The sequence below is a fragment of the Triturus cristatus genome, chromosome 4_1 (assembly GCF_964204655.1).
Source record: "Triturus cristatus chromosome 4_1, aTriCri1.1, whole genome shotgun sequence".
Classification (NCBI taxonomy): domain Eukaryota; kingdom Metazoa; phylum Chordata; class Amphibia; order Caudata; family Salamandridae; genus Triturus; species Triturus cristatus.
In genome coordinates this window covers 741,779,247-742,067,604 of record NC_140585.1, presented here as the reverse complement: position 1 = coordinate 742,067,604, position 288,358 = coordinate 741,779,247, and the positions used below count along the sequence as shown (strand labels likewise).

Here is a 288,358-nt window from a genome sequence, read left to right as displayed (position 1 = left end):
AAGAAGAGACTTGACTCGACGGAACAGAAAAACATACTCTAAGGACCACTATTGTTTAGCAGAAAAGTAAATGGAGTCTGTGGTGCATAATTACAACTAAATGTTGGAGTGCAGAGCAGTGCTAAATTTGGCACTGCCGTGCTCCAACATTTCCAAAATGCAGGGATGCGCCGTATTTTCAACGATACGGTGCACCGCGTTGTTTTCCGTAGTGCTAGTGCTAAAATTAGCTACCTAGCGCCAATACAGGCACCCTTGCACTATGCTATAGTGCAAGGGTGCTTGCATTGCAGGGAATGTTTTTTATGAGCGGTGTCCCTCCCTGCACATAAACTATCCATAATGGCGATAGATAGAAGTAGCAATTTGTCATTATTTAATGGTTGTTTATGTGCAGGAAGGGACACCTTCCTGCACATAAACAATCATTCATGGCATTTTGCTTTTTCTATGTGTGCTGCAGAATGCAGCACATACAGAAACAGTAAAAATGAGGAGAAATAAATAAAAGTATTTCTCCTCGTTTTGACATTCTAACGCTTGCTCTTCCATGGCATTAGTTTTTGACGCTGCCTCAGATTTACACATCCTTGTAAATCTGGGGCAGCATCATAAAGCAATTTGTGTTCTGGTGTAACAACCACATCAACACCCATTGCGTGCCCCTTTTACACTAACTGATGCATGTAAAGGGGCCATATTTACAACACCGTTTTGTAAATATGGAGAAGGGCATAGCGCTACCAGGACATTGCTAAAAGTGACGTTCTGGTGGTGCTATCCCCTTGTAAATACACCCCTGTGTTTTTAAAAGTGAACAGGCAAAGACGGTGTTGCCCCTTCCATCAAGTACATCGCAGCAGGCAGGGAAATGGGCCAATGACATGGGGCATGTGGTCCTTGCTTTCAAACAATGCCTATTTGTCAATGAATCACAACCTAATCCATTTCTTTATTGCACCCTTATGACAATTCTGCTCTTGGAAATTAACAAAGTAAAGACAACAAATTCCCAGCACTCTTTGTACATATGACTTGAACTATTTTATAACTATTTTCTTTGAAAGTGTACATGCGTAAGAACACCTTTGGGAGTAACACAATCAAAATATAGAAAACACCAGCCAGTATGCTAGTGGTGTAATCCAATTGTCCACATTATATTCTGAAATTAACACAATATTAATTGTGTAGAGAGCAATACCAATTGCCCTCCAGACTTGATTGATTCTCTGTGTTTGTCATGTGCAGGAGACTGCGTCGTGGTCAATTGTAGAAACCCCAGGTTAGTGGAACAGATCCTGTACCTCGAGGCCAAATCTGACTATGAGGACTGTAATTTTTATTTTATCCCCTGGGTTTCATTAACCCCCCCCCCCCCCCTCCCTGCAGTGTGCTAAGCCCCTACGAGAGGTGTTATTTAGTCGGCAATTGCAGGATGGGCGCAGCTTTGATCTCCCGTTAAGTAATAGATTTGCACCGTTGGCACAGCTAGACAAGCAAGATTGACACACAGCCTGCTTGGAACTGTCCGGGGAGGGGGGTGGTGGTGGTGGGGGGTAGGTTTATCCACCACCCAGGGGGTCACTTGAAATACTGGGCTGGAATGTTTCTGGGGTTTGTCAAATTTTGTTTGATGGGGGAGAGATGACTCTGTTGCAATCCTTTTGAATCATCTGCCTAGAAGAGGCTTGGGATGTCACTGGAGACTTGATTGTGGGGGGCTATGCAGCCTTTTTCGTTAATGCTGCGCCCTCGCGTCATGGTAGACTGAAGGGGGGCCTTGTGACCTTTGTTAAACTGGGTTTAAGATCCGAAATGGAGAAGGTTCACATGGATTCACCTAACATTCTATGTGTGCTTTTAACTTTTGGCAATGACACCAAGCTGTTAGCTATAAATGTTTATACATTTTCTTCGTCAACTGACACACCTACCATTTGATTTAAGACATTTTATAGAAGCTTATTAATTGTCTTCATTTAAACCTGAACTGATTTTAATCCTGGGTGATTTTAATTTGCACCCTTGCATGTCATGTGGGCCGATTGTGGATAACGAACTTTATTCTCCTGTTTCTGTCCAGGTACATTTTAGCCACTCCTGGAAGGGAGTTTTAAAAAAAATGTAATGTATGAATTTAACCCTATTAATCTGCTATATAGGTTGGAGTTTTTTTCTGATGGTTTAGTGCCCACCTTTCAGGGTAGAAGCCTCTGTAATACGATTGATTATATTATTGTGACTTTAAAACTATGTGGAGCGCTCGCAGTGATCATAACTGTTAGAACCGGGATCCCTGGTTGGCTGAGGTAGGTACCTTAGGCCAAGTAGGGACCCTCACTTCTACGTCAGGGAAAGGAAGGACACCTTCTCAGATAGTCCCCGCTCGCCCCCTTGGTAGCTTGACATGAGCAGCCAGGCTTATCTTCAAGCAAATGTGTAAAGTATTTGCAATCACGCTCTCAGTTACCCAATGATGACACCACAAAAGGACTCCACACTAGTTTCATAGAAAAACAAGTATAAGTTTATATGAAAAGATATACTCTGAGACCACACGATAAAAATCCAACATATGCGTATTTGTAATATGCCTCCTGGCCGGTTATTAGGCCAGCCAGCCCTTGTAGGTTCTGGCCGTATTAATGAGCAATTTTTGATGGTCCAATACAGTCCTAATGCAATGCTATGAAGTTCGTAATGCAAGAATCAGGCACTTTACAATGTAAAAATAATGCAGTTCGTATGCAACAATCCAGCAGTTTGTTATACCAAAATAATACAATGCATAACGCAACAATCAGGCAGTTCGTTATGCAGAAATAATGCAATGCGTAATGCAACAATCAGGTAGTTCATTCTGCAAACTAATGCAATGCATAATGCAACAATCAGGCAGTTTGTTATGCAGAAATAATGCAATGCGCAATGCAACAATCGGGTAGTTCGTTCTGCAAACTAATGCAATGCGTAATGCAACGCGTAATGCAACAATCAGGCAGTTCGTTATGCAGGAATAATGCAATGCGTAATACGACAATCAGGTAGTCCATTCTGCAAACTAATGCAATGCGTAATACACTAATCAGGCAGTTCGTTATGCAGAATTAATGCAATGCGTAATACACTCCAGCACCAATCACGGTGCTTTGGACGGTCTCTCCGCCCCTCGTACTGACTCGAGGTCAGTTTCCGTCAACATATGCCCCAACACGGGTCTGGTGAAAACCACAGTGCCGCTCCACTTTCCAGCCCCGGTACTGCCACTCCTTGGCATGTACGGGCCGCGATATGAGCTAGAACAGTGGCTCGCGCTGCAAGAAGGGGAGAGGCCGAGAGCATCTCTCTCCGAGCCGGCACCCCGTCCCAGGCGGCGACACACGTTACCTGGGGGGTGCGACCTTGCTCTCCTCTCCGCCTCTTGCGACTTGGCCTCCGATGCAACTTGGCTGCTCCTGGGCCCATGGCGACAATGAAAATCTCAGGCTGCAACAGCACACGTACACAGCATCGCTGAGACTCCCTTGAGCTTCGTGTATGCACGGTCACAGTGCAATCCTCACAAAGGTCTCAGGCTGCAAGAAGCACACGCACACAGCGTCGTTGAGACTCACTTGAGTTCCGGGTGCACACGATCACAGGGCAATCCTCACGAAGGTCTCATGCTGCACGAAGCACATGCACACAGCGTCGCTGAGACTCACTTGGACTCCTGGTGCCCACGATCACAGGGCAATTCTTACAAGGGCCTCAGGCTGCAAAAAGCACATGCACACAGCGTCGCTGATACACACTTGAACTTCGGGTGTGCATGATCACAGGGCAATCCTCACAAAGGTCTCAGGCTGCACAAAGCACACACACACAGCATCGCTGAGACACACTTGGACTCCAGGTGCCCACGATCACAGGAAAATCCTCACGAAGGGCTCAGGCTGCAAAAAGCACACATACACAGCGTCGCTGAGACTCGCTTGGACTCCAGGTGCCCACAAACACAGGGCACTTCTTACGAAGGTCTCAGGCTGCACAAAGCACACACACACAGCGTCGCTGAGACACTTATGGAAACTTTTGTGTTCCTGAGTTTCCACAACAGGGAGCCAGCTCTCCTCGGGCCCTTGGGGTTAAGTTACTTCAGGACACAGCACAGCAAAGTCCTTTCAAATAGGGGGACACAGCACATAGCAAAGTCCCTGTAGCCTCTCCTTGATTAAAGCAGCAAACTGCAGGCCAGCCCCAGAACACACAGCAAGGGTTAGTCATTTCATTCAGTCTATTCAGCTGTTTCTTCCTTGGCAGAGGTTCCTCTTGACCGCGAAGTAGCTTCAATCCTTTTCAGTCTTGAACAGTTCCATTCCCGTTCAGTCTTGATCAATTTCATTCCAAGGTCCAGGGGTTTCAGCTCTCAAAGTTATACCCCTCAATGTCTTTGAAGTCCTTGTGTTCAGGGGGGCACTGACCCCTGCCTAAACCAGTTCTGGCTGTCTCCCTGCCAGTGACACCTTATTCCTTTGATAGTGGGGGTCTGGATCCTCAATCACTCAGCAGGGGATGGAGCCATTGTTTTATGGCAGCAGCCCAGGCCTCTTCACCTCCAGGGGCTACTCCTCCACCCTACACTCCAGATGCTGGTCAGCCTGTTGCTGTCTCACCTCCTCCCCTGGGTCAAGACATTCCCCAGATCCTATCACTTTCATATCCAGACAGTCAATCCACAACCAGGCAGAGACACACAGAAATGTTAGAGCACAAAAACCCAGCCACTTCTAAAAGAGTGGTTTCTAAACACACAATGCAAAAACCACCTGCACAAAAAGATGTGTTATTGAATTGTGAGTTCAGGCATACTAAACTTCACCTCTCCATCTTAAGCCTTTGGGAAGATACACTGGAAACATATTACACAGCCTTTCCCATTCTGTCCTTTGGGCAAGATGGCATTTCACCAGTGAAAAAACGAAATGGAGAATATTTCACTGTCAGGACATGGTACAGACCTTAGTACATGTCCTACCTTTCACATACCCGGCACCCTGAACAGGGGGGTACCTTGGGCCTACCATAGGGGTGTCTGATGTGCATAGGAAGAGTAAGGGTAAGGCCTGGCAAGTGGGTGCACTTGTCAGGACAACATGGCAGTTTAACAAACTGCACCAGGCACTGCAGTGGCAGGCCTGAGTTCTCTTTTTAGGACTACTTGTGTGGGTGGCAGAATTAGTGCTGCAGGCCCACTAGTAGCATTTGCATTACTAGCCCTGGCACACATAGTGCACTTTACTAGGGACTTTACTAGTAAGGCAAACATGCCAATCATGGACAACCAATTACCATTACACTTTACACAGGGAGCACTTGCACTTTGACACTGATCAATGGTGGCAAAGTGCCCAAAGCATCTAAGTCAGTCAAACGAAATCCATCACAGCATCAAAAATAGAGGAGGTGGAGGCAAAAAGTCAGGGGTTATCACGACAAGAAATGCCAGGTCTAACAATAACCCATTATGTGCAGAGTTTAGAGTGGATTTGTTAGCCGATCCGAAGTCTTCGTTGCACAAGGGCACACTTTTACACTACAGGAGCAGGGCCGTCGATTAAGCTGGGCCAAGGTAATTCCAATTGATTTTCTAAAGAACTTGGAAACAGCTTGTTATACAAACTTTAAAATCGATTTACAGCTAGAGAGTTTTAATTGTAACATTCTGGATTCATTTAAACTTATTGGCTCAGGTGAGGAGACAGTTGTTGCACTGATCAGGCCGTTGCTCGTGAACAGGGGAAGTTGGTGACCATCGTAAGCCAGAGTAGGGCAGCCGTGTAGTGGCTTGTGATCATTGCTACACCGAACTGGTCATCACCCAAGTGTAGGTTAAGTCAGCTACCCTGTATGCCAGGTGGGGCCACCATGAAGAGTACTACCGTGCTGAGCGGGCCATAGTCAGTGCTTAGTGATAAGTTAGCAACCCTGTATTCTAGGTGAGATCGCCGGGAAGAGTACTGCTGTCCAAGCGAGCTGTAGCCTGTGTGGGTGTGATAATTCGGTGATCCTGAATGGCAGGTGGGGCTGTCTGACGTGAGCCGCTGTGCCGATCTGGCCAGATCCCATGCACAGTGGTGGGATGATGACCATGTATGACAGAGGGGGCCACCAGGACCAAGCAAGAAGTGTAACGTGGTTGAGATAATCATCAGAGGAGAAATGGCGCCATTGTGACCCTAGTGGGCCAAAGCCGTGACTGAGCACCAGCGCTGGATCTTTAAGTCCCCCCACTACCTGTAAGAAGAACTTACCCAACTTGGAGGAGCATTGAGAACTCCCTAGCTGTTGCCGCTGCAGGAACGAATGTGAGGAACTCAAGGACAGCCGATGGCAACCGCCTGTACTTAGTGTGAAAGACTTACTGGAAAGAGCTGCTACAGCTCCAGGGCCCACGGATGGGGGCATGCTCCGACTGCGGTCGCTCCAATCCTGCTGGTGTGGGAAAGAATGATTTTGGGCTGTTTGGCCCCAGGGAAGCTTGCTTATCAGATAGTGTTTCAGCACTTGAAAATGTTTGACTTTAATAGAGTCGGAGTCGGATTCTTGTGATTTGGACCACTAATGGGGCTTAATCTGAATGTTGCCTATAGTGAATGTGGAAAAACCATAATCTCTAACTTGAGAGGAGTCAGACTCAGGGATCTTCCTATGAAACACTAGAGCCCTGACCTCAGGGGACAGTGTGTATTGTTTACGAATGTTGTATTTCATTTTGTAGCCATAGATTTATCACAAAAGCAAGTATTTGACCGAACAATCATTTATTGATGCTGATGCGCGTATTTTGAGTTGTGAGCCTGTGTTCACCTCTCTGTGTCTACCTCCCCCCGACAAGCCTTGGACTGCTCGACCAGAGCTACTACTTGAAGTTAAGTGCAGAAGGGGTACTTGACCCAGTTGCTCAGGATCATAGTAGTGTGGTAAATAAAATTCCTTTACCTGGACTGAATTTGATACAGAATCATAATAAAATAGCTCAGTAAAATGAGAGGCAGAATCCGTGATATTAGAGTTTCGGAATGGGCTTTATTCCAGTAATCGATTATAATCGGATGCTTCAAGTTCCATCACCACGGGGGTTCAGGAAGTGAAGTACATACTTTATTGACAAGAAGTAACTTTTATAGTACATACATTATAATGAAATGAATACAGTAGGCGTAACAATTGATAAGGACATTGACGTTTGGGCTGCGTAACCGAAAATGGGTGTAATAATGAGTAAAAAGGAACATGATTGGTTATGATGTCGTGTATAGGTGGATCTATAAGATAATACTTGGCATAGATGCGCGCGCAGCAGTATGACGTATAATTGACGTGTAACTAGGGGGTGACGGGGACTTGACATTTAGCTCTATATGTGGAGACGGGAAGTCTGGGGGGTCAAGTCAACCTAATCCCAAATCATATCTAACATCCTATGTTTAAAGAACTATGTTATCCACAAAAGAAGGACTCTCGGACAGAATCTATTCTATACTGACTGTGCGTGCGTGTACAAGCGTCTGAGTGTCTACACTGAATGCGAGGGGGTAGGAATATTCCATGGTGACAGGGCTATGAATTACTTGCATGAGGACAGAGAAGATGGGCCTTTTTGCTTGGTAACTGGAAGAATGTTTACTTAAACTGCTAGGCAGGAATGCATCAGCTGAGGGGGAAGCAGATAATTCGAAGGTGAAATACAGTTCTTGGCAGAGAATAGGCTGATGTCAGGCTTCGTGAGCCGCGCAGAGAATGAGACAAAGTTCATGGTCACAGATGCAGGCTCGGACTGGAGCTTTCAGAGGCAGAAGGCAAGAGGAGTTTTGATGACAGAATCAGGGCCTTCTTGCCTGGACTGTAAAATGGCATAAGTGAACCATATAAAGCCGGTGGCCTTTCATATTTAGGAATGGAATATCCGGCCTATTCATGGCGGATCTGACAGAGGATATGTTGACGGTGGGCATACATGTATTTGCGTCTTCATAACTGGAACTGGAGGGAACATACATGTACTTGTGACATGCACATAGAACCGTTGGGGTCCAAGATAGGGGACATAACTGTTCAGGAAAATCCACATTTCCACATTCCCTCCTTGTCCCCTACTTGCCCTTCAAGAGATATCAATCTTCATCAATCCATTGATCTGTTCATATAGCATCATTTGTTCTTCTTTCTTCTTCCGGGATCTTGAATGAAATCTTGGTGGTGGAATACACGATGTGGCACACAGACCACAAATCGCTGGTCCACATTGTAGACATAGACAGCAACTGAATAGTATGAGAAAGCCAATACCTAGGAAGGATAAAACTCTCCATCCCCAGGCTGATACCGCATTCCAAAACCAACTGGACCAAGTCCAAGTGCCTGGGTTCTGGTGTATCTGGCTTACAATCTTATGAAGGCGAGTGATGGCTTTATATACAGATGGCGAATTTTCTGGTATGAATACGCAGCAGCTTGATCCGATGACCCTACAAGCTCCGCCCCTATCAGCCAGGATGACGTCAAGGACAAGACGATTTTGAAGCACAACAATCCGCATAGCAGACTGCTCTTCCGTTAAATTGCCTAAGGCGGAAATAGTCTCATTCACTACTGCTTCAAGGGTTCTAGTTAATCTACGTATTAGCTTACTATTAGTAACAGTACCTATATAGGGAAAGATGCCTTTATTAAAATCTACATACTTGTCCCATGCCGTCTCAGTGTAATCGACAATGGGGAGATCTCTCCGTTCTCTGTTGTGTACTAAATGAATATTTCTGTAATAATCAGGAGGAGCTAGGAAAACAGGTGGCAAAAGGAATGCAATGTAGCAGGTACCATCCCAATCTAGAGGTAGACGCATATATGCCGTCTGACCACATATAAAGTAGGAGTGGCGAGAAGCTCTAAATGAAGATTTTCCTTGATCACTGAATTCTACTATAGTAGTGCATTTACTATGGCCCATATGTATGGAACCAACCTTTCTTACACACAATTCACCTTTCGCTGGGAATACTGACATGGTGGGTAAGACTAGTTCAACTTCGGATACGACATTTAGAATCATGAGATTAGGTGTAAAATTACCTAATCCATATACTTCATTTTCTAGATCAGTTCCTGTTCTTTTGGGGCGACCCTCCTTGTCAGGGTAGCAGACCTTGAGTAAAACTAGGTTCAGGTTTCCCCATATCCAATGATCTTGGTAAACTGCTGTGTCTGAGTCTATGGAATTGATTAAACTAAACCATGCTCCACAGGAGCCATTATGTGTAAATGGATGTGGAAAGAAAGGCAGGACTCCTTCATAATTCTGATAGGGAGGGAGTCGGCCACACACCCAACAATTGGTGGCATTACTAGTCTGATGGGAATGATGTAACATACTAATGAAAGTGTTATTGCGCAGCGCAAGTCTATAAGATAATTCATGCGGAGGTAAGTCACTAAAAGAATGTTCAGCAGCAACATTATAAACATGTCTAGAAATAGGGTAATATATGTGCAACAACATACTCGTAATAATTATTAAAAGACTTAATAAAAACAAAATTAATAATGTCACTATACAGTGGCTACGCAGTGATTTACAATACGCCTGTCGTTTCAACATTTTACGGGTATTTTCTCTACTCAGGTCCAAGGGATACATGTCAGAGACAATTCAACCGCTTCACCTTGGAGAGGACTTAAACAATCAAATTGCTCGACTGGTTGGGCCTAAGCTTTAGTTTATAACTTTCAGATTTGTTCGGTTCAACAAAAGGAAGCTTTGTATCAGTCTGTGAGGGAGTGCAGGGCACAGTGTCTATATCCGAGGATAGTCCATGAAATTTCTTAATATGGCTTGAATGAATCCAGCCCTTGCGGCCCTCGATCTTCACGGCTGTTCTTGTGGTCAACAGGACCAACTTGGGTGCTTTCCACCTGGGCTCCAGCTGAGTCTTTCGGTCGAAATTCCTCACAAAGACAAGATTACCCGGAACAACGTCATGGGGTTTCACCTCAGTGTTGTCGGGAAAGGCTGCAGCTACCTGTGAACGAGAAGATTGTAGTGCAGACATCAAGGAAGCCAAGTAATCTGTCAGCATATTACAGTCAATATCAGTTATTTTGCGTGGTATAGGCGTCCCCCACATATTTGGTGGTCTACCGAAGATCACCTCATACGGGGATAGCCCTGTTCGAGAGTGTGCTACCATTCTCATGTAAAATAGTGCAACTGGTAACGCTACTACCCAGTCGACACCTTTCTCTCTGCATATTTTGGACATTCTGATTTTCAGTATCTGGTTATGTCTTTCTACGAGACCTGCTGCCTCGGGATGTCGGACACAGTGGAATTTCCACTGATATCCTAACAGAAGTGAAACATGTTTCATTAATTCTGATGAGAACGGCTGGCCGTTATCTGAGTAAACAGCACGTGGTAAACCGTATCGTGGGAAGAATTCTCGAACCAACTGTTTGGCAGTAGTCGGGGCAGTGTAATCTGAAACCGGGTATGCCTCCGTCCAACGGGACAGAGCGCAAACAACTACGAGAACATATTTGAATCCTCGACATCGTTCCATCTGGATATAGTCCATCTGGAGTACTTCAAAAGGATGATTAGGAGTATGAAATCCACCCTGTTCTACGGGAACGCTTTTTCCTGGGTTGAACTGACAACAGATCATACAGGTACGGACCTTTTGTTTTGCTGCTGCTCGTAAATGTTTATTGAACCAAATGTGTTGAATGCTGTCTAGCATAGCTTTTTCTCCTAGATGTGCTGGACTATGTATAGTGTTAATTATAACTTGGACCATTGAATCAGGAAGGAACCATACAGACTTTTCCTTCATCATCCATCCTTGGTCCGTTTGGATCCCTCCTAATTCAGTCCATTTCTTTATTTCGTCTGGTGTAGCATGTGTCTGTATGTCAATTACGTCAAGAGTAGGATCTTTAACTGTCATACAATGTGTCGGTGTCGGGACTATTGTCTTTGTCATGTCGGGGGTTTGAGTTTGAGCAGTCAGTTTAGCTGTTCTGTCGGCTAGATCATTGCCTTGGGAAATGATATCAGTAACCTTCGTATGGGCCTTACATTTCATAATTGATATTTCAGTGGGTAGATGTATTGCATCTAATAATGCATGAATGAGGGGTCCGTGCTGAATGTGGGCACCGTGGGAAGTTAAATAACCTCTCTCTCGCCACAGCACGCCGAAGTCGTGTACAACTCCGAATGCATAACGTGAGTCAGTGTATATGTTGACTTTTTTATTCATGGCTTGAATACAGGCTTGAGTCAGAGCGATAAGTTCTGCGGCTTGAGCTGACAAAGTGTTTATACGATTAGTTTCAATGACTTCAGTATCTGTTGTGACTGCGTAAGCGGCTACTAACTCTCCTGTACTTGTTCTCATGCATGAACCGTCTACATACAATGTCAGGTCTGGATCTGACAATGGGACATCTGTCAAGTCTTGTCTGGGTTTTGTTGTTATTGTAATAACTTCAATACAGTCGTGAGCTAGTGGGTCTGTTCCGATTACAGGTAAAAGTGTGGCAGGATTCAATGTGTTACAGCGTCTGATTTCTATATGTGGCTGAAACAATGTAAGCTCGTATCCTGTAAGTCGCGCTATAGTCAAGTGTTGTGTTTGCGTTCTATTTACAAGAACCTCTACTGCGTGTGGTACTTGAACTGTCAATGGATGTCCTAACACTATGGCATCGCTTTGTCTGATTGCTAAAGCTGTCGCTGCTACTGATTTCAGGCACGCAGGCAAAGCCTGAGCTACGGGATCTAATGTACTAGAAAAATAAGCACATGGTTTGTGTGCTCCTGCTTGTTCCTGTGTGAGTACTGACAAAGCAGTACCTTCGCGTTCTGTAACAAAGAGTGTAAACTGTTTTCTGTAACATGGCGTTGCTAAAACGGGTGCTTGACATAAGGCTTTCTTTAAGCTTTCAAAAGCTTGTGTGTGTTCCTGAGTCCAAGGGAGAACAGTCGATGTGGCTGCCTCCTGTGTGGTCAACTGAATGAGTGGTTTTGCTAGAAATGCATATTGAGGGATCCACTGCCTACAATATGAAGTGAGGCCTATGAAAGCCCGTACTTCCTTTTGTGTCTTGGGTATTGGCATGTTAGCTATTAACTGAATGCGGTCGGGTGTAAGCTGCCTTCCCTCCTTGGACAGCGAGTGTCCAAGATAAACAACTCGCTGGACACAGAATTGCAGCTTAGAAGGGGACACCTTGTGCCCCTTTTCGGCTAGAAATTGTAAAACTGTCAGTGATGCTTTTTCACATTCCTGTTCGCTTCTCGCGGTGATCAGCAGATCATCGACATATTGAAGCAGAGCAGTGTTAACTGGCATGTGGATACTGTCAAGTTCTCGTTTCAGTGCTTGGCTATAGATGCTGGGGCTTTCTGTAAATCCTTGAGGTGCGCGGGAGAATTTAAAGCTACGCCCATTTAAACTAAATCCGAACAAATATTGGCTTTCCGGATCTATTGGGACGCTGAAAAAGGCATTCTTGAGGTCAATTACAGTAAAGAATGTTGCTTCGGAATCAATAGCTGTCAATAATGACGAGATATCTGGAACCACAGGAAATTGTGGCACAATGCATTTGTTTAACTCGCGCAGATCAATAACCAATCGATATACTGGCGGAGCTGTAGGATCTGTTCGTTTAAGAATCGGAATTATCGGTGAATTACATACATTGGAGTCTGTTTCTACAACTACTCCTTGGGCAATAAGCTCTTCAATGATTTGTAGTAAAGCCACTACAGCATCTGGTGGTAACTTGTATTGTCGCATTCGTGGTAGCACCACTCCTGCCTTTAGTGTGACTCGATATGGTGTAATATTCATGCAACCAACATCAGTAGGGCCTTGTGCCCATAGATGTGTAGGTAAAGTCTGCAGTCGGGGATCCATGTCTCTAGATACATAGTGACCTTTAAAATCACGTAAAAACAACCTTACTCCTTCCGGAGAACAACATATTATGGCTCCTAGGGCTTTCAGGGTTTTAATTCCTAACAGATTTTCTGGGCATGATTTAGTAAGCAATAAATCTGTAGTTCGGGTCAGAGGTCCGATCGTAAGTGGAAGAGGCTGTGATACTTCATTAACAATAGGTTTTCCTGAAAAACCCAGGGAAATATTCTGAGAGCCTGAGAGGGGTGCCCCTGGAACTTCACTACGTTTTATAGTTGTTCGACTTGCCCCTGTATCGAGTAAAAATTTTCTATCTTGACCTAATAATTCACTATGTACATAAGGTCCTTCTTGATCTACAGGAATCTCGATAAGGGGTAAGTCAACTTCCCTCTCTAGGCTAGTTCATGCGTAACGCTGATACTCGGGATATTCATACTGTGCGGTCTGATACATTTGTCGTGTTGTTGTCTGTGTGGCAGCAGCAGGCAACTGTGGTGCAGCTGGCACAAACTGTATTGGCTGTTGTGCGGCTGGCATGGCCTGGGCATGCTGCATAGCTCCTTGTTCATTCTGATCTTGTCTGAGTGGCCGTGATCTTTCTTGTGTTTTACCTATGGCGATATTATGTTTTAAAACTGGACAATCGTGTACGTAATGACCTGGCTTTTTACAATAATTGCATGCCCCTTTTACAGGTCCTGCTGAATCGGAATGTGTTATACCCTTTTTATGTCCTTCAGTTGGCACTGTCTGGGAAACTAGCATTTTCATTTTCGTGTCTTTCATGCGTCTGTGTTCATGTTCTTGTTCCTCTTTAATTCTATTGTGGTGGTACTGTAACATTTGTAACATTTGCGTTGGTGTGTTACCTTGCCAGGTACTCTCGAATTTTAATACTCTATTCTTTACTGGGGGCAGGGCATTTTCCACTAATTTTGTTACAAACAGATGCGGGTATGATTCGCTACTTGCTTTTATGCCACTATTTATACCAAAACATTTCTCGAATCGGGCATAGTAATCGCTAGTGTCTTCGTCTTGCTTCTGTTTACAGGCTGAAATTGTACCCCAATCTTCCTTTTTCGTAGTTAATAAACGTGGCAGTACCTGTACTAGTAGACCTGGTAGTGCTTTAGTTTTGTCCCCAAGCCCCGAACCTGGACCTCGGGCCCTTTCTTCTGCTTCTAATGCTGACCATTCTATCTTTTGGTCACCTACCACCCACTCTTTTTCCTTGAGTTTCTCATAAATGCCAGCAGGCATCAACACCTTTAATATTGTCATAATGTCGGGGTAGGTATACTCTCCCATGAGTAACATGTCTTTAATTTCTCGGTGAAAACCCGCTGGGTCTTTGTCATGACTGGGTACCACTTTCTTCATTTCTAACAATTCTATTTTCGATATGGGCGTATATACAAATACACGTTTAAACTGATCGTCCTCGCCTTTTATTGGGTGTACTTCTCGTAAGGGATTCTGTCTATCCATGTGATATGTAGTTCTTTCCTTGACAGGCAATGAGACATGCTCTGAGCATACAAAAAGAATATACTGCTTTCTTGATACTAGAATTTCTTTAATTAACTTAGTACCTGGACCTCTCCATTTATTCATAAGCAATTCAGTTAATATGTCAGGTAAAGGACCAGGGTCCGAATGCTGACTCTGATATAGTATAATGAGTTGTTGAATCATATAAATCCCAGCTAACCTCTGCTCATCTGGGGTGAGATTCAAAAATGTGCGTACTACTGTCTCATCACTATATTTTCCGGGACTGTCCACCCAGTGGACAGCTGCCCTTGCTAAATCTTGTTCATCCATAGAATCGAGAAAATGATAACCCCTTCGTTCTCGGAGTAGTTTGTCGGCGGTTTGGAACGAATGCTCGTTAGACCTTATGTTAATTATAGGTATTTGGAAATTCCTGTCATTATCTGGACATATTGGACGTATTGAGTCAGTATGACATCTAGTCTGATTCCTATTACAAGATCTTCCTCTACCTACATAGGCTATGGTGTCCGACTGTCCTGCGGGCAGTCCTGACCCTTCTTCCTCGCTTTGTTCGAACTCGTCTGTCTCTAATCTCTCCTCGTGTAGGCGTTCTATTTCTTTACGGATCTTTCGGCACATGGCTATTATACAATTTTGCTTATCGTGTCTCCCTTCTGATATATTCTGGCTCCATTTTGTAAGAATTTTCATTGCTTCCGGATCTACCCCCGGTCGGTCTTGATTTCTGATCACACAGTTTATGAGGAAACGTAACAGTTCCCCCTGTATCTCTACTTTCTGGTATTCCATAGCTCTGTTAATACATTCTGGATCTCGCCCTGTTTGAACAAAATGATATATTTTATCTAGATGCGCAGTCATTCCTGGTAGCTTTGCTAAATACCCTGCGGCTCGTCTGATACGTAATGATGCCAGGATCATTTCGTCCTCTTTACCGAGCACCGGGTCATATCTACAGTCTATAAGAAGTTCCTTAAGCGTACGATCACTTACGAATTTGGGTGTACGTGAATGCGCTGACTCTTGAAAAATAAGTTTATTTATTCTAGGTGGCGTAGAAAAAATATTGGTAGCACCTCCCGTGGCCCCGTCTGGGGCGTCGGGTGTGAAAGGATTCGTCGAACGTGACACAGCAACTATAGGTGTGGACTCAGCTATGGAAGCACCTGTAGGAACAGATGCAGAAATAGATGTGCTTGCCGGAACTTGTGACTCGATTTGTTGCTGTAGGGATACGGGTGCTGGATCTTGGCGTTGGACCTCCCTGGTACGCGGTCTACGTGGGGCGGAATTAGCATACTCGGGAGCTGCGTCATCTAAATATGAGGAAAGAAAAACATCTTCTGCGGTTCTAGGATGCCCCTTAGGATGTACCTTGATTGGGAATAATGGGGGTGGCAAGTCTTTCGGTATCTCTGGAGTAGCCTTAGGTAATCCTTCGGCCAGAAGGGGATACATACCATTCATAAGGGCATTTCTTTGTCTATCTACTTGTTCTGATTTCACTCGGATACCTTCCTCAATTAATAGATTTTCTTGAACTTTGCTTGAACTTTCTTTACTCTTCTCTTCCTGTCTACGTGCTTTTTCTGTACGTCTATGAGATTCTTTACGCCATAACTCAACGGCGTCTTTCTGTGACTGTCTGACTTTCCTTTTCCATAACTCTTCCTCGACTTTCATGATGCACTCTGCATCCCAGGTTCCCGCTGCGGGCCATCTCTGACTTTCTGGTAATCCCTTGGTGTAGTCTACCCATAAATCAAGAAATAATATGGCGTCTAAGCCATGTTTGTGATACATGAAGTGCCCTGGAGTATCCCTAGGAGGAATAGGGACGGCTTCTTCAAGCACCCCTTTTCTTGTAGTGATCTGCCTTAATTTCGAAAAGAGCGGCATATTGACAACTGATCTGATACTTAATCTTGAACACACTTAATACAAAAGCACAATAATGAACAACCATTCATACCACAATATGCAGGACGTTTAACACATTAAACATTAAAACATTAAACCTTTAACTGAAACAACAATGATGATCGTCTGCATAACTAAATCACCATGCTTAATTCTTGACACTTACTAGATACTTCGGAATACTTGATATACTGCTAAACAGTACAGATACACTGCTAAAACAGTGCAGACCGGATTTGTGTACCCAAACCCGTCTTGACCGGCACAACCTATGTGCACGTCAGAAAATGCCTCCCCAGTAATGGTACTCACCGGGTAGCTTCGGAAACGGAAGGCCTCGGTAACTTGAACTTGAACCGGACTGGACTCGACTCGCCTCGTCGGAAACTGGGCTTGACTTCGAACTGGTGGGTCTCTGTATACCTCGGATCTTGCTCTCTCAGCTAGGCTCTGGTCGGGATACTTCGCACTTCTCACCGCCTCGTCTGGGTGTTGATCGCAGTCTCAGTCGCCCCCGCTTGACCGGAGGGAGATACAGGAAATCCTGTTGGTACGCGTAATTGTCCGTCCAGCTGTGGCAGGAGACCGGGCCTGCTACTCACCGCCGGCGCGTGAGATGAGAAAGTGTCCCTATTCGGGCGCCATCATGTGGTAAATAAAATTCCTTTACCTGGACTGAATTTGATACAGAATCATAATAAAATAGCTCAGTAAAATGAGAGGCAGAATCCGTGATATTAGAGTTTCGGAATGGGCTTTATTCCAGTAATCGATTATAATCGGATGCTTCAAGTTCCATCACCACGGGGGTTCAGGAAGTGAAGTACATACTTTATTGACAAGAAGTAACTTTTATAGTACATACATTATAATGAAATGAATACAGTAGGCGTAACAATTGATAAGGACATTGACGTTTGGGCTGCGTAACCGAAAATGGGTGTAATAATGAGTAAAAAGGAACATGATTGGTTATGATGTCGTGTATAGGTGGATCTATAAGATAATACTTGGCATAGATGCGCGCGCAGCAGTATGACGTATAATTGACGTGTAACTAGGGGGTGACGGGGACTTGACATTTAGCTCTATATGTGGAGACGGGAAGTCTGGGGGGTCAAGTCAACCTAATCCCAAATCATATCTAACATCCTATGTTTAAAGAACTATGTTATCCACAAAAGAAGGACTCTCGGACAGAATCTATTCTATACTGACTGTGCGTGCGTGTACAAGCGTCTGAGTGTCTACACTGAATGCGAGGGGGTAGGAATATTCCATGGTGACAGGGCTATGAATTACTTGCATGAGGACAGAGAAGATGGGCCTTTTTGCTTGGTAACTGGAAGAATGTTTACTTAAACTGCTAGGCAGGAATGCATCGGCTGAGGGGGAAGCAGATAATTCGAAGGTGAAATACAGTTCTTGGCAGAGAATAGGCTGATGTCAGGCTTCGTGAGCCGCGCAGAGAATGAGACAAAGTTCATGGTCACAGATGCAGGCTCGGACTGGAGCTTTCAGAGGCAGAAGGCAAGAGGAGTTTTGATGACAGAATCAGGGCCTTCTTGCCTGGACTGTAAAATGGCATAAGTGAACCATATAAAGCCGGTGGCCTTTCATATTTAGGAATGGAATATCCGGCCTATTCATGGCGGATCTGACAGAGGATATGTTGACGGTGGGCATACATGTATTTGCGTCTTCATAACTGGAACTGGAGGGAACATACATGTACTTGTGACATGCACATAGAACCGTTGGGGTCCAAGATAGGGGACATAACTGTTCAGGAAAATCCACATTTCCACAGTAGGTCGAGCCCCAGGACATCAGGACTAAAATGCGTCAACACCTATGATTGGGCCCAGTAACCCCTGATTGCCTCGTAGCCCACTGAACAGTGTTGTGACAAAAAATGCATTCAATTATCATTGTAAAACAAAAGTTAATAAGACAAATAAAGATAATTTTTTAATACCACCTTTAATTATGATGCTGAGAAACATTATCCTTTTCTTGTTGCTTGCTGAGAGGGATATAATGACAAAAGGAAGCACAATTATTTCTAAAAACTAATGGTCATGTTTTAAATGCTCAACGTTATTAGGGTACAGTGTTGCTTTTAATTGTTAGAACATTTTGACTCATGAGCATGAGAAAGCAGGGCTCGACTGGCTACCGGGTTTTTCTAAATAAACAAAGCAAAGACAAACGGTCTTAAAGTACACTTTACAACAATTTGTTTTGCATTGTTTATTTAGAAGTGCCGGCAGATACCCAGCAACAAAACTGGCCCCCACATTGGTGAAACCACCCCCCCCCCACCCTGCCAACCCACAGAAACGCCCAGTGTTCAGACCGACCCTGTGTGAAAGTCACTGTCACTCTTGCGAACCACAAAGTTGGATGTTGTTTTCAGATAATATTTTATATATTCATAATCATGAAAAAATTATAAATTGTTTAACAGTGTGCGATTTTATTTCATGTATATATTCAAAAGAGTTCAGTTTACTCTATGGAATTTGCATATTTTATGGAACTAGATCTCAGTTTCAGCACAGAAAGCAAACAGTGCTCATCACACCACTGTTTGCTTTATGCTCTAGGGACTGCTTTTGCCACCTTTGAAGCAAGGGGTCGCAAAGGAAGCCAAGGGCCTTAAGTAGGTTGACCAACTGGCATTGGTGCAAATTCAGGACGGTGAGTGTAAAAATTCAGGACAAAGGGTCAAAATTCAGGACACAAATTCAGGACAGGAGGTCAAAATTCAGGACAAAACTTCAGGACAATAGATAAGTTTTACAGACACATCATAGGAGGTCGCGCAATAGTATATAAGTAAGCCCACATATTCAACCATTTGCAAACCTATCCATCATGTATCCTTCCATCTATCATTTCACCCATCCATCCATCCATCCTTTCACTCATCCATACATCATCCATCCACCCTATCCATCTGTACACTCATCCATCCACTCTTCTACCCATCCATCCACTCATCCATCCAGCCTTTTACCCATCCAGCCATCCTTTCACTTACTCATCCAGTCACCCAGTCACTCATCCTTCCACCCACCCATCCGCCCTTTCAGTCATCCATCCATCTTCCCTTTCTCTCTCCGTCGACCCTTTCACTTAGCCATCCTTTCTTCCTTCCTTCCATCCACCCACCCACCCATCCTTCTACTCATCCACTCATGAATCCACCCATTGACCCTATCACTCATCCATCCTTTCTCTCATCTATCTATCCTTTCACTCCTTCACTCATCTATTCATCCTTTTGTCCATCTACCCTCCCTTTCACTCACTCATCCATCCTTACATCCACCCTTTCACTCATCCGTCCATCCATTCACCCTTGCACTTATCAATTCATCAATCCAGCCATCATTTCACTCATCCATCCACTCACTCATCATCCACCTTTTCACTCATCCATCCTTTCACTCATCCATCCTTTCACTCATCGTCCACCCTTTTACCCATCCAGCTACCCTTCCACCCATACAGCCAGCTATTTACCTTTTCTCTCATCTATCCTTCCACTCACTCATCAATCCATCCATCCATCCATCCTCTCTCATTCTCCATCTATTCAATCTTTAATTCACCCATTCACCCTTTCACTAATTCATCCAGCCACCCACCCATCCCTTCACTTACTCACTCGCCCACCTTTCCATATTAATTTTGAGCTGATCCTTTTTGAGAAGAGGCCCATCAAGAACTTCACCCTTGCTGCAGGAGCCATTCCAGGACTGGGGCAGAAGCCACCCAGGGCAGAGACCGGATCCATCACAGGGGGGACAGGAGCCATCACAGACGGGGATGGGGGCAGGGGGGGGGGCAGGAGCCACCACATGGGAGGACAGGAGCCATCACTGGGGTGGGGGGGGGCAAGAGCCATCACAAGAGGGGGAACAGGATCCACCAGGGTGGGCACAGGGGTGGGCATGCAGTATTCAGGTATCATCTTGGCCCTTCCAGGGTGGGGGTAGGGCTCCCTCCTGGACAATACAACGAGAAGACAGGCTCTCTTTCTAAAATGTTAGTTTTATCCCCCACTGTGATGTACAGTACTTGAAGGAGATACTCCAAGAGAACTGATTTAACGGATTGTCCTCCATACTTTGTTAATCAGTGTGGGTGCGATTGCGCCATTTCTTTATTTTATTACATTATAGACTGCATGTTTGCAGAGCCGAGGTTTGCTTACAATTTAGTGACAGTAATTAAGCTCTGTGAAGAGAACCGCGTGCTGCCTCGGTGTAATCAGGGCCGGTTCTAGGATGTTTGGGGCCCTGGGCAGAAAGGGAATTTATTTATTTATTGCGTTTTTATATAGCGCGGACTTTACCCGAAGGTGTCAGAGCGCTTCACAATAGGAGCAGTTACAAAATCAAACGGTACGTTTACATGAGGAAATATTGACAATTGTGCAAGTATCAAGAGCAAACAGTGTGAGGCCCCTCTAAATTGCAGAGACATGACCCATTCAGGGCTGTTTGCATCTGAATAGATGCCCCTGCAGCTGCAGCCCCTCCCTCTCAGTCACCTTCAAAACCTCTTAACAGCTCATCAAGGGCTGAAGGTGTGAGGTTTGCCATCCCGCTGCGCCTCTCCAATGCTGCTGGGTATTTGAGCCTTGGTACAGCATCGGAGTCAAGAAGGGAGGTGGGTGGAAGCTGTGCCGCTTTTAGAGTGGTGCGACCGGTGCCCGGTTAAAATTACGGACAAATGGCGGCCGTTAAAGAATCCTTCACGGACAACGGACAGACGGCCGAAATTACGGACTGTCCGTGAAATTTACGGACGGTTGGTCACCCTAGCCTTAAGGGTTAAGCAACGCATCGCAGCTGCGACCCTTGACCAACCTCAAATGACGTCCATGTCCACCTCTATTTACTCACGAACCAAACTGTTTATACTGGGGTGTAGAGGCCTTTGGTAAATGGTGACTACATCTCAAAACATGATCATTTATAAGCCAACGCCCAAGGGCTACAACATTTGCTAACAAACGTTGTAAACCGGCAACGAGCGATTACCACTTCGAGCTTCTCTTAATTACCTCACAATCGGAAAAAACAAAATGGCAAGGCCCAGAAACCAAAGTGATGTAGACTACAAAGACAGAACTGGCAGATGTAGTCATGGGATGAGCTCAACTGGCAACTAGAACGGAATGATGCTCATCTGAGCATCTAAAACCACATGGTCCTAAAATGTCTATGTTAAACATGCTGAGGCTCATGACAGGCCAATAGAACATAGATTTTTTTACTTAATTTCTCAAAGTGGACAAATTCAGGGGCATATTATCAAGCACGGCGTTAAAATTATCGCCGCAGAGAATTCCAATAGAAGCCCATGTTGACACCAGAACATGGGCTTCTATGGGAATTCTCAAGGGCATATTGTCAGGCCCATTATCGCCGCTTTAGCGGCAGTTTTCTGACGCTCAAGCGGCGATAATTTTAACGCCATTTCTTGATAATATGCCCCTTAATAAATACGTTCTCACTAACGTAGAACGGAATGTAAATGTGTTACTTAATTTCCCAAAGTGGACGGATTGAATGAACACGTTCTCACTTATGTAGAACGGCATGTAAATACAAATGTGAATTGCTTCCCAAGAAGGTGCTCTGTCCAACACAGCTGGGCTGCATTACAAATAACTGCCAGGAGAGGGAAACAGAACACAAGCTATGTCTTCTCCATAATAAACTAAAGGTTAATATAACGAGTTGGTGGTTTCGAGAAATGATTGCAGAAAAAGTAAGCCTTTCTTCATCTTTAAATGCCAGTCTGTCCATTTCGGCTACTTTGGGAGTAAGTTTGGAGTCAACCTTCGGTAGAATTCCAGCGCCAGGAATGTTGTGCTAGCAGTTCTTGTCCTTTAAGCTGAGGCATGTAATGGAAACACGTTTGTAAAAAAATACACTAGTAAAAGGAAATTCAGAAAATCTATATCATGCTATTCAGATGCATTACTTTTATTGCGTTGGAGAGGGGACGTGATGGCGTGTCAATAGTAGTATACATTATTATTTAACGTTTACATAAACTATAAACAATAATTATTTTACATAAAACACATCAAAGAATCTTAGTTAAACATTTTTTTTTTTAAATCGACGCTCATTAAAATAAATAAAAGTTACGTTTTTATCTTCCAGAGCATGATGCCCTGTCTCACGAATTTCACAAGTTTACCCACCACTTTTACAGTACCACCTTTAAAGCAAAATACTACTGCCTCTGATATTCTTATACCTTCTGCATTACACATTGGCTTTAAGTATTTTTTCCACGTGTCTAGTACGGCTGGACATGGATACATTATATGTTCAATTGGCTCTTTGGCTGACTTAAAAATCCTACATGAAGTGCCTATACAGCCCTTTAATTTCCATGCGCCATCAAAATACTTTGGGCCTTATTTATGAAGCCCTGCTTCACATTTAAGCCACTGTTGTGTCACTTTTAGTGACGCTGTGGTGGCGTAGATAATGCGCCATGTTGCAACATATTTTGAAGTGACGCATCTAGGCAGGAGCGTCACTTTGTAAACCCCTGCGCTATATTATACCTGCGTCAGGTATAATGTATGCAGGTTGGGCGTTCCCTCGCAAGAAAGGGTTGTAGGAGTGCCACTTCTATGATGCCAATGTGTAAAAACCTTACACCTGCCTTATGGCAGGCGTAAGGGTGATGCAGGCCCTTTCACATGGGGCATGCCCCATGTGAAAAGACACATTGCTGGAGATGCATCTATTGGACACACCCCAGCAATGCGCCACTTTTGCGCCAACAGGTACATCAGTAATACTGACGTATCTGTCATTTCCCCTTCCTTGCGCCTACTTGAAAAGGTCGCAGTTTTCTCACACTAGACCCAATCTACTTTATTTAGTAAATTGGGTTTAGCGTCAGAAACCTTGGGTGGTTGCATGCGAACTCCCATGCTCCACCCTTGGTACGACCCCATGGTGCAAAGTAATGAGCGCTGCTTTGGGTTACTTTAACATTATTTGCAAACGCTAAACAAGTTTAGCGCTGGAAAGTAAATTGGAAGAAAAAGATTTTGCACCGATTTGCAACACTTTTGTAATGCACGCACTGCGCAAAATCTTAGTAAATCTCCCCTTGGGACTTCAAAAGTAGCACCCATTTCATCTAACCCAAAAATAGATGAATTAATTATACCATTCGCTAAAGGGCCTTTTATCCTGGTAATAAAAGCAGACTAGAAGCAGTCACAGAGAACTGATGAGTTTTAAGTAGTTCCAGATAGTGGAAACGCTTTCTAGACAGCACAAATATAATGAAAGGACTTACAGGCTTTAGCACTGAGAAAGGGCGACCAGTAGCTCATACTGATGGAAATACAACCAATGACTTCTGCCAGCGCTTCCAAAAGAGAGGCGGGAGTAGAGGGAGTTTGGTAAGCAAGTGATATTCATGTGAGGCAAGTAGCTTATAGCAGGGTTTTAAGTGGGATGAAACAAATAAGGCGTGGTCACTAGAGTAGCATGACCTATGTTATTAGGGACATGGCTTAATCACATAAACTACATTTCTGTGATTTCCACAGTATGCCAGCTGACCGTAATTATGGTTTCTCTGAGCTTTGTTATTGCATCCAGAAATATAACACAACAACTAACATACACCTAAAACCACTGAGGACTATTGGCATTGTTAATGGGTGTTAGTTGTTTCAGATAAGTGTATAACAACAATAATTTTGCTGTAAATAATATTGAAAATGTTTCACTTCTGAAATTGTGAGACTGTGAATTATTAAACAATTATACGGCCTGCGGGAGTAGTGCCCTTCAAAGTCTATCAATCACTTCCGTTATGTTCCCTCTGTGTTAGAAATGTACACCATTTTTCTCTCCATATCTCTTCCATCTGCATAACTTACACTACAGTTCTTTCGTAGTCAGCACACTCTTTTCACTCTTTCCTGAGTGTACTCCATCTCATCTCCTTCATTTCGCCACTTTCCAAACACACAAGGCATCCAGTCACCTCTAAGCAATGCATTTTCCTGTACTTTTACCATGTCAATTTTTCGGCAACTGTGTTCCTCCTTCATGCACATTTGCACAGAATCCCAATTACACCGGAACATGAGATCATTAGCATTCTTCTGCGCACTCTGCAGAGAGGCCAAGGATTGGATGACCATGAATTCTCAACACCTTTTTGCCCCACTGATAGGCCCTGTGAGAAACATGCGCAGCCTTCACCTTCAGCCTCAACTGCAGGTCTCTCAATTGTGGCCTGTGATAAACAGAGTAATATGGTGCATAGAAAAACATATCGAAACCCAACATCCTGGAAATAGCTAACACTCTCAGGACATGCAAAACATAAATAGGAACTAATTCACTAATGTGGATTGCCTTTACGTTTCTTACAATCATTGTACAGAAATCGATCAGTGTTTCTGACTACGAAAAAGTTAAGAACATGACCATAGAACCCAATAGGGACCCATTCAAATAATCGTTTTTAATTACTACAGAGTCTCAGACTCGGAGGGACCTGGCCCACTTAAACCCTGGCTGATGGTGTTGGGTAGCAGGCTGGTACTTCCTCCAACCCAGTAAAATGTTTTGAGTCAAGATGCATATTTAGGCCTTGTTAGACTTTGTCCGTTTGGCAGGTTTATTCCCAAACATTTTGCCTTTTGCCTCCTATTGTTCAGACCCTTTTTGTGTTGGCTATAGGATTCTGGGCACTTTACCACTGCTGATTAGTGGCAAAGTGCTTATGCTCTCTGAATTAATTGTGATATGATTGGGTATCCATGATTGGCCTATTTGATTTACGGGTAAGTACCTAGTAAAGTGCACACTGTGTGCCAGGGCCTGTAAATCAAATGCTACTAGTGGACTTGCAGCACTGGTTGTGCCACCCACATGAGTTGCCCTGTAAACATGTCTCAGACCTACCACTGTAGTGTCTGCAAATGCAGTTGTAAACTGCCATGTTGACCTGGCAAGTGCACGCACTAGCCACGCCCTACCCTTCCCTTTCCTAACATGTAAGGCACATCTAAGGTAGGCCCAAGGTACCCACATGGACAAGGTGCAGTGTTTGTGAAAGGTAGGGCATGTACTAGTGTGTGTGACATGTCCTTATAGTGCAATACTGTGTATTTCATTTTTTCACTATTGAAAGGCAATCTGTCCCATAGGCTAACATGGGAATTGCTTTGCAACATCTTACAAGTATAACTTTCCATAGGGACAAGATAGAGACATTAAGTTTAGACTCTCTGAACTCAGAATTTGTTAACGCACCTTTTGGTAAAGGTGGTTTTTAAATTCTATGTTCGAAAATCCCACTTTTAGAGAGTGTACTATTCTGTGTGCCTCAGCTGTTTGTGTATTCAACGTCTGGTGTTCGAGTGACAGGAGCTTGGGATGTACATTCACTCTAGGCAGCCACTGGGGGGGGGGGGGGGCTTGAGGTGTGCCCTGCTTTTCCATGGTTGACTCATCGCAAGCCTGAATAAACCTGGTCTGCATTTAGAGTGCTGGGAGGTGTTTCGCTTGCACCTGAATAGTCTGAGTCTCCTTTTCACAATGCGGTCTCTTCCCCTCTCGTCATGCTGCACCAGGGAGGACAGGGTGGGTTTGGACTGGGTTCAGAGACCCTTGCCACAAAGAGAACAATGACAAAATGGTTTGTAAGTAAGAGACCTGAAACCCAGGACTTTAGATTACTTGCAGGAACAAGAGGACTCTTCCTACAAGAAGAGCGGAAGGACTGTGTGAGGAGCACTGCCTTTTCTGTGTGAGGGGTGGGTTGGCCTGCAGTTGCTGCTTCTGTCTGTAGTGGAGGAAAAGGACTGACTTTTTTTGCCCTGTTGTGGTGTCCTGCTTGGGAAGGAAATCTCCAAGGGCGTGGGTGTGCTTGCCTCCTGTTAGAAGTCTCTGGGAGATAAAAGACTTTAAAGAAGGACTGGACTGTTCTTCAACTTGTTTTTCTCTTTTAAATAAAAAAAAGCCTGTAGAAGCACTGTGTTTCTCCAGCCTAGGGCTTGATCCTTGGGAGAGATCACTCCCTACATCTTAAATCCTTGAGCAAAAAAAGCATGTGTGGAGTGCTTTATTTTAAACATGTAAGGAGCGCTTTATGGTGACCCTGATTCAAGGCACGTGAAGCGTGCGGTGATTGCTCCTATTTTTTGCACAATTCTATTTGTTGCAGCCAAGGGCATGGCCGGTGGCCGGAGCCAATGCAGAACAAGCCCCCACAGTTGCTGGGCAACCAATGCGGCCGCCCGAGTCCCGGTTGCAAGGCAAACCCCAGGAGAAGCCGAAGGTAACGTGGCAGGCCATGCCACCAGCTGGCAGCGCCTAAAGGAAACACCGGTGCAGGGTGCTCCCTGTGTGATGGCGAGTGAGCCCCGCCGTGTCGCACCAACCACACAGGGCTGGCGTGTCAACACCCAGCAGACTCTTCGTCTTGCGTCCCTCGCTGCTACCAGTTGATAGCTGAGCACACCTCGAGCCAGAGGAGCATGTGAGGTATTTCCTCAACAGACCTCCCAGGGGCTCAGGAAGGCTGCAGTGGTTTGGTGGAGGCTGCACCGCATGGTTGCGGGCAGTTGCCAATAGTTACTACACCGGCAGCGGGAGACTGAGGGGGGTCTCTCCACTTGGGTCTTCCGTGTGAGGCCCCTTCTACAAGCACCGGTGCCCTGTGTCCTGCGGGCAGCTGCAGGAGCACATACTCTGGGGCCATTTGTTTCTTACGGGGGAAGATCTCAAAGGAGGCCCCCACTTCTTGGCTGAAGGAATTACCGTAATTCATGTTGTAGGTGTGCAGGCATGCCTGTAACGTATGACATTGCCAATTACTGTGTAACATGTAAGGGAAGCGAAAGTGCGCTATATTCATGGAATACCAACCAGATCATGAGGATTCCTGGATGATTTATGTATTTCTATTCTCTACCTACTGCATTCCATACCTTAATATTGTGTCCTGCATGGTCACAATACCAAGTACGGTTAGTTTTTGGAACTGCATATTACTACAGCGATGTTTGTATGACAGGTGCAACTTATAAGTTTTTGCTTTATTGCACTAAATGTGGTGTTCTGACAATTGCCTAGTTGGCAAAAGTGATTTATGACCTATGTAATGTTGTAACCATTGCCTAGTTGGCAAAGTGGATTATGTGATTGTGGTCTAATGTGTTTTTGGCATAATACAAAGGATATTTTTATATAAACTTGTCTGGAGTCTCTTTTTGTGGTGTGCCTAGTGTGTCACTGGTGTGTGTGTGTGTGTGAGATGAGCAAATGCTTTACACATTGCCTCTGGGGTAAGCCTGACTGCTCTGCCAAGCTACCAAGGGGATGAGCAGAGGTTATCTTGTGTGTGCAACTCCCTTACCCTGACTAAAGTGGTGGGTTCTGCCTGGCTTAGTTGCACACCCTAGGCAACCGGAAAACCCATTTCTAACAGGCCGGTACGTGCCGGGAGAAGCCCGGGACAAGGGCGGGACCGTCTGCGGTCGTCCGAGGCCAAAGGAGGTTGGGCTGGGCCACCCCCCTTGGACCATATATATTGTGTTACGGGACACAACTGCAAGTTCTTTATTGAGCCCTCACGCCATTTATACAATGGCCATGAGGGAGAACAGAAGTAAAAAGGATGACGGGAATTTAACCCATACCCTGGATAACTTCATTATCAGGGCTAATTCAGTAATAGACCAAGGGATTACGTTGATGGAGCGGCGGGTCTCTCAAGACTTAGCCCTAGCTAGAAGATCATCTTTGGGGTTTATTGCTAATGCCCGGACTCCTGATTCACATGGTCTGATTAGTGGCCTCGTAGCCCCGGTGATCCCCTAAACCTTGCATGTATCATCGGCTGCCCGGGATTTGGACTCTACTACCCCCGGGGAACATTCCTTCGTTTCAGTCTCACCATCATAATCTCCTCATCAGACACTTACAGTGGCTAGTCCGGCTATGCCACCTAATACTAGACTTTTACGGGAGAGGCGTCAAGGGGCTATTACTAAGCATAAACAAGGTCAGGCCCACACCAATAAGATGAAGAAAGGGAAACTGATTAAAAATAAATATCCTAACACTGAAGTTATAGTTAATATGTGTGAGCAGACCACTATTACCAACCCCCCGGATTTCCCAGCCATATCAGTACAGAACTTATTAGGTTCGGGTGCTGCATCCCTGGGTAGAGTAGATGATTGTGATGGGACTAGGGTGTCATTGGAGGATTTTATTTTGGTTAAAATGGGTGAATTGGTTGGTAACCTCCTTCGCCCAATTGAAGCTAGATTAACCAAGATTGAATAGCAGCTTAGATTCCTCTAAACTAGGGTTATTGTTCCTCCTAATGCTCACGGGGGAGGAATTGACGCTGCTGAACTTATACCCCCTTTAACTACTACCTTAGTTTTACCAGATTCTGTGGCCTTACTACCCAAGACAACTATGGCAGTAGTCACCACGAATCCACGGGAAAATAAACAGGCTCAGCCCAAAGTGGGAGTGGGGGTTCCAACTGTTCAGGCCCCCTTGGATAAAATTACTATTGATCTGCCTCCGGAAATGAGTCCCTATTTGGTTGTTTTAACAGGGGTCCCAGAACTGTGTAACCCTGGCCAAGAATCGTTTACAAGTCTAAAAAATAAAGCTGTTGATTGGCTAAATAAATTTAGACCACTACCCCCCACTTTTCCAGTAAAATACTTATGGTTCGTAGGGTGTCCTGGGTGGGTCATCTGCCCAAGGATATCAGGGGTGACTGTGTCCTTGTTAATTTTAGGGATCCAAGAACTGTGGATTATATTTGTAACTGGAAAAATCATTGCCCAGGAGCTACTATTCAATCCCGTCCACTGCCTTATTTTTATCCTTCTTAACCTGATGAGTGGACTTTAGTACATCAGAAAGGGAAGGGAATGATCTCTAGAGGCTGGCAAGGACACCCACCTGTTTTGAACCCGACTCCTATATTTAACAGGTTTAGTGGTCTGGAGTTTGTCGATTGACAACAGGTGTTCGGGAGCGATCTTTTGGGCACCTTCTCACCTCCGAGCGCAAGCTGTATTAGCCCGGGAGGAGTTGCCCTGTGTGTATGCCCCGAACTACCCATTGTTGTTCCCATGAACCAGGGAGCTTATATAGTGAAGGAACAGGGCCCTGTAATAGTAACCACTGAGAGGGATGTGGATCTCACTAGTATAGCAGAGGCTGAATCTGGGAGGGCGGAGTTGGGCTCACTGAATTTAAGGTCCTTTAACGGCTGTGAGCATTCACCCTGTTCTATTGTTAGCTGGAATATTGCTGGCCTAGCTACTAAAGGTGATCTCCCGGGTTGGGTTGAGTTTCTTAGCTCCCACGACATTGTTTGCTTCCAAGACACTTGGTGTAGGGAAAGTGTTAGCTATCATTTAATCTGCCAGCTTTGGCATCCCCTTTTGGTAGATCGAAGGGAGGTCTCCTGGTTTAGGTTTCTGTCAAAACCCCAATTGAAGTAAAAAGATATGTGACCGTTGGCACCCATTCACAGATCCTATGGTTATCAGATAAGTTGGGCTCCAACATTATTTTAATTAATTGTTACAATAACATCTTTGATAGCAGAAGGTACAGTGTAGTGACTGAGTTAGAGGTCGCACTAGAAAATTTTACTTCTGGGGTTAACCATGTTTTTAACTATATTTGGGTAGGTGATTTTAATATTTCTACTTGTATTTTTTCTAATACTGGGGTTTGTCGGGTTAGGAATAACCTTGAGGAAGATGATTTGCACTTCCCACATAATCCCTACGGGGAATACTTGAACAAGCTAATGGCATCTCTTGATTTGGTTATTTTAGAAAATGCCAAGAATGAACTGGGGGACTCTATTCCAACATTTACGGGTAGGAATGCAAACACTGTGATTGATCATATTTGTGTATCACCTTATCTAATCTCATTGTGTAAACCACCTAAGGTCACTGATTATATGATAAGTGACCACAATTGTATTACTACTGTTATCTTTTTGTGGAAGCATAGAGTTTTCCCTTCTGAACGTTTTGTGGCAAACATCGAAGCATATAGACCAAATGGTGTAAGAATTAGATGGAAAGGAGAAAAAGCTGATGGAGCTATGGAATCTATTGTTAGGGATTGTCGAGCAAATATTACTGCTATCCTTGAGTGTGACCGCGAGGACATTGACATTATTAAGGATTTTATATCCATTAATAGAGTAATTGAATCCAAATTTATCAAAACTACCTCAGGGAATTTAGCCCATAGGAAAGGCTGGTTTGACCATGGTTGCACCGCCAAATTGGCGGAACTAAAACTGGGCCTGGCCGTTAGGCCAAGAGATTTGTCTGCGGTTAAAAAACTTAGGTTAAACTATAAATCTGAGGTCGAGAGACGCAAGAAGGAGCTGCAGCATGAGGCTTGGGACAAATTGACCCAGGCTGCGGAGACGCATAATTGTGCTCTCTTCTGGGCTACTGCCCTTTCCTTAAAGACGATATGGTCCCTGAACTTACTTCTAATGTAAATAAGGCTACTTGGGTTGCCCATATTTCTACCATCTTTAATTCTAATTTATTGCCTGAAGATAGTAGTGGCTTATGGCCCTCTATCCCGCTGAATGTTACTACCGCGGAGGTTATTCTGAGTATCAATACCAGTAAAGGGGGTAATGCACAGGGCCCAGATGGAGTCCCTATCGATGTTTATAAAGCTGTGCCTGACATGTGGGGTCCGCTGTTAGCCAATGTATTTAATGCTGCTATTGGCGCTGGGGTCCCACCTACATGGGAAGAATCAATTATTATACCTATCTATAAAAAAGGTGACAGAGGGGATGTAAAGAACTATCGCCCTATCTCCCTATTAGATTCCTCAGTTAAAATAATGAGTAGGGTTTAATTGTTAAGGCTGGAACAATGGGCCGAAGATAAAGGGATTCTGGCCAGTACGCAGTATGGCTTCAGGAAGGGGCGTGGAACCGTGGACCAGTGTTTAAATTTAAACCTTCTTATAGGAAAGTACACGCAGGCCAAAACGGGCTCCCTCTATCTCTGTTTTGCGGATCTGAGTAGTGACTTTGATATGGTAGACCACTCGATTCTCTGGACCAAACTGCTAGAAATGGGCGCGCTAAAAGGTATAGTGGTTTTTCTCGCCCAATTATATTCTAATCTTCGCACTTGTATTCGATATGGTCCCTCAGGGGAGTGCACGACAAAGTTTAGGATTCGCCGGGGAATCAGACAAGGATGTGTTCTTGCCCCACTCCTTTTTACGCTTTTTATCAATGAAGTAGATGCTGTTTTAAAGGGAGTGACTGCAGATGTCCCTAAGATCGATGGCCTTGACGTACCGGTGTTGTTATATGCTGACGATGCCGTGTTATTGGCAAGGACTCCGCTAGGGCTCCAACGTTTGATGGATAGTTTTTCTATTTTCATTGGAAATAGAAAATTACTCATCAACAAAACCAAAACTTTTATTATGACCTGTGGGGCAGGGGCTAGGAGATCCCAATCTTATTTTTTAGAAGTAGTCAAGGTCCAACAAGTAGATAAATTCTGCTATCTGGGAATTACTTTTGCTAAGGATAGCAGATGGACCCATGAAATCACCAATGTACGGACTAAGATGGTGAAAAGTGCCCATGGTGTTTTTAAGTTTGCGGCAAAATTAGGGGAAAGGCGCATCTGGGATATGTTACAAATTTATAAAGCTCGTAGCTTGTCTACCGTCCTCTATGGCGCTGGGGTTTGGGGATATTCCCCGACCAGCATTTTACAACTAGAGGAAAATCTTTTCCTCAATAGGTTGTTATGCCTGCCCAAATCCGCCCCAAATGAATTAATCCATAGAGAGTTAGGGATTTATTATTTATCCGATCTGATTTCCTTAAAGCTATTGATGTTGTGGCGATCTGTTTGGTTGGAGGACGAGACCCCCTTTAATAGGGCAGTAATTACGGACTGTCTTTCACTTGATAAGTATTTCAACATTCCTTGGCTAAAATATGTTGTCTCTAGTTTTAGAGATATCTATGGATTGGACGTTATTAAGGATTGTCATGCTGCCTCAGTTTTGTCTAAAGCTGCGATGAAGAATATTTTCATGACTTATTGGGGGGAGAAAAGGAAGGTGAGGGCTGATCTTTTAGTTACCAGCACTTTTTATAATAAACATGTGGAGGGAGAAGGGTTTCAATTATATCTCAGTAATGTTACCAGAGCTTCCCACCGGTTTTTGTTGACAAGACTAAGACTTGGTATCGTACACAACTTGGTAGCCTTCCCCTCTCTTAATTCACACCCGGTTGGACCCTGTCCCTGTGATGGCACTTCTGCACAAAGCACTTTGCATCTACTTTTAATTTGTAAATTGTCTATTACTTGCGAATTTACCTTTTAAAACCAATTTTTGTGAAATATGGTGTATGTACTGTGCATGATTCCATGAAATCGCATTTTAATATGCGTGAAGTAGATATCTGCTTTTTTACTGCTACCTACCTTCTTAAATGTATCCAAACAAGGAAAAGCTTGATGTTTTAATTATTTATACGACTGATCTGTACCTCTGTATTCTGTATGATGTTTTGTGTTTATAAATTGTATGTGCTTTTAACGGTCATTGATGCAATGTACCGAATAAAGCTTTATGAATTGAATTGAATTGAACAGGCCTTAGTAGAATAATACTTTAAATACAGGGGGCCCGATTCACAGAACTAACTTAAGACAAAATCCTAAACTTACTACTAATTTGGTATTCACAGAAGGCACTTACTCATTTCGGTATTCACAGAAGTTAGGAGTCCTAACTTTAGGACTGCTAAATGCCTTCTGTGAATACCGAAAGTCTTAAAGTTAGGGTTTTTCTCAGTTTAGTAGTAGTATAGTTAGGACTCCTAACTTTAGGACTCCGAAATGCCTTCTGTGAATACCGAAAGTCTTAAAATTAGGATTTTTCTCAATTTAGTAGTAGTAAAGTTAGGACTCCTAACTTTAGGACTCCTAAATGCCTTCTGTGATTACCGAAAGCCTTAAAATTAGGATTTTTCTCAGTTTAGTAGTAGTAAAGTTAGGAGTCCTAACTTTAGGACTCCTAAACTGAGAAAAATCCTAATTTTAAGGCTTTCGGTATTCACAGAAGGCATTTAGGAGTCCTAAAGTTAGGACTACTAACTTCTGTGAATACCGAAATGAGTAAGTGTCTTCTGTGAATACCAAAATGAGTAAGTGCCTTCTGTGAATACGAAAATGGTAGTAAGTTTAGGATTTTGTCTTAAGTTAATTCTGTGAATCAGGCCCAGAGATTTACACTTCTTTGCATTCACTTCAGACACTTGAATATATGGGGCCATATTATAGAAGTACCCCGGGGGTGCAACGGGTGTTTGCGCCAGCTTTCTTTGCCCCCGGGGCACTTTGGTATTACAGAAGGTGCTGCAGACACAAATGTGTCCACTTCTGCTATACTAATAGGGCTGGCGCACATAAAGTACCATCGATATCATCAGAGGGCATTTCCTCATTTGCATGTGGGTGCGGTCCCATGTAAATGAGGGAATCCCTTTGCCTCTGTGCCTGTTCCGTATTACAGATGCGGGTGCAGAGCCAAAGAAGCTGTCCAGAGGCACACTGACAGTGTGCAACATAAAAGGTGGTGCACTGTCATTGCTCTCCCTGAGGGCAGTCCTCTGGAGGGAGGGAAGAATGTCCCATGGACCCACCAGACATCCCCTTGCGAGTGGGTGCAGTCACTCACTGCACCTGCCTGCAAGGGAATCTCTAATCCCCCCTTAAAAGTTCAGGTGACTTGCCACCTGCACTGTAAAACACGGAGCAGCTTTAAAGCAGCTGCTCTGGTTTTCACATGAAGGCCTTGTCCTGGGTGCAGCACGAGTTTGCGACTGCCCTGGGGGCAGCGCATTCATCCTAATGTGGCACATTTGCCTTGTTATAAATGGTGTGCCCAGCGCAAACAAGGGAAATGCTCTGTATGTATGATATGGACAACTAACTCTTTCCTTTGTTGTTGTTTCATAATTAGGAAGATAATTATTTTTTTCTATTCTTTATTTGTGGGCAGTTCTCATTGTCTAGCCTCTGGCTTTCAAACTGCCCATAAACAAGATGCGCGTACCTCTGTGCTAAGCAAAGATCCTAAAGAAACCTGAACAGGTCGTCAAGAACTCAATATCTTGTCAACAAATAAGGTATAGCAATAATACACACCTCATTATATTTATATTTACAACTTCCACATGTGTAAGATCTAAGAGACAGATGTGAGTACCAGCTCTGAACCTGGTACTCTAAACTGCCAGTGGTACCTGAAACGTATGCAGTTTGTGAGTAACCGGGTTAGCTCTACCAGTTTAACTGCAACTCAGCTGTGATGATGAGATGAACTTGATGCCAGGATTCACATACTTGCTTAAGATGGGAGCAGAGGTAGGCAGGAAATGATTATGATTCCAAGGACTGAAACAGAATTCAAGAGAGAATTGAACTTATTTTGATCAGATCAGGTTGTATTGTGTAGAATAAAGCTAAACTAAGCCAGAAATTTAGTCGTAGAAGAAGAAACTTGAAACTGATCAAGATTATAGAGCATTCCCACAGGAATTACAGGAAAACATACAGGAACTGGAAAAATATCACAGGAGGTTATACAGGGCCATATTCTCAAGGACCTATCGCCGAGGTAGCTGCACTTTATCACAGCCAAAGTTGCAATAAATGTATCTACCCATTTACAAGCTGGTGTTAACAGCCCATACCACCAGTTTTCCTGCGAAAGCATCCGCAAAAAACATTGCCACAGATGACCCCGGCAACTATCGCTAATGAGATGCAGAGTAGGTGTTCCCGAGCAAAAAGCTGCGACAACACCACTCGACAACATTCTCAACGACCAGCCACATCGGCGATATGATCACAAAACATGCGATAAGGTGCGTTAGCACCAGGAAACTAACACCTGCTCTGACCTGGTGCAATGTCTGACTACAACCTGCACCACAAAAGGGAGACCACACCTGAAGAACAACAGATGCCATGGAGCCACTGAACATGCAGCTCGGAGCCCCAAGAGGGCCACAACACCCACCACCACCACCACCCCCAGGACCACCCCTACCTCCCCCGGACCAAGACACTGCACATCCAGCACGAAAACATGAACAAAAGCAGCTGCCTGATGTCGCACAATTGCAACAATCAACATACATGTGAGTACTGAAATCCTGATTCATACATTCACCATTGAAAGACCAAACAAGATGTCACATCCTAATTTGTCACCAAACAACTATTTTGAAGAGTCATGGCTGGACATCCCTGGACAATCTGTGACTCACAGCTTGCAAGACAATATCCAAGATAAGAAGGTGTGTCGGGCACTCATCAAAGGACAGGGAGAGAGAGGGAGAGAGAGAAAGAGAGAGAGAGAGAGAAAGAGAATGAAAGAGAGAGAAAGAGAGACACTGAACAAGGAGCACAAGGCCAATCGGGCCCTTGGCTCATGCAAACATGCCAAAAGCTGCGTGTGTCTCGAAATCTGTGCACCCCAAATCACAGGCCTGGCATCAAAGTCAGCGCAAATTCCACATCACATTCAAGAAATGCAAGCAGTAGTCAGACTGATATCAGAAATGAAAGCCCCTTTGTCTCAACACACAAGGCTGAATGCCAACCCAATCCCCGACCTTGGTCCTGAATGCAGCTGGCACACCCTGCGTGAGATACCATACCAGCCTCCGATGACTCCCACACCACGAACTGCACTCATGAAATACTAACGTGCCCACACCCCACACACACTTGTCCCTGCACGAACTACACCTGCAAGGGTTGCCCTTGACGCATAAGTCAAAAACTACCCATATGTCCAAACATTGCACACACATATGACTCATTGCCCAGAGCTGTGGCATATTGTCCACCGAACTTCCGCCGGTCTGAGGAGTGCCAGTGCCAAGAGCCCAACAAACGCAATGGCAGGCATTCCCGGGCACATGCACAACCCCTGTCACGTGTAACTGTACCATGCACAAATGCTGCATCTGTTGGGATCCCTGCCAATGGCAGTGTTGTGAATCAGTTTCCGTCTGAGTTTCCGTCTTGCCTACGTCACCCGCATCCAACCCTGGTTCCACTGTCGATCATGCACATTCGAGTGGCCTATGGAGGTCTGCCTATCCAACGCAACGGTAGCTGAATTGGACTATGACCTGACAGTGCGCCCCCTGTTGGCCCAAGAACGGGAGTGTCACCAGGATAGCCATGCATGGGATGCACTGATCTTTGGCATGTGTGCTGGTCGTTGCGCATGGGAGATTGCACAACTCCTCGTGTGCAGTGACCACATCGAGGTGCTCCCCTATTGGGCAGTGTTGCGGATTGGGAAAACGGCGTGGACTGAGCTCATCTGCCCGGACCAGTTAATGCATTGGCTCACACTGGTGTTCCTTGAACCAGACAACGACGTACTATTGGAACACATTGCACATGAAGCTGCGCTGGCATTCATGGACGAGTAACAGCGTTCCTGCAGCCACATCAAATTGTTACCCACAGCACAGGTCCAAACACCTTGTTGCATCATGGAGAATTCTCACATATCCCACCACAACAGAGGACATATCTGCCTTCGTCTGGACTCTGAATGCATATACGTGAAACTACGCGTGAGTACACACACCTGTGCAAGGTGATGCAGTTCCATGGTCAGAGCAGCACAGCGTTGTTTGGCAACGTTACCAATTCAGACACACTGCTGGGGGAAGAGTACACACATGGCAATGTAGCACGGCAGGTGACCTTGTCAGACCCTTTCACCTGATCACTGTCAGCAGAGCAGACAGTCAGCGCATGCCGGTGGCAGAGCACTATGCAGACCCCATGGGCTGTAAGTCATGCCCCCTCACACGGGGCAATGGGCAGATGCCAAACAACACATGACTCGTCCAGCAAGGCAAGGTGGGCTGAGACTGTTGCCATCCATAATGATTGTTGTTCAGCTCTGCCTCCCCATTTCCTGCACCTCAAAGGGTTCCCATGCTGCGTGCAAGTGTCTTAAGCATGTTCTTGCCTATCGCGGCCCTTGCCTTGTTCATACTGACACGCACATGCCTATAAAGTCTATGCAACTTCACTGGTGTCTAACTGTTATGAGTGTTGATTAGATTGACCACTCGTGTGCCACAATGAGCATTGTCCCTAAACAGGGAGGGTCTGACTAACGCATGTACAATGGGGGTGGATCCATTTTGACAGCTCCACCTCTGTGAGCCAGACAGTGTTTTGGGATAGTTGCTGGCAGACCTGTGCACTAATGTGTCTTCAGGGATGTATGTCGTTACAACGCACACTTTTACAACGCATGCACTTACAACGCATTTTTTACAACGCAAAATCCATTACAACGCATTGCATTACAACGCATGACACTACAACGCATTTTTAAAAACTACCTTTACAACGCATTCCATTACAACGCATACTACCTTTACAACGCATACCATTACATCGCATAATATTAAATTGCATTTAAGGTAAGTATTAGATAGTATAGGGGTAAAAATTACTTTTCTAACTCCAGGGGGTGCAACAGTAGGGTAAGTGTTGGATAGTATAGGGGTAAAAATTACTATTCTAACTCCAGGGGGTGCAACAGTAGGGTAAGTGTTGGATAGTATAGGGGTAAAAATTACTATTCTAACTCCAGGGGGTGCAACAGTAGGGTAAGTGTTGGATAGTATAGGGGTACAAATTACTATTCTCACTCCAGGGGGTGCAACAGTAGGGTAAGTGTTGGATAGTATAGGGGTAAAAATTGCTATTCTAACTCCAGGGGGTGCAACAGTAGGGTAAGTGTTGGATAGTATAGGGGTAAAAATTACTATTCTAACTCCAGGGGGTGCAACAGTAGGGTAAGTGTTGGATAGTATAGGGGTAAAAATTACTATTCTAACTCCAGGGGGTGCAACAGTAGGGTAAGTGTTGGATAGTATAGGGGTAAAAATTACTATTCTAACTCCAGGGGGTGCAACAGTAGGGTAAGTGTTGGATAGTATAGGGGTAAAAATTACTATTCTAACTCCAGGGGGTGCAACAGTAGGGTAAGTGTTAGATGGTATAGGGGTAAAAATTACTATTCTAACTCCAGGGGGTGCAACAGTAGGGTAAGTGTTGGATAGTGTAGTAAGTGTTGGATAGTGTAGTGTAATATTATGCGTTGTAATGGTATGCGTTGTAAAGGTAGTATGCGTTGTAATGGAATGCGTTGTAAAGGTAGTTTTTAAAAATGCGTTGTAGTGTCATGCGTTGTAAGTGTAGTGCGTTGTAATGGATTTTGCGTTGTAAGTGTAGTGCGTTGTAAAAGTTGCGTTGTAAAGGTTGCCTCCCGTCTTCAGCAATGTGAGTATGGTGTCCAACCTCTGACCATGTGGAGCAATGTCATAAATCATTACAGAATGTGTCCACACAGATGTGTGTGAGTAGGTATGCGACTTGAAGTTCTGTTGGCACATGTGATGTAGGACACCACTCCTGGTCTGCTACAGATTTAGTCATTCCTACACACAGCCCTATTCAATACATGGACGTGTGCCTACATTGGGGGGTTGTGAGATTGCTGTTAATGTGCAATGGGGACACAGCTAGTACTCACCTTCACAGTCATCCAATTGGCCATGTGGCTCAGGGATGACCATGTGCATTGATGTCATTCACCAGGGTGTACATTCTTGTGCAATAAAGTCCCTACATCCAGCTATACTTTCATACATGAGTGAACATATTCATGACACATCTGTGTGATTTCGAATATTTTATTCACATCCTGGTGAATGACGGAGCTGGAGCTATACATGGCCATCCAAGCACACATAACATGGAAGCCCAGTGGTGGGCCAATCAGAGTCCTTTGTGGATTGAAAAGTGATTGGGAAGAGGGAGAGTGCAGTCTGAATCAGGATTGCTGTGTAATTGTCAAGCAGGGAAGATGAGGCAGTCCATGTCGGGATCCGGGTGGATGTCGCAGAGTATATCGGGGGACAGTGGGAAGGGTTGTCCTAGGGCATGATGCATAGGGCTGAACCAGGCAGAAAAAGGCCATCTGGTGGTGATGGATGCTATTACCTCCTTCCTCATACAGTAATTACCATCCACATCTTACTCCTGTGATACTTCTTCTGTGTCTGGTGTGTCCGGTGTGTGTGGCGGTGTAATGGCTGCATCACTAGGTGCCACTGACACATCAAGGGTCGGAGCTGTGTGTGTCGAAGTTCCCACTGCAGTTATCTGGGACTGGCTCAGTGGCAGCAATGGCAAGATGATGAACTGCAGGGCATGGAAGATCCCAGCTACATCTCGCTGGTTTTCAGCCGTGGCAGCCCTACTTCCAGCTTGCATCTGCTCCATGGTCTCCATTGCCCTCCGCATCTGTGCCAACTCTGTGCTGTCATCGTTGGTACCTGTCTGACTGGACAGTTCCTATATCCGAGTAATGGCCCCAGCGAGGTCAGCCAAGGGTTGTCGTGAGCATGGTTTGGACAGCGGGTGTCCGTAAGGGACTGTACGCTGTCCCTGATGGGACTCAGACACCCACGTATGGCCTCGAGTTTGGCTGCCACAAGCTCGAAACCCACCCGTAGCTGAACCGCCAACTCCACCTGGCAACCCAACACACGGCATTGAAATTCCATGTATTGTTCGTGGGGGTCCTGGGAGACAGCCGTGGTGGTGTGTGTTTCCTGTTGTGTGTTCTGTGCAGGTGGTGGGCTCACCTCGAGGCAGCTGGCCTGCCCTGCTCCTGGGGGTGGGCTGCGGAGGCTGTCCATTATCCGTTGGAGGGTATCTTGACATATGTGCAGGTTGTGCTCTACATCATCAATGATGGTTTTTGTGGTCTGCTCTGCAGTAAGTGTTGATTGTCCCTCTGCAATGTTAAGGGGAGAAGCAGGTTAACAGAGTTTCCCCTGTATGTTGACGCTTTGCAGATGTTTACATACAGACTGCATGATAATGCGCATTGTGACTGTTTTGGTGGTGCTGGCTATTTGATCGCCGACAGTGGGATTTTTGACTACATGATGGATGTGTGGTAGTACCCGTACATTATCATCACACAGTGTCAGTCAGTGCCAGATGTGAGTGGGCAATTACTACGCACAAGCGCAACATGTTGTGTCCTCTGTCCTGTAGGTGTTGCACTTTACACCACATTGCCATCATTGCTGATGTTCTGTGATTGTTATGTGTGTGTGCTGCATTGTGGGGGAGTTGCCCCTGCAGCTCTGATTTCATGTACCCTTATCCCTTTGAGTCGGTGTGCCTTTGCATTGTGTGCTTTTCACGGGCTGTTATGTTTGCGACTTGGGTCATATGTGCTCTTGGACAGATTTTTGGCCTTGTGCATTGCTCGTCTGCTGCTTGTATTGGAAGGCATGGGTTGTGGGTTCACGTGGATATGTCAAAGTGTGACCTGCTCCTTTACGGATGTGATCCGCACTGGGCCACCTCCATGCCGAAACGTGCACCATGTCATGTATTGTGGCTGCTGCCATGCTATCAGTCATGCAGTGTCACTTGCATAGTCAGTGTGGCTCACACAGCCGCCGCTTTTCTGGTTACATCACATGTGCATGGCTCGGTTGTGTTGTTAGTGATTTGGTAGGACCCATATGTGCACATAGTGGGGGTGGGCCTACTTGGTGTTCCTATGTGTGCTGCAGTGTGCCAAGGCTGTCAGGGACATGTTCCACAATTGTTGTGTGTGTGCAGTGTGCTACACATAATTGTGCATGTGTGCCATTGTCCCCATCTCCCCCCATGCCCCAGTCCCTGGTGGTTACTCACCCTGTTGCTGTTGGGTCAGGTCATTTCGAGCTGTGTCCAGACCCCCAACTCCTTGCAGTGTCTCAGCACTGATGACTGTGGCCACCATTTGCTCCGGCACATCCAGCTCCTCCTGTGGCGCAGGAGGCCCACCTCCAGTCGCCCTTGCTGTCTTCCTGTTGGCAGCGAGTTTCTCCTTGGTTTGGATGTGCACTTCATGCCAGCGCTTCTTGACCTGCTCCATTGACCTCCTCGACACTCTGACTGCATTGATTTTGGTGACGATGGACTGCCATATTTCCGTTTGGGTTGCCAGTTCCGCAGTGGAGGTGACGAACAGTTGGTGGTGGTGTTCTATCTCCTTGGTGACGATGATCCGGTCTTCCTGGGCACTGAAACCCATCTTCCTCTTCCTCTTCTCCTTGCCTTTCCCTGAAGATGGGGTTCCTAACTGGTCCTCCGAGGGGCTTGTGGAGTTCGGCTTGTCCTCTGCCATTGGTCCGGGTGCATCCATGGTGCTATGAAGTTCGAAAAGGTTTTGGTGGTTATTTGTGCTTTTATAGTGCATTTTCCCGCATGACGCGTGGGAATTGCAGGCCTGTTGCTGGTTTTTGCTGATTTTGGTATCGCGCTTTGTGTCATCGCAGCTTTTTGGGCGTTCGTGTTTCGCATTTTTGTTTGTCGCGTTGGTTTTACGCTGTCATTTGGCGCATTATCCTGCTGCTATTGCATGGTTCCGCCGAGTTGGGAATTACTTAGTCTCCCCATGTCTACAACCAAAATTAATTTGTTCTTGTGTGATGTAACCAATGCTCATGTAAATCACTCCAATACCTGACAAGTCTGCACTATATAACACTGCAAAAACACAAAATAATAAGTGTTTTGCACACTTCTGTCATTGGGCTATATTTGGGCTACATCTGGGGGATTTTGGGCTACATTTGGGCTCTTTTGTCTCCGGTGGCCATCTTGGGAGATTTATTTGTTATGAAGTTTCCTAATTTCCTCCTCATGTACTGCAGTCTCCTCAGTAGGAAATGCTTTCAGTTTTTTACTTTGATTCCATCATGAAGGTATTCAGATATGTCACACATTTGCCATAAATTCTGAATGTTAGCACTCTAGTTGCTCATTAGATCACTGTAGTAAAACTACTGTTCACCATGGAAGTCTGCTCCTGGTATTAAAAGTGCATGTTTCAGTCTGCATGTCAGAATTTTTTAATGAAATAGAGGAGGATTTGAGAAGTCACTCAAAATGTGCCCTCATTTTCTTTCTTTAGCATTAATCATAATTTCTATGGCAAAATGAACCCCCTCATTGTGTTCCTTTTTAAATTAAATGTTTTCAGTGTTACCCGTTTATTCCAATCAAGATGGCTTCAGGTGTGCCATACTTTTGTCATAATGAAGACAGTAAGCGCTCTAGTTGTTTTTAAGAACACTCTGGGACATTCTGTCATTGGGCTATACTTGGGCTACATCTGGGTGATATTTGGGCTACATTTGGGCTCTTTTGTCTCTGGTGGCCATCTTGGGAGACTTATTTGTTAGGAAGTTTCCTAATTTCCTCATTTACTGCAGTCTCCTCAGTAGGAAATACTTTCAGTTTTTTACTTTGATTCCATCAAGAAGGCATTCAGATGTGTCACACATTTGCCATAAATTCAGAATGTTAGCTCTCTTTTTGCTCATTAGATCACTGTAGTAAAGCTACTGCTCACCAGGGAAAACTGCTGCTGGTATTGAAAGTGCATGTTTCAGTCTGCATGTCAGAATCTTTTAATGAAATAGAAGAGGATTTGAGAAGTCACTCAAAATGTGCCCTAATTTTTCTTTCTGCAGCACTAATCATACTTTTTATGGAAAAATGAACCCCCTCATTTTGTTCCTTTTTAAATTAAATGTTTTAAGAGTTACCACTTTAATCCAAGGAAGATGGCTTCAGGTGTGCCATACGTTTATCATAAGTAGGACTGTTAGCGCTCTAGTTGTTCTTTGGAACACTCTGGGAAGCTGCAGTAGAACACAAAGGAATCAACTGACAGTCTCTGCCCTTGTTGGATGTACATGTTTTACTGAGAATGTCAGACTTCATTCTCACATGATTGAGAAAGATAATCTGAATTTACAGAAAATAAGCTCTCAGTTTAGCTTATAGATCACCTTCCAAACCTCTGTGGGAAAAGCATGAGAAAATATTTTTCTCTCAATCATGATATCCCAGCAGAAGGCTTTTTCACATGGTGAAATCACCTTAGAACGTACCACAATTCCTAAAATGAGTATGGTACCATCAACAAACGATTTATAATGTAACTAAAGTCTTAAAACCTTCTATTAACTGCAATGCTTTTTAATGAGGTGCTATCATGTATATTTGTCCCAAGATGGCTGCCAACACTTCTTGGATGTAGTGCTGACAGCCAATCAGATCTCAGGATGAGATGTGTGATTAGGCTCCGCCCACATATATATATGATTTTACTTTTGATTTTCTCAGGAACTACTGAACAGATTGACACCAGACCTGCAAAAGGCACTTCCCTGACCTGAGGACTACCTCTCTGCCAAATTTCAAGTAATTCTGTTCAGCCGTTCGGGCTGTACCTTGGACTAAAGGTCCCTATGGAAAATGCATGGGGAAAATGCGTTTTGGGACCCCCCTTTTTTCTCGGCCCCCGCTTGACGAATCACCCTGAGACTTTCAAGTACCCCCAGCGTAACGTGGGCACGCGGTGCGCGTAGTGCACCGCGTGCCCACCGTGCGTGCACAGCACTAACTGCGTAAAGTGGGCGCACCGTGCGCGCACGGAACGAACTGCGTGAAGTGGGCGCGCATGCCACGAACGTCATAAAGTAACTTAGCATTTAAAAAAACGTACAAATTCACTGAAAAAAACATAGGTTTCACACACGTTATAGTTAGGAATTAGCATTTAAAAAACCTTGCAAATTCACTGAAAAAACCATAGGTTTCACACACGTTAGCGGACATTTCACTCATAAAAAACCAATGAAATTCCCCCGTTATAGTTAGTGCAGGCAACTATAACTCACGCGACCGCAATCCTCTGCTGATGCTAATACTGTATTTAGACACTTATTTGCCCATGTTTTCTTCCATTAAATTTTAGCTATACATATATTACAAATATTTTTTTTTCATAAAGACACATATGTCATCAGCAGAGGATTGCGGTCGCGTGAGTTATAGTTGCCTGCACTAACTATAACGGGGGAATTTCATTGGTTTTTTATGAGTGAAATGTCCGCTAACTATAACGTGTGTGAAACCTATGGTTTTTTCAGTGAATATATATATATATACAGGCACTCTCATACCCTACACCTGCACAGCTACTCCCACACCCATTCACAGAGGCATAGATACACTATTGTAGTAATACTCACCCCACACATATACTCTCACACCCACTGACATGCTCATACAGACACTCTCACACCTACTAACCAAACCATAGAGATACTCTCATACCTACTCAGAAACCCATACAGATACTCTCCCACCCACTCAAATACCCATTTAAACACTCTCACATTCACTTACATACCCATATAGACATTCCCCCGCACACTAACTTACTAATACAGACAGTTACACCCGCACCTACACCCATACAGATACTCACACCCACTTACATATCCATACAGACACTCGCCGACACACTCACATATCCATACAGACACTGTTACACCCAGACTTAGACCCATACAGGCACTGTCACAGCCAGTCACATACCTATACAGGCACTCTCACACCCACACTTACACCTATACAGATACTCCCACACCCATTCACATACGCATACAGAAATAGGGACCGTGGGGAGGAATTGCACAAGCAAAACTACAGCAGCTTTAATACCGCTCCCGAAAATGGTAGCAAAATGTTTTCATGTCAGGTAAATGGTGACCTCAAGTTTTCCAGGGCATTTTTAATCCAACACATTTTTTGTTGTTGTTGCACTTGCAGTGACTTGATTACTCTGCCCGCTCACGGAACTCCGTGGAATTTCATAGGATTTTTTTGCAACATCACATAATTCCACGGAGTGAAACTCTGTAAGCTCTGCCCAGGCCTAATACAGACACTCTCACCCCCGTTTATATACCCATACAGACACTTACTGACACTTGCAGAACCTTGATTATTCTGCCCGCTCATGGATCTCCCTGGAATTTAACATAGTTTTCCAGCATCACCACATCATTCCTAATAGTGAAACTCTGTGAGCTCTGCCCAGGCCTAATACTGACACTCTCACACCCACTTACATACCCATACAAACACTCACACTCACATATCTATACAGACAGTTGTATGCCCACACGTACACCTATACAGACACTGTCACATCCAGTCATATACCTATACAGGCACTCTCATACCCACACTTACACCTATACAGACACTCCCACTCCCACACCAATTCATATATGCATAGAGACACTATTATACTCTTACTCATACCCCATACATATACTCTCACACCCACTGACATACTCATATAGACATTTTCACACCTATTCACAAACCTATACAGATATTCTCACACCTACTCACAAATCCATACAGACACCCCCACTCACTCACATACCCATTGAAACAGTCTCACAATGACTTACATACCCAGATAGACATTCACCCTTACACTAACTTGCAAATATAGACAATGTTACACCCACACCTACACCCATACAGATACTCTCTCACCCACTTGCATATCCATACAGACACTCACCTGCACACTCACATATCCATACTGTTACACTCAGACTTAGACCTATACAGACACTGTCACAGCCTGTCACATACCTATACAGGCACTCGAACACCCATACCCAAACTTACACCTATACAGATATTCCCACATCTATTCACATACGCATAGCGAAATAGGGCCCTTGGGGAGGAATTGCATAAGCAAAACTGCACCAGCTTTAATACCATTGCCCCAAAATGGTAGCAAAACGTTTTCATGTCAGGTAAATGGTGACCTCGGGCTTCCTGGTGCACTTTTACTCCAACACAATTTGTGTTGTTGTTGCACTTGCAGTAATTTGATTACTCCTCTCGCTCAGGTAATACTCTGGAATTTCAGAGCATTTTTTGGCAACATTGCATAATTCCACAAAACTCTACGAACTCTGCCCAGGCCTAATACAGACACTCTCACACCTGTTTACATACCCATACAGACACTCACCCACATGCTCAGATATCCATACAGATACTTTTACACCTACTTGTACACCTATACAGACAATGTCACAGCCATTTATATACCTACACAGGCACTCTCATATCCACACTTACACCTATAAAGACACTCCCACACCCATTCACATACACAGAGGAACACTATTATACCCACACTTACACCCATATAGATACTCACACCCACTGACATACTCATACAGATACTCTCACACCTACTCACAAACCCATACAGGCACTCTCACACCCACTTACATACCCATGTAGACACTGTCACAACCACTCACATATGCATACAGATACTCTCACACTCACTCACATACCCATACAAAGACTTGCCCACAGACTCACACATCCATACAGACACTGTTACACCCAGAATCCTAAATGTGCTATTTTGTATTGAATGTGAGCTTTTGGTTTGCAGATCTGTGACAGACCTGCAAAGTCATGAGTTTTTAGAAAATGGGTGGCTCTGATAAGAGCCTTTGTGTTTATTGTGTGTATGTCAGTGCTACACATAAAATAGAATGCAGTCTTTCAAGTTATTCAGGAACACCCTGTTGCCTTTATCTGTGAAATAATAATCTCTATCAGTTCCATGCATCTCGTTCATGTCAAAGCACAGGCTATTATTGTAGATAGAACCCATGTTATGGTCTCTGTGGAATGCCAAACTGCTTTTATTAACATGTTTCCTGGCTTTGTCTGTCTGTGGAAAAAATTCAGTTGACCACTTCCATTTCTGCCTCTGGCAAATGTTGGAGAACACCAAGGCAGTGTGAGGGAAAAGTTACATCCATTGACCAAAGGTATCCTTCATTACGTTTCCCAGTCCTACCCCAGTCAGTGTGCCCAGGTCATTGCTGTCACAGTGCACAATCATAAGGTCTGGATAATTGTAATCCATAATGTTTTCGACAAATGGACCAACTGATGCCACTTTAACCCTTTCTGGCGTACCCAAGTATTGCCAACATTAGACACACCCAGGTCCCTGTCAATGCCACTCTGTCCCGCACACCCTCTAGCATAAAACACAAATCTGTGACCCACAATCCACACTGTAACCATTTTGAAGGCAAGGAGCAGTAGCTCACATGAGACGACTGTAGCTGAATGAGGCAGTTTTCAAAATGAAGGCAGTTAAAAAGACCCTTGCAAGGAAAATTTAAAAGATCATATTTGATCGGATGCTGTAAATATGCTATTGATTAAAACTAGGTCGTGATTTTAAGTTAAAGTAAGTGCATGTGTGACTGGCTGTGCAGATATTACAAAGAAGTAATGATGTTTGGGATATGTTTCTAATTTTATACAGTCAACCACACTTGCTGCATTTAGTTTAAGACTTAGCAAGCTGCTCTAGAAACTGCTGGGATCTTGTAACCTACTGCTAGCAGAGAATGTTACAATATTTGTTACCCTGGTAACAGAGGTACCAGAACATGTGGGGAAAGGAAGAAGAAAGCCTGCAATATAAATGTGTAAGGAGAGTGTTATTGATGAGTGTTTAACTTTTAAGTTTAGGCATTAATACCAAGTGGTGTGTAAGTGATAGTGTTTAGGAACAGTTTCATAAAAAGATTTCTGGTTGCTGCGTGGATCCACTACGAAGTTACAGGGGGCCACGCTGAGCGCCTTAATCCATGGACCAGCCCAAAACAGCTAACAAATTGGGCTTTCTTTAGAGGAGTGTAAGAAAGGGTTATTAATTCTGACCATTCAGAAGAGTTGTATTATTTGTAAAATATGAAAGAAGTGTTTCTGTTTGTTAACAGACTCTGTAACCTTGAAAGCAAAGTTGAAAGGTTTACCATTAATGGCTCCCTTGTATGAGGGTGATGTACCATTCTTGTGCTTGGTTTTTGGGTACTTTATGAAAGAAGATATTCAAACTGAAAGGGAGAAACCCAATTACAGACCAACAATCACATTTAATAGGTAGGTGAATTAAGCTATAGCATAAACAAGATTTGATTGAGAAGGAATGACTGCATATAAGGCAGCTAAATATGACTAGGATGTTTAGAAAAAGTAAAAGGGGAAAATAAAAAGAGAGTATATGATTAAAATAAGGAAATGCACAGTGATCAGCAAAGGACACTAAAAATATGTTAAGAGGAAAAGAAAGCAGGTATACACCAATGTAGCCATTGACACAAGCAGTGAAATACTAATGTAAAACGTGAGATACCCAGGTATTCTGTCATTAATGTACTGATACACACATGTTTACACTGATGTATAGATTGAGACTACCTGCCACACAGTATTGTTTACAGTAACACAGCCAGGTACAGTCAGCTATATAATCTAACACACATAAAAATATAGCATTGGATACATTAAGAGAGCGAGGCATGCACTAATGTATTTATTATCAAAGTGAGGTAGAACCTGGTGTCAACTGTAACACATCCAGACAGACACTAATGCATACAGTGAGAAAAATAGGTACATAGTGAAGTGTAGCCAGACAGAAACGGATGCATATACTAAGATATTCAAAGTTAGTGAAACATAGATTGAAACATTAAAGTATAAAATGAATGCTTAGAGTAACACACTTATGCAGACAGTTACAAAGTAATGGGGCACTGGGACGGCTATGTATTTGGTGGTATGTGACAGAAACAAACCAGATACAGTAATGCAGGGAGAAACACACTAAGGTAGAATGTAAAATATCTATAAAGATAGGCACCTAAAGAATAGTGCTGGTATTTAGAAGCCCAGATTTAGAGTGAGACACAGAATAATCGACTGACTGAAACAGTACTGGATTGGGTGATACACACATGCACACATAATTATATATTCAGCAATGTACTCAGTATATCACTAATACCTATGATCAAGAGAGGTAGATGGATATACAGTTACATCTGCCTACTGTAGAAAGTAGAGCATAGAAGAAAAGGAAACTATCTCTTGTATAACTATTTACAAAACATAGAGTAAAGAATACAGCAGTTACTCAGTGAATTAGTAATAAAGTGCTGTAATGTAGATATTATTTTTCCGGATATACACTTTTAATCTAAATAAAGAACTAGCATGCCTGACAAGGGGCACAGAAGAAAGAGACAGAGGTAACAGTATTACCAACTTCAAACTAAGAGAGAAACAGAAAATAAGGTGGAGAATGTCCAGAGGAAAAAAAAAGAAGCTGGTAAGGGTACTAAGCAGTTTCTGAAAATAATATATTGTAAAATGCAGAATGAGTGTAAAGTCTTATCTAAAAATTGAATTTCTACATCAACTGCAAAAAATGTAAGGAGTACAAGTTTCGGATAGTAGGAAATGTTTTAAGAAAGTCAAGGAGTTTGTCAAGGAGACAGAAAGAGTTACAAGCCAAAATGTTTCAGACTAGAGTAATACAGAATTTACCACAAAGAATGAAAAAAAATAAGAAGTATTGCATTTACACAAAGGCAACATATTGAGAGCATTGTTGAGAAAGTGTTTACCCTGAAAAGGAAACTATTTGTCTTAATATTGAATAGAATGAGGACACTTGACAAATCAGTATTGAATATATAGAAAAAAACGGTAAACGACCAAAATATAGAATCCAAAATATAGACAGGACAAAATATCGACTCCAAAATATAGATAGCACAGAATATCCAATTACCAAAATATAGAAAGGACAGAATATCGAAATTGGGGTATGAAATATTGATTTCCATAATATCGAATTTGAAAATATAGATTTCCATAATATCGTTTTTTTTTTAGTGTTATGTATGGTAGTATATGTGTTAAAATGATGTATTATTTTTGCAATGTATGTTTAATTTTTTTAAAGTAATGAATTTTATGTAATTTAATTATTGCGTAATTTAATTCCGTAGCGGGTTGTAGGTTTATAGGGGAATAGGGTGGGAAGTAATTTAATTATAGTAAATTAAATATTAATTTTTGTTTATATGTATTGATAATTAATTGATTGATAACTAAGTATTAATTGGTAATTATTTTTTATTAATTGGTAATTAATTTTTGTTAATTGATTAATTGATAATTATGTTAATTGTACTTTTTATTATTAGGAGCGGGTTGTAGGTTTATAGGGGAATTGGGTGGGAAGTAATTTCATTGTAATAAAGTAAATATAAATGTTTATTTATGTGTATTGATAATTAATTGATAATTAATTATTAATTGGTAATTAATTGTTATTAATTGCAAATTCATTTTTATTAATTGGTAATTATTTTGTATTTATTGATTAATTGATAATAATGTTAATTGTATTTTTTATTATTGGGAGTGGATTGTGGGTTTATAGGGGAATTGGGTGGGAAGTAAATTAATTGTAATAAAGTAAATAATAATTTTTATTTATATGCATTGATAATTAATTGATAATTAATTATTAATTGGTAATTCATTTTTATTAATTGGTAATTCATTTTTTTTCAATGGTAATTAATTTTTATTAATTGGTTATTTTTTTAATTAATTTTTTATTGGTATTGATAATTAATTTAATCTTATTTTAATATAAAATCATTACTTTCCCTACTGTTGCACTCTCAGGAGTGGGAATAGTAATTTTTACCCTCCCGCTATCCAACGCTTTTCCTACTGTTGCACTCACTGGAGTGGGAATAGTAATTTTTACCCTTCCGCTATCCAACGCTTTCCCTACTGTTGCACTCACTGGAGTGGAAATAGTAATGTTTACACTCCCGCTATCCAACGCTTTCCCTACTGTTGCACTCTTTGGAGTGGGAATAGTAATTTTTACCTCTAAGCTATCCAACGTTTTCCCTCCTGTTGCACTCACTGGAGTGGGAATAGTAATTTTTACCCCTACGCTATCCAACGCTTTTCCTACTGATGCACTCACTGGAGTGGGAATAGTAATTTTTATCTTCCCGCTATCCAACGCTTTCCATACTGTTGCACTCACTGGAGTGGGAATAGTAATTTTTACCCCTACGCTATCCAACGGTTTCCCTGCTGTTGCACTCACTGGAGTGGGAATGGTAATTTTTACCCCTACGCTATCCAACGCTTTCCCTACTGTTGCAATCACTGGAGTGGGAATAGTAATTTTTACGCTCTCACTATCCAACAAAATCTCTACTTATTTTTACATTACATTGATTATTTTTACATTTTAAGCTTTTTTATTTTATTTTTAGTATGTTTTCTTTAACTATTTTTAATATTTAATTACTTTTATATTATTTTTATTATATTTTAAAAATTTGATATTTTAGCTAACTATATTTTAACATTCTATATTTTGGAATCGATATTTTAGTACTCACCTATTTGTAGATAGGGATTCTATAATCTGTACTTCGATATTTTGGAGTCGATATTTTGGCCTTTCTATATTATGTCCCTCGATATTTAGTCACTGAATCGAAATAAAACCATAGAAAAAGACGTATTGATTGATCTAATTTTTGCAAAAGTTTTAAAGGTGAATGAAAGCACACCACTAGTGCAGAATGTTATTTTAATGAGGAAAGCTATTTTCAAGAGAACAAAGTAGTGCATGCAGTTCATTTAACTGACTGGTGTTATGAGGTAAAAGATGGTACTTCTGTTGCAAAAGAGGAGACTGTTTCTAGGAATGAAGAGGTAGTGATAGCTGAAGAGGTGCAAAGAAGGCATAGATATGCCCCAGTATACGAGTGGAACTGTAGTAGTATTTGCAGTGTTCGCCAGTGATCAATTATTTATTAAGAACTTTCATAAGTAACTTTCCATGCAGAAGTCTGAAAGAGAAAATTGCAATTTTGCACTGATTACATTCATGCAAATTGTGGAATTGTACTCATTTACAGGGACATTCATTGGCAGTTTTTTCAAGGAACGTACAGAAGCACCTATCATCTTTTTAGGATGTTAGCTGTTCACCACTCTAAAATTCGAAATGTGGTTAGGAGACTTTCCTATGTAATCCCTCCTGCCTTATGTTTAGGAAAGTTGCAAAAGTTTTTGAAGACATTCAGTTTTGTTTCTTTAGTCCTGAAGAGGAGTCTAGCGAAAATGAAGAGTTGATTATTGGATGTGTGGAAGAACAGTATACAGGAATTAGTAGTGAAAGAGATTGCAAAGTTTAACAGTTTGTTCTGAGAAACCAAAATGTGTTTGCATTTGTTGTCAATGCACTCATTACAGAAGCCAAACTCATAATGTAGTTGTGTACTCACAAACTGAACAGGAAAACAGAGATAAGTAGGAAGAGTTTGCTGTATATCTATTTGTAGAACAGTTTGATTTGAGTATATCGGCAAATTATATGTTAGTACTGCTATGATAGGATAGAGGGTAATAAAATGCCGTCTAGAGCATTACACAACAAGCTAGAATTAATCTTGTACAATGCATACATCCTTTCCAAGCTATAATTGGTATGGACCCAACAACTGGGAGATTACTTCCAACAGAGCTTCATAAAGGTCTTGAAGGTAGAATTGTGTGTTTGCAATTAGATTTCAAAAAGAATATTGATACTATAGGGGTACAGAGAGATTTTGATGAGCCACTTATTATTCCAGTAAATGGTGTCCCTACTTGGGTGCCGATTCCGATACGGTAAAAATAAATTGCGTACGACCCGTAGCCGTATTTTTTTACGTACGAGTCATTCAAGTACCGTACAAACTGGCAAGTACGATTCGTCTGTGACAAATAACTACGAATAGCGTCGGGAAAAGTCTACGAGAGTGCGTCGGAAAGTGTCCACGTCCGAATATCGTCGGGAAAAGTGTACGAAAGTGATCCGGACAGTTTCACATACAAATCGTAAAACACAAGTCCAAGCGCGCAAGTACGATCCCGACCGTCCGTCCGAATACACAATCGCACATAAAAAGGCCCGTACGGAGCCAACGCAGTAGCACACATGTACACGGGTAAACTCATGCCCGTGTACGAGCCGTACAGCCCCCCCACCCCAAATATGTCAGCACCGTACACCACCCTGTCTGCACTGCACCCCAGCCCCGCAACTGTACACGCCGTACCCCCCATGTACGCGCAGCACCCCCTCATGTACGTGCCGTACCACCGCATGTACGCGCCGTTCCCCAGGGCCGCACGTGTACGCACCGTACCCCCACCGCATGTACGCACTGTACCCCAGCACCGCATGTACGCACTGTACCCCCAGCCCCCCAACGCATGTACGCACCGTACCCCAGCACCGCATGTACGCACCGCACCCCCCACCGCATGTACGCACTGTACCCCCAGCCCCCCCACCGCATGTACGCACCGTACCCCCACCGCAAGTACGTGCTGCACACCAACACCGTACCCCAGCACCCTCACCCAGCATCGCGTATGTACGGATCGTACCTACGCGAAACAGACTCATACAGAACCAGGACACTGTAAAACAGCACAAGGAGGGTCAAATCGACTCGCACAACAACACAAAACACGTCTACACGACAAAATACATCTCAACGACTGACCTGCCACATCCAAACAGGCCAACAGAGGCCCCAAACACAACCACCTCTTATAACACACCCACCAAAATTCAAACACAGCCACACCCAAAAATTGACCAATAAAAAGTGCCCACACACACAAACCATGAGCCTTTGCAAAAGACCTACTGCTGACAGAGCCCACACACAAACAACCCCACCTTCGCAACACCCTCATTCACACACCTTCACACAACCTCTTCCACAAACATCCACCTCTTCACATTCACACACACACACACACACATTCACACCCACACACCCACAACCATCCACACCCACACCCCACACCATGCCCACAGACAAGAATCCAAAGTTCACAACAGCGGAGCTGGACCTCCTTGTCAACAAAGTCATCAGAGTCGAGCCACAGCTGTTTGGAACATTGGTCAGACAGACCAGCATAGCTGAAAAATCTGTCATGTGGCAGAGGATTGTCGACAAGGTGAATGCTGTTGCGCCCATCCGAAGGACCAGGCATGAATGCCAAGCCAGGTGGTACGATCTGCGCCGGGCTTTCAAGTGGAAAATGAATGAAGAATATGCCCAGACCAACATCACTGGAGGTGGGCCGCCCCGCAGACCCGTACACTACCATCCCTGGGAGGAGAAGGTGATGGCCATGCTACCGCCGGTGGGAGTACACGGAGTCGAAGGAGTCGCAGAGCCTGGTGAGTACACAAACAACTCACGTAACATGGGGGGAATGGCATCCACACCCCAACTACAAGAAATGCACGCACCTACACCCAAGCACTCACCGCACACAACCACACTCAAAAACCACGCCCATGCCACTAACGTCACCATGCACCCTTCACAAATCAAGGCAAGGCCATGTTCACGGCTACAACAACCACAAACACAAGACTGGATGTCCGGGAGGCTGGGATTGTGAAAATGATACGCAGACAACAATGCCCTCAGCCCATATGGCATAGGTACATACCCATGCACAATGCACAGGGACTGGCAAACTACTGACAAGGTAGCTGACACTGGGCCCTGCTGTATGCAGCACAAGGCCCTCCTGGGACCACTGTACACTCAAACACCAACTCCACAAGCACAGGTATCTAGCACAGGAACTCACACTCACTGTCATGCCAGCATGCACCATGAGGGGACACACACATCACCTGGGAGACCCAATGACAACTCACACTACACACAACAGCACGCCCGGTCACATCCCCCCCCCAACACAAGCACACACCCCCGGGGCAGGCAACAGATTCACACACTCCCACAATGGACATGTGACACAACAAGACCAATCCAGAGCCAAGTAAGCATCAGAGCCAACTATCTACAGCTCACACACTCAGGAGAACATCCCAATCTGTCCCCCTCAACATACCCATCCCCAAGTGGACACTGAGAGGTATGCTAGGGACATCCAACTACCTGGAGGAACTGTGTCAACTGGAATATGTATGAAACATGGATGTGTCATGAAACAGCATTAACATTGTCTCTCTCTCACACACAGGGCAACGTCGACGATCTCCCCCCAACACTGGGGGGGGAAGAATCACAGTCCCAGGCACCGCGTGAAGACGATCCCACCGGCAGCGACGACTCTCACCACTCCATGGATGACCCCGACCAACCTGGCCCCTCTGGTGCCCAAGCCCCTGCAGCACCTGCGTCAGGTACATCTGTGCCAACCCCCACCCCCATTCCTGCCACATCCCAGGAGACACCCAGGGGCCCTGCTCGCACTGAACAACACAGCCAGTCTGACCATGAGGGACAAGGTTCTGCGGGCACCTAGGAGGAGGCAGACAACCCTGCAAATGCCATCCCTCAGGGGTCACGTAGACCCGATGTGCCCACAACGGCAGGCCCAGCTCGTGTGGGCAGGGGTGGTGGGAGTGGAGGCAGGCGGAGGCGCAAACCTGACCAGCCAGCTCAGGACCCCGGTATGTCACACATACGCAACATCCTGGACTCATACCGGCGTGACACCAGAGGCATCGACCAGGTCGTGTCCAGACTTTCCGGGATGCAGGGGACCCTCAATGACATTAAGAACCTGCAGGTCGAGCATCATGCCAGTCATCAACAACACCAAGGACGGATGGAGGCAAGACTGGCTGAGCTCCTGGCGGTGCACAGGGACGTGAGTCAATCACTCCGTCAGATCGCCCAAAGCTGGCAAACACTCCCTGTACCACCAGGCGTAGACCAGCACCAGACACAGGGAGGGAGGAGGAGGAGGATTCATCTGACGGAGCGTCCCCAGCATCGTCAAGGCCTGCATCTGAGGGTCCCCGGAGGAAGGTGGGTCGTCCACGGAAAAGACCGTGAGAGTCAGCAGACCATCCTCATCTCCCAGGTCACCTGGCCTGGCACCTGGCCCTCTGGCGCAACAGCAGCACCTCATCCAATGACATTCTCTGCCACATGGACTTGCTGGTCACAGTCTGACCAATGATGACCAACACTGTGGTCTGGCCTCTGATGACTCCAACTGACAAGGATGCCATCTCCCCCTGTGAACTTTGGATTCCATGCACCCGGTAGAGCACCTTAGCACATCTACCAAAAGACTCACCCCACCAAAAATAAATTCTTATTGTTCTGCACATGAGATGTTGCTGTCATTTGGCATTATTCAACGACATATGTGTGTGGAAATGTCTAACTATGCCTGAGTGTTGAACTAACTCCAGCAATCCATACCCTGGGATCAGAGTCTGGTACAGGACACACATGGGTCACAAGGTATCATTCAATGTAGGCATGGAGCACAACACTCATCTGTGATGGCCTCTGGCTGCTGAGGGGGTGCTTGCTAAACTGTGCGGACAGACCTATTTGGGAGATTATCATCAAGGCGTAGAGGTCATGGCCCATGTGGGAGGGAGTCCCAGGTATGTGTGGCCAGGTGGGAGAACAATGTCCTGTATGCTGGAGTACGGTGGATGTGAAGAACGGTGGCCAGGGCAAGGTTGGATGCACGGAGATGGACCAACGGGTTCTAGGATGACAGACGTACAAGGTTGGTGTGGGGTCGGGTTTGTGGACTGCCTCCTGAGTGTGGGTGGGGAGTGTGGAGGTCATCCTGCAGCAGACAGTGATCCATTACAACAATCTATGGTGGACGGTGAGGTGGCTGGGGTGCAGGGTGTTGAAGCTGAGGTGTGTAGATGCCCCCTGGAAGTGGACCAGTTTCCTTGGAGTTTGGATGTACTTGCTCCGTAGAGGGCATGGCAGTATATGAGACGGATGTTGTCATAAACCTGGGGGATGGTCTGTTGTAACTTGGAGTGGATCTATCTGTGAATCATGTGCATAATGCAGAGGGCGTTGCAGCATGAGGTCCAGATGCTGTGGACTAGCATGGCATACGTGAGCGTGCCTAACATGATGCACACCATCTTGTGTGTGTGGCCACTGGGTGCTTGTGCAGGGCCCGCAGCAGCAGGCGCCATCACCTTGCAAAATGCCCCATCTTGCACACAAAGACTAGGATGTCAGAAGGACAACTGCAACAGGCGCGTGTGTAAAGTAAGGAGTGTCCAGTGTCACATGGCGCACCCAGAGACAATGCATGCACAATCACCAAAGAGCCATTACACTGGATCAGGAAACTGAAGGGCGACCTGCGCACAGGAGACACACCCTCAGCAGCTGTTGATGGCCCATTGTGTGGTCGACCTTGCTAAAAAACATACACAACCATGTACTTCATGCCCAATAGGAAACCTAATCCATGAGCAACTGCATGCATGTCGCTAAACTACACATGGACTCCTATGCATTATCTACAGCAAGTATGCCAGAGATGCCGCATGCAAAGTGGCAAGAGACCTGCATTGACAGAGATGAGGTACCTTGGAGTGTGATGAACACCTTTATTACTCAGCCTCACACTAATGGAAATGCATCCATTGGAACAGACTCACAGGTCATTTGGCTGAACATGTGTGACCTACACTGGACACCCCCTTCAACACACAGATGTGGTAAATCCTACTGAGCTGGCACACAAGTGAAGGGGTTGAGCCTCACACCCCTTGCTGCACACCGAGAGGCTGCAATTCCCCATTGAGCCTGTCATGGGGATGTCCCACACCATGTCCACCATTAGCATCCCGTATGTTCCTGAGGGACGTTATACACACATTGATGCCTTCATCAGAATCCACAATCCATGACAGATGACTGTCAGGAAGGGTGACTATCAATTCATGGGAGCCATGCAACACGTCATGTGGCCCATGGTGAGTCGACATGTATGCATGGTAACACAACATGCACAGGAGCAGTCCCCACATATCACAAACACATACCGCCCACAAAACGCCTTGCTGCACTCCTTACCCAAAATGACTTTTCACCATGTCTGTGCATGTAACTATGATCCAGCACACGTTGCAATACTCATGAGGAATAGCAGGATGGCAATGATGACATGAGCAGACGACAGCCGCAAGAACCTGGGGAGGACAGACACACCGGGAAAACAAGTTAATGAGAGGGTCTGAGGGATCACACAACCAGTCTGGACAAGTCCCCCTACTGACAATGTCTCAACAAAAAAGTCCAGAGGTAAAGAAAACACAAACACAACACACAAACAAGGGGCTCGAAAAGTCTGAGTGTAACTGAACTGAAGCCAAGCTAGACTAACAAAGTCCTTAAAAAGAGGACACAATCCCATCACCCACCGTGGTGGCATGCTTCATCATATGGGATCGCCTCTCAACCAAACCTAGTTTGGCTGAGGAGCTACTACTCCCAGTATGAGACTAAGGGAGGAGCTCGCGGATGTTTTAGTCTACGCTGATGGAAGATGATCTCCTAAAGATCGATGAAGCTGTCCTAAGTGAGGTGAATATAAGCAGTGCAGTGTAAAGCAAGTGAGTTAAAATTGACTACAGGAACCCAAATGACTTTAATAATGATTATCCCTGTGTCAACGTTAAAAGCAAGGTAATAGCGCGGACTGGCACAATGACCAAACGCACTAACAAAACCAAAAGACGGTCTACATGTTTCAGCCTGTACAGATCAGAGCATTTAAGATCTAGGCTTTCATCAGGACCATTATAACACAAACTACTGCACCTACACCGGAGGGCACGAAGCTACAATTGGTGCTAGTACTTGGAAAAAGACAGGCCGATACACCAACCTTATACCGCAGGATCAGATATCCTAGTCTAAAGTATCCTGTCAGTCACAGTGGTAAGTGCCTGTGTAAATAAAACAAAGCAATCAAAACATGGCTCGGCAGTGTAAAACAAACAAACAAACCACAAGCCCAAGTGGACTCAGACTATCGGACAGTAATGTCTCAGTCTTACCCGTAATGAAATCAGGACTACGCCTGCCGCTCCTGGTAACAACTCAGGGCGTGAGACACCGCTCTGTGAAAACAATAAATAAAAACAGCGTATAGTGTAGCGAACATAAACCAACTTAACAAATAACACACCACAAGAACGGTGGTTATTGGTGTTGAATGTGGATCTAATGGATCAAATATCCATCTCCTTACAACCGTCAAATGTAAATTCATGATATTGTGAAGTGGAATTCAAGAGGCCAAAACTTCCAGCCCTTCACAACCAAAGGTCTGGAAATCGATAGGTCATAACCTGTCGGTGCTGAGAAAACTCACTCCAACATAGTGTAGGACTTCTACGTCAAACAGACCCGCATCCCGTTACCCTCATAAAGAGTAACGCGACCGTGGGTTGGCCGAAGAGTGATGTCAATGAAATGCAGGAACAGCCAACCGGCTAGCAAACTGTGTCACAGATGAAAACTTGCAACCGGAATAGATTAAGTCATCCGGGCAATGCACAGAAAATACAGGGAATGCACCATGTGTGGTCTGTTATTATTAATGAAGCAGGAGACCTCAGATCGTAATGCTCGTGTACCAAATGCACCCGAGACACATATTTAGACTGACAACCCCCGCAACACAAGTTAAGTGACTCTCAAGGCGAGGGAGTACCCAACAGACTGAGAGTACCTAAGGGGTGTCAGTTCGCTGTAACGTTACCAAAATGCACGAAGCCAGCATCGGCGAAACAGTGCAGGAGCCAACGTAAATTGAGAGTATCCTACCTTTCCGGCGTTGCCCCGGGCCTCCTTCCTGAATGCTAGCGGCGGCCCCGAACGACCGCCGCTTCTGGATTAAAAAACGGCAGCTAGGGCTCGAAGCGTCAACGCGCGCCGTCGGTGACGACCAACTGCGCATGAATGATGACGCATCTGACTCCCAAGGTAGTCTGGGTCATGTAGTTCTCTGAGGACGCTCTCTGGAGAGGCTTAGTGATCACTAATGCAAACCGCGGCATTAACTACATAACCTAGCATAGAGTGTAATCTACGAGATCCCAACAGAACAGCCAGAAACATGATCCGCCAGCAGAGTGCTTAGGATGCATTGCCAGACAATATCGTGGGGCTACAAGAACAGAATGATCCATCACTTCTGACCAGTCTTGAATACTAGTGCAGTGTACTTCTAACTAAAGGTGGTGTATAGGAGACCCCTGCTAAAAGCTACACCCAGATAGGATACAGAAAGCAACGTGGGGAATTCAGCAATATCTAAAATGCTGTACCTGGAATATAAATTCTGCCCCTAAATAAAGGGTACCAGCCCCACTTACTCATGTCCCAATGTGGCGGCATTCCCAATATTAGCAGAGTCAGACAAGTGTAAGGAGACACAACAACTCACGGCAAAAGGATCACTAGCTCCAAACCACAAATAATATGAATACGTGCAAAGGAGACCGCGGCTTACAACTACAACAGAGGGGCAGTGTGAAACAAAAATGAACCCTCTGGTCGAAACAGGACCAGCTAGTCACCATCATACTACAGGGTTGACCAAGGTATAGAGTCATTAAGGCCGTGAAGGTCAGTCTGGAGCTTAAACACCCAACGTTGCTCTATTCTGAAAAGAAATTTCGCCACATCTACAACATGCGTGGGAATGAAGGGTTGTTCTAAGACAGTCCAGACAAGCTGATCAGGGCCATGGTTGTTGTCAAGAAAATGGTTGGTCAATCTCGTAGAGCTTTCTTGCAGCGAATGGTGCTTTTGTGTTCCATAATACGCTGTTTGACTTTGCGTGTGGTCATCCCTACATATTGCTTATTACAGGGGCAGGTAATCAAATAGACCACCTTTTCACTGTTACAATTAGTGTGGCGGAGCTGTCTCCAGGGTTTCGGAAGTCCAATCTCAATCTCATGGGTGTGTTTGGTCTGGGCACACACCGCACATCCCCCACAAGGATAGTGTCCCTTAACCGGTGGGAGGCCCCAAAGGGATCCTGACAAAGTAGGTGGTGTACTACGTGGTCTGGTATGAACCACAGCGTCACGTAAGTTGGTGCCTCTTTTAAATGAAAACAGACGAAAAGGCAGTTTCTCATTGCCACTGTTCAGAATCCGCCAGTGCTTCCGCACAATTTTCTGAATGTGGTTGGAAGATGTACTAAAGGTGTTCACAAATGTCAATCTGTCCTGAGATGTTTTGGGAACAGAGACCTCCAACAGAGCGTCACGGTTATTGTTAGCCGCTCGTTTGTAGGATTGCTTGATAAACCTACTGGGATAGTTCCTAGACTTCAAATTCTGCGAGAGGACTTTGGCGTGTTTGTTAAAGGTTTCATTTGTGGAACAATTGCGTCTCAGTCGCAGAAACTGGCCAAAAGGTAGGCCAGTCCTAAGTCCCTTAGGATGGAAGCTGTCGAATTTCAGTAAAGAATTCCTTGCCATGGGCTTGGTATATAATTCACTCGCCAAGCCACCTCCTGTCGGAAAAATCCACAGATCCAAGAAAGCCAGCCCCAATTTACTGAATTCAACAGTGAAATTCAGAAAGACGTTTTGGTCATGCTTACCCGGCAATTCAGCTGTACCCCCACAGGATCAACAAAGGGTGGAGGTTTCAACCCCCGGAGAAATTACTTTAGCTACTATCTATGATCTAATCATGACTCATAGGGCAGAGACTCAGACTGGTTTACTACGTACTCAGAATGCGTGTAAAAGGTTGCAAAATGCTGTCAGGCGAGTCGCAAAGACGTATGTAGATGTGTCCACAAGGATGTCCGAGGCAGAGGCAAGAATCTCTACACTGGAGGATGAACTATGTGCCCAGAAAGAACTAACGGAGTCTCTTAAAGCGCAGCGCGAGGACACACGCTGGAAGATCTCTGACCTTGAAAATAGGTCTAGGCGTAATAATTTGAGGGTGCTTGGGATACCAGAGGGAAAGGAGGGTTCAGACACGTTAAGGTTTATGGTGGGGTTACTAACGGAGGCTTTCCCGGAGCTGGGGCATTGGGAGTGGCAAAAAGAGGTTCAAAGGGCACATAGATTTCCATTCGTCCAGAAGAAGGGCCAGGTAGAATTCCCTAGGGCTATCTTGATATCTTTGAATAATTTCAGGGCAAGGGAGGAGTTATACGATCTGGCTCGTCCGAATAAAAGAAGAAGTGCCGGGGGGTGTGAGTTTTTTGTACGGCCAGATTACTGTCAGGACACTGTGGAGCGGCGCTGGAGGCTAAGACAGCTTATTCCGGGTTTTCAAGCAAAAGGGGCCCAGGCATTTTTACAGAATCCAGCTAAACTAAAAGTTATTAAGGGTGGTCACAGTCAGTTTTTTACATCAGAAATCAAGGCAAAAGAACATCTCCAGTCAATGTGATTATATTTTTGCACAATAGAGTTTTTTGGAGATATTGGGGGGAGGGCATCTTGTTGGAGCTATAAGCAAGGTATAAGCCAGATAAATTGAGGATTACTGGTTATAATGCTTATAGCGATGTAGCTATAGTTATATGGCGAATTATGTTAAATGCTTCTTTACAGTTTGCCTTAATTTTTTTTTGGTTGTTGGAGTACGGGGGGGGGGGGTGGAAGAGGTGGTGCTAAGCACGGGCTTACCATCAATAGGGAATCTTTTCCCAATGCCCGCTGAGGGAGGATCAGGGTGGGTTGGGGTGGGTCAAGTTGGTGGTGGGGGTGGGAAAGGGGGTCTTGGGGGTGGGTTGTAATCAATTCAGTGAGGTATAAGGAAAAAGATAGTATAGTGTCCTTGAAAAATGTTGATTGTATCAAATATAAGCAGAGCAAGCTATCTGTTATTAGAGTGTTGTTCTTTTGTAAGAATTCTTCTTCTCTTTTGAATGGTGAAATTAACTTGCTGCTCATTGAATATTTGTGGTCTAAATGACTTTAAGAAAAGACGAGTATTAGCCAGGATTGTGTATGCAAGTTCATGGGACCTGCTCTTTTTACAAGAAACGCATATAGCATGGTCTAATAGGGCCTGGCTCGTCTCTCTAGGGCTCGAACTGTTGGCATGTACATCACAGGCAGTCAATCAAAAGGGGGTTGCAATTTTGGCTAAAAGGGGATTGTTGGAGGTCAAAAAACATAAAGTGGATAAATTTGGGAGGTGGGTTGTAATGGAGGTAGCAATTTCACAGCAAGTAATGACATTGTGTTCAATATATGCACAAAATGAGGATGACCCAGATTGTTTTCAGGTAATTAATACAGAGTTGTCTAATTATCCTCAGCCTATGTTCGTCTGTGGGGATCTAAACATACATATGTATTCGCAACTGAATATAAGGACAGCCAAAGTCTATAAGGGCAGGAAACCTAGAGCTTTTAGGAGCCTGCAGGCATTGGTTCAAGATCAAGGCCTGTATGACGCCTGGGAGGAGCTAAAATCAGGGCAAGATGGGTTCACGTATTTTTCTGCCCCACACAAGAAGATGGCAAGACTCGATTTATTCTTGGTCTCTGATGTTATATTATCGAGTGCCTTTATAAACGTACCCCCCAAGATAATTTCAGATCATAGCCCAGTAGTATTAGAGTTTGAATGCGGTGGGTTAAAGGCCAAAGGGAGGAAATGGACTTTTGATAGGAAGTTATTGATGAATCATGATTATTGTAGTTGGATGGAAAAATGGATCCTTGACTTTATTCAGTTGAATATTGGATCTGCTAGGACGGAGATTGTGTGGGACGCTTTTAAAGCGGGTATAGGAGGCGAGACAATAAGGTTTGCAGCAAGGAAGCGGAAAAAGGACCGTTTGAAATCTTTAAATGACTTGGCGGCCCTCTCTTTGCTGGAGCATAAACTAGTTTCTGAGATAAAATTAGTTGGGAGGGTGAGTGAGGCTCAAGCGGAAGTAGCCGCGTTTCGCTCAATTATATATCAAGGGTATGCCGATGATGCAGCCGCTAAATACCAAGCTCATAGAAGGGAGTTTTATGAATATGGGGAAAAGGTTGGGAGTGTCTTGGCTAAAAGGCTTCGACAAAAGGAGGTTTATTCTAGGATCTTAAAGATTAAGGATAGAGATGGGAATGTATTAGAGACTCCCTCCTTGATTCATGATTCTTTTAAAAAGTATTATGAAAAACTATATACAGCAGAACCGGTTAGAGGAATACAGCAATATTTAGAGGAAATGAGCCCCCTCGGGTTAGAACAGGGAGATAAAGAGGAATTGGTAGAAGGGATTTCTTGGGAGGAGATTGAGACGGCTATGCTCTCATTAGCCTCAGGGAAGGCGATGGGGTCTGATTCAATTCCGTTGGAGTTTTATACCAAGTTCAGGAAGAGCTTAGCTGGGCTATTGACTTCGGTTGTTGAGGCTGCATTTAGGGGGTATCCCCAGCCTCCTGGTCGGAAACAGTAATAATAATCTTTAAGAAGAAGGGAAAGGATCCCTGTGAGCATTCAATGCCGACAACAAAATATACTCTAAATGTTTAGCAAAGAGATTGGGGGTTGTCATCACTCCCTTAGTCTCACTACGACAACACGGATTTATAGCCGGGAGAGGCACTACGGACCACGTTAGGCGGCTTATTTCTGTTTTCGATTGGGCGCAGGCAACGGGGGCTCCCGCTGGGGTGGCCCTGTTGGATGCCGAAAAGGCATTCGACAGGGTCTCCTGGGAGTTTTTGTGGGCAGTGATGAGGTGGAAGTCTTTTCCTGAGAACTTTATAAGAGCAATACAATCTATGTATTGTATGCCGAATGCAATAGTACGATTAGGGGGAGAAGAATCTCAGAGGTTTATGGTTAGCAGGGGCACGAGGCAGGGGTGCCCCTGCTCCCCACTTCTGTTTGCTCTGTATATAGACCCTCTTATAAATAGGCTGGAGGCTGATTATGAAATTTGTCCGGTTAAAGCGCATATGTACTCAGTGAAAGTCTTGGCATATGCGGATGATCTGGCGGTGTTGTCTGCGGATATGTGTAAGGCCATGGAAAGAATTGTGGTTGCTACTAGCAACTTTGGTGTAGTATCAGGCTATAAATTGAATTTGGACAAGACACAGGTGTTACACACGGAGGTTGGTTTACCACTAGGGATGGATGTATCCAAGGAGGCAATGTATTTAGGGGTGCTTATCTCTGTTAAAATTCAAGAGATACCAAAGATTAATGTTGATCCACTGATCATATCAGTAAGTAACACCCTGGAGCGCCTAAATAGGCTCCATCTATCTATGTATGGAAGGGGGAATGTACTAAAAATGTCAATTTTTCCGAAATTTTTATATCTGTTTCGGGCGATCCCAATTATGTTCCCTAATATCTTTTTTAAGAGAGTGGAGCGAATGTGCTCACGGTTCCTCTGGGGGTATCGGCGCTCTAGAAGGGCGATGAAATGGTTATATCTGCCGGTAGAGCGGGGAGGTCTGGCTATTCCTAACTTTTACGCTTACTATTCTGTTGCGCTGCTCCAATTCATGGGGGTCTTGCTATGTGGGAATATTGAGGTACAGGAGGCTGCCTTTTTCCCTTCAATTTATGAATGGTGTCTTGGTGAATCGGCCCGAGGATTGTTGGTAAAAGTGCTGGAGCCAAGCTACTATAAAAAGACTAGATTTAAGATTATACAGGCAGCATATGCAGTATGGAGGAGGCTCAGGAAACAATTAGATATTCCCACTATCATGTGGTGCACACCTTTTGACTCGCATATCTTGCCTTCCACTGTATGTCATGATTTAGTTATGAGGAGGTGGTCACAGCAAGGTATAAGAGTAATAGGGGATCTATTAGAGACTGGTAATATTCTTTTTTTTTTAATGTTACAAGAGAAATTTTGGGTTGGTAGGGCGGATTTCTTTAAATATCTGCAACTTAGAAGTTTCCTTCAGGCCGAAATTGCGAGGGGGAATTGTCAAGTGTCCCAGATCCGGATTTTGGAGTTGATAAAACGCAAATCTAAAATTGGTCAATTATATAAAGAATTTATTGTGAAGGAGCCTGATGACATCCGTAAATTCGAGGTAATGTGGGAGGGGAAATTATCATTGACCAATATTGATCTTCAGCTGGTTTGGAGGACTGCTTATGCCATTTTGCTTTCTGGCAGTTTAAGAAGTCAAGCGTATATGGCTATGTTCAATTTATATTATACGCCAGCAAAGATTACAAAGTGGAAGGCTGGAAGGGGGACGAGATGTGCTAGATGTGGGTTATATGGGGCAGATTCAATACATATGTTTTTCTCTTGCCCCTCGCTCTCCCAACTTTTATTGGACATTGAATGTTTTATTTTAGGATCTCTGGGTATCCCGATCTCCTTGACCGCACATTTGGTTTTGTTTGGGATAGAACATGGCACGGACTCGGGGAGGAAGATGGTTTCGCACAGAGGCTTAAAGTTTATATGTATGGCAGTTTTGAGGCTATGTATAACATCTCAGTGGCTAGATCCTGAACCCCCGTCATTTGATAACTGGAGGTCTAAGCTTATCTCATTGTATAATTTGGAAATGGCCCTATATAAATTAAAAGGTATGGCAAGAAAGAAATTGGGGGTAGCAATATGGGAGCCGATCGCTAACTGGGTATAGGAATTCATTTTGATGATCAGTTTCAGTTTAACGTCTGTAAATCAAGGATTATCTTTGTTGTATATGACTGTATGTTTGTATATGCCCCTGACTCAAGGCTGTTCTCTGTATATTATGAATTTTGTTTAGTATTTTGGCCTCACTGAATTGAATAAAAAAAAAAAAAAAATTAAAAAAAAAAAAAGAAATTCAGAAAGACGTTTTGGTCATTGAGCCAATTGTGAAAAGCTGTGAAGGAGACTTCATCTCCTCTCCATATGACCAAAACGTCGTCAATATAACGTTTCCATACTTTGATGGAGTCCAGAAAAGGATTGGAAGGAGACAGGACATGGTTCTGTTCAAACAAATGGACATACAAGTTCGCCAGGCTGGGGGCAAAAACACTGCCCATCGAAGTACCAGATGTTTGTAGGTAGAACCGGTCTTCGAACTTAAAGAAGTTCTCTGTCATGGCCAGCCTGGCACATTCCATAATGAAGGGAACCGGGGAGCTCAAGGGCTCCGTGATGTTGTCCAACAGTACTCTGATTGCTTCAAGAGGATCCAATTGAGGAACACACGTGTATAATGACTCTACGTCAAAACTAACGAGGTAGTCAGTCTCAGTGTTGAAATCAATACCAGGGAGGATATTCAAAATATCCTTAGTGTCTTGTAAGAATGTGGGCATGGTTCTCACCAACGGTCTTAAAAACACATCAACGAAAGTGGACAGAGGTTCCAACAATGAACTAATGCCCGAGATAATGGGTCTGCCAGGTGGTGGGCGCTGTTCCTTGTGCACCTTGGGCAAGGTGTAAAAATAAGGAGTGACAGGGTGAGTAGTCACCAGATAGTCAACCTCACAAATAGGAATCCAACCCTCAAGTTTGGCTTCAGAAACCAACTCACCAATTTCTCTTTGGAGTCTCTCAGTCGGGTCAGAGCTTAACAGTCTGTAAAAGTTTTCATTGTTCAGCTGTCGTAAACATTCTGCCCGATAGTCAGTCGTATTGAGGATGACAATAGCCCCGCCTTTATCGGCGGGCTTGATGATAATAGACGGATTTTTTGATAAAGACTCAACCGCCTTCTTGTCGATGTTAGAGAGGTTGTGATAGTAGTTATTTGCACTCATGTCGATCTTTCGAGACTTCTGTGGAAACTGCTGCCTCAAACGCTAAGACCAACGGGGGTACAGAATTAGCTGGTGGCAAAAAAGTAGATTTATTCCGTAATCCGCCATCAGTACTCTCTTCAGATTGAGAGACGGTGTCACAGATCTTGTCTTTGAAAAAGAACCGTAGTCTAATCTTGCGAAAAAATCTGGCCAATTCGCATTGGATTAGAAACGGATCACCTGAGTTAGTAGGGACACAACCAAGCCCCTTGTTCAGAACATTAGTCTCTGGGGCAGTCAGAGCGTAAGAGCTCAAGTTGACAATCAGTTGTTGCTGGGTCCTGCTACTTGTGGTCCCTTCGTCATGCTGCGAAGACTCCGTGGAGAGGGCGGAGGGCTGAAGTGGACTCGTGTTTGACCCTGCTGTCCTTTCCTTCTGCCCCTAGTTCTGCCGCGACCCTGTCCTAAAAAAGGCTGTTGTTGGAAAAATTGGGGGGGCGGGATAAAGGGCATCATTTGTGGATGGAATGGTGCATTCGGGAATTGCCACGGAGCTGGATTCCACCATTGTTTATGTGGATTTCCCTGCCAATTGCGTCGATAGCCCTGTCTACCTCTCCCTCGATTATGTGCTGTGGGATGTTCAGTACTATCGGAGTCGCTGGACCAATCTTCCGACCCAGATATGGAATAATTGGAACCATACTTCCTGCCCTTTCTGTTATATTCAGGGGCGACATAATTTTCTTGAGTGTATGGATAAATTCTCTCAAAGGAAAATTTCGCCAAGTCCTTTTTAAACTTATCAATTTTAGAAGCCACGAGGACAGACACACAACAAGTCAGCGAAAAGCTAGTAATCCGCAGACATGTACATGTACTCTACAGGAATGATGTTGTCACCATGCTATTAATGGATTTTGTGTTCCCGCAAAAATTTGTGGAATGACATCATCACTTGAATGACACATCAGAACACACCTCCAAGTCACTTAGCACACAGTCAGCTAGACACACACATTGCAACACATGCCACACAAGGCTCTAAACGTGCACACTCAGACACAGGGACTCACCATCATGAGAAGAAGTTGCGGATAAGCTGACTCCGGATGTCCTCATCCTCATCCTCCTCCTTATCCTCACTTGCCCCGTGCCCAAGCCCTTCATCCTCCACAGGTGGATGATCTTGCTCATCCGGATCCAGGATGAGTGGCACGGCCTTCTCCACTGCCATGTTGTGCAGCATGCAGCACACAAGGAAGATTTTGCAGACCTTCACCGGGGCATATGGGAGTGCGCCGCCGGTCTTGTGGAGGCACCGGAATCTGCTCTTCAGGAGTCCAAACGTCCTCTCAATCACACGCCTCGTCTGCCCATGGGTGTCGTTGTACTGGTGTTCTGCGGCTGTTCTGGGGTTGCGGAGAGGCGTCATCAGCCATGGCATGTTGGGATAGCCAGCGTCCCCTACATGGAAACATCATGGACAGAAGTGGGTCAGGAGACGCAGTAAGATATTAAGATACCGCTAAATACAGGACTAACAGAGTATACCCACCAACAAGACATGCACGTTCGTTGCGCAGCTGCAGCATCATTTCAGGCACCCTGCTACGCCTCATGATGTAGGCATCGTGTGCTGATCCTGGAAAACGGGCACAGACATGGGATATCAGCATGTTAGCAAGACATACCACAAGGGCATTGATGGAGTGGTAATGTTTGCGGTTACGGAAGGCTACCTCCTGTGCCTGTGGTGGTACCAAAGCCACATGTGTCCCATCAATGGCCCCAATGACATGGGCAATCCCTCCCAGGACATAGAACTCACCCTTAACACCTGTCAACTGTTCACGAGTTGGGAAATGTATGAATTCATCCAGGTGTAACAACATGGCCTCTAACACATCATGCAGGACACGGCTGAACATGGTCTGGGACATGCCACCTACATCAGCTAGGGTCAATTGAAACGTACCCGTGGCAAAGAAATGTAGGGCTGCCGTCACCTTCATCTTGGGTGTCAGTGCAGTAGGATACCTGTGTAGCGGTTGGAGGTGTGGTTCCAGCCTTGTGGTCAAGTTGTCAATCAACGGTTGGGAGAAGCGGTAGCGGCGTATACAGTCACGTTCCCTCATGGCAGCCAAGTCTGGCATTGTTCGGGGGAGAGGCGGTGCCCTGCAGAAATTTGGAATGAATAACGAAGATTGAGTACAGCACTACACCACTGTCAATTAACTGAGCACATGTTCAACAGCTAATACACATATGCTACATACAGAGTCTGTACTGTGCAATGCATCCAGGACACGTATGCCAGCCAGGTGACACCCCTAACAACAGTCAGCTACACACGTGGGTGCTCAAGGTCAACATGACATGCCATGGAACTAGCTGTGGCCCAGTGTAAGTGAACAGGCAGACGCATTACAGGAGTGACAGACAGCCACATATGTGCATAAGAAGGATGTTTCATCATACAGACCGGTTGCGGAACACTAGAGGCACAGGTCACATGTCCTTGAAATAGGACAGTCCACACACCTTTCCATGAAGGGGTACATGTCAGGAATGATCACGCATACATTGAGACTACGCAGATATGTCCTTGTCTCGCAAGTCCATGTGCGATGCATACATACACCCGTTACGTCTGATTCCACATGTGGCCTGGTGTGCGTAATAGTGTGCCATGCCCATCGACACGCACACACATGTTGGATGCAGCAACTGCAGATGCATGTCACGGAAAAACTACAGCAAGCTCATGGGAACACATGACACACACATGACATAGTCACATAGTGCAACGCTGGTAGTTACATCTCAGGTGTCATTATCCGTGTCCCTGGCATCAGGGGACAGTTGCGGGTGTAGGTGACTGTGCCATGCCAGTGATGCAGTGCTCGACTGTCCCCAGAGAGTATCACCTCTGTATCAATTGATATCAAGTAATTTGCTGTTGTGTCATGCTCCCCATTGTTTCCCAGTGGCATGGTGGGTAAACCAACTGTGTGGTGCAGGGCCTACATATGTTTGTAGTATTGTAGATGTTGCTCATGTTGCTGTTCATGCTATGCGCTGTGTCCTACGTAGTTTGGACTCATGTGTCATATGTATACAGGTGTCTGATCATTTCCTGTCTCTTCACCTTGCCCACAGCATCGTCGGGGGAAACCGAGGGAGACACTGGCACGGACGTAGGGGAGGTATCCAGCACCGGGGCCACCAGTGCTGGGGAGTCTGGCGCAACAAGTAGCACGGAGGCCGAGGGGAGTCAGGCAGAGGACCTGTCCAGTCCCAACACCGACTATGACGCTGCCGGGTCCGAGGCAGAGCTCCCAGGGGGACGGAAACTGCTCCTAGAGCTGAAGGCAGCACTCCATCTCTCGCTGCACCCTCCATTCCCATCACCGCCCTCCCACTTGCTCGGGTCCCTTGTGTCCGTGCTAGGCAACAACAGGTGCGTGCGAGACGGCAAGGAGGTGTATTTAAAAGGTGAAGGGTGCACTTCCACTCCGGATCATTCTGTGGTGTGTAGGCACATTCAATTGCATGGTGCTTGTCAAATGCACGCTCATGATTTAGCTTGTATTCTGAAAGGGATTCGTGTGCCAGTTATGACCCCGTCTTGTACGCTGCTTGCTAACGGTAATTATGTGCTATTCAATGATGAAGCTTGCTGTGGGATGCTTCCGGGAATTCCTCACATCGTGACTGTATCACTACGAGCGGTTTTCTGTCATTATGTCCTTTTCAACAAGATGAGCAGAATAAGGGCTCTATTGTCTCAAAAACAAGTCGTGTTGACTTCATCCCGAGAAACATTTGTCCTTCACGTAGCTCACACGCGCACAGAGGTGCAAGCGCTTTTGAACACTGACCTCCCACTACATATGTGGGACTCGAATTCAGACTATCTTTCATGCCTCGTCAACAAGTGGCCTGGATTTATTTTCTAAATTGTGGGCTCCGGGCTCGTGACCTCCTTTCAAACTCTGTTTGGTGTGATCCCCGCATTTCATCATTTGATTTTTGCAAGCGTCTTCAGAGGTCTCCCTTTGCTTCTCGCCCTCGTAGCTGTGGTGCTATTATTGATCTGCGTACTACGCTGTGGCTTCACAACTTGCGTTACAAGACAGCATGCACCGGCTGCTCCATCTTCGGAAACAGATGCTTGAATTCTATGGCACTCTGCCGCTGGCGACCTTAAGCAGTGCCTATGGATTGTTCTTCCGGTTTCCCTTCTTTACCTGCGTGCAACCTGTCTTTCATTGCCTAGATTGTCCATTCGAATGGGCTCTGGATCTGTGCCTGTCTAACTCGGTGTCTCCTGACCCGGATTATGATCGACTGATGAGCCCCTTAGTGGCTCATGAGTTGGACTGTTCTGGCGTCAGGATTATGGCCTGTGCTGCAGCACATGGAGTCCTAGGGAATTGGGACATCGGAACGGCTGCAACTGAATTCTTATCCAGAAGTTATCTTGATGTCCCCACCTGTTGTCCACAAATGGTGCTGGATGCCCCGATTGTTGAGGAACACGTGTGTTCTTTCCCCCTGCTGAACTGGATGGCAGATAATTTTGCGGAACGTTCAAATGATTTCCTCTTGGAAGCTGTTGCAACTTATTGTGCTTATACTTTGATGGATTGACTTTAGCCCTGCTCATTTCATGTTGCATCCATCAATGTTATATTTTTTCCCCTTTTACATGGTTAATTTCCCTGCAACATCGTTGATAATTGACATTTCTTTTCTGACTTTTTCGCTTCCCTTCTATGGACTTCCAGTTCATGCCCTTGGTTCCGTTCTATCAAACTTGAACTCTGCGTTCTCGAATTAGCGCCCCTAGTGGTTGGTGGTGCGAACAAGGGGGGTGTAGTGATGATTCCTATCTCCCTATGTACAATGCTAAGTTGGCACCATCGCGTTAGTTGTTAGTAAGCCATCTTGCCAATTTTGATGCTTTTGCACGCGACACTGTAGTTGCGTGTTATTATTATTTAAATCCCTACTCGAGTTTGCTTCACATGAGGACTGTCTGTTGTTTGACACCCTTCACAGTGAGCAGCGAGCTTGTACTGTACATTGTGTACACAAACAGTCTGGGTGACTAGACGGTGCATGTTGTTGTGTGCAGGTTGATCGTCCCACTATTTAGCCATTACATGCACGCAGCTGCAGATACCTGATAGAAGAGTGCTTGCCATATTGCAGTGCAGCACGTTTTAGTTTCATTGTGATGGAGGACTTTCGCAGGAGATGAGACTAGATGATCCTGTGATGTGATTCCACTGAGCTGATCTGTACGGTGGGGGGTCCCCCGTTCAAGCCTAGAGACCTTCCTTTAGTCGAATGATACTACTATTGGTTTACTGGCGACAGGAAGGTTGCTGTTTCCACTGTCATTTTCTTATGATTGCTCCTTTCATTGTATATGATATTGCAACAATGTTGATGCTTCTGAACGTAACCATTTGTCTGCTTATGTTAGCCACAGTACTGCATCTTAGGACGCGAGGTTCATTGAATTAACTCTTTCAACTTTACCGTGTCTGTGTCTATTCTGTTGTGGACTGATCTGAGAAGAATGACGAACAGGTATGTCTGATTCCCACCATTTCTGAGAATATTGTCATGCGCTTGTTCTGGGTTGTCTATACATTGGGACCGCCGAGCTCAACCTCGGCTAACGAATGGGACACTAAGCTAGTCGGATAAGGGGTTCAGGGTTCTGAGGGGAGTTTGTGGTACAGCAAACATGTCTCCTTCGTGCCAGGCACCGCACCCCCTGCCCCTGTCTCCCCTGCTGCCGTCAATGCAGAGTCTGTGGACATTCAGTGCCAGTTGCAGGTTGGTCAGACATCGCTGCTGCGTGTCCTCCATGGCCACACCAGACTGCTGCCACGGATGGTGTCGTACATGGAGGCCATGTCATCAGCGATGTCTAACCAACGGATGTTGCTGAGGTCCATGGACTCGTCACTGACGGCAGCAGTGGGTCTCCTGCAGCGCTCCGTCCCCTCCTACCCCGGCACCATCCGCACTTCCCACTCCCATGCCTGTCCCATACACACCCAGACGTCCCCATGCACGCACCCCACCAGACACAGGCAGCACACCACCAGGGAAGGCCAAGTGCACACCTCCTGTTACGCACACACATGGGGGAGAAGGCACAGGCACTGGGTCGGGGGGCAAACAGCAGCCACGCTGTCACAGTAGGAGTCCGCAGTCCTCACGACCCACTACCTCCAAAACCACTCCCCTTGGCTCTCCTGCCCAACAGTTGGACACAGAGTCCTTCATGGCCAGTCCGTCCCTCAGCCCCAGTGTGACACCACCCCGCAAGCGTTAGAGGGATTCCCCGGGCAGGGTAGTAGATTCCCCCCCCTGTCCACACCCTCCCCCAGTTGCGCTGCAACCCATCCCTCCGACCCCCCCCCCCCTCCTTGGGGCCTGTGGTTCCTTCGGGTGCAGGGGAGACACTGGAAGAGCTTGCGGCCGTGTGCAGCGCCATACTGACCTCCTCCTTTGGTGCTGCCCCACCTCCTGTGGTGGAGTCGTCCGTCCCTGCACCCACGACACCTACCCGTGGCCCTCCTGTCCCTGCGGTGCCTGGTTCTTCCCCCCACATGATGCCCCCCTTCTGTGGATTATATGGTACAGTGCACTGTGCAGGCAAGCTAGGGGAGACGCGTCCCAACGTGTCCCCCACCAGGACTTCGCATCTGGCGTGGCCTATGGGCTTGGTGAATAGTGTACTTTAGCTAATTTTCTTCGAAATGCTGAATGTAGTTTTTCGTTTTTCCTTTGCACGCTATAGCTTTTCTGGTATTGTTGTTGGTGCTGCTGCTCCCTGAGTTGGGGTGGTGATTATGTGTTGGGTGTCTGGGAAATGTTGTAGTGTGCTGCTCATGGGGTGGACCCTGGTATCTGCATGCCGTCACAAGGTGTCTGCATACATTCGTAGGTCATGTTCGCTCTTACTGCATGGTGACATTGTCCCAAGGTGTGTTCCTTCCTCTGTGGCACCTGACCTCTTCCCTGCAGGGTGTTTCCCAATTGTTGTGCTGAGCTGTGTCAACATTTCCTCGGTGTGTGACACATCCCTTCGACTTTGGCCATGCATGCTCTGCAATGTCTCCACCTGCATCGTTTGTGGCATCCTTGCTGGACACTGTACTTGTGTATGGAGTATATTGACATGACTTCATGTGGACATTTTCCCTTTTCCGCACTATGCATGTGTGTACTTCCTGCCTCACACACATGTGTTACGTGTTCTGCAGGGTATTTGGGCACCTGACTGACAATTGTGGGCATTGTATCTGTGTGTATTCCACCCATGGGAGGCTACAACTTCCATGGGAGGCTACAACTTGTTGGCTACCCCAGCACCTGTACATTCCTATCATTCCTGGAATGTGGGTGACAGTGTGTGTTCCCTTAGGCTCTCTTACTTTAGTGGTGTTTGACATGGGGTATACAGTCTTGTTGCATGGTCTCAGTGTGTGTATTGTGCTGCCTCCACCAGGGGTGGGTATGCATGTGTGATTTGTCATCACACCCAAATGTGGTGTGTCATGCAGTGGGGGAAGGACATCCATCCTCATGGGAGTGGGACACTGCTGTCAGTGATGTGTTGTCATGGCACTCTCAACATTGTCGCACATTGTGGAAGCCTTCATGCACCCATGGAGTTTTGTTCATCGGAGGGTGATGTACACACCCCCATGTCCCTGTCCACTGCTGGGGGTCCTCTGCACCCACCCCCATATGTCTGTCCACTGCTGGGAGTCCTCTACACCCACCCCTCATTTGTCTGGGCACTGCTGGGAGTGATCGGCACCCACCCCTCATATGTCTGGGCACTGCTGGGAGTGATAGGCACCCACCCCTCATATGTCTGTCCACTGCTGGGAGTGATAGGCACCCACCCCTCATATGTCTGGGCACTGCTGGTAGTGATATGCACCCACCCCTCATATGTCTGGGCACTGCTGTGTGTGGTAGGCACCCACCCCTCATATGTCTGGGCACTGCTGGGAGTGATATGCACCCACCCCTCATATGTCTGGGCACTGCTGTGTGTGATAAAAGCACCCACCCCTCATATGTCTGGGCACTGCTGTGTGTGATAGGCACCCACCCCTCATATGTCTGGGCACTGCTGGGAGTGATCGGCACCCACCTCTCATATGTCTGGGCACTGCTGGGAGTGATAGGCACCCACCCCTCAAATGTCTGGGCACTGCTGGGAGTGTTAGGCACCCGCCCCTCATATGTCTGGCCACTGCTGTGTGTGATAGGCACCCACCCCTCATATGTCTGGGCACTGCTGTGAGTGATAGGCACCCACCCCTCATATGTCTGGGCACTGCTGGGAGTGATAGGCACACACCCCTATGTATCTGTCCACTGTCGTGCTACGATCCGTACCCACACGCTGATGGCCTGGGTATGGCCTACGGCACCCCAACTTTGGGGGTGCGGCCCGTACCCATGCCTTTGGGACGTGGCTACGGGCCGTACCGCCATTGTTGGTGTGACGTAAGGGTAGGCGTGGTATGTGTCGTACCCACGCGCTGATGGCCTGGGTACGGCCCGTACCCCTACGGCACACCAACTTTGGGGGTGCGGCCCGTATCCATGCCTTTGGGACGTGGGTACGGGCCGTACCGCCATTGTTGGTGTGACGTAGGGGTAGGCGTGGTACGGTCCGTACCCACCCCTACCCCTGTGGTGCTGACGGGTACGCGTCCATGTCCACTTCCGTTGTGGCAGGACATGGGATTGGTGGTCACGCCCCCCGAAGTGACCAGTCCATGGAGGTAATTAATGTGCAGGATGTTTTAGTAATTTGTGGGGTGTGGGTTATGTTTCCTTCCCCTTGCACACACACACACACCCCCCTTTGCCTCTGGGGGTTGTTCTGACCTTCTGCGGTGTCTGCGGCGGTTTCTGTACACGAGGTGGTAGGCTATGAGGGCCAGGATGACGCGTAGGTTCGGGTCCATCGCTGTCCGTCGCGTACCGGGGCTCCTTGTTCGCGTCGTCCTCAATTTCCCGGCAGTTTTTGGCTCCCGTAAAAACTGCTGCGTGCGGAGTGACGTCGGCACGAATCGTACTTGCTGGTCCGTAGAACGCTGCCTGACTTCGTCCGGATGTCGCGTATGCGCCGTCCAGAATCAGATTTGTATGTATTTTTTTGCCGGTCGGTGTTTTTTACGACTCGGACTTAAATGGTATTTCTGTGCGAATCGTACTTGCGAGTTTGTAAGGTGTTTTTACAGGGTACGTGTCGGACGGCAAAACCGCTCTGTACGACCATTCGTACCCGGGTTTTACCGGATCGGAATCGGCACCTATATATTGATTTAGTCATTAGGTACATTACTTGTGTGTATGACACTACAAATACCTTGATCATTTACAACTTTCCTGTTTTGCCCTTAATTCCCCCTTTGCATTTCTAGCCACTGTGGGAAAGTGCCAACCAATGCCAATACAAACTCAACATTACATGACACCCCATAACACACCACTCTCCAAAACCCTTCATGTGAAGAAGAACCTTTCCCTGCAGCCATTTCCTCCAAACCCCATCACTATGCAGCTTCTCAAGAATAAGGACCTATTTGACCTGTGTGAATAACCCCTACCATTGATTGGAATAGGTGCCTCTCACATACAGTGCTAAAGAGACACCCAGTGACAGGCAAACATGAAAGTAATATTAGTAAACCAACATTTTGGCACAAGAATTTAAAATAAAAAAGAGAAAAAAAAAGAAGAAAAACGATATAAACAACAGAATGAGAAATATAAACATTTTGCCTAAATGTCAACACATATAGAATAGACAAATTCCCAAACCCCTACTACGGAGCCAGCATTCATTACAATTAACTATAGAGTTAATATGTCACCCCGTTTTTTTCATCACCATTAATGGGTTCTACTAACGTCTGGCTGATGTACCACTCCACTGATGTTGTGCTGCCATTGTTTGAACAAGTCTTGTACCCTGGCCCAATCCTGACAGTAAAAGTTCTGGCTCTTAAATTTCATCTTTAAGTTTACAGGCTCCAAGAGTAAAACTATGGTGCCAGCTTTCTGAAGAGCAGGGATGTGCTCACGGTGTTGTCATTGGCACTCTTAGTCTCATGACAAAAGTCAGATCTGGCAAAGAATTCCACCCCACAGGATTTAACAGGAGAGCATGGATGGATATCTTGAAAGGGGAACTGCCTAAACGAAGTTTCCCATATAAAGGAGAATAGCATGGGGTACTGTGACACCCTGCCTTTGCTGGGCTTACGTAAAGGAAATCTTTGAGCTCTTTGGATAAGGCAGTCCTTAACCCACTCTCTCAGCTGAGAAAATCATTGTTTAAGCAGGTGGACGATGTATGTTCTGGAGTCGTTGCCAAGTACACATGAATTATTCCATCTCATATGGTCCTCAACGCCCTACATATTGGACGCCATGCTCTTTAGTGTGCCTTCATGAGCCCCATTTGACTTTGAGTGGCTTGAACTGACTCTTTCAGATGAATAGAGCGAGACTCTGTGTCGCTCAGACAATTCTGGATGATGTGCATATTTTTTGTTAGACATTTTTCGAAGACCCACCTGAGGTTTAAGATTTAAAGTTTTCAGAGCTAAAGGGTCTTTTTTAAAATGTTCTCTATGAAGTTGAAGTAGCTCATATATGGAGAAAAATGTTGCATATTGGACAAACCATCAGTCAAAGGGGTTTTAAACGTAGAACTTCCCTCTGTCTGAGGAATCAAAACCTGAGAGGAGGCAGAGGGGGTATCCTTCAGAGGGGGAGTACATTTCAAAGAGATCCGTGAAGTGGACTGTTCATTCTCAGAAATATGAGCATTGGTAAGAGTTAGTTCAACTCCTTCAGGATACCATGACAGTTCCTCATCCTTAGGCCAACAAGGATCAAGATTGCCTGCCGGGTACATTTCTGTGACCAACTACTCTGTTTGCTCTATCGTAAGCTTCATACATTTTTTTAGGCACTGCTAGCCTTTTTCTTTTATGCCTTTGATGCCAGGTTGGAAGGTGAATCACAATATTTAGGCCATGCAGATACACTTATCTGATCCTTGCCAACTCTTAATTCTGCTTCAGGTTCTATCGTAGGACTGCCAAACTCAGATAGATCAGAGAGTGGAAAAAAGCCCCATGGTTCCTGTATTTCTTCAGTCCCTTGAGGGAGCATCATGTTGGCTAATACAAGTAGTGTTGGGACAATACATAGGGCAGCCATTATCAGCTTATTTCATGTGTTCTGAGCCTTCTGAGTTACACCAAGGGCCAGGAACTGCTTCACATATTTCCTGTGTGGTATTGCAAGTTTACCTAATGCCCTGACAAGCACGCTCATCACGCACAGAGTTAAATAGACAGTGGTTGCTGAATTTGCTGGTAGAGGATATGGAAGAAGAAATTGCCTCTAAATCCAGAGTCTTTGAAGGAACCTAAGACCTCCCATTGAGGCCTCATTACATGAGGGGAATATTTCCTACATGATTGTTCACATGATTTTCTTTCTATTTGAGGCTACCCCCTCAATTGAGCTCCCACCTGCTTTGCAACAAAAAGTTATTTGAAGGTTTTCTGGGCAAGAGCAGCCTAAGTGATATTGTTTGAGGGAGGCAACAACATTAAACAAGTGCAGCCTGTACCTTTTCGCCAGATGCCTTTGCTTCTTCATCAGCTCTCCTGGCCACGACTCACACCCTAAATGGGATTGTCTGGGCATCTGCTACTTTTTGGCAGATTCCCCACATCCAGAAAATTCTAAACAATGCCCAGAATTCTGAAAAGTCAATTTAAAATGTACAATGGAGTTATTTATTCAAAATTTGGAGACAAATGAACTTTGAGAATCAGTTCTTAAGTGCACTGTCCTCCTCTTGTAAATGCTGGGGTATCATGTTGTAAAGGAAGATACAGAGTCCATCTGTACATGTAAGATACTTCTTTATTTGTATCTCAGTTCCAGTATAGGAGATCAGGATAGCAGGAGAAGATAGATGGTTTAAAGACAGCCCCACCAGGAGCAGGCTCCTAACAGCTCAGTCTGAGTTGACTAACTGACACTCTAACACAGAGAGGCACTCAGGCATTCTATGATGTCATGGAACATTCTGACAGAGCAGTACAGTGGAGAATAGTAGACAAGTAATTTACTACACATCGTCCTTCCTTAGGGAACAACAGCAGAAATAAAGATAAAGACAAGTAAGATACCTCAAATATATAATTAACAAGAAAGTACAACAATGAGATGCACATATCCAAAGGTGTATTACATGAGGTATCAGAAATTCCACTGGCATGAACAGAAATGCATTAAGATGCAAAAATAAGTGAATACATTAAAATTGCAAATAACATTACTACACGCCCCATCCCCCTCCCTTAGGGAAAAACAAAGCATGGCTTAGATGAAAAAAAACAATGCAACAGAGAAGGGTGGTCACCCACACAACCTCCCCATAAGCGGGTACACCACAGGGTAGACACCATGTTAAACAAAGGTGGGTGTAGACACTGACCCTTGGGAGAAAACAACATCCCCAATAAAAGGTACAACAGGGGTTAGATTCACTCTAGATAACCGGAAGAGTGCAACCTCAACAACAAAGATACACCAGAGAAAGAACGCTCTGGAAAGAAACAAAAGTTCTCCTGGTTAGGGTAGAAGGCATGCTGACACTTAAAAACCGTTAAGAGTAACGGAAGAGGTCTAAACACTAGAGAGAAGCTTCCCACTCAAAGTCCTACAAACGTGAAACCCTTGGCCACGAGTTCCATGCAGGTGGACTTCGACCGGAGCATAATGTCAACATGAAAGAAATACCCATGATAACGCTAGGAACCGACCAAACAACCTCCACCAAAATAGGGAACAACGCAGGGTACTATCCCAACCCCGGGCGTAGCACTCCGCTTCACCCATGGAGTGTACGTAGCGCTGCTTGCTTCGCAGTTTTCGAAGTAGGCATAGCAGGCAGCGCTACGCACATGCCAGGGCGAAGTAGAGCTGCCTGCCACCCGCCACCCGCCTCCCGCCCGCCCGCCCTCCTTTTAAAATAATATCAAGTATAATAAAAACATTAAATAGAATCACTTACCTGCAGCGCGGCGTCTCCGGGGCTCCCTCTTCCTCGTTCCCAACTTCTTTACACAAATGCGCATGCGCGGTCGCCCGCGCATGCGCATTTCTCGCGATTTGTGTAAAGAAGTTGGGAACGAGGAAGAGGGAGCCCCGGAGACGCCGCGCTGCAGGTAAGTGATTCAATTTAATGTTTTTATTATACTTTATATTATTTTAAAAGGAGGGCGGGTGGGAGGCGGGCGTCACGTAGTGGGGCTATGTGGAGCGCGCGAGTGTGCGTAGATTTGGGCACACTACGCACTGCTTCACGTAGCCCCACTACGCAAAGGCCTGAAAATTACACAACCTCCCCTACGTAGGGTACTCCACAGAGTAATCACCTTAGAATACTACACAACCTCCCCTAAATAGAGTACATCCCAGGGTAGTCACACTGGAAAACAAAATAACCTCCCCTGATAAGGGTACACCACGGGGTACACACCCCAGAAACAACACAACCTCCACTAAGGAGGATGCACCACAGGGTACTAACCGTGGAAAACTACACAACCTCCCCTATGTAGGGTACACCACAGGATACTAACCCTGGAAAACCAATATGGGGCATTGACTACCCTCATACAACACAACCTTTCCTAATAAGGGTACACCACAATGAAAAAATACTCTGGAAAAGAACACAACCTCCCCTAATAAGGGTACATCACAGGGAAAATTCCCTGGAAAGACTGCACAACATCCCCTAAGTGGTACACTCTAGATAAACAACCAAAACTAAGGCAAGACACTATGTTATACACTGACCCCTCCCCCACACGATGAAAGCACAGACCTATAGAGGACATGAATAATGAGTACAGACGTTAAAATCACAAAGGACTAGTTAAGCACCGTTGAGCGGTTTCTCACCTGGGGTCTCTACACACATTTCCACGCAGTCTTCAGCATCGAATGCGGTGTAGTAAAGGCTTGATAAGGCCCGAATACTTGCAGTGTGCAGACGCTGAATTTCACCATAAAAGTGAAGTGTCACGCAGTATCGTCAAGAGTTCTGGTGCTCCATTCCCTCTTGAACCGATGTATCGCATCTTTTGCTTGTCGCTCAGGCCGTTTACCACTGGAAGGAAGTGTGGGACTGACAATGCAGGCCAAACTGGGGTGGACCGGGATGCAGACAGTAACACCTTTGCTGAAGCTTCATTGCTGTGGTCACCACGGTGAAAGAAGCGCAACGGACATGGCTGGCAATCTGAGGTGCTGTTTAACAGATCGCGTGAACCCGGGCCAAACACAAAATGGTGGCACGCTTCCAGACGGCGCACCGGGTGTCTCGTGGCACATTTGTGCAGTAGAGTGTCAGTCAGCAGCTGGGAGAATGCGAAGATGTCGGAGTGTCACTTGAGATGCCACAAAGAATCCGTGACGGAGGTAAGGGCGCGCGCTAAAGCAGGCGTGGGGATATTTTGAAAAATGCGGCTCGCGCTAAGATCAAGAGTCAAACCGCTTCGCAGAAACGAGACTCTGTGTGGTCTGGGCAAAGCACAAAAAAAAACAAAGTTACCTTATTGACGCTGTCCAGTGACAGAATCCACTCAAATCCCCCAGGGCTGGCAATAAGAGAGTCAGAAAGCCACAAACTGACTAGGCTGGCAAATGGCTCTTCCGAAGAGTCTCCCAAGCTCCAGGTCCTATTACCAAGTCCGCTCAAAGTACTCCAATTGGCATAGACTACGGAGGAAAGAAAAACGCTCTTGGTTCCACTGTAACAGTCGTGATGTCTCTCGAATAAGCGCCTGTTTCCACACACAGGGCAGACACAGGCACGGTAACATGAAGCATCAGAGGCTGTAGGGGGGATCTCTTTCCACACACAAAGCTGTACACACTGGTATACACTTTGTTGAGGCACAACAATTCACACACAGGTTGAAGAATGTTGCTGGATTGCCCCAAAATTTTCCAGGTGACAGCAGAGTCTTGGGTGATGGAACCACAAACGCCCAGGTTGCAGGCTGTCCAGATGGTACAGGACACTGGTGGGGCTGACCAGAACGTGTCTTGTGAGTCTTTAGTTACTTGTCCTTCGGTTCCTTAGTTGTCCTTACTCCTTTGAAAGTCTTAAATGTCTTTAGTGTTTTATCCTTTGGTTCCTTAGTTGTCCTTACTCCTTTGAAAGTCTTCAGTGTCCTTAGTGCTTTGGCCTTTAGTTCCTTAGATGTCCTTACTGCATACTCCACGCGTCAGTTCTTAAGATCGTCTCTAACACAGAGAGGCACTCAGGCATTCTATGATGTACAGTACAGTGGAATAGTAGACAAGTAATTTACTACATATCACTTGCTCTATTCGTTTGAAACCACTTACTCCTGCTTTTTTTCAGTAGTAGTTCAAGTTTGTTTCCATGGAGAAATGACTACACAAAATATTGGGAATACCCACAAACCTATTATTGTGTGCGTTCCATACAGTTTGCCTCGTCATGGACACTCTAATTTCCCTTTTCCTGCCCCACCACAAAAATTAATACAGCAGAGTATCTGCCATGCTAGAGGATTTGCCACCATAATCATTACTTTTCAGAGATCCCGATTCTCTGAATCAGGATCTTAGATTGCATGTCTACAGATGAGGTTATTCACACCTAAAATAAACTTATATTGTGAAGCAGCCTGTAAATTGTGCCCTATGATAGTAATCTAAATTTGGAATACAGATGCTAAAATGGAAATCTTGTAATAGCCTTAAAAATACAGTTATCAAGAGGGATCAATGAAGTAAGGACTCTCTACTGACATCTGCTGGGGAATGTAGGTCGCAAATTTAATCCTGACAAGACCAACTCAGTAAATAGAGTACAATTTAATTTTGCAAGAGTAACATTTCACAGTGCTCAGTAATGGCAAAACAGTTTTCTTAAACGTGATAATCATTCAGAAACATATTTAAAAACTTGCAGGCTAAAGGGTTGGGATATTCTGCTGATGCATTGCACAGAGCATACTTGGAAATGGAAAACAAGAAAGAGTCACAAAATAGGATGGGTCTAAAAGTTGATGCTGCTGACTTTCTAGAAAGAAAAAGTTGCAGCACAAGAAGAGAAAAGGATATATTTACTAGGGCTGTGCAAAATCTCGTCATTTTTTCCACGGAAGGCAATTTCTGCCTGAGCCAGTCTCCTGCTGGTATCCTGTTAGACTTTTCAACATGAGTTGTGTGATCATGTAAAAAAAAAAAAAAGTTCACGTAATGTGAATTTTGGAGAAATTCCCCAATTTTGGTATCTCACAAAACTTGGAATTTTCACCAGTGCAATTAAATGTTCACTTGGGCCTGATGTTTACTGATACCCGAGTCAGGTATTTGAAACTTAATGATTGATTTTAGTCGTGTAAACTTTGATGGTTCTAGCATGACTTTTTTATCCTGCTATAAACAGCTTTACCTATTTGAGCACCTCAAGCCAAAAATTGTTCTAAAAAGTGCAATAAAATGTATGGAGTGAGAGAGCTCTTTGGGTCAGCCCTCTTCAGACATTGGTTTTCATGTGGTGTTAATGGCTTTCCATCAAGGCCATGGCATTTCATGGATGATTACATTGTCCAATTTGCATTTCAATTAGCTTTTGATGATGGGCTCAAGTAGTCCTTCCTTTTGTTAGACTGGGGCCAGTGTGTGCTCTCAGATGTATTTACTTTGCTGACTCAACCACATTTTAATTTCTAGTTTATGGGTTTTTCGTTTAGAAAGTACTGTCTGGATGCGTTCACCTTTTATCAAGGCGCATTGCTATTCACTATTAGCCTTTGCACGTTCATTCGCTGTACTTTGTTGTTATGATAGCATATTGGTGGATTTATAACTTTATATGTTTATCAACTACAGACATGCATATACAAAGGTGTTCTTCAAGATTCAATATAAATACTGGCCCTTTGACAAAAAGTATCTGCTATGCAATATTTGGACTTTTTGCCATTTATGGTCACAACTTTCAATGCAAACGTCATCTTTTTACTCATTTTCATAATACTCTTCTGTAAGGGTACAGCTTATTTCTGTTATTTATATCTGTTTAAGCAAGTTGTCCTACTCACATATTCTTTATTTTGCACCCCAAGTTCTTGCACCATCACTAGATTTTTCTGGCCTCCTTTTAAATGTATGTTTCTGTTGCTCACACCCTCTCTATTAAAAATAAGCGACTCCATTTGATTTTATAATTAGTGTAAAGATGTTCTACTGTCAATAACGTTCAGTTTTTACCTATTTTTACCTAGTTCAAAGTTGCTATATTTTCTTATGATAGTTCCAAAACTTCTGAAAGACAAAATAACAGCCCATAAAATAACACAGAATAACAATACATGCAAAAGTTTAGCTAGTATGCCATAATACGATAGCAAAAGAATAACATATAACCTATCATGACAATGCTAACATAATTTATATCATATACCAACACGTGAAACATAACACAATAGCATAACACACATCATGATGCATACTGAAATATAATTTAAGAGCAAAACACAAAACATAAAACCTAACATACTTGCATAATATATAATAAATTACATAATAACGTAAAAGATAAATCCAGTGTGATATTTAACCTCTATCTTAAAAATGCTTGCACTTAGTAAATTTTAAAGATAAAATGCTAAAAATTGAATAATTGCAGATAGATGTATGATACCATCAGGTAGGTATCCTGAATATAAAGTTGGCTCATGAAAACCCCAAAACATGGGATGAATGTTAACACATACATCTTAAGAAGAAGCCACATATGATGTGCAGATGGCCAATGGACATCGCGAACGGTGGAAGGGATCTGTAAATGGTTGTTTGTAAAGGGCATTAAAGGTAAAAGCCACTTGAAACGAATCAGCACTAGGGCTTTATATTTTTCGACGCCTTTACATTTGAAAGATTTCTTATTGGTAAAATGTGTGCATTTTTGTGAACTTCTTTGGTTAGTAAGAGCACACACACTCTCTCTCTGTTTCAAAACTGTATCTTTATGTTAATGTGTGCGTTTCCCCATTTATTAAGAAATAATAGACAAAGTTAGGTCAGGTGACTGCTTAGTTATACAAGTGAATATTTTATATATTTATAACTATACAGCTTCTGTTTCATTTGGGAATTCCAGGATATTAATCAACAAAAGTTTTATAAAGCTAGTTAGAGTCTTTGGTATGAAGTGAGTTAGAATTATGCATCACACCTGGGGAAATAATGTCCCTCCCTTAGGTATGCAAGTATAAACTCCTCCAAATGTGCCTTGCAGCTTAATACATCATTATCTTTTATTTACCGCTAGTTTATATTTAAATACTGTGTCGAGAGAAAAAGTGCCTCATTTTTCACTGGGTGTTATTACATTACTACTCATTACAATAAATGGTTTAGACTTCGAAACCTGAATGGTCAGCAACTCTTAAACACACTCCAAGAAAACCGTGAAGAGCCAGCATTCATATTTTAGTTGGTTCGGCTACAGTTGTCCTAATTGTGATCTCGCAACACGTAATGGATTAGCAGGGTATAGGGTTGAGTGATCTAGTCACAAATGATAGGGACCTGTTCGAAGAACTAAATGCCAGCTTTGCTTTTCCCAGTGAGACTCTAGGAGATTTAAAGTGAATTACTTTATCTCCCTTTGAATGACTATATTTACCTCTATATGAATAAAATGCCACAACGAGCCAACAGTACCTACCAGCACAGTAGAAACCCTCAGCATAGACAACATCACTATTACTAGCACTATGCTATACAGCATAAATAGCCTCAAAGCTATCAGCAGTAAACCTGTTCACAGAATCAATGATCTTAGTATTACCTGCGGTGAACCCCTATATACCAGTAGGGCAGCCACTGGGTTGTGGGCCCTACTGCAGGAAGGGAATGGGCCCCACTGGCTGCTGTCTTTTATATAAAATACAGCAATAATGAGTGAACACTTGGCCCCTCGGGTCTTGTGTCCTCGGTGCCACTACACCTGCTGCACCAATGAAAGCTATGTCCCTGCCATATCATCAACCAACTCACTACTAGCAGCTGCAAACCCCATATGCAAAACCAGCCACCTTAGTACTACCAGCAGCAAACCCCTGCACAGAATTTGTCGCTTGAGTACTACCAGCACTAAGTGCCAGATATATGATCACTGAGATTACCGAATCAATCACAAATGATGATGTTGAACAAAACACAATTTGAGAATCAGTAATCCTAATGTATTGAAGTGACACTTCTTCAGCTCGTGACTCGGTATGATTCACAATTGAGTTTTAGCGATTTCCTAACACCGAATCGGTAAATTTCAAATCAATATTTAAGAATCACAAATTGTTAAAGTCACGTTTGGGAACAGCTGGATGACATCACATTGAGGAAGTTCTTTAATGCATGCTAATTTCAGGGCTCTGTAACACAGAGGAGGTGAGGGATTGATAACAGAACGAACTTTGAGGATATTTTTGGAGTGCTGTCCAGAGAAGAATCAGAAAAGGATGTTGGCGACAGGAAAAGAAATGTAAAACGTAGACAAAAGGAGCAAGAGGTGCTGGCGGACAAAAGTGTGGCTCACAATGATGAGCTTTTCAGAAAAAGCTCTTTCAATGTTACTGCAATGAGGCATATCTTCCCATTGATTCCTATGGGCCAATGGGAAGGTATGCCTCATTACCGAATCGGTAAATACCGATTCATAATTACCGAATTTTTCCGATTCGGTAAACTTTACCGAATCATTACCTACATCACATTTACCAATTCATAAATACCGAATCGGTAAAATTCAGTATTTATGAATCGGTAAATGTGAGGCTACCTACATATGGCCCTTAATGTCTAAAATCGAATAAAGAACTATTGATTGATTGTATAAGAAAGTGTGGTAGAAAGGTGACATAGGAGGTGGGTTCATACATGGGGAATCTCCCACAAAAAATGCAGCAATAACAGCAGGAAGCAGGCAGGAGGAGAGCCGCACCGGTCAGGCATAATTTACTGGCCTGCGCTTCCCCAAAGTGCGGGGACACGCACTTGCTTCAGGGGCAGGACTACAAGCCCCAGGCACCCTAACAGCAAGAAACAGGCTGGGGGAGGAGAGCAGTGCCAGTTGGGAGCTATTTTCTGCCCTCAGCTTCCCAATGGCAGAAGACATGCACTTGCTCAAATAATAAATGATTGGTCTAAAACAATGTGTAATTGCACATGTGATGACACGTCTTTGCACTCGACAATGCATGTAACTTTATTTTGCAAATTTATAAAATACAAAGAAGGAGATGGATTTCACCAAATTTAAGGGTACTGGGTCTGAGACAATACTATCCTGCATTTTTACTATTGCAATTTTTTAAGAATGACGGTTTTATAAGATCAATTGCTTCCTTTTTAAAAAGTGTAATTAAATGCAGAAAATCTATCATGGTATGAAACTATAGGAAGCTTTGGAATGAACTAGCTGCAAGTGTTGGTTTTTAAAATATTTTTGTTTTTATTGTAAAGCTATTTTTATTCATTTAAGGTTATGATCATGACATCATATGTGTTCTGCTTTTGTATGCTTTTATGATTTTTATGCAAAAAATCGAATAAAGCTTTCTATTGATTGATTGACTGACCCCACGGTGTCTACTGAATCAAGCAATATGCCAAACAATGCCATTTCAACATCGCATTCAAAACCTTTCTGTGAACAATCCCCAGTGTTGGCTGGGGGAGGAGTCTTACCTTCAGGTCCCTCAACAACTCAGGCGACCCAGGTATGGTGGCTGCCTCCCTGGTAGGGGAATCTGTTGTTAAAGACATTAATATGTGCCCAAATCAGACCATTTTAAATCTCCCTCCTGCCGTTTGCACATACGTCATGGTCTTCACTGGTATCCCTCCTTAAAGGAAGAATCACAAGGAGTACTATGTGGATCTGTAAAATAAAGTATTGGCCTGGTTAGCTCGAAACTGGGACCTCTCTTCTGTTCTCTCTGAGGAGATTTTCTCAACATGTAGGATTTGTTGGATTGGCCTAGGCCCCATCACTGTTCAAGGACACTGTGGCATTATTAATTTGAACTCACCCCCGGTTGCTCACGCTATATTGCATTGGAACAAGAGTGTGCATGGCCCTGGGAGTTCTATAGTCCCTGTCCCACTAGGTTATTTCTACACACCTAATTTTAAGTCTGTGCCTCTTTGCAGGTTGCATGCTGGTGCAGCAGGGCTGTCAATACTCTGGGGGCGATGCCAGTTATAGCTCAGCCTGGCCGGACTGTTTCTCCATTTGTTTCTGGTAACATTTGGTTGAATGTGCCTGTGGGGATTCGGTTTTGAAGTCTTATCCGAAGTTGACTGACTGCCACAGTCCCCCACTGGAGGCTGGCTCTTAGGTGTGTCCGAGGGAGCAGTAAGCCCGGAGAGAGGGACTGAGGCAGACCCTGCCAGGCCCAACAATTGTTTCTCTCTTGAGTTGGAACATAGAAGGTCTTAAAGATAAGATTCCAATTCCTGACTTTTTGGATATTATTGTTAAGTTTGACATTGTTGTTATACAGGAAACGTGGGCCACCTCATCAATCTTATTTCGAGGTTCCTCGTGTCACCCCTGCACTCTCAATATGAGTAAAATTGATTCTGAGGGTAGTAGTGACTACTATTGATTCAGATAGCCCTGTATACGAGGTAGTGCTCATGAAAGATAGTGTGGGCTCAAGATAGCGCGGGCTCTTTTCTTTTTTACCTAGTAAATTGTTATAATGATTTTACAAATTTGTTTTACTATCTTTTCGAAGGACTCTTTCAGTTCATAGCAGGACTTCAACCAATTGGACTTAATATTACTCCTTAACTGAGATGTATCTTATGTGGAGATTTTAACACCAAACTGGGGATTCTGCAGGAGGAACTAAGCTTTTTTGGGATCTGACATTACAGAAGGATATGTTGATAACAGAGGGAGAGAGTTGAGGATTTTGTTTGCCTCAAATGATCTCGTGGATTAAGTCAATCTCTCTCAGGATGCTAGTTAGAGCGCACCTACTTTTAGTGGGAGGGGACAGTCTTCCATTATCAATTAAATATTTGCACCGAGGAGTCTTCTTCAGTGGTTCTCCAAATGTACAATATTGGAGACCCAGTGGAGGGATCATAATCCACTGTGTTTACAAGGTTTTATTCTGTGGGAAAGGATAAACCGTCTGTAGCTTGTATTGAAATTAACCAACACTCAAGAAACGGGCTTAGATTGGTCACTTAAGGACCCAAAAGCTACACTGACAACACTGAATCTTCTCCTCAAAAAACATGTCAGTATTTATGGAATCTCTTACTGAAGGTACTAGGGAAGCTTTATTTGTAGCATTTCAGCTCTTGTGCTCATGTATTAAGAATCATTTGTTGAAACCCCTCAGATCGCCTGCGATGGTTTGATGGAATTTGCTCTGTTGCTAAGCGCTGTTTAAGGAAAGCTCTCTCTGAAAATCCATCAGATGTTGTTGAGGTATGAGAGGCCAGTAGGGAATACCATGGAACCATTAAGGACAGAATTTCTTTTCAGAATAATAGGGACTGGAAACAGCTGGCATTGGCAACTTCATGAAAAGACAGTAAAGTATTTTGGGATACTGTTTATAGGTTCCGCCAGAGGAACACTTTGCGTAGCCAACTTTTAGTCAGTAATATATCTTTTGCGGAGTGGGTCCAGCACTCCTCCTCACTTATTTATCAGTTACCAAGGATAAAACTCGCAACAACTTATTATGGGCTTATTATGGGCTCATTTGGTAAACCCCCTCCACTTCAGATCTTCCTTGTGGAAGTAGAATTAGCTATCAGGTAGCGCTCAGGAGGTAAAGCTCCCGGGCCAGATGGGATACCCACGGATCTTCTTAAGTGTTATATTGAGCTCTGGGGCCCTTTGCTCACCAATTTGTTTAACAACTTTTTAAGTACTATGATGGTGAACTCATGGCCACACTCAATCATTTTCCCAATCTTTAAAGTAGTTTGTGCAGAATTTTATTTACCTTGGTGTTACTTTCGATTCTACGGGCTCTTGGAAACCCCAGGTGAAAGCTGTGCATTTGAAATTAAGTAGTGTGGCAGGACCTCTATTCATCCTGACTCAAAAGACAGGCTGGGGCCATATTTATCCCTACATTAAGATTTATAATTTTCAGTGTGTCCCTACAGCCACATATGGGGTGAGGATGTGAGGGTTTCACAATGCTTCCTCCTTTCAGGTGGAAGAAAAAATGCATATGCAGTTGACGGCTGAATCTACTGCCAACTAGCACCATTTTTATCTTGCTTTTGAATTTTAATTTGCAATATGTCTCAAACTTAGGTCCTGATTTAGATCTCGGCAGACGGGTTACTCCATCACAACAGCGACCGATATCCTAACCACCTAAATATAAGTCCCATAGGACATAATGGGATTTTTATTTTCGGGGATGGGATATCCGTCACCGTTGTGATAGAGTGACCCATCCGCTGAAATCTAAATCAGGCCCTTAGTTAAGTTGGCACCACTCCTGCTGTGGTTTAAGGAACGGTCCAGCCCTAATAACAATTTCAATAGGGAGGTTGTTTTCGATTGTCTCAGTCTAGATAAGGGCCTATCAATTCCTTGGCTGAAGCATGTTAAGAAGGCTTTCTAGTGACATCAATCTTCCCAAAATGTTCATTGCCCCGGTTAATCTAAACAAATCTGACAAGGCGCTAGTGAAGTCCCCTCATGCAAAATTTTGTATTTCACAAAGAATGGAGTTTTTGTCAAGAAGTGTTATTTACATGATTATTGTATCTTTTTAGCTGCAGGAGAGATGGCAATTTATTTGCAATTGGCACTTCCACGGTGGGAGAGGTCTTTTCTTTTTAGATTTAGGGCTGGTACAGTATGGCGTCTTTTGTGTTTCTCTGATGACTTCATTTTTAGGTCGAGCATTAGAGACCTCTTGTATATACTTTAGTATATACTTTAGTATATACTTATATGTGTATGTACTTTGTGGGCTCTGGAGATCAGCCATAGGGCTTGTCTGCTTCCGCTTAGGGACTTTCTTTCTGTTCAACTGCCTCTATTTAACTGTCTTGATAGAAAACGACCAGCAGAGGTCAGTAAAATACCAGATTTGCTTTCTGCTGAGAGACTTTCTTTTTTTAATTTTTCTGGCAACTGCCTCTATTTAACTTTCTTGATAGAAATCGACCAGCAGAGGTCAGTAAAATACCAGAATCACTTTAGCATTCTCTAGATTCCAGTCCATTGAAATTGTCTTCCACGAGCACCCGTAGACAATGTTATTTTTTTCAAATCTTGCATTTTCAGTGATATGACCACCGAAAGCCCTGCTTTTATATTAAAAGTAGAAATTTGGACAATACCATTTCCCGCTGAAAGGCAACATTTCTCTCCATGTGTTCCCATAGCTTGTTTGTCACGCAGTTTGGTGCTTACTTTCCCTCCATGTTAAAGAACAGATGATGTTTCAGCAACCAGGCTAATGTGCTGCATAGCTAAATACATGTAATGTCCCAAAGGCGAGCCCGATTGCATTGCAAATGCTTGTTAGATTTAAGGCTGGTTTAGTATGGCCTCTTTTGTTTTTCTCTGTTGACTTAAAGCTTTGGGGACGGCAATTACTTGCCTGCCCATGTGATGAGGTGGCTGAACGTCATTGCTGTATTTTTAATTTTTTTGTAAATTTTATAAACCTTTCTTTTTATGTTGTCTCAATGGGGTCTATGAACTTGCATTTTATGAATTACTGGGGACCTCCACCCTTCCTTTGGAGGCACTTTACAGCAGCCGGAAAAAGTGAACATGTCTCTCCTAAAAAAAGAAAATGTTTTCTCCAACGTTTTAACTTCTAAGCAGTGGCTATGGCACATGAGGGGGGAGCCCTTTTAGCCCAATGGGCACTGCACACTGGTGAGCAGTGTGTGTCCAGTGATTCATTTTGGAGCACATTGCCTTAAATAAATAATTAAAGAATAGAGCACAATTTCCATTGAAATGCCCATTACATTTCCTATGTAGAGCACAAACAATAAGATGTTGAAATTGAGTGTAAGTGCATATGTGACATTTGTGAATTACACAAGAAAAGTGTCTTGGTTTGTTTTGATTTTATTAAAATCTAGTTTCCATCACACCTCAAAATTGAAAAAAACCTTTGCGCCACATTTGAAAAGTTTCTTGCTGCTGTTGGAGGGCAAATATATTAATAAAGTAAGACAGACCTATTTTATACAATAATGTGGTTTTATTTAATCAATCAATTGTGAAAATCAGCCAGTCTCAAAAATAGACTAAAGTGCATATTTTGGAAAAACATGTTATCTCTGGCACTGTGTACAGTGGCGTAGCTGGTGGGTGGGGGGTGATCCTTAATGCATTTGCCACAGGGCTGCAAATTGAGAAATCTCTCACCAGTAATATATCTAAAGAGTCAAGTTACATGACTTTGACCACATTCTGCACCTGTGTAGCTCAATTCCATGTCTTAATCTATTGTAGAAAACCCATCTACAAAAATATGCAACATTACCTAGAATGGGGTGTGCAAAAAAGGTAGCAAGGTTGAATGTATGGCACATACTATTTTAAGGGATGGTGATGATAATATTATTTTATAGTCTGATACTCGTTGTGTTGTTAGTGTTGTTTTGGCTTTCTGAATGATCACAAATATTGCATGTGCAGCATACAATGTCAGCGGTGCACCTACAACAATGGGGGCACTTTTTGTCACTGCAAAGACTGTCATTGCTAGTGCTTGTTCGCAAGGGAAATGGCCTTTCATGACAGAATCAAGTAAGCCACTAAAATACACAATTGGCCAGTGGCCCAAAGAATACTTTTTGAGTGAGGACAGCCATCATTATCTGACCAGTACTGTGGCAAAAAAAGGAAAAATCTCTTTATTGTAGTTTGATGTTCCTAACAGTGGTGCATTTGTTATCTCTGTTTTTTTACTTATTAAGGGGCATATTATCAAGGATGGCGTTAAAAATTATCGCCGCTTTAGCGGCAGAAAAACTGCCGCTAAAGTGGCGATAATGGGCTTGATAATATGCCGCAGAGCAGTCCATTTTCTGGTGTGAACATGGGCTTCTATGGGAATTCTCAAGGGCATATTATCAAGGCCATTATCTCCGCTTTAGCGGCAGTTTTCTGCCGCTAAAGCAGCGATAATTTTAACGTCGTTCTTGATAATATGCCCCTAAAAGTTTGATTAATCTTTTTTAGTCCATGTTATCTTGTCTTTCTTTGTTTTAGCCTGTTTGATAAATGCAAACAATGGGAATATTAAAGTACTGTTATAAAAAAGAAACATTGTCTAACTTAATTACATAAGTCCAGGATCTTCTGCATTCCTTTCACAGTCTCTGGGTCTGTCGTCTGTCTGATGAATGCTGCCTTGTTAATAAAATGATCCGGCTTCCTGCAATAGTAGCATGTTTGTCCGCTCTGAAATATATTTGATCTATTTCCCACAAAATGTCCTCGCCCTTGTCTTATATTCGTGTTGTTTTTTCTTGGGTATATGGTGGGCTTTGTGGAATGCCTGCAGGGGGCACACCCCGAGATACTGCAGCTAACTTCGTAGCGACAGTGGCAATTCATTCCTCAGTTTTCTTGGTCAACTTTTGCTAGACCAATTTGGCCGCTGCTTTTTCTGTTTTGTCTTTCTCACTGTTTTCCTTTTCCTGCATCTTCTTAAAAACGTGTACTATGAGTGCCAGTATCGCTGTCCATGGTTTGGTATCTAAAGCTACTAGGTTATTTAATTTGTCCTGTACTTCAGCTGGTAGTATTTTCTTCACTATGTTATCACTAGGACCCTCTGGCTTTGACCATTTTAGGGCCATTCTCTTGACTTCTTCTAGACTTGTGTACCTGCTACTTGTTTCTGTGAATGACTTTTCTTTGTGCTGCCCTTCGGTCTGTCTCTGGGTCTCTTCTGAGTGGGAGGACTGTCAGGCTCCTGGGGCCAAGGATGTGTGTGTGTGTGTTTAGTGGCTTTGTACCATTCTGTACCCTGTTTTCCTATCCGGTCTTTGTCTCAACAGAAGGATTCAACCAGGTGTTCTACAAGGGACCCCATATCTCTTCAGCAAATTCTTTAATTTGAATAAGGTGGTTATATGGACAATGCATCAATATTTACTCCATTAGCTTAACTTAACTCTTTCCCTAGCATCCACAAACTCCCTACTTGGTAGGCCTATTGCCTTAATACCCTTATTTTAACTTTTCGTGTTACTCAATTCTTTTTATATGATGATATACTTCCATTCATTCCTTATTTTCCTTATACAACCTATTTTTCTTCCCTTTCAACTCACAGTTTCTCATACATTTTTCTAAATAATCCCGTTTCTTTTAGCTGGTGAACCTATAAGCAGACACTAGTCTAACGTCCTATATTTTCTACACGTGTAGCTATATAAGACAAATATTTTATTTTACTTTTATATGTATGTTAACTTTAAATATGATTGCTGTCACAAAGAAACAACATTTTTATACTGCAGTTTTAATCTACTAAATCCCACAATAGGAGAATGTTGTCAAATACTGACTGTCTATTATGGACAGAATGCAGAACAATGTCATACATTCACCCCAGTACAGACATCTAGGCCTAAATCCATCGTTTTTTTGCTCACCATGCCATTCCAGTTTGAACCCAGCCATATGCAAATCAGTCTTGACCCTGTGCCTCATGGGAACAGTCCAGCCTGAACTGCCAAGCCAGGTCTTCCCTGGACTGGAAATACTGGCCAGGGCACTTGCTAATAGGCTAAAACGAGCATTGGTAACATTGGTGCCCGAGGACCGAGAACCAGGGTGGTTTTATCCAAGGAGGCAGCACTTGTATGAACCCGAGACGACTTAACCATGTGCTGCATGAGACAGCACGTATGAACATGGAAGGCACACTAGTCACTTTCAACATTGAAAAGGCATTTGACACCTTAGGCTGGGCATTTATGAGAAGATGGAAATTGGACCACAGTTTCGGGGATGGGTTCACCTGTTATACACCGACCCCACAGCTAGAGTGCAATCTAGAGGTATAGTTTCCCACATCTGGATGGTGGAAAGGGGCACGAGGCAGTGATGTCCATTATCCCCATTATTGCTTGCCATTGTGGTTGAGCAGTGAGATGTGCTGGTGCCTTGGGGGATCAACTTTGAAGCAACAAATGATGTAGTATCTATGTACACAGATGACACCCTGGTATATTCGACTCACCCCAGAAATTCTGTCTCCCACTTACTGGTGGGCAGTGCCTACATAACTCAGTCTAATTTCGGAATGCCTTACCACTCTTGGTAATTAGAAGGGTGACAACTATGGTTTTCCGCCCAAGGTGTCTGTACACACTGCAGATTTCTGTATGCATGATCCCAAGGACTACTGTCAGGGAACTCGACAATCTATTAATTTCACTGGTGTGGGCGGGCAAAGAATTAGAGTCCAGGTGGCAGTACTGAAACGAGATAGAGAGGAGGGAGCATTGGAAGTGATGGATATGGAACTTTATTGCCTAGCCGCATAGCTCCAAAATGCAGCGATGTGGTGCAGAAACATAGAGAACTAGGAGAAAGATTTATTGGACGGACTGATAGAAATGGAATCATTGCCGGTTTGTTTAATGAAGGGGCGACTCAACCCAAGGAGATTCCATATATAGTGCGGAGAGTAGCAGGGGCTTGGGAAACATTCGGTCAAAGGAGGTCCTATGCGGGCCCATTCTCTAGAGACCTCCTCCTGAAATGATTACAGCTCTTCCCAGTGATTCATCAGAATACGTCATTGAAGCGATGAGAGGAGGGTGGATGAACCAAGTGGGACGACCTGTTCCCTGCATATAAGTTCAAAACCTTCGCAGAGGCAATGGAGACCTCTAACCTAGGCAAAGGCCAATTTCTGCAGTTGGATAAATTGTCCAAAACAACCAGAGATATGGGCATGTTTCCCAGACATACCCAGGCCCCAATTTCCTGTAAACTATTGAGCGCCACCCAGATATGCAACTTGACTGCACATTTAGATAAGACATTCAAAAAAGAGGGACAAAAACCCCCACTAACTGTTCGACTGTGCTGGGAAGAGGATGTGCTTGCGCCATTAACTGAGAGGGAATGGGAGAAAACATGTGCTAGTAAAGCACATAACAAGCAATGCACAACTTAAATTGATCAATTTTATGGCACATACCTTACACAGGACCGGTTACTCATAATTTACACAAGCAGATCGTCAGCCTATGTCCGGTGCGATATACTCAGAGCCACGTTCCTGCTTATGACCTTGACTTGCAGTCCTGTACAAACATTCTGGCAGGAGGTGGTGAAGAATCTAAAAAGAACAATTAACATCTGTATAGAACACACAATAAGCAGCTGCCTGTTAAGGCTAATTCCGAACCCAGGGAGGGGTGGAAATCAGGCATCTTTGGGATTGATGATGGGCAAACGCCCCTTAGCAAAACTCAGGATATCCCTTAGAGCTCCCACTTATGTATCCTGGCAAAAAGGTATGAAGGACTGGGCCCTGGCGGAGGAAAGACGAATGAGGGAAGTGTGCACAAATGGTAAAGTGAAGGCAGATCTGAAAGTGTGGGGATATTCTCCATAGGCTTCTGAAATCAGAGGAAGAGTTTGATACTGAGCATGAGGAAACACCAGAGCAGCTGGGTTGAGCAGAGGGATCTAGACAGAGCAACAGGTTCTACTGTAGAAGAGAAAGTGTGTGCACAGAAGAGAAAAAACTTAGAGCAAAAAAACTACGAAGAGATGTCTGTAGTAAAATACGGAAATAAATAAATTAAAGATTTGTAAAGCACTGCAAATCTTCCGTGTGGGTCTCAAGGCGCTGATTTGTAGGCACGGGGACATTAAGTGATTTACTCAGAATAACAGGATGTTGACGCCGCCACTGAGACCGAGACTGGAACCTGGTTCCCACCGGCTCTGAAGTCGGCAGCTTGGGTTGTTACGCCACATCCTTGAAGATGGTATATATGGTGAAGTGTTATCTTACTAGGGTAGAGGGGGGAGGGAAACAACCAGAACACCTCTAAAGTACTATGTTAACTTGGGAAAAAGGCTGAGGCTGAAAAACAATGCTTTCTTATGTCAGATATGTGCTACTGTGTCGGAGTTTGTGGGGGGGAGTAGACGGGGAATATTGAATTTGAGGTTTGCAGTTTTTGAAGATGCATTTGTATACTGTAGCCTGGATCCCAGGCATATAAATCAATGAAGACAAATTTAACAAAAAACGAAAAAAAAAGGATTAAGTGACTCTAATGATGTGGAAGAGAGCCTTCTGAACATTCGGAGCCTTTACATTTCATCAAGCATAACGTTCTTTCTCAACTGCCTGAATCAGAGTTTCACAAGAGTGCACATGTTGCTGAATCTCTGCCAGGCCACTTGGTCCTAAGAAAGCTTCCCTTTCAAGTTGCATGTTTTGCACCTTGACAGCAGTGATTTGGCAGAAAAAAACTGCAAGACTGTAGGAAGGTAGGATCCTTCTGCATGGTTACCCCCACTTTTTGCCTGGTGCTGTGATGGTTTCTGACTAGTCTGACTGGGATCCTGCTAATCAGGACCCCCGTCTCTGTGCTTTCTCCCCTGAATTGGTTTGGTAAGTACTTAGGTACATCCCAGATTGGACACTGGTGCAACCTCATCAGTCCCTAGTATAGGGTACTAAGGTACCCAGGGCATAGGTACACCAGGGGTCCCCCATGGGCTGAAGCATGCATTATGCCACCCATGGGAGACCACTCAATTTGCCATTGCAGCCTGTGTAAGCTGGTGCTAGCACCACTTACGAAAGATATAGGTTTTCCTATATCTAAGGTCACTGCACTTAAAAACTATAAGTCACCCCTACAGCAGGCCTTTGCAATCCTGAAGGCAGTGTGCTTGGTTGTAAATGTGAGGGTGCCCTTGCATGAGCAGGACATCCCTACAGCCTACAGAGTCCATTCTCCTGGGTTGTAAGTGAGACAGCCATATGACATCTAGAGGGGCACCGCGTCATTACGCGGTGACCATCTCGAAACTGGCTAGAACGGATCCCATCATGTTTGGTATCAAACATGATGGAACCATACACCCCACACCGTAAACAGTGTGAGAGGTAGGATTTCAATCACTGGAAAGGCCCTCCGTTAGGCCCTCTGTACTCCCGGTACCAGTCTTCCAGACCCAGACAGCAAGCCATGACTGCTGCCGGCCAGAGACACATTTCTACCCTCCTGCTGCTGAGCCAAGCTTGGGCAGGGGAAGGCAGAACAATAGATATCCTTTCACAGGGAGGTGTGACCACATCCTAGACAGGATTTAGTGTATTGGGGCGGTGCGGGAGCGCTTGTAAGCACCATATAGTCTGCGTGCAGGACACACTTGGTGTCCTCCATGCATAGTCCAGTTCAAACCAGTTCAGGGAGCCTTAGGCTCCCGCTCTGGTGTGAAACTGGGCAAAGGACAGGGGAGTATCCTTCCCTTTGTCCAGCCCCTCCTTTGGGATATTTAGGGGCTTACCTGTGGGTGGGTCCCTAGATTCGTTGTGGGACAAGATTCATTTCAGACACCACTTCTTCAACCATCTGAGTACCCTGGACTTCGCTCAGGGCATCAAGGCTGCAACCGGGAAGACTCTTGCTGCTCCTTATCTCCTCGCCCTGCTCGTCTGCTGCAACGTCTGTGCCTGTGCACCATACAGGAACCAACCAAGGCCTTTAAGCATCCAAGAAACCTGAAGGAATCACCCTTGAAGTGAAGGAGTCATTACCTGCATCTGCAGGCGCCGCAACTAAGCTGACCGGTCTGCTGACCTGGAGTTCCCACAGACTCAGAAAGGCTCAACAGCACAGGTGGTGGTTCTCCACATCCCTCAAGGCCTGACCTGACCTCTCACCAAGTTTGAGGCCAGTATCACTCGTCGGAACCGCAGGAACTGAACCCCTGTGCTTTGCGTCGACTTGCAGTTGCAAAGGCTTGTTGGCTTCCTTCTACCAAGATCTTCGGGCTCCAAGTAGCCCCAACCTAAAGCATCTCCAGTGACCAAGCATCTCTTGCATCGTGAGCTTGCATCTTTGGTGAGCTGCTCGAGGTCCTCTTGCGACTCCAGTGCCCCCGGCTTGTGGCTCCTCTTGAGGGTCATCTACGTATTTTTTGGGCTCCCCTGATTGCTCGGGCCTGCCGTGACTCCCCTGCTTGTGGCGTGTCTCCCGGACCTTGCTGGTCCTGACATTGCACCTCTCTCCACTTTCACACTGGTTGCAGCTGCCAAGGCTTGTTGGTGCTCCTCCCAGACACTGACCCCTCAACTCTCGACATCCGTCGTGGGACAGCTCGTTTACAGCTCATTGTCTTCCACAGCATTGCCTGGTCCACACAGCTGCAGTTCTAAGGTCACCGTCCGCTCCTCTGCAGTACCCGACATCGGTGGGCATTCATCTTCCGTGCCTCCTGGTCACTCCTGAGTGGCATAGACTCTGTTCTCTCTGCTTGCAGGTTCTTCACTGCTTGAATCCACCTCTGGGTTCCTCCGGACACTTTCACCTTCACCAGCAGCTGCATCTTTCTGAAGTCCTCCATTGGAATTAACAGCGGTTTTCGAAGCCACTTCACACCTATGCACCTGGCTTCCCTGGGACAGGTGTCCTGGTTCCTAAGGTATTCACGGGTGGGGTGGCTCTCCAACCTTCTGTCTTCCACGGGGTTTCTTCAGGGTCCACTGGAAAGGGTCCTTCTTTAAAAGTGCAACTGCGACTTACCCAATGACTTGTATTGATCACGCATTCGTGTTCTCACTCAGCACACTACCACAGTGGGGCTCCTAGTTACTTTCCTCGGGTGGTTCCTTGGGGCCCTGGCAATTCTACGTCTTCTGGGCACCATCTTGACTCGTGGTTCGCATGCCACTAATTTAGTATATGGTTTTGTCCACCCCTGGTGACCACTGTGTATTACGTGCTACTTACCTGTTTCTATTGAAAATAATTGTGTGCATTGTGTGTATCTCTGGCTAGGAGATACCTGTATGTGTTAGTGAGTGTTATATAATAAATATATATTTTTTATAAATACACTGTGTGGCTCTTCTTCACTTAATCTAGATCAACAAGATTTTTCTGGTAAAACAAGTTGCTTTCCACTCTTTCTGGACTAAGCCTGAAGGCTGCTCTCCACAGCTACCACTTGGAGAGCTTTCAAAGGTTGTCTACGACCACTAAACTCACCATAACGGTTGTCTAGATTGGTGCAGGGTACCCCCTTACATAAGTGTGCATCATATACCAAGCCAGCTTCTCACAATTGTGAAAGTAGGGTTGCACAGGTTGGCGAAAATGGTGCAAATTAGGAGTGATTTTGAGTGATCAGTGACGTTGTATGTTATGTTTTTTTCTGATTTAATGCATGCCATTGTTTATGAAGATAATGAAACTGAGTTTTTGTGCCATCTTGTATTTTGCATTTCATTATACTTGAGGTTTTGTTGCAGAAATGTCAATTTTGGTTTTATATAGTAAATCAAATCATCTAGGCAGAGGGATCGAAAGTGACAAAAGGTGATTTTTTTACTTACACTATGGCTGAGCTTGCTAGACAACATTGCCAGAATGGACCTTCAAGAATCAAACGGAAGCCTACGTAAACTTATCATTGACATAAATCCCAAGCCCCACTCTGAGGGAAGTGCTTGGAGAGCGGAGTACATATATCAACAACTCAAATAGGAGAATAACAAAAAGTTGTTTTCTCCAGTCCGTCAAAGTTGATTTGAACAACTGTTAATATGTCTGCCTGTGGAACTTAGAAACAGTCATTTGACAATTGAAATTTTTTAAATAAATGACTATCTCTGGAACCTTACAGCAAGACCTTGGCAAAAATTGATCCAGCGTGTAAGGGCATTTGTCAGATATCACTTGACCTTAGTCTCTTTTCTGGAGCACAGACTTCACCAGTAAGGGGGGTCGCAGCAGTTTATCGCTGAGTCCTCAAGAAATAGTGCACTTTGTCAGAAAGAGATGATGGGTTAGACCTGGTATACAGTTACCCCCACCTATAGTCTTTTCTGGGCCAAAATCTTCACCAGGAAGGTGGGTCCAAATTCTTTATTAACATGTGCACCACTAGGTCGGCAAATTTTGCTGGGTCATGTAGATAAAGTAAAAGAACTAAGTAAAAATAAAACAAGCTCCAGGCTGTGTAAAGTGATGCTCTATTCACAGCCATCTGAACCTCTGGATCACGTGTCTTTTTGGTTCTCCTTTTTCTGTAATTCTAGAGCGTTTCTCTTTGAAGCAGGAAGACTGACAAGCCGAGTCTGAGCAGAGTTCCAAAGCCTCTTGAAGGTTTGATGGTCGAAGTGGGGATGACTGAAGAGATCTGAAACCTCTCACTGGGTTGTGGTGTGGGTGAAGGTAGAGGAGAGTGCACCTTCTTCAGATACCGGGCCTTCACCCTGCCGTTGAATGAGCTTTAGCATCTAAGGTGATCAACAGTACGAACAGCATTCTGTAGAAAGAAGTCTACTCTTGGAACCTTTGTATTCTTTAGTTGCCATTAATCAAGCATTGATCTTTAGAGAGAAGGCTCTCACTCATCGTTCACAGTGGCAGGCAAATGATTTAGGCCAAACAGGCTTTGAGAAATGCTCATTGTAGTGATTTGTTTCTTTTTTTTCCTTTGGCTCACATGGTTCTCTCGTCCCTTGGTCTTTATGACACTGTGACCTCTGCCAGCAAGCAAAGAAACAGGTCCTGGATTGCTTGTGTTCTGGTTCAGGGAGGACCTGGCTTGGCAGTTCGGGCTGGACTATTCCCATTGGAGCAGGGTCAGGCTTAGGAGGCATGGAGGGGAAAATAACAATGGACTTGGATGTGTCCCTTGAGTAATTACCAGTGGTTGAGATGAATTCAAGCATTCTATCCATCACTTGTTTGTATACGTTAGTGTGTCGCACTAAGTGGGATGGGTATGCCCAGTTGTGTGCCCCATGCACACTGTCTCACTGGAGCCAAATTATACCTGGCTGTTGAGACCTAACTAGAACAATACTTGTCCTGGATTGTTTGTGTTTTGGTTCAGGTATCGCATGGCCTGGCAGTTTGGCCAAACTGTTCCCATTGGAGCAGGGTCAACACTGATTTGCATATGGCTTGGTCCAAACTGAGGTGGCATGGTGTGCAAAATAATGATGGACTGTGATGCAGCTCCGAGTAATCACCAGTGGCTGAGATAAATTCAAGCATTCCATTCATCTCCTTTTTGTATACTTTAGTCTTGCTGACCTACAGTATTGTAGGTTGCTGTGAGATGGTTTTGTGGGTGACTTACAACTTGCCCCATAACGTAAATCTACGCCACCAGGAGGATCTTCAAAAATCATGGTAATAAATTAACTAGAGGTTTAGTAATACGGGGCTTTTAGGCCTCTGGGTTAACTCTTTCTAGCACGGCCCAGCACAGAGGCGGATAAGGCTCAGTATAAAGGGAGACTATGCATAGTAAGGAGAAATCTCATTTTGTATTTTCTTTACCTATGCACCTAAAAGTAGCACACATTTGTCAAGATTCATGAGCTAATATGACGGTAACTTGATTAAAAAGTGCACAGTTGATAGAAATTCTATATCTGTGTACCGATTGTTCGATCAAGTCTTATCCGGTCACACATATTTTACGAGTGCTGTGTGCACATAGGTGAAAGGCTGTGGTCATTTACAGAAGCGTGAGGGCTGAGTCCGGCATGAGCGCCTCAGCTCAGGTTTAATTGAGAAACTTTTAAAAGAAAACCGCTTGGGTGTTCATACATTGTAAGACTGAAGCACTAGACCTAAGACTGAAGCACTAGACCTAAATGTTGCCATTTCAAGTGTTTCAAGAAGAAGTTGCCCTCTGTCCATTTTTTCTTCATAGGACTAATGCCAGAAGTTATATTGTTGTATTCTGCTTGATTTGTTGTTTATTTTTGCTTGTAAATTATAAGGGAGTAAAAGAAAAGGAAGGTTAAATAAACTGTGGATTAAAAGTTAATGCACTTTGGCAATCTCATGTTTTGGTACCAACTATTTGTTGCATATCCTGTCACCTTTTGTTTTTTGTGCTGAATAACCTACATACTGTGGTTCCAAATATTGGATGCAAAAAACTAAAATAAATAACTATGTTCGGGTAGCCATGTGCAGGATTCGTCTGTAATCCCACTCCTTGCTTTTTTACTTAACAGGGTAATTCATATGAGTTTTTAGGTCTCGCGAGCCAAAGGCTCGAAGAGACATTTTATAACTGGGCTTTTCAAAGTGCTGCCATGGCCTAAAGCTACAGTGCACGTGAACGTGCACGCGCGCAGCCGCCAATCACTGCTGTGCGCGCACCACTCGCGTGCTTGCCACACAGCGCTCCCGTCCAAGCGATCGCGATCACTTTCGCTTTGATCGCGATCGCTATTACTTTCGTTTTCGGCCGCACGGCCGAATGCTTGTTGAGTTTCTCACACCGACCGAACTGAATTGCAGTTGGTACCAGCACCGCAATTCGTCCCGGGCTTTTTGACCCTTTAGGTAAGTAATAGGCATCCAGAGACGCACTGAAGGATTGAGAGCATGTTGGTATTGCATGTCTAACACATTCGGTACAAACTACGTTTTCGCGCACCACTAATACACGCTTCTCTTACGCTCAAGCGTTTATCCGCACTGGCATTTAGAGTCAGAGCGAATGATCAGCAGCATGTTTGTCCCATTGTTATGTCCAGCGCGCTTTTACTAAATCGCATTTCCGCGTTTCTTACAACCACTCTTCATACATGCTCAAGCGTTTAACCGCTTACCGTTTCAACCCTCCACACCATCAATAGCTTTCACATTGACGGCACCGCATAGAACTAACACACACAATAGATTTTTTAGATTTGTTCGTCTCACAGCTTGTAACCCACATTTGTGGCCTTTAAACACCACCAATATTCATCTGGGCATACAGCCTTTGCATGTTTAACATTTTAGTCAGTGATTTTCACCATTCATTACACTGGTATTTTCGTGCACTTTTTTTCCAATGACTTTTTTCACTCGTCACACGTCCTGGAGCACGCTGAAACAGCTGGGAATTACACCGATTTAATAGTGGTTCCTCATTACTTTCAAATTATTTTTCTCCCTTTTCTCGAGGTTTCTGAGTCACTTCCCTTATTCCGGTGCCCTTTGTCTGCCCCCCCCCCGTTGTATCTACACTTCTTTCTCCTGCACACCCCATCTGCCCCATGCTCCTCCACCTTATCTTTTCCCCCCGCTCTGTCTCTCTCTGTGCCTCCTGCCATGTCTGCCCCTCTCGTTCCCTCCTTCTTCTTCAGATGTATTACCTTCCTACTCCCCTCCTTCTCCCAAAGAGCTCTTACTCCTTTCCTCCCCTTGTGAGTGCAAGCAATAGTCCCTATCTTTAGCAGAAATTATTTTCTATTTAATGGGTTTGCTTTTAGTAAATCCACTTATTTTATATTAAGCCATAAAGAAGTTAACTAATAAGAGGTCAAATGAAAATGTAATTAGAATTTCCTTACTCATTTTTTGAAAGAATGAATTGCTTCTTGATTAGTATAGCTTTATATACCCTGTGGCTTTGGGGCCAAGGCTTGACTCGAGGGGGAGTGCCGTGCCGTCGCCAGAGTAAGAATTAGAGCATCCCGCCCCGTATCCCGCAGCCCTTCAAGGACAGCGCCACTCGGAAGAGTTACATTCAGCGTTAATGGAAGTGAAACGCAATGATTTAAGGTCATTAGCTCAGTGCAAGCCGGATCAAGCCAACTCTTAAATGAAAGGAGTTTCACTCATTGAACATCGATCAATAGCGGAGGCTAAACAAGGACTGGAAGAGGAAGCAAACGAGGCGTGTCCGTATATTACCAAGTGTGAATGAGTTACAAGCTGACACTATGGTTTTTATAAGTAACATGGTGTATTTTATAATATGGCACTGACCATTAAGCTGATTTTGACTTTCAAATGTTGAAACCAGACTTGATTTTATAGCTAACAGGAATATGATACTGGTATACTAAATATTGGTTCTGACATATCGCATATGAATAAGGCTGTAATTAATTAATGAATATCAGAAATATATTTGTGAAATCCCCACCTGATGTACAGTCTTGTAGTTCCTCTTCCAACACCCCACGTAATGTACAACACCTCATTGTTTCCTAGCTAGGTTTGCACCATAAAAATATCAAGACAATAGACATATACATACGCCTACTACAGTGCTACGTGGCCTTACTGAAGGCAGCCTTTAGGAACACTCCTGTGAAAGGTTAAGTGCTGCTTTGTCTGAGTGCTACCATAATATGTGTATGTTAAAAATGGGATTCCTGGTTGGCTGAGGTATGCACCCAGGCCGGGCAGGAACCTCCACTCTTGTCAGGGTACCATAGATACACACTAAATGATAGATAACCTGTGCTCACCGTCTGGTAGCTTGGCACAGAGCTTATCTAACAAGCATTTGCAATGCAATAGGTCTCGCATTTATGCGAGTTTAAGCTATTAGCATTGTAAACGAGAATGCCTTTTATTTAAGTTTTAAAAACGAAAACAAAAATAAAAGGCATTGTTATTTGCAATGTGAATAGTTCAAACTCGCATAAATGCGAGACCTATTGCATTGCAAATGCTTGTTAAAGCTTACTGGCTGGAGAGGATCAAAGGTCTTGTATTTTGGTGATCACATCTACAGTGATTTAGCGGTAAGTGTTTTTTATTTTGCTACACTGCTATTTTTTTTTTATGAAACCTTTTTATTGGACTTTGCATATTTCATATAGGGTATACACTTTACAACATCGGCGATTGTTATTTAGCTTTAAGTGCATACATTGCCATTACACAACAGTGACAACAGAATGATTATTTGTCTTGGTGCGTGTAATATATGTGGATATGTATGGCTGTTTAATGAAAGTGGGTCTTGTGTTGGATTGTTTGATTCTTGGGTCTGGCTGGTGCACCCCTACTGTGCTTATGTTTAGCTGGAAAACATCCATTCGTTCTACCAAACTGGGGGAAAATAACTTGGGGAAATGGGGCTAGGAGTAAGGGCATTGGTCTTTACTGGTTTAATAACGCCAGGCATTGTTCATTCACCGGGACAAGTGTGGTGTTCCACTGGGGGTAGGGGGAAGGAGGGCCCACTTGGGAGGTTCTTGTGCGGTTCGGGGTATTACGGGGCTGGACACCGCTTGAGTGGCAGGTGGGGTTTCTGCAGGGGCATCTAGTACCTGCTTGAATTTATGCAGGAGTATCGACCACTCCATGGATATAGGGTGCCGTCGTGTCCCACGTGCCTCCTCTAGTTTGATAACATCCTCTTCAGCAGTGCCCCATTTCTTGACCACCCCCGCCATGCTGCAATCGGGGAACCATCAGGTGACTGCCAGTGTAATGTGATGCTTCGCTTTGCTAGGAGTAGGGCCAGTATCGCGAAACGGGTTTCCACCTTTTTCTGCTTATGTCGCTTAAATTTCTCCAGGGCACTAGCCTCCCACGTGGCAAGACCTGTTAGGCCTATGACCGTCCTTATCGTGGTGTGCACTTCTGCCCATTAGGATTGTAGGGTGGGGCAAGCCCATAACATATGGATGAATGAGGCATCAGTTGTGTGGCAGAGCGGGCAGTCAAATTGTGATGTAGGGAAAAAGCGCTTGAGTCGCTCCGGTCTGAGATACGCGCGGTGTAGTAAGTTGAATTGGATATTTTTGAAGCGCTGGTTACGCAATACTTTTTTGTGGTGTTCCAGGGCAACAAGACATTCATTGCTGGCCAAATTCCTCCCCCCACTTTAGTTGGAGTTGTGTTAGCGGCGTACGTGTAAGATCCATGATAGATTCATATATCCAGGTGATGAGGTTACTCCTTGTTCCCATATTTAGTATTACGTGTAGTACGGGGTGTGTTTTGGGCTCCCCCTCTGTTAAATCCCATGTCCTCCTACAGCTTGATACAAGCTGTCTGTGAAAGAGGAACTGTCTGGCTGGGAGCCTGCTCTCCTCCGTCAGGCCTTCGAACGAGGACAACTAGCCTTCTGTGAACAGGGCCTCCACCTTCGTGAGTGCATGTTCTGTCCATGTTAGTAATTGCCTAGTTGTGTAGTGTCCACGTCCCTTGGGGAGTCCCGCTAATGGTAGCAGTGGGGAATATATTGGTGCCGCTGTAGAGAGGTGATGGATTCTTAACATGCAGTATCTGGCCACCTTCACTAAGAGGGCGTGTGTTGGATTAGGTTTGGTCCCTGGAAGGAGCATTCGGGATATCTCCGGAGCAGACAGCAGCCCCCCTTGTTTTTCAGTCTCCTCTAGGTGACGCCCAGCTGTCCAATGCGAGAGCCACTGCAGCTGTGCCATGAGGAAGTAGGCCTCAAAGGAGGGGGCACCCAGCCCACCACTGTCGCAGCAGCTGTAATGCCGTCAGAGCTACTCTGCAATGGCCTTTCCCCCATATCAGCGATATCAGTATGGATTTTATCTCTCTAAAGAAGGTTCGCGGTGGGATCACCGGAACATTTACAAAGTAGTAGAGGAGCCGGGGCACCATTATCATTAGGTCTCTACATAGGAGACATTTAGCCGTCGTGCAGCACTTTTTCAAAGCACATACTTTTGCTTCTGGCGGCATACGCCTTGCGGGAGTGCACAGCGGCGCGCCCCAAGCACGAGTATGTGCTTTGAAAAAGAGCAGACTGCTCACTCCAGCGCGCGCGCACCACTCGCGGGTGCACCCCTCCGCCTCTCTCTCCCGCTGCAGCCTGCACGACTTTTTTTTTAACTTTCAGTGCGAGGCGCGCGCTTGTTTTCTTTCTCACTCTGCCATCTCTTCATCCCGTCACATACTTGATTCTTTTGCACCTGACCCTCATTTCCCTTTAGATCCTCAGCCTCCATTTTCATTCAAGTGCTCCCCATTCTCTTGTCTACTTTTGTCCTCCTGCACCAGCCACCTTTTCCCTGATTCAGTCTCTCTCACATCCTTGTGATCCTTCTCTCCAAACCCCACATTTCTCTCCTTTCCGCTCACACACATCCTTTTCTTCTATACTGCTTCCCTCTCACATGTCCATCGTTTCTTCTAAAAAGGGCCTCTCACATCCTTTCTCAAGCTCTCTCCAAAAAAGGGCCACCTTATCAACTTTTCTCCTTACCCATTTTCCGCTTTACCATTTCCACTTCTCTCCCAAAACCTTCTTCCATTTTCATTTACAAAATCTCCTCTCATTTCTTACCTTTTCCTCTCACACTTCTCTCTCTCTCTCATTTTCCCTCGCACACCCTCTCTCCCTTTTCTCACATCCCCTTCACACAATTCCTTATTTCAAACGTATCCTCTCAGGATTCGCTAATTCATCTTCCCTTGCCTCACCAACACTTGCCCTGCTCCAGTTCAGTCCACTTTCCTCTTTTGCTTCACACTTTTACATCTCTTCCCCTTTCCTCATTCCTCCTCACAAATGCCAGCTCTTTCTGTCCTGTTAATCTCACACAGTTTAGTCTGTTCCCCTGCCCTCGTTCTACACAAACTAATCTCTCTCCTTTGTCTGCTTTACACTCATGAACTACTTTAGCCCCCTTATCTCCCCTTCCTCTGCAGGTTTTAAGTCTTCTTTTTGATTATACACATTCTCTTCACTTCTCCACCTTACCTTTCACCCTCCAAAGCTACCCTCTCATGCTCATCTACCTAGCCTCGCCACACACTTGTTACATTCCGTTCCGTTTTCCCTTACCCACTTCACTATTTTTGAAAACTTTTGTCCTCAAAAGCTTCCCTTTCTCCCTTGCCATTACACACTTCCCTCTGTCCATTTGCCTGTTGCCCTTGCCTATTTCACCTCCTGACAGCCCTGATTTCTCCCTTCATCCACCTTTAAATATACACAGTGGCGACTGGAAATCTTTGAAAGTGGTGGGGTGCAAGTCGTGCCCCAAATTCGAGTGAGTGAAGAGAGCAAGCCCATATTTTCTAGGATGATTTTGGAGGTCCTTCCCTAAAGAAAATGTTGAAAAAGGGAGTCTGATAGTGAATTTCACATATGTCACAATTGCCACATAAATGTGTTCAGAAGCCATAGGCTCTGAAAGGGCACTCATCACTCCCACTCATACTCACTCACTTCCATGTCACTTTCACTCACACTTTTTCACACTCGCTCATTTTTACAGGGTGGGAGATAGTGAAGATTTGACTCCACCCTGTGATGAGATGGGAGACCGTGAGGTGACAGGGTCCTTGAAGGATAGAATGGGGTTTTTCAGGATTGACGCCTAAAGCGATGCTACAGTACGCATCTAAGTGCCTGCATCATCCATCAGACAAACAGACCACCTACCTCAGACTGCTGCTTGATCCTCCTAGCAAAGGTCAGCATTTTTCTAATGATCCCAATAGGCTAATATTTACTATTGGCGTGATAACACAGGGCCAGAGCACAACAAATGAGATGCCTCTGTGCCCATCAGGACCAGCCGCCACTGCCTCCTCATTTTGCTTCCCACTCTTTTCTTGTCCCTTCTACACTGCTGCTTCTCACACTCCACCCTGTCTCTATAGTGTTCCTCTCCACGCCTGCCACTACCTTCTCGCGTCATGCTGATCTCATCTCTCCTTACTCTCTCATACTCTTCCTCACTTTTCTCACGCCCCATATACTCACCTTTCTTTCATCCCTCTCCACGCCTCCAAAACGTCAATGTTGTCATTGACCTATTCACCGAACTATAACAGTTCTTTGTTTTATTCAGTTAATTTCTATTTTTTTTTACGTAAAGTAATATTTTATTATTATACTTAAAGTCAACCCACCACTCTGCATGGCCTTTGACCAACTCTACGCTGGCCTTTGGCAATGCACAGCGGGAGGATTTCACAGGGACTGGCCAGGTCTTGTGGCCAAACCACCCGGAAGCACCCAACCCCATGCCCTGTGTACAATTCCCAGGACGTAGCCAACCCCACGCCAAGCACTGCCTTTGGTCGTGCCTCATGTGGGGTTAGCCACAGAGCCTGTCTTGCAGCCAGGCCCTGCTTCCAACTCACCACAGAGAGTCAACCACACCCTGCGCACAGCCTTTGACTGTGTGCAGCGGGGCATTAGTCACAGGGCTTGGCCTGCTTTCAGGACTTGTGGCCAAATCCCCAGCAGGCTGACAACCCCCCACCGCACACAGCTTTTGGCGTGCGCAGTATAGGGTTTCCTAAAGAAGTCTAAAGAAAAGGCATGGGGATTTTGCTTTTGGACCCCATTTGTTCTCGGTCCCCGCTTAAGGAATCACCCTGAAACTTTCCAATCCAATCCAAAAACTTTATTCGACAGTATTGTCATAAAAGCAACACATACATACAATATTATTAAGACATAAATATTCTGAATTCTAAAAACATTAAAAGAAGATTAAACTTGGTGACTGTCGAATAAATTGACATAGAAATGGAAAAGGGAACATTCCCTTCATCTGTGAATAAAAAACCCCATATTTGATCGAAGAGTCTAGTCCAAATATGACAGAAGGTAGCTTGCCCGATATACTAGGGCCAAACTAGTTAAACGCTCTGGGACAACGCCCTGGATCTAATAGACCAAGCCCAACCTAGGAATTTGGCCATGGCTATTGCTATAGGCTGTAGAGGATCCATTGTAAGTATTCTTAGGGCCTCATCGTGCTTCTTAAAACCCAAAATCTTGTAGATAGGTATAATCCATTTTGCACAAGGTTTCTTATATAGTGGGCAAAAGAACAACAAGTGGCTAATGGATTCGTCTTTATCGATACATTTTGGGCAAGCTTTCTTATGAACCCCACCCCAACTGCCATTAAATGATCCTACGGATAGGGTGCCAATCCTCAGTTGGAAGTATAACTTCCTGTCATGTGGTTTCTCGATAAAGTCCCAATAATCTTCTAAAGCGGGCTTAGATTTCAACTCAAGAAACCTACCAGACAATTCTTGGCATGCACCCTTGGTACGCTTTGAAACCATTGTCAGGTCCCAGTATAACTCCTTTAGGACCTTCTTTGTGGGAAAAGAAGCATTTTGGGGGTCCTCCCAAAGATCACTTAAGCCTAATTTGGCCAACAGTGATCTTAAATCCCCCAGCCATTTGATCCTGTGGTGGTGATCAGAGTCCATCACGTCTTTGAGGCCTTTTGTATAGTGTGAGAGCTCGGGCGTACACCATAGTCTTCTCCAATATAGGAGGGGGCGAAGGTTGGCCAAATCCCTTATAGATTTCCTACCCATGTCTAGTAGTAGTGGGCACATAGAGTACTTTGAGGGACACCAATAGTCTTTCGCAAAAAAGAGTTTTCCGCTACAATTAAGGTGGTTAAATTCTGAAACCCCCAAAGTTCAGCACCGTAAAGGGTAGAACTTAAAACTTTAAGGCCATATATCTCCATTAATGGGCTGATTGGCTTGGTAAAGGAGGTATTGAAGTTAGCCACCAGAATCCCTGACTGTTGCTTATGCTTCAGGGCAGCTGATTTAATTTGCTTAGCCCAGCTCAAATCTGCCTGAAGTAAAACCCCCAGATAGGTGAATGCATCTACTTTTTCCAGAGGAACGTTGTTCATAAAAACCTTACCCCGGAAGGACTTGTGTTCATTAAAGGACATGAATTTTGTCTTGTCTGTGTTTATTATCAGACCACGAGACGAGCAAAAAGCTTCAAATCTACTCAGGGCCTTCTGTAATCCGCTGGGGGTCTTGGACACTATCAAGGTATCGTCCGCAAACATGAGGACTGGTATGCGTTTGTTTGCCAACACAGGAGCATCGGTGGGGAACTCCTGAAGGAAGTCAACCACCCCATTCACAAAGAGTGAAAACAGCGTAGGTGCAAGCACACAACCCTGCCGTACACCCCTTGCAACCGGGAATGAGTCGGTGACTTCGCCTTTTGCGCCCCACCTGACTCGTGCGTGATTATCCTCATGTAGACGAATGATCAAGGACAGCAAATCAGAAGGAATAGCTAATTTACTGAGAACGTCCCACAACCTTCGTCGCGGCACCAGTTCGAAAGCCGCCTTCAGATCAACAAATACCACGTATAGGGCTCCCTTTCCCAAAACAACGGTCTTCCAGTAGATGTTAATAAACCGGAAGACCTGGTCTATAGTGCTTATAAAGGGACGAAAACCAGCTTGAAGCGGGGAAAGAATGTTTTCCTCATCCATCCAAGACTGTATCTTATAAAGAATCAGATGCCCCATGATCTTTTGGATGGCGTCGATGAGACTAATTGGTCTGTAATTTTCCGCAACTGATTTATCGCCCTTTTTATAGACCGGTATAATCTCGGCCCCTTTCCAGGAGGCCGGGATCGGAGCCCCGCAAGAGATAGCATTTGCTAAATATCTAATGTACAGGCGCCAAGATGATTTATGATTTGTGAACACGTCCCTTGGAATGTTATCCATCCCGGGAGCACGGCCAGAGATGATGGTGTTCAAAGCTCTATCCACGTCTCCCAAAGTGAACACCTCACCGGAGTAGAATGTTTGCTCGAATGTCCCTGGGGACTATTCGTCCTCCAAGGAGGCATACTGGGGTTTGAAGTACTCCACCCAATGATGTTGGGGAACGTTATTTTGTGGGGGGTCCGGGATCCCCCCCGGTCCCATTTAAAAGTGTCCCAGAACGCTTTAGGGTTCCGCGACAAACAGGCAGCTTTAAGCTCGGACCATCTTGCCTGGTCCCAGGTTTTTGTTGCATCTTTAAGTGCTTGTTTATAAGAGGTGCGTGCCAACCTCAATCAATCAATCAATCAATCAGTTACATTTATAAAGCGCGCTACTCACCCGTAAGGGTCTCAAGGCGCTGGGGGGGAGGGGGGGTCAGTGCTCGTAGAGCCAGGTCTTGAGCTGCCTTCTGAAGGAGAGGTGGTCCTATATGGTGCGAAGGTGGCTGGGAAGGGAGTTCCAGGTCTTCGCTGCCAGAAAAGAGAAAGATCTTCCTCCGGCGGTGGCTTTGCGGATGCGGGGTACGGCTGCCAGGGCTTGTCCGGTCGAGCGTAGGGTGCGCGGAGGAGTGTAGAAGGAGACGCGGTGGTTGATGAGTTTTGGTCCGAGGTTGTGCAGGGCTTTGTGTGCGTGGGTGAGGAGTCTGAAGGTGATCCTCTTGTTGACTGGGAGCCAGTGAAGTTTCTTCAGGTGTCCGGAGATGTGGTGGTGGCGGGGTATGTTCAGGATGAGTCGTGCGGCAGCGTTCTGGATTCGTTGCAGTTTCCTCTGCAGCTTGATGGTGATGCGGGCGTACAGAGTGTTCCCATAGTCCAAGCGACTGGTGACGAGGGCGTGGGTGACGGTCTTCCTGGTGTCGGTGGGGATCCAGTGGAAGATCTTGCGGAGCATGCGGAGGGTGTTGAAGCATGCCGAGGTCATCGAATTGACCTGTCTGGTCATGGAGAGGGATGAGTCCAGGATGAAGCCAAGGTTGCGTGCGTGGTCGGTGGGTTGGGGAGTGCTGCCCAGGGCGGGAGGCCACCAGGAGTCGTCCCAGGCGGAGGGTGTAGGGCCGAGTATGAGGACCTCCGTCTTCTCTGTGTTCAGTTTAAGCCGGCTGTCTGTCATCCAGTTCGCTACTTCCTTCATGCCTTCGTGTAGTCTGGTTCTAGCTGAGGTGGGGTTGTTGGTGAGGGATAAGATGAGCTGGGTCTCGTCGGCGTAGGATATGAGGTCGAGTCCGTGTTTTCGTGCGATGTTCGCCAGGGGGGTCATGTAGATGTTGAAGAGGGTGAGGCTGAGGGAGGATCCTTGGGGGACGCCGCAGATGATCTCTGTGGCTGTGGATCTGGATCACCTTCACCCAGGGCTAACCCCAGGTTTCTTCGCATCTGTCGACAATTGACGGAGAACCATCCCTCTGTTTTATTTCCTTTCCTCTTAGCCTGCCCACACCCCGCAGGTCTACAAAAGAACAATTTAAGTTTCTCAAACAGGGCTGTATGCATCTCAGTAAATTGAGTCAGGGGGATTGGGTTTCCCTCTCCTGAAGCCCAGACATCCAACACCCTGACCATCTCGGAATTCATCTTCGACAGTGTCTCCTGGGATCTGGAGACGTTTTCCCTCCGCAGATGACGTATGTCATTAGACACCACTAAACCTAAATGTCCCTCCGCTGGGCTAGCTGGCATTGCTCCACCCAAGAAACCCTCCAATGTGACAACAAGAGGGTCATGATCACTTTCTATTCGGGTGACTACAGCCATATCCTTCACACAATGCCAAAGGGACAAACCTATCAATACATAATCTATGCGACTTGCCCTACGCCCATTGTTGAATGTGTTTGCTCCTATCATATCAGAGGGTGTGCGTCCATTTACGGCCCTCAGTTTGTATCTGAGGCACAATCCAGATATTTGGATTGCCGCATCTGACCATTTTTTTATAGGCTCAACCTCTAATGGGGGTATACCCCAAATTTCATCCTCCTCCGCCATAAGATTGTAGACAGTATCACCCAAAGGTTCAAACGTTGTGTTAAAATCCCCGACAACCAACAACTCGAAATCCCTTTGGATATTATCCAACAGTCTTTCCAACGATGTTATAACATGGGAACAGCGACCACCAGGCAATCCTCTTGCGTAAACATTAAAAATGTATAGAGAGGGGCTTTGATCTCGGCTAATTTTTATGGCAAGGATGTCATTACAATTTGTAGGTATTTGGGTAACCTTGCAGCAAAGTGTCTGTCGTACCCATATAACCAGGCCCCCCATAGGGCGGCCCTTTGCTTGTTTAGTCGCATTGACCTGGAAAGATAAATATCCTTGGCGAAAAAGGGCGCTATTGCCCAAGTTTCCTGAAAGAAACATAAATCATGTTTGTCGATAAACTCTACCCATTCGGGGTGTGCCATCTTAGAACCCAACCCTGCAATATTCCAGGATAAAAGTTTTAAAGTTGGGGAACTTTGGATAGATGGGGTATTTAACATGGTAGAACGCCCAGAGGTCGGGAAAGAGCCTAAAACCAATGGTAACCCCTCAGATGGTTCCATATTATTACCCCCAATTGTCCCTGTAAATGATAAAGACCCTATAATAGAATAGCTAGAGGCACATGGGTTTCCTTGAATCATATCGAAATTGGGCCTACCTTCACTAGGGGGGGCGGGGCCTTTGGGAGTGGGAGTTGAATTATTTTCAAAAGGTGTAATTTGTAGTCAATCACACTCCTCTAAACCGGATAGTGCTTCATATCTATTTCCCAACTGAACACCCGATCCACCCCTCGGCCACCCCGTCATGTTGGACCTACAAGCCCAAGACTGCTGGAAACTTTGAAAGGGGGCAGGGTAGAAGAATGTTAGAGGGACCGGTCTTATCTTGGAGGCCATGCCTTGGTAATGTTCTCTACATGTATGCCCCCCTGCTCTGGGATCCCCGAAGTTAATAATGATACAATCCCCTCGATTGACTTCTGTCTTTGCCCAACCCAATCCACCCTTCTCGCGAATAAGATTTTAGCCTTAACTCCTTGTGGGAGAGGGCGATTTTTGTTCAACCAATGAATACACTTATTTTTCAAATCAGTGTATTCCTCTTGTTGGCCAGGTCTCAATGGCGGGACTCCTGTCAAAATGCACACATAAGGGTTGGATGCGGGGGGAAGATCAATACATGGAAGGCTAACTGGGGATATGTCATAGGAACCCCTAGTGCCCCTAACAATAGATGTGATAGGTGGGCCGGAAACCACGGAACTTGCACCAGCCCTAGTGGGATCGATTGTGCCGGTTTCGACCAGGGAAGAAACCCTAGGAGTAGGGGCATTCAAAGTCACGACTGGGGGACTACCAGATTGGGCTAATTGAGAGGAAAGCGCCAACAAATTAAGGTTGGTGCCAGGGATAGGCTTGGGCAATTCCACCACATGTTGTCCCTTCCCACCACTATCACCTGATCGCGCATTACCCATGGAATTAACTTCACCACCCTCAATCAGGTCCAGTCTATTTTCGATCATGGTTAGTCTTTTGAAAATAGGCTTGCAAAATCCACTAATTAGCCATTCGATTCGATCCCAAATAGCCTGTGGCAAATCTGGGGGAATATCTGGCTCTAAGGACTTTGCTAGGTCTGGCTCATTCAACTGAATAGGAGAATTTTCGACATTAATCTCCAAAGGAACTTGTGTTCCACAGGGAATTTCAAATGGGGCAGTTGTCTTCTGAATTTTTGATTTCCTACCCTTCTGGGCTGTGCTTTTGCGCTTCCTTTTGACTACAGGCAAGGGATATGCTAATTTTGCAACTCGTTTATAGCAAGTTCTGGGGTTTTTCTCCTTAGGGTCTGGTGAAAAGCTGCCAACTAAGGAGACTATAGAGACTGGAGAGCACACAGAGGGAGATACAATTACAGGAATATTTCCCCCCTCCCTACTAGGAATACAGGGGGCTGGATAAGCTGTCTGTGGCATCTTTCATTTCTATGGTTGGTTACTGTGTATGACATACTGGCAATGTTGCTATGTATGACATGTTGGGGTTCTAAGAATGTATGGGTGGTTATGTTCTCATTAAGCAGTTGAAGCTGATGAGAGGCGGTTGGATAGGATCTTCTTTTGGAATAAAGACCTTACTTCATTCCTACATTTGAAGCCTGCTTGAATTATTACACTGGCGTAGTCGGCAGCTTTAAACGACGAAGGAGATCTTAACACCCTTCATTCTTTGAAAAGATCGTGGATTGCAAGATTTAAGGCAACGTATACTTTCAATGCTTGATGACTTTAAATTTTCATCCTCTTCGCTTTGAGTAAAGAGGTAGCGGTGTGCTCGACACACAGTGCTCGCTCTTAATGTTGTGGTCTGAGCTGGGAGCGTTCGGTGTGTACCGCTTGTGTGTCGTGGGATTTGTCAATCAACTTTGAGAAGGAAGGATTTATGAGCGACAAGTGAAGTATTCGTGTGGCAATTTGTACAGCTACATTTTGTGCCTTGTGGGTAAACGCTTTTTAAATCCATTTGTCAAAAGATTTTTTTTAAAATAAACAAAGACTCACTCGACGCGCGACTTTACAGTTGCTTGAGGCGCACTCGTCACGAAGAACAAGATTCTTGGTTGCGTACTGTGCGTGTTACGTCACTATGCCAGCCTCTGCGATGCTTTCTTGTTGAGGTGGTTGCCTAGTTACGTTTGGTGTCTAAAGCAGGATGATTCTCTAACTTCACAGGATTCGTCTCTACGTGTTTCGTCACTACGTGACTCTCTCTGATGGCCCGTTGTGGATGTGTTGCTTGGTTACGTGTTTCGTCACTGAACCAGGAAGATCTGTAACATCACGGCGGTCAAGAGAAGACTCGTGTTTTTTTTTTATTTCTTCGCCGGAATCTAAAGGGTATGTCAGCGATGCGCAAGCTATTGTTTGGTGAACATTTAGGGTGTTTCAGCGACGCGCACGTTTTTCTTCACTGAGAGGTTGACAACAGTGTTAACGTGCGTCAGCGATGCGCACGCTAATCTTCATTTGAATTTTAAGGTCTTCAGCTACGGGCATGTTTCCTTCACGGAAGGTTGATAGCTGTGACAAGGCGTGTTGACAAAGCGCGCCCTATTGAATTTTTGAATTTTTTTTTTTTTTTTTTTTTTTCTCAACATGGTGTGTTAGCAAAGCGCACCCAAGTACTTTTGGATACTCACTGTTTTTGTGTTACACTCTAGTTTAATTCAACATAGAACTGTAATATTGTTCTTTTGCATTTAAGAGCATTTAAGGTCTACATCTGGATCGTGTAAGTTTAAGTGATTTCATCAGGTTAGAATCTGGATTTTGGAACAATGCAGAATGTTACTGCTGCTCCATTTTTCTTAGCCTCTCCTGGTGAACCTCCAATAAAATGGAAGAAATGGAAAAAGGTTTTTGAGAGGTATGCGAGGGTATGTGGTGCATCTCTTGGGGCAGAAAGAAAGACCTCGCTATTGCTTCATTGCTTGGGGTCAGAAGGCCAGGATGTTTTCGATCATTTACCGGAGCTATCTACTACGGAAGCACGAGGGCTGAATGACTATGAGGTTTGCATTTGTAAATTAGACAAACATTATTTACCTAAAATAAGTACTATCTTAGAGAGGTATCATTTTGGGAAAAGAATGCAACATGAAGAAGAAACAGTGGAAAGTTATTTGACAGATTTAAGGAAATTAGCTTCTTCTTGTAAATTTGAAGGCTTACTGGATGAGCATTTGCGTGATCAGTTCATGTTAGGTTGTAATATGGACAAGGTTAGGGAAGAACTTTGGCTTAGAGATGAGCCTAATTTAGATGAAGTAATAGTGGTGGCAAAAAGAATTGAGCATTCGTTGAAGTGTGTTGCCATTATTAATAAAGATAAGTCTGTTGACTCCAAGGTAGAAAGCGTGAGTGAAAAGAAAACTTCTCATAAATTAGACTGCAAGGAGAAAGTTGGGGGTAATAGAGGAAGGATGTATACTACTACTTCCTCTTTTAAATGTTTTAGGTGTGACAAAACAGGGCATTTGGCGAACGATCTAAAATGCCCTGCCCTTAAGAACACATGTAGTAAATGTAGAAAGAAAGGGCACTTTCCAAAGGTGTGCAAAACTAAACCTCCTCCTAGGGTCAAAAGAGTTGATGTTTGTGAGAGTGAGGGTTCCCATGTGTGTCATGAGGGGTATGAGTGTGGTCAAATCGTTTCTGAAGTTAATGCTTGTGACGTTAAGAGGTCATGCCCGCATGATGAAATTTTAGTGGATGGAATCCCTACCCGGGTCTTATTCGACTCTGGTGCTAAAATAACAATTGTGTCCAATGAACTTTACATGGACAGGTTAAAACATACTGTGAAGTTGTTGAAGCCCGACATTACTCCGGTGGCTTACGGAGGAGAAACCATAAAGTTGCATGGTTATTTTTGGGGCATGATTGAGTATAAAGGCAGGTTGACTTCAGGGAAGGTTTATGTGTCGAAAAAAGGTGATAGCTTGATAAGTTGGTTCCATCAGGGTGAACTTGGGGTTTACTTAGATCCCAATTCTGTGCCTCAAATTTTGTTGAGAGACCGTGTTTGTGTCGTTGACGAACCAAGTGAAGGTGAATTTATCAGGAATTTGAGGATGGAGTTTCCAAAGGTGTTCAATGATGGTCTAGGTTGTCTAAGGGGCTATCAACATAAGATAAAGCTTAAAAATAATTCCGTTCCTTCGTCTTGTAAGGTCAGGGGAGTACCTTTGTCTGTAAAGGATGAAATGATGAAGGAGTTGGAGAAGTTAAAAAAAAATGGGATTATTGAAGAGGTTGAAGGTACTGAATGGCTTTCTCCGGTGGTCGCTGCAAGGAAGGCAAATGGTGATTTGCGTCTATGCATAGACTTGCGCCAATTGAACAAGAATGTGGTGGTAGACAGATATCCTTTGCCTAATATCAGTGAGTTACTTGCTTTATTGGGTAAAGCTAAGGTTTTTAGTACCATCGATTTAACCTCGGCGTATCACCAAATCGAACTTGAACCTTCTTGCAGAGATCTCACAGCCTTTATCACGCCTTTTGGTACTTTTCGTTTCATTAGAATGCCTTTCGGTCTTGTTTCTGCGGCCTCAGTCTTTCAAAGGGTTATGGAAAGCTTGCTTAGAGGTATTGAAGGGGTGTGTATTTACCAAGATGATATCTTAGTGTTTGGTGATGACACAGAGCAACATGATTCGAGACTTAAAGAGATTCTGTTAAGGCTGTGTGATGGAAATTTGACGATAAAGATTGAAAAGTGTAGGTTTAGAACAGATTCGCTGAATTATCTTGGACACAATATTTTGGGGAAGGGAGTCAGACCTAAAGAAGACTTGGTTAGTTCGATTCACAAGTTGTCTGCACCCACCTCCAAAGAAGAGCTGATGAGTTTTCTCGGCATGATTGAATATTATGCGAAGTTTATTAGAGGTTTTTCAGAATTAACATCTAATATGAGACTACTTCTCAAAAAAGGTTCTAATTTTGTGTGGTCTAGTGCTTGTCAGGATGAGTTTTCGTTGGTTAAAGAGAAGTTAGCAGATGCGCCGTTTTTGAAGAGTTTTGATACTAGGTTAAAGTCAATTTTGACAACGGATGCAAGTGAAAAAGGGCTTGGCGCTGTTTTGCAACAGGTTAGTCCTGAAGGTATGAAGACTATCATGTTTCTCTCACGTGGCTTGAAGGATCCTGAAACCAGGTATTCCGTTGTTGAGCGTGAATCTTTAGCAATTTTCTGGGCCATAAAGAGGTTGAAAAAGTTTCTGTGGGGTGTTAATTTTGAGGTTAGAACAGACCACAAGCCGTTGGTGGAAATATTTGAGAATAAAGGCTTGGATTTGATTTCAAGTAGGATTACCAAATGGATAATTGGCCTCCAAGAGTACTCTTTTTCAATCAAACACATTCCTGGTGCTGATAATGTTGTAGCGGATGTGTTTTCTAGGTTAGTGTCGGAGGATTGTGGTGAGTGTAGTGATATGGATGACTCTGATGAATGTGTGTGTGTGGTGGAACTTTCTCATATATCTCATGAGCAATGGTCTGATGAGGTTGCAGGTGATGATACTTTTAAAGAAGTGATGAATCTGATTCAGACTAACTGGGTAAGTCCTAAATGTGGTTCTGAGAGGTCGAAACCTTTTTGGTATGTAAGAGATGAACTGTCTGTGGATGGTGGTTTATTGTTCAGGGGTATGAAACTGGTTCCTCCGGAGAAACTTAGAAATGAGTTGGTGAAGTTGGGTCATGTGAGTCATCCTGGGATTACAAAAACTAAGGAAAGACTGCGGTCTTCGTATTGGTGGCCAGGTATGGACAAGTTTATTGAAAGACAAATCCGTGATTGTATGTTGTGCAATGCAAGTGATAAGTCTAAGGTACCTAGGGTACAGCCTATGGTGGTGAGGACTCGACCCAAGTCACCTTGGGATGACATTTCTTTGGACATATTAGGACCAATTAGTATCTCGGGTTCTCAGACGTATCTTTTGGTCATCATTGATATGTACTCTCGTTGGCCTGAGGTTTTTTTTCTAACAAATATTGATTCAACGAGTGTTATTAAGTGCTTAAAGACTTTGTTTAGCAGAGAAGGTTTGCCCAAATCGATTTTATCTGATAATGGGGTACAGTTTGTCTCAAAAGAGATGGAGGAATTTTTGAGTTCTTGTGGGATTGTGCACAAAAAATGTGCTCTCTATCATCCCGAGACTAATGGGATGGTAGAGAGATTCAACAAGGTGTTGAAGGAGACAATTACTCTTGCTAAAGCTTTAGCTCTAGATTGGAGGTGTGAGGTTTTGAGGAAAGTTGAGGAATATAGGAGGACTCCTCATTCGACTACTGGGAAAACTCCATTTTTTTTGTTTCGAAGGAGAATCCCAAATACACTTTTAGAGCCGTGTTGGGTAAATGAGTACAGTGTGAGTAAGGGCAGAGTGGTTGTGTGTGATGAAGATGAACTGGAGGAAAGGGAAGATTGTAAAGTCAGGAAGAGAAAGTTAAGTTTTGATTGTAGAAAGTGTGTCAAGCCTTTAAAGGTAAATGTTGGGGATCTTGTGGCAATCAAAAAACCGGGACAATGTTGTAATACAAATCTAAAGTTTTTAAAACCTATGACGGTTATCAAATTATTTAAGAATGCTATTAAAACTCAAGACCACCGGGTATGGAATCTTAACAGAGTGGTGGTTCTGAAAAATGGACTTCGGCATTTGGATGACAGAGTTATCTTAAAGGACGCATCTTTGGTGAAGAGCTCAATCATTCCGGTTGAGGGGCCACGACGTTCTTTGAGAAATTCTTCTCCTCCGAGTCACTTAAGAGACTATGTTCAGTAATGTGTTGCTTATCATTGTAGTTTAAGTTTTTTTTGCATGTTTTGTGCTTTTGGTTGTTTTGTGGGGAAGGGAGATGTGTGGCATCTTTCATTTCTATGGTTGGTTACTGTGTATGACATACTGGCAATGTTGCTATGTATGACATGTTGGGGTTCTAAGAATGTATGGGTGGTTATGTTCTCATTAAGCAGTTGAAGCTGATGAGAGGCGGTTGGATAGGATCTTCTTTTGGAATAAAGACCTTACTTCATTCCTACATTTGAAGCCTGCTTGAATTATTACACTGTCACAATAGGCCCTCCCTGAGCTGTACCTGAGTTCTCCACGGGATGAACAATAGGGACCCGAGTGGTAATGATAGGTATCACTGGGGGTCTATTAGGTGTAATGGGAGACACCGCCCCTGCTATAAGACCCATTGATGACCTTCTGTTTGAACCCATCTCTAATGATAGTCTTTTTCCGGTGCAGTCGATTTCACGCGCCAGGATTGAAGATGCACGGATGATGAATTGATCCAAGGTTCCCATGACTGAGCCTACAGGGCCGGACTTTTCACCCCTAGCCGCCCTTCCTAACTTAGAAGACATGTTGTTCACCTAAATGCTTCAGTTTCCCTAACAATTCACGATAGGAACCCTCAATGTCTTCACATACAGTTGGGAACTATGCACAGGGTTGTGACCCCAATGAGACAGGGCAAGATCAATAACACACTGACCGACAATAACACAATCATCGGGAGAGAGCACCCTGAACACAAATAACGGCACTGGTGTCAAAAGTACAATACTCCTTAGTAAGGGAACAGTCAACAGTACCTTTCAGTCCTAGGCAAATGGGAGACGTTATGGGGATGGCCCAGCCCTGCCAGTACCTGACCAGTGACGGGCCAAGGACGGGCCCGCCCTTGGCCCGGGTTTCGCCCGGGCGCCGCCCGCGCGTGTCCCGCGCTGCGGGGCACCTGGTGGTCTTTTGAAGGGCTAGGCGCTTCCAGATTGCATCATCAGCGTTCGCCCTGCGCCGAGGATTCTGGGTATTGTAGTTGGGGTAATCGTTCCCCTCACGGCGTCGGCGGTGCAATCCTGCGTGTCCACCTCGCTGGTCGTTTCCCTCACGGCGGATAGGAGCAACAGGAATCAAAGGTGAGTAATGCTCAAGTGTTCGGTGCGCGTCCCGCGCTGCGGGGCACCTGGTGGTCTTTTGAAGGGCTAGGCGCTTCCAGATTGCATCATCAGCGTTCGCACTGCGCCGAGGATTCTGGGTATTGTAGTTGGGGTGATCGTTCCCCTCACGGCATCGGCGGTGCAATCCTGCGTGTCCACCTCGCTGGCCGTTTCCCTCACGGCGGATAGGAGCAACAGGAATCAAAGGTGAGTAATGCTCAAGTGTTCGGTGCGCGTCCCGCGTTGCGGGGCACCTGGTGGTCTTTTGAAGGGCTAGGCGCTTCCAGATTGCATCATCAGCGTTCGCCCTGCGCTGAGGATTCTGGGTATTGTAGTTGGGGTAATCGTTCCCCTCACGGCGACGGCGGTGCAATCCTGCGTGTCCACCTCACTGGCCGTTTCCCTCACGGCGGATAGGAGCAACAGGAATCAAAGGTGAGTAATGCTCAAGTGTTCGGTGCGCGTCCCGCGCTGCGGGGCACCTGGTGGTCTTTTGAAGGGCTAGGCGCTTCCAGATTGCATCATCAGCGTTCGCCCTGCGCCGAGGATTCTGGGTATTGTAGTTGGGGTAATCGTTCCCCTCACGGCGTCGGCGGTGCAATCCTGCATGTCCACCTCGCTGGCCGTTTCCCTCACGACGGATAGGAGCAACAGGAATCAAAGGTGAGTAATGCTCAAGTGTTCGGTGCGCGTCCCCGCAAACTGGGCAAAAATGAGCACTTTTAACTGCGAGATTTGTGGGGTTTCGTCAAACGGTACCACTATGAAAACGTTGACCTAACTAGAACGATATATATATTTTCTCTGGTAGATAACTAGAAAGATAGATATAACCATCTATGAGAAATTGAGTTGGTTGACTGGGGTGTGAGCCCTGGTTCAAGCAACAGCCACAATCCCCAACAGTGAGAACCACAAAATTCACAAAAAAAACTCCTGGCCGATCAAGCCCTGACCCAAGCCTGTTCACTCCCAACTCACTCAAAAGGGGCCATTCTTGACTGGATCATCTCTAAGGAATCAACACTGGCGTGATGGTCGGACCAGTCACAAGGGTCTATGGAGATGACCTGGACCCTCCATTTTTTTTGCTGAATTTGTTTTGTTTGCCTTAGGACTGTGTATTTTACCATGGCTAGCCAGTGTAAAAGTGCTTGTGCACTCTCCTTTGAACATGGTTTAAGACTGGCTTACCACTGTTTGGCCTATTGAATTTACTTATAAGTTCCTTGTAGAGTGGTATACCCATGGCCTGTAAATTAAATGTTACTAGTGGGCCTGTAGCACTTATTGTGCCACCCACATAAGTAGCCCCTTAAAACATGTCTCAGGTCTGCCATTGGAACTTGAACACAGTTTCAAACTGCCAATTCGACTTGCAAATATAAACTCCTCGTCAACCTTAAACTCCCATTTTATTACATATAAGTCACCTCTAAGGTAGGTCCTAGATAGCCCATAGGGCAGGGTGCATTGTAATTAAAAGGCTGGAAATGTACCTTTAAACGAAAAACGTTTAGGGGTAACCCTGCAGAGGAGCCAGGACCAACACCATCCATAGACACCTGGCATAGAGTGAAATAACTGCTGGCATGCTTGGTCCATTGCAAGCATGAGCAATGTACCCAGTACAAGTAAAACAAAGCTACACCAATTCTTGAAGTGGCTTAATTAGTTAAAACTGAAAAGGACTGCTGAAAGCTTGCCTCTATTTTAGTTCAATTCAGTTGCTAATTTAAAAGCTAGCCTGCAATGACTGCCACACTTGTCCCCAGCGAAGTGGTGGTTGAAAGGGTGAAACTGAGCTAAAGGGTTTAGAAGATGCAAGGTAAATCAATGTCTGCACAAAACTAAAACTTGATTAGCCGTGAAGATGTGTTCAGTTTCAGCAGATATGTGAGATTTGGGATTGCTTTCTGCTTTGGTACTAAGGTGCCTGTCTACTAAAGGGTCGATCTCTGCTTGGTCTGGGCATCAAGGAAAGAACCCTGACAGACCGTTCTGTATGATCGAAGAGAGGGCCTTCACTCTTGGTGGGACAAGACTTTAAATTCTCAGTGTAGAGGCTGTAGCAGATCATCAAACATAATCTCTTTACCTTTAAGCACCATGTAAATGAAAGCCTAGATTTCTTGTCGAATGCTGTTTGGCCTTTTTAGCACATGAGGATGTGGTGAGATTACAAATGGCAATGGCATTGGCTGTTTAAGTGGAAAAGTCCCAGAGGCAAAGCTGTGTGTTCTTAATGTTGACTCTTAAAAGATGGAATGGAGAAGAAATGTGTTTGGAATGAAATAAACACTTGATGCCTAAGCATTACGAGAGCCACATAAACGATTGATACACTGAAAGGGAGAATCTCTTGAAGGCCAAATAAGATGCTTAACTCTTCTGCTTCCCATGGTACGGTTAGAAGATTGGCTTCTAAGCTGACAAGAGTTTTAAACTGCAAGTTATTTGGGATGGGGTTACAACTTGCTTGCTGAAATAAAGACATACTTTTGGAGATACATCTGCAGCTGTTTCGCAATTCATCTTTTTTAATTAAATAGAGGTGCAAGAGGTGAGGTGTGAAGGATTATCCTGCATGCTGTGCGCTTAACGTATGTCCTGACTACCTTACATTTGTTCCAGCCCCAAGCCTGGGTCATATTTTCACTCCCTTTGGCACTGGCCCGGGTCAGAAAAGGACCAAGGCTGCGTTTGCCCACCTGTAAATATCCCAGTTCTAATTCTGTAGGAACCTGACCACATACAGCATATGAAAGCCTTTGTCCTTCCACTTCTGTGAAAACCGCGTCCACATGTTTAGAAACTCAACATGAGACAGCGTTGATGAATTTGTGTTCGCCTCTGGCCATTGTTTTTCTTTTGCCTTTGTTGTCGAGATTCTTCATCAGTATGATATCTTTCCCAGTTTGACAGATTTTTGTATTAGTAATTTCATGTTGGTACAACAATAATCAAGGCATTATTATATGATGATGCTTATGTCAGCACACAGGACAGCAGTAATTGTAATACTGTAAGATTGGGTTATAAACAACTACGGAGGCGCATGTGGCGCGAATGCAAACCAATTATAACCCTCTAGCAAAGGAGACAGGCTAGATTAATGTAGTCCCCAGGGTGATACCATCTGTAAGGAAAACAGTTCAAAAAATGTATATACTTAACAATCAAAAACATACCAAAACAATCTGGGGAACCCGGGGGCAGCAATGAGAATTAAATAGTATGATCAATATAAAAGCAAATGAAGAACATGTGGGAGCGGTACCAGGCACCGGCGTAACGAAACTTGAGGGGGCCCCCCTACAAGGCACGTCGAGGGGCACCCTCCAGATTCAATTATGAGCTCTCCGGCCAGAGTAATATGCTGAGGGGGCCCCTGGAGCTTGGAGCCCCCCTGCACGGCAGGTGCTGTGGGGGCCTGTGTGATGCCACTGGTGCCAGGGGCATCTGTGTGTAGCTGTGTGGGGGTTGGCATTCTTCGTCTGGTTCAACAGCAGGGCATCTAGTGGAAGGGTCTCTATGGCACATGGGGGATGGTCGAGTCAAGCTCCTCATGCACAAATCCGAAAGACCATGGCTGGAGGAATATCCTTCTCCTACCTCGCTGCAAAGACCTGAAACTCCCTGCCTCTGCACCTCAGACAATCATCACTGCTGCAATTCAGGAAGGACCTCAAGATCTGGCTCTTTAACTGAACGGCAGACATCCCCCGCCTAACCCCCCACGCCTTGAGATTCTCACATGTGAGTAGTTGGTACTTTCTAATATTACTGATTGATTGATAGAAAGCATCTTTGTGGTTCGAGCGAACTGTGGTGTCCCGGCCCATGACAGCAATCAAGTAAGCGTGTCTGCTTCTGGGTGTTAATCAGGCAGAACTAGCCCGCCTTCAGCGGGTACAAAATGCTGCGGCCAGAATGCTGGTCGGTCTTCCCAGGTTTGCTTCTGTTCGTCATACCATCCAAGACCTCCACTGGTTACCAGTAGGCCAGAGAATCAGGTTTAAAGCACTCTGTGTAACTTTTAAAATTCTCAAGTTAGCTTCTCCTCCCATTCTCACCCAGACTATTCTCCATTATGTTCCTTCTAGATCCCTCCGATCTGCAGGGTCCAATTTAGCTATCGTTCCGCGTTTTAAGAAAGCGCGTATAGGTGGTCGTTCCTTTTCGGTGTTGGCAGCCACCCTTTGGAACTCACTGCCTGCTTCTCTCCGTGCTATTCCGGACCTGCTTCTCTTCAGGAAGTCTTTGAAAACCTTCCTATTCTCTAAAGCCTAGTCTTTTCCGCTCTAGTTATTTCTGTGATGTTGTGTTTTCCATCTCCAAAGCGCCAGGACGCCTCTTTGCTGCGGCAGCTGTGCGCTATACAAATTTAAATAACATAACATAACTTAACATAATTTGTCTTGCAGCTTCAGCACATAAGTGTCCCATAGGGTGGCAGCAACCCCATGCATTGTCTGGTGTGCCATAACGTCAGCCTCATCGGTCACTCACTTGTGCACAACCCGAAGCCAGCAGTCCATTGAAGGCAGCTGCGCTGTTTCCATGATATAGCTATGAGCCCCTTGAAGAGATTCACAGCCAGGTCAGCCAGCCTCAAATCATGCTTATTGTGCTTGGTGATTCCCAGCAAGCAAAGCAGAGGGTTGAGCGGCAGCTGCACGTAAATCACCGCCGAGCTATGGCTCATCACTTGCACCCATGTCTGTGCTAAGGCGGGGTATTCGCCCATATTTTAAATGGTCAAGTCATGGTAGCCGCATCGGGGGCATACTAGGGCCACTCCCTGGAACATCCTGTGTAATCAGTGCAGTGTGAGAGAAGTGTGATGCAGGTAAGTGAACTGAGTGAACTTCAGTCGAGCATTACGGGATACACGTTTCACCTGTTCAAGCGCCATCCTCCACTGCTTGGCAGTCAGTACTGTTCCTAGGCATGTGTCTCAGCTGGGCCTTGCGAAGCAATGCAAGGTCGGCATCCGCAGCTTGTGGAGCTGCATTTGGCACAGTGATAGCCCTACGACGGAGGCTGTGTGTCAGAATATACTGTAGCCCATGGTGTAGGGTTAGGGCCTCCTGGCCCACTGTCCAAGTGTTCCTGATCTCCAGGACATAAATACCCTTCAAGTCCTGGAAGGAGCACAAGTCCCTATCATTGTTCAATTCTCCCATGCAGGACACTTCCACCTCTTTCCAAGGTGTTTGGTCATGTGCCCCTAGCAGAGCCGTCATCCCAGGTACATAGCGGTAGCTGTGGGGCGTATGGCGACGGGCCATGTCGTGGTTGAATGTATGTGTTCCAACAGTTCATTCCTCTGGGTGAGCCACCAGGTGATAGCAGCCAGTCTAAAATTCCCAAGTCACCCAGTTCCTCCCAGACCGATCTACTCAAGCCCACGCGCCCCCACCAACCAGCGCATAGGCCATTGTAGTTGTGCTGCCGCAAATTAGAACTTAAAGTCCGGCACTGCAAGGCTACCCTCCGTTAATGGCCATTGTAGCTTTCCTAGTGGGAATCACTGGCACTTCTACAAAAAAGTATAGGAGCCATAGGATTTTTATCATTTTAGCTATGGATGCTCAGCCCATGAGCGACAGGGGTTAGCGCATCCAAAAGTCTAAGCACTGTTGAAGCGACGTAAGGGTTCTACTGTGGTTCCCATCTAGTAGTTCCTTGTCAGCCTGATATATATTAACCACTAGATATCAAAACTTATCGAACTGCCAGGGCAGACAGTCAGGTTCTGGTTCTGGTTCCTTGCCCACTGCATGTTCCACCCTCCTTCGTGGGAAGATGCAGGACTTCCCTCAATTCTCTTGAAGGCCTGCCATATCGCCAAAGAGGTCTAAAAGATCAAAAAGAGCCGGCAGCTCTCACCCAGGATTTTGTAGATAGACCAGGACCAGGACATCATACACGTACAGCGAAACTGCGTGCCAGCATAGCCCCACCACGCCCCACTTTGGGGCCTGCGCTCATAGTAAGGTGGCCAGGGGATCCATGGCCAATGTCTGTATTTGGCTTCCCGTTCACACTCTGGCCCACAGTGCTGTGTAGAGGAATTTAACTCAGCCCAGGTACTCTGGTCCCATTCCCAGGACTGCGTTGACAAGCAGTAAATACCCAAGAGCTTTCTCAAAGTCCAAGGAGACCGTGACTAGGAACTCCACGAAACCCTCAACCGCACTCATAATGTGGCACGGTCTTCTAGTATTGTATGTGGTTGCCCTAGGAGGGATGAACTCTCACTGGTCAGGGTGGACTAGTATTCAAAGCATCGGACGCAATCTGTTCAGTAGCACTTTGTTCAAGTTTATTTGTTTATGTTCAGTGTTGATGGAAGCCAATAGGAGCTTACCTCCAAGGGGTCCCTGCCTGATTTTGGCAATACTAGGATGCGAGCCTCAAGAAGAGAGTCAGGCATCCTACCCTGCCGGTGCACCTCCTGGTACACCACGAGTAGCTTAGGGGCGAGAGTAAACATCGCATAGTATTCTACTGGGAACCAGTCTGTTCTCGGGACCTTGTTATGGGACATCTGACATATTGCTGACTGTATTTCCTCAAGCTGTAGAGGTTGTTCAAGTTCCTGTAACTGCAGGGGTTAGGTGGGCCAGGGCGGCTTCAGTGATGTAGGCCCAGAGGCATTCAGCGAGGGATCTGAGGTGGGTGGGAATAGAGCACTGCGTAGTACTGGGCAAAGACCTTGCATATGGCAGCTTGTAAATTTACAATATGGCCAGTGGGAGTGTGAATTACTCTGATAATGGTCTAGAGACAAGGAAGCACAGAAGTCACGGCAACATGTGTCCCGGTTTGTCTTCATCTGCGTGCTGACGAGCTAGTGAGACCTTATAATCAGTGTTGGCAAGTGGCGCATGTCTTCCCTTTATTGACCCCGCAGGTCTCACATTCGTGTGCCAGCTTAGACCACTGTCACCGCCTCAAGGTCAGTGGCACATAAGCACACCTCTAAGGCCAATACATTTTTGAAGTAGGGATGCCCATTCTCCCCACGAAGTCCTTACGCAATGTACCCTCATGACCACTCTCATGGCACCCACTCTACTCCCTTGGACCCTGCAGTACCTGTATTCTCATCAAAGTCATGGAGCAAATGAGTGCTGATGGTGCCCCTGTATACTGCATCTAGAAAGGGCCTCTGTCCGCTATCACCAGGTCGGTATTGGCATCCTGTTCTTCCCCCAGCGAAAGGTCACCTTAAGGGGGATGTGGTCCGATATCGTACAGCCTAAATACTCCGAGTTCAGCACATTGGGCCAGAACTGTTCATTGCAGAAGACGTAATCTTATCTAGTATGGAGCATTACGTGGCCCCTAGGTGAACCCAACTGCTAGTGAAATGACCGCTAGCGAGGGCCCATCTAGCGCACCTTCTAACAACCCATAGCAGCCATCAGGATCCACCAGCGTCTTGCTCTGTAAAAATGTGACGCCTGAAGTAATCCAAATCATAGCCTCCCTGACAAATGCAGAATACCTAGAACCAAATGCCTGCCCACTGCAGCCCCTGAATACCTTACCTAACTCAGTAGGAGTGAGGTGCGTCTCCTAAAGGAAGGCTATGTGTATGTGTCTCCACCCAAGGTACACATATATTCTATGCCGTGGTATAAGAGTCTCCATATCCCTAATGTTCCATATCACTATATTATACGTGGTAGCCATAGGGTAAGTGATGTGTCCGAGTTTGCCTTGATGGTATTCCCATTACACACCCAAGGTCCCTTAGCCCGGAAAAACTGCAGATGAAGATCTGTGTCTCTGTAATTGAGCAGGCACGCAATCACTGGGTGCAGGAGGGCTCCTGGGGCAGGAAGGCGGCTTGGATTCAGTGCACCCTTTTAATGGAGAAGAACTTTGGGATCCGGTTGGACAGAACCATTTGTGTTAACCAGTCATCAAGAAAAAGCTCCCTGTTAGGTTCCTCCGCCCTCTCGGGGAAGCCTAGGAATTGGATATTATTGCACCTCAACCGCCCCTCTTCATCTTCCACTTTCGCCTTGAAATTTCGAACCTCAGTCTGTAGGAATTTTAGTTGATCCTGCATGGTCACCTGGTAGGGGCACATTGCAGTTATGGAAAATTCTGCCTCTTTCACTCATGTGGTCCTCTCGCAGTAGCCCAGTTTCCATCTGGAACGCCACGAGTTGGGTCTCCATAGCAGTTTTTGACTCGGATGGCCTGCAGCACTCTGTCAAACATCCTAGTGTGTTTTTCATGGGTGCTCTCCAGCTTGCGGATCAGATCAACTGGGGCGGAGGAAGCTGCAAGCATAGCCCACTGAGGGGTCAGAGGCTTGGAGGCCTTCGGTCTGACCATGCTCCAAAGAATGCAGTCCACAGCAACTGGGAACCCAGAGCAGGGTAGTCAATTATCCTGCTCCAGTGCTGGGAGCTCTCGGGGTGAGGGGGAGCACTCTGCATCGTGCAGCACCCTAACACTGTAGAGGCTTGAGAGTTCCTGATCCTTCCAGCAGTATCAGCGGTACAGTGTTCTCCAGGGGGTCGTGTGTGAATTCAACGTAGATAGTGAGGACCCTTATCTATGGCCCACACTGTCACAGTCTGCAGCTAAGCACTTCAGTGGGCCCCCAAATCAATGCTACGGAGTACCCTTTTCTGGCGATCAAGGGAGTACAGTGTGCGTGTGCGTGTGGGAGGCGAGGAGAAAGAGCAGGGGTCTACAGCTCAACGTGCCCCAGCAGGCCCCACTGGGGCGTCTACTTTTGGGAACGCAAGGGTGTCACCCAACTGTTTTAGTACCTTGTGCTTGGGTGTGGCCCCTTCAGTCACTCATGGGGTTTGAAATGCTCCAGTGGCTGCACAGGCAACACCTACACAGTAGTCGATCCTGGAGTCCTCAGTGCTATGTAAATAGTCCCTCCCCGTGTGGGATGAATGTGTGGCAATGGAAGTTAACACAAGATATTTACTCCTCTGCCACCAGCCCTCCTCAGATGGTGTGACTATTCATATTCACTGGATCCTTAAACAGTGGTGGCCTGGGGGCAGTTCCCTCCACCCCCCCGGCTGCCGTCCTCCGTTCTCTCATGCCGCGGTAATGATGTCAGCCTCCCGGGGCACACCTCCTGCAGGCAAAAGTCACAGGCAGATAATGATTCCTGTTATAGGCAGCCTCTCATGACACGGACTGTCCACGGAGCGCTGGATATTCTGGTTGGCCATGTGTTCCTTAAGGTGATGTACCCTCTCAGGGCCGTTTCTGCAGCAGCCATCTGGCGGCACCACCCCAGAGCACCCAGGTGGCGAAGGGCGGTATAGCGGACCCAGCTGTTGGCCCCCACCACACAAGCTTCTCCTACCCCGCATCATTCCTAACAAGGTCATTCCACATAGTAATGCAAACTACCTATTTATTTATGTGTTTTTATATAGCGCAAACTTTACCCGAAGGTGTCAGAGCACTTCACAGTAGAACCAGTTACATTACATAAAAACTTCAGAGTACATGAATTACTTAAAAGATGAGAAGCAGATAAATTCTAAACTCACATAAGAATGGTAGTAAGTACTTACGTCTACTACAGATACTAGTGGTTAGAGTTACATGTATACAAGTTGCAAATTCACTCAAGATTACATTTTAAGAAAAGTTAAAGTGATTATGGTTGGACAAATATACATTACATATTTACAGAGCATGATCTTCTCGCCATTGCTGGGGGGTTTGTGATGCTAGTTCAGCCAGGCCTTCAGGGTGCTGTTGCACTCACAGTTGATGATCTAGGGCCTGGAGGGATCCCCAAGCTGGTGATGGCCGCAGGGGTAGAAGGCCGGGTAGTGGTGGGCGAAGGAGGCGTGCTGGAGCCTGGGGCTGTTCTTGAGCTCGTGCTGGGCACCAATTATGGGAAGGGGGGTAGCTTGGCGCTGTAGGGCATGGAGGCTCCATAGCCGGTGTTGGAGAGTTTGTAAATGGAGGAAAGGTAGTCATTGTTTCGGTGCTGTGGGAGAGAGACTGGAGTAGTGGGAGCCGGACAGTCTGCTGGGCACCCGGAAGTGAACACCTGAGCGGGGGCGTCTCCCTCAAAGGAACTCACCTCTGTTGCCGCGGATTTAATCAAGGTGGCCCCCGCGATCAAAGGGAGGCCGCCATCTTAGTCCTGGTGCTAGGGCTGTAGCCAGGAGGCATTTAAGCCTTTCCCTGTGCCGTCATGGGAACATATTGGTCAACAACACAATTTTTTGCTCAGAAAGGAGTAATTATTCCTTATCTATAACTAATTCTGATATCTTTGTTTTTATTTTATGTGTGAACAGGACTTGACGTTAAAGCATGGCTGGCGAACCGGGGCAATCATCCCTGAATTAAGATACGAGATTAAAATAATGAACACAGAGCAATATATCGAGAACATGACTTGGCTGCAGGGCCTGACGGGATTACTGGAGCGCATGCAGGTTTGTTAAGAAATGTAAATACATTACCCACTCTTGGGGATACAGCCAGTTCTTTCTGCATCATTAATAAATTAACCACCATCCCTCATACAATCTGATACCATGTGCAACTTCTAACAAAGGGCATTTGTGACTGTACTCGCTCGGAGCAGTTCAGGGTTCTGGCCGTTTACTGGGGTACACGGAGGGGAACTGCATCTTCGCGAGTGGTCCTGAGAGTTTACAGCAATGATGTTCCCATCGTCGGACTTGCACGCAGTGGCCTCTGCGAAAAGGTAGAACCAGACCAAGCTAATAAAGTCCGTGACGGTGGCTCTTCATAAAAGAATCTGTGAACCAAATTCTTAATGAATGATTTTGCCTACTGTAAGTCAGTGGCGGCCGCTCCATTAGGGCGTTGGGGCGCCGCCCTACTGCTTTCTTGCTGCGCCAGAAGCAGAAAATAAAACGGTATTTAAAATACCATTTTATTTCCTGCTTCTCGCGCTGCAAGAAAGCAGATATCAGGGGTATGCCTGGTAGGGGGTGGGTGGAAGGGATTGCCTGGTTGGGGCAGGCGTGTGGGCGGGTCAGAGAGGAGTGGCTTGCACCACTCTAAGTGCCCAGACTGCTTGGTCGGCCCTGGGGGCCGACCAAAGCAGTCATGCGTCATGTGCGTTTTCTCTATGTAGGCTGCATGCAGCCTACATAGAGAAAATGGCGTCCCTACTGGTGCCCCGCTGGGCGCCGCCCAGGGCTCAGCGCCAATCACAACGCTGCCTTCACAGGAGGGGAGAGAGCAGCATGCCTGTTCCTGTGTTTGAAAGCAGCAGAGGCGGCGCGGGACCCGGCCGAGCAGCAGAGGCAGACCCGGACCCGGCCGAGCAGCAGAGGCAGACCCGGTCAGGTAAGTTACTTTTCACATCTCCCCCCCCTCCCCCCTCCAACACCCGCGCGACCCCCACCCCAACACCCACGCGACCCCCCCCACCGAATTTTAAGTGCCGCGAGTCGCGACTGCTTCTTTGAACCGTAGACTGTAAATCTAGTTATGCCGCATTTCCTCATATCGAGGACTGTGGGCAAGACGTTGTCCTGTGTGTAGGCAAACGAATGGCCTTCTTCTGTCGCTGGAAGAGTTTCATAGTTTAGCACTCAGAGCACATGCTTTCTACAAACCTAACCGCCACTTTCTGGTGCAACAAAGCACATCATTGCTGCACTTATTTAATTTTTGCAGTTTGACATTGCGGGACGGTTTTGGCGCACTTTACATGAGCGCCGGTTACAATACACAACAGCGCATTCATTTTTCTACGGCACGGGGAGATTAAGTGATTTGCCTCATAATCACAGGATGTTGAACTGAAACCGAGACTTGGTTCCATAGCTCAAAAGTCGGCAGGTCCGCCCCATCCTCTCTCTCGCAACAAAGCGAAAAAGAAAGTGATTTGGGAAGGAATGTTTCTCCTTCCTGAGGAATTAGTGGTAGGAGGTCAAAGTTAAAATGCGTCACAGCAGAAGTGCATACATGTGTGGGGGAATGCCTGCTGAGTTGAATGTCTAATGTGTGTCTTAATGGTGTGGTAGTCCTCTAATTCGCCTTCTGCACTCAGTAATTCCCTGTGGAGCCTCAGGAGGTTAATCAAGTGCGATGCTCGTTGCCACATGACTAAAGTCAACAGACACCTGCGACCTAAACATACTGTAAAACCACCTTGCTAAAGAAATTGAAGTACAGTCATGTGAGTTTGTCAGATATAACAATAGAAGCCGTCAGCACTCATGGGGTTTGCCGGCACCCTGCTGAGCGTTTCCCCTTAAACTGTTGGTTGATGTGTCTCCGTGCTCCCCTGGCAACTGAAATCTGGCTGTATTTTGGACTCATGTATTTCATTTACACGTTCACTGAGTGCCAGCACTGGGCCAAGCTTCAGAAACATAACGATAGAAATGTTTCTGACGCTAAGCCCTGCTGGATTGCTTAGAGGTTCGTGGCACTGGCAGGGCCTAGCTTCAGAAACATTTTTATCTACATGTTGTTATATGACATCCCTTTATTAATGTAATAGCTGCACTTTCACAATTGCTTTATTAACCTTCTTGCTTCTCAAATTTACTTAAAAATGCACCATTTACCCACTCTTTTTTCAAAATTTTCGCGGGGAAAACCCCCCAAACCCTCCTTAAGTTGTTTGGGCTCACTTGCTGCGCTCGCTCGCCGCTGTGTACTCAGACAGAATGTTTACGCCTCACCACTTTCAAATGTCACCAGCCACCACTGACTGTATTAAAATACACGTGCACTCCCTCTAAAAATTGAACACGTGCATTCAGAACGTGGGCCTTGCTCTATTTTCTAGCCTCACTTCCACCAGTTGGGTTTCAATACCATGTATTACACCAGTAAATCCAATTATCCCTATAAGAAGGTACCCAATATAATGATGTTTAATTATCATATGTCTTCCAACAGTACGTACCAATCACCAACCAACGGAACGCCTTGGCTAGACCTTCCAGCAATCTGACACACTCCTCAAAGCCTCCAGGCTGGACAGTGGACATGCATTCAGACTCCTGGAACGTCTTATGGCAAAGAAAACCACTGAGGTCAATTAACACCGCTTATTCAACCCACAGAACCAGGGGCGTAGCTGGGGTGTGAGTGACACGCACCCTAATAAGTGTGTTTTCTGATGAATAGTTCGGTACAGATACTTTCAGTCGAGTGTTGTGAGATGTCTGTCGGATTTCACCAGTACATTTTACAGACGCTCAGAAGAAAAAAAAACCACACACACACACACACTCCCTCCCTCTCTGTTTTCAGAGTCCTTAAAATATTTGTTATTTTACGAAATATTAATGGGCCTTATGTAGGTGGGCTTGCATTTACCACTTCATAAATACCGAATCATACCGATTTGGTATTTATGAAGTGGTAAATGCTATGTAGGTAATGAGTCGGTAATTAATACCGATTCGGTCAAATTCGGTAATTACCGAATCGGTATTTACCGATTCGGTAATGAGGCATACCTTCCCATTGAGGGGAAGGTATGCCTCATTACCGAATCGGTAAATACCGATTCGGTAATGGGGGAGCACATGCAAGGGTGGCAGGGTGTCACATTGACACCCTGTTGCACCCCTGATTCGGCCATGTGTGCACACGTGGCACACATACATGCCCTAAGGGCATGTATGTCTGCCACATGTGCACACTTCTAAGCGCTTTTAAATGCATTTCCACATCCATACTTTATTTACCACCAACTATTAGTTGGTGGTAAATACCGACTCAAAACAACACCCACACACTCCCCCTACATCTCATTTCTGTATTCGGAATTTACCGAATCGGTAAAATTACCGAATCGGTAATTTTACCGATTCGGTAAATTCCGAATACAGAAATTGTCCCCCTACATACCAAAAGCCAAAATACCGGTCGGTAACGGTATAATTACCGAAAATCGGCCGTTACCGACCGGTATTTGGCTACCTACATGAGGCCCATTGTGTTTTCTCTCTTAGTGCTGCTACCAATTCTCATTCCTCTCCCTTTCCACTGCCCCTTAGGCCCCTCTCATGTACTTTGTTTGACCTATAACGTATCGAAACATTATGCCAGCCTGTTTGTCTGAAGCTCCCCCCTCCGCCCCCCAAATCTTACTGACCAAGCTACGCCCCTGCACAGAAACATTGCGAACCATCACTACACATCCCTTGAAGTGGATTGAAATTAATCAATCAAATACAGCGACTGGGGCTAGAATGACACTGATCCATGTGAATCTCGCATCCAGGCATTAAACATTCTACAGAGTCATACAAAAGGAAGACATGAAATAATACCACTTGTAACATACCCATGAAGCTTGGCCGCATCTGCTTTTATTAGATCAGATTTAACCAGCGTGTTTATGGTAAAATAAGATATTATTCTGACTTATATTTCCTTCATCTATTGTCCTGAAGCCAGCATACACCCTGTAAGGACCTTACATGAAATACTCTGATTCTTAATAATACTTTAATAGTTTGTACATCCGATCAAAGCAGCTTATCATAATTTTTTTTTTAACATGGTACATTAGAAGGGAGAAAAACAAGTTGAATATAAACTGAGGGTCTCTTTTCAATAATGGGAACGTAATACAGATTATTGGTTGTTGTGAGGCACCATGTTGCGGTTTTAACTCTTGTATACTACATGATTGTCCAACCTGGTTTTGCAATGATTTTAATTTAATCTCGCAACAATATTTATTTATTTATTGATTCATCACAGGAAAACTGGCTGCCTTTTTGCTTTCCTCGTCTTCAGTTTTGCCCATGTATGGCTTTACATAGAAGATTACCAGGTGACTCAATATCTCGGGCTCAGAAACTATCAAACTCTGGCTTTATTTGTACAAGTTATTCATTTTAGGAAATTGGTACAGTTGTCTCAGGGCTACAAACGCTAGGTGTTAGGTTGCACCTACTTGTAAGAGGAAAGACCAGGACTGGAAGTGGTCTTCCACTGGCTTGGAGTCACATAGCTTCTATATATTTATGCCATGATGAATTATAACTGATTGGTGTTTTTGCTGCCATTCAGTAATGAAGACACAAACCTATCCATTACTATGCAAATTCATCCGTATTGGAAACATCATTTATTGGCTTCAGTTGTATGTTTACATTGACCATATAGCACTTGACGTGATTAAAGCACCGCAAAGATTCTGACTTTCCTGGAGTTCCTGATCCTGTCTTCTATAACTGCTGTTTCTTTACATTGTAATCAATTGTAAAATGAGATTTTCATGCCTTTCAAAATGGAAACTCAGATAGCTGCCAAAAAGCCATCTTCTACCATCCCATTCCTCCTAAAGGCTTAAACAAAAGATAGGAACTTGGTGTCATGGGTGGACTAAATGTATAATTAAAATGTTTCCAAAATCTCCCCTGATGGGGCAATATTGACTGAGTGTTTATGGCATTCAATATTTGGAGTCCAATATATGGAGTTCAGCCATTTTTTTTATTGTTGTACTAGTTAGTCTGAGTAAAGACATAAAAGTGCAAAATACTGTGTGAATTTTATGACCACCAGCCCAATCTGAAAGAGCTCACTAACTATTTTACCAAGAATTAGAACTTCTACATGTGTACTTTATACAAATTACGACCCTTTTTTTTGGAAGATGCCCCTAAAGTTTCTATTGCGAGGGCCACCATTGGCTCCCTCTTAGATTACTACCATTAATTGTTTTAGGGGCACCTAAAAAGATAATTGTTTGATTGCAGAAAATCCAAATTCATGCATCCAAAGCAGTGGTTAGAGCTCCTTTTAAGGCACCTGCCACTCTTGTTCTAAAAAAAATCCAATGGCTCACATTGCTCGATGAATAGAATTTAAAGCACCATCTTGTGTATATAGCCTTGAAGGAAGAATGTCCGACTACTGAAAACCTGTCTTTCAGAGATATTCCTCCTCTCAGGAGTTCAGATCGAACAGTCTACAGTTGCTGACTAAACCCAGATGCCAGAGAAGTACTGTTTGGGATTAGGGAAGCCGAAATGCTATGAGTAATGGAGGCTCGCCTTTGCAACCTACTCCCTGACAAGTGTTAAGATGCACAATATTTTGGATGCCTAAAACAAAAAATTTAAAGTCCTTTTGTTAGCATGCTTTAAAGTTCAGAGCAAGCATACTTGGAGCGCCTGGATATGCTCTGTTTGTGGCGCTTTTCAATTATTTAGATTTTGCACGTAATGTTCAGTGCAAACAATGTTGACCACTGTGCAAAAGCTCTCTTTAGTCTACGCAACTGCCCAAATATTCTTCTGAATGGGCACATTCCTAAGCCATGTCTTCTCTTTTGGTATTGTGCATAGATTTGGACCATTCCTCTGTGTTTAGAGGCCCCTCTTTACGCAGAGACAATTGCACCTTTCTTTATACTACATTTGTTTTTGTTTACAAGTAAACTTCCGTAAATGTTTCATTTTCACATAGACCACAAACACTTGTGAAGCATGAAGCCATGCCTGTAAAAGCTGTCTTGAGCTGTCTCTAGCATGTGCTCAAAACGTGCGTGTTAGTTTATCAGGGGTCAAAAGCTGAATGTGTTAGTGGTAGACCTGGCGCCATTGGCGTGGGTTTCCCCTGCCTTTGCCTCCTGTGTTTTTGCTGTGGGTAAGACTTCGTTTTTGCTAGTCTAGATCCTTTGAACACTTAGCCACTTCTGTTCAGTGCCAAAGTACAAGTGCTCCCTTTGTAAAGTATTGTTATGGATTAGTGATTTCCTGTTTGGCATATTTGATTTACTAGTCAGTCTCTAGTACAGTGCACTGTGTGTGCCCAGGGCCTGTAAATCAAATGCTGCTAGTGGGCCTGCAGCACCAATTGTGCCACCCACTTAAGCAGCCTGTAAATGTAACTCCAGCCTGCCATTGCAGTGCCTGTGTGCAGTCTGGTACTGCCATGTCGACTTGGCACGTGCACCCACTTGCCAGGCCCTACCCTTCCCTATTATTCATCCCTAAGGTAGGCCCAAGGTACCCCTGTGGGCAGGGTGCAGTGTATGTTATGTTATGTTGTTATGTTATGGAAGCTTGTAAAGCGCGCAGCTACCTCCAACGGAAGTGTCCCGGCGCTGAAGACCGCTGGGGAACCCGTCCTGGCTTTCCCTGTGAGATGGTCCCTATCTGGGTATCTCCAAGGTGAAACCAGGCATCCCCGGCGTCTGTGGGGGGCCGTTGTAGAGATGAGGCAAGCTTAATGCCCAGAGTTGCCGAGTGTGTTCCTGGTTAGAGTAGGTACCGAGGCGAGAATTATCGAGTCCGTTTTGACCCTGGTCCACGACCCTGCCGCGTCGGGAATTGAACCCTGGTCCCTGGCCGATTCTCTGCATGCGGGTCTGCCGCCTCTAACCAGTGAGCCACACCTCTCTACATATGTAAGTATGTAAAAGGTAGGACATGCTCTGGTGTGTGTGGAATGTCTTGATAGTGAAATACTGCCAATTTTGTTTTCAACTATTTCAAGTCAGTCGTAGGATTCAGTGTCCTGAAGGCACCATAGAGAGCACTGCCTCATTTTGCAACACAACTCTGGTCTCACCGACTCAGTCAACGGGCCGCTGCTTGCACCATGTCCTGTGGGCATCGCAGTCCGCAACGCTTCGCTACATGCTGCACTGACGTCATTGACTCCGTCGCTGCCCGACTCGAACATCGACCGTATCCGTCTCCACATCGTGACCTGCCAACACCACATCGAGCAACATCTCACCCTGCAACGCAAGCCTTGGTCTCACCAACTCCGTCAATAAGCCGCTGCCTGCACCGAGCCGTGAGGACACCGCACGCTGCAACGCATCCATCTCAATCAATCAATCAAGCGTTTGTTAAGCGTGACCACTCACCCGTGAGGGTCTCAAGGCGCTGGGGGAGGAGGGGGCTGCAGGATCCAGTCCCTCAAGGAGGAGGTCCGTCGAAGAGCCAGGTCTTGAGGTTTCTTACAAAGATGGGGAGCGATGTTGTCTGTCTGAGGCGAAGCAGAAGGGCGTTCCATGGTTTTGGCCACGAGGAAGAGGAAGGAGAAGGAGCGGCCTCCCGACCTGGTTTTTCTGGTATGTGGGACCACGGCGTAGGAGAGCTGGGCTGATCGTAGGGTCCTTTGGGGGGGCGTGGAAATTAAGTCGGCTGTTCAGGTATCCTGGTCCGGTGTCGTGGAGGGCCCTGTGTGCTTGGATGAGTATCTTGAAGGTGACTCTTGCCTCGATGGGGAGACAGTGGAGTGTGCGCAGGGTGTGGGAGATGTGGCAGTGTTTTGGCAGGTTGAGGACCAGTCTTGCGGCGGAGTTCTAGATGTTCTGTAGCTTGCGGGTGAGGTTTTTGTTTATGCCGGTGTAGCGTGCGTTGCCGTAGTCTAGTCTGCTGGTGACCAGGGCATGAGTGCCGGTTTTTCTGTGTTCAAGGGGGATCCATTTGAAGGTCTTAAGTAGGAGACGGAGGGTGTGGAAGCAGGAGGACGAGACGGAGTTGATCTGGCGGTCCATTTTGAGTTTGGAGTCCAGGATGATTCCCAGGTTATGTGTGTGGTCCGTGTGGGTGGGCGGGTTTCCAAGGGCTGGGGGCCACCAGGTCTCGTTCCAGGCATCAGGGTTTGGGCCCATGATGAGTACTTACGTCTTGTTTAGTTGTAGGCAGCTGTTTTTTATCCATTTGGCGACAACTTCCATGCCTTCTCGAAAGTTGTGTCTGGCGGTGTTGGGCTCGTTGGATAGGGAGAGGATGAGTTGGGTGTCGTCTGTGTAAGAAACAATGGTGAGTCTGTGGGTTCTGACGATTGGGGCGAGCGGCGCCATGTAGATGTTGAAGAGCTTGGGGCTGAGGTAGGATCCCTGAGGGACTCCGCAGGTGGTTGGAGTAGGATCTGAGAGGAAAGGGGGGAGTCTGCCCCGCTGCGTTCTGCCGGAGAGGAAGGAGCTGACCCAGTCGAGGGCCTTGTCATGGATCCCTGCGCCGTGAAGTCTGCGTATTAGGGTGCGGTGGGAGACTGTGTCAAACGCCGCTGAAAGGTCGAGGAGGATGAGGGCTACTGTTTCTCCTTTGTCCAGTAGGGTGTGGATGTCTGTTGCCGCAAGGAGGGTGGTTTCCGTACTGCGGTTTTTCCTGAAGCTGGATTGGGAGGAGTCGAGGATGTTGTGTTCTTCGATGAAAGTAGTGAGTTAATTGGTTGTTGATGGCTTTCTCGATGACTTTTGCAGGGAACGGGAGGAGGGAGATGGGTATGTAGTTTTTGAGGTCGGTGGGGTCCGCCGAGGGTTGCTTCAGGCGAGGGTTGACCTTGGCATGTTTGCAGTCATCGGGGAACAAGGGAGCGGTTGATGGTGTGGCGGAGCATGGGTGCGATGGTGTCGGCAGCTCTGTTGAAGACGTGGTGGGGGCAGGGTTATGTGGGGGCCCCGGAGTGGATTGACTTTATTGTCTTCAGTTTGTCTTCGGTGGTGAGGGCTGTCCAGCTGTCAATCGTTGGCTTCGGGGTGTCGGGGGCTGTTGGTGGGAGTTCTGTGTGTTGGTTGTCTTCATCGAAGTTGTCATAGATGCTCTTGATTTTGTGGTGAAAGAAGGTGCTGAGTTTGTCACAGAGGTCTTGTGAGGGAGGGATGTCGGTCGACTCGCTGGTGGGTTGGGCGAACTACTTGATGATGTTGAAGAGTTCTTTGCTGTTGTGTGCGTGGGTGGAGATTCTGTCTTCAATTGCTTTTTTCCTCCTTTTTCTGATGAGTTGGTGGTGGGCGTTGGTAGCGGCTCTGAAGTTGTTGTGAGATTCTGTGGATTTGGTGTTCCTTCAGGCCTTTTCAAGGTGGTGGCAGGTGCGTCCTGATTCTCGAATTAAGGTGGTGAACCATCTGGCTTTCTTGGCCTGGGTGTTTTGTTTTTCTTGAGGGGGGCAATGGTGTTGGCGCTGTCGGAGATCAATCTGTGCAGGGTTCGGGCTGCTGTGTTGGGATCGTAATTTTCTGCGATGGTTGGGGTGGAGTTGCTGAGTGAGGAGGTGAGCTGGTGGTTGGTGATTCTGGTCCAGTTTCTTTGTGGGAGCAAGTGTTGGTATCTGTGGATGGTTGGAGTTCTGAAGGTGAAGTGGACGCATCGGTGGTTAGTCCATGGGAGTTCGTTGGTGTGGCTGAAGGTGATGGAGTTTCCTGTTGTGAAGAGGGGGTTGAGGGTGTGTCCTGCTTAGTGCGTGGGTTCGGTCACGATTTGGCGGAGTCCAATGTTGTGGAGGTTGTCCAGGATGGATGTGGTATTGGGGTCCAGTTGGTTGTCGATATGAAAGTTGAGGTCTCCCAGCAGGGTGAAGTTGGTGGATGCGATGGCGTGCCGGGAGATGATGTCTGTGATGGCGTTGGTGAGCGGTCCGCAAGGTCCAGAGGGTCGGTAGATGAGGGTTTCTCGGAGGGTGGCGGCGGGGTTGGTCCGTATCTTGAAGAGTAGATCTTCCATCATGTCTGTGGGCTCGTCGGGGAGTGTGCTCAGGTGGAGGGTGGATTTGTGGACAATGGCGATTCCTCCTCCTGGGCGGGTGTGGCGGTCCTTTCTGGTGATTTTGTATCTTTGGGGGGTGGCGATGGCGATGTCCTGTCTCGAGGTGGTGTTGGTCCAGGTTTCAGTGAAGAACTCTACATTCAGGGTGGTCCCAGATTTTGGTGGCGTGTTTGTGGAGGGATCGCACGTTGAGAAGGATGCATTGCACGGGCTTCGGTTCGGGTGTGGTCTTGCAGTGTGGTTGTGTTGGGTCTGTTTCTGTCGGTGGTATAGGTTTGTCGGCAGCGGTGACAGCTGAAGGGTCCGTGGGTGTTTGCCGGCGAAGCTAGCTTGCAGTTGTTGCAGCCTGGGTTGAGTCTGTGGAGTGCTGCAGGGCTGTAGCATTGGCGGTCCGGAGGTTCAGGGTTCCTGGTGCAGGTCGCAGTCAGGTCGTGGACGGGCGCAGACGGGCTTGCCTAATGCACGCCAGCGGCGCGCCCACTCCGTTTGCCTGCTGCGGCAGGCATCTTATAGGGGAGGTGGGAGGGAGGAGCAGCCGGGAGGTGGGAGATGAAACGGAGGAGGGGAGGGGCCGTGGGGAAAAAAAGTAAACAACAGACAATGTACACAAACGATGCACAGAAGTCAGCAATGTGGGCAGAAAACATCAAACAATGTGAGCGGGTAAACCTGGGATCTCCATCTCACATCGCAACCACAACACTTGCCCCGGATCGGCTCATTTTATCGTGTTGACCGCTGTTAGCCCGAAACCGGTCCCAGAATGCTTGTTTCCGGTCCAGGGAAGACATGGCTGGCAGTTCGGGCTGGACTTTTCCCATGAGGCACAGGGTCAAGACTGATTTGCATATAGCTGTGTCTGAACTGGGGTGGCGAAGTGAGCTAAAGGACGATGATGGATTCAACCCAGATCTGTGACTGGGGGTGAGTGTCTGAAAAGTTTCAGCTCTCTGTCCATCATCTCCTTGTGTTTGCTTCACCCAGTTAATTTCACTGATGTGAGGCTATGGAGCAGAATGCCGCCTTTCATCCTGTAGAGAATATCAGTCAGTGCAGCCTAGACTTTGACAAAATAAATGGGTCTGGATGTCACCTCTGATCTGGCCTTGGCAAAGCGACAAGAATCATTTCCTTTCTGAATTCCTTTTGCTGAATTATAATCGATGAGAAAGAGAAAAATGTGAAACTCCTGGAACATCTGACTGCTTGAATAAAATGGTATTTCCCATGAACTTGGGTTCTGGATAACTGGTGAAAATGCTGTTATGGGGCACTCATGATTCACTGAAAGAAATCTGGATATAGGGTTTGCTATCGCAATTTTCTGTGCCCTGGTGATGGCCCACAGGAACATGAACATTTTGAGCCGGAAGTCAGATTTTTTAGATTCCTTCTTGGGGGAGGGGTCCCATAGGTTATTCCTGCTTCTGTGCTCCGATAGCACCTTGTGTTGCCTCATGCCTCTCTTGGAAAGTTATTGAGATGAGCCTCCTGCTACAGCATATTAAATTGACATTCTTTCTCTCTCTCTCTCTCTCTGATCAAGTGTCTTGTATTGTGAGTTGGCGTTGACCGGTTATCACTGACTGAACTGAAACATCTGCTGAAAATGCATGCGTTTAGGAAACTTATTTCCGGGCACCCCAAGCGAGAAAATTAGGCCTGGGCCAAAATTCCGTTCCGTTCGCGGAAATTGCGATAATTTGGCATTTTCGCGTTCCGCGGAAAGCGCGAAAATGTCAAAATTTCCACATTCCGCAGCTTAGCGATAATTTGTTTCTTGCTCGCACTGTAAAATAATACATTCTCGCGTGCGCGTGATCGTCTTACCTGAATCTCCGCGTTCGCGACAAGTTTTCCCGATCCGGTCGCGTTCTCCACGAGATGTTGGATTGTTGGTAGCCATTTGTGCTGTCTCGCGACAGTTCGTGCCCGCAGTACCGTCATGCGTCGCGCGATCACCTCTTTCTTCTCGCGATCATTCACCGCAAGACAAGTGAAAACAAGATGGCCGCACCCGCGAACAACCGCATGGGTATGTTGGCGAGCCGCGACCACGCAGAAAATACCGCGAACGGGCGGGAAAAAAACTTCCGCATCTTCGCGATATTTCTGCGTGTTTGCGGAGATTTTTAACATTTTCGCGATAATTTGCGAAGGTGAATTTCGCAAATTCCGCCCACCCCTAAAAATACATGGCTGTGGTTATCAGCATCAGCATACACTCCAAATTCTGTGGCACAACCTCTCTCTGAGACACTCCTGAATAAGACTCGTGCAAGCTTGCATTGGGGGCTATGAACGCAAAAAAATCCATTATTACCAAAGGGAAGCTGACTTGTGCTGTCTGGCTTCTGGAGTACCAGATGCGTATCCACATGAAAGGTGGTGTGAACACCGAGGAACATTATTGTAAGACACTGTCTTCAGAAGCCAGTCATCTAATTGTGAATGCAGGAAGATTAGCATCTTAATTTCAGCAGCCATTAATCACCATGCATTTGGAGAAAACACAGAAAAAGCAGTCGTCATCAGGCCGTAAGTTGAAGCCCTATTGATAACGCTCTTTTAAACTTTCAAATTTTAAGATTTTTGTCTGTCTCTGAGCGATGGGGATGAGAAAAGAATGCATCTTTGAAATCTACTAAGTACATTTAGCCTCCCTACAGCAAATGTGGTTAAATTGTGCTTAACTTCAATATCCTTATTTTGTCTTTCTTTGCTACTTGCATTTTGTAAAGCCAGAATGTGTCTAAAATCTCACCTGTGCTATGAGGGTTTCTGATTCTGCCATGGGCAAAGAGCTCTTAAATATGCTTTTAGGGGTTTCTCTTACTCTATCTTCCTTTGTTTCGTTGCCTTGTAAAGTCTTCTTTCTTCTCTAGCTCAATTAATTTGTTGTTATGGTCTGCAATCTTAATTTTGATTATTTCAAGAACTAGAGAAAGAGCACTATAGCGCTTTTCGTTGTGCATCCAACCAAAGGGATTTGAGAAAAGGCACAGAGGAACAGTGGTAGTAGCCATTATCCTTGACTCCTACAACATAAGCTGCTGAAAAAGTGATGAGGAGATTGGGGACCTTAAGTGCGTTTGAAGCTTACAAAATCTCAGACATAATTGAGATTTGATAATTAGAAATCATATTTGAACGATTGAGCATATTAACTATCCTTTATTTAGCATCATTAAAGTGGTGATAGAATTAAAACCTGCAAGGTGTATGAACATCGCCTCTGATGTGAGTCCAGACTTGAATTACAGTGCCTTCTGAATTAGTACAATTCCTACGAATTCTTGGGACACCTTTTGAATGTAACCCCACCCTGAATCTTTGTGTGGGCTAAGATCCCACGGGCTTAGAGGAAATAGACTCATCCTTCCTCTCGTGTAAGGTAGGTGCAGATACTGGTTAAAACAGGCACTTCCCCATGTCTCAGAAGATGACTTGTGACTATTAGTGACGCTCCTCTTTCTTTTGGCAGCCACAGCATCAATTCCTTCAATGATGCCTGTGATGTAGATTTGGCTAGTCAGGTTCTCGTCATCCAGTGTCTCAATGTCCTGTATAGCCAAAGAAGAGCTCACCGCCAGATAACCCCTCAATATCTAGATTGCAGTGGTTTGTGAATGAGTCCAGCCGAAGTGCTATGTTAGTGTTGATGGGTTAGCTAAGAGATGCTGTGATCACTGAAACCAAAAGGTGTAGTGATAAGAGCAGTACAAATGCGTGCAAAAAGCTTGTTAAAATAGAGATGCCAAAATATTCTGAATTAGTGTAAACATTGTAATGTTTTTCACTGTCCTTGAATTTACATTGAGTTTAATACCAGGCGTGTTTATTCCCACTCAATCCCCCCAGAGCCTGTGAGATCAGTGAATCGTTGGACCCTGGATTGGATTACTTTTTTTGTTTTTAAACAATTCGTTATTGTCATAAGCATACAGTGGGGCCTCAATTGCAACCACATATTCATACAGTCAACATTAACGGGTGGACCATTACAGGCAAAAGGCTCAGTCAGGGCAGCCCATAAAAGGGAACAAGGCAAAACAAGTACTCAAAATAACATGGCATGGGACCTTACATCATATTTGCTCTTGTCTGAGTAATCTACACTGACACCAATCAGTAAACTACAGGAAAAGCGCTGCATAAAGGTACCCTGCAGTGTATTCAAACAGCATCCCCCCTTGCGATATAAACTCCTCCCCCCTGAAATAACCAATGGAGTGGGGTAGAGTTGGGGCAATCTTCCCTGTCCATCACGTGCCAGTTATTGTACCCTGTTGACCACCACAAGCCAAGAAGGCAGCGAAAGTGACATCCTCCTAGTGTATCTCCTAGTCAGAGGCACCCTCAGCACTCTGTTTCGTCCCCCCTGTAGTTTACCCAGAATTTTGTCCCATGCTTGTGCAAACTCCATGGGTCTCCTGCCCTGACGCACCTCCTGGAGCAATGCAGCTCCCTCCCACGTTGTCCAGCGGAGTACATCTGCCCTCAAACTTGGGGCGACTAGTATGATTCCAGTGCATCGTGAGTCTGTGCATGGCAAGCACCAGGGCCAGGTCAATGAACCGGGTAGTAACTTTGTGCTTAGTAGGCTGGGGGTTAAGGACCAGCAGACAGAACCAGGCATGGGGGTCAAGGGATGATCCGTAATCTCCTCCAAGACGTGCACAACCTCAGACCAGTAAGAAGTCAAGAGGGGGCTGACCCTAAGCATGTGGAGGATATCTCCATTAGGATCATGGCAGCATGGGCGGAGTCAGCAGGTAATAGACGCTAAGTTTCAGGGGCGTTAGATATGGCCTATATAAGGTATAAAAATGTAGAAATGTTGGATGCAACCACCTGCATCTTAGTCCAGTCGCTGTCTGTCATGGGGTACCCAAATCCGTTTTCCAGCATTTGTGCAGTGATATATAAGGGGTGAGCATACGTCTACTCGCAGAGGCACGTATTAGTGGCATAACAGAGGAATTGACAGCTGCAAAGTTGTTGAGGCTCCGTACCTCGCCTCCCCCAGATCTTGTACACCGACGCAGTCAGGGTACCATATAGCAGGAACGGTAAACAGCCATTAGTACGCATCTTGTATTTTATCGACATATATTCAGCAGGAACTGCCCGGCTGGGAGATCAAAGTCCGTACAAAATTCGGCAAATCACCACAATTCACCTTCCTCGTATAGAGCGCCCATTTTTTCCAAACCCACCTCCTCCCAGTCCTACAGGTGCCCCTCTTCTACCCCACCAAGCTGTGCACCAAGGGCCCGAAGCAGCGATCTGGGCAATATGGAGCCTGCAGCCACGTCCGACCAGGTACCTTGTTCCAGCCAGCAGGTTCTCCTCACCGAGAGGCCATGCCGCCCTGCATGGGGGGGCTTCCGTGGGTTAAGCACAAGGGTCCATAACTGCAGCAAGTCAGGGGGGTATAGCAGTCTCAGCATCCCTGGTGCAGCCCTTCCCGGAAACCAGCCCATACACCTTGTAGCTGTGCCGCCAGATAGTAAGAATGGAAGTCAGGGGCATTCATCCCTCCATCCGGGGTCGTCCATTGCTTCTTAGTTAAAGCTATACGCCGGCCCTTGTTCCATATTTGGTCGATTAAGGATCAAGTCCAGCTTCTGAAATGCAGCACACAAATCACCAGCAGGAGAACTGTAAAATAGTATGAGGCGAGGTAGTGCTACCATTTTATCTATGGCTATACGGCCTTCCACCAAGAGGGGCAAGGGCTTCCAGACCCAACACTCATCCAAAAAGCCGTCACCGCCACCCCAATTTTGCCCTCTAAGAATTCGGGGAGTGTCTGATGAATTCGGACCCCAAGATAATGCACCATGGTTGATCTCCACCGCATAGCACCCAAATCCGGGGACTCTCCTTTGTCCCTGCGAACCGGGAACAGACCAGACTTGAGCCCGATCACACAGAGGCCTCCTCAAAATCTGTGAGGAAACGTGCCGTCTTCCCAGGCTCGGTACACAGGTCACGAAGGTAAAGCTCTATGTCAACAGCATAGAGTGAGATGAAATGTGAAACCCCGCTGTTTCTGAATGCCAGGTACGCCGTTGTGGACCCTGCACGCCAATGGTTCCACTACGAGGGCAAAAAGCAGGTAGGGCAACTGGCATCCCTCACTGGTGCCCAGTCCCACATTGCATTGCTCTGATTTTGTGTATCCTCTGTGGATCCTCTCCATAGGGCTCACATAGAGCCCAGTCCACAAAGCGACGGCCCAGTCCCATCCAGAGCATAAAGGCCATCAAAAGCCTTTTCTATATCTACAAATATGAAGCCTTCCCATTCTGGTAATATCAGACCATCCCTCAAGATCTCCAGCAGGTGTCGTATGTTAAGAGCTGTGCGGCGGCCTGGGAAATGCCCGACTGTTTAGTATGGATCAGACAAGTCATGTGGGGCAGAAATCTTTGCACCAAAACCCAACAAAGGATTTTATAGTTCAATGTTCAACATTGACAGGGGCCTGTACGCCTCCACCTCAATAGCAGGTTTCCCCGGCTTGAGCCAGGGGACAGTAAGGGCCTCCTGCAAAGTGGGGGGGTACAGTACCTTAGCTGTGAGCACCTGCTGATATAATGCAGTTAGGTGAGGAGGTCAATGTAGGCTACATAGAACTCCACCAGGAGGCCATTCTTCCCCAAAACCCTCCCACTGGCCATTCTTTGGAACTCAGCCTGGATTTCCTCCTCTGAGACATCCTCTCCTAGCGCCTCCACCATCTCTGGTCTCTGCCAGGCAGAAGGTCAATTAACAATCCATGAATGGTTCAGTCATGTATCTCATCCATTGAGGTTTAAAGTCTGGAATAGAAGTCCGCAAAAGAAAGGACTGATTTATCTCGCCCTATGTATACAGGTGGTCACCGTCAACGTCCCCACCTCCAGGGTCGGTGAGCTGTGTCTAGCGGGGTTGGCCAGCCGTGCCAGCAAGAGATCCGACCTGTCCCCTTCACCGTGCTTCTGAATCATTTAGGCTTTATAATCAAAATAGTGGAGGCACTCCACATGTTCTACCACCCTATCCTTTGCCTCTAAAACCACCTTCTGTAGGTCTCTCCAGCTGTAGGCACTCACTATCCTTCAGGGCCTGTTTGTGAGTAACAATGTCTCTCCGTAGGGTCCGCCACACCCCGCAGATTCCGACAGGCTTTCCCCCACATAACTTTGAAAGGCTTCCCATTCCGTGAGCAGAGCCTGCGTTCTCATCAAAATAGTGTCAGATCCCTTCCCTAATCATCTTGCCTGATCTTCCAGATTGGCCACTTTCAGATGCCAACTCAATATAGAAGTGCACGTCCCACCCCATTGCATTGTCAACAACAAGGGGTTGTGATCGGATATAGTCCTAGCCAGGTATTCAACAGCCGTGATGGCTCCAAGCATGTTAGGTGAGCATAATAAGGTGTAGATGTTCTATTGGAATAAATAATCCCGGTCCTGTGTGGGGCAATGTTGTAAGCCATCCATCAGACCCTGTGGCGTTGCCAAGAGGTGAATTTCCATGCCAAGCGGACAATTTTGGGATTCCCGAAGTTGGCGGTGGGACCGGTACAAGTTAGTATTGGCCACACAATTAATGTTGCCACCAATATTAAGTGCCTGTGGCAACAGAGGAGCCAGAACACGGAACAACTTATCAAAAAACATGTATTGGTCGGCATTAGGGGTGTAAACATTGACAAAGGAAATGTCTTGCCCGTCTAACCAGCCTGTTAGGATATAGTAGCGACCCTCCATGTCAACCGTGTTACTGTAATGTTTTGATTAGTTAACAGTAATCTCTTTATTCATTTCTTTCTTCCCAGTATTTACGAGAGGCCCGCTTCTCCCTTTTCAGTACCCCATATAAAGGTTCTCTTTGTCTCCATAGTCGCTGGAGAAGGGAGTTTTACCACTCCCCTCCCACATGCCTTATGTCGCCCATGAAAAAAGATTGGGCACAGATCTCCTGTTAATACCAAGCAAAACCCCAGGATTGTAGAAGTGTCCTCTCCTGAGGGCAGGTACTTCATAAATACTGGGAGGAACAAAGACTAATCTGTTTAATTATGGTTACCAGCAAGTAATCTAAACTTTACCTTCTGATCTACTACCTCGTCCCATTCCTTCAATGATTAGGATCTACCCAAGTAGGATGCCTATGTTGCAATCAACCAGTCTGATCGTAAGACATATAGAAATCTAAAACAATGCAGTACTATGCTTCTAATAATGCAATACTTAAAGAAAATGGTCCTTCATGTTAAAAAAAGCCATACTAGACCATTAGTGCTAACAATTCCATATATACCAACCACATCAAAACCATATGGAAAACAAAATGTGAAAGCACCATCACTGCACTCATGAGGCAGACAACGTGCCTGTGTATTGAATGTTGAATGTTATTAGGAAGAGTCAATCAGCCTAATGCCCAGAGTGCAGGAAGATCAGTAACCTCTCCAAACAATAGAGAACATAAATTATCATACTTTCAGAACTCAGACCAACCACTTATTTATTTATAGAGTTTTGTATAGCACAAACTTGGCCCGAAGGTATCGGATCGCTTTACAGAGCTGGCAAAGCAGCAGTTACACGAGTTCCATATGGAAGTATACGATAGACAGTAGGATATGTGGATGATATAGTCTGAGGTAGTTACAGTAGGGTGTGGCGAAGTGCAGCAGTTACATGAGTTACATATGGAGTAAATACAAATATATAGTAACAGTATGCAAGAGTTACACAATCGATATTAGGGTATGTGGACTATATGCTTCTGAGGTAGATACTGTAGGGTGTTGCGAAGGTGGGAAGAGTAAAGGTATAGTTTTTCTCCAAGGTAGTTGTTAGTGATGCTCATATTTAGTGGGAGAGTGCAGGGCAGGAGTATTAGGCCAGTCAGATTGCTTAAGGGGGAGGGCATAGGTATTTATTAAGAAGAAAAGTTTTGTTTTTTCTGAAGTGATGGGATGATTGTTTGTCATGTAAATCCTGAGACAGCAAGTTCCAGATTCTGGGATCGTTCCCGAAGAAAAAGCGAGTGTGAGGTTTTCCTTTCTCAAATTTGCGTGGAATCAAGAGTAGACTGTTTGAGCTTCTGAGAGGTCTCCTTTGGCCAGCTTTTAATAGTATGTTTGCGAGGCAGTGTTTTTTCTGAGTAGAGAGATTTGTGGGTTATGCAGGCAATTTTGAGTAAACATTTTGCCGCGACTGGTCATCAGTTGAGTTTCTTGAGTGTGGTTAGATATAGTTGTCCAACCCAAAACACCTCGCGAAAGTACAGAAGAACTCTGAACAGAATGAAGAGAGTAACCTCCAACCATAAGAATGTAAGAGTTAATAGGCCAAAGTATGGACCCAAACCTGCCTCCTGTGAACCGTGAATAGACAAAAGTAAGGATACCTGCTCTAAACATAGTTTTTCCCACCCAACGCATGGGCAGGGTGATTAAAGCAAAATAGAAAACACTTTATGGGAGGAAATGTGATAGGAATGCCTCTAAGGTTCCATGGGAGAATTCCATAAGGGAGAAGTCTAGCAAGAAGAGGCCACTGAAAGCAGAAATAGGCAAAAGTTCACCGCAAGAAACGATTCTCGTATGAGTAATCTGAACAGAATGGAAAGTAGTGGAAGGTCACTCTTACCGTCTTAATTTTGGACAAGACTTTAGCTGTGATCATTGTTTTGTCACAGAGAGACTAACATTGAAAACACTTTTTAAATAACAAACACTAATTCAGATCCACCCTAAAAGAGCTGCAGAGTATAGAATGTATCATTTAGGGAAGGTGGTTCCGAGGTGATTGTAGACTCAAGCCTGAATCTTATATGAGTAAAGCATTAGTGTCCAGAATCTCTGGGTAAAAAGTTAAGGAAGAAAGGCAAACAGTAGATCCTAAGAGGGCGATGGCCAATCACAAAAAATCCCCACAGAGGAAACAGGACAAAAACCTAGGCTTTGTAATATCCACCAAAAAATGAATTCCTGACAATAATGAACTTACTGCACAATCCTCAATTCTCATAAGAAGCAGACATCTCCCTGCAGAAGGAAAATACTAGCCTTCTCTGTGTCTGAGTTTGAGTTCATTCTCTCCTAGGAACAGAAATACTAAAAAAAGAAAATAACTTGCCTTATTATCCATAAGAGACAGACAAACCGGTAACAGTTGAGAAATAAATAGACTGCAAACTATGCCAGTTTTATTTCTCATATAGCCTGTGCACAAAAGTACTACTTGACCCCCTAGAAATTTGGAAGAGATTAGACAGAAGCAAATCTTACTAATTTGACCAAATAAGTCTGTGGATTCCAAAGACACTGAACTATCCATGATCAGAAGAGGACAAAAGGTACCCTGAATGACTTGTGATGGCTGTAGGTCCCACCAGAGAATCAACCCTGCAGTTGAAATTGACATCTGTATCCCAATGCAGACCACAGAACACCCCAATGCAGACTGATGTGTGTATGTATTTAGTATTTCTATAGCACAAACGTAGTCACACTGCAACAGAGAGCTGATGACAGGGTTCCATCAGAAAAACAAAGGTGAACTGTTAAAGATTCCTTAGAAAATAATCCACCATGCACATCTTCACCCTGAGCCAAAATGCTGACTGAGGCAATATACTGTGGCAAAAAAGGAAAGACCATGAACCTGGCATGCAAGAGGGGTGAAAACTTTCGAAGCACATTTGTAAAATAAGTCCCCTATGCACACCTGTTGCTGGTAGGAATTAGATATGTGAATATTCCTGAAAAAAACATTCAACCGAATATTTTAAGTAGGCTAAACAGTGTCCTTATGATTCTGAGTCAAAAGGACACAAATCCATAAATTCTTATGAATGAAAGATTTATAAAGTGCATACTCCTGTCTGGAGGCGTCTTGGCGCTGAAGAGACAAAAAGAGGTTGCAGATTCTGGTGTCCTCGTGATGGACCTTGATACTCCGTGGTTAGAGCACATCTCCTATTGTTGTGCAAAGAGCCACGTTTTCAGAGATTTTCTGATAACTGGTAATGATGGAGCAGGTTTAAGTTCCAAGGCTAGGCTATTGCAGAGTAGGGCCGTGGTCCTAAAAAAGCTATTTCCACCCAAGGTGGTTCTTCTGAAGGAGGGGACAACTCAATTGCTAGCACAACCTGACCGTTGCAGTACTCAAGTCTTATGAGTACAAGAGAAATGACTACTGTTTTCAAGAGATCTGCAGGCAGAAATATTTCAGTTTTCTTAGCTTGCCTCAAAGAACAGAAGGAGTCAGATGTGACTTTATTAACTTAATCTTTAAGATTCAGCTCCTCATCTAGCAGGATTCCTAATTTTTTTTACATTTGGTCACTGGTTTCAGGAGGGAGCCTAGTTCAGGGGGCCACCATCCCAGTGGCCAGTATGATGGTTTATTGCCAAATAGAATAAACTCAGTTTTTACTGAGTTTTGCTTCAGGCTATTATCCTTCCACTTACTGACCTCGCTCATACATGTCCTGAAGACTAAATCAAATTGGTCTCGTCTTTTGACAATGACACCACAATTTGTGTGTCATCTGCGTAAGAAGCTAGAGAAAGACTAAATGAGTGAATGATCTTGGTTAACGGCGTGACCTATAAGTTGAACAGCATTGGGCTCAATGATGAGCCCTGTGGCACTCCGCAGAGCAAGGAGAAGAATTTACCAAGCGCTACTCTCTGTTGCCTGTTCTCAAGTAAAGATTGTAGGAGTGTTAGAAATGGGAACTCTGGTTGGCCAAGGCTTGCACCAAAGCCAGGCAGAGACCACCACTCTAGTCAGGGCAAGAGAGTTACACGCCAAAGATAACCCCTGCTCACCCCCTTGGTAGCTTGGCACAAGCAGTCAGGCTTATCCCGGAGGCAATGTGTAAAGCGTTTGCGCAACACACACACACAGCAGCAACACACTAGGTACACCACAAAAGCAACTCCACACAAAGATATATATAAAATAGCCTTTGTGCTGTCATAAATACATTACAAACATAATCACATAATATACACTGTGCCAACTAGCACTAGGCAATATTCACAGGGGACTATTTATACACGACCGGGCCAATGGGGCCACTGTCAAAACCATCACAAATCACCAATTGTAAATGTAGCACAAACAGTAAGTGCAGCACACAACCAGAAACTACTGGTTAAGTTAGGGACTTAGCATGAGATCCTACAATAGAAACCATAGAATGCACAAATCATATTACGTAGGAATCTCATCAGGCATAAACCACATGAATCACCTTAGGTAATCATTAGCATGAACACAGTGTACCCCAATTGGGGGCACACACACTAAAACTGGCCCTAGGCCAACTGGCCTCTCACTGGGGCCCCAACGCCCTATGTCCAACAATGTCAGGGCTGGCTGCAACAAGCAGCGAAGCAAAGGGCGCAAATGATTGGCCCTAAACATGGCAGCTGCCCACTAATTGCTGGGCAGCTGTGCAAAATGAGCCCTGGCACCAGCGTGCCTCCTGAGCCCCTCTCTGGGACCCTAAATGACAATGAATGTGCCCCATCGTTGCAGCTGCCTGCACGCTCGCAGGGCAGCTGAGGTCAACACCAAAGATCCAAGCACTGGCACTCAATTGTTCTTACTCAACTCGAGACCCCTGCGGGGCTCCGCAGGGAATTCAGGGACTGAAGAGAATGCCGCCCAAATGTTGCAGGTGCCCGCGCTGTTGCGGTGCAGCTGGGAATCAGCCCGACGTCTGGGGCACGTGGGAGTCCCTTCCGGGACTCAGAAATAACCAGGAAATGGCCAAAGCGTTGCAGCGGCCCGCGACTGCGGTGCCGCTGTGAAGATTACCGAAATACTGGCACCACTGTTTAAAAAAAAAGAAAAAATGCGGCTGATTACCTTTCGAGTGGAACGGGGGCTGGTCAGTCCACGCTGATCGCTGGAGGGGCAGAGCTCTCTTTGGCGGTGCTCCCCGGGCTCCCGGTACGGCTCTGCCCTCAACGACAAGCGTGAGGAAGCCCCGGTTGCCAGGGGACACCTCGCGCTGCACTTCTCTGTATGAGGCAGAGCAGGACGAGCATCCCCATTGCGGCGGGAACCAATCCCAGCGTGGCTCTGGCAGTGATTCGAAAATGCACCACAGCAGCTTCGGTAATCGGGTCACGGACTCCGGGCCCGCGGCGGTGATTCTCAGCAGCAGGACGCGGGGTGGGCTCCCGCCTTAGAAAAAGGCCATTGCGGGGTGGGAACCCGCTTTCGGATAAATCAGCGCTGCAGCCATGACGCGGGGTGGGCTCCCGCCACCACTCACAGAGAACCCCAAACGAAAGCACAAATGCGGGGTGGGCACTCGCTCGTAAAATGAGCATACAGCAGGGTGGGCACCCGCTGTTTCAATTCCCAGGAAGCAGCCCAGCGCTGCAAATGAAAAACAGAAGTGCTCTCCAAGCGCCAGGGCAAAGTCCCCAGCCCTCTCCCCAATACAGGGAAAGCGCGCTTCAGGGGCAAAGTTCCAAGTCCAGGGAAAGCCCTTCAGGAGGAAAGGGGGCAAAGGCTGGGCTCAGGCAGGCCAGCTCACAGGGCCCTCTTGCAGGGAGGCAGCCCCTAGTGGCGGTTCCTCCTGGAGCCCAGCAGCAGCAGCCCCCCACCTCAAGTCAGGAACAGCACACAGAGAACATTTTCATGGGGTCACAGCCCCTTCTTTTATACACCCTTTTCCTTTGTCTGTAAGCACAGGGCTGGGGGGAAACCAGATGCAACTGGTTTAGGGGGGATTTGGAGCACTCTGTTTACCCAGCTCCTCTTCCCCTTTCACAGTGCAGGGCAGGGACATCAGACGCACCACAGGAGGTGGAGCCAGCATTGTAGAGGGAAGGCACACCCTATTCAGTTCCCAGGTGCAACTCTTCCCTCCCATCTAGATGCAGATCTCTCTATTCACCACTGGGCTGACTCACCCTGGCTCCTGGAATTCCCCACACCATCCAGCGCCTGTCAATCAAAAAGCCAGACATGCACTCCACATCAGGCAGGCAGACAAATAGCACACAGAAATGCCAACTTCTAGAAGGGGCACTTCTCCACTAGTCACCATAAATCTGCGCACACCATTGCCCAGCATTTATTCTCATGAGTTTGCACATACTAAACTCGACCCTACACTCCTCTTACACCAGGAATTACCATGGACACACATATCCCCATGCATTCCTATGGGAGGGCAATCTTACCACACGCACTCAGAGAGCGCACGCACTTTACACTGGACCACCAATACCAGGTCTAAGGAAAGGTAAAAAGTTTGGGGGTGAACCTGCCAAAAGGGACAAGTCCAACAAGGAGCTTAAGTGCAATGTCCTCTATCTCCAACCTCCGCATACAGTCAACCTGGAGGTCATGGCTGACTGTCTCAAATACCGCAGAGAGATCTAGCAGGACCAGAGCTGCAATCCCTCCTCTGTCTAAGGTTTTTCGAATTTCCTCTGTGGCTACCACCAGCGCTGATTCTGTACTGTGATTGTTTTTTCTGACCCGAACTGGGTGTCGTCCAGCAAGCAGTTCTTATCTTAAATAAGGCTAGCTGTTCATTCATCACTTTCTCCACCAACTTGGTGGCCAAAGGGAGCTTGGAAATGGGGCAATAGTTGTTCAGGTCTCAAGCATTAAGGCTAGCCTTTTTTAGGAGGGGCAGAACAGAGGTGGATTTTCAGTGCAGGGGAACAACTCCCTCTTTGAACATTATGGTAAAAATTTGCGAGTGGTGGTAGACACCTCAGCTGGGCCATATGCATTATTTTGGGTGGACAGGGATCTTGGGGGCACCAGATTTGACCATGAGGATAAGCCTCCTAAGGTGCTTGAAATAATTGCAGACACCAAAAGAAGTAAGTAGAACTCCTGTTTAATCTGCTTCAACCGATATCCATCGCCCAGAATCACCGTTGGTCCAGGCGCCTGCAATAGAATCCTCATAACATTCTAAGGGCAACAATAGAAGGGACAAGTAACGGGGGAGGGCGGAATGAACCAAGTGGGAATTAAAATATACATTACAACACATCTCCCTTCTATATAATTGAAAGACAGGAAACAAAATTACATTTAGGTCATGTTATAATCTCTGTGCCATATTGGTTTCTTACATTGGTTCCTTAAGTATCTTCCCTCAGGTTTGGAATTAGATGGTTCATTAACCATTGGTATTTGCTTCACGACAGGATTCCAAGTATCAATACTGTTATCTCTTGCTATTCTGTCCTGACTCCAGATTTGTCCATCATCAAGACATACCACATTCTTGAACACTTTACAAATTCTTTTCCTTTCTGAAAACTTGGAACAACTTGAGGGTGTATACCTAGGTAATTTTACCCTTACCCAGTCTCCTTCTTTCCAGTTCGTCTTCTTCTCTGACACCTTGGTGTTGTACGTATCAACATAACGCCCTTGATGACGTTCTATTCTTTCCATTATCTCACCTCTATTTACTTCATCTACATCATTGCCAACTAACCATAAAGGACTTAATTTGTTGCCTGGTTCTCTTCCTTTAAGGGCTTTGAAAGGTGTCACTTTAGTTATAGAGTGGGGTGTTATTAAGTAAGACCAAATCATGTTATCCAATTCTTTCTTTATGTCAGCACCTTTAATAGTGTTTAATTGGATGCAATCCTTGATCATTCTGTTCACCCGTTCTACCAGGCCATTAGCCCTAGGACAATGTAATGCCGAATATTGATGTTTCACCGAAAAGGTATGTGAGAACTGTTTCATCAATGAAGAAGTAAATTGGACACCATTGTCCGGGGTACTCCCTCACTTCTGAATACTTCCTGGAAAAACGTAATGACTGTGCTAGTAACCACACTCTTAACAATTTTAATTACAACCCATTTGGAGTGACAATCAACTAACGTGAGAATGAATTTACCATTCAACCCCTTAACATCAATGGGACCAATAATATCCAATGCTAATTTGTTCCAAGGTGCATCCGGTACCTTTACAGCTGAAATCTTCCCTTTTTGTACATGTTTACTCTTGTCACTGTATGCACAGCTTATACATTGTCTAATATTCTTTTCTACCATGGAATCCATGCCTGGCCACCAATAATGTAATGTGATCTTGTTTTTCGTTAAGCTACAACCTAAATGTCCTTCTTGTGCTAACAAAACTATTTTCTCTCGTAAGTTTTCTGGAGGAACAAGTTTTTTTCCCTCTATACACATTTTCATCCTGTATAAAGAGTTCATTTCTCACTTCCCAATATCCTTTTATATTGCTATCTAATTCAGAGCATCCATTGGGCCACCCTTTAGTTACTAATTCCTTCACATTCTTAAGTGCAGAATCACTACCTACACTCACCCTCCACACATCTTCTTGTATACCTTCCATTATAGTGGCCACCACATATTCTTCAGTCCCACAAAAATCTTCCCCATTGGCTTGTAAAGGTAGTCTTGATAAGAAATCCGCTGCATGGTTGCTGGGTCCTGGAATGTAAACAATCCTAAAGTTATACCCTTCCAACCCTAGAAACCATTTAGAAATTCTTGGAGTAGTCCTTTCAATATTCTTGACTGAAAAAACATTCACAAGGGGCTTGTGATCTGTTTTTATAACAAAAGGAATACCCCATAAGAACACTCTAAAATGTTTTACAGCCCAAAAGCACGCCAATGCTTCTCTTTCTACAACAGAGTATCGTGCTTCCGCCTCGGACAATGACCGGGACGCAAAAGCTACAATTCTCTCTACCCCATCAACCACTTGGCTTAAAGTGGCTCCTAAGCCTTTAGTGTTTGCGTCTGTTGTGAGTATTGTGGGTTTACATGTGTCAAAGTGCCCTAAGAAAGGTGCATTAATAATACATTCTTTTAGGTCATAGAAAGCTTTTCCACATTCCTCATCCCATACAAATCTTACATTTTTTTTAACAACATCCTTAAAGGGTGTGTGATGTCCGCAATTTTTTTTACAAATTTGGAATAATATTCCGACAACCCAAAGAAGGACTTTACTTCATCTTTTGTAGTAGGTACCTTTGCTGACTTGATCGCATTGATCAAGTTGATTTTAGGTTTTATTCCCTCTCGAGAAATTACATGTCCTAGATATGTTACCGATTTTACACCAATCTGACATTTTTCTTTTCTCAATGTCAATCCCACCACTTTTAATCTGTTTAACACTTTCCTAAAATTCTCTTTGTGTTCCTTTTCATCTTTTCCCAAAATAAGTAAGTCATCCTGGAAACACAACACACAATCTAATCCATTAAGTATACCTTGCATTGCTCTCTGGAATACTGCAGCCGCAGAAGCCAACCCAAAAGGCATCCTGCGAAATCTGAATGCCCCAAATGGCGTTATGAACGATGTTAGAGGTTTGCTAGTGGGGTGCAACTCGATCTGGTGGTATGCTGATGACAAATCAATAACCGAAAAGAACTCAGCATCTCCTATTTGGCTCAACATTTCATTGATATTTGGTAAGGGATGTCTGTCAATCCATATATTGTTATTTAACTCCCTCAAATCAATGCATAATCTGATCGCTTTGTTGTCTGGTTTTGAAGTGATAACAATGGGAGCAACCCACTTTGCACTTTCAATTGGTTCGATGACATTCTGACTGACAAGTTTCTCTAACTCTTGTTTATGGGGATCCTTTAACAATATAGGCACATTTCTACACTTATGGGCCACAGGTTTAGCATTGTCTTTTAAAATTATCTTGTGTTGGTAATCCTTCAAACATCCTAATTTATCTGTGAACACTTCTGGAAACTCATTAATTAACTCAGTACCACAAACTGACCTGTCTACCAAGAGAACAGGAACTTCTGCACTAGGATCAAGCTTAATTCCTAAATCTTTTTGGTGTGCCCAACCCAAAAGGTTCGAACCGTTTTTTGCTACATACACCTTACCTGCTGTACTTCGTCCCTTGAACATAATCCTCATTACAGCCATTCCTACCAATGGTATAGGGTCTTTGTTGTATCCCACGGACACTACATCTGGTTCAATGAGCGATACAACATTCCCATCAAACATAGATTGGAATGTTTCTCTATTAATGAATGTTAAAGGGGAACATGAATCTGCATAAACCTCTACTTTTTGTCCCTCTAGTTCTATTTCACACTTAGGTAGGTCAACCATATTTACACCTTCATTCCCTTCCACCTTCACTTGTAAGACAAACTTACTATTACTCTCTTCATACAGGCTATTGCAATGTAGTTACTCACACTTTCATTTTTTCCCTGGATTCTACCATAAAGTTAATGTCTTTCCAAAACTATATTTATTTCATCTGCAAACTGTAATTCTAGCTTCCTAAGAGTGACAGTATAAACATCCCTTTCCTTAATTTCGTCATCATCCTCCTCAATATCAGGGAGACTATCAAATACTTTTCTTCCTTCAGCTCCCAAGTTATGTAACAATATATGTTGTCTGCGTAACGCTGAAAACCCACTTGCGCCAATAGCTATTAAATATGTTTCAAACCCTTTTTTCCAGTTTTTCCATGTCATGCTGGGTTCCCCTGCTTCCGAAAGAAATGGAGGCGGTTGACTCATACTCGCCACTGCCATGTTAAAATCTTCCTGTCTCAACTTTTCTTTATTTCTTTATATATTTTACTTTGCTGCTTCAAATCGCTCCTTGCAAATAACCATTTATTAAATCAGCTTAATGCAAGTACTGACTTGTGTCTTTTTCTACCCCTTCTTTTCGGCAAACAATCCAGCCTCTGAATAATTTTCCTCAGTAAAATGAAAATACTGTTTTGCCACAGCTAAATCGCCAATTTTGTCCGCTGTTCACTCACCATAAGGAATGTTCTTGCACAATTTTCACTTCATGTTCACCATGTCCGTTCCCAGACACGAAGCGAAATAAAACTTTTCCCTTAAAGCTATCTTAAAATCAAGCGTTATCTCTTCAGGATGCGCTTTACCCACCGAGTTCTCAAAGCATCGAGCGTGGTGTCTCCAGAAGGCTGAAGACACTCCTCCCGCTGTACTGCTTATACCCAACCCGGATGGATTAATTACCACAAAGCTCCTCCCCTGAGCTTTACTTGCGTGTAACGCGATCACCTTCCTTAAACTTTGAAGGCACTCCTCCCGCTATGACGCTCGCGTACAACCCGGATGAATTTCTCGCTTCCTGTTCCTTCTCTGTCACTCTTCTTCGTTACTTCGAAACTGCAGATCTTCTTCCAATCTATTCCCAGTTCCGATCACCAAATGTCAGTGGGCCACACACGAAGGGAATATCGATTTGTTGCCCTTCCCGCAACACTCATCGCCAGTGAAATAATTGCAGACACCAAAAGAAGTAAGTAGAACTCCTGTTTAATCTGGTTCAACCGATATCCATCGCCCAGAATCACCGTTGGTCCAGGCGCCTGCGATAGAATCCTCATAACATTCTAAGGGCAACAATAGAAGGGACAAGTAACGGGGGAGGGCGGAATGAACCAAGTGGGAATAAAAATATACATTACAACAGTGCTCTTCAGTTGGGACTTTAAAGACTGAGAACTTGGCCTGACCTATCTCTAAGTTTGGAGTTTGAGTCTCTGATCGTGCACTTAACCTGCCTGCAGAAAAATTGTTAAAGATATTTACTACCTTCTCTTGAAAGAAACAAGCAAGGGTGTCGTAAAAATTTTGGCTATTAGCTGATGAGTTGTGATTGACAGGGACTGCATGTATTTGATGACTTGGAATAGGGTTTTATTAGCATCCCATTCTAATTTTATCTGCTCCAAGCAGTAAAGCGTTTTCGCCGCTGTAATACATTTTTTAGGTTCGGGCAGTTTGTTTGTAATTCATTTTTATATTGAGCTTGTAGCTTTTTCTCCATTTTTGTTCTTGCCTGTGACATTCTTGTCTGGAGGTTTTACGGGTCTCATTGTACCAGGGCTGGGAAGCTTTTTTAAATATGGCTTATTGTTTAACTGTGGCCAGAATATCTAAGGCAAACCTATCCAGCAAAAAATGTTTTCTACTCTTTGCCCTCAGGTGCGAGCCGGTTGCCAGGGTGAGGTTATGAGTAGGGCTTCCAATTCTGCAGACTCTCCCTGGAGTTATCCATTCCCCACACATGGCTGTGACTTGTGCAAAACAGTAGAAATTGTATTCAAACCGGATAAGAAAATGTAGATTTGTCAACACCCTTTCCATGCACAACCCCATGAAATACTGGCAGATGACATCCCTTTTAGTGCATGGCATTTCCAGGAACAAAAATGGGTCAGGAGATTGTACCAATACCGTGCAGTTCGTGGCGTTCAAAAGAAAAACATTGACTAGGTGATCTGTTCTTTACCAAACATGGCCAACAACCTGACATTTGATTTACAAATTAAAGATTTGAGAAAAAGATATGGGTAAAGACTTTTAAAAGACTCGGACTCTTAAGTAACAGAGACAAGGCACAAACCAGACTGTCATATGCCATGTAACTCCACCCCTAAAATCGAGCTTTGTTAGAATCTGGCGCAGACTAATATGAGAAAGACCAATCATAACTCCGGATGGTCAATAGCTTTGTAAAATACTTTCTCAAATGCCCCATGAACCAAGCTGATGCCAATTAAAGGGGTACATAGAAGGCATAGCATCCACATCCTCCATGCATTTAGAAGACAATGTCAACCAGCAACAACCAAGCTGTCAAATATCCATTGGTGAAGCCTTCAATTGTGACATTTCCATGATGATTGGAACAAGAGATACTGTCCTTCACCAAAATGTTTTAATAAAAATGATAAAAACTGACAGCTTGTATTTTGTACAAGGAGAACTGTAGGATCCATACTATTGTTGGCCAGTGAGAAGAGACAACCCATAAACCCCGAAAATAGACGCCGTACCCACGTTTGTATATTCACTGCAACTGTATTAAAAGTGGAGCCTGGACAATTAATGATTGTGAACTTGATTAACCACCCCATCTTCAACATGAAACTATTTATTTCTTTTCACTTACTGTATAATTTTTAACTGCTTGACATGCCAGAGAAGTTCAAGCATTTTACCATTGAGATATGCTCAAACCCAACTTTCAGGGTGACATTCAGAGGTCAGCAGCACCCTTCAAGAAGTCACCTCCCCTCCAACAGACTACAAGTGATGTAGACCAGGACTGTGACAAGTCCTTTGTGCACATTGACCCCTTTGCAGGATTTGGACAGATGTGATGGAGGTGATTGCCAGACCAAAGGCAAGAAGAGCACATGACATTCAGCAACCACTCCTGGCTGTGCATCTTGCACTTCTTAAGATTCAGACTAAGACAACTTCATTATCAATGAGTCTAATATGTCAGGCTATTTAAAAAGTGTAATTCACATACATTGGTTTGATTATAAATGTGGCAGGACCTACTATAAGAAGAAGTAAAGAAAAAAAACCCTTTTCAAGTGTGTAAGAAAATTGAGTCATTCGTTGAGAAGGAGTGTAACCACAAAAGTTACTAAGTCAATCTGTACTTAACCCTCTGATACCTTGGCACAAAAGCAGTCAGGCTTAACTTAGACCCAATGTGTAAAGTATTTATGCAGCACACAAACAGTAGTAAAGTTAAAACGCAACTAAAATCCTGAAACGTCTTATAGTATATTTTGATAAATACAACGATACGAGAACAACAAAAATCCAATTAGAACCACAGATATTTAATTGCAAATTTTTTTGTGTAAATAGCGCCAACAAGCGGAAAGCGCCTCATGCTGTTATCTGGTAGCACTAGACCAGGGAAGAGTCACAAGTTGAGCTTGACCGCAATGGAGCACGAGTTAGAAGGACCAGGTTAGTCTCTCTAAACAATTACTTTATGGAGTCGGGTGTGAACAGTTCCGTTCGGGTTGGAAAGGGTCACAAGGAGGAGGCATTCAGCTCAATGGGCAGGTTGAGCGCCGTGGATGATCGTTGCTGTAGCATGAAGAGACACTCATCACTGGAGCTTTGTGTTGGCGGTTGCTGTGAATTGTCATTACTGTAGTTCAAAGTGCAGGACCTGCATTGCTGCTTGTTGTGAGTGGTCTCTATCAGCGCCAAGATCTAGTCTCAGCGCAGCTTCATGTTATCATTTGTTGCAGTGGCAGAGTTTTGACACTAACCGGCCCGTTCAAAATCGCAAAGCGCCCAAACTTTAGTATTTTCCCATTTTTCTGGTATAGAAGCTCTCAATGATGTCATCCAAGAGTCCAGGACCTAGGGGACACCTCACAGGGATCAGGAGTCACTAGAGAAGAGGCCAGTAGCAGCGCTCAGGCAGGTGCTGTTGGTGCTGGTCAGCCAGGTAGTTGCAGTAAGGCCTCTGGAAGCTTGTTGTGTTCCTTTGGCTTACACATGAGGTAAGCCAGTTGACCCTTGGAGTCACTCCGGGTAGCATCAAGGCAAGCTGGTACAATCTTCCTTCTTCAGACAGCAGGGCAATCCTCCTTCTGAATCTTCCACTGGTCCAGGAGTGTTCTGATGAGAGGTTTTTAAGGTCCAACTTTTATACCTGGTGCCAGCATTTGTATAGACGAAATCCTTGACCATCCCCCACAACTGGTTCTGGTCAGTTCTTCTCCTGGATTTGGCTTTGAACTGTCTCGGGTGACAAAGGCAAGGGCAGGTCTGGTGTCAGGTTCCTCTGTGTATGGTGCCAGCAGAGTCCTTTGAAATGTATTTAGGACAAGGGACAGCTCCTCCCCAATCTGTCTGGAAGACCCACTCCCTTCACATATAGGTTTCCTTTGTCTCACTCTCTGAAATCAATACACAATCTCCAACAGCAGAGCCATTCACTGTCACGTGACCCAAGACACTAACGGAAAGGCATAGTTGGTTCGTACAAAGAAATGTCAACATTCTAAAAGTATTCAAAACAAAGCACTCTTCTCATGCTTATTACTGTCGCACTGCGAGATTCGGGAGCTTATCCCGCCAAAGTATCCCATTCATCCTAGTATTCCAAAGTACACCTGTATTCACTTGCTTTCACAAACTGTTTATTGTAAACTTTTCTTAAATGCTCTTCTTCACAACGGAGACAGCATAGATCAATCTGTAATCTTTATTCAACATTCCTAATACCGACTGTATGCCCTTCCAAGCTTCGTACACCGGTACGTACAAATTGATCTTAATTAGATTTAGAGATAAGCACGATGTCTTATTTCTCTAATGCATTTCGAGCCCATGAGGCTCTTCATCAGGGAATTCTAAAACAGATAAAATAAACAGTTTCACTGACTGATCTAAAATAGTTGGTGCATATTTTTTTTTTTTTTGTCCTCATCTCTGTCATGACTGCAAAGGCCAAGCTATACAAGCAAGGCTACACGGGCTTATTAGATAAAAGGCAAGCAGACTCAGTAATAACCTGGTAAGGGATGGCGGCTGATCGAAGAGGGCCCAGCCCTAGAGCAATAGCCAATATCATACACAGACCGGTGCCGAGTTGTTAAGCCGGCAACTGCTAACCATGTGCCAATACTGCCAATAATGACCATTTAGGCAGGTAGAAGCTACGTATAGTAGCAAAATGATTGTATCATGGCTAGATAATCATCGGACTGGGGGGGAAAAAAAAACCCAACTGCTTATGCAATCCAATCTAGCAACAACCAAAAAGCTCTTTTCCTTGGATTTCCAGTCCTGGCCAGATCAAAACCCCCCAACTGCTTACGCAATCCAATCTAGCAACAACCAAAAAGCTCTTTTCCTTGGATTTCCAGTCCTGGCCAGATCAAGTTTTGAGATTTGAGAGATTGATAAACACCAGTCAAGTAAAGTAGGGGGATCAGGTTCTTTCCAACGTTTACAAATTTCCCTACGTGCTGCCAGCATACAATAAAAAATAAGATTGTTAACTGGACTCTGAACCAAATCAAAAATTCCGAAGACTACTAGCTTAAGATCTATAACGATTGGAAAACCCAAGGAAGATGTAAGATTCTTGCCAATGGCGTCCCAATAGGATGACAGGTGGGGGCATTCAAAAAACATATGGGGGTCAGAAGCAGATACCAAACCACATCGGGGACAAGACACCTGAGCACATCTAGAAAACTTGGACAGCCTCTGTGGAGAGTAATATGCCCTATGTAAAGTAAATAAGTGATTTCTTCGAAGCCAAGCTGGCTTAACTATGTCCCACATAACTGTGCAGGATTTTATCCAAAAATCATGCAGATTACAGCTAGATATCACAGGGCCCCAGAGTTGTTCAGGTAAATTAAATTCCCCGTCAAGCTCCTCAAGTATTAAATTATACCACAGGGAGATCTCTTTTAAGACAGGTGGTTTGTCCAATAGAAGAGATACCAGTTGACTAGTGCCCCCTACAAAAAAGTTCTTTCAACAAGGATTTTGACTATGAAGAGCCTGTGCCCAGCTTGATATTTGAAGAAATTTAAATCTAGAAAAATTTGGACCTATTTTATTACTTAAGAGTTCCCAAGGAAGCAACACCCCTTCAGTAAACAGGTGCCCCCAAACTGATATACCCGCCTCTTTCAATGGGGCTGATAGTGCATCCCTTGACCAGGCCGGGGGCACCGGTAAATCCCAAATGGGTGCTCTGTCTGAATAGTATCCCAATTTAATCGATGATCTGATGTTAAATCAAGTTTTGGCAAAACTCTGTAACACCTTGAGTTTAACCTTCTTAAAGTACTTGGGATCACCGAACTTAAATAAAAAACCAGACTGCCCAATTCCTTCAACCTCCAACATAGTCGAAAACATTGTCCCTACCCCCTGATCAGATGGCATTTTTAAGAGCATGCGGGCGTGGGATAACTGAAAAGCCCATGCGTAGATCTGTAGATCAGGTCCTGCCAGTCCCCCCTTCTCACGACGCCGTCTGATTTTTTTCCATGCAATCCTGACATTCTTTTTTTTCCAGATGAACAAACTAATGTTGGCTTGTAACTTGGTCAAAGAAAGTTTATCAAAATAAAGTGGAATTTTATTAAATAAAAACGTGAATTTTGGCAATATAGACATTTTGACCAGATTTGCACGTCCCAGAACTGACAAGGAGAGGTGTCCCCAAGCATCCATTAATTTCCGGCACTCTTTAGCTACTACAGATAGATTAGTAGACGTGATTAACTTAATGTCCTTAACGAATCTTAGCCCCAAATATTCCAGGCTTGTGCTAAGTGGTACAGTAAATCCAGTCAGATCCGTATTCCAAGCCATAATTTCGGTTTTTGAGGCATTCACCTCGTGCCCCGAAACATTCCCAAATTCAAGGGCTAGCTTGATGGCAGTAGGAAAGGCAGTGCTGATCTCTGATGTTAAGATCATAACGTCGTCCGCATACAGGGCCACCTTCTTCTCCCATGCTTTAAACTTAAAGGGCTTGATGGTATCATTATCCCATAATATCTGAGCAAAGGGCTCAATGTAGAGATCAAAAAGCAAGGGAGATAGAGGGCAGCCCTGCCGCGTTCCTCTTGTGATGTTAAAGGACTCGGATAGGCCCCCATTAACCAGAACAGATGCAGATGGACTATGATATAGAAGTCGTACGGCTCTGCAAAAGCCTTCACCCACATTGAACTTGGCCAAGGCACCCGACAGGTACAACCAGTTGACTCTGTCGAATGCCTTGGTGGCGTCCAACGTGAGGATAGCAAATGGTAAAGAGTTAGTAGTAGCCATATCTATAGCTCCCACCAGATCATAGGTTAGTTCAAAGAGCTGGCGACCCTTTACAAAACCCTTCTGGTTAAGATGTAGAATATCTGGAGCAACCTTACCCAGTCTCATAGCCAAAAGAGAGGCAAAGATTTTATAGTCGGCATTGAGAATGGAAATTGGACGATATGACCCGCACTCTGTGGGGGGCTTGCCAGACTTGAGTATCAAAGTGATAGAGGCGTTATTCCAGGAGCTAGGAGGAAGTGCCCCTTCCTGTAATATTTGGTTAAAAAGCAGAACAAGAAAAGGAGAGATCTCTTCCACCAGCTTCTTATATATTTCAACTGGTAGGCCATCTGGCCCTGCCGCCTTACCACTCTTACTTCCGCAAATTGCGGCTACCACCTCTTCCTCCGTAACTGGCATATCTAGAAAAGCTCTTTGATCTGACGAGAGCGAGGGCAAAGATATATTGTTTAGCCACTCTCTAATGCACTCTGGGGAGATGTCTTTATCCTCTTGATAGATCTCCTGAAAGAAATCTTTAAATGCCGTTCTAATTTCTGCATCCGACGTTAAGGACCCAGAGCCGGAATTGATAGAATAAATTGTGTTACGAACCTGGTCAGTTCTGGACTTCCAAGCAAGCCGTTTGCCAGCCCCTTCACCAAATTCAAATTGGGCTGGGAGTACCATAAACCGGGCTTGATCCAGTCAGGTAGAATCAGGGTTCCTCATGGGTGGGGGGGGGGGGGGTGCATGGGTGAGGGTTTGGTTGGGGGTGTGGGTGTGAGTGGGGGGGTACATAAGCGAAACAGATCCTCATCTTTGTTTTGGTTGCAGACATGTCCTTTTTTCATAATGTTGGATAACTTGGTTAAGAATTGTAAGTTTTTTTTTATAGATTCTATTGCCATGAGTGACCTTAAAATTCTCTCCTGGAATCTTAATGGCCTGCGCACCAAGCCTAGGGCAAATAGAATCTTACAATATCTGCGTGATTCCGATGCGCATGTCATTATTCTCCAGGAGACCCACTTGGTGGAGAGTGAGATATTTGCTTTGGTTAAAAATAACAGGTGGATAGACATATCCGTTTCCACCTCCCAGTCGCTTAATGTGAGAGGCGTATCCATTTTTTTAAAGAAAGCTATTACCACTAGATTAGTTAGTCAGCTGGTAGATCCGGCTGGGAGATGGGCAATTGCTATGGTAGAGATAGAAGGTTTTCTAATAACACTGGTAGGATATTATGGGCCTAATAGAGATGACCCTTCAGTATTGGAATCTTTATTTTCACAGCTTTTGCACTTCCCTGAACCTATTATTATCGCAGGGGATTTCAACATCGTGCTTGATTACGCTCTGGATAAAACGCCATCGAGTCGACAACAAGTCCTCTCTAAATCTAGAGCGCTTTTACTTAATTTTATGCAGCAATATGGGTATATTGATATCTGGCGGGTAAGGGCAGGTCAGCAAACTGGTTTTTCCTTTCGGAATTTTAAATATCACCACCAGTCTAGGATCGATTTCTTTTTGACGATTCGCAATTTGCAAGGCTCCATAAAGAATGTTAGTTATCTGCCTTCCCACCTATCGGACCATTCTGCAGTAAAGTTAGATCTTCCAGGCATTGTGCAGCTCCCTAATAGATCATGGTCTTTTGATCGCATTTTTCTCTCATCATTGGATGATGTTGCTTATCTAAAATTGGAGACACGTGAATTTATGCAACTTAATATCACTACAGCATCTACGAACACTGTGTGGGATGCGTTCAAATGTTTCCTGCGTGGAGCTATCAAAAACAAGGTCATATTTCGTAGACGGCAGTATACCAAGGAAGTAGCATCTATCAAAGCCAATCTTTTATTAGCGCAGGCGGAATTCGATCTCAGTAGTAGCAGTAATAATTCTACTCTTATCTCGGCTAAAAAAGAGACATTGCTGGAGCTTAAAACGCAATTGGCTGCGGTTTTAAGGCAACGCCTGCTCCGTAGATGGGAAGCTAGCAAACTGGCCCAATAGTTGGTGCATTTTAACCAAGTCACAAATTGTGGTTATGTGAACACATGACCCCCTACATGCCCCCTACCCTATCCCCCAGTTATACAAATCATAAACCTGAAAAACCCAAACCCTACCCTTTGCCAATAAACTCACACACACCCTTACCTACAGTGACTAATCTCTCTTTCTCATAATTTACCCCTACACTCTCCCTTAATCACCTTCCTCACATTCACAAAATCCCCTGTTTCGTTCCCTCAAGCGTAGCCCCCTGTAACTCCCTAAGCTCTCGTTCTCTTCTCCATAACTACACTCTAAAAGTGGCATTTTCAAAATAATAACTAAAAATACGACTTTAACATTAAAGAGGATTTTAAATTACAAGTCATTTGAGTGTAAACAGCATATTTCTATCTGCTTCCAATCAGAAGTCCGCAATGTAATAAGGTAGGATGTATGACGTTACGACGCGTGCTGTTACAACGCGTGCTGTTACAACGTAACTTTTACAACGCAAAGTGTAATTTACTATTCCAACTCCAGTCCACGTAACAGTAGGGAAGGTGTTGGGATAGTAAACTACACTATTTGTAATGTTAGCACGCCATCTAGCGCAAGTTGATGTAAAGACTTGCGTTGTAATGGCATGTGTTGTAAATGCACTTGCGTTGTAAAAGTTTCGTTGTAATGGTAGTGCGTTGTAAAAGTTGTGTTGTAAAGGTTGTTCCCCAATAAGGTAACCCAGTGTTAGTCCATAGGAGAGATAGGCCTTCCAATAGTGACAAGTTTTTTACTCTCAGGACATGTACAACTTAAAACCACATGTCGTACATTTAAAAAAAATACCATGAACTCTGCCCTGTGAGCCTTGAGGGCCTAACTTTGGGGTGACTTATGTGTATTAAAAAAGAAGGTTTAGGCCTGGGAAAAGTTTATTTAATGTTTTTTTCTCTGCAGGGTTGAAATGCCAGTGTAAAACTGCACTCCAGGCTGCAGTGGTAGGCCTGAGACATGCCTAAGATGTTTTAAAAGGCTACTTTAGTGGGTTGCACAATAAGTTCTGCTTCTGACTAGTAGCATTTAATTTAGAGGCCCTGGGTAAATGTGGTAACATATACTAGGGTTTTACAAATAAATTAAATGTACCAATCCGGTGTAAGGCTCCTCCAAAAACACATCTGCTTCCATAATGTCCTCCTAATCAGGTCTAAACTATACCTGTCTTCCTGTAGCAAACATGATGTGAAAACCTGGTGACAACCAATAATGATCAGGCCCCTAGGATTCTTTTCAACCACATGATCCATGTTTTCCAGATGGATCCGAAAAGAAAGGTCCGCAAAGCTGCTGGAAATGGCTTGTTACTCAGCGTCAGTAGGTGATATCATTGAAGTCTCGTAGTTCTCTTCTGACCTTGGCCTTCAATCCACCAGATAAAAGCAATGTTAGCACAAGAAATGAATAAAAAAGCTAGCAATACCAGTACTGAAAGATCTACGATTAGGTCAGCTTTCTACGGGCAACTACACAACGCCCATCATGCTGTCATAAAAGTCGCTCCTATGTATGAAATTTGAGCTGGGCACACTGAGGAGATGCACAGAAAGGCTCAACCGAGTCAGAGAGAGTTCAAGCATAGTGTCACTATACCCGAGGAACAGGGGCAAAAAAAAGGTATCCTGTAAAACAGATGAATGAACCATCATTTTATTTACACCTGCTTATCGCTCCACATGCCAGCACAACATTTTAAATAGATGAAGTCTAAGAGCTTTAAATTTGCTACTGGGGCTAGCGAGAGTGTCATTTCTACAGTTACTGCGGTCGGTTTATTTCTGCCAAATTCTAGTGACAGAAGAGAAACCACCATGATGTGTAGACAAATGAGCATATTTTGCATTTAATTATGGCATGTGGAACTAACCTAGCCAACTGGGGCATATTGGCCTGTGAAGGTCTGCCTGAACCATACCTGTCAATTTTTAACTTCGTACGGCTTTGCATTCAAACCAGCAGTAGGACGTAAACCATCAATTCTCCGTTCTTATGGCTGCAAGAGGCCCACAAGTTATAATTTTAGGCATAATGTGCACAATCTAAAAATAAACCAGCACCCATCAGGAATGGAAACAGAAGTTTATAGATCAGGAGGTGCATCCAGATCTGGCTCTAGGAACCCTTTCGACCATGAGAATATCTCCAACGCCTGGGCGAGGCCCCCAGTATCAGTCTCCGCAGACACTAAATCAGTCACAGTTTCTCACTCATAGGAGTTAGTTCCCTATCCTATTTCCCCAAAGTCAAGGGGAAAGTGTTAACTTGGACTATCACAGGCCTCAAAACTAAATTTGGGGATAAGGACTAGAAATACTCAATCTATCTGCTGCTTCCAGCAATGGACAGTATCTATCTGGAAGTCTTTTCATCATACGGCATAAGAGCAAAAAGAGAGTCCAGTTGGAGGGTTAACTATATGGGACTCCACCATTCTTGGTATCGTCAACCAGGAATATTGTCACAATCCGCCCCAGTGCCCACCTGCTTTGAATTTCCAACGAGTATTGGAAAATAGATTTAATAAATGTTTATTTTCCACCGGAGCTTCAGTACTTCTTAAAGCTCAAGTTCAAAAGTTGGATAAATACATTGGTCCCCTCTGTTTTGACCCCTCAAGTAAAAGCAACCTAATGGGCATGGAGTATATTGCTGGTATGTGGCGACTTCAACACTAGACCAGGTGCCATATTGACAGATTATGATGTTCTTCAGAATGCCATGGGCAGCACACCAGATCACCGTGCCTCTCTATCGATTAATAATTCGAAGAGAGGAGCTGAACTTTCGTCTTTCATCCCTTGGCTGGTTGCAAGCACTCAGACATGCCTGCTGAGTATACCTTCTGCTCTGGCATTCGCAGGAGTCTGATAGACTATGTACTTGTCAATTAGTGGTTGAGCGAAGGATTGAAAGCTTTAGCTTCCCTCTTGGAGCACTGGACAAGCATGATTCTTTGACTGCAAATAGGAAAGCTATTGCCCAGTGCAGCTTTAGTAACACTAACAACACAATACCAGGTTATCATACAGCCTTTCGCCAGTGGCAACTTGAATGCAGAGTCTTTCTGGAACTTAACGATAAACAAAATCCAGAGGGTAGTCAAAGTCTTGAAAATTTGGTAAAACTGTCCCAAGAGCTAAGGGCCATATGTATAAAACTTAGGCTTAGCGATTTTCAATTAGCGAATCTGTAGAGATCGCCATTATTGAATCACAAAATGATATGTATGTAACAGTGGATTCCTCTAGTAGCGATTTCAACAAAATCGCAATCGCATTTCAGAAATTGCGATTTAGGAGGTAATTGCAAATTAGGAAATGTTCCATTCTGGATGCAGAATGATGTCAGACCTGTAAGTTAAGAAATACAGGGTGTGGCCACAATCCAGAAGCCCAGGGAAGTGGTGGAAGGAGGGAGTGCACCTGTCTCACCACTTGCAGTGCAGTACCTGTGCTTGAACTATGCCATGGCCAAGAAAGATGGGGACAAGGATACTAGGATCTGGAAGTACAAGATCAGCTTCTCTGAAAAGGAGTTAGAGCTTCTAACCGAAGAATGTGTTCCCCATATGGTCCAACTGTTTGTTAAGGCCTCATTTACAGTTCCTGAGAGCCAGAAGACCAACATATGGAACAGCATCCTGGGAAAGGTGAACTCCCTTGGTGTGAGCCAGAGGACCATACCTGAGATCAGAAAACACTGATATGACTTCAGATCCCACACAAAGGAGGTGGCCAGCAGTACAGCTGAGGGTCGTGACACAGGTGGTGGACCCTCCAAACACTCATCTCCCACTCCCATGGAATCACTGATCGAGAAGACACTGAAACCAGAAAGTATGGTGGGAGTGCAGACATTGACACATCCAATCCTGCAGGGCCAAGACAGGGTAAGTCTACTCCCCTTTGCTTACTTAACCTAACATAGGGCCTGATTTAGATCTCAGTGGACGGGTTACTCTATCACAACAGTGGCGAATTTCCCATCCGCTGAAATATAAATCCCATAGGATATAATCGAATTTATATTTCCACAGATCACACCCAGGATATGTCCGAAACAATTGAAATGGACGAAGCTCCTGACACACATGTAGCAATGGAGGACACCACAATAGCAACTCCTGTGCGCATTACTCCAACTCCAAATAATAAGCAAACCGTTGCACCACTACCAGACTTTGTGGACTCTGATGAGGGACAATCCCAAAGGAGGACACGGCTACATCTTTGGGCAGGACATAGACACCGTAGGGCCAACCAGCAATGGTCAACAATGACAATGTGTCAGACGACATAGCAGACAGTTCTCCTGTATTTGGTGGCCTGGAGAAATCCATCATCTCTGTGCAGCACCTTCAAACCAAACGAATTAAGACTGTTGATAGGCATCTGAAAAGAATGTCCAGGTCAATGCAGCAATTTCAGAAAGGGCAAGACAGTTAGATTGCTGTCATGGAGCAGGAGCAACATCTGCACAGACACAGGCAGATGCAATACATGGCACAATTCAGTGCCTTCTCTCGTTCAATTAATCATTTGGCAGTAGCCACAATCACTCTTGCTAGGAGAATTGTCAGCCTACAAAATGACATGGGTTACTGCTGTCAGGATGTTGATCCTTGCCAGCACAAGTGACCACAGCCCATGAAACATATGGACACACAACCTGTTTGTCCCCAACATTTCTGCTGCCACCTGAGAGTGAAGACGACTCTAGCATCAGTGCCACATCTATGCAAGAGCAATGCTGTACCATGCATACATGCAGAAACCGTTCTGGATCTGACATGTCCCCTAACTCACAGGCCAGAGAAGGCAACCAACCCCAGAAGCCGGAATAAGTGATTTCACTGAACAATCAGTCATGAGTCTACTTTGTTTTGTTTGTTATTACATACTTTGTTGCTTTGTTGAAACAATGTTACATCCGAAATGGACATAGTTGATTTAGGAGAGATACATTGTTGTCACAACCTGAAGAATAGGTTATCTTTTTGTTATGCACCATGCATTACCATCATGTGTAATGTCAATTTCTTAGATGTTGTAATCATTCTTACCTCAAAAATAGTTGTTTGCGATCTGTATGTGCCATGCAAGTGTCCTGTCCTGCTGCACATGTAGTGGTGGTAATTCCTCATCTGAGTTAGATTTGGTCTCTATGGTGATGTTGTGCAGACCATACCCTTCCTCGTGGTGATAGTGTATAATGGCACGTGGTGGTGATTTTACTACATCTCACGTCTGTAATGTAGTGCTTCGCCAGTTTTGTGGAAGCAGTGGATCCTGGACTTCAGTAATGCAAATGTGCATTCTATGATGGACTGTGTTGTCTTATGTGCCCGGTAATACTGCTTTTCACTTCTGGTTCTTGGGATCAAGTATGGTGTTAGACTCCAAAGATGCAAGGCTAATGCAAGGTTTTCTTAAAGAGCATGAGAAGGAGAAACCATTAGGTCACATTATTCAAACAGTTATGGCCACTGGATGCATTGTCATCAATTCTCTTACCAAGTAAAAAGCCTTTGTTAAATTCACCCTGAGACAGTTGGCTATGTATTCCACTGTGATGGAAAATGAAGGATTCCTGGGTGCTGCCTGGGAATCTGGTTACAAGGTCTATTATGATGCATGAGGCATCACACACAACCTGTACATTTAGTGAGTGTCAGCTTTTCCTACTTCTGTAGATGATTTATTTTGCTGAGGAGGGACATTTGGCAATATGTGTGCCATCAACACAGCAAATAACATTGGGGCACTGTTCTACCCAGTAAAACATTAATTTGGTCTTTTGCAGCTGTTGGGGTGTATTTGGCAAAGATATGTATTGGTTAACTTTGCTAACTGTGATGTCCAGAAACTTGTGGAAAAACCTGGAAAATGAACTTTGTTACACCTCACACCCCTGTTACTGCTACGTCCCCCCTGGTAACTGCCAGCAGCTAGAAGGTGAAGACAAAACAATACCTGCACATGTGGTGGGATTGCATTGCCTCTGAGTGTTTGGGTCTGAAGCTGAGGTTGTAACTAAGTAATTTAATTTCAGGATTACCTCACTACTGAGTCTGTAATTCTGATACATCTCCTCCTCTGTCTGTTCAGACAGGGTGACCCTCACCCTAAATATCCTCTCCTGTCTCCTCCTCCTCTGCCTGCCAACCTAAAATCCTCATCCTGCTCGCCAAGACATACAAAGCTGCAATTCTGAAAGAGCCTGATGCATTTTGGGTGCCTTTTTACGGTTTGCACCTGGTTACCACCTGTTTTAAATTGATGGTAATTGCATTTCCTAAAAAACCCTCTAGCGACTATTCCCAAATAGGAAATCCTATGTACATGGTGTTTGCGAATCGCTATTTGGAAATCCTTTTTTGCGATTTCCTATTTAACAATTTCCAAAATGCGATTTCTACTAGATAGCAGTTGCATTTTGCACCACCGAAAATGTGATTTTTGTACATTACGAAATGGCATTTGGCATTTCCTAACAGCTTGAAATTGTGAATCTCACCGTCAGGAAATGCAAAATGCCTTCGAACATATGGCCCTAAGTGCCTTGAGACCTACTCCATTCACTCAATCAATTGGGGAATTGTGAAGCGCGCTACTCACCCTTAAGGGTCTCAAGGCGCTGGGAGGGGCAACTTTGGTCAGTCGAAGAGCCAGGTATTGAGTCCTCCTGGAGATGTTCAAAGTGGGGGAGCATCTGATCTTGATCGGGAGCTCGTTCCAGGTCTCTGCCACGATGTAGCCACCTGTCTTGGCTCTGCAGATGTGTGGGGTTTCAGCAAGGGCGAGGTCGGCGCATCGGAGGTTTCTATTGGGTACGTGGAAGGCGATTCTTTGGTTGAGATATTGGGGTCTGGTGTTGTGGAGCCATTTGTATGCGTGGGTGAGTATCTTGAAGGTTACTCTCTTCTCAACGGGGAGCCAGAGGAGGTTTCGCCGGTGTTGAGTGATGTGTTTGTGTCGAGGGATGCCGAGGATGAGTCTGGCTGCGCTGTTTTGTATGGTCTAGAGCCTGCGGAGCAGAGATTTGTTGATCCCGGCATAAAGGGTGTTTCCGTAGTTCAGCCTTTTTGGTATGGGTGCGTGGGTGACAGTCTTTCTTGATTCAGGGGGAATCCATTTGAAGGTCTTGCGACGGATGCGGAGGGTGCTCCATTGTACAAGCATGCAACTGACATTAATTTCTAGAGATTGACTGGTTTGATACCAACTGATATAAATTAAAGCAATTATTGTTAACAGCATTGGAATGCAGACACCGTTCCCGATTGGGAACTCCGTTTGAAAGCACTCAGAAGTACAAATGTCTTCTAAAACATAAAAAATGATGCTTGCATATAAAGGCATGGCAGGCCACCAAGGATTCTCTCAGACAAAACGAACACTGTTAATTTCTGGGAACTGGTTAGAAGTGGTTTGGAAGGAGAAGACAAATCTAGAGACTAATCAACAGGATAGCTGGTATAATTATTTTTCTAAGACGTATACCACAGCTAGTTGCAGCTCTCTATCATATTTTAAGAGACTGGGTTGTGTCCCCATCGAGCATTGTTGTCCAACATGCTGATATACGCCTCAAATATATTGACTAGGAATGATATGCCACACAATGAATTACCAAAGGGGAGTATCGAAGAGCCACACTCAGATACAAACTGAATAAAGCCCCTGGTCACTACATGGTACCAGCAGACATACTCCGATTCGATATCTGTTTGGGTACCCATACGAATGATGGCCTATAATGCGATTTTGCTCCAGGAGAAGGTTCCGACCTCTTAGAGGTTAGCAATTATCGTACCGCTTCATAAGAAAGAGTGATCCTGTAAGCTGTCGCGCAATCTCCTTACTCAATGCACTTGTCAGAATGTATTCCAGACTGTTATTTACTCATTAGAAGCGCTTGGCTACAGACAATGAGGTTAATTCAGCCGCCCAAGCTGGTTTTAGGAAACACCAATTCACAGTAGATCGTACACTGCATGTAAATCAAATCAGCTTAAAATACACTTGTTTAAAGAGCTTAAGACTGTACATGATGTCTAATTATCTAAAAACAGCAGTCAACTCTGTGGATCGACATCCTTTATGGCAGAATTTATCCTCAATGGTCTGGAAAAGGTGGTATCTGCAGTTAAACTACTCTATTATGGAATTTCGTCAACAGTCGGATGGGACCCAAGAAGAGCAACAACTGCCAGTTTTGGTACTGATGTTGGGGTCAGGCAGGGATGTGTACTGACCCAGCACTTTTTGTGGGCTTTAAATCTTGATGTCCCAGTTTGTGGTGGGCAGGAATCGCAATTTTGTTATTTGTGGACAATGCTGGTCTTCTGTGTCAAATAGAAATCGCCATGTGTAAACTTCTCGGTGGATTCAAGGATTATTGTGAAGCGAAGAAGCTTCAGATCATGGCGTTAAAGTCGAAAATATATGTTTTGAACAATAGAGCCAAGCCCAGGAATACACTTAAAATCTATGGAACTCCCCTGCAGCGTCTGGACGATTATGGCTATTTGGAGATAAAATTTGATGTGAAAATGTCATGGTCTACCCACTTGCAAAAAAGTGATGTCACACTGAGCCTGTATGCAAATGCAATACTAAGATTTTCCAACAATTGCAGTCACCGGCTATTTGCACCTGCCCTTGAGGCTTATCGAGTACGAGCTGTAATGCTGGCATCTGTTTGGCTGAACTGTGGGACAATAAGAAAGTTACAGGCTTGGTAAGATTTGAGAACCAGATCTTACAGTGGCTACTTCATCTCGGCCCAGGGACGTCAATGGATTCCCTCAGGATAGAGCTGGGCCTTACATCTGTTGACCACTGCGCAGCTCTCCGAACCCTCTTATATTGGATTAGAATATGGATTAAGCTTGAGCTCAGTAAGTATCTGAAAATTGTGCATGAGCTTTGGTCATGTGCTGAGTCAACAAAGCTACCCTGGTATAATTACATAGCTTCTATGTTGAGCACCATAGGCTTCCCAGAGTTTTGGTCTAATCCTGAGAGTTTGCAGTTAGCGGGTAGCGGGTGGAAAAAAAAACTCAGGAATTATAATATTGTTTATCTGGAAGAGAAAATAGTGGCTCCCCTCCAAGTCTGTAAACCTTTTCCTGCATTTGAACCCTATTTGGACAAACTTTACCCAGACATAAAGGGCCTCATGTAGGTAGCCAAATACCGGTCGGTAACGGCCGATTTTCGGTAAATATGCCATTACCGACCGGTATTGAGACAAGTGAGATGTAGGAGTCCAAAAACAACTTTTCGGTAAATATGAGGCGGTAAATACCGAATCATAATTACCGAATCCTAAAATACCGATTCATATTTACCAAATACATATTTAACGAATCGGTAAATATGAAGTGGTAAATATGAAGTGGTAAAACTGAAAATGACATGTAGGAACAATCGGTAATTAAGAAATCCATGAAAATCGGTAATTAAGAGTCGGTAATTAACACGGATTGAAAGCAGGTGGTAACCATCAACAGTGCATATAAGCAATCCCAAAATGCAACAGCGTGGACAACATGGCCGCTCTGTATGTCATTGCAAGGCGCCTACGTCTACAGGCAGCAGGGTTGAGGATTTGGAGACGGGAGGAACGCATCTACAGACAGCGCATCACACTCTTCCAGCTGACTGATGCAGAGATACATGAACGGTACAGGCTACACCCCCAAACCATCATGGACCTGATAAGGGACCTGCACCCACTCCTGGACCAGCCAACAAGAAGGGCGCATGCCATACCACCACATGTGCAGGTGCTCTGCAGCCTACATCTACTGGCATCCGGCAGTTATCAGGTGGTGATAGCTGCGGTGGGTGGTGTATCCCAGAGTTGCCTGTCACGTTTCTTCAGGAAGTTCCTGGATGCCATGATGCAGAGAATGCACCACTACATCAGCTTCCCAAATACACAGGCTGAGCTGCAGAAATCAAAAACTGACTTTTATCGCATGGCACAGTTCCCCCATGTAATTGGCTGTATTGATGGCACACACATCCCAATCTGCCCACCAGCTGACACTGAGCACATCTACAGGAACAGAAAGTCCACCCACTCCATCAATGTGCAGGTGATCAGTGATGCAGGGAACATCATCACTGATATTGTAGCGAAGTTTCCTGGGAGCACCCACGACTCTTACATCTTCCAGAACAGTGGGATCTACACACGACTGAGTGCCGGAGAATTTGGAGAGGGATACCTGCTAGGTAAGTAACAGTGATGCCCCTTGAAACCTGCAAATCATAGTGTATTGAGGCATGTGACTGATGGTTCCCTTTTACTCACCTAGGCGACAGTGCATATGCCTGCCGGTCATTCATCCTCACTCCCTACCTACACCCATCAACCCAGAGTGAGAGACGATACAACGTGGCACATAAAACAACACGCAATGTGGTGGAGCGCACGTTTGGACTACTGAAGAGCAGGTTCCGCTGCCTCCACAAGAGCGGAGGCGCCCGCCAGTACACACCCATCAACTGCTGCAAGATCATTGCCACTTGTGCAATGCTGCACAACCTTGCTACGAAGAAAGGTACAGATGTGGAACTAACATATTTAGAGGACAACGAGGATGAGTCAGGCCAGCCAGAGGGCAACGCAGCTAGAGTGCCAACTGCAATAGATGGGAGAGAGAGACGGGCAGAGATCACATGCAACTATTTCTGAGTAAGTAAGGGGACACAGCCAGTAGTGGTAAGCCATGACGTAGTTTTAATGCGGCACCGCGCCATGAACACAAGAACAAGCCAATCTGGCAACATAGCATATATACAAGGGGTGAGTCCAGGGTTACATCACCCATTGGGAAGTGGCTAAGCAGGGCTGCATCAATGTTTGCGCATACGCGCTGCAGTGTTGGATGGCACGGCCTGTGCATCCTCACTAGAGCCAACCCCAAGCCGCCTGCTACTCCTGCGTCCTTCTGGAACAGGGGGTGTGATGCTGCTCCTGCTGCTGGTGTCGATGCTCTCCGCAGCATCCCCTGCAGCAGTTGTCGACGCCTGACTAGTTAATAGCACCCCTAGTGCACTTGTCACCTGCAACATCCCCCGAGACAGGTTGCTGCAGCAGTGTGTCAGGCCCTCCTGCATCGACACAGAGCGCCGGCAGAGTAGAGAAGTGGCAGTTGCCAGACGGTTGAGTGCCCTGGTGGTAGTGTCCCTCCTCTGCCGTTCCCGGCGCCGTGCATCTATGTCAGCATCTAATTTGCTGCACAACTGCTGGATTGACTGGGACATGTCCCGAATGCCCGCTGCCATAGCGCTGATGTTATTGTCCATGTTGACTAATGTAGTTTTCATGAACCGCATGTGCCTCTGGACTGACATGACTGCCTTTGTTTGCAGGCGCTGTTGTTTTAACATTTGGCCCTCGAGCCCCGAGAAAACACCATGGCTGTCAATGCTTGCTGGTGGACTCTGGACACGCGACCTGCGGAGCCCTCTTGCTCCCGTCTGTGCTGCCTGTGAGGTGTAGGGCACAGTGGCATGGCTCCCATCCTGGGGCCTGGTGGGTTCTTCAGGGCCCATGCTGTCATCAGACGAGGTGTCTAAGGCTCGTAGCCTGGCTGCTGGACGCCTCCTCATTCTCACACCTGCAAGCGGAGATGTGGCCGGTGACTCAAACATGAGTGGCGATGCTGGCTCTGGGTGAGGTGATGCTGGCTCTGGGTGAGGTGATGCAGGCTCTGGGTGAGGTGATGCAGGCTCTGGGTGAGGCGAGGCTGCCTGTGTTGGTGGTGCGGCTGCCTGTGGCCCTGCTCCCTGGGCTGAACTTGTGCTGGCCAGAGGTGATCTTTGTGGCCGGTGTGCCCTCTCTCCTGCAGCATGCCCTGTCCTGCGTGATGTCACATCTGTGGACAGAAATGCAACATCGGCTCAGTGTCCCCGAAGGTCTGCATTGCAAGCATCAAAATAAATCATTTCACATTCCAAAATGTCCTCTGCCTCCTTGTGCCTCATGTGTGTGACATGCCTTGTTGCCCTGTGCCATTTACTTCATGGTTGGTGTTTCCCTGACTACATCTCCCAGAATGCATTGCCTGTCTGCACTAACACATGTGGACTAGAGTGGGATTGTCGTTTCACAATGGGGGATGTGGGATAGGGGTGGGGGGGCTACATTGCTGTGCTTTCGTCTTACCTTGTTGTGTGGCGGCTCTGGCAGAGCTGTCGGCATCCCCAAGACCCACGACGCTCTCTTGCTCGATTGTGGCCCCCACCAGCTCCTCCAGTTCGGTGAGGGCAGGTGCCCTGTTGGTTCCACCTCCAGTCTGGCTGGCCTCCTTCTGGATGTCGCCCATCTTCCTCTTGGTTACAATCCTCAGGTCATACCAGCGCTTTTTGAGGACCTCTATGTCCCTGTGGGTCACTCCCACAGCATTGACCTGCGCCTGGATGGCCAGCCAAATGTTGCGCTTTTCAGCCTCAGGCACTTGCAGGGATTGCCTCCCAAACAGCTTCTGGTGCTGCTTCACCACCTCCTCCACCAGCACCTGGAGTTCCTTGGGGCTGAATTTCAGCTTCCTCCTCCTTTCCCCTCCATCTCTCTGTGTCCTCTGGCTGGACATGATGTTATTTTTTCCGCTCACACAGGCACCGGCTCCCTGCCTCTCCTCTGCACTCCAAGCCTCTCCAGGGTCTGCTGATTATGTACACCTGCCTGGGTGTGGCCACTTCCTGGTTGAGTGGGGTGTGGTTGCACAGGATTAGCTATTTCATGGAGTCATGTGATTTTATTTACCGATTCCGTAAATACCGAATCGGTATTTACCGATTCGGTAAATACCACCTCGGTATTTACCGATTCGGTAAATACCACCTCGGAATTTCCCGATTCGGTAAATACCACCTCGGTATTTACCGATTCGGTGATTTCCGATTCTTGATTACCGAATGTTACCGATTCGGTATTTGTTACCGACTTTTTACCTACATGTAACTTTCCGATTCTTAAATACCGATTCGGTACGGCTCGGTATTTAAGAAACGGTAATATTTATTTACCTACATGAGGCCCAAAAAGAGCTCTTTTTAACTGGTTTAGAATAGGACATTTGCTAGTAAAATTATAAACTAGCAATTGGCCCCATGGAGGGAGTAGTCTAATGCCCTGTAGTTGTGATTTAGGGGGTGATGAATCTACTATGCATTTTATGTAACTATGCCACCTCACACTACAGGTCAGAAGATTCTATCTTCTCCCTCATTTTATTAGTCATAAGATCAGATTTTGTAAGAATTTCCTGGATTTGTGAATGCTGCTTATTCTTACTTATTCATCAACCAGGTTTTTTCATATTTTTAAGCAGCCTAGAAGGTCGCCAGCCTGATACCATCGCCATCTGCACTGTTAAAGCTAGGACATCTTTTGCTTCTCTATTTCTGCACTTTCTAAGTGATTGCACCTACACCTAGCATGTACTATTTTACCCATAATTTCATGATTATAACAGAGGTAAGGACCCTTTTAGAAATAGCTCCTGCACTTTATGCATGTTCAGTTTACAGTGGGGACCGCAATATTGTATGTGTATACACAGTGCCTGATTGTTCTAACAGCACGTGCACTTTTCCCTATTTTAGGAGCTGCTGTTCAATGTCGGTTTGTCTGTGGGTGGTATACCATTCTTTTAGAATGTAGATATGTGTTTTGATAATGGCCAAAACTATGAGTCCTTAGCAAATGCGGTTTGCATGTTACAAGTGGAAAGGACATTTTTAGGCATAAGGCGTCAGCAATAGAACTGTACTACTTAGTTTTTATTACAAATTATGTTTCTTCATTTTTATGTTGAGTTGGTTCGGGGAGGGGGGCAACAATTATATCAATGTGTGTCCCTGTAGATGACAATGTAGTAGTTTTATAGATTGCTTTATGTTAAGAGTGTAACTTGTTTCCGTGGTGTATTGAATGGCTTATATTTGTAGGCTAAAACAATAAAAGTGACTGTGGTTCGACATATTTTATGGCAGAATTTATCCACACTGGTCTGTCTGGAAAAGTTGGTATCTGCAATTTTACCATGTTTAAAGGAGGGAGCGTAAGCACTTTACCGCTGGTCAGCAGGGAAAAAGTGCTTAGGCTCCTAAAAGCCAACAGAAACATATTCAGCAGAGGAAGGCCTGCTTAGAGAGAACATTCTGGGGTGACTGCACAGAGGGCCAGGTTCAGTGCTTAATTTGTGTTAAAAAACGAAAATGGTGCTTGGGCCCTTGTCAGGAGGCCACTGCAGCGTGCACCACCCATTGCCCTTGCCAGCGCCGCTGGTGATAGAACAAACACAACTACTAACCATCACACCCTATAAGTGTGACAGTATAGACTATTCCAGGCCCCAAGTGCTATAAGAATGGCTTGGGCAGCAGGTATTAGTCATTTGTAATGTTTATTTAATTAATAAGCAACTGTTGTATTCATGTCTAATTTAGAGAAACAGCGCTACCATGTGGCAGACTGTCACGAATTAAGTGCCTGTGCTGAGTACCAGAAACCACCAGCTCAAATTAAGCACTGGCCAGGTCCAACAAAGGGGTTTACCTGAAGTCATCATAAAGCAAGACAGGCCCAAGCACACCTCTATCTTTCTCGGGGTACTAGCTCGTTTCACCTACCATCAGCTGAGAAGAAAAATATTGCTGGTGAAAACGTACCGTAGATTGGGCCACTTCCATTTGCATGTATTCTTAAGCAGTCAACCTCAAATCCGTTTATTTGACAATTCCTCACAACAGCAGGGCATATGAACCTGGATAAACCATGTTAGCCTGAGAGTCTAACACCCCAAACACTAAGTCATAAGTGACACTCTCCTCAGTGTTGTCCTGCTTGTAATGCTGTAGGCCATGCATAGCTGCCATAAAAGAAGTAAAGTGGGCTGCCTGCACCATTTAAAAAACACACGGAACAAATATGAGTGCTCTAAAGCACTAGCAAGTTTATATTCTGGTTACAAGCTGGCCCATGAAACGTCAGTGGCTGACTGCTTGCTACTAACATCCATAAACAAGTGGGATCATGCACCACTGAAGCCGACAACTTGCTTCTGATGTGATGGCCCCTTCATCCTGCTGCATCCAGGCCCGCTGGTGGTATTTGGCATTGATTGTGACATCCAGTATATGCTCCCTTTGGTTTCAAACGTATCCAAGCACTGCCAATCCTGCAGTACCTATCTCAGTTCCACTTCATATATTCATCTAAAACCCACTTACAATTATAGTGCCTCTACACAAACCAATAATTATACTCAAAATATTCTATATGTATTAAAAACAAATGTGACCACACTGTTACAATAAAAAATCGTCATAAAATGACATTAAAATCCATACAATCCCGTAACATAATCAAGTACATTCAATTGGTATGGTGCATCACTAATGAGAGACACCCCCGCGCTAGGGGAGGGGTGCTGTTAGTGGCATTTCGGGCAAGAGGAATCACTTTCGTTTCTCTCAAAGTGGACAAGGGGAGGGTCCCAAAGAAATGTAAGTAGATAGGGAGGTGCGCTGGTGATCCCTCCCCGAAGCTGTTAAAAGTGCCGGACCCAGGAGAGTAGCCCTCTTTGTCCTCTCGCCTCAGGGGGTTGCTGGAGGGTCTCAGCGGGTGCAGTTTTTCGCGCGGATTAGCTGGCCCGACGACGCTTGCGGCGATCCATACAGGTGAGGGGTCCTCACAGCGTAGCAATTTGATAGACAGAGCCCCATGCATGGAGACGGGTCATTTTATGTTCAGCGGTATATTTACCGCCAGGCCTACTGCATTTCAGTGCAATGAACCAAGCGGGATAATGGCGCGTTGGTGTGCAGAGCCCCATGCAGGGAGACCGGTCTTTCGAAGTTCAGCGGTATAGTTACCGCCACGCCGACCGCATTTCAGGGCGATGTTTCAAAGCGTGATAAGGGCACTTTGATGTCCTGAGTGGACGCGGTAAATCAGGCGGCCGCATCGGCACCAAGCGGGATGGGGGATTGCAGTCCGGGAGGCAGTGGGCGGCAAACAATTGCCAAGCCCTTTGATGCAAACAATTGCATGCATCAAAGGGCTTGGCATCAAAGGGCTTGGCATCGTAAGGATGGGTGTGAATGGGCGCGCAGCGGGATAGCAAGGGAGTATTGGAGATTGGCGGCAGGCTCAGCGCGTCTACGGAATACCACCCCGTGGTATTCAGACCACGGGGCCCAGTCGCCTGGTGCTGACCAGGGACAAGGCCGGGGCGGGGAGAGGGGGCAGAAGAACTCACCGCAACATGAGGCTCCAAGGCGCACGACGGTGGAGCTGTGACCGGCAAGGCGAACGCCCCTCCCCCGCAGCACTCACAACCTCTGGCCGGCGACTTGGGCCTGGCTTCGTGCCGCAACCCCCCCCCCGCCCGTGGTATTCCGACCACAGGGCCCCGTCACCTGGTACTGCCCAGGGACCGGGCCGGGGAGAGGAGGCAAGCAAACTCACCGCAAGCGAGGAGCTCCGAGGCTGCTGAGCACGCGACGACCGAGCTGCAAGGCGAACGAGCGGACAAGAGGACGAGGAGGGGACAGAGACAGTATAAGTACCCCTGTCTCCTGCCCGCCCTCGCCGGAAACAGCTATCTGTTGGGGTCTCCCCCGGACTAGCCCAGGGACTCGACCTCCCACCCCTGTGCCTTCCTGTGGAACTAAGGCGGCCGCCCTCCAAGGGGCGGGCCGCTGCGCAACCCCCCCCGGGCAGTCTTACATTGCGGCGAGAAAGCAATGCAGCGGTAAATGAGGATTTGTCAAATATGGTTCATGCAGCGGGATATGAGGATTTGTCAGAAAATGGTTCATCACTAATCACCTCAGGGGAAGGAAACAAGGGTTCGGGCCTTGAGGTCGCGTACACATCCGATGTTCGGGCCTTAAGGTGTGATTACATGCGGTGCCATGTAAAACGCTCCAATACCTTCGGGTCGAGTTCGCGCTATATAAATGGGCATCGCCTAGGCTGCAGGAAACCAGGGTGGCGAGCCTCCGGGTTGCGCACACATCCGGTGATTCGGGGCAAAAAATGTACTTAATGTCCCCGGGCCTGGTGGTGTAATGGAAATGCGGTGCTATGTAAAGCGCTCCAATACCTTCGGGTCGAGTTCGCGCTATATAAATAGGCATCGCCTCGGGTGCAGGGAAGCAGGGTTCGAGCCTCCAGGTTGCTTAAGCATCCGGTGATTCGGGGGCAATTCACTTAATCTCCCTGGGCCTGGAGGTTTAATGTAAATACGGGGCTAGGTAAAGCGCTGCAAATATAAAAAAACAAAAAAAAAAAAAAGTTTTAATCTCCACGTGCCTTAATGTGTTTAACTATAAATACGGTGCTAGGTAAAGCGCTGCAATACCTTCGGGTCGAGTTCGCGCTGTATAAAAAAAAAAAAAAAAAAAAATTAGAGTAAAGAAATATATAAATAAATAAATAAATAACCAAAAAAAAAAAGGTGCACAGAGCCAGTGGAATGGGTGGCAAGTGCAGGGATGGTCATGGACATAGACATGCTGATGGTGGGAGTCTTCACGAGGGGGTGGGGACATAAAAAATATAAAAAATAAATAAATTAATAAAAAACATGGAACTTGGGACGAAGGTTGAGGTTGAGCACTTTAGTAGAGGGTATGCAGCTGGAACGATGAGGAGCGTTCGGTGGAAGCTGGGTATTCTGGGGAAGGGGCAATTTTGGTCCTAGTGTTCGGCCCAGGGGGGTATGACATGCATGTGGGAATGGACGCTCGCAGGGGCAAGGACGCTCAAAAGGGAAATGAAGGGTCATTGGGCAGTTTTTAACTCTCTTTTATTTTCGTAGAGGACACAATGCCGCCTAAGAGGACACGGGGGGGCAAGGAGGCCCCGGCGACAGCAGAGGATTTTCGATCCCTGGCAGCATTGTGGGAGGTGGCGAAGAAAGGTGGCATCGATTGGGCACTGAAGACGTTGGCTCAGGAGGCTGGACCGAGCACACAGCAGGAGCCCTCTTTGCCAAAGCACATAAGGCGGACGCCGAATCGTTTTAAGGACGCACATCAGGAGAAGGACAAACAGGTCACAGAATTGCGGACAAACACTACAGGTGAGGCGATGGCGGTGGGCCAGCCTCCGGTATGCACGGACAATAGGCAGGTTTCAAACGCTGCTGCGCTGAAAGGTCCGGCAGAGGGGGTAGTGTCCCCAGTGGGGGGGCTTACACAGAGTGCCGCACCAGTCACAATGCTAGCGCCAGCCGCGGCTAATAATCAGCAAAATTCGGCAACCCAGGGGGAAGGGTTGGCAATGGCAAGGGCTACCACGCAGGTTACAACAGAGACAGTGCAGGCGCCAACGCCAGTAGTCGCGCAACAAGGTGGCGGGGTGGCTCAGGTTTGGGTCCAGTCGGGGGGAGTATTACAATCGCCTGTGGTAGTTACTACAACGGCGCAAGGTCCGGTGAGTTCTACGGGGACTTCGGGGGCAGGAGTAGTTGCAGTGTCGCCGGCGGTACCTCCGGCGGCGGTTGCTTCGGCACAGACCCCACTTTCACGCAGCCCTGTCCTGTATGGTTCCGCATCACTGGCAGTGTCGCCTGCAGCAAGTATAACTTGGCACGTGCCGGCGGAAACCAAGGAGAAGATTTTTAGGGGTGATTATGTAGACGTTTTCGATCTGATTAATGCGGGTGTGGTTCCAGGGAAGATCAGAGCAGGCAAAGAAGGTGAATTGAAACAGAAGAAAGTGTGGGTGGAGTGGTCTCTGAAGAACTGGGTGACCGGGTTTGCTATTTATGCAGCTATCATGGTAGAGCGGTTCCCAACGCTGGCTGCCCAGTTGATAAGCTACATGTCATTGATTCATGGGGCGGCCTCTGAATTTCAGGGTATGGCCTGGCTGCAATATGATACTAAATTCAGGCAGATGAAGGCGGTGAGGCCCGAATTGGCGTGGGATCAGCGGGAGATCAATATATGGCATGGGGAGTTCTATTCAGCCACACCAGGCAGCAAGACCATACATTCCTTTCGGGGAGACAGGGGTGCGGGGAAAAGGAGGCAAGCGTGCTGGCAGTTCAACAAGAGCGATTGTAATAGAGGAGCAGCATGTAGGTTCAAGCACATATGTTCCTTCTGTGGAATGCTCGGGCACCCAGAAAACAAGTGCTACAAAAAAGTGGGGAAACCTAAGGACCAGCGCACGCCTGCCAATGCACAACTCAAGGGACGCCCTGCCCAACCGTCATAAGAGCTTGCCTACTCATATACGCCTACATGTGTTGGCCCACCTGCTTGCCAGATACGAGAGGCGGGCAGAAGCTCTTTTTCTGTATCAAGGGTTTAAATTTGGCTTCCATATTCCATCTAGGGCCCAGTCCACCTCAGTGCCGCCGCGCAATCAACTCTCAGTGCTAAGAAATCCAGTGGCGACCAGAGAGAACATTTGGAGAGAGATAGCGCTGGGGAGGGTAGCGGGGCCTTTTCAGCAATTGCCAAGACAGGACTTAGTTTGTTCACCACTGGGCCTGGTACCAAAGAAGAAGATTGGGAAATATTGCCTGATACATAACCTATCCAGTCCACCAGGGTTGTCAGTCAACGAGGGGCTGGATCCGGAATTGTGTGCAGTGCGATACACCACGTTTGACACCGCTATTCATAAGTTGCAGAGGTTGGGTGTGGGTGCGTTGATGGCCAAATCAGATATTGAGTCCGCTTTTCGCCTCTTACCGATACACCCGGAAGACACTAGGTTGCTAGGTTTCACTTTTGATGGCAATTTCTTTATGGACCTATGTATGCCTATGGGGTGTTCCATTGCGTGTGCGGTTTTTGAAACATTTGGTCGTTTTCTGGAATGGGCGGTGCGGGATGTTGTGGCAACGCAAGATGTGGTACATTACTTGGATGATTTCTTGTTTCTGGGTCCCCCTAACTCGTCAACTTGTCAGGTGACCTTGCAGGGCTTCCAACGAATAGCGGCGGCATTGGGGGTGCCGCTGGCGGAGGAGAAAACAGAGGGGCCGGCGACACGCATAACTTTCTTAGGCATTGAGATAGACTCAGTGGAGGGGGTGTGCAGGCTTCCACAAGACAAAATAAGGGCTTTTCAGGCATCAGTTGATGAGTGCTTAGGGGCACGGAAAGTGGCTTTGCATCAATTACAGGTGTTGGTGGGGCAACTCAATTTCGCATTGCGGGTCATACCCATGGGCAGGGTTTTTTCAAGGAATATAGCCAGGGCTATGTCGGGTTTAAGGGCGAAACATCACCGCACTAGGCTATCAGTGGAAGTGAAAGACGACTTGGTCACGTGGAGAGATTTCTTGGAGCATTTTAATGATTCGGTGATATGGCAACAACCACTACAAGCAAACGGTGAGCTTGAGCTTTACACTGATGCAGCGGGCAGTGTTGGTTTTGGAGCAGTGCTAGGATCAAGGTGGTGTATTCAGCATTGGCCAGCGGAGTGGGTCAGGATGGGGTTGGTCCGCAATATCACTTTCTTGGAGTTATTTCCCATTATTGTCGCTCTGCAGGTGTGGGGGGATTTGCTGGAAAACAAGCGCATTTTGTTTTGGTCAGACAGTATGTCGGTAGTTATGGCAGTGAATAATCAAAAGGCGAAATGTCCATGGGTACTCCGTTTGTTAAAAGAATTGGTGCGGGGCTGTCTCAGGCGTAATGTGTATTTTACGGCCAAACATGTACCAGGTGTGGATAACACGGTAGCTGACGCCTTGTCTCGTTTTAAGTTGACAGAATTCAGAGCGCGATGGCCTCAAGCAGACGATCAGATGACGGTCTTCCTGGAAAGCCTGTGGAAGCTTGGTGCCCCATTGCTCCCGACCTGATAGCGGCTTCAGTTGCACCCAAAACTGAGTGTATGTATGAGAAGGCATGGCAGGTTTACTTGGCAGTCACAAAGGGAGCAGGGTGTGTGGAGGAATTCTCAACGCAGAGAGTGCTGCTGTTCATCGTTCGGCAGAGAGAGGGTGGCAGGTCGTTGTCGCTGGTTAGGAGGCAGTTGTCGGCAATTGCCTTTTTTGCGGGATTAAAAGGGGTGACGGATCCCACTAAGGACATTCGAGTTAGACGGGCTATAAAAGGCTGAGAGAGACTGGCTCTACACAGCAAATCCTTCACATGAAGGGGGGTCCGAGGGATATGTTTAGAGACCACCAACAGTATAAATCCCCAAATCTACATCCAGTATACAAACAATACTGTGGGTCTAATGTTCAATGTTCCAGCTCAGTTGTCAGAGCGGGGTACCGACGGAGAGAGCGGTGCCTCATATCCTGAGCGGATGCCAGGTGAGGCGAGGTGCGTACCCGCAGTTTTCCGGGTTTCTTTTACCAACTATTACCTGTAACAGTTCAACCGGGACATACAGGACCAATCAGGTTGTATTTGATACCAACCTAGGAATCTCTTTATTTGTTTATTATTCTTTACACATTCATTGCAGTAGCGTCAACATGGTCCTGATGAGAGCTTGGACTCTTATGTCCAGAAGCCGAAACATGTAGACTGACATCCTGACAGTTATTTGTTAAGCTGTCGATGCACTGTTTTTAGAGTGGCACCAAGACAGCGCCAGAATAAAATTTATAGTGTCTTGTTAGCCATTTTTAACTGCACTGTTCTCACTACTTTTTGCACTGCGACCATCACCCTACCGACTGCAATGCCGTTTGCATTTACGCCTGGGACTACCGTGGAACCACCACAATCATCATAGTGGTTGGTATTTATGGTATTGTCCATAGTTCCCAGATGATGATAAGCCACCTTTGGTGGGTGATGGGAACTTAACCCTTCTGGGAGGCTTCACACGATTACTTTGGTTTTCTTTACTTTTTCTGTCACATCAGTGTTATCTTTCACATTGAACATTAGACCCACAGTATTGTTTGTATACTGGGAGAGACTGGCGCCAGGGGTGAAGGATAACAGGAGACCCATAGATGCCAGAAGGCTGGTAAATATCTTGGGAGTGTTACCACAGGTGTGTGTGTCGGCATACAAAGTGCACCTGCTGAGTTTAGCGTATTCGTTAGCCTTTTTTGGGGCATTCCGGATATCTGAGCTTATACCAGGCTCTAAAGCGGACAAAAAAGGGGGAATCATGATGGGTGATGTGGTGGTGGCTGCGGAATTACTGCAAGTTAGGGTGAGGAGGTCCAAAACGGACCCTCTGGGGAAAGGTGTGTGGGTCCAGCTAAGAGCAGTGCGGGGGGCATGTTATTGCCCGGTGGTGTTGGTAGAGAAGTTCTTGCAGATGAGGCCTGGGGGCAGAGATGATAGGCTCCTTCTGCACGCAGATGGAATGCCGCTGACAAGATTTCAGTGCACGCGCTTATGTAGACGCGCTCTGGTCCTGTTGGGCGAAGAGACGGCTCATTTCACATCACATTCATTCAGAATTGGGGCTGCCACGACAGCAGCAAATTTGGGACTCTCATCAGAAACAATCAAGAGAGTGGGCAGATGGAATTCATCTTGTTTTGAGCGTTATGTTCGACCGCAGTTGGTTTAGGCAGGGGTTTGGGTTTTTTCGGCATTTTGGTACTGATGCTCCTCTCCTTTTTCTCTCTATTTGTTTTTGGACTTCATGTAGTGGTTGCAAGTCAGTGGACGCAGGTATGCTGGTGTGGAGACTCAGTCATACAAAGAGCATGGCAATGGTTCAGCACGTCCGGGGAAGCGAGAACACAAAGGGCCATGGGAGTCAATCATATTTGGATGGGGACTGACGGACAACGTTTGGAGGACGTCAAAGCCCATTTAGAGAGAGCACTAGACAAGGGTATGCCCATTCCAGACGTGCTGGTGATTCACTCAGGAGGTGAAAGCATGATTCCAGATGGCAGGAGGGGGGTCAAGGAGACGCTGTTTTCTACATTATCATGGGTAAGGAGGGTCTTACCAGACACCACCGTATTTTGGTCAGAGGTGCTCACGCGGAGGGTCTGGGGTGGCGATGTGCAGCAGCCTCGGTGAACACGTCCGTGAGAAAACTGAATAGGGAGGTGGCCAAACTGTTGAGAGGTCCACAAATACGTTCCATTAGGCATAGCTTGCTGCAGGCGTTAAACACTGAAGTATATCGGGAAGATGGGTTGCATCTGTCTAAGACAGGGTTGGAATTGTTCGTCCAAACCATTTTAGGGGCCATAGCGTTACAGCTAGAGAGGAAGCAGTGTTATAGTGTAACATCTGGAAAGTGAAGCAGCGGTGGGGGGAGGGCGAGAGCGCCAGTTGGCTCCTCGTCCTGTGGCGGGGTCCCGGGCAAGAGAGAAAGGGCGGGGACTTCTTTAGAAAAAAAGGGGCTGGCCCTGCAATATGCAGGTAGACATTGGGGCTCATGGGCTGGCGGGAGAGGGGGCCGTCCTGCTGGTGGCCCTGGACTCTCCGGCCCTACCCTAGTAGCCGGTGCTTGGAGGAAGCAAGATGGAGAGAGCGGTTGTGCAGGAAGGCGCTAAGCCGTGCTCTGTTGGTCGCGTCTAAAGGGTAGATGACGGATAGCTACCTCAAATGGAAGTAGTGGAAAGGGGTGGGTTTGTGGCCTGCTGGTACAACACCCCTCAAGAGTGGATCTAGTGATGCCGAATTGTATATACATGGTAACCTGGGGCGCACTGTATATGGCGCCATCTTATGTTCAGTAATGTGCGATGGTTTCGATTTAATAAAAGTTGGAAAAATAAAGATGGTGTTTGTGAGAAGTTGGCCTGATATGTAGTGCTCACTATTCTAGTGATCACTGTGTATCATTCCAAACGACCCTTATTGATGATTGGTTGTAAGTCAACCTTATAGACCAGCTATCCTAGTAGCGTGGATACGAGCAGTCTTAGGCTAAACTCTAGAGGGCGTGTTAAGCCAGCTGTTTACCATCACATATACCCCTTGAACACCAAGTGAAAGGACACCACACAAGTTGTTATGAAAATAAAGGATATTTATTTATAACAAGACTACCCTGGCTCTTTATGAGTCAGGGAGCTAAGCACAATACAAAACTCTTAGGAAAATACTTCTGGTTGCACAATTTACACAAATGCCCGAGGGCACGAAACCATTACACTGCCAGTGTAAGGGGAGAGGTTAGAAAGTCTAAAGTTACTGATTCCGGAGTGATCCGATCAGTGGGACTAAACGAAAAAGGAACTGGACACTTGTAAAGCGAACCTGCGATGGAGCACCGAAATGCTCGAGTTACCTAGCCCAGAGGCTGCGGCTGTGGAAGGTTCGGCAAGATGTCGGAAGTCCTCGTTGTAGTCTCAGGAGCCTGAAAGAAGAGTTGCTGGCAGGCGACCAGTGTCGATGTTCAGCGAGATCCAAGCCTGGATCGGTGATGAAGGAAACCTGAAAGCAGAGGGGACTCAGTTCTCAACCGCTAGCCAGCGATCGTGTGGGTACCAGGAGGGTACTGGCTGAAGTCACCTCGACCAGGTGAGTGGATGACGTCGGACTCGGCTGTTCCTCGGACCAGGAGGCGCGGCGGCGACCAGGATGGAGGGCGAGCTGTCCCACGAAGGTGTCTGCTGTCGATGATGCTGGGCCCAGGAATGGGGCAGCGGATCTTGGCAGTGGCAGCCCAAGCGGGGGAGTCAAGATGGTGTCTGGGGTGGACCAGGAGGGTCCGTGGTACTCCTCTGTTGAAGGGGAGCAAGAGCCAGTCTGGAGCAACCAGACTAGTGATGAAACAATCGTGGTGCGTTGTGAAGAGGGCCACAAGCCGGTCGGCAAGTGGTCGAACAACGCGGTGAACAGCAAGGAGCGGAAGGGCCCCCACGCAGATCTCGTGGATGCTGGGGAGGCAGACTTCGGTGCTGGAGCTGCTCAGGGTTAGGGCTTCTCAAACCCTAGGTGCACTCACTCGAGGGTCCCTCGGTGGGCGTGCTAGATAAGCGTCGTGCAGGTTCTGAAGATGGCCGGTCCCGCAGGTCTCGTCACACCTACGACTCTCAGCTGGGCTGATGAGGTAGGTAAAAGGTCAGAGATGGCAGGGACTCGGGTCTCGTCGAGCTGGGCAGTCTTGATCCGTAGGAGAGACTTACAGCAAACCGCAAGCGCTTAGGTGGTGCCTGCTGGTGCAGGGTGGCTACTCCTTAGCCACAAGGGAGAGTCTTCAGAAATAGTCAAGAGTTCCTTTCGTGGAAAATAGTTCAAGATTCAGAATTATCCGATTATCCAATTTGGGAAGGGGACTCGCTCCTACCTTTATTCTAAGAAAAGGGGCTGGCCCGTGACTAGGTCCTACCTATGGGTGGAGCCAGGAGGGGGGTGGTTACACCCCTATCCTTTGTCCGGCTTCGCCCCAGCTCAGGGGCTGGTGTGCCCCCGAAACTGGTTTGAGCCGGGCTATGCACAGTGAGCACCGGGGTGCCACTTGCAATCACCTTCCTTTCAGCCCTGCCTACCTGGGATACACAAACCCTGTCTGGGATGGTGCTAACACCGCCCTCGACAGGAAACCCTTTGTCCAAGCTCCCCTCGCTGGAAGGTCTCCCAGCAGCAGGAGGTCAGACTTGTGTCTGGTGGCAGCATCCATTTTGTGATGCTGAGGCTTGAGTCAACTTTACTTCCAAGGTTACTTCCATGTCGTGCCCCTCTAGAAGGGGGGAATGCTAACCCCGTCGCCAGAACTGGCGAGGGGTTCGTATTCCAATTCGTATGACACCTTACTCGACATGTGTAGGTGATGCGATGCGATGCCAAAGTTAGCAAATAACCGCAAGGATTATAATGCATTTAAAAGTAGTTGGCCCGCGTCACCATGGAACGGCTATTAGGACTTGGTTCCGCAAGCCGTCGACGGGCTCAGCTCGCGCCAGAGCACCGTCCCACATGATTCCCTGCACTCTGCCTTCAGGATTGATAAGGCCTGCCATAGGAGTGACTGATAGGAATCCATGTGTCCATTTTAGGGTTAGGTGTAGGAATACTACACCTACAGCAACGGGTGATTACACCACGTTGCCCCAGCTGTCGTGCAGCCAGTTGTGTCAGATTTGGGCGGCCATTCCAGGGGTGGCATAATACATGCTGCAGCCCCTGGTAGGCCCTGGGTACACCGATGCCCTGGATACCTGTGGTATGCTGAGACAGGGACTGACAGGGTGACCCAGTTCCAATTGGTGGAGGCACCTAATGTACTTGTGTGTTAATTTCGAGAGAGAACAGCTAGGCTGTGGGTCTGATTGGCAGGCCCACAGCCAGGGAAAGTCGTAAACCAATGAAGCAAAAGCAAAAAATCTGGGTGATCATAGGATTGCAGACCCTACTCTCCTACATGACCCCCCCCCCCAAACTTTGGGACAATAAGCTAACCTTGACCAGGTGAGTCTTCTTGCTCTAAGTGGAAATACCTGGAGAGCCCATCTGCATTGCCATGATCAGTGCCAGGTCTATGCTCCACTGTGAAGTCCATCCCCTGTAGAGAAATGGACCACCTAAGTAGTTTGGGGTTTTCACCCTTCATTTGATTTAGCCACAAGAGGGGCTTATGGTCGGTCTGAATCTTGAAGTGAGTGCCAAACAAGTATGGCCTCAGCTTCTTCAGGGCCCAAACCACAGCAAAGGCCTCCCTCTCAATAGCTGACCAATTCTTCTCTCTGGGGGTCAGCCTCCTGCTAATAAAAGCTATGGGCTGGTCATGACCATCAAAATTCCGTTGAGATAGAACAGCTCCCACACCCAGCTCCGAAGCGTCTGTTTGGACAATGAATGGTCTGGAGTAGTCTGGACTCTTTAGGATAGGCGCTGTGCACATGGCCTGCTTTAGGTCATTGAATGCCTTCTGACAGCTTGCTGTCCACTGAACTTTTTTTGGCATCTTTTTACTTGTCAGGTCGTTTAGCGGGGTCACAATGGATCCATAATTTCTGACAAATTTCCGGTAATAACCAGTCAGGCCCAAGAAAGCTCGAACCTGAGTCTGGGTGGTTGGAGGAGCCCAGTCCTGGATGGCCTGTATCTTGCTCTCCAATGGCTGAACCTGGCCTCCACCTACAAGGTGGCCCAGGTATACAACCTGTGTCTGCCCTATCTGGCACTTAGTGGCCTTGATAGTGAGGCCTGCCTTTTGCAGGGCCTCTAACACTTTCCTCAGGTGGACCAGGTGATCCTCCCAGGTGGAGCTAAAGACAGCGATATCGTCCAGATACGCCGCGCAGAAGTCGTCCAACCCAGTGAGAACTCGATTCACCAGCCTTTGGAAGGTGGCAGGTGCATTTTTCAAACCAAAGGGCATTACCACGAACTGATAATGCCCACCCGGGGTAGAAAATGCTGTTTTGGGCTTGGCCTCCTCAGCTAACCTCATTTGCCAATACCCAGCTGTCAGGTCAAACGTACTTAAGTAGCTGGCCGAAGCCAACCGGTCGATAAGTTCGTCTGCTCTTGGTATTGGGTGGGCGTCAGTCTTAGTGACTGCATTGAGACCTCTGTAGTCCACGCAAAACCTCATCTCTTTCTTACCGCCCTGGGTGTGAGGTTTCGGCACGAGAACTACAGGACTAGCCCAGGGGCTGTCCGAGGGCTCAATGACTCCCAGCTCCAACATTTTCTGCACCTCCGTCTTGATGCAGTCTCTGACATGATCAGGTTGCCGATAGATTTTACTCTTTACGGGCAGACTGTCCCCAGTGTCGACCTCATGGGTACACCAATTGGTCTGACTGGGCGTCAGAGAGAACATATGTCGAAAGGATTGAAGAACCTGTTTACAATCCTTTTGTTGATGTCCAGAGAGGCTGCCACAAAAGACAACACCATCTACTGACCCATCGTCAGGGTTCTGAGAGAGCAGGTCCGGGAGAGGGTCACTCTCCTCCTCCTGTCCCTCATCTGTGGCCATGAGCAAGCCCATGCCCTCCCTGTCGACATATGCCTTGAGCCTGTTTACATGGAGCACCCTGTGGGGGCTCCGGGGAGTTCCCAGGTCTACCAAGTAGGTGACCTCTCCCTTTTGCTCAATGATTGTGTGGGGCCCAGACCATTTGTCTTTGAGTGCTGCTGGGGCCACTGGCTCCAGCACCCACACCTTCTGTCCAGGCTGGTACACAGTCAGGACAGCCTTTTGGTCGTGCCAAGCTTTCTGTAATTCTTGGCTCGCCTCAAGGTTTTTAGACGCCTTTTCCATGTACTCCGCCATCCGCGAGCGGAGACCGAGTACATAGTCCACAATGTTCGATGCCGGCTTTCTGAGAGGTCTCTCCCATCCTTCCTTTACCAAACAAAGGGGTCCCCTTACAGGATGTCCGAACAGAAGCTCAAAAGGGCTGTAGCCAACCCCCTTCTGCGGGACCTCTCTGTAGGCGAACAAGAGGCAGGGTATCAGGACATCCCATCTCCGCCGAAGCTTTTCAGGTAGTCCGTGAATCATCCCTTTTAGGGTCCTGTTGAATCTCTCAACAAGCCCATTGCATTGTGGGTGATAGGGTGTGGTGAACTTGTAGTTGACACCACACTCCTTCCACATTGCAGTCAGATATCCCGACATGAAGTTTGCACCTCTGTCTGAGACGACCTCCTTAGGGAAGCCCACTCTGGAGAACACTCCAAGTAGGGCCCGTGCCACCACAGGTGCTGTAGTGGTCCTAAGTGGAATAGCTTCAGGATACCTAGTGGCGTGGTCCACCACCACCAGTATAAACTTGTGCCCTGATGCTGTCTGGGGTTCCATTGGTCCGACAATGTCGATCCCCACTCGTTCAAAGGGTACCCCCACCACCGGTAGTGGTATGAGTGGGGCCTTTGTCGTGCCACCTGACTTACCACTGGCTTGGCAAGTGACACAGGAGCGGCAAAACTCCTTCGTATCTTCGGACATGTGGGGCCAGTGAAAGTGTGGAACAATTCAGTCCCAAGTCTTATTCTGGCCTAAGTGACCTGTAAGGGGAATCTCGTGGGCCAAGGTAAGAAAGAAACCTCTCAGAGACAAGGGGATGACCAGCCTCCTGGTCGCACCAGGTTTGGGGTCTCTTGCCTCGGAGTACAGGAGTCCATCGTCCCAGTACACTTTGTGGGTACCTGTGGCGTTCCCTGCAGCCTCAGCAGCAGCCTGCTGTCTGAGGGGTTCAAGGGAGGGGCAGTCTAACTGTGCCTTCCCCAGGTCTTCCCTGGAGGGTCCCCCTGAGCCCAGAAACTCAACCTGACCAGGTTCAAGCTCTTTCGGCTCAGTTTCCCTCAGTTCTTTAAGGTCAGCCTCCTCAGAGACTTGATCCACGACCTGGGGCAAGGGGGAAGGCGAAGACTTACCCTTACTGCTCCTCTTCTTGGAAGGTGTCTGGTCCGTTCTTCCAGGATCCAGCACCTGTTCAGTGGGGCACCTTTTGGCCTTTGACCTGGTCACAGCAAGGACATGTGCTGGCAAGCCTAACATTTCCATGTGAGTCCTCTGCTCCACTTCTGACCATTGTGACGTTTCCAAATCATTGCCCAACAGACATTCTACGGGGAGGTCTGAACTAACCACAACCTTTTTCGGGCCACTTACCCCTCCCCAGGAGAAATCAACAACCGCCATACTGTGATTGGTAGTGACGTTGCTGGCATTGGTCACTAGGTAACTGGTACCTAGCATGATCTGTCCAGGGTCCACAAAGTTAGGTGTCACCATGGTGACACTGGCACAAGTGTCCCTGTAGGCCTGAGCCACTTTTCCATTAATCAAAGGTGTCTGTCTGTATTTGCCCAAAGTATTGGGACTGGCATCAGGGGACATATCCATATCCCCTGTACAGACAAGGACGGCCTGAGTGAGTGTGCCGACTAAGTCGTCACTCCCCTCGGTTCCCAAGGTTAACCCAACTAATGCCTTGGGAGGCGCACTACCACTGCTGACTGTACTAGGGGGTGCAGGTGCCTTAGGGGCTGCAGTGGCAGGAGTTTGCCCTCCTTTCTTGGTGCACTCACTAAACCAGTGAGTCTTACTTTTACAGTATTGGCACCACCTTTTTGACTGTCCTTCTTGAGTCTTCTTCTTCTGTGAAGCCTGACCCCCACCCTCTTTGGTTTGTTGGGGACCTGTCGAAGACTTCTGGTCATTTTGTTCGTTCTTGTTACTACCCTTCTGGTCTGCTTTCTTCTGACCACCCTGGTTCTGGTTCTGGTTCTGCTTGACCCTTGTTCTGACCCATCTGTCTGCCTTCTTTCCCAATTCTTGGGGAGAGGTCAGATCCGAGTCGACAAGGTGCTGATGCAACAATTGGTTCTGACAGTTGTTTAAAATCTGTTCTCGCATGATAAGATTGTACAATCCTGTGTAATCAGTAACCTTGCTACCCAGCAACCAGCCTTCCAAAGCCTTAGTGGCACAATCGACAAAGTCAGTCCAATCCTGAGACTGAATTTTCTGGGTGTCCCGGAACAGCACCCGGTACTGTTCCGTGGTTAAGCCGAACCCATCAATCAGTGTGTTCTTCAGGACTTGGTAGTTGTTAGCATCCTCAGCTCTAGTAGTGAGGAGCTTGTCCCTTCCTTTACCTTCAAAGGAAAGCCACAGTATAGCTGCCCACTGACTTGGGGGGACGCACTGGACAGTGCAGGCCCTCTCCAAGGTAGTTATCCACTTGTGGATGTCGTCCCCTTGTTTAAAGGGGGGCACTTTTTTACTCAGGTGTCTAGTGTCTATACCCCTGTCTTTCTCTCTATTGAGAATGCTGCCACCAGTGGGATCTAACCCACTTAACTTCTGCTCTCGGGCCAGGGCAAGTCTTTCTTTGGCGAGGGCAAGTTCTTCCCGCTCGATCCTCAGATTGACTTCCCTCATCTTCGCTTCATGCTCCCTTCTCTGAGGGGACGTCATTCCTCTCTGAGAAGATGCCTGAGAGACATGTGTATGAACCGATCTGCCAGAGCCTCTGGAGAGAGACCTAGCTCGTCCGTTCCCAAGGTTAGGCCTGCTTGAACGTGGGCCCGGGGCTCCCCCAGTTCCATTCTCATGCCTGCTTAAGTTGGTCCTTGTAAGCCTGCTGACTACTACTGGACCTTTGTCTGCCTCGTCTTCTGATAACTCCTCCTCGTCCTCCTCCTCTGTGTGGAGGTTGAGGTCGGGGTCACCGAGGGTTCCCTCTAAGGGAGGCATGTTCCCATCAGCACTGGGGGGACCTGTATTAGAGGACCTCCTAGCATCGTACGCCTCTAAGAGACCTATCAGAATTGCGATGGTAGGGTTAGAACCCTGGTTTAGCTTCCTGGAGGCACACAGTTGTCTCATCTCCTTGAAGCTAAGAGCTGCATATCGTGACACGACCTGTGGAGGGTCACTGACCACTAAGGGAGTCCCCGAAGACTCTCCGTGGACCGACATGCTTTTCTAGTGAGGTGTAAGTGATGCACCTACCTACACTATGTGTTTACCTACTGATCCCTTGCTAAGAGTTGTAGTCAGGGTGTGCTAAGCCCTGTTACACTACAACAGCCGGTTCAGTAGAACTCGGAGTATTCTAAGTTAAGTTATATGTACCTGGGTACTTATGTGATCTTTCACTTCGATATTCTTAGGATACGTGTGTGGTAAAACAACAGCAAGCTCAAATCCCAACCGCTGCTCACCAATGTGAGAAGTTGGCCTGATATGTAGTGCTCACTATTCTAGTGATCACTGTGTATCATTCCAAACGACCCTTATTGATGATTGGTTGTAAGTCAACCTTATAGACCAGCTATCCTAGTAGCGTGGATACGAGCAGTCTTAGGCTAAACTCTAGAGGGCGTGTTAAGCCAGCTGTTTACCATCACATATACCCCTTGAACACCAAGTGAAAGGACACCACACAAGTTGTTATGAAAATAAAGGATATTTATTTATAACAAGACTACCCTGGCTCTTTATGAGTCAGGGAGCTGAGCACAATACAAAACTCTTAGGAAAATACTTCTGGTTGCACAATTTACACAAATGCCCGAGGGCACGAAACCATTACACTGCAAGTGGAAGGGGAGAGGTTAGAAAGTCTAAAGTTACTGATTCCAGAGTGATCCGATCAGTGGGACTAAACGAAAAAGGAACTAGACACTTGTAAAGCGAACCTGCGATGGAGCACCGAAATGCTCGAGTTACCTAGCCCAGAGGCTGCGGCTGTGGAAGGTTCGGCAAGATGTCGGAAGTCCTCGTTGTAGTCTCAGGAGCCTGAAAGAAGAGTTGCTGGCAGGCGACCAGTGTCGATGTTCAGCGAGATCCAAGCCTGGATCGGTGATGAAGGAAACCTGAAAGCAGAGGGGACTCAGTTCTCAACCGCTAGCCAGCGATCGCGTGGGTACCAGGAGGGTACCGGCTGAAGTCACCTCGACCAGGTGAATGGATGACGTCGGACTCGGCTGTTCCTCGGACCAGGAGGCGCGGCGGCGACCAGGATGGAGGGCGAGCTGTCCCACGAAGGTGTCTGCTGTCGATGATGCTGGGCCCAGGAATGGGGCAGCGGATCTTGGCAGTGGCAGCCCAAGCGGGGGAGTCAAGATGGTGTCTGGGGTGGACCAGGAGGGTCCGTGGTACTCCTCTGTTGAAGGGGAGCAAGAGCCAGTCTGGAGCAACCAGACTAGTGATGAAACAATCGTGGTGCGTTGTGAAGAGGGCCACAAGCCGGTCGGCAAGTGGTCGAACAACGCGGTGAACAGCAAGGAGCGGAAGGGCCCCCACGCAGATCTCGTGGATGCTGGGGAGGCAGACTTCGGTGCTGGAGCTGCTCAGGGTTAGGGCTTCTCAAACCATAGGTGCACTCACTCGAGGGTCCCTCGGTGGGCGTGCTAGATAAGCGTCGTGCAGGTTCTGAAGATGGCCGGTCCCGCAGGTCTCGTCACACCTACGACTCTCAGCTTGGCTGATGAGGTAGGTAAAAGGTCAGAGATGGCAGGGACTCGGGTCTCGTCGAGCTGGGCAGTCTTGATCCGTAGGAGAGACTTACAGAAAACCGCAAGCGCTTAGGTGGTGCCTGCTGGTGCAGGGTGGCTACTCCTTAGCCACAAGGGAGAGTCTTCAGAAATAGTCAAGAGTTCCTTTCGTGGAAAGTAGTTCAAGATTCAGAATTATCCGATTATCCAATTTGGGAAGGGGACTCGCTCCTACCTTTATTCTAAGAAAAGGGGCTGGCCCGTGACTAGGTCCTACCTATGGGTGGAGCCAGGAGGGGGGTGGCTACACCCCTATCCTTTGTCCGGCTTTGCCCCAGCACAGGGGCTGGTGTGCCCCCGAAACTGGTTTGAGCCGGGCTATGCACAGTGAGCACCGGGGTGCCACTTGCAATCACCTTCCTTTCAGCCCTGCCTACCTGGGATACACAAACCCTGTCTGGGATGGTGCTAACACCGCCCTCGACAGGAAACCCTTTGTCCAAGCTCCCCTCGCTGGAAGGTCTCCCAGCAGCAGGAGGTCAGACTTGTGTCTGGTGGCAGCATCCATTTTGTGATGCTGAGGCTTGAGTCAACTTTAACCGGGGTTCAAGGTTACTTCCATGTCGTGCCCCTCTAGAAGGGGGGAATGCTAACCCCGTCGCCAGAACTGGCGAGGGGTTCGTATTCCAATTCGTATGACACCTTACTCGACATGTGTAGGTGATGCGATGCCAAAGTTAGCAAATAACCGCAAGGATTATAATGCATTTAAAAGTAGTTGGCCCGCGTCACCATGGAACGGCTATTAGGACTTGGTTCCGCCAGCCGTCGACGGGCTCAGCTCGCGCCAGAGCACCGTCCCACATGATTCCATGCACTCTGCCTTCAGGATTGATAAGGCCTGCCATAGGAGTGACTGATAGGAACCCATGTGTCCATTTTAGGGTTAGGTGTAGGAATACTACACCTACAGCAACGGGTGATTACACCACGTTGCCCCAGCTGTCGTGCAGCCAGTTGTGTCAGATTTGGGCGGCCATTCCAGGGGTGGCATAATACATGCTGCAGCCCCTGGTAGGCCTTGGGTACACCGATGCCCTGGATACCTGTGGTATGCTGAGACAGGGACTGACAGGGTGACCCAGTTCCAATTGGTGGAGGCACCTAATGTACATGTGTGTTAATTTCGAGAGAGAACAGCTAGGCTGTGGGTCTGATTGGCAGGCCCACAGCCAGGGAAAGTCGTAAACCAATGAAGCAAAAGCAAAAAATCTGGGTGATCATAGGATTGCAGACCCTACTCTCCTACAGTGTTATTAGACAAATAATAAAAGCTACGCAGTGAACACCAATCACTTGTAAAGTGTTTTTGTGGGAGGAAAAGGGGATATGAAGGTTTTGAGGACGAATTGCACGTTATATGCCCACTATGAGAGGCACCCCCCGCACTTAGGGGAGGGGTGCTGTTAGTGGCATTTCGGGCAAGAGGAATCACTTTCGTTTCTCTCAAAGTGGACAAGGGGAGGGTCGCAAAGAAATGTGAGTAGATAGGGAGGTGCGCTGGTGATCCCTCCCCGAAGCTGTTAAAAGTGCCGGACCCAGGGGAGTAGCCCTCTTTGTCCTCTCGCCTCAGGGGGTTGCTGGAGGGTCTCAGCGGGTGCAGTTTTTCCCACCCACCCATCCCAAAGTTTATGGTAGAGTTGGCGGGGTCCCGGGCAAGAGAGAAAGGGCGGGGACTTCTTTTGAAAAAAATGGGCTGGCCCTGCAATATGCAGGTAGACATTGGGGCTCATGGGCTGGTGGGAGAGGGGGCTGTCCTGCTGGTGGCCCTGGACTCTCCGGCCCTACCCTAGTAGCCGGTGCTTGGAGGAAGCAAGATGGAGAGAGCGGTTGTGCAGGAAGGCGCTAAGCCGTGCTCTGTTGGTCGCGTCTAAAGGGTGGACGACGGATAGCTACCTCAAATGGAAGTAGTGGAAAGGGGTGGGGTTGTGGCCTGCTGGTACAACACCCCTCAAGAGTGGATCTAGTGATGCCGAATTGTATATACATGGTAACCTGGGGCGCACTGTATATAGCGCCATCTTATGTTCAGTAATGTGCGATGGTTTCGATTTAATAAAAGTCGGAAAAATGTTGAAGGTTTATCAACAAATAAAGAGGGTGTTATTAGACAAATAATAAAAGCTACGTAGTGAACACCAATCACTTGTAAAGTGTTTTTGTGGGAGGAAAAGGGGATATGAAGGTTTTGAGGACGAATTGCACGTTATATGCCCACTATGGGCCACTATGATCTACATACAAAAGATCATCACATAGTAATTTTCAACCTTTATATCATATTCAAAATATGGAAACAGTGCAAATTCATTTGAAAAAGAAAATAAGAAAGTGAAAGCACATACGACAATACACTCAGATTTTTTGTTCGTTGGCTAATCGGTACGAATAATCCTAATGGCCGGCGTCTGATCAATGTACCAATCTGACTCCAGTTCTGTTACTACCCTGTTTCCTATTGGGCTTAGGAAATAAATCTCCCCTTTTTCACCCAGGTTTACCGGGATGCTGAATCACAGATGGTCTTACAGGACTGGATAAAAGAAAGACAACGTATGAGGTCAGTGTGGGCGATGAGTATCCATCTTAATCGAGTCTTTTAAGGAATGTAAACTGGATTCCTTGATCACCTCCATGTTTTTTACGATTCTGTTAACTGCACCGCTGCACATGCTTTAATGTTAAAGAATACCATGTATTTACATTTTCTCTTTGTTCGGCCGTGTGATCACGAATACGTTAGTAAACAATGCATATTCCTATTTGTAATCATATGTGCATTCGAATATGTAAATTCACGAAAGCTTGCAATCTCCTGCTGCCTGTACTCCTTCTGATTAGTGGTGCTGGTAAAATGTAAGAGTAGCAGGCTGTAAAATCAGCCTTGAAAGCGTGGAGCACGGGAGGCTTTTGGTGCGAAAACAGTTCGGGGATTTCGCTCAAGAACATTTTGAAAAGTAGAAAAGAAAGTGATGTATGTTACAACACAGTTTTTAAAGTAAAGAGAAAGGTTTAAAAATGTATACGTTTTATAGGTAGTTCTGGAGTACTTTTGAAATATTCAAATACCGTAGAATTTTTGCAGTGATAGATGCAATAGTATAAATACGGGCAAATTTATATAGTGCCCTGTTGGTGTGTTTCCCACAAAAGGAAAAAGTAATGATTTGAAAGTTATGTAAAAATCCACATAAGTATGTGGGAATATATGTCTTTACAACGCATGCTTTACATCGCAACGGCCGCGTTGTTACATCGCAAACCATTGCATTTCAAGTAATTACTACGTATTGCTGTAGGGAGCGCGCTGGATTTAGGAATAGTATAATTTACTATTCCTACTCCAGTTTGGGCAACAGCAGGGAAGGTGTTGGATTGTGAATCTAACACCTTCTGCCCCCTACGACTTGCGATGTAACAACGCGGTCGTTGTAATGGCAATTGGATGTAAAGCATGCAATGTTAAAGCTGGTTCCCGTATATGGTTACCTCTGGCCTTCATTCATTCATTTATTATCTGTGTTGCAGAGGAAATATGGGTTTAACATTTATGAATGTACACCTTGCTAAACTGGCCAATGACTTGACAGACGAGCACTTGGCATGTTATGTTATGTTTTACTTTGTGAGCGCACTGTCATCTGGGAGGGTATTCTGACATTGAGCAGATGTAAGTCACAGCTAGAGCGTAAGGGACTTCTCAAAAAGCTAGGTCTTCAGCTTCTTGCGGAATTCAAGTGAGAAGGTGGTTCTTATGTGTAGAGGCAGATCGTTCCATGCTTTCGGAGTAATGTAGAGAAGGCTGACCTCCATATCTGATTTTCCATAAGCATGGAATTTGTTCAAGTAGGAGTCTAGGTGAGCGGAGGTGTCTGGAAGGTCTTTGAAAGCAGATGCATTGTTGAGAGTTGCTTGGCCACTGTTGTACAGTGCCTTGAAAGTGTGGATAAGAATTTTGAATTGTGCTAGTTTGTGAGCGGGGAGCCAGTGGAGCTCCTTCAGGTGTGGTGTTGTGTGATATGAGTGTGGCGTGGGAGATTGAGAGTGATTCTGACCTCTGAGTTCGTAATAGGCTGTAGCCTTCTAGTGAGTTTTTTGTTGATCCCAGAATACAGGGTGTTCCCATATTCCAGCTTTCTTGTGACCAGGGCATGTGTGACGTTTTTCCGGGTGCTGATTTGGAGCCATTTGAAAATCTTCCTCAGCATCTTCAGGGTCTGCCAGATTCAGTTGCAGGCTGAAGGTGCTGTAAATGGCAGTGATTTTGTTGCTGAAGAATTAAGAGATTGTTACAGTGGTCCTGCGAGGGGGTGATGGCATTGACTTGGGCGGTCATGTCGAGTTTGCTATCGATGATGATCCCGAGGTGCTTGGCGTGAGTGGTGGCGGTGTGAGTCAGTCCTAGCTCTGTTGGCCACCAGGTGGAGGCACACTGTGATGTGCTGGTCCCAAAGATCACACTTTCGGTCTCATGTGTTCCGCTTTATACAGCTGGTCTTCATCCAGTGTTTGCTTACAGTAATGCAGGTATTAAACTTGATTTAAGTATGGGGCATTTAGTGGGTGATGGACAGAATGTGTTGCGTGTCATCGGCAGAGGAGGACGTTGATATTGTGAGAGCGGATGATGCTAGCTAGAGGGATCATGTATGTGTTGAAGAGAGTTGGGCTCAAGGAGGATCCTTGTGGAATCCCACAGATGAGGTTGTGCACATCCGAGGAGTACGGTGCCGGGCTGGCTGAGTCCTTCAGTTCAGAAAGGAGCAGATCCATCTGAGAACTTGTCCTTGTATTCCACTTTTGTGTAGGCATTGGATGAGGATGTGGTGGGAGACTGTGTCAGATGCTTCAGAGAGGTTCAGAAGGATGAGGGCTGCTGTGTCTCCTCTGTCCAAAGTCATGCAGATGTTATCTGTGGCAGTGATGAGAGCAGTTTCCATGCCGTGGATGGGTCTGAAACCAGACAGAGTGGTGTCAAGTAGTTTGTGGTTTTTGAGGTATTCTGTGGGGTGTCTGTTGATGATTTTCCCAAAGTCCTTGGTCAGGAATGGTAGAAAGGATATATGTCTGTAGTTGGTAAGTGTTGAAGAGTCCACAGAAGGTTTCTTCAGCAATGGGAGGACAGTTGTGTGTTTCCAAGCATCTGAGAAGGTCCCCGAAGAAGTAGAGACATTCAGAATGGGTGTGAGCATGGCACTGATGGGTTGCAGTCCTATGAAGTAGGTGTGTTGGTTGTAGGGATCCGGTGGGGCCCCTGAGTGGATGAACTTCATGGTGGTGGCGGTTTCTTCTGGGAGGGTGATGGTCCAAGTGATTAGCATTGGTACTTTGAATAAGATTGGGAGGCATTTGACGAGGTATGTCTGTTTCTTTTGCTGCCTGAAGTTGCTGTAAATGGAAGTGATTTTTTTGCCGAAGAACTGAGCACGATTGTTCCAAAGGTCTTGCGAGGGGATGATCAAGTTGGAGCAGCCGATGATGAGGTGAATTATTTCATTGTAGCAAAGATTTCTTTGCTTCTATTGTTACTGGCATGGATGCTATCTGCCAGAGCAGTTAGTTTGGTGGTCCTAATCATTTGGTTTTAGCTTCTTATGGTGTATTTGAAAGTGCTCCTTTCTGCATTGTCCTGGCTCATTCTTCATTTGTGCTGCAGTTGTTTACAGTGGCATCTCATCAGTCTTAGTTCCTCCTTGTGCCAACTGACCTGGGGTCTGGATCTTGTATTGCTATGTTTGAGGGGGGCTAGCATGTCGGCGCAGGAGGATATCCAATTGCTGAAATTCTTGATGGCTTTCGGGATGATGTTGATGTGTTGTGGTTGGTGAGTGTTCTTGTCCTTGTCAGTGATGCTGTTTCAGTTTCGGCAGGCTGGTCTGACGGTGGTGCGTGTGAGTTGGACCGGGACAGTAATGCTGAACTCGACATGGGGATGGTCTCTCCAGGGAACAGGTGTGGGCTCATCGACTCAGGTGTTGCTGAAGTTGTTAAAAAATATGGTCCAGGAGGTGTCAAGCGACCTGGGTAGGTCTCTTTACCCTTTGAGTGAGGCAAAGCGTCCATGGTCTTCTAGGAGTGCTCTTGAGTTGGGGTCAGTGTGGACTTATGTACAAGTTCTGGTCAAGTGGATCGAGATGCCAGAAAATTGTCATGGTGGTGCTTATGTAATGGCAGTAGAGCGGGGGGATGATCGTTGATGTTATTATTGGGTGGACTGATTTTGAAAACATGCTGTGTTTGCGAATATTATTTAATTAGTAATATATATACCAGAAAAAAAACTTCATAGTCCCACTTTTGTGTTACACTTCAACTTATGATAGGTCTTCAGTTTGCAAGCCTTTAGTATATAGCGAATACTCAGACCCTTTAACCATGATGTTCCATGATGTTCACTCTTTTTGGCGTGACGGGTTAATATTTTCTAATTTCTACTTTATTGATGTATTTTTGTGCATTTGAAGCATGTCCCAGCTCTCTAAAGGAGAAAAAAAATGCAACATTGTTACTTTGTGAAACAAAATAAATACAAAGGTTGCAGTTAAGATGAGGTGATCTTCTGAAACATAGCAAGGCTTGGGGTGGAAAGGGAGCTTCCCTATTCCACACGACTGTACAAGCAAGACGACTAGCAGGCTTGATTCTCTCTATTAACGTGCCCATTACATTTTGCAGGGAAGTGGAGAGGTCCCTGCGGCCAGGCCGCCCTCAGCAGGCTTACACCCCATAATCCCTTGTGAGCCTGCCTTGCCCTCTCCCTCTGCCTTCTCTAGGGCAAACCAGCCTCACTACACACCTGTTGCTAGAATGACCCATGACTTATTGCCTTCGAACTTTGAACTGTAACATTTTCATAGTCATTCACGGGTCTTTCTGCGTAAGATTTAGACGTGGACAGGGTGACAGCACTGGCACCATCCCCGGGCACCACTCTTCTGTGGTGGAATACTGCAAGGCACTGCTTCATCTAAAAGTAGCAGGGTGGCCGGCAGCACGCACACCCCAGCAGGGAAGAAGGGAACCTAGCTCGGCAGTGTCTGCATTCATGCGGGCATGATGACGCCACAGAGCTGCAGTCACTCCCCCGTATATCGTGACATTGCACACACTGGGTATCGTGGTATCGACATCGATAAACCAACTTACTACAGACAAGGTAGCGCCTAGTGCGTTTACACCGGTCATAGCACTGTTCGTGAGTGGTGCAAAGGGAGCTGTGGTCACAAGAAAAGTGCAATAAATATGCCCATAGAAAGCGCCTTACTTGTCAGGTGTCAGAGATGGCGACAGCTGGTGGTCAGATACTGCTGTCTGCAGGTTGTCAGGTGACTAAACATGTCACGTGTGACATTTTGCATTGCTTGGTGTACTCTCAGCCCTTCTTCCACGTTCCTTTTAAGTGCTAGTTAGTGCCCTTTTTTCCCCAGAATAATTCAGGAACTCTAAATCTGGTCACACGTTTGTGAAGAGTCATCGTTCTCACATGACGCAGATAGGGACAAGGGCTGAGTCAGTGACAAGCGGACGACCTCACGAGAATCCAATTGCAGAAGTATCTCCCAAACAAGCAGCAGCTGAAATCGTCTGAGACAAAACACTGCGAGCCGTACACGTGCACATCGCCTGTCCTGGCGCGTGCACATCTCCTGTCCCCTTCAGAAGCTAAATCGACAACAAAAGATCTCGCCAAAGCGAGCAGAGCATGCGCTGCGTCGCTAGGCGAGACCTAAAAACGGGACTACCATGATACAAGCCAATGATGCCAACCTCCACACATTTGATTCCATATTCCCTTCACTAAACAATGCCATATCACTGCGGCAAATGCCTTCCCCTCACAGGACACTAAACAAAGTGAAATTCTCACATATCCCACTAACTCCACTTCCTCCCTTACCACCCACCTCCCTCTCAATGAAATACTCACAAATCACACCTCTAATTCCACTCACCCCCTCATAACCCACCTTGCCCCCACCCCAACTGGAACAGAACCCACTATACCGTGGATGACACTGGTACACACCACTACCCCTAGATTGCAGAGTAGTGTATACTCACCCACCAACACACTTACCAACCCAACTCAGAACATCAGCTTAATTCAGATCACCACCATTGATCCCATCCCTCAATCTCTCAACACCCCCTTGTACAAACCATACTCCCTTCCCCTCCCAGACCTCTCGAGATGTCAGCTGAGATGCTCATGCCCCCACCTCCTACTGCTGCCCCTATATACATTACAGTACGTTGATGCCATTTCAAAGAGGCTGACTCTATTCATTCACCAGTCCCGTCATCACTATTAAAGAACCAAGTGATGCCTTTAATCACTCCCCCAATGACTCCCCAAATCTAGTTTCCACTGACATGCACTCTGACTCTGAAAAACCCTACCCTTTACAACATAAATCAACTCAGCGATTCAGCAAACCAGATTAGTGACGGCCTTACCCCATACAACATGAAGCGATCATCCCACACTCCCTCCTCACGAAAGCAAATGCCCATGTCTAAGCTAAATGAGTGACTAACCACATGGAAACCAACTAGATAAACTACTACATGGTCTCAACAATATCGCAAAGAACCTAAACATGTGTCCACATACCACCCATCATTCCCACATTCCAAGTCATCCTCTAAGACGAGCTATGACACAGCCACGTAGCTGTACCACAACTCCTCTCAACAGCAAAGCTTGGAGACCTAAAAAAACTACCACCATGATGTCTCTGAGTGAAGTGGCAGAGCTAGCCAAGTCTTACAACCTAACATCTAATAGTCAAAACCCCTCCTCTATAAGCAATCATGGGGCAAGGAAGAAACCTCATATCAGTAAGATCGACTCTGCCACCATCTCACCTCATCAGGATCCCCATGACCTCCTCCCTCCAAGATATCAAGAACTCCAATAAGACCAAATGCATGCTCATAAACTGCAGATCTGCAACCAAACATGCAACAGAACTAGCAGAAACAATCCTGAACCGCGACCTTAATATCGCTTTCATTACACAAACATGACTAACCGAATTTTGATCCCCAATCACAGACACGCTAGTTCCACCGGGGTTTTCTTTCATAAAGAAAGACCAAAAGTACAGCCACAGTTTAGGCAATGTCATTATCCACAAGAACAACATCAACGTGAATGAAACAGACACCTTCTCCTAGAATGAATTTGAACAGATCAGCACCACTATAAGGTAACCCTCCAGGTAACACAATATCCTTAGGTTAACACCCGTAGACATGATAACACACTGTTCACTCTCACCAAGAACATCATCCCTAGATGACCTCAACCTTCACTAGAATGATAAAAGCAATACTCAAATCCAATCATTAAATGACCTCCTGCTCAATAAGAACCTCTCCCAGCACTGCAAAGGTCAAACCCACTATAGAGGCACAACCCTGATTGCTATTATAGCTCATGAAGAAACACTAACCCTTGACAGCATCGTCCCTGTCGACTGGTCGGACCACCACATCGTTTTGTTTCACAAAGTGTCTCCTCACCCAGCTTGTACACAAAACACTCCAATGGACGAGAAACATAAGAAAAGTTTATCTTCAGGACCTTGAAGAAACAATGACGTCACTTCTAACCTCTCATCAGCGAACCTCTCAACAACTGAACTCACCACCCACTACAATTCAACAATCTCCTCCATCCTAGACCAAGTAGCCCCTTTGAAACTGTGACAGCAATCCCTCGAGATCCTGGTTCAATAAAGACCTTAACACTGAAAGAAGACAGCTCAGAGCAGCCAAAAGACTCTGGCGAACAAATCCATCCGCAGCCCACCTGGACCAGCTCAGGAGAGAATGCAGGAAATATAATAAAACACATTACAAATGAAAAAAACTCCTTTTTCGGCAACACTAGATAAGGACAAAAATCATCGTAAAGAACTCTGCAAAATTATCAATCAACAAACCTCCAAGCCAGCCTTAAAAAAAAAACGGATATGCAAAGAACGTTATGGCAAATTTGCCATCTTCAATGATAAAACCGCGAAGATCAAGCTCTCCCTTGATTACAACCAATCATCCAATGGGACCCCCACACCCAGAAATGAAGACAACAACCCCCCTCATTCCATGGCCTTTCTAGCAAAGTTCACCCTACAAGACAACAATGAGTACAATAGAACCCAAGAATCCCACATAAAACAGAGAACATGGAATGATTTCAACCTGCTCGCAGAGGCCACCATATCTGCTTTGCTGGTTACGTCCAAGCCCTCCTCACACCTTGCGGACCCCCTCCCTGGCTAAAAAACTCAACCACGCCCTAAAGCCCCTCTGGACTAGGATTATAAACAGCTCCCTGGGGACTGGAGTGATACCAGACTTTCGCAAACTCAGGCAAGTAACGCCACTGATTTAAAAAATGGAGAGCTATCCCGAATGACCTCAATAATTTCGGACCAGTCTTCAATCTTCCCTTCCTAGGCAAAACTCTAGAAAGATGTGTTCTTGCACAACCTAACCTACACATCGAAAACAACAATCTTCTGGACCCTCACCAATCCGGCTTCAGAAAAGAATGCAGCACAGAAATCGCTGTTCTGAATATAGTTGATGACCCACACAAATATCTGGTCAGACCGATGCTGCCTACTTATACTCCTAATATAGAATACAATGGTTCTGTCGGGTATATACAAACAATTACTTTGTTTTGTGAATGAATCGAGAGAAACTGAATACATCAAATGGAAAAATCAATCATAGAGGAAAATCTTCTTTTTCAAGAGGACCACATGAACAGATCACAATGAAAATCACGATGAAATCAGATTTGTTGGATGACATATTGTTTTTTATATATAAATTGCATCATTTATATCAGCATCTATGTCATTCTTTATAGCAAAGCAAGGTTACCAAAATTACAATCCTTAAAGTGAAATCGTGCATCAGTGAAACAGTGACATAAGTGACAACGTTAGTGCATAATATCTACAGAAATGAAAAAAGTTTTATATACAGAATATAAAAGGGGCCAGTATCTAGAAAAGTAACATGACACAGTTTCCACGATTAACTCAAGTTCTGTATGAAAACGGGTCACGAACTGGTCCTAGGTATTGTCGACATTTCAACCCAGTATAAGCGATATTAAATCGTCATGCGGGTCTTCATCAGGACGTTAAAAGAAGCAATGGCAACCTGCAGGGGCAATTAAAGTACGTGTCAAAAGAAGGTCCTTAATACTCCACTGCGTGTGGTCCTAGACCTACAGGATTGTGGTCACAAAAAAGGCCATAACTCACCTAGCCAATAGTCTAGGGCTGCCTAATTTTCAAACGTTGTAGAGACGAGGCACTCATCCAATGAGGAGTCTGAAGTGTGGATTCAATTAAATTGAACCTAGGATAAAGGAATTGGATATCATGTAATCAACCCGCCATTACTACTAATGGTAAAAGAGCTCCAAGGACGATTAGGGAACTACAAACCACAAAAGCCCCTTATAGATGGCAATTAGCTCAAAGGCGACTTATCTCCCATTGAATAAAGCGTGAGTGGCGGTTTCTAAGTTGAAAAAGCATACTGCGGTGAATAAGTCACTAAACGGTGGCTGATTGGAGGACCGCTTGTGGGGTTAATGCAGTCAACTCCAAGGAAAACCACAGATTGTAACTAAATCCCTGGCTACGAGATCTAGTTGTTTAGATGGAGGCCGTCAGATCCACTCTGAGGCCGAGATCGTTGGAAAAACTAACAGCGTCTAAAGTGTAAGCGGGGGATGCGCGCTTAGTTGCATGCTTTGAACAGAGAGGGGACGCTTGTGCGTAATACTCACTTAGAGTGGCAGCAGGATTGCTTGCAAGCGGTTAAAAGTCATGCTAATAGGCCACCTTTCGTTGACGTGGGAAACCAAAATAGTTTGGTCACAGCATCTAAAATATAAACGGGAGATGCATGCTTAGCTCCGTATTCTCGACAAAGAGAACCCAAAGAGGACGCTAGTGCGTGATACTCACTTTGAGTAGAAGCAAAGATGCTTGTAGACGGTTATAAATCCCGCTACTGGGCCACCTTTCGTTGATGTGGGGAATCCGCGTTCGAAACGCAAGTGACAGGACGGCTGATATATGTAAACGAGCTAGTCCCGCCCCGTATGACGTGAGATACTGAACGTGCCGTAATGGTTGCCAGGTAACCCAGGTCGCGTCAAGGAGAAACGGGACAGCTGTTGGAATGCCCTAAGCGTCTGTGGTGCTGCACTGACGTCAGCCGTAACGATAACAACAAATTAATCGAGGCATATAACAAGTTGGTTACTCGGAAGCGTGGAGGTGGGAATTATAGAATGAGTACCTTGGCAGCAACCCTATGCTGTGATTAAACAACATGATTTTGCACAACAAGTGAACAGAAAAAGACCATTGTCATACTATTCCTTAAAAACCGGTCATATACGTAAAATCGGCATTTACAATTGAGTGTAACAAGCATTTGTTTCGATAAAGTTTTAGTGATCATTGGTTACATTTCCTATGTAAATATACACAACATATAAATACAAACTGACAAGTTTCTTTTGTGACCTTTGTCGGCATCACTGTGCTGTAATAAAGCATAATAATTTTACACAACAAGTGAAATCGAGCCGAAATGACCATTGTAATGCTATTTCTTGAAAGCCGGTCGTGTACGAAAACAGGGCAAGTACAATCGAATGCAAAAAATCTATGTTTCCATAAGGTTACATATCCTATGTAAATAAGCACAACGTATAGACCCAAGAGGACAAGTTTCTTTTGTGTAAGAAGGCGATCAAGGGCTGGCAATGTTTCAGTAACAATAAAGTTTTTAAAAAACATTGGTTACATTTCGTATGCACCCAACACAAAAATAACATGTTTCTTTTATGAAGGAAGAAGATGAATGGCTGGTAATACTTCAGTAACAACTATACATTTACAGTTGTATCAAGATGATGAACAAGGGTGGGTCATAGTTGATCCATCTCTCTAGATGTTTCCTCAAGACCATTTAAACCATGCTGGACAGTATTAAGAGAATGAATCCATCTACATTCTTTTCTCTTTAGAATGAATGCAATAGAGCCTCCTCTAGGTGCTAAATTTACTTTTTCTAGCACCCACCATTTGATGTTTTCAGGCTGATGGTTCTGCGCAAGAAAATGGTCAACCAGGGGGGCCCCTTGTGTTTTACATCTGATACGACTCATATGTTGAAGTATCCTGACTTTGATCTTTTGTGTAGTTTGGCCCACATATAACAGATCACAGGGACAACTTATTGCGTAGATTAGATTGGCACTGTTACAATTTGTAAGGCTCAATGATTTATATGTTCTGTTGTGGTAGACAAAGGAAGAGCCCTCCACTGTCAACGGAAAGGCTTTGCATTGGCCGCATTTGTGGTGGCCCATGAGGGGAGGTAAACCCAATTGGTCTCTCAGACCCCGGGGTTTTGGTGGTGCAAGAAAGGCCTTGACAACATTGTCTTTCACATTCCTGCCCCGTTTGAAAGCAAATAATGGTTCCTCAGAGGTTGGAAACTCACTGGCAACAAGGTTCCAGTATTTTTTCATGATTTTCTTCATGTCATTACTTTTAGTATTAAATGTTGTTACACATACAATACTCTCCATTTTAGATGTTCTCTCCTTTACTTGTAACTGTGGCTGTTATTAATTCACATCATACTCCATCTAATATGAGTCTTATTAGCGACCCTGGCATCCTTCCTTTGTCCTTGACCCCACAACTTAGATCCGAAACACATTACCTGTTGGGTACAAACACGAGTGGTACTACATTGGAACAACAAGAAACCAATGACCCTGTGATAGGAACATTACAGCTGGATGACCCTGAACTCATATCTCTGTGGACACCGTGTTGGTTCCTCAAAATGAGGCTTGTCCCACAATGATTCAAGTAGTATCTGATCCATTGCCGGCTGCAAAATTGGATCCCATAATCAATCTTTCTGATTACAGACTATCGAATGAGGAAAGGTTGGTCCTTGCAAAAGGGCTCACATTTGTACCCACTTCTGTTCCTGATTCCTTCAATGTTAAAGTGGAATTACAACGCTTTTTCAGAAAAATCCGGTTGAAATATTACTTTAGTAAAAATGTTTATGCTCCGGTTTCAACTGCTACTCCATTCAGACCTCCCTCCACATTTACACCAAGTGCATATATGATGAGCGAGAAAATACTTGCAAATGAAAGAATAGTACTTGAGGAAATTATGGATCTGATGGATAAGAAGAAATACATAAAATACAACATCAGCAAGCAGGAAAGGCTGGCATTATCCACACTAGGAGCCAATGAGGCAATCGTAATCAAAGCCGCCGACAAGGGCGGTGCAGTCGTCCTGCAAAATACAAAAGACTATGTTGCTGAAATAGAGCTCCAATTGGGATGTAGAGACAGTTACAGCCCCATGCCAAGGGACCCCACGGCTGAGGTCAAATCATTGATTGAAAGGATAACCATGGACGGAGTGGAAAAAGGTTTCCTTAATCAACCTGAATGTGACTTTATAAATGAAAGGGAAGCCAGAATTCCCACCATTTATACCCTCCCCAAAATACACAAGCGCCTAGATAAACCGCCAGGAAGACCAATTGTCTCTGGATGTGGATCTGTTTTGGAACAACTTAACCAGTTCATAGATCATTTCTTACAACCATGGATACCAGAGACTAAATCATATGTGCGTGACACAATGCATATTATTCTATTGTTGGAGGGGCAACCATTTAACACCCAAACCCAATTGCTTGTCACACTAGATGTATCTTCGCTCTATACCTCTATTCCCCAGGCCATGGCACTCGAGGTTATTAGATCTACCCTTGATAGAAGAATGAGACCTCAATGGATACCAATGGATTTCTTAATTGGTCTCTTGGAAATCGCAATGAAACATAATTACTTTATGTTCTTGAAGCAATTCTACTATCAATGCAAAGGCGTTGCAATGGGGGCTACTTATGCGCCGAGCCTGGCCAATATCTTTATGGATGCCTATGAGGAGGAACACCTTTACAGCCATCAAAATCCATTCATTGACCATATCACCGTTTGGAAGCGTTACATAGATGACGTGATAATGATTTGGTCGGGTACTGAGGAGGAACTCGAGCGTTTCTATGACTGGTTGAATGCAAGATCGGTGGATATCCAATTCACCTTGATGAATGACAATAACACTATTGACTTCCTAGATCTTACTTTTCAAGTCGATGATGGTCAGTTAATTTGTGATCTCTTTCGCAAACCCCCGGAGAGGAACACCCTCCTTAAATATGACTCTCACCATCCACGCAGCTTGAGAGACAATCTTCCATACGGTCAATACCTCAGATTAAGAAGGAACTGCACACGACGAGCTGATTTCTTTAAAGAAACAGAGATCCTTACTACTCGTCTAAAGGAAAGGGGGTATCCCACCGGTCTTTTGAAACGCGCACGTAAACGCGCCTGGTATTGCCCGAGAGATCAACTTTTACAAGTAAAGGAGAGAACATCTAAAATGGAGAGTATTGTATGTGTAACAACATTTAATACTAAAAGTAATGACATGAAGAAAATCATGAAAAAATACTGGAACCTTGTTGCCAGTGAGTTTCCAACCTCTGAGGAACCATTATTTGCTTTCAAACGGGGCAGGAATGTGAAAGACAATGTTGTCAAGGCCTTTCTCGCACCACCAAAACCCCGGGGTCTGAGAGACCAATTGGGTTTACCTCCCCTCATGGGCCACCACAAATGCGGCCAATGCAAAGCCTGTCCGTTGACAGTGGAGGGCTCTTCCTTTGTCTACCACAAAAGAACATATAAATCATTGAGCCTTACAAATTGTAACAGTACCAATCTAATCTTCGCAATAAGTTGTCCCTGTGATCTGTTATATGTGGGCCAAACTACACAAAAGATCAAAGTCAGGATACTTCAACATATGAGTCGTATCAGATGTAAAACACAAGGGGCCCCCCTGGTTGACCATTTTCTTGCGCAGAACCATCAGCCTGAAAACATCAAATGGTGGGTGCTAGAAAAAGTAAATTTAGCACCTAGAGGAGGCTCTATTGCATTCATTCTAAAGAGAAAAGAATGTAGATGGATTCATTCTCTTAATACTGTCCAGCATGCGCATGATTTAAATGGTCTTGAGGAAACATCTAGAGAGATGGGTCAACTATAACCCACCCTTGTTCATCATCTTGATACAACTGTAAATGTATAGTTGTTACTGAAGTATTACCAGACATTCATCTTCTTCCTTCATAAAAGAAACATGTTATTTTTGTGTTGGGTGCATACGAAATGTAACCAATGTTTTTTAACTCTTACACAAAAGAAACTTGTCCTCTTGGGTCTATACGTTGTGCATATTTACATAGGAAATGTAACCTTATGGAAACATAGATTTTTTGCATTTCAAGAAATAGCATTACAGTGGTCATTTCGGCTCGATTTCACTTGTTGTGTAAAATTATTATGCTTTATTACAGCACAGTGATGCCGACAAAGGTTTCAGTCACAAAAGAAACTTGCCAGTTTGTATTTATATGTTGTGTATATTTACATAGGAAATGTAACCAATGATCACTAAAACTTTATCGAAACAAATGCTTGTTACACTCAATTGTAAATGCCGATTTTACGTATATGACCGATTTTTAAGGAATAGTATGACAATGGTCTTTTTCTGTTCACTTGTTGTGCAAAATCATGTTGTTTAATCACAGCATAGGGTTGCCGCCAAGGTACTCATTCTATCATTCCCACCTCCACGCTTCCGAGTAACCAACTTGTTATATGCCTCGATTAATTTGTTGTTATCGTTACGGCTGATGTCAGTGCAGCACCACAGACGCTTACGGCATTCCAACAGCTGTCCCGTTTCTCCTTGACGCGACCTGGGTTACCTGGCAACCATTACGGCACGTTCAGTATCTCACGTCATACGGGGCGGGACTAGCTCGTTTACATATATCAGCCGTCCTGTCACTTGCGTTTCGAATGCGGATTCCCCACATCAACGAAAGGTGGCCTAGTAGCGGGATTTATAAACGTCTACAAGCATCTTTGCTTCTACTCAAAGTGAGTATCACGCACTAGCGTCCTCTCTGGGTTCTCTTTGTCGAGAATACGGAGCTAAGCATGCATCTCCCGTTTATATTTTAGACGCTGTTACCAAACTATTTTGGTTTTCCACGTCAACGAAAGGTGGCCTATTAGCGTGACTTTTAACCGCTTGCAAGCAATCCTGCTGCCACTCTAAGTGAGTATTACGCACAAGCGTCCCCTCTCTGTTTAAAGCATGCAACTAAGCGCGCATCCCCCGCTTACACTTTAGACGCTGTTAGTTTTTCCAACGATCTCGGCCTCAGAGTGGATCTGACGGCCTCCATCTAAACAACTAGATCTCGTAGCCAGGGATTTAGTTACAATCTGTGGTTTTCCTTGGAGTTGACTGCATTAACCCCACAAGCGGTCCTCCAATCAGCCACCGTTTAGTGACTTATTCACCGCAGTATGCTTTTTCAACTTAGAAACCACCACTCACGCTTAATTCAATGGGAGATAAGTCGCCTTTGAGCTAATTGCCATCTATAAGGGGCTTTTGTGGTTTGTAGTTCCCTAATCGTCCTTGGAGCTCTTTTACCATTAGTAGTAATGGCGGGTTGATTACATGATATCCAATTCCTTTATCCTAGGTTCAATTTAATTGAATTCACACTTCAGACTCCTCATTGGATGAGTGCCTCGTCTCTACAACGTTTGAAAATTAGGCAGCCCTAGACTATTGGCTAGGTGAGTTATGGCCTTTTTTGTGACGATAATCCTGTAGGTCTAGGACCACACGCAGTGGAGTATTAAGGACCTTCTTTTGACACGTACTTTAATTGCCCCTGCAGGTTGCCATTGCTTCTTTTAACGTCCTGATGAAGACCCGCATGACGATTTAATATTGCTTATACTGGGTTGAAACGTCGACAATACCTAGGACCAGTTCGTGACCCGTTTTCATACAGAACTTGAGTTAATCGTGGAAACTGTGTCATGTTACTTTTCTAGATACTGGCCCCTTTTATATTCTGTATATAAAACTTTTTTCATTTCTGTAGATATTATGCACTAACGTTGTCACTTATGTCACTGTTTCACTGATGCACGAATTCACTTTAAGGATTGTAATTTTGGTAACCTTGCTTTGCTATAAAGAATGACATAGATGCTGATATAAATGATGCAATTTATATATAAAAAACAATATGTCATCCAACAAATCTGATTTCATCGTGATTTTCATTGTCATCTGTTCATGTGGTCCTCTTGAAAAAGAAAATGTTCCTCTATGATTGATTTTTCCATTTGATGTATTCAGTTTCTCTCGATTCATTCACAAAACAAAGTAATTGTTTGTATATACCCGACAGAACCATTGTATTCTATATTATTCATACCCAGGTTCTGAGGGACACAGGGTCACCCCATTGTTTATGATACATACTTATACTCCTAGACCTATCGGCGTTCTTCGACACAGTCGACCACAAGCTTCTCTTGAATTCCCTCCAAAAATAATTGGTGCGGATGATGTGGTCCTACGTGGTTTCCATCCTTGCTACAAAACCGTGATCAACAAATAAAAATAAGCAACCAGACCTCGGATATAATGGCAATAACCCGGGCTGTCCGCCAAGGTTCCGTCCTCTCTCCCACACTGTTTAATATTCACATGGATTTCCTCACCGTCATCCTCACCCAAGTAAAAGTCCCATTTCACTTATATGCAGATGACACATAGCTCTAAATGGAAATCTCCTCACTAGAAGACATACAGTGATTAAATGCCACCCTCAAGAAAGTCCAACACTGGCTATCTCGCAACCACCTAAACCTAAACCATGATTAGACAGAAATTCTGCTCATATCAAAGAAAGAGTTGCCCGTGAAGCAAGAATAGATAAAATCCTCCCCATACTTAAATATTGACTTGACTCGATGCAACTTAATTATTCTGACTATACCTGTTACTTTGGAGGGGAACATTTACTGTTTGATTTGACTTAATAGATTTGATATTACTTGTTATTTTGATGTTTGAACATACATTACTGTAAAGCACTCTGATATCCTTGGGTCCTGCCAGCGCTATATAAAACTCTTAAATATACTAGTAAGCACAGGTTAAGAGTCTCAGATCAAAAAAAATCCATGACCATGTTAAAATGCATTCATCTGAAATTTAACAATTGCAGTGTTCAACAATATTCATTGTCAATAAAGCATTTCTATTCAAACCAACCTAAAACATGTGTTGGTGTCTACCTTTTACAACTTCAGGTCACATAATGCAGCCTTACGACAAGCCACCATAAGATCCAGCAAGGAGTACAAAACATCTGAACATTTTCTATACAATTCCGAGGTATAAGCATTCCGACGAGAAGATTTAAACTAAAGTCTACTAATTCCAAGTTCAATTAAAAATAATACTCCCAAAAGTACCCACCTCGCTTGATAACACCTTTTTTCCTAAGCAGATAATTTGGTATAATAAGTTACAATTGCATTAATTATAAGCACCTTACCCATTTCCTCAGTAACAACGGCATGTGAATCTGTTTGAGTTCCCCAGCTTTTATAATCTGGAAGCCAAAAATTTCACTTTCACACTTCCATGTTCCCAAAATACATATTTAGAAGAAAAAATGGACCTCTCAATATACTTATCCAATAAATTGTCCAAGGGCCAGGTTTAGAATTTGACAGACAGCATACTCCATCACAAACATTATGGATATCCTGTCCACCATATTACAGGTGCAATATATCCTACATTTGTGACTCACCCTCTAGAATGGAGCAGTGTTGGGGCAGTCGTGACATAGAAGGAAATGCACCTTTATCATGTTTTATTTTCTTACACTTCTTAGTATGCAGATTGATGGTGTCCTGGCTGCAGGTGTTTAGAGCGCCTCCTGAGATAGTAAGTTAGTCTGCAAGTTAGTGGGGGTGCTGGAAGACGAAAGGAGACAGTATAGAACCCTGGAAGACTCGCCAGGTTAATAAGGATCCTTTGTGACCTGGAGGTACCCATGTGAGCAAACTGTAGTCATCCTCTACTAAGCCCGCATTGAAAGGCAAGTAATACACAGTTTCAGCCTCTTGTGTATTTTTAAAAACCTGATATTTCAGCAGATCAGAAATGAGCATCCACGGTTTCCACTCAGCTTGCAGATTACATAGTTACAGCCTCAAACTGACCTTTGCATGATCACAGACCATTATCTTGCTGATTCACAGTAAGTATCTGAGTCCAAATAGTGTTTTTTATAGTCTAGAAAAAATGATTCCTCAAATGCGTACTATGGACTTGAGAGAAGACACCTTGTCTATAGTCTTTGAATGATGGGCTAGACATCCACCAACTGAAAGAATTGTTATTGGTGTATGCTACCTTATCACCAATCTTTTGTGATGTTTATAAGTAATTGAAGACATGCCAAGCTGCATCACCACATTTATATGATCCCAAATAACTACAGCTTTTCATTAGAGTTCCACTAACATTTTAATTAAGTGAAACATTATAGAATAGAAGGTAGGCACATTAACAGTAAGCAATACTAATAGTACCTTCTCAGTCAGATCTCCACTGCCTCCCCATCCGAGTCCTATACCACTTCCCAACATTAAGTTTAAATTAATTAATTTTAATACCACGGATACCACGGTTGACTTAGAGTTGACAGTACAGCTAGACATTTCTGAGGGACTTCTTTTCAAAATTAAGGTAACAAAATGAATCTACTGTAAAAGCAAATGAACAGTCTGTTTTCTCCAATGTCCTATCATTGTTTTTTTTTTTTTTTTTTTTTTTTTTTTGACGTTTTTAAATTTTTATTTTCAAATATTTCTCAAATGCAATGAATACAAGTTGATATTTATTTGACCTTCTTCTTGGGGCGCAGGTTGTTTGTGTGCCCACATTTCTTCTTGCGGCAGTTTACAGCACGGGGGTGGAGACGAGCATAACATTTGCGGCAGATCATCTTGTCACAGTTGTACTTCTGGGCAAGCTGGCGGAGAGAAGGCTCAATAATACCACCTCGAAGACGCAGCACCAGATGCAAGGTGGACTCTTTCTGAATATTGTAGTCTGAGAGTGTACGTCCATCTTCTAGCTGCTTGCCAGCAAAAATCAGACGCTGTTGATCAGGTGGGATGCCTTCTTTATCCTGAATTTTGGCCTTAACATTCTCTATAGTATCGCTGGGCTCAACCTCGAGGGTGATAGTTTTCCCAGTGAGGGTTTTCACGAAGATCTGCATCTTGGCACCTACGGATTACCCGCTCGGCGGCCACGCACTGAAGGAAAGGCTGTCCTATCATTGTTAATACTTTTTTCCTTTTTACTTAACGGTTCTGTCCTTTCATATTCCATATTAAAAAGTTAATATGGCTTCTCGTCCAATAATAAACATTCCCCCTCTTACACATCCCTGAAATAAAATACACACACCAGAATATTGTGAAAAACAAAACGATGTCTAGAGTGGATGTAACCAGTAACAGACATGTTAAAAAGAATAAAAGAAACCTTTGTGGGCGGTGTAAAGCAGTATCTACTTTCCGAATCCAAAGCTTTCCAAATTTTACCTTATTTTGTATGTAGTCGAAATTAAAATTTCACCTTCAGAGTGTTAAGTTTAATAACTGCACATTTTGTGAAGGTTGCAAAAGATTGTGACGTTCTCGAAACGTAATTGGTGGAACTTCCCCAAAATAATTTGCATAAAGTTTTGTTTTTTTGCACTAAATTTGAGTTTGTTCTGAGATTCCTCTGTAAAACGTATTTTTGGGGAATTGCTTTCTCACATTTTAAACTTCGCATCCAATAAGAAATCCCATGCTTTAAAAAGAGTAAACTTCACAAAGTTTGCCACGAAGAAAAAATAGCAAATCTGTACAACTACTTATTTTTTTTGTTTTTTTTGTTTACAAGTGACGTTTTGATTCCATCACTGTCTTACTAAGGACCATCTTTCCCACTTTGTTGCTAACTGAAAGTCAGGATGTAGACCCAGCTTCATGTTCCCATTGATCATGTTGTGTATATGCAGAGTTTCAAGGAAAAATGTCCTAAAATTTGCTTCCCCCAACTGGGAGAAATCGCTGTAGTGTTACCAATGGAAATAGGGACTCTCTTCAGCAGGAGACCTGTTTTCCATTTCAACAATTCTCTCACTGTTTTACAACAACAGAGTGGTTTGGTACAGACCTAATTTTGATTCCTAATACATATCTTTTCCACATCATTCAAACCAGTTAAATTCATTTATCCTTCATCTCCGGCACAGAATCCTTTACATACAGTCGATAGCGCTGACGTTTTGCTTTGATACAGTAATACAATGTTCTTGCATTCATTTGTACCCTTTGGCTCTCAGCAGCTCTCAACCGAGGTGACTCTGGTCTGAGGCATGTGACTGGAAAAAATATTTCTTGCCTGTAGCTCGTGTTCTTCATCATTAGGATCTTATTGGTGATGTATAAGGTGTGTGTTGAAGTAACAGCTTTTCAGCTTTTTACTGTGGGATGGGAGAGACCGAGTGAGCCCAGCCTGTGCTGATATGTAGTCCAGATCCTTTCTTCGTAACTTTGGAATGCTTTGCTGTGCTTCACAGAATTTAAAATGTCCATCAGAGCTGGGGGTATTTGGACTTATTAGGGCATTGCATTCTAAAGATTACGTGCAGTGCTAGCTAGTGAATACTGCCGTGGTAATGCTTAAGTTCCTGGTTAAAAGTGAATCTGTGTAGGAAACTAGCATTGGAGAAAGAGTGGTAATGGTTAGTAACCTTGGGCCAGATGTGCAAAGCTTTTTATCAGCTAGCAAGCGGCCCGATGCACAGAATTGAGCCGTTTGCGACTGAAAAAATCATTTTAAGTATGTACGAAACCCTTTTGTGATTTCCCAAAATAGGTTAGTTATTCGGTATTAGGAAGGGCGTGCTTAGGGCATCCCTTCCTAATAGCGACTCGCAGTGGTATATATGAATGTTTTACAACCGTAATGCGGTCGCAAAACATTTGCATGTTACTACCAACCTCTGGTGGAAATCCATTCGCAGATGGGAAGGGGTCCTCAACAGACCCCTTCCCCTGTGTGAATGTGTGCGAAAACATTTTTTAAGAGCAGGCAGTGGTCCCACTACTGCCTACTCTTAAAAAATTAAAAGAACGTTGCTTTATTTAAATGCAAAAACAGACATGGTGGTCTTCTGTCACCAGTAGGCTACTATCCCTGTGTTTTTAGCTATTCTAAATGGGCCTCAATTTGCGACCTACCTCATGAATATAAATGAGGTTCATCCATTGCGATCCACTGGGAATTGCAAACTGTGTAAAACACACTGTTAAGCATAGCAGTTTGCGATTTCCTACTAGCGAATCGCAGAAATTCGCTATTAGGAAAACGCAAACCCAAAGCTACGCACATCTGGCCCTTTGTCTTTTTCTGTAGCTATCAATGTGTCTTAGGACCAGATGTGAATGAATGAATGAATGAATAACTTTATTTGCGTGGTTACTCAAAACCATTACAATAAAAAAGAAAAGCACTACATTTAAAGAAAACAGTAAAATTAAAATCTAGAAGTCTAAAATCCAAAGTCTAAAAAGTAACTAGATCTCTGTATACAGCAATTGGTAAAAGTTTTACATGCTTCAATTAAACTAGTCGAGTAATAAGAGAGTGCCTGCCTCATTGCTTAAGTGGGAGTGTCCATCAACTTTGTACGGGTATGTTGTACACTTAGGATACCGAAGTGTATTTTACATGTAACTCTTTGTAGAACCTTTAAATCTTCAACAAGAAGCAAATGAGTAGCCACTTCTTCTGATGTTTGTTAATGTGTATAGTCCAGCTATGCAATTCTCATACTAAAGCCATGTGAACATTCCTCGCTAAATTGAGTCTACTAGAAAGCTTATGTGCAGTTTGTTATTAGGGTGAGCATACTAGGCAGAGCAAGCACTGGCTATTGCAAGACTTATTGTGGACTTACCAAGAACATACAAGGGCTTGGAGCCCACCCATTGCTTCCCATTGGTTGCCTTACTTGTCCCTCATTTGCCTGCTTCTCATTCATGTTCTAGCTTGTCAATCTTGTGTTTGTCCCTCCCATGGAGCATAGCCTTGTTACCATCTCTTTTCATTGGCTGGATTCTATGCTTTCACTGCTTGCTTTCAAGCACTACTTTTTCTTTTGAACTAAGCACTCCATGGCACAGCATGTGTTTTTCAGCTGTCTCCATCATGTGCTTCTTACTGCCGCCCACATGCAGCGCTCACCCTCGTGTGCTTCCGGTTGTTGCTTTCTCGCCTGTATGCTTCTCCCTCACACACTCCACATTGTTCTCACATTGGTTACTTCTTCTCCTCACCCCTTTCCTCTGTCTTGCTTCTCCCCCACTTGTGCCCTACATCACTCCGGCCCATGGCTTCTCCTCTCCACCCCTTTCTGTGTTTCTTCCCCTACCCTCAATGTTACTATCCCCTACTCTGGCTCTCTGTTGGGTGCACCTACAAAATTCCTCAACCCCCACCTCACAGCTTTGTTTTTTTTCACTTTGATTTTTAGCCGTACTGTACAGCGAGGTTGAACACTATTGGTAAAGCCAGTAGGTCCCTAAGGCAAGATTCCTTTCTGAATTTGGCTTTCTGAATGCTTGATTTTTTTCCCTTCGCATCCCGTTTCTCCTGAGCCAAACTCGCCTAACTCCTGTTTGGACCACACCTCATTTCCTCTCCTGTGATAGCTGCCCTGAGATGCAAAGTTTAGTTATGGGCATGTTTGCTGGTCGCCAAGAACTAGGAGCTTGTGGTGGTAGAGAGGAGTATCAGCTGCCCATCTTACAAGAAAACCAGACTCTTATTACCTTGGCGAATTGTGTTGTATATTCCAAACCTAAAACTTGAAAAACATGAACTTTAGTTTTATTGTTAGTGCTAAAAACAAACTGGAGCTTTCTCTGTAGTGCCCAGATTGTCTGGGCTTTGTAACTGTGCCTGGATCAAACGTTCTAGAGGTCTATTTTAGTGTGTGGATTTAATACTTTATAGGTTGTATGATAAATCATTGTATTCAGTTTTGAAAATTGTCACAATCTTGATTGAAACTGTGGTGAGGAATTTTAATTAGCCCAATGTAAATGTTGGATTTTTTTTCAATTATACACTATAATTATTTCCTTTTAAACCTTAATGCCTCTTTTCTTAAGTCATTTCCAATATATTCTCTAGATGAATAACACTCCTTTTTATTTAATCATGTAAGCATAGCTTTCTTGCTTTTTGTGAAAGTAATCTGTTACTGTAGATAATTGATGATGGCTGTGATTTTTTTGGGGTTGAAGGAGTTTAGAAACAAATAGGTGGGTTTGCCTTTAGTTGGATTCTTCTTCCTTTTTAGATATATCGGAAGATTGGATTGTTTTCAGTCTTCCTATCATTACATTCACCTCTTGTGATGGAATATAAGGTGGGTGTCTTTTACTAGACAACTCTTTTTTATAGTGCCATTCTCCAGCAGTGAGGCGTTCAGTGTCTTCTTCTCATACAGAAGAGTTGTGAGCCTGTGTGGCTTGAAACTTGACCCATTCTGCATTGGGCTACTTATAATTCTTTAAGAATCGCATGACACCACATGTAGAAAAATATCTGCTTACCTAGTCTTCTTTGCCTCCTAGATGGCAGAGCAGTGTATAGATGATCTACGTTCAAACCACTGGTCTTGGTAAGTGTAGTGTGCATGTAGTGACCATGTTCCTGGCCTTTTGTGGACGAGTGCATAGCAATAGGTACAGTGCTTCCTGCTTCCAACTTTTTTGGGCTTTGCCAATGGGCAAATCATAGTAACCACAACCTATATAATCTGTTCAATTTTGGTTAGAGTGTATTCAGCATACATGATACACTATAGAACCTTACAGAGTACCAATCCATATTAGGGAGATGCAAAGGATAACACAAAATCACGGGCCTCTATCAGTGGCACTGTAAATGCAAGAAACAACCCTCTATGTATTTAGGTTGTATTTGTATAGCATGGACTTAGCCATAAGGCAGCTTAGCGCTGTACATGGTTAAAGGCAAGCATACCCATCAGAAGGGAAATGAGAGGTAGTTGGGGTCTGGGAGCAGCAGGGTGTTGTTAATGCTTTGTGTTGTAGTGCTCTTTTAACCCTAGCATATTCCAATCTGTAGATCCATCTTACCAGAGAAATCGTATCTCTGATCCTATGCGTAAAGGGGAAGGTTTTTATGTTTTTCTTAAGATGTAAACTGAGCTAGGCTGAGGTAGAGATACTGATTCACTCACCTCTGGGATTTCCCCATTTTTCCAGAGAGTGTGTTTTACAATCTCTGTCCTCGAAGCAAATTTTGTTCATGCATGTTTCTGGTAGATGGATAAACAGGATTTATAAAATCACATTGACACAATAACCTTGATCAACTCTTAGTAGCAGTTTCATATATGATGATTGGCGTCATCTAGCTAGGCAGATTTAGAGTAAAATGAGAAGCGTTTTTTTTGCTGGACGGGCCCAAAAAATGTACACGGTCTACCCACCTCTTCTCTCAGCTGTGAGAAACCTACTGCCAAGGCAAATGCACAGATCAGCATGCTTGCTCTGTAAAATGAAGATGATACATTTTTTAAAGGAGATGAGCTGCGTAACCATCCACAAATGAATAGTTATTGTAATTCTTTTTATTTCAAATGGGGTACGTTTTATACTTGTCAGCCTTAGAGTGATCTTCCCCCAACTTTTTGCCTTCACTCCTCCGGTTTTACTGAATTTGTTTTGATGGCACTTTACGACTGCTATCCAGTGCTAATGTGATTGTGCTCTCTCCTTCATACATGGTGAGATTGACTTACACACAATTGGCACAATTAATTTACTTGTAAGTTCTTAGTAAAGTGGTAAAAGAGGTATCCAGAGCCTGTAAATTAAATGATACTAGTGGACCTGCAACAATGATTATTTCACCCACTTAAGTGCCTTTTAAAACATTTCTCAGGTCTACCATTGCAGCCTGTGTGTACCGTTTTAAACTGCCATTTCAACCTGGCAAAATAATCCCTTTGCGAGGCCTAAACCTTTTTTTTAATGTATATGCCACTTTTAGGGTAAGCCATAAACTGCCCACAGGGCAGGGTTTATTGTATTTAAAAAGTTGGACATGTACTTTTAAGTTTTAAATGTCCTGGTAGTAAAAAAAAACCTACATTCATTTTTCATTGCTGCAAGGCCTACCTAGCCCAAAGAAAAACATTGGGTTAGCTTATTACATTTAATAAGTGACAAGTTTTTTGTAGGAGGAGGTAGGAATGTCATGGTTGATGTCTGAGAAATTGTAATTTAAAATTACTAATTCCCCCATGTTCAATAAAATACACTTACAATTTCCAAGTGGGTATTCAGTATTATTTAGGGGAGTACCTTCTTTTGTTTAGGGATTCATAATCATAACATAGTGTTTGTGGTTCTAAGCACCGCAGATCACAGGTGTCATCATTACTTTTTTTTTTAATGATGCTTAAAATTTATCAATGTTGATAGGCAGAACCACTGAGATGAACTTGCTGGAATTCAAACATGTAACCTGCAGGTCAAACCAGACGTGAGTAGCAAACCTTTAACTCATGAACTAGTTTTCACATGGTGAATAACAAGTTTTGATAATTTTCACATGTCTATCAACACGTGTCACCAGATTTATATACCCTATGACATAAACTGACATTTTCCATATGGATAGTAGCATGTACTGGCTGTGTGGGAGAGACTCTACCATCTGGCCATTGGGGTAACAGTTATTGGTCTTTAGGGACTAAATACCACCCCCAAGGGGCACTGTTCTTCAGCTTCAAATAGAAGGCTAGGCCACCCAGTCAGATGATCTGGTTAAGCATCAGTTGGTCTGATGATGTTTCTGAAACTATGCATTAGACAGCCTCACTGTAGCCTATCCTGACTGTGCCCACCTCACCAAATTCTAGCCAAGTAAGTAAAGTTATTAAGACGTAAGTTGGACCTCTAGCATCTGAGGATTCTGGAATCTCCAGTAGTGACACAGAAAATGATAATGTAGTATCATGAGGAAGTGAAACCAAGTTCTACTTGAGCTTATTTTGGGACATACACAAGACAGGCTGTGGAGCTGCGAGGGGATTGGGTGCAGGGGCTTCTCTCTGCACATGTCTGCCCAAAATTGGTTGGAGGAAGCTATGCACTATTAGCTACACATCTGATGGGGCCTATCCACCCCTGAAGTGTTCCATTTTCATCAAATCACGAGCTATCTTATGCATGTTATTTTCCTTTGCCTTCTTTTTGTACTATGCACTCCCTCCGGATAATAGATCATGGCCTGATTGAGGACCATCTAAGGGTAGTGGTACTCGCTGCTGGCCCAGGACTTGGGGGTCCACGTTACAAGCCTAGGCACATTTACTTTTGGCTCTAGTCACCTTTATACCCTCACCCTGGAGACAACTCACCAGTTCTTAACTAGGATCAACTGTAATTTCTTCTGGAAAACTCTGGATACAAATCAATGGTACTGCATTTCTTTTCCCTACAAGAATGTTTAAGCACAGCTCTACTCCTTATTTGAACCTTTCTCTAATGGAATTCAGCCTGCCCTTGAAAGACCAAACACCTTTTGTAAGCCGTTGTCCCCCAACATTTATACATGCTAGCTTGTCAAATACTCATCCTGTTACATGTACGCATAATTGGCTGACACTTTCACTTCTAAGCAGTCACCACCACCAGCTCTGAACGATTGCTATTTTTTTACTAACTGATGCAGTTATACTTTGCACTGCTTCTAGAGCCATATGCTCAGGCATGTTCTAACTCCTCTCCACATCCTGGTCTAAAAGAACTGTAGCATGACTAGCATTTTGGGTTCACTCTTATTTAGTCCTCTTGAATGCAGCAGTACCACGCTTATCCATACATAGCAAGCAAGGTCACAAGGGGCTTTGGTATAGAATCCATAACAAAGGATCCCATAGAAATATGTGTCTATTTTTACTGCATGCGCGTTTGTGACTACGTTGATGGCCATTACATCAGCCTACCATTCTATAGACTTGCTGTAAAATATACATTACATCAACCCACTGTAAAAAGGGGCTGCATGTACCATAACCCTAACCTCCACCCTAACTGAACTAGCTCTTGCCATAACCCATCCTATTTGAGCTGATTTGGTGTCTATGTTGCAGAGTTAGAGGATTGAAGGTGCAGCATTTCTACTACTATCCAAGAAATCTACTGTTGTCCACAGTTTTGGTGAATAGATTGCCACTCATTGCTTCACACGTGAATGTTAAACCTCCCACTCACATTTTCGTTTTGATAGGGTTTGATAATAGCAACGTCTGAGATAAACTTGGAGCAAACCACAGATTTGATTATTGAGAATTAAGAGCAATCTGCTAGGTTCATAATATCATCTGAACCCACAGAACAAGAGGGCTTTGAAGTTTGTGTGATCTGGCGATTAAGCAGATTTGCCTTTAAATTAATTTTTCCCACACACAACAAATTGGCGTAATACTAATTTATTGGGCACTCCTTGAAAATTTGGTGAGAGATCCCTGAGGGTTTTACAATCTCCCAGTTTAATTATGCCATGTTCTGAACAGCCCTCCCTTCATTTACCACCAGCACCACAGATGCTACATCAGCTTGCTATACTAGGGTAACACCATCTTCTTGTCTTGTGCATTAGTGTAGTAGAAGAAATACATTACTAAATGCATTGTACACATTTGTAGCTAACTCTACTGCTCTTTGAAGGATTTTGCCCCACAATCATCCCACAGTATGCAAATTAATGGTTTTATTCAACCTGTGGCTCAGTTTGTTTTAAAATTACATTTAGAGAGCTGGGGCGCACTCTGATGGTGGTTTCACAAATTACCTGCATGCACTTGTTTATTACACTGTGCAGACTGCCTCTTCTCAAGTCCTTAATTTCATGTGGTGTCGACTCTTGTTTCAAAGCTCTCCATATTACAAATCTGATTTCCGTGAGAGGTAATCTTTGAAAATCTACTACAAATGCTTCTCTGAGGTTCCATAACTTTTTGGACCACCATAATTATGCTTTCTATTGCAGCGGTTCCTCAAGGAGTGTGTCCTTAGGGTGAGTGGAACAGATTTCCACTGTGTGTATATTGCTGTAGTTTGGGTTTACTTTCAATCCTTCCACACAAACCAGCATTCTTTGGCCCTACAGGTCTCCTCTTGCTTTACTAACATTTTTATCAGGGACAGGTTTTTTTGCTGTGAACATTGTACTGAACTGTTCGCTAACACTTGTTTTAAAGTGGAGATGTAATGTCCTGACTTTTTAATTCCTCAAAAAACCACATTAGCTTTCTAGGGGGCCTAACATTTCCATACTTTGAAGTATCTATATGAATGTACTATAGACAGAGTGGGTTTTGGGTCAGCCCACTTCAGCCATTGGCTTTTATGTACTTTTCAGGATTTGCCATTCGTTAAATGGGCTCTCCTTCAAGCAGATGTCACTTCGTGGAAGGTTACATTGCCCCTTTACTGTTCCTACTAGGTTTTGATGATAGAGCAGGGCCAGAGACGTTTTAAGGCATGGGCAAAGTGGGCTCTGGCCCAGAGCCCCAGCCTTCCTGGGGGGCCCCCTGAGAGAGTATTGCTCTGATGTACTTGAATAATTCTTAAACAGATTGTTGTAAATATCATTTTCCTTTAATTTATTTTTAATGAGGGGAATGTGTGAGAGTCTATTGCAGACATTTTTCAGACAATTGTTGAGTTTGTTTCATGCAACATCCATAAAAAAAGTTTATTTTAGATCAAAGCAGGTCCTCACATGGAAGGGGGGGGGGGCGCAGAGAATATTTGTAGTAATATTGGCGAGCTGGCGCTGTATTACAATATTGAAAACCACATTACTATCCCTGAATATTAGATGAAAACAATGTTGATTTTGGACCAGTGTGCTTGTCCACTGTCAGTGACTTGGCCAAACAGGGTGTGAAAGAGGTGTAACTGGATCATAAATTCAAAACTGCTCCTGACAGGGGCCCCCGAAATACGTTTGGCCCAGGGCCCCCAAAATACTTAAGACATCCCTAAGCAGGGCTTGAAGTATTCCTCGCTCCTGTGTCTCCCATGCTATCACTTCTTCTCCTTAGCCACTTATCCTGGCTCCCCTGTACCCCTGCTCCCTCATTCCCCTCACACCCTGTCATCAATCCCCTTGACTGGTTCTTTCCTGTTATCATCCCATCCACACTGTCCTCCCTTATTCTCACACTCATCCCATTTCACCCCCACTTCCCTCACCCCTCCCTTCAGTCCCCCTCACCTCATTGTTTCCCATTATTGTCCTGTTCACCCCTGCCGCTGAGCTTCCTTGGCATCACTGCTTTGCCTCCTTTGCTCATCTACCCCCTCCATGCACTTTGCCCCCCCCATTTGTCCTCTTGCATTTGCTCAACTTTGGATGCTTTATTATTTGCTCCCTTTACACTGCCTTGGCCAGTCTATAACACATCTATCGAGCTGTTCCTTATGTTTCATACAGGCAGTTTGTGGATACACTGACTAGCACTACCCATAAATATTAGTGACTGGTTTCCAAAACATACAGAATATTCACTCACAACCTCCACAGGTGATATCATCAGCATAACCAAGCGTTGCTATATTTACTTAAATCTTAGAAAACCTGAAGAATCATTGGACTTGCAAAAGGGAATATGCAGACATATGTTTAAGCCTTGCTTTCTTTATGATCAGCCGACCTCAAACTAAAAGCACAGTCAAGATGTATTGTTCCTCATAATTCTTTGATATTCTGAGGTGGTAGCATTAATGAAAGCATTTAGGAACACTAGCAACATCTTATGGTACTACAGCCTGCTAGAGCAAGCACTTGTATCTGATTTTAGGGACCTCTAGGACAGCATAAGATGTCGCAGTAGCAAGGGCTTATTTCTGACTTGAGGGACTACTGCAGCCTGCTTCAGGATATGCTAATTGTAGCGTTTCAAGGACATGATAACGTTCTTTGACAAAAGTGAGACCTACTTCCCTTGCCAGCGTTTGCTCTTTCATTAGTAACAATTAAGTGCACAGTAGCTGCTATCAACATGTAGGACCAATCACACTTTACATCTTAATTAAGAAAACAAAGAGCCTTTCCTTTAGCCCAGGAATGGTTAAGCTGTCCGCTCGTTGCATGCTGTGGCAAGGATGTGCAAAGCATGCCCAAAGGTGGTTCATTTTCTGTTCAGAACACTCCTATCAGTTTAGCTTGCCTCATAATTGTTGCCTGCAAAATATCTTTACCTGAACAACTGGTTTATTTGGTTCTTTTCTTCTCTTTGAGGTCATGTAGTTTAGTGCTCAGGGCACAGGACTAGGAGTCAGAAGCACCAAAGCACGAATCCAAACTTCAGTACTGTCTTTCTGGGCGTTATCACTTCACATCTGTGAAGCTCAGTTTGCATGAGTATGTTATGAAGATAGATTGCAAGCTCTTCATGAGCAGAAAATATTCTTTTAGTGCGACAGAGGACATTGCAACAGCTGAAAATGGTCATAAAATGTTTAAATTCGTTCGTCAAATATTGTACTGTGATTTCTTATTCTCCCCTCCCACTACAGCCATGGTTGAATGTATTATTTCCATCTACCTTGGTGAAGAACCCATTCACGGTTGCCTTATGCTTAAACTGGGAAAAGTGCATGTATTCCCTAAACCTGCAGTGGGGAAGATTTAGTTATACTGCCTAAGACACTTGAGTTGACCCTCACAGGAAGCAGTAGAAAGTAGTATAACGGATTGATGGTTTGAGAGGTGACCGCTTTGGCTTCTAGATTTCATGTTCGCCTAAGAAGGGTGAATGGGGTCTTACTCTGAAAATGTCCTGGTACGGACTGCAGAATAAGACAGGGTGGCAGAAGCATGAGAGTGAAAATGATGTACAAAATGCCTGAATGGAAGAGTACATGAGCCAGAAGAAGAAAAGAACTGGACTGAGATTGTGACAGTGAATCCAGCCGGGCATGCGCAATTGGTGAGAGAAGGAATTTAATTGAGGGCTGTAGAATTCCCCTCGAAAGAAGCGTCCACGGTTGGGTACTAGAAGACTTATTTTCATGTTCTAGTCAATCTTAAATATAATCTAGATATTCATGTCCACTGATTAAATGTTTTTTTTTTCTGTTGGAATGTATTTGTTTTAGAAATATTTTATCAAAACGTTACCACACTCTTTTTGTGATTTTTTTTTTTTGTGTGTGTGTGTAGTTTTCTGGGATTTTTTTTAATGCAGCTATGAGTGCATTGGGGTAAATTTTGCTATGGTGTCTATCGATAGCGTATTCTCATTATTAGTGTTTTTTGTAGAAAATGTGTTTTTGAATGTAAACGTGTACTTGACATTGGTGTACTCTGTAAAATAGTACTTATCAAAAAAGTACATTTTGATTTGCTGTAATAAGCTGAAACTAGGAATATTTTGATTAATAAATTATTTATGAAAGTTCTTCTGTATGGCAGTGATGTGCCTCATTTACTTGCGGATAGGATCCTGCACAGTTATGGTACGTCACAAATGAATTACAAAAATACAGGTATACAGGAACCAATTCCGACATCATTCATATATATTAACTATGTGCCAATTTAACCTAGCTAGGCCCAATTACTGCTTAATATGAACTGTGAAGAGTTCAATAAATGTATTGGTATATGTGTTTTTCAAAATGACCACTGCAATGTGTGTGTAACTCCTACCTGGATTTGTGATCGAGCGGCGTTATGATTGCTGTCTCAACGAATTTCTGTACTAGCTTTGTTTACTTCTGAGAAGTTGGTATTGTGTCACTTAGAACTTGGGGCAAAGCATGGCAGCGAGTGGAGAGGAAGTAGAGATGCCCCTTTATCTTTGTTGCAGTCCCAGAAATGTTGTATACTACCATATCTAATCCACCTGCTGCTCACGCAATGATTTTTGTCTTGGGGGAAATACAGGAGTCTAAAGGAAAAGTCAGACCGAGAATCCATGGAGTTCATTGGTGATAGTCGGATGACTAAAACCGAGGATGTGCATTGAGTGCACATCTCTCCTGATCCTTACTTGGATGCACTACACAAAATTAGAAAATATGCATCCATGATCCTAGGAGGAGAAAACCCCAGTATGTGGAAAAGCAAAATAATCATCAGATGCATTTTGCTTTAATATCTTGTGCACAGATTAGTACATAAAACTCATAGGCTTACTTGATACATACATGCATGCCTCTCATACAACATAATCCTTAGGAAAATGTTTGTCTTTGATGCATTTAAGGGCAAAATTATTATTGCAAATGATATTTTCCAGTTTATTCTCTGCCACATAATACGCTCAAAGCAGGGACAGATCATAAGAAAAAACCTCAAGAGACTGTCACACGTAACACTTGACATGTTTTTACTGAGTAACTCACCACCATACATAGAAGTCTCAGTCTGCAACTGTGTTAAGATATTTCCACCAAAGAGCAGGTAATGAGCATTCAAGAATGGAAAGATGCCGTTCATCACATATTTCCCAAAAATCTGAAATCCCTATCTCTTAATGTAGTACTGTTCTCCAGATACACAGGATGAACACATAATTATGAGTCTTCATGATGCATCAGTTCCACAAACTGTGTCATTTAAGTAGGCATGCAATATCACAACTGCTAGATAAGTTACCAGTAAATTCTCTCAGGGTACGTGGTCTCGAGCCCAACATGGTGGTCGTGTCTAACCAAGCTCCCCAATGAAAAAACGTGCTTCTGTAAGTGTGGAGAGGGTGTCACTGCTGGGAACCCCATCACATCTGCTGTTGGCACAAAAGGAACGCCATGCACCAGTAGAGTGGTGCATTAATGCCATGGCCCATGCGGTGCAGCTGGTAAGCTTGGTCCGATTAGGACCCAAAATTGAGTGTCTCAATTTGGCAGAGAGTGGGAGCGACATGGTGGCTGCATTTCCCCAGTAGGGTACGCTTATCCCAGATGGTTCCCACTAATGAAGAGAGACTGACCACCCTGGCCTGCAGAATGAGTAGGTGAGCGGAGCTGTCCTGGATAAGGGGATCTGCAACACTACCTTGCTTGTCCGGCTTCCTATTTGCAACTGGGGCCTGCTGGGTTGGAACTGTGAGGCCCTCTATCCTGACGCTTCCCTGGGGGTGCCTCCTGGAAACGTGATCTTGCTTTGATCCTGAGGCCCTGTTGCACCTCACCTTGGAAACTCTGTTTCCTGCCCTGGCAGAGCCTTTGGAGGACTTTTCACCCAGTGAGAAAAGTATACCCAGTCAGACTTCAGTCACACGCCAAAAACTCTTATCCCCGGACTGATCGGTTACACTTGAGGGAAAGTGAGGACACTGCCGAGAGGAAGGAAGGGAGCCCTTTACCCCCCTTTTTGAGCGTATAGCTTGAGAACCCTCTGGTCGGACTCTTGCTCTGGGGAGGACCCCTGTGTTCCATAAACAACAAACTGCAAAGATCCCTCTCCACCCTGCAGGATACCCAGTAATCCGGCCTTTCTTCTTCTCCACTTCCCACCTAAGGGAGGTTCATGCTCTCTTCACCCGCAATACAGCGCATGTGCTCTAGTTCTGAGGCAAAAACCGACCCAGCCCTGCTTGGAGTTATTTAACGACAAACTAACTGAAGGGTGACTGGGTGACAATCCCCTGTGCAACAAAAGGGCCCACAGACGCAAACATTGCACCACACCCACCAATCATCTTTTGTTCATATCCTGGCTCCTTGACCCGTTAGACTGCTCGTGCTGGAGACAGAGGAAAGCAGGTCTCAACGGACCAAGCTCATTCACTGAGCGGGGAATAGAGGGTTACTTCATCTTCCAGTCATTCTTCAAGGCAGCACCACAGCACTGACCGCAGCAACTCTGCAAGGGGAGTGTGCTCATGAAGCCACTCGGAAACGGAAATGGCCCATTGTATGTAAACAGGGGATCAAATGCGGATAATTATCAGCAAATGAACTCCAGCGTGTAAGCCCAGTGACTGCAGAGAGAATGAGCTGAGAGCCCATCTGACAGGGTTAGAAGGCGAAGAAGAAACGGAGAAGTGTGGTTACGAGCATAGAGCTGCATTGTATAACAGATGCAGGGCGGATAGAAATGATGGTAACAAGTAGATTCACCGGAATACAGATATTAATAGAAAGTATGTATGTACCAGATTGCAAACGGGCAGCATTTTTGGACAAGGTATGCTTGTCTTGGCTGAACTGCTCTACTTGCCCAAGCTGTTAGAAAGAGCCTAGAATTTGTGTGGCAGACGTGCAAATGGATAGACCTCACCCACACCTTCATGACTTCACAGGGAGCAAAGGTCTTCAGGGTGGACTGGCTGTTGGAACCTTATAAACGCATGGTGCGACAGACCTACAGACGTGAAAGAGCATTCCTTTTTATTCCTCTGTGCAAGACATGGACATGTTTTACGTACTCCAAATGTACAGTCCACTGTTTCAAATGCAGAGTATTTTGGAAAGATCCCATCTGATCACAACCCACTTCTGTTGACAGTTCAGTGAAAAAGAGCAGGAGTAATTGTGAGAACCCTTTTCAGAGGGCCATGGGGCATGCAGTGGCTGCTGGGCAAAACTATGGTGGTTGAGGCCTTTTACTCCTGATGTCCTCGCCTGACCTACTATAGATCTTAAGCAACTGGGCCAAGGGGGATCCTTTGGGGGTGGGCAGTAGCCAGTGGCTAGTCTTGAGGTCGTTGGGAGTATCTCTCCCTTCTCCCCCCCTGCAGCGCACCACTAAAGACGCTCAAAAGTGTCTGAACGATCACGAGTGCCGCAGCCTTAGTAGGTTGTGGAAGAGCAAGCCCAGAACCCCCCCACGGAGGCAGCCCGGCTAGTGCCGGGTGAGGCTTGCAGGGGCAGTACTTACAAGGACCCAAAAGATCTAAAGACCATCAGCCTCCGGGTGGCCGGAGGAAGCCCCTGGAAGACCAGTGGCCCTGAGGCGGCATGGATGAAAGAAGGCAGGGGATCCGACTTGAGGCAGCAAGGGTCCCAAGGCTCCAACAGAGAAGAGAGGAGAGGGAGAGTACCCAAAGCTGACAAGTCAAAAGAATTCCTCCCACCATCCAGCAGACACCTCGGTACTCCGAGGCCTCAACCTCTACAGAGCCCAGAGCTCTGAATCAGCACACAGCAATTCTAGGGAGGAAGGAAATGCCTGCAGCAGTTCCCCCCCAGCCAGTAACAATCCAGTTCCCATAGGACGTTGCTCACGCGGGAAGCGTGAGAAACGGCAAGACACGTTTAAAACCTTGTACGAAGCGTACCAGCGGCGCTACGGAGCGCACAGACCCCCAAAGAAGCTCATTTTAAATAACAATCTGCCATTTTAAGAACTGTGGACTACCTAAAAGCAATACAAGTAACTGGAACTTGATTTAAGTGAAGATCTGTATTTTTGAAAGCCTGCTTAAAGAAATCTTTTATATAAAGAACTTTATTTTTACATAAATACAGCCTTGTGTCTCTGTGTGGTGGGTTGGTGGTTATTGTGTGGGACATCTTGAATGCTTAACCTAATGCCCTCTGGAATCTAGCCTGACTGCTCGCGCCACGTTACCTAGAGGGTGAGCAGGGGTTATTTTTAAAGAGGTAATCCTACGCCCTGACTTAGATGAAAAGGGTCCCTGCTTGTCGCAAGTGCATACCTGCGCCAACCAGAGACCCCGGATTCTAACATTGGTGGCAGCGGTGAGGATTTACGGATTTGCATTCTTGGTGTCTGCACAGTGATTACTAGCCATTGCACAGTGAGGACAGTCCAGTAGCTTGAGCCACAGAACTTTTTATTATTTTTTCGCTTGCCAAGAAAGAAGATCCCTTGTGTTTGGAGTCATGCCGGGCCCAAACAGTATTGAGAAATCGATCTCTGAAACCTCTGAAATAGCCGGAATGGAATGGGATGAGTCAAAGCTGGACAGCTACACAAAAGTAGAGCTCAAGTACTTCTGCAAGAAGCTAAAAGTTCCACATGTAGGATGCAGGAACAAAACAGATCTCTACAAGTCGCTGAAAGCCTGGATTGAATCAAGGGGTGCAGTTGAGGAAACTGTACCATTGGAACTAGCGGAGAGCATCCACAGTTTTGGCAGAGGCCTGTCGCCAGAGGAGCTGGCAGACAGACAGGCCACCAGGGATCATGAGATAACATTGGCAAAGCTGGAATTAAAAAGCCAATTGGAGCTAGAAAGCAAGAAGCTGGCTCTAGAAGAAAAGAAAATGGCTCTTGAAGAAAGAAAGATTCAGATGGAGCATGACTTCATAATGAAGAAATATGATATGGAGCTCGAGAGGCTTGAGGCCAGGAGTGTCTCAGCCCAGCAACAAGAAAGGTGCGTAGCTCAGAGATTGAGCTTTGCTGAGTGGGAGGAGGAATCCATCTCAGATGGTGGCAGCGATAGTGAATTTTCTAGTGCTGAGAGAGTAGTACGCACACCCAGAGACGTGACGCCTGACTTGAAGGAGGGGCTTAACATACACCAGGAGGTTCAAGGGCATGAGGTCGCTCCAGTAGTGCGCAGTATCCCTGAAGGGAATAGGGTAACTGGTGCAGGGGTTCATAGTCCTAGTGGTGGGAGGGATTCCCCCATGGTTGAGATCCTGGTGGGTGAGTGTGAAGACCGCCCAGAAGATTGTGGGTTGTGTGACAGAGACAGTCAAATACTGTCTTGCCGGTCTCAGGAGAGTGGTGTGGAGTACGTGTGCGAGGCACTGGATGGTGAGGTGAAGGATAGTTTGGTTCACCCTGCTAGGGGGCTGTGTGATCCAATTGTGGGAGAGCATATTGTAAGTCCCTGTTTTCCAGAGCTATGCCATCACCTGTGGGTTCTCTGACCGCAGGGAGCTCACATTGGAGGCAGACCTTTTGGTGGAGTCCAGAGGGTCTGGAAAGGCATTGGGGAGTGATCCCAAGAGGAGTGGTCCAGGTATCTTCAAACCCAGTGTGGTGGAAGTGGCTCAGAGTAGCCCAGCTAGATCCTGTAGTAGTGAGAGGGGTGTAGGGTCTCACGTCCTGTCTTTAAGGGGAAGGAGTGAGAATGGGTTATGTCCCGGTAGTGCCCAACCTCAGTCTCAGAGCCTGGATGGTTCTTTAAGGGAACACCAGGTGGGGAGCCTAGTCTGTCCTGAGGGGCTGCCCGTTGTGCGGGATCCCCTAGTGTCTGGTGAACAGGGAGTGTCTGTATGCAGGCCTCCCTCAGTTCTGGTGTCTGGCAGTACCGCTCCAGTTGGGAGGGTGCAGAAGTCCAGATTGAGGGGTGAGGGGGGGAAAGAGTCCCCAGTGGAAAAACCAGTGGGTCAGGGGCCAGCCAGAAGGCTGCGTCACCAGTGAATGACCATGGTGACACCACTTCTGTCCTGGGGGATCTTCATGCACTGTCAGATGGACAGGGGACAGGTAAGCGCTAGTGTAGGCGAAGCATCCTCTGACTCCCTGCTGCTGTGCTTGCTATTTCATGATTACTGCCATTTACTTGCCTATAATTAATTCCAATCGTGGATCTTGAAATTGATTTTTAAATTGTACCACATGCTCGGCGCTTGAAGCGCGGTTCTGTGCGTTTTATTTTTAGCGCGTTTTAAATGCAAAATTCATTTCTGGCTTGGCTTGGCTGCAATTAGGGGGCTTCTTAGGACATACCTGCATCTAAAATTTGTTGTAATCTGCACCGCTGTTTGGCGGCCCGTTAGCTGGACTGGGGGTTAGGCGCCATCTTGGGAGGGGAAGTGCCGGCAAGAGACGCCATCTTTGTTGGCGCTCTAGCTGCTGCTGCAGACATAGCACGATTGGGTGCTATTTAAACGCCCCCATGATGACGCGCAGCGGTGATGCGCAGCGGGCGCGCCAGAGGCGCGCCGGAGGCTCGCCAGAGGCGAGCCCATCTTTGCCCATCAGTGACCATCCGGGACCCGGGGCCAGAACCCCTGGTCCAAATTTGCCCTACTCCAGAGGTGAACTATTGGAGCTTAATATGGGTAAGTCCCGTCTTGATCAGGACTGTATACATCTGCTGGCTCGGGAGGGCCTGCTGATTTCACCCAAGAGCACAAGAGCGCGGCAGCGCGACTCTAATACTCATACTCTAAACTATGGCCTGCTGAATACGCGCTCTTTGCAGGGCCATAAGTTGGAGGTCTTTTCACTTCTGGAAGACGGGGAGCTAGATGCCCTTGCGCTCACCGAAACATGGCTGGAGGATTGCTCGGCGCCGGACTTAGTGGCGGCCCTACCAGATAATTATCTGGCACTCCATTTCAATAGGGGGGGAGCTAAGAAAGGAGGTGGAGTAGCTCTCCTCTATCAGGCACGTCTCCGCGCCGAAAGGTTTCTTTCCGAAACCCTAGGAGGAGCAGAGGTTATGGGGGTAAAGCTCAGGCGGGGGGCGGTATGTGTGGTGTTTTTGGTGGTGTACCGACCGCCTTGGGCGTCGCCTGATTTTCCGGTTCTTTTTACTAGATTGGTTCAGGATCTGCGCTCGAGATATGACAAAATGGTTGTTGTTGGGGACTTTAACTACTATTGGGAAAAATCCCCCAAAGAGGGACAAGCACTACAGATCGAGGAGGCTATCTCCTCCTTGGATTTTACCCAACAGGTGAAGGGACCGACACATGAGAAGGGACATATGCTTGATCTAGTCTGGACCACCATGCCAGCCCAGGGTTCTACAGAGATCTTGCCTTGTGCCTGGTCTGACCACTTTTTAATAAAGGGTAGAATTTTATTGAGTGGCCATTTGTCCAAACCTGGGGAAGGTTGGAAAATGGCCCGGAAGTGGAGAAACTTTGATGGGGAAAAAATGGTCTACCTCCTGGAACAGTCTCCTCCAGTAAAGGAGCAGGATGCTAACATTGATGCCCTCTGTGGTCACCTTCAGCATAAACTGGGGAGCGCCATTGATTTGGTGGCACCCCTCCGTAGGGTGAAGAAGGTGGAGAGAGGAGCTGGGGCCCCTTGGTACAATGACTCCCTACGGGATATGAAACGGGGGGTGAGGAAGAAAGAACGGGCATGGCGCAAAGAGTATGACGCCATTGCCAAGAAAGAATACATTTCATCCTTAGCGAATTACAAACTAGCCATCCAAACTAGGAAGGCTGCTTTCTTTGAGGAAAGAATAGTTGCAGCTAGAAATCCACAGAAGGAAATCTTCCGGGTCCTGGCGGAGCTCAGGATAAATAAAGAGCAAAGTACTGAGTTCACCCAGGAGGATTGCCAGAGGTTCCAGGATTTCTTCGTGAATAAGATCTCCGATATTCTGGGAGAAATTGCTGCAACTACACCCCTCGAATGTCCTTACTCACCGGACCTCACTGTCCCGCCAGATATTTCACCACTAGTTGAGTTCTCCCCAATTTCAAAACAAGAACTATTTACGATTACGGACCGAGTCAAATCGGGTTCCCTGGTGGATCCATGCCCTCCTGATGTGTTCAAGTTGGCATTGCCAGGAATTGAGGATGAGGTTTTGCATTTGCTGAACACCTCTCTTCACACAGGACAGGTCCCTCTAGCTTTTAAAGAGGCTCGCCTGATTCCTCTACTAAAAAAACCTGGATCGGACACGAAGTGTTTGAAGAACTTTCGACCCATCTCCCAGCTGCCTTTCCTGGCTAAGGTGATTGAACAGCATGTGTTAACATTACTCTCAGGTCATCTAGAGAGCAACAACCTGCTGGAGTCCAATCAGGCAGGGTTCCGTGCTAACCATAGCACGGAATTAGTCATGCTATCAATCCTGGATGAATTGAGAACTCGGGTTGATGTAAAAACACCGAGCGCCCTGGTACTACTGGATCTCTCCGCGGCTTTTGATACCGTGTGTCATGAACAGCTTTTGTCGCGGTTGAGATCTTTTGGTATCAGGGGTACAGCACATGCATGGCTTACATCATTCCTGCAGGGCAGGACACAAAGAGTACAGTTGGGGGACTTACTTTCCACCTCTGCTCCCATCACCTGCGGGGTTCCACAGGGATCTGCCCTGTCACCCCTACTCTTTAATATTTACCTGCAGCCATTAATCGCACTCCTGAATAGGATGGACTGCCTAGTATACAACTACGCCGATGATACCCAGATAATCATCCGGCTGGATGATGGCCCGGGAGCGTCCACCAGGTTACAGGACATACTCAAAGCCACGGTTAACTGGATGTCCGAGAACTCCTTAAAAATCAACCCAGATAAGACGGAAGTGTTGCCCATTTCCATCTCGGGCAACCCCTGGAGCGAGAAATTTTGGCCCGTGGAGCTGGGTGTGCCACCGAAACCGGCGACTGCAGTCAAAAGTCTGGGCCTATATGTGGATGACAAACTATCCATGAAAAAACAAGTCACTACGGTAGTGGGTACTTGTATAGGCTTGATACGACAATTAAGGAAGATCTCTGCATTACTCTCATTCTCTACTTTGAGACACGTGGTCTCAGCCACAATCCTGGCTAGGCTGGACTACGGGAACTCCCTGTATATAGGTTTACCCCAGCGGTTGCTGGATAAACTACAGGGGGTTATGAATGATGCAGCCAGGTTGATCTATAAGAAACCCAGGACTGCCCACTCTTCCCCCCTGATGCAGGAGCTACATTGGCTCCCGATTCGGCAGAGGGTTGTATTTAAAGGATTGTGCATCGTACACAAGGCGCTGTATGGTAAAGCACCAAGATATTTGAAATCCCGCCTACTCCCATATATACCGGGCAGGACTTTGCGCTCGTCGGACGCTACCCTCTTGTCCCAATCCCGTTTCAAACTGGCCACGGTGGGGGGACGTGCTTTCTCCAACACACTCCCAGCTTTGTGGAACAAACTGGCCCCAGAACTTAGGAAGGAATGCAATTTGCTATCCTTCAGGAAAAAGTTAAAAACTGTACTTTTTAAGCAAGCATGGAGCAGACCCTAGGCGCACTGCTGGGATCAAGTGAATGCCATACCTCACTACGTAATCTGGACAAACAGCGCTTAGAGACCCCGGTGGTTATAACGCGCTATATAAGTTAAATAAATAAAATAAATAAATAAATAAATCAGCGCCAGGCAGACTGTCACACGACACATGAGTTATGTGTCGCCCTCAGGGGGGGCAGGCGTGCTCCCGGGAAGTCCTGGTGCGCCAGGCGAGCGTTCAACCGCATGGGTTGGTCCCAGGGTTGGGAAGCCAGGGTCAGGTGTTGTCTGACCTGGAGGGTGGGACAACTGTAATCAGTGTCCTGACCCAGGTTGCTTCTAGGGGTACCACTCCAGTTGGGAGTGTGCAGCCATCTGGAAGGGGGTGCAGAGGGAGGGAGTCCTCGCCTCTGACCCCGGCTCAACTGAAGGGTTTAGACCGTAGGTTGGTGAGCCAGGTTCAGGGTGTCCCCCCTGACCTGGACGCCCAGTTGCAGGATAGGACTCCTGAACTGGTGGGCGAATTGCGCAGGACACCTGCCCCAGGTGCCGTGGCAATTCTGGAAGGGGGTACCACTCCAAGTGGGAGGGTACAGAGCCCCAAGGAGGAGGACCGGGTGTGGGAGAGGCCACCCCAGTCTTTGGTCCAGCCGCCGGGTACAGGCCTGGGGCTGATGGGTCAGTGCCAGGATGTCATACCTGATCTGACAGGAGGGAGAATGGACAAAGGGTGCCAAGCACCTGGGGCTACTGCCCCCCGCTCCCTGGCGCCACAGAGGTTTGAGAGTCCTGAGAGGCATACGGCCTGGGTCTCATCCCTGACTACTGTCAGTGGCCACTGTAGCATTTTGCTGTCTGTCTGTTGGGACACACCTGTGGGCCAGTTAAGGTTAGGTGCTGCACAGGTGAGGAGAAGGGTTCCCCATGGATTGGCTTGTTGGGCCCTGAGAGTATGGACAGAGGGAGTCCAATAGGTTCAGATTGGCGTAGAACGGGAGTCTGCCCCTACAGTTGCGGGCCAGGTCCTTGTTCTATTGCCCAAAGCAGGGTAGACCATCACGGTGGTGATTGGTCTGCCCTGCATTTTGGCTGGAAGGGGGTTGTGTTGGACTTGGCCCTTTTTGCAGGGTCACCCCTGAACTTTTTGCCTTCCTCCTGTATTTTTTCTGACCTGTTGTTGGCTGTTTTATGACTCTGGGCACCTTACCACTGCTGATCAGTGCTAAGGTGCATATGCTCTCCCTATGGTACAATGTATACATTGATTGGTGTCCATGTTTGGCTTATTTGGTTTACTATCAGCCCCTAGTAAAGTGCACCAGGAGTGCCAGGGCTTGTAAATACAAATGCTGCTGGTGGGCTTGCAGCACTGGTTGTGCCACCCACAGAAGCGGCCAAGCAAAATGTGTCTAAGGTCTGCCACTGCAGAACCTGCGTGCAGTCTGGTACTGTCGCGCTGATCGCGCAAGTGCACCTACTTGCCAGTCCCCAAACCTTCACTTAACTACATATTAGTCCCCCCTCTGGTAGGCCCAAGGGCAGGGTGCATTGTAGGTATAAGGTAGGACATGCCCTGATGTGTTTGGCATGTCCTAATAGTGAATTACAGCCATTTTCGTTTTTCACTATTGAAGGCTACCTGCTCTCCATAGGCCAGAATGGGCTGCTGGAATTACTACACGCTGTAATCCCAGTGGACTCAGAGAGCATGGTAGAAAGTCAAGTTTAGTATGCCTGAACTCAGAATAATAAAATACTTATTTTAGTAAAGTTTATTTTAATATCCTGTGTTTGTAAATACTACTTTTAGAAAGTTAGTATTTACTGACCTGGCCATTTCAGTCCGCCTCTGCTTTGTGTGTGTGTGTGTGCTGCCTAGTTTCAGTGGGGAGCAGGGCTGGGGAATTCCAGGAGACAGGCTGGCTGCCAGGTGGTAGGTAGAGAGATTACACCAGGATGGGTGGGAGGAGTACACCTTGACTCTGAATAGACCTGTGCTCTGCCACCACAATGCCGGCTCCGCCCCCTGTGGAGCGGCTGATGTCTCTGCCCTGCTGCTGAAAGGAAAGAGCAGACTCACCACAACAAAGTGCTCCAAAAACGGACTGAGCCAGGCCCAGGCCCCCTGGCGACAAAGAACAAAAGAATTGCTGTATAAAAGAAGGAGCCCTGCTCCTAAGAAATCAGATCCTGTTTGCGCCAAGAAGAAACTCTGCCTGAAGAGAAGGACCGGAAAAAGCTGTATGGAGGAGTATTGTCTCTAAGCCTGAGAGACTGGCCTGCGGTGGGTGCCTTGCTGCTGGAAGGAGAGGAAGAAAAGACTGAGAAAGACTTTTGATCAACTTGTGCTTATCAAACAATCTCCAAGGGCTTGCTTGTGAACTTGCCCCCTGAACTGCGCCACAGGAACAGTGGCCGCTACCTTTCCCCAAGAAGAAGAGAAGCTGCTGGAAGTGAATCTGCAAGCCGCTGAACTCAGCGAACCTGTGTGCCCCTCATCTGAGCACCGCGACTTCTGCCACCGGGACTATTGTAAGCACCGCAAAGGCCTGCCTGGCCCGAGCCCAGCAAGCAACTGCCCCCCGAGCCGTAGCTCGCACAGCAAAGAAGAAACTGATCAGGCTCCAAGCGCTGAGTCTCTGCGACCCTCCTGGCCGTGGAAGCCCCTGTAAGGACCTGCGACGCACCGTTCATACCCTGAGCGAAGCCGACAGCGCTGCAACGTGCTAGAAATCACCCCCGGCCGGCCCCTCCTTCTGCCGACCTCGTTGTGTGCCTGGGAGCTTTCCGAAGTGCCCCAGGAAGCATCGCCGCCCACTGACCAGGAGGGACGACAACGCGACGTGGGACCCTACTCTGTGGACCCCTGAGGCCGTGACGACGAGTTCCCCCAAAGAACAAAGGTACTGTGAGCTGCGCGCGCTAGTACGACCCGTCCGTTGCTTTGTTCGGGCCGTACTGGCACTGCCGTACCGCTACGCTGTTCACGCGTGAAGCGTGAACTTTGGCACCCTCCGTATCAGCTGTGCGAGGCCCCCGTGAAGGTACGGTCCGTACTCCATTGAATATATAGGACGTTGCTCACGCGGGAAGCGTGAGAAACGGCAAGACGCGTTTAAAACCTTGTACGAAGCGTACCAGCGGCGCTACGAAGCGCACAGACCCCCAAATAAGCTCATTTTAAATAACAATCTGCCATTTTAAGAACTGTGGACTGCCTAAAAGCAATACAAGTAACTGGAACTTGATTTAAGTGAAGATCTGTATTTTTGAAAGCCTGCTTAAAGAAATCTTTTATATAAAGAACTTTATTTTTACATAAATACAGCCTTGTGTCTCTGTGTGGTGGGTTGGTGGTTATTGTGTGGGACATCTTGAATGCTTAACCTAATGCCCTCTGGAATCTAGCCTGACTGCTCGCGCCACGTTACCTAGAGGGTGAGCAGGGGTTATTTTTAAAGAGGTAATCCTACGCCCTGACTTAGATGAAAAGGGTCCCTGCTTGTCACAAGTGCATACCTGTGCCAACCAGAGACCCCGGATTCTAACAAGGACCAAAAAGAAACCTCCTCACCGTCCTGAACTCTTTCCCGAGGGGAAAACCCCTCCGACCCAAGAGTCACCTCAAAACCTAAGGGCACGGAATGCAGCCCAGGCAGCCTCCACCCTGAAGTTGCCTCAAAAGGCCCCGATAGCAGGTCTTATAACTCACTTCCTATATAAACACTGCCCTAACGGAGGGAACCCCCCTGCATCGACAGTTCCCCCAGCATGTGTCACGGCCAGGAACGCGAAGGAGCCCCCCTCAGGGAGCCTCCTTAACTGCAAACCCCTTGCAACACACGACCCACGAACACACATTGGGAGACGCCAGTCCCAATCCTGTCCCAGGCCGGGTAGCCCCCCTGGAAATGAACATTTAACTGCATGGGACCTACATGCCGACATTAACGCCCCTACCTCAGGAAGATGGGAGCAGGTTCTCACAGCCCAAATACATCACCAACAAAAACCCACCCTCCAGACCCCCACCCAGCCCCGCTCCCATGAGCTCTCATGCCTAAGCAAAATAGAAGCACCAGAGTGCAAACAAGAACTAGGGTATCAATCACCAAATTTTTACAAACCTGGAGACCAAGATAGAAAGAACACTGGAGCTTACCCCAAAGCTGTTTAGAACGGCCATGGAAACTAGGCATTCCTCTACCCCCCCCCTCCCCCTCAGCTAGTGCCTTCAAAACAGTAATTCAATCAACAACATAGGACCAACCTTCCCTAGTGAAATTAATCTCTCCACGCCAAGAGTATTACTCTGGCAATCTACCAAAATGGAGCTGCAAATTGACCTTTTATCATCTATCGCACACCGCCTAGTGGATATGAGCACCAAGGTGGTTCTCATTGAGAACAAACTAAGCCAAAACCAGGACATCCGGTCCTGCACCTGCTTGTGTGCAGCAATCATTGACAAATGGGCAACTCTCCCCAAAGTTTTAACAGAACTGGTAGCCTTGCTCAAGGGGACAACAGGGACCTCCACCAATCTGTCGATCAACAGCAGCCACAAGCCAACAATAACCTGAGTCTTCTCCCAAATCAATCCGACAATAAACAACCCTGGCAGTCCCATAATGAAGCAAGGTAACCAAGCCCTAACCTTGGTCATCAATCCTCCCGCCGTCTCTGAGACAAAGCTCCAGCACCTCATACTTAGGCGAGGAAATTGAGGACAACCCCCTGCTCAGAAACAGCAAGACTCACCCCTCTCTCGGAGGGCCAAGAAGAAATTAAGGAAACAGCAGAAAAGGTTGCTTTCCTACAAACAATTCAGAACCAAACCCCACAAGCTAAAAACTACGAAGTTTGGACCTATCCCATTTTTGCCATAAAGTCTGTCTAACAACTTCAATAGTACCAATCTCAACGGAAGCAAAGGAGCAAGTGATCAAAGCACCATCTTACTCAATCCCCCTAATGGGGGAATCACACAGCTCTAAAGGTCCGGCAACTGAAACTCAATTAGCCTTCCCATTAACCACCACGAGGCCAGAGCTAATAGCCCAACCATGGGAACAAGGCTACAACTACCGGGGCGCGCCCGACTCTGAGTCCTCTAACCCCTGACCCCCAGTTGCTCAGTGCTGTAACCGCCCTGCCATCCCAAAGCCCCAACCTCAGCCCAGAAGCTAGCCAGTTTTGAGCTTCAACTCAAGCTCCGCTCAGTCAGGACCCAGAGCTCCACCTAAGCAGGACCAAGTCAGATAAACAACCCACGAGGTAATTCTGACCCCCAGATATCGCATTATGACATACTAAACAGGGGCAATATACTTAGTCTATTCAAGCATATCCCCACACTGGCCCAAACACAATCGGACAACCTAGGCTGGGTCAAATTTCTGAGCCTACCTGGAGAGATACCCATGGGTAATCTACCTCGATAGAGCTGAGCTGTCATACTCGGTAAGGGTTAACACCAGAAGAACTATCCCTCATGGTGGGATGGGGTATAGACATTGTATTCTTCGCACCAGAGAAATAACCTCAAATGTGTAACTCTGCTAAAGAATGAAATCTACTCTGTTCTAAGGGGCACGGACGGCAACCATCGGGGAACAATTTAACAGTAACGCCAAACTATCACAACCGCATACAGGATAACAAGTACACATGATCATAGGACAGTATTCTCTTGCGAGCTGACGCAAATTCCTGGAAACTGAACCCGAAACCGATCAGAAAGCCCATTCTTACGATGGCACCACTAATGCCACAAAGGCTGACAGCAACCAGATTTGCATCAGAACTCTTGGCATTAACAAACAACTATCTATCATATCGTGGAACGTAGCAGGTCTTTAAAAACTTCTTGCGATTAATTCAACAACCAAATACCTCCAAAAAACGACATCCTTTGCCTACAGGAGACTTGGGCCACCAAACCCTTAATCCTTGCAGGTTTCTACGAGCTCCACACCGCAGCCATAAAACGCAATATCTTTGGGTGAGCATCCGGCGGTCTCTCACTATTCATAAACCAAGCTCGCAGAAAAGAGACTGCCTTAATTGCAACCAACACCACAGACCTGCAAGCAGCACTCATCAGCGGGCTAAAAAGTAATAACAATTCAACCCATCTACTGCTATAAATGTTAACCCTGCCTCCCACCAAAAAAAGCAAGCTTGAAAAACATTGGCATCAAAAATTGTCAATCTTCTAAATAAATACGTCTCACACTTTCCAGTAATTGCCGGGGACCTGAATATTTGGACGTTGGGCAGCCCGCAAACCTACCTCAGATTCTCCACAGAGGCAGCCATCTTGCAGCACCTCTTTGACAGTCACAGCCTGGCCTCCGTGAATGCCATCAAAGTGGGTGAGTATCCCCTCTGGCTCCCACTCCCCTCTTTTAGGGACGAATCCATAGTTGACTACATTTTCATTTCAGACCATTTGATGCCATACCTCAGTTATTTTGAAATGGATAATAGGGTTGAGAGCAACCATAGACCCCTGCGGACATTCCACCAATTAGACGGGAAAGCTGCCCCACAACTGCAAACATTAAGGGACCCAACCAGGGAAGAGCGCCATAAAGTCCTGAGCAGAATAAAATGGTTTGTAAAACTCAGCCCAAAACGTAGGTAATGCATCACATCCAAAAAGTCAAACTCAAAAGCAACATGCACCATCCCCCTCCCAGATCATTGGGAAGCACTCTTAACAGATCCTAAACAAGCCAATGGGGGCGGACCCAGAATCACCCAGACGCAGGCCACCCACGCCCATCCATTCCACCTACATATTAAACTGAGGGAATTATACTCCACTAAATGCAGCCTTTTAAAGGCCCTGAAAGAAAGAAGAAAAGGGAACAAAAGTTTGCAAACACAAACAATCCCAGCACTTCGTGCTGTCACAGAAAGAATGTCTGGCAGATAAGATCTCAGAAGATTGAGGCAGAATGGCAAAAAATCTTCATCCTTCTCAAAGAAAGGGGACATATTCAACTCTGGAAGTACATCAACCAACATAGTAACACCGGTCAGACAAAGGAGAATGGAGTGGCAGCCAACAAGTGGGTTAAACAGTTATATCTTAATAATCAGAATATATCACATACCAATCCACAACAATCTTCCTCAGCACCACGTCAGGTCCCAGAAATAACCAACATCACAGAGGCGGAGGTAATCTACCTAATCAAATAAATAAGAACAGATTGAGACCCGGGACCCAATGGGGTTCCCGCATCAGTGTTTAGAGCCTCACATGCATATTGGTCAGGGCAGCTCACACCACTCTTCAAGCATGCCTATGACGCTTCAAATATCCCATCGTCTTGGAAAGGACCCATCCTTTTCCCAATCTACAAAAAAGGGGACCGTACAAAACAGGAATATTACTGTTTCATTGCTTTACAAGACCTAGAACCAAAAGCATACACTAGAATACTAATGAAAGAACTAGAAGCCTGGGCAAAATACAACAACATCCTTCCCTTCTTTCAATCAGGACTCCGTCCAGAAAGCTTCACCACGGATAACCTCTTAGCACTGGGTCACTTATCACATCGAGCCACCCAGTCGACACAATCACCTTTTTTATGGTGCTTTGTAGACTACAGCGCCGCATTTGACTGGGTGGATCGAGGGAAACTGTGGGAGAAACTAGACTCCTGGGGAATCTCACAACAGCTATTAAAGGCTAAAACTGCATTACACCAGGGGATATGGGTCCACATAAAGACCAGTCAATCTACAGTAACAGCAAAGGTGTCAACCAACAACGGTCTGAAAGAACACTGTGTACTTGTCCTCCTTTTTAATCTTTACACTGCAGACCTGGGCAACACCTTGGAAGGCGCATGTTTACTAACACCAACGTTGGGGAAGGCACGGCCCTAAATCCTCCAGTATGCTGACGACATCGTAATAATGGATCACTCGTCGACTGGTCTACAGAGAGCCCTTAATGCACTCAACAGGTACAATCAAAAGAACAATCTCACGGTGAAGCAAGAGAAGACTAAGATCGTCATCTTTGGAAAGTACCTACGAAAGAAAACAGCTCAATGGCGACTAGGTGACCTGCAAATTTAAACATGCATGGGCTACAACTATCTTGGCGTCAAGCTATCAGACGGGGCAAAACCAGTGACCCACTTAAAACATCTAAGAAGCAAGGGAGCTGATATCATTTACAGCTTGAAACAACCAGCAGCTACACAGTCCAACTGCTGAACCCATCCTGAAAGTTTTGAGAGCTAAACTAGTGCCCTCCCTTATTTACGGTCACCTAGCCTTCGCCGGCGCACTGAACATGTACCTCATGAATTTTCTAATTTCTGCTTACAAGAAAGTTTTAACTCTCCCCCAGCAGTCCAGGAGAGCCAGAGTGAGGTTGGAGCTGGGACTCGCCCATCCAGTCATTACATGCTCCGGGGACATAATAAAATATTGTATCATCACTTTGCGTGCCTCAGCACCCTCACTGAAAGCACAAATCAAAATTATCTTTGAAGAAGCAAGCTCCCCTTGGCAGGCACCGTTGGCAGCGGCCACAAACCTATTTGAATTAGAAGTTCAAAATCTGCAAACCAGGACATCCCGGTCACAGCCTGGAAAAAGACATTGAATGCACAGGTTAAGAAACTATCATTTGGAAGGGACCTGGAAAGTCTATGTCACCAATACACTCTTTCTGCACTGGATGCCTATTACATCTTGGGCAAGGCCCAGCCCTACTTCAAGCAAGCAGTGACAGACCAGGCTTGGAAACGTATTACCTACATGAGACTGCTTGCATTGGACTTCAATCCAGCCTGGGCCCGGCAGGACAACTTAACCGCTTGTCTATGCAGCTACAAATGCGAATCCTGGCTTTATCTGCTGTGCTGCTGTCCAAAGACATCGCCTGGTAATTCCATTTTTTAGGTCTTACGGCCTCAGACACAACAGAGTAGGACGAGTAGACCGGGACTCCAGATGCATCTGACACCTTTGTTTCAGACTGGATCACTGCTTTTACAATTTTATAGATTTGAGTGAACTCAGTCTCCCCAGCCGGAGTATGCACGTCAGTCATGAACTCAAAAGCTTTTTATATTTAGCCCCTTTTTGTTTTCTACTCTATACACACAAAAGTATGTATCTTGTAATGATTTTAATTAATCGAACAATAAAGAATTCTTCTTCTAAAACTGGGCCAAGTACACCCTCTGCGCTTCACTCTGTGACCGCTGTGGATGAGTTGTAAAAGGCTCCCATGGGGAAAAGTGTAGACACAGGTAAGTGAATACTACCCATAACTTAAAGTGAAATAGTACGAACAATATATAAGTGTTCAGGCCAATGATCCTTTTTTTAAGAAGAATTGGAGTTTTATTTCTAACTCCACCCATTCAATGAAGTAACGACATTCACGAGCAGTAACAATCCCCTTGAGGTCAGGGTTCGTGTAGTTGTCAGTCAAATGCTTGTCCCACCCTCTTGCTTATAATGTGGTCAGGGTAAGTCTCCATCTACTGGTGACCACATCCATGGACTGTTCAATAATAGGATGTACTCGAGAGTTCCCTTTGGACTCTTAGAAATTAGTCAAGTGTCTATGGTGCTGCAGTACCTTCAGCAGTGAATCCCCCGGGGCCCACAAGCTCAGTTCAAGTCTACCCACTCCTGCAGCACAGAAGCGTTCGCATTATGGGTGCCCTGGGTGTGGGCTCTCGTGAGTTCAGGCAAGCGTGGGCTTCCCCAGGGTCCTCCTTATAATGTACCATGGTAGGCACATTTGCACTCTGTACTTTCACTGCACATTTACTCTCCAGTAGTGTTACCCCCATGCATTTTGCCACTACAGACACACATTCATACAGCACACACATTCAGTCTGTGCGCACTGCTCAGTACTATAGCCTTTATATATTGTACCAAGGTGTGCGGTTTACAAACGCACTCTGCCAGCACACTACCACTAACTGTGTGCATGCTGCAGAACACTTCCACCCTTCATGTATTGTATTTCACACAAGCACACTCACACACACCCAGCATATGCTTCCATTACGCACAAACTGTACAGTACTACATCTCTCATGTAATTTATTCCCAGCAGGCATCCATACACTCAGTACATGCACTAACCACACATGTAATGCACAGTACTGCTCTATCTCTGTATTGTATCCTTTCAAGGCACAGATACATTCAGTACAGAGTCACTGCCCAGCACTCTACATCTACCTGACGTAGACCACGGGTGAGTTAAGCACACAGTAGCAGAACTTTCAAAAGAGTGAGTGAGCCTGTTGGCCTCATTCCAGTGACACATAATAAAAAGGTCCTGTTCACTACTCCTGATTACTACATGGTATGCTGCCACCACCGCACTTGCGCTCCTTAACTACAGGTGAAGATGGTAGTCTTCCACCACTATGAGGGTAGTGATTTGGGTGCCCCCCTGGTCCAACAAGACCGCAGTCCACAAGACAGACCAATCTCATGGACCACATGCATGATCCATGTTCGTCTATGACAAAACCAGCATTAGGGATCCAGGGTACTCTTATTTTACCATGCAGAGAACTTTTCCTTCCCAACAGTAATCATCCTAATATGGCATCTTCGGGCTAAAGTCTGAGGGGGCCGTTTTTATATAGAAACAACAGTATTGGAAATTATTAGACAGAAAAGATGGCTCAACACCAAATCCCCTTACTGAAAAGAGTTTAAGGTAGTGACATGGGGCCTATGTGCCTTGCAAAATACTGGGTCGTAATAGTTGTTCACATTAGAAAATGAAATCAGAGAAACTGACGAAATAGTGCCTAAAACACCTTAAATTAGACTGCAATTTCACTTAAACAAAGAGAAATATACAGTAAGAAAATAGAAGTGAAAGTGCAAAATACAGGGGCTACCTGGGCGGACAGTATCTAGAACGCGTCACGGTGAGCAGGCGGCTTGCATGGTTTACTGAAGTGGATGCACGTGGGACACAACAGCAATTCAGAATGAGCAGCTTGTGTTTGCTGATAATTAGTCTGGGCAATGCAAAGACAATGGTGGAATGTTTTACTCAAATAGTGGACTCCAGGCAGTGGACGGGGGATCAAAGAGAAAAGTTAGACACAACCCTCACACTCTGAAATGTATGGAGGAATAGTAATAAGGAACGCACTGTGCACAAAGCACTGCTCAAATTGTTGACAGCAGGTGAGGGGAGGCAAGAGGTGACCCTACTCTAGTGTAGCCAACTTGCGCACATGAAGAAAGATTTTACCTAAACAGTGTTGCAGAATGCACCATTCAGACATTTACAATATATGTCAATAGGACATTCTTGACGCCCTGGAAGCTATGATGAGTGTATGAGATGTCAGGAGCTGTAAGTGGTTTTTCACCAGATGGTGTGGCGTCCCCAGATTGACTGAATACTGGAAATCAGTGGCTAGCATCGTGACTGAAATTACTGACAAGACAGAGCTGTTGTACCCCAAGGTGTGCCTCCTCCAGCTACTGTCTGAAACCAGGAAGAACTTGCTACAGGTTTATAGACACAGCTCTGAAACTGGCTAACGAATTAAAAGCCACACATTGAAAATCAGAAATGCTCTCCCCCTGATGTGCCTGCCCCCCCCCCTGATGTGCCTGCTCCCCCCGTGATGTGCCTGCTCTCCCCGTGATGTGCCTGTTCTCACCCTTATGTGCCTGCTCTCCCCCTGATGTGCCTGCTCTCCCCCTGATGTGCCTGCTCCCCCCTTGATGTGCCTGCTCTCCCCGTGATGTGCCTGTTCTCACCCCGATGTGCCAGCTTGCAGATGTGCGGAAATAACGTGTAAAGCAGTCTAGCCGGACAGCAAGACTTGGACTTGGCTGGAAGCACTGTCTGCCAAACGAATATGAAAGCCCCTTCGATTGCTGACACATGGAATGTACTTGAAACTGAGCATTGAAACGAAGATTCCTATTGAAATGGTAAAGAGCTGGGAAAAGTTTGCAACAGCCTACTCAAGATAGAAAATACCAATGAGCACTGGAAATGTTTTCCCTTATTTTTTCTCCTCACCCCTTTTCATTTTTTTTTTCCTGACTTCCCTTAGTAGACGTAAAGATAAGCAGTACTGTAGGAATGTACAAACTGATTCGGAATGTAAAGCTTCAGTCGGGATTCCAGATGTTCAGTTAGCACAGTCCGCGAATTTGTAAATAATGGCTTCTACAGAGAAGACGGGAGAACGGTTGGGGCTGAACAAATATATAAATACAAATATGTAATGCACATGAGAAGCTTATTTTATTCTATAGATGCGTGATTATAAAATTATATTTGTAAACGTGTCTAAATAAAGAAACAACGGTTAGCACCATAAGATGATTACAGTCGCCTCAGTGCAAATGAGACGAGGGTAAATTGCAGTGGCTTTCAAGAGTTCAACAAATCCAGTGATTTTATGGTGTTTAGTGACTGCATCAATCCTAACAAGGATTGATGCAGCCACTAAGGGTTTTTCAGGGTGGGGTAGGTTTTATGACTCAGGAGGGCTCAGGGTGGGGGAGGAGCTGGGGTCGGGTAGTTAGCAGCTGTAGGGGACAGTTTTAGGGCTCAGGGTGGGGGTCTGGGGTCTGTGTAGTTAGGTCTCGCCTGAGACAGCGCTTTAGCACTGCACTGGCGAGACTTATAGTAAGCGACTTTTGGAAGTGGAAACAAGTGCATTTCAGGCCGCCAACTACAGTGCATGTGCTCCGGGCGCGCGCACCATTTGGCAGCCTGAAAGCATTCGTTTTCTTTCACTTTCGCGGCCGCACGGCCGCCCGCGAAAAGTGCTCACCATTTGCCAGCCTGCATTGCCTCTCTCCCCTACCCCCTCCCTTATCCCACTTCCTGCTTGTTGTTCTTGTTTTATTCTGTCTTTATTTCTAGAGCGTCCGTTAATGCCCACGTCGGTGGCCTGTATATGTACCTGGGTGCTGCTGTGTGAACAAGCTGTACACTTCACAGCCTCTTACAAAAGGAGTTTTCTTTTGCTCCTCACATGCAGTTAGGGTTTCAGTACCATCCGTCCGAAGGTGAAATGTATCAAACCATTTAAGAACAGTAGATGTTTCACCACCCAGGATAACGTAGGTGCTTCATGGCTGAATACTTATTTTCCTGTTTATTACTTCTATGTAGTAATGGCGGCACCCGTGCTTTAGCTTAAACATCTTAAGCTAAAGTCGGGTGCTGAGATTGCTTCAAAAGTAAAGAAATAGACAATTCTTTACTTTTGAAGCAATCTCAGCACCCAACTTTAGCTTAAGATGTTTAAGCTAAAGCATGGGTGCTGCCATTACTACAGAGCAGTAATAAACAGAAAAAAAGCATGCGCCTGCTTCGGCGATAACATTAGGACGTGTAGACTGGTTTTGTTTTCACTTTGTTTGCACTCGGCGAAAATGTCCCGATATTTCTTGTGAATAGCGCTTTCTTTTCCAAGGAGAACCTGTTGTCATCTGCAGGGAAATTATAGCAAAGTTCATAAATAGGTCCAGCCCTGCCTCCACATGCCCTTTATAACAGTTACTTTCATGCCCAAACATGAGAGACAGCGCGGTACGTCTTAGACGCATCTCTCTGGATGGACTCCCAGCTATGTCATGGTATTAATTTAAATTGTTTTTTTTTTCAATGCTTTGCAAAAAAACAATCTTGATGATTGGCGATTAAAAACATGGACACAGGCCTTCCACTACAATCTGCTTTAAAACCCATATTACTCGTGACCGGGGCACTGACTGTGGTGTTTGCTTATTTTGAGGGGGGGCCCGAGGTTGGGCTGTTATTGACAGTACAGCTGTGCTCACAAAGCATAAGTGTTTGAAGAACTGAAAACTGGGGGAAGCCTGGAAGCAGGTGGGGGGGATGGGCTGGCGTGGCCAACTTCAGCTTAGATTTTCAGGATTACTTGTGTCATATTTGTTACCTTTAAAGATGCATCCTGCTCTCTCTCACCCTAAAGAATTTACAGGTGCTTAACAAAAAGGCCACAAACCCATCTGCATGCCACTGGGAATCCCAGCCATAATTGCTCCCTTTCCCAAGGCAACCCCCCTGCTCTGACACTTTATTGCCCTGGCTGTCTCTGAGGTCTGGGCGCCTCATTCCACACCGCCGCCATCTGGTTTGTGCTGTGGTTTACCCCTCACTGTGGGAGTCGAAGGGCCTTGTACCCAGGTGGAGGGCGCCCAGTGTAGAGAGCCACCCGTCTGCCTGTGATTAAAGAGGCCTGCTCATCTCCTGCGGGTGTCATTTTCAACACGGTTAATGAAACTGAAGCTGTATTCAAGAACAACACGCGTGGGGACTAGGACTTCTCGGTGCCCCCTTGTGAAATATTCAACAACATCGCTGGTTCCTTTTCACCTTAGCCGGCCCCTTTCCCGCACCCGGCTGTAGGCTACATTTCTACATTGTCTGATGCAGCTGTTCATGATTCAGGTGACACTATGACCTCTGGGAACCCGAGAGCAATCAAAACAAAAGCAAAACAGCATCTGCAACTACAAAACGGCAACCTTCGGCAACCCAAGCGTGAGCTCCTGCAGCTGGGTGGTGGAAACTGCCGTGTATTGAATGAAATCATGATATATCCGCTACTGGAGAAACAAGTGGTGGTCTTACACTTAAAAGGGTCCACAATGTGTGCATGTTATGAGCTACCGCGAAACGGTATGCATTATTATATATATATATATATATATATATATATATATATATATATATATATATATATATATATATATATATTCAGTGAAAAAACCATAGGTTTCACACATGTTATAGTTAGCTGGACATTTTACTCGTAAAAAACCAATGAAATTGCCCCGTTATAGTTAGTTCAGCTAACTATAACTCGCGCGCCCGCAATGCACTGCTGATGACGTCACATATTACATCACTCATGACATGGTCAGTGACATCACTCATGACATCACTGATGACATCTCAAATGACATCACTGATGACCTCACTGATGACATCATCCAGTGAATGTGTGTTTTTCTGAAAATTAAATATGTTTTATATATGTATATCTCAAGGTCAATGGAAGAATAAATGGGTATATAAGTGTCTAAATGGATGCTTTGTTTTTGAAAAATTTATTGTGTAACTGACTGATTAAGTGTATCATAGTGAATACATGGCTTACTGTGTAATGTTTAAATATGAAAATATCTGTATCAGTCTCTCACTTTGTGTATAAGTGGTTGCATGGGTTGGTGAGTAGCTACATGGGTGTCTATATAGGTTATTAGTTGTTTTTTGAGTATCAGTCTGAGTGTCTGTATGGTTCGGTGGGGGGTATTATGTAGTGCATAGGTGCATGAATGAATGATTCACTCTTTGTGTGTGTTGAACACAGCATGTGTGCAGGACTGTATGGGTGGATGAGTGTGTGTATGGGTGTGTTAGTGAGTGAATGACTGTCTCAATAGTGTCTTTATGAGTAACTACATATGTTTAAAACTAGTATATGTGACTATTGGTGTATATATGTGAGTATATGTGAGAGATTGAAAGAGTTCCTGTATGAATAAGTATGTGTTTCTATAAGTGATTGTTTAAAAGACTAAGTATGTGTAAGTTTCTGTAGAAGTAAGTGTGGTGGTGTGTGTATAACTGTATATGCTAGTAAATGTATGTTTGATTCTTTATTAGCATGAGTGACTATGTGTGTGAGTAACTCTGTGGATGAGTGGCATTGTGTAACAGGATGTATAGGTGTATGAGTACATATGATGAGTGAGTACATGTATGAGTGACTGTATTGGACTGTTGGTGAATGAGTGGATGTTTATGTGGATCTTAGAATTACCGAATAGGTTGTTGTAACTGGTATTGGTATGTCCATTGTTTTGAAAATTTTAGTCTCTATTTTTGAATGTGTGTATCAAAGGTTATATTAGGGTGAGAGGAGGTCTGCCACTCTATCACAAGGATGATGTCATCAGTGAGGTCATCAGTGATGTCATTTGAGATGTCATCAGTGATGTCATGAGTGATGTCACTGACCATGTCATGAGTGATGTAATATGTGACGTCATCAGCAGTGCATTGCGGGCGCGCGAGTTATAGTTAGCTGAACTAACTATAACGGGGCAATTTCATTGGTTTTTTACGAGTAAAATGTCCAGCTAACTATAACATGTGTGAAACCTATGGTTTTTTCACTGAATTTCTAAGGTTTTTTAAATGCTAATTCCTAACTATAACGTGTGTGAAACCCATGGTTTTTTCAGTGAATTTGTACGGTTTTTTAAATGCTAATTCCTAACTATAACGTGTTTGAAACCCATGGTTTTTTCAGTGAATTTGCAAGGTTTTTAAAATGCTAATTTTTTTTTTATTCTTCAATTTTTTCTAACATATTTTTAATTTAATTTTCTTACCTTTTATAAAGACTATGCTTAAATTTTTAAAATTCTTTAATATGTTTTTTTTATATATTTTTTAAAATAAACATGTAAAATTTATTTCCAGTTTTTTTTTTTTTTTTTGTTTTTTTTTAGTACGCGTACCGTAAGCTCACGGAAAGCGTACGGTTTACGCAACGTCCGTAATCTTTCTACGCTGCTTGCGTATAGTTACGCACTTTGCGTAGCCGCGCGTACTGCGCGTGGGACGCGTGCGCGCTTACGCCACGCGCGCACGTTACGCGGAAGTGTCGGGGAGTGACTGTTATGCGCATGCGCGCAAGCGCGTGTCTTTTTTACGCGCATGCGTACTTTTTGCCGTAAGCGTACCGTAAGCGTACCGTAAGCGTACGGTAGGTCATGTGATCATGAAACACAACTTTTGATTGGTTGAAACTACTTTCAGTTCTAGAACTCTCCTACACCACACCCATTCCCCTCATTTCTGCTTGTGATCCCTTGGGAGAAGGAGCTGGTTTGTCTTTGGGATACGATGGCAGAACAGCAGAGCCCTTCTGAGAGTGAGGCTAGCACCAGCAGCACTGTCTTGAGGCAGAGAGCGAGGAAACAAAAGCCTTCTTATGTTTGGGATTATTTTACTTTTCCTGAAGGCCAGCAAAAGGTGAATGCACCCTTAGTTACTTGCAGGCTGTGTCAGCGTGTACTTTCTAGAGGTAATCCTGACAGGAAGTATTCCTTTGGGAATCACACCATGAAGAGACACCTCCAGGATGTACACAGAAGGACACATGGTCATCTTTTTGGAGGTAACTCTTCAGAAAGACGAGCCAGTACATCCACAGCAGCTCAGCCTGGACCATCATCTGCAGGGCTGACTCCTTCTTCTGCAGGTCAGGTGAGCCCTTCATCTGTGGGGGGAGAATCTCCTTTTGCTGGCCCTCTGGAAATTAACCCTCGGTTTGCGAGGGTTGAAGTACGGTGCGCCACTTGTCACGATCTAATTACTTATAGGGAGACCAGTGTTTCCCTGGTGAACAGTAAAATAGATCAGCACAGTTGTCGTACCGTCTAATATTCCCAATCTTTCTTTCCTCTGTCCCTGCATGAACACAACGGTTCTTTTAAGAGCCAACCTTATCTTTCATCTTTTTTTTACATATGTTTTTAAAAACTTTTTTTTATTTTTTTTTACCGTACGCGTACGGTGCGCGTACTTTTTTTTTTTTTTTTTTTAAAAAACACTAAAAATCATTTATGACATTACATTGACCTTGAGAGACTACAATTATTATTATTGACTTACCATACTCACTGAAAAAACACTCCAGCAAGGGCAACCAGCCTTAGTGATGCTGAATGTATTTGCATTACTGACTGAAACCTCAAACCCCACTCGCTTGTGAATACTGTGCATTATTCCACAGGGTAAGCAGCTGGGTGTGTGCTAAGAGTCTGCTTCTGCACCAAAAAATGGCTCCCCCTTTCCATCTAATGCAACTGTGAAATCACCAGAGCAAGACGCAATAAATCTCTGCCTATAATTCCTCTCTGCACACAGAGTCATGTTTTCACATTAGTCCCAAAACGAAATTTCTTTGCCAATTTGAAAGCACACTTACTGCTCTTTTTTTTTCCGGGCCAAGTGAAAAACACTTTTACAGACTGACACATTATGAAACCTTTTTTTTTTATTTATTTAAATGCACATGTCCAAGCTGTTTTTTCAGACCACCACCATGTGTATTCTCGGTGACTGCCTACACTCCAGCAAGGGCAACCAGCCTTAGTGATGCTGAATGTATTTGCATTACAGACTGAAACCTGAAAACCCCACTCGCTTGTAAATACTGTGCATGACTATACATGGCAAGCACATGGGTGTGTGCTAAGACTCTGCTTCTTCCCCCAAAAATTCGCTCCCCCTTTCCATCTAATGCAACTGTGAAATCACCAGAGCAAGACGCAATAAATCTCTGCCTATAATTCCTCTATGCACACAGAGTCATGTTTTCACATTAGTCACAAAACGAAATTTCTTTGCCAATTTGAAAGCACACTTACTGCTCTTTTTTTTTTCGGGGCAAGTGAAAATCACTTTTTACAATTGGAAATCACTTTTACAGACTGACACATTATGAAACCTTTTTTTTTTATTTATTTAAATGCACATGTCCAAGCTGTTTTTTCAGACCACCACCATGTGTATTCTCGGTGACTGCCTACACTCCAGCAAGGGCAACCAGCCTTAGTGATGCTGAATGTATTTGCATTACAGACTGAAACCTGAAAACCCCACTCGCTTGTAAATACTGTGCATGACTATACATGGCAAGCACATGGGTGTGTGCTAAGACTCTGCTTCTTCCCCCAAAGATTCGCTCCCCCTTTCCATCTAATGCAACTGTGAAATCACCAGAGCAAGACGCAATAAATCTCTGCCTATAATTCCTCTATGCACACAGAGTCATGTTTTCACATTAGTCCCAAAACGAAATTTCTTTGCCAATTTGAAAGCACACTTACTGCTCTTTTTTTTTTCGGGGCAAGTGTAAATCACTTTTACAGACTGACACATTATGAAACCACCATGTGTAACTACAACAAAAACAATTCCCATTTCTATTATTCATTTCTTAAGTTACCACATACATCCCCTCTCAAACTGTAAACTCACCTTTAAAATTAGTTAGTTGTGAAAGAAATGTGACACTCAAACAGCAGATTATCAGAGCCAGGATCTCTGTTGTGTTCACCTCTCTCCTCTCAGCAGAACCAGATAATGGCAAACTTTCCCTCTTTTTTTCCACACATATACTTGTAAGTTTCAAATCTCAGTGCTTCCCCCTTTTTTTCAAATGTAATCACACATTTCTATTGGTTGAAAACCAACCCTTTTCCAAAAGTACCCTTCCCCCAACTTGACTTCTGCCTAGTACCCTTCCCCCAACTTGACTTCTGCCTGCTACCATAGCAACAGCTCATGGAACACTGCTGTGTGGAGTTAGGTCAGAAGTTCGCCACACAATGTTTCAATTCCACAGAGCAAGAGTGCTTGACTTTTCAAACCTTACAGCAAATCCATAGTACTGTTCTTTGGTTACACATTTTTTTGTACCAATACAAAACATGCTTCTATTAATTTACACATACAGCCTAGTTTTTTTTCTAGAATGGTATGAAACAGCCAATCAGTTCTTTTTGTTTTGTTAAAAATATGTATGCCTCCATTTCCAAACTGTCTTTCTTTTCATATTGCCATTCTACTGAAAGACACCTCCTGAGTGCATCCAGTTCTCCTTTGAAGATGTTCACAGTGTGGATTGTAGGGCACAGCTATGTCTTCTGGAGTGAAAAGTTTGCAGAGAAAACAGGTATGGTGAGAGACCTTGCTTTGCCAAATGTAGACATTAAATGGATTGGTCAGAGAGGGTTAAAGTGGCACCAATTGATGCCATTGGTGAAATCCTTCATTCAAATCCAACACCCTGACCTCATAATAGTGCACTGTGGTGGCAATGACCTAGGCACTTTGACTGGGGTAGGTCTGGAAATGCTTATGAAGGACACCTTTGCACAACTGTTTACACTTTTCCCTAAAACTGCCTTTGTGTTTTCCAACATATGCCAAAGGCAAAAATGGAACTGGTCCAATCATTTCTGTCCGCAGATTGACAAAGCAAGAAAGCACGTCAACAAATCTGTTTCTGCTTTCCTCCGTGACTATGGTATGGGTGCCATTTACCACAACAACTTGCGTTATGACATGCAAGACATTTATAGAGGAGATGGTGTGCACTTCAATGATGAAGGGAACAGAGTCTTCCTCTTGAACCTTAGACTCTGCATCGGTACTTACTTGTAGGTACCACTAAAAAAATGACTTCATAAACACAACAGCTCTTTTTAGAGCTCCCTAATTTCTAAACTCTTAATTCGTCATTTCATTTATTCATTTTTATTTTTTTTAACCGTACGCTTACCGTAAGCTTACCGTACGCGTACCCCGTGATTTTTTAAAAAATCAATAAATGTTTTTTTTGTACTTTTCTGTCCTTCTTTGACCCCCTTACAAATGTTAGGGGGTCTGTAACTCTCCTCCTTGCCCCCTTTTCTTGTTTTCACTCTTTTTTTTTCAGAGTGAAACACAGAAAATGGCGGCCGCCGCTTCCTGGTTTCGGCCGATTCGAATGTTTACTAAGATCTAAGAGCCAATCAGAATCGCGCTCGCGCACGCCACCGTACGCTTACGGTAAGCGTACGGTAAGCGTACCGTAAGCGGGCTCAGATATATATATTGATTTAAACGCTATTTTCTCAGAATCTACTGAACAGATTTACACCAAACCTACAAAAGGCACTTCCTTGACCTAGGGACTACCTCTCTGCCAAATTTTGAGTAATTCTGTTCAGCCGTTCGGGCTGTAGCTCGTTCTAAAGGTCCTATGGAAAAATGCATGGGAAAAACGCGTTTTGGGACCCCCCTTTTATCTCAGCCCCCGCTTGACGGATCCCCCCGAGACTTTTAGGGTAGGAGCGGAGCGTAGCGCCCCACCTATTTTGAGAAATTCGCGAGGATTCGTCGACCGGCGCCAAAGTTATTCAAAATAGAATGTTGCGGATTTCCTATGGAAACGTGGTCCTAACTATAACTACCTACTGGCGACCGCCAGTAGGTAATATATATATATATATATATATATATATATATATATATATATATATATATATATATATATATATATATATTCCTTCCACTCCTTTCCCTTGCACTCGTTGTCGCTGCAAACAGGAGCCCAGACCACGGTTCACTGAAAAAACCATAGGTTTCACACATGTTATAGTTAGCGGAAATTTTACTGATAAAAAACCAATGAAATTCCCCCGTTATAGTTAGTGCAGGCAACTATAACTCACGCGACCGCAATCCTCTGCTGATGCTAATACTGTATTTAGACACTTATTTGCCCATGTCTTCTTCCATACATTTTTAGCTATACATATATTACAAATATTTTTTTTTCATAAAGACACATATGTCATCAGCAGAAGATTGCGGTCGCGTGAGTTATAGTTGCCTGCACTAACTATAACGGGGGAATTTCATTGGTTTTTTATCAGTAAAATTTCCGCTAACTATAACATGTGTGAAATCTATGGTTTTTTCAGTGAATTTGCAAGGTTTTTTAAATGCTAATTCCTAACTATAACGTGTGTGAAACCTATGGTTTTTTCAGTGAATTTGTACGTTTTTTTAAATGCTAAGTTACTTTACGCCATTCGTGGCGTGCGCGCCCACTTAACGCAGTTCGTTCCGTGCGCGCACGGTGAGCACGCGGTGCTCTTCGCGCACCACACGCCCACTTTACGCAGTTAGTGCCGTGCACGCACGGTGGGCACGCGGTGCGCTACGCGCACCGCGTGCCCACGTTACGCTAGATGGGCCATGTACGCACGATGCGCTTCGCGCACCGTGCGCACATGGAGAACATATGATGCACTTCGTTTTGAAAGGTAATATTTTAATTTTTCGAATATGTTATAAGCCATGCACAAATGGTGCTCTTCGGGCACCATTTGCACACGGGGTGGAGAGAGTGTTGATAATTTTTTTTTTATTTATTTTTTTTAAATATTTTAGTTTATCTCATCTCTAATAAGCCTTGCACAATTGGTGCCCTTTGGGCACCAATTGCACACGGGGTGGGGAGAGTGTGGATAATTTTTTTTTAAAAAAATGTTTTAACCGTACGCGTACGGTAAGCGTAATCGGCGAAATTAGCGAAAAAATAAAAATCCCATTTTTGGCCTTGGGGGATCTTTGGGGACTCCCTCAACATGGCTATGTGTGTGGGAGCTGTCTAAACAGCCCCTTTACATGTTTTTGTGCTTTATATTTTAAACATCACTCTCAGTGCGAGAGAGAAAATGGCGGCCGCCGCTTCCTGGTTTCGGCCGATTCGAATGTTTACTAAGATCTAAGAGCCAATCAGAATCGCGCTCGCGCACGCACCGTACGCGTACGGTAAGCGTACCGTAAGTGCACCGTAAGCTGGCTCAGATATATATATTGATTTAAAGGCTATTTTCTCAGAATCTACTGAACAGATTTACACCAAACCTACAAAAGGCACTTCCTTGACCTGAGGACTACCTCTCTGCCAAATTTCTAGTAATTCTGTTCAGCCGTTCGGGCTGTAGCCCTGTCTAAAGGTCCTATGGAAAAATGCATGGGAAAAACGCGTTTTGGGACCCCCCTTTTATCTCAGCCCCCGCTTGACGAATCCCCCCGAGACTTTCAGGGTAGGAGCGTAGCATAGCGCCCCACCTATTTTGAAAAATTCGCGAGGATTCGTCGACCGGCGCCAAAGTTATTCAAAATAGAATGTTGCGGATTTCCTATGGAAACGTGGTCCTAACTATAACTACCTACTGGCGACCGCCAGTAGGTAATATATATACACACGCACACACACACACACGCATGCACACACAAATGTTTTTTTGCAGAAAGAGCATCGAAATATATATTTTGCCAACATGTCACCATGTTACATTTTCCTTTGCATTCTCTGAAGAGCAGATCTTTTACAGTCTCATATATGTGACCTGATGCAGTCCTTTCAACGGAGAGATGGGACAGGAGCTCTTTCCCATGGACCTTATCCAGCAGCTCTCACCAGACAGAAATGCTATATAACCCCAAAAACGCAGCCATAATCAAATGTGGCCACCCACAGCCTGGCTGTCACTTAGTGCTGTTCGCGGGACCTCTGTGTTTCCCCTATTGCGTCCCTCTTGCTTTAGGTATACATGTGTGACTCCATTACCTGCCCTGCCCAAACATTTGCAGCTGCTGGCTGCTCCCTGGCCATTTTCCTGCCTTCCACCTCATCGTACCCTTATGGCACAGGAGGCCACGCGCCCACCTCAGAGCAAAGGGAATGTCACAGGAGCAGGACTTTGAGTGGGCTGGGTCCCTCCGGGTCTCAGACCTGGCATTAATTAAAATTGGACATTGAAACGGGTCCCTATCGGACCCTATATTCATGTCCTTAACTTCAATGGCAAAATTACTGATTTACTTCTTAACAGTGAATTTAAAAAACGATAAGGTAATATATGACAGAAATTTAATTCCTGTTTATATTTCACAAGTTTTCTTAAGCTTGCATTCCCTATTTCAGGATGTTGTACTTCTGTATTTTTTTGAGTCACTTCCGGGTGTTTATAACGGGCCACGACTGAGAGCTTAGGTCTCGCATTTATACGAGTTTGAGCTATTGGCATTGTAAATGACAATGCTTTTTATTTAAGTTTGGTTTTTTTAAAACATAAATAAAAGGCACTGCCATTTACAATGCCAATAGCTCAAACTCGTATAAATGCGAGACCTATTGCATTGCAAATGCTTGTTTTTAGGTTGGGGCTGTTTTTAGGACTAATGCCGGGGTGGGGGAAAAGGGGACAGTTTACAGAGCAGGGGACAGTATTAGGCCTCAGGGCTTGTAGTTCAGGGATGTAGGGGCCAGTTTTTAGGGCTCAGGGTGGGGGGGGTCTGGAGTCAGGGTTGTTTTTAGAGCGTGGATTTAATATTTAGGGCTGGGGCAGGGGGGAATGACAGTTTAGAGGGCAAGGGACAGTTCTAGGCCTCAGAGCAGGGGGAAAAGGGTTTGGGGTAATTTAGGGATGTAGGGAACAGGTTTTAGGGCTGAGGGCAGGGGGCCTGGGGTCGGGGTAATTTTAGGGGTGTGGGTTTAATTTTTAGGGCAGAGGGAAAAGAGACAGTTTACAGGGCAGGGGTATGATCTTTAGCACGCATGTCCCTTTACCCATCATGTCTTTACCACAAATTTGCGTGGTAAAGGCATGCGTGGTAAAACTCAGTCGTGGTAGAGACCGCGTGGTACAGGCATGCGTTGTTCAGGCATGCATTGTACCATCATACAACCCATTGGTAAGACCATATTGTGGATGATCAGCTCTTTGTGGGGTTCTCTGGAGCAAAGAAAGGGACATCAATACTGAAAAGAACAATGCAAACGTGGATAATCCTCTACATAAAATTCTGCTATGCACTGCCAAGAAGCAGTCTCCTGTAGGCTTGTTCCAGCAGAGCCAAGGCCTCCATTGGTAAGTGTGGGTTGGGGGGATGGGGTGGGTGCCAGCTCTGCATATTTGCTAGGCTGCAACATGGGCATCTGTGCACAGTTCCATGAAATTCTACTGCATTTACAGTCCGGTCCTCAGGGAAAGCCATTTTGCCCACTCAGACATGCAAGACTTCCTAGTCTGAGTCCACTCCTCAGACTCTCCATCTTTGGGAGGTACATCTGTGGTATCTATTCTAATGGTGAACAATCTGTGGTTAGAAGTATCAATCAGAGGAACAAGTACTCACCTCCAGTAATGCTCTTTCTGGTGGATACTCTAACTGTAGATTTCTCACTGCCTTCCCCATTCTATGGAGTGGCCACCTTTTAAAATCTAAAAAGGTCACAAGTTGGTATTCAGCAAATTTTTACCAATAATTGTTCATGCTCTGCGTCTGAAGGGGTGGATAGGTAAATGAGAAGAAACTCATGTCAGTGTGCAGAAATGGTGCTTATATGTGGCTCCACTCTGTCACTTCCTGGGTGAGATGGAGTCAGTGTGGAGCCGCACTGTGCCATCTAGAAGTATCCTGGAACACTAATATGAATTATCTCTGAATCCAGGCTGCCGCCAGGGAGATGTTCCAAGGTGAGTAATCTGTAGTTAAATAAAGTATTCACCAGAAAGAGTGTTTTCAAAAGGTAAGTAACGTGTTCTGCAGTGGTCTGACGGCTAGACTGCTGACTTTGGAGATGGGAAACCAAGGTTCAAGCCTCTGGGCCGCGTCCACATCCTGTGATTCTGGGCAAATCACTTAATCTCCCCGTGCCTACCAATTTTTTTTTTTTAAACGAGTGTGTCCTTGTGTAACGTAACAGATGCTCATGTAAAGCGCTCCAATACCTTTGGGTCGAGTTCGCACTATATAAATCTGCAAAAAAAAAAATATCAGCCACATCTTCAAGATCACTAACTCATTCAGAGATTCACACATTTCCACTCCATCAATCCTGCTTATCAGGGCTATCACTTTGTCCCGGTTCAACCTTGGCATGCCCCTCTATGATGAGCTTCATCCTTGGCAAGTCGCTCTATGAGGTGCTTCCTCCAAGGTCCAACAAGAGTTAAAGACCACCCAAAGTCCCATTGCTAGGCTACTTCTCAATAGGAAGGCGTGAAACCATAACTTTTACATGCTCCCATTAACTTCCGATTGCAGCACGCATATAATTCAAGACCCAAAATAGTCTTATCTACAAGATGATCTAAACCAATGGACCTGAATAATTTAGCTCCCTCATTCAATAGTTTTGCCCACCCGGGACCCTCTGGTGCAGGCACGCTAATCTCTTTGTCATGCCCTATGATATAAAACATATGTGGGTAAGGAATGAAATCCTGTCCTTTGCAAAAAGTCTGTAGCTCTCATTAAGCCAAAACTCCATCGTAGATCATCTTGCCTTCAGAAAGAGATTGAAGGCCCAGGTTTTTAAACTATGCCTATGTAAGTGGGTGCACTGACTTTTTCTGGTCAAAATCTGATATTGCAAATAAACCTATATATTATAAGGTCGATTCCTGTTAGAAATGGGGGTCTCTAGTTGGCAGTGGTTTGCACCTGTGTCCAAGTAGGAACCCTTCTTCTTAGTCAAGGTAAGGGAAATACACTTCTAAAATAACCCTTGCTCAACCCGTGGAAGCTTGGCATGAGCAGATAGGCTTATTTCAGAGAGAGTGTGTAAAGCATTTGTGCGCACATACAGTAATACAGTGAAAACACTACAAATGGACACCACACCTATTTAGAAAATATATAGGGGCTGATTCACAAAGGTAAAATGAGACAAAAGTCTAACTTTACGACTTTTTGTATTCACAGAGATTATTTACGAATCGTATCTTTACGTCCGCAGTCGTGCCGTACTCTCTGCACCTGAGACGTACTCTACACAGTCGGGGCGTATTCTCCCGCTCGGACCAGATGAAGTGTAATTAATGACCCAGAATGCAATTGTTACAAAAGGGAACATTAGGAATGTGTGATAAATGGTAGAGGAGGTCATGAAAAACTGGGCAGTGAAAAGGGTGTGGCTAGACACTACATCATATCCCAGAAATGTTTGCTCCTTTGGGCAGGGTGCCATGCCAGTTTGAACCCAGCAATATGCAAATCAGTCTTGACCCTGCACCCAATGGAAACAGTCCAGCCTGAACAGCCAGGCTAGGTCCTCCCTGGACTGGAAACAAGCATCCTAGGGCCGGTTTCTGGATTTCACCCCTCATCAGCCAGGATAGCTTGACTCCAGTGGCGATGGATTTAAGCCCATATCTCTGTACTGGGGTGAATGTATGATATTGTTCTGCATTCTGTCCATCAATTGTTCTTTTTGCCTGTTTTCAGCAGGAGACAGCATTGCCAGACAGACCAGGCCCATTCAGGCGCAACGAAATCTCCTCCCCCTACTCTAAATGCAGCCCAGGTCTATTCAGCCCAGCCCTGACTAATTCAGGAAAGGCAGGGCACACATCAAACCCCCCCCGGCCCCCAGTGGCTGTCTGAGAGAATGCACGTTCTCAGACCCTGTCACTCAAAAAGCCAGACAGCCAATCCACAAACCAGCACAGGCACACAGGATCGCTAAGCAAGAAAATACCTACTTTCTAAAAGTGGTATTTTCAAACCCCCAATATATAGCAATCTTCTTTACTAAAAGATGCATTTTTATATTCTGAGTTTAGGCATACTAAACTCCATCTTTCTATCTTGTCCCAAAGTGAATTTATACTTATAGGATGTTATAAGTAAATTCACTTTCTATCCTATGGGACAGATAGCCTTTCAATAGTGAAAAACGAATTGCACTGTATTTCACTATCAGGACATGTCATACACATCAGTACATGTCCTCCCTTTCACATACACTGCATCCTGCCCACAGGGGTACCTTGGACCTACCTTGGGGATTACTCACATTTACGAAAAGGGAAGGTTAGGGCCTGGCAAGTGGGTGCACTTGCCAGGTCGACATGTCAGTAGAGACTGCGTGCAGACACTGCAGTGGCAGGTCTGAGAACCTTTTGCAAGGCTGCTTGTGTGGGTGGCACAATCAGTGCTGCAAGCCCACTCGCAGCATTTGATTCACAGGCCCTGGGCACACACTGTGCACTGTACTGGGAACGTATCAGTAAATCAAATATGGCAATCATGGAATCACCAATCCATAAACATTTAAAATAGCTTTGTACATCTGGTTAATTGGAACTGAGGGCTAGATGTACATTCACTAGATTCGCTAAATCTGATGACAGTTCGTTCACCGACTTTTAGTGAGTCCAACAGTATTTTGCAAACCGACCTATGTACTATTAGATTGGTTCACAAAATAACTAGTCGCAGTGGTTTGTAATTTGACCGAACTCATGGATGTTAATGAGGTAGATCACAAATTGCGACCCACTACAATTCGCTGCCAGTAGAGTAATGGTGGCCTGTTGGGATCAGTAGACCACCATGTCTGCAATTGCTTTTACGATAAGCAAGCAGGTTTCTTTTTTAATGCTGCCCTTTTTAAGGAAAATGGAATGTGTTTTCAAAAAAAGAAATACGTTTGTAAGAGTAGGCAGTGGTCCCGTGGACCAGTGACTGCTCCTAAAATTGTTTTTTGAACAATTGACACAGGGGAAGGTTACCATCTCATTTGAGGTGTCTGTGAAATATTTGTTTTGTGACCGCATTTCAGTTGCAAAACATTAATAGTAGTATATTTATTTTCAGTTAAGTAAAACTATTTCATCTTATCCATTCAGAGTTTAAAAAAAAAACACACCATAATAAAAATGCTTTAAAAAATCACAAAGTGCAAAAGAGTTGAGGGGTTGTGCCAGTACATTGCGCCAAAGGGCCTAATAATTGATAAACGAGTAGGGCAGTTAAGATACTATCTGGAGTACTTTCCTAAAGTCTATTTATTTAAAGTGCATGGGATCTCATGGGCTGAGGTCAGTCACTCGTGGCTAACTACAAAGAATCTGTTTCCTAACAGTAATAAGTCATGTCCATACTCTCCTCACTAGTATCCTGTCAACAAAGTCTATATATTTGATAAAAGTGAAAAATGACATAAGGATGCTCACCCCGCAGACAAAAGATAATGTCAGGGTGACAAAAGCGGATGTCAAATTGGTTGAAGACTTTCCGTAGCAATAATCATGGCTCCAAGATTAAACGTGCAGGCGCATAGAAGATGAACCAGCGTTTCCGGATGTTCAAAACAAGGTCGGTAATTTAGAAGAGGTGGTCTTTCCGCCCCCTCAGGTGTGAAGTCAAGGGCAGGGAGGGTGCCGAACCGGAGGTGCATTAATCTGATTTTATAATGAGCTTTAAAGGCTTCAGAAAGACAGCCCGGTGGTTGCTGGCTTTCATAGGAATTCATTACTAGCGCCACCAGGGACTTCTATTAAGCAACATTTCTCTGTTGTGAAGGAGTTGTATTTTACCAATTTGTTCAGCAGCTTTTTAAAAAGCCTGTATGGCAGATTCTGTCCCCATAGGCCTTCGGCTCCATCTAGAGGCAAAATGAGTGAAGAGTTTTGAACCTTACATTTCTCTTTGTGGAGAAACCAAATTGTATTTCCTCCCAGATAAATGCATCAGGGAAAAACTTTGTGCGTATTTCAGTGTGTCTACATATTTTAAGAACGCTGATTTTTTAGGTCTCGCCTGATCCAGCGCTTGCGATGATCTGGCCTAGACATTTTGTATACAGGCTTTTCAAAGTGCTGCCGTGGCCTAAAGCTACAGTGCACGTGAGCGTGCACGCGCGCAGCGCCATGTGTCTTTCCTCCGTAGCACGCGATCGTAATCGCGATCGCGATCACTTTCACTTTCGCAGCCGCGTCACTTTCGCGGCCTGCGGCCGCGTTGCCGAAGCTTGTTATTAACTGTACCTTTCGTCGGGGTTATTCTCTCACTCCCGCCCCAGGCTTCCAGGAACTCCCCCTTTACAACTAGAACCAACACGGAGAACAGCGCCCTAGATCATACCATGTCCTGCAGAAAACGCGTGACAGTTGACACCAAGAATTGAACAATTTACATCTTTCTGGAATTCTTAACCATCGTTTGCATGTTTCCCTCCTTCAGAAATACATCGCTACTTGAGTTCTGTAGTTCCAGCAACAGCGGGTTTTTCAACACAAATCCCATGACACCGTTCTCTGTAAAAGGCGCCTCACAGTGCCAAGCTGTATGATGTGTGCACCGCTTCCTTCCTAGGTGCCGGGCGGTGCGTTCTGATGCCCACGGCCCCTCCGCCCCCTCACCCAGGCTCTTGAGGGACCTCCCCGGTAGAGATTTCATCTCCATTTCGCGCTCACCCCCCCCTAAATTTGCATCGTGAGCGAGTCTTCTCTGCTGAGAAAATCAAACATTGCCTGATCAAAGGTGACGCAAAAGTCCTACAGACCCGCGAAAAATGGGGCGTGACGGCTCTGGCATCCTCCCCCACACTGCCGACGTCTATTCGCCTGTAGGACCCACCTCAGGATCTTCTGGCAGTTTTTACATCACAAACTTGGCCCAGGGGCACTGCAGCGCTTTACAGCTGAACCAGACTATGTTACACAAGTTTATTTTTTGTTTTTAAGCACAGAAATATTTCACTATTGCCCAGAATCACAGGATGTTGAGCTGCCGCCGGGATTTGAGCCTAGGGGTCATCGTCGACACTGTCGACTCGACAGTGCTAGCCACAATGCCACACCTCCTACCAGAGTTTAAAGTGCCATTTACTCTGTTAATCTATACTTGACATGACTGAAGAGATGAGGAGCTCTGCTCCCACGAAGAAGTCAATGGACCGCTTGGATTGCTACCACAAAAGCTAGACACTCATTGTTATTACAAGCAATAGATCATTTCACTTGGAAGATTCAACCAACAAGTTTGCATGTTTCCCCCCTTCAGAAATACATCGCTACTTGAGTTCTGTAGTTCCAGCAACAGCGGGTTTTTAAACACAAATCCCATGACACCGTTCTGTGTAAAAGGCGCCTCACAGTGCCAAGCTGTATGATGTGTGCACCGCTTCCTTCCTAGGTGCCGGGCGGTGCGTTCTGATGCCCACGGCCCCTCCGGCCCCTCACCCAGGCTCTTGAGGGACCTCCCCGGTAGAGATTTCATCTCCACTTCGCGCTCACCCCCCCCTAAATTTGCATCGTGAGCGAGTCTTCTCTGCTCAGAAAATCAAACATTGCCTGATCAAAGGTGACGCAAAAGCCCTACAGACCCGTGAAAAATGGGGCGTGACGGCTCCGGCATCCTCCCCCACACTGCCAACGTCTATTCGCCTGTAGGACCCACCTCAGGATCTTCCGGCAGTTTTATATCACAAACTTGGCCCAGGGGCACTGCAGCACTTTACAGCTGAACCAGACTATGTTACGCAAGTTTATTTTTTGTTTTTAAGCACAGAAAGATTTCACTATTGCCCAGAATCACAGGATGTTTAGCTGCCGCCGGGATTTGAGCCTAGGGGTCATCGTCGACACTGTCGACTCGACAGTGCTAGCCACAATGCCACACCTCCTACCAGAGTTTAAAGTGCCATTTACTCTGTTAATCTATACTTGACATGACTGAAGAGATGAGGAGCTCTGCTCCCACGAAGAAGTCAATGGACCGCTTGGATTGCTACCACAAAAGCTAGACACTCATTGTTATTACAAGCAATAGATCATTTCACTTGGAAGATTCAACCAACAAGTTTGCATGTTTCCCCCCTTCAGAAATACATCGCTACTTGAGTTCTGTAGTTCCAGCAACAGCGGGTTTTTAAACACAAATCCCATGACACCGTTCTGTGTAAAAGGCGCCTCACAGTGCCAAGCTGTATGATGTGTGCACCGCTTCCTTCCTAGGTTCCGGGCGGTGCATTCTGATGCCCACGGCCCCTCCGCCCCCTCACCCAGGCTCTTGAGGGACCTCCCCGGTAGAGATTTCATCTCCACTTCGCGCTCACCCCCCCTAAATTTGCATCGTGAGCGAGTCTTCTCTGATCAGAAAATCAAACATTGCCTGATCAAAGGTGACGCAAAAGCCCTACAGACCCGCGAAAAACGGGGCGTGACGGCTCCGGCATCCTCCCCCACACTGCCGACGTCTATTCGCCTGTAGGACCCACCTCAGGATCTTCTGGCAGTTTTTATATCACAAACTTGGCCCAGGGGCACTGCAGCGCTTTACAGCTGAACCAGACTATGTTACACAAGTTTATTTTTTGTTTTTAAGCACAGAAATATTTCACTATTGCCCAGAATCACAGGATGTTGAGCTGCCGCTGGGATTTGAGCCTAGGTGTCATCGTCGACACTGTCGACTCGACAGTGCTAGCCACAATGCCACACCTCCTACCAGAGTTTAAAGTGCCATTTACTCTGTTAATCCATACTTGACATGACTGAAGAGATGAGGTGCTCTGCACCCACGAAGAAGTCAATGGACCGCTTGGATTGCTACCACAAAAGCTAGACACTCATTGTTATTACAAGCAATAGATCATTTCACTTGGAAGATTCAACCAACAAGTTTGCATGTTTCCCCCCTTCAGAAATACATCGCTACTTGAGTTCTGTAGTTCCAGCAACAGCGGTTTTTTAAACACAAATCCCATGACACCGTTCTGTGTAAAAGGCGCCTCACAGTGCCAAGCTGTATGATGTGTGCACCGCTTCCTTCCTAGGTGCCGGGCGGTGCGTTCTGATGCCCACGGCCCCTCCGGCCCCTCACCCAGGCTCTTGAGGGACCTCCCCGGTAGAGATTTCATCTCCACTTCGCGCTCACCCCCCCCTAAATTTGCATCGTGAGCGAGTCTTCTCTGCTCAGAAAATCAAACATTGCCTGATCAAAGGTGACGCAAAAGCCCTACAGACCCGTGAAAAATGGGGCGTGATGGCTCCGGCATCCTCCCCCACACTGCCAACGTCTATTCGCCTGTAGGACCCACCTCAGGATCTTCCGGCAGTTTTATATCACAAACTTGGCCCAGGGGCACTGCAGCACTTTACAGCTGAACCAGACTATGTTACGCAAGTTTATTTTTTGTTTTTAAGCACAGAAAGATTTCACTATTGCCCAGAATCACAGGATGTTTAGCTGCCGCCGGAATTTGAGCCTAGGGGTCATCGTCGACACTGTCGACTCGACAGTGCTAGCCACAATGCCACACCTCCTACCAGAGTTTAAAGTGCCATTTACTCTGTTAATCCATACTTGACATGACTGAAGAGATGAGGAGCTCTGCTCCCACGAAGGAGTCAATGGAACGCTTGGATTGCTACCACAAAAGCTAGACACTCATTGTTATTACAAGCAATAGATCATTTCACTTGGAAGATTCAACCAACAAGTTTGCATGTTTCCCCCCTTCAGAAATACATCGCTACTTGAGTTCTGTAGTTCCAGCAACAGCGGGTTTTTAAACACAAATCCCATGACACCGTTCTGTGTAAAAGGCGCCTCACAGTGCCAAGCTGTATGATGTGTGCACCGCTTCCTTCCTAGGTTCCGGGCGGTGCATTCTGATGCCCACGGCCCCTCCGCCCCCTCACCCAGGCTCTTGAGGGACCTCCCCGGTAGAGATTTCATCTCCACTTCGCGCTCACCCCCCCCTAAATTTGCATCGTGAGCGAGTCTTCTCTGATCAGAAAATCAAACATTGCCTGATCAAAGGTGACGCAAAAGCCCTACAGACCTGCGAAAAACGGGGCGTGACGGCTCCGGCATCCTCCCCCACACTGCCGACGTCTATTCGCCTGTAGGACCCACCTCCGGATCTTCCGGCAGTTTTTATATCACAAACTTGGCCCAGGGGCACTGCAGCGCTTTACAGCTGAACCAGACTATGTTACACAAGTTTATTTTTTGTTTTTAAGCACAGAAAGATTTCACTATTGCCCAGAATCACAGGATGTTGAGCTGCCGCCGGAATTTGAGCCTAGGGGTCATCGTCGACACTGTCGACTCGACAGTGCTAGCCACAATGCCACACCTCCTACCAGAGTTTAAAGTGCCATTTACTCTGTTAATTCATACTTGACATGACTGAAGAGATGAGGAGCTCTGCTCCCACGAAGGAGTCAATGGACCGCTTGGATTGCTACCACAAAAGCTAGACACTCATTGTTATTACAAGCAATAGATCATTTCACTTGGAAGATTCAACCAACAATTTAGTTAAGTCATCTGAAGGACCTTTTTCCTGAATAATGGCAGATGTCTTGTGCTGATTTCCATCTCTCTTTGGGCAGCACGACATAGATCAGAATAGCATCGGAAGTCCTTCTGGTGGCTGCTGAAAGGTTATCTGCTGAGAATATTGGCGACAACACATTGTAGAAGTAATATTTACATGATAAGTAAGTGCTTTGCCAAATTATTAGCAAGCCAAACACCCCAAAGCCCAGGTATTAAAACAAAGTACATTAAATACTCGTGTAGCAAGAATGCGTACTAAAAAATACTGGTGCTCCTAGTAGATGGGTATCTTCCAGGGAGCACTTTGGATAATGTTCCGATCCTGACATGGAGTATAAATATTAAAAATACCTAATAGTCACCCTGCTTTCACCTTAGTTTGGTGCGCCACTGGTATGAGTTAAATATGAACAAATTACTTAGGTAAATTTAGGGGAGTGTTACTACCCCATACCCTTACACTACATACTATGTCGACATGTTGCTGTCCTTCCTCATGGCCCATTAAGTGTCGTGGGCTTTGTTCAGTGTAGTGACCAGGGTCAAGGGGCGCAATCACGCACGATGAGGCAATCTCATATGTGGACCAGGGTGGGCTCATGGCTCCACTTCCCTAGCACCCCTTGACCCAGGTCACTACAGTCAGGACTCATTGTTAATAATGTTTCCTAAAGCGTTTTATTGTCACTATTTAGTCAATAGTGTCAGGTCTGTCATTCGTCAATTGTCACAACAGATGACAACATACAAACATCAATAGGTGAGGCTGGCATACTTGCCTGCACCCCTGATGGAGCGGCATTTACAGGTGCCCTCCTAGCTGTATAGTAAGTTTTAACAGGGTATATGGGCTGGTGGGACACGTCTGTGTAGTCACACTCACTCCAAGGGTTACTTTAGCCAATAGTGCCACCAAACACCTGACCTGGATGCGACCCGATGATGAAGCATGACACCAATAGCTTGTGCGAGGGTTCAAAAGAAAAACATTGAATATTCTTTCAGGAGAACAAAGCTACAATAATACCATTATAAGTAGGATGGAGGGAAACCTATTGAGAAGTCAACTCTAGATAAGGGGATAATATCCCGTGTTTCCAAACACATACATTTCTCGCTTGTTTCCCCACATATCAGTGTGAATTGTGGTTATAAACTCCCCCACCCTGCCCCTCCTCTGTGCCACGTCACCGCCCCACTAACACGCCCTACACGATCCGCGGATGTATATGTATATATATATATATATATATATATATATATATATATATATACATATTATCTACTGGCGGTCGCCAGTAGATAGTTATAGTTAGGACCGAGTTTCCATAGGAAATCTCAAAATTCTATTTTGAATAACTTTGGCGCCGATTGACGAATCCTCACGAAATTTTCAAAACTAATGGGGCGCTCCGCTCAGCTCCTACCCTGAAAGTCTCGGGGTGATTCGTCAAGCGGGGGCCGAGAAAAAAGGGGGGTCCCAAAACACGTTTTCCCCATGCATTTTTCCATAGGGACTTTAGTCGCAGCTACAGCCCGAACGGCTGAACAGAATTATATGAAATTTGGCAGAGAGGTAGCCATAAGGTCCATGAAGTGCCTTTTGCAGGTCTGGTGTAAATCTGTTCAGTATTTCCTGAGAAAATAGCATTTAAATCAATATATATATCTATAGGCGCGCTCCGTGCGCTTACCGTACGCGCACGGCGCCGTGCACGAGCGCAATTCTGATTGGCTGTTAGATCTTAGTAAACATTCGAATCGGTCGAAACCAGGAAGTGTCGGCCGCCATATTGTCTCTTGCACTCTGAGGGGGGGGGAAAAACAAAGGTGGATAAGGTGAAAAGGGGGCAGGCTGGACAGTTCCTGACCCCCTAGCCTTGGTCAGGGGGTCCCAGAAGGACCCCCAAGGGCAAAAATGTAATTTTATTTTTTTTCGAAAAATCGCGGAGTGCGCTTACCGTACGCGCACGGCGTAAACAGAAAAATTACGCGGAATTACGCGTACCGTGCGCGCACGGCAAAAAAAAAATTTGGAAAGAGAAAGCTTAAAAAAAAATAACAAAAATTGTCAGGTAAGGTTGGCTCTTAAAAGAACTGTTGTGTTTATACAGGGACTGAGGAAAGAAAGAATGGGAGTATTATGAGCGCCTACAAACGTGCTGATCTATCTTATTGTTAATAAGGGAAACATTGGTCTCCCCAAAAACAATAAGACCACAACACGTTGTACACCTCATTGCAACCCTCCGAAATCGAGGGTTAACATCCAGAGAAGCAGAAGAAGGTGATGCTCCCACCTCAGAGAAAGGGCTCAGCTGAGCTGCCGATGATGTACTCGGCTGAGCTTCTGAGGTTGGGCTGCGGTGACTTACTGAAGAGTTTTCTGCAGTATGTCGAGCAAAGGTCCTTGGGTGTTTATCCCTAAGGTGTCTCATCATAGAGTGATTTCCAAAGGAATATTTCTTCCTTGGATCTCCTCTAAATAAAACACGGTCACAAAGTGTGCAAGTGACCAATGGAGCATTGACCTTTTTCTGCCCCTCTGGAAAAGAAAAATACTCCCACACAAAGGAATCCTTTTGTTTCCTCCTTCTCTGTCTGATGGTAGTGCTGCTAGCCTCACTCTCAGAAGAGGTCTGCTGTTCTGCCATTGTATCTCAATGTCAATACAGCTCCTTCTCCCAGGGGATCTCAAGCAGTAATGAGGGGAATGGGTGTGGTGTTGGAAGTTACTGGAACTGAAAGTAGTTTAAACCAATGCAAAGTGTTCTTTGTGGATCACATGACCTACCGTGCGCGCACGGTAAGCTTACACTACGCGCTCGTAAACAAGTACGCATGCGCAAACGTGATGTGAAGATTGCGCTTACGGGACGCGAACGTATGACGCATTCGCGCATGCGCATTACACGCACCCGCGACATTGGTGCGCGCAACGCGCATGCGTGTACGCGTTGCCGAACAAGTACGCATGCGTACGTACATCACGTACGTCACGTACGTATGACGTACGCGCACCGTACTTATAACGTACGGAGCGCGTAGCGTCAGCTTACCGTACGCGCACGGCAAAAAATCAATTAAAAAAAAAAAACACTTAGCATTTAAAAAACCATACAAATTCACTGAAAAAACCATAGGTTTCACACACGTTATAGTTAGGAATTAGCATTTAAAAAACCTTGCAAATTCACTGAAAAAACCATAGGTTTCACACCTGTTATAGTTAGCTGGGCAATTCACTCGTGAAAAACCAATGAAATTGCCCCGTTATAGTTAGTGCAGGCAACTATAACTCACGCGACCGCAATCCTCTGCTGATGACATATGTGTCTTTATGAAAAAAAAATATTTGGAATATATGTATAGCTAAAAATAATGGAAGAAGACATGGGTAAATAAGTGTCTAAATACAGTATTAGCATCAGCAGAGGATTGCGGTCGCGTGAGTTATAGTTGCCTGCACTAACTATAACGGGGCAATTTCATTGGTTTTTCACGGGTGAATTGCCCAGCTAACTATAACACGTGTGAAACCTATGGTTTTTTCAGTGAATTTGCAAGGTTTTTTAAATGCTAATTCCTAACTATAACGTGTGTGAAACCTATGGTTTTTTCTGTGAATATATATATATATATATATATATATATATATGTCACCAGAAATCGCCTCCTCCAGCGCGCACAATCCAAGCGCAGAGACGAACACGGACCCAAAATTAGTGCTTAAAGTATTTATTTACGGACAGGAACTTTACGCAGCCGCCATGACGCGTTTCGGCCTACAGGAGGCCTTGATCACATGACACTGCTATCAGAAGCCAGGCCTTTTAAAGTGCAAGTGCAAATAAGTTTCAATGACGTCAAGACAATGAACATAGAAAACAGCTTAGGGATAGCGCTGTAGGACGAGTCAACATGAAATAATGCCTGCATTAAACACAAATGTGTTGTCATTGTTTGCAAAAAATCCAAATTGATATTATAGCTGTAAAATACTTATACATGTGAAATCAGACATTAATTTCACAACGCAAATTTCATTTAAAATGCATGATTATTCCCCTGCTGATAATAAATAAACAGACGGGGCAACCCGCTACCTTTTCTGGTTAAATCCAGTACCAAATTAACAATATATATATATTCACTTAAAAAACCATAGGTTTCACACATGTTATAGTTAGCTGGACATTTCACTCGTAAAAAACCATTGAAATTCCCCCGTTATAGTTAGTTCAGATAACTATAACTCGCGCGACCGCCACTCTATCACAAGGATGATGTCATCAGTGATTTCATGAGTGATGCCACTGACCATGTCATGAGTGATGTAATATGTGACGTCATGAGCAGTGGATTGCGGGCGCGCGAGTTATAGTTATCTGAACTAACTATCACAGGGGAATTTCATTGGTTTTTTACGAGTGAAATGTCCAGCTAACTATAACATGTGTGAAACCTATGGTTTTTTAAGTGAATTTGCAAGGTTTTTTAAATGCTAATTCCTAACTATAACGTGTGTGAAACCTATGGTTTTTTAAGTGAATATATATATATACATACATATATATATATATATTCACTGAAAAAACCATAGGTTTCACACATGTTATAGTTAGCTGGACATTTTACTGATAAAAAACCAATGAAATTCCCCCGTTATAGTTACTGTAGGCAACTATAACTCACGCGACCGCAATCCTCTGCTGATGCTAATACTGTATTTAGACACTTATTTGCCCATATCTTCTTCCATTAAATTTTAGCTATACATATATTACAAATATTTTTTTTTCATAAAGACACATATGTCATCAGCAGAGGATTACGGTCGCGTGAGTTATAGTTGCCTACAGTAACTATAACGGGGGAATTTCATTGGTTTTTTATCAGTAAAATGTCCAGCTAACTATAACATGTGTGAAACCTATGGTTTTTTCAGTGAATTAGCAAGGTTTTTTAAATGCTATTTCCTAACTATAACGTGTGTGAAACCTATGGTTTTTTCAGTGAATTTGTACGGTTTTTTAAATGCTAAGTTACTTTACGCCATTTGTGGCGTGCGCGCCCACTTAACGCAGTTCGTTCCGTGCACGGTTTTTATCAACTTTAATAAGCCCTGTACATTTGGTGGCCTTCGGCCACCAAAAGCACAGGGGGTGAGGTCAATGTGGATAGTGTTTTTTTTATTTCGATTTTATAATTTCATGTTGCCAAAATTACGTTTTTTTTCTCTATTAATAAGCCCTGCACATTTGGTGGCCTGCGGCCACCAAAAGCACAGGGGGTGGGGTAAGTGTGGATAGTGTTTTTTTTATTTTTATTTTTTTACCGTAAGCGTACGGTAAGCTTACGGTAAGCGTACGGTAAGCGTACGGTAAGCGTACCCCGCGAAATTGCCGAAAAAAAAATAAAACCGTTTTTGCTCTTGGGGGATGTTTGGGGACTCCCTCAACATGACTATGTGGGAGGGAGTTGTCAAAACAGCCCCGTAACATGTTTTTGGCCATCATGTTTGATAAACAACACTCAGTGCGAGAGACAAAATGGCGGACGCCGCTTCCTGGTTTCGGCCGATTCGAATGTTTACTAAGATCTAAGAGCCAATCAGAATCGCGCTCGCGCACGCCACCGTAAGCTTACGGTAAGCGTACGGTAAGCGTACGGTAAGCGTACGGTAAGCGGGCTCAGATATATATATTGATTTAAAGGCTATTTTCTCAGAATCTACTGAACAGATTTACACCAAACCTACAAAAGGCACTTCCTTGACCTAGGGACTACCTCTCTGCCAAATTTCTAGTAATTCTGTTCAGCCGTTCGGGCTGTAGCTCGTTCTAAAGGTCCTATGGAAAAATGCATGGGAAAAACGCGTTTTGGGACCCCCCTTTTATCTCAGCCCCCGCTTGACGAATCCCCCCGAGACTTTCAGGGTAGGAGCGGAGCGTAGCGCCCCACCTATTTTGAGAAATTCGCGAGGATTCGTCGACCGGCGCCAAAGTTATTCAAAATAGAATGTTGAGGTTTTCCTATGGAAACGTGGTCCTAACTATAACTACCT

General features: G+C 45.3%; 1 protein-coding gene and 1 long non-coding RNA gene across 2 annotated transcripts; one reads left to right on the top strand and one right to left on the bottom strand.

Moving 5' to 3' along the window:
* The first annotated feature begins 106,935 nt into the window (after window positions 1-106,935).
* Window positions 106,936-207,983, top strand: LOC146855447 (uncharacterized). The gene is made up of 3 exons (XR_014980838.1): window positions 106,936-106,987; window positions 134,594-134,734; window positions 207,918-207,983. It is a non-coding gene; the product is annotated as an uncharacterized LOC146855447 (long non-coding RNA).
* An 18,357-nt stretch (window positions 207,984-226,340) lies between these two features.
* On the bottom strand, window positions 226,341-226,825 carry LOC146855446 (ubiquitin-ribosomal protein eL40 fusion protein). Its single transcript, XM_085653244.1, has one exon. It carries the CDS (start codon window positions 226,780-226,782, stop codon window positions 226,396-226,398), a length of 387 nt encoding a protein of 128 aa, XP_085509370.1. The 5' UTR covers window positions 226,783-226,825; the 3' UTR covers window positions 226,341-226,395.
* Between the last annotated feature and the right edge of the window lie 61,533 nt (window positions 226,826-288,358).

Coding starts and splice junctions, on each gene's coding strand:
- LOC146855446 (XM_085653244.1), bottom strand. CDS start 226,782: ATGCAGATCTTCGTGAAAACCCTCACTGGGAAAACTATCACCCTCGAG.